This window comes from Stigmatopora argus, chromosome 14 (assembly GCF_051989625.1).
Source record: "Stigmatopora argus isolate UIUO_Sarg chromosome 14, RoL_Sarg_1.0, whole genome shotgun sequence".
Lineage (NCBI taxonomy): Eukaryota > Metazoa > Chordata > Actinopteri > Syngnathiformes > Syngnathidae > Stigmatopora > Stigmatopora argus.
This window is the reverse complement of record NC_135400.1, coordinates 8,829,973-9,116,055: the sequence shown is the minus strand read 5'-3', so window position 1 is coordinate 9,116,055 and position 286,083 is coordinate 8,829,973. Positions and strand designations below refer to the sequence as shown.

Genomic DNA, 286,083 nt, shown 5'->3' with positions numbered 1-286,083 from the left:
TAAAGCTGGATAATGAGGTTTCTGAGTGGCTCTACAAGAACTAAATCTGGTATACGGAAAGGAGAACATCTAAATTCCTCACCATGTCCCTCTGCTGGTCATGCAAGTCTTTAATGATGAAGATCATGTCAAATCGGGACAAGATGGTGGGCATGAAATCAATGTTGTCCTCCCCCTTGGTGTCATCCCAACGACCAAACACAGAATTGGCAGCAGCCAGCACGGAGCAGCGAGAGTTGAGAGTGGTGGTGATACCAGCCTGAGGAAAGATGAAGAAAATACCGATATACATATTTATTCTTGGTCATTTACACCTTACTTGTATTCCAAATGTTAAACTTGTGAGCTTCAAAACCCAAAATGCTAAGTTTTGAGTGTCCAGTCATTTACCTTAGCAATGGAGATGGTTTGTTGCTCCATGGCCTCATGGATGGCAACTCTATCATCTTCCCGCATCTGCAAAAACAGACATTTGAGTTTCAAATTGTAAATTAAGACATTGTTTTTATAGCTTACACGTGGAGTGCTATATTTTAAGCAAGTACTTTTTGCTATGCTTACATAAAAGCCTCACAATGTAGTTAAGAACAAAGTGTATACTGCCTGTCATATTTGTCAATAAGTTCAATACAGTTGAATTTTTTATGGTGCTTTCTCTGTATTTTGGTAGGAGGAAAAAAAAACAACAACTGAGATTTGAGTCCACACTACCTAGTCCTCAACTATCTTAATACCACAGGCTGACACTGAAATAAAAATCTTAATCTTACCTTGTCAAATTCGTCAATACAGACAACACCACCATCAGCCAGAACCATAGCGCCTCCCTCCATGATGAACCCACGAGTAGTCGGGTCTCTCAAAACAGACGCAGTCAGACCAGCCGCACTGCTACCCTTTCCTGAGGTATAAACCTGAGTGTGTGAAAGAGCAGTCCCTGTCTGTCATTTGCTTAATACGCCACTATTTACTTTTAAAAGCAAAGGGTTATATTTAAATTTTATGCTATTGACTTTAGATGTTGTTCTCATAAGAATGTGTGTGTGTGTGATAATTACCCCAACGGGTGAGCATCTCTCCACAAATTTGAGCAACTGAGATTTTGCTGTCCCAGGATCACCCAGCATGAGAAGGTTGATATCTCCCCTGCGAGTGAGACCATCAGGCAACCTAAAAAAAAGCGTGCGCAAGGATGAGGTCAGAATTAGGTTAGACTGGGTGATATTGTCCGAAATAAAAATCAATTACAATCAAATACAATTTAGACATGGCATCCACATACTGTATGTGAACTGGACATCACATTATAGGTGATGTAAACCGCACTTGTAGCCTACATGAGCTAAAATGTCTATGTATTTGGACGCCAAGGTTTAAAAAAAATATTTCAAATGATAAAAAAAAAAATCAACATACAACTAAAAGTGTAAAACTAAATTCAGATTTTAGTTTAAAATATTTTTGGAACTATCTGCAGTAAAATGAACCAAAAAAAATCTCATAAAATTGATTAATCACTCAGGCCAGGAATTAAGCAGTAATTTATATTCTGACACAATTGACTCACCTCTTTCTTGAACCTCCAAACAATAGACATGTAATAGCCTTTTTGAGATCCTCGCTGCCGTAAATTGAGGGAGCAACAGAGCGAGCAAGGGAGGTGTAAACATCCGCCGAAGCGGCCAGTGATCTAAGCTCCTCCTCTTCCTGTGGAGTCACCGATCCAGTTGCACCACGACCTGTCAAGGGACAGAAATCTTTATTATTAAGGAGAGACAGAAGCAAGTCACAAATGTTCCTTTACCTGCCCCTTCTGTATCAACTTGGATGCCAACCACTCTCAGGTAGGATGCACGGATCCCCACGCCAGAACTCTTCTCTCTGCCCTTGGACTTCGGAGCAGCCGTCTTCTTGATGGAGTAGATACCCATGATGGTTACTCTGTTTCCAGGTACCACACGGTCGCACAAGTACCTAAAAAAAAGGAGGTTTTAGTAAATCAGTGCCGTACCCTGCACGGGAAGCAGTGGGTAAATTGAGTTTGCAATATTAAGTTACTGCGCTAGTTTAAAACGACTTTTTTCTTCTGCTACATTGTGCTGCATTCTGCTCTGCTTGTATTTTGTTGCAGTGTCTTTTTTGGTTCTCACTTATCGGTTTCACTGCAGCAACATAACTTCTAGTAACATACAGACCATTTGGTCAATAAAACTAACAGTTTGATGTTCTTACCTGTCACAGAAAAGCTGAAGATGCCGAGGCATTTCTCCATGTGGTACGTCATCAGGAGCTTCCTGCAGTCGGAGCGTTTGAAAATCTACACAAACGCAGCGGTCTGGGATGATGAAAAAGGGGTCCACAGGGCACTTCACTCTAGCAGTGCTATCACTACGGAAAAAGTTTGACAGTTTGTTTCAAAAACCTACAAGATGTGCTATTATTTTTTCAAGATTTTTCCACCTCGAGTTATGCTTACTTGGGGCATTTGCGAGGAAGCGCGTATCCCTGCAGGCCAGGAGGCAGAGAGATGTTGCTGATGAGATGTTGACAGCTGCGACATTTCAGGCAGACTTTGGTGGCCTTTGCCTTCACCGGAGTCGCTGAGATGATGATGCCGTGTACTTTTACAAGTCGAGACACCTGCTCCGACTGCAGAAGACAAAATGGACAAATATTAATAATCAATAAAGGAATAAGACTATGAGAAGTGTTGTGTTTTACCTTCAAGCTGCGAATAGAAGCCTGATGTGCATCACTCTTTAGCATGACTTGAATGTCTTGAATAGTCTCTTCTCCGGCAGGCCGAGGACGAGTCACCTCATCGGCTACCTCCTTAGCAGCCTCCTCTAACTGTTACAGTTGTCAGATTTGAAGGTTTAATCTTACTTAATGTCTGGTTATATTTGGACGGATTAATATTTAAATTTCTATATATATTTTTTTTAAATATAATTTTGTTTTTACCAGAGGGAGATTGTCTGAGGGCAGCTTGTACAGACAATCAGACAGATCCTCGTCAAAGCTGGCCAGGTCCTCCATCTCCACCTCAATGCAGTACTCTCCAAGGGTGTAGTGTCTCTTCAAATCATCTCTACAATGGAGAATTAAAAACAAGGGAATGAACAGTGTGATTCTGAAAATAAGGATGCAGTATAAAGGAATTTAGTGTAGGACACACTATTTAAAAATGTTCTAATATATTGAAAGTTATAAAATTCAATCTATATGGTGTGGAATTAAGTATCTAGCAGTGTGGTTGTGGCATATACCAATCATTATCTATCAGAGGTAGTGTTAGGAAATAGAACTTTAAAATATTTTTTCCCCTCAATTTTTTTTATGAATGATCCCCCACATTCACTGCCATTAAGAACATGAAACGCGAATCAAATGCTAATACATTTGAACTGGGGTAGTTGACATTGAATTGGTTAACTGCCATTGAAGGTGATCGATGTCCAATCCATTTGAACGGGGAAGTTGACAGAAATCGGCCAATCCCAGGCCAAATGGATTGGACATCCAAACACGTCAATGGAAATTAATGAGTTCATTTATGACAAATATTAAGGCCGATAGATCAGCAGGATTTTTTTAACGTGTTTCATGAGTTTATTTTTTTTAAAGAAAGATTGCTTAATCTGTTGCATCAATAAATAGATTATGTATAATTGTGTCTTTTCTTTCTTTCTTTCATTTCCTTTTAACAATCTTGATTTGAAGTTTGCACACTAACCTGTACTTATATGTAAAGCCAGTGCGGTCGGTTCCCACTCGGAACTGCCGGAGAAATTCACGAAAGCGTTTCTTGATCTGAATCCGCTTCTGGCCCCCTTCATCGGGACCATGGCCTTCGCCTCCGAAGCTGTCGCTGTAGTAGATTCCAGGATCGTCAAAACCAGACATGTTGCTCCTACTTTGTGGCTTCTTAACGAAAGGAAATCTCGCACGTTAGTCAACTAGTGCAAACAAAGGCGCTGCTCGCTGTACGCGGCAAAACTAAACTTCTTCCTGTGTATTTTCCCGCGAATCTGTCACATGGGGGAGTTACTTTCGCCTTTGATTGGCTGAAAAGCAATCTAACTTGATTTTATTGGTCAGTTTGATGATACAGGAAGTTGCGTCATTTCCGAGGTGGTGCGAAAAGACTACATACATACTGTGTGCGTGTCTAATCTAATTTGACTGGACGTCTAACGATGTCAATATCAGCCAATGAGTTTTCATTCCGCACACAGCTAACATCCATAATGTTACTTATATTTGTGATTGCTCGGTCTGCTATACATTAACATTTAATTCTAATTGAAAGTACGTATAGTACTACCACTAGCACATTCTGTTCAATTTCTGCAGTGACAGCGTCTCACTGTGGTCAATGTTAAGATGACAGGGCCATGTGGTTCATATGAATATGAATGAGTGTTTTAATCAATTCATCCTTAAAAAAATCTGAGGAGACAAATACATATACATAAACACACATATATTTATGTGTATATGAATAAATACAAATACACCATGATTTTCACTTTTTCAATCCTATTATTAATGTCGTATTTTAGTGGAACCCATTTAGATAAGAAAAAAAAATAGGGGAGCAATTTTACCCATTCATCAAATGCAAACCACTGCATGATCTTATTTTATTTCAAATTATTTGTGTTTGGAAACTAGTACTACAATGGCTAGAATATGAATGTCTATCGATAAGATGTTATATTTATTATTATAATTTTAAACATAATACTGATGCCATCTGCTTCTGCAGCAACAAGTGAAAAGTAATCAACAATATATTTGTTTCCTGTTTCGTGAGGGGTGTGTGACAGTGTAATATTGAGAGGTGGTACACCCTAAAGTTCCCATGGCTAAATATACCAATATGTTGGTATTACATTCTGTTCAACTATCAAACCTGGTTATCTTTGAACTACCATGTAGTATTTCATATTGAAAAATATGATCAAGTTTCCATTCTCGCAGAAATGAATAATCTATAAGTAGTCAAATGACAAAAGGATAAAAAGTGATGAGGAAATTGCTGTGTGGGTGTCAGAGAAATAAAAGGTGTTGGCTGTGGGAAAGTGGCATCACACATTTTGACAGCAATCCCCTGAAACCACAGAGCCACCCACTGCTAGAAGTTTTGTGTGCGCGCGCATGTGTGTTTATACATATACAATTTTATGTTAATAATTAGTCTGCAGTTAACAAAAATCCTCAAATTCACCATCACCATAAATTAAACTAAATAAGTAACAATCAAAATGACATTGATTTTGCATTGGCCATTTGAAAGTGCAATGAATCAGTACTAATGTTTCTTGTTGCCTGTACAGTGCATTTTCGAACTGAAAGTTCAAAATCCATCAAAATGTCCATTTTACAATTAGAACCTGTATTTGTTAAAAAAAAAAGTTCACTTCCTGTACATTTGGATGTTATCCTGTTCATTTTTGGCACTCCTATTGCTTTTGAGGCACTTAAGGGTCACGTTGTTGATTTTTGGGTCACTTTTTGATTATTTTGGGAATTTATGGGTCACTGCCTGGGAATTTGGGTCAATCTGAGGATGTTTTGTTTTTGTCAAAAATAATGAGATTTCCTTGATTTTGCCCATTTTTTAATGTGTGAAATAAATTAATCAGGTAAAATTGTAGGAGAGCTAGCAATTTGAGACCAACGTGAATCGCCATATTTAAATTTATTGAAATCATTTTGTAAATTTTGTGAGATATATTCTCATATAGTATTTTTTTGCTGTCATGGGTCGTGTTTTTTTTCTCCCCATTTGTACTTATAGAGATTTTAATATTAGCTGTTCTCCCCACAAATATTGTAGATTTATAACCAAACCATAAGTGATTGATACATAAAAACTTTATAACAATATCAATTTTACCCACATTCTGTGTGAGAAAATGTGGGAATTATTTATAAATTCACAACTTTTGGGGGCCAATTGTTTTCAACAGAGATATATATCATCTTTTTTTTATAACCAAACCAGAAGTGATTGAGCCATAAAAACTTTATAACAATATCACTACTACCCACATTCTGTGTTAGAAAATGTGGGAATTCTTTATAAATTCACATCTTTTGGAGGCCAATTGTTTTCAACAAAAATATATGTCATCTTTTCATAAGCAAATTCAAACTTGTCTTCTGCAGATGTGTGTTGGGAGGAGAAAAGAGGACGTACAGTAACCGACAATGCAAGGATTGCACTCGACAGTTATCTTCGCAAAGGTAAGAAGTCCTTTTTGTAGTGCAGTAATATGTTTTGAAATATTCACAAATGTCCGATTATTGTACCATTGCCTAAGTAATTTTTATTAGTATTAGTATTTGATAACAAAGCTTGTGGGATGATTATGTTTACCCCAAACTAGATAATGTCTAAAGGAAAATGCTTCACACTAAGTCATGGCATCCAATACAAAAAGCTATGTTATTAAACATTTTATTAACAAGCAAATTTGGTCAAACTCACCAACCCTGTTAAAGACGTATTTAATTCATAATTTGTTTGTTATCGTTGCAATTTATAGGGGATTAAAACTATTATTGACTATTGTAGCTTTTTTTTATTTTAACGTTTAAAAAAATACCTAGTAGGGGAAAAAAGATTACCTAAAACAGCTACCGCAGTGGTATTAAACTAGTGGCATGGGGTCCAGATCTGGCTCGCCGTATCCTTCTTTTTTGGTCTGCAAAAGTAAAATGTTTTTGTTCATTAAACATTGTAAATCAGTAAACTATGGAAAATGAATGTATAAGTAAATCCATGAATACAGTGACAACAGAATATCTATTGCTGTGTTTTAAATATATGACGATTCATTTGCAAATTGATTATTTCCCAAAATTACGGCAGCCCTCACTTCACCTTCCATTGTCAGCATTAGATGGCAAATTGTTTTGGATTGGGAGGTTCGCTCTGAGTCAAAATGGATTAGATGTCTAGCACTGCAAAGTTCAATTTCTATTTTTTTGAATAAAAATGGAATTAAATAAATTCAGTTTTGGCCATTTTTAATGAAATGTGCTTTTGCTGTTTTGGTACATTTCCAAATAGGGTGTCTTCAGTTAACAGAAAACAGTAAAAATAATTCTCATAGTAGCTGAGCAGCAGTTGTACAGCTACATTGTGGTAAAAGTACATAGGATAACATTTGCAAGAACAGGTGTTCGGGTTCGGTCGGAAACCTCAAGTTTTGGCATTTCAAACGAACATACACTCACAGGTGTTTAACGGAGATTGCGAGAAATCTTGTCTGGCTTCTGCAGGTTATGTCATGCCGCGGTCATTTCTCGTGAGGAGTAAAAAGACTCACCACACTTTCCCATCCAAGGACCTTTATAAACAGCAAAATGAAGCTCATTCTAGTAAAGGTCAGCTCATGGACCAAGATGGAAGGGGCCTTGAAGATGTGCCATGTATTTTTCCCCAAAAAATTCTATCTGAACGCAATTCCCCATGGCAAAATCAGAATCTTTCAAGGAACCCCTCTTCATCTGATTCAGGTAAGCATGTTAATAACATTTTAATGCTGCAAACAACATAGAGCTACCAAGGGGGCGAAAAACTGATCCATAGCATTTTCAATCGTTCTCCTTCCTGGAAGAACCAAAGCAAACAATACTAATCCAGTTCTGGATTCTTCTTGGTCAGCAGAAAGAAGTCAAACATCTGACAGAGAGCGACAGCTGGAGAGGCTGGTCTTAATGTTACTCCACCGCACATCATATCCAGACCTCAGCTCTCCATTCATCCAATGTCCTCTCTGTGATAAGGTACTACAGAAATGGGTGTTCAAACTACTGTAGTAGTAGTAGATAATTTATGAAACTTAATTTTATTGTACTCATTAATATTAATAGTTATTATTATATTCCTGTATATTTTGGGGCATTTCCAGGTTCACCTCCTGGTTCAATTCCCAGTCTAAATGTACTTAGAAAAATAAACTGATAGTCATCACCCCTTTTTGGGATTTTCATTCACAACCATCTTTCTTAGTTATTTACACTCCGTTGTCTGTCCTACCGTGTTTTCTGCACTATAAGCCGCAACTAAAAGAGCCGTCAGACCGCATTATAGATGGAACGATATTGGGTAAGCATTGTATCAAATTCCCTTTAGCACATTTCATTGATGTTTAACACAATTCCTAATTACTACTACTACTACAGCTCCATCTAGTGGATGCAGATGGATTTAGATATAACACAATCCCCTAGTAGTACTACTGCCATCACTACCACCACTCCTACCATCACGAATGCAATTGTCTTGTATATGGAACATATTTTAAGATAGCCCATTCATTGGAGGTGCACCTTATAGTGCGGAATATACAGTAGTATTCCATGTACTTGATAATTTTAAAAGGAGAGTTTCTCAGAAAGGGTGATCCACATTTAGTTTTTCCCCTCAGTCTCTATCAGAAGTCAATCTGCAGACTCATGCCAGTACAAACACATTTCCTCTCTTCCCTCTGATGAGTTCTCCAAACACAGCAATGACTTTCACCGAAATGGAGAGTTATGGCAAAGCAAAGGTAATAATCTATAGAAAGCATGTTTTCTGCGCAGTCATGTTTTACATGGTCTCTCCGGATTACAGGCTCGCAACTTTGGCTGTAATGTGTGCGGAAAGATGTTCAAGCGCTCTTCTACACTGTCCACACATTTGCTCATCCACTCAGACACGAGGCCTTACCCTTGCCAATACTGCGGTAAAAGGTTCCACCAGAAGTCAGACATGAAGAAACATACCTTTATACACACAGGTGAGTAGCCATGATAGATTAGAGTGGGCTAGTGTCTGATATGCAGATGTGACTTGCCCACTTAATATGCACTCAGGTGAGAAACCACACATATGCAAGGTGTGCGGTCGAGGATTCAGTCAAAGCTCCAACCTCATCACCCACAGCCGGAAACACGAGGGCCACCAAATGTTCAGCTGTCCCCTCTGTCACCACAGTTTCCTACGTAGGGTCGACCTACAGCGCCACCAAGAGAATCCATGTGGCTAAGGAGGTGTTATATTCTTAGAACTGATGCCTTTTATAGAAGTTGAGAAGTAGACCGAGTAATTTAATAGGGTAAAACAAAATAGGCATTTATTCTTTCAGCTCAAGTTTTTTTTTTCCGTTATTAACAGCACACACATTGGCATAGTAGAAGTAACACATTGTTTCATCAGTGATTTAAAAGCTACGTACATAACAATGTAATTTCATTAGCAAAGCTATTGACTTCTTTTATTCCAGTGTGTCATTATGTAATTTCTTTGAAAACAATAAATACTTTTTTATTCACTTTGCCTATTTTTTTCAATTTATCAGAATAAATAGCATCAATTTGTAGGGCAGTAAGACACACAAATGGTGAAAGGAATTGTTTTGTTTTGTTACATTTTGATGAATGCACAAGTCAAACCTATCAACGTGATAACATAACTTTAGCTATCCGCATTTTAGTTAGAAAACCACACTAAGCCTTTATAAGGGATTCATTGGGTTGGCTATACATCCAGTTTGTTTTGCCCCTCCCAGTCAAAATGGATTGGACATCCAGCGCCGGGAATGGCACGGAAAGTTGAGTGTTTATAGCTAGCCCTTCTGGCTTCAATGAATTGGATGTCTATACTTGATGGCTTTCTTTAATTAAATATTTCTTTTTTCTTATTTACGAAAAAAATGCTCAATGTAAGGTTAATGCTTTTCACAACATATTTCACTGCACACATTTATATCGAGCTGATTGTTATTACCTGTAAACTGTAGATGGATCACAGCCAGGCCATAACACCTGCATTACACAGCTTGCAAAGGAGATTCCTTCCTTGTTTGTAGGACTGTGGTGGGCTTCCGTGCTTTATTTTTCATTGTGCTCGTCGATTGGGTGACAACCATAGGTCGGGAGAGGTTTCTAATCGCACACTACAATTCAGGTAGAAAGAAGAAAGTGTTTTTGATCATTTTAAAATATCATACATTTTTTTTCAAGGATTTTATCTGGCCATCAAAATGTGTCACATGATATAACAATTGAAAGTCGTTCTATTGATAGATGATATATTTGTTGTGTTCTGCCCAATATTTGAGTTGTGTTGTTTTCTAAATAATTACGTAAAGGTATTAATTTGTGTGACACCTTCTTCTGTACCTGCTGTCCCAGCGTCCTGGACCCAAGTGGAGGGATATGTTTACCATCTGGACAGTCTTTCGTTTCATTATTTTTTATGGGGTCCTTTGTTGACTCGTCAGAGACGCAAAGATGAAGGCTGCAGTGGAGAAACTGGATTGAGACGTTGTAGACTGGACGTAGTATAAAACTAAATCTTAATGGCCGTAACATTGTTTTCCTCCCGGAAGGTCCTTCTCTTCTGGGTTTTGAACGAAAGGACACACCTTCTTCATCTTCATCACTGCTCTTTTCACCTTTTTCATCTTCCTGTCTGTCTTCACTATCTTCTTCCTGCTCATTAGTATCTTCTGTTTCCTCCTCATCTTTTGCATGTACAAAGGTAATTGAGGGGTCTGCAGGACAGGCATTGCTTATGAGTGTCCAGAAAGCAGAGTTTTTGGGGTCTGACAGAGGAGAAACAACACATGACTTCACCTCTGCATTGTCTAAGAAGGATCCTATGGCTGAAATCTGCAGTAGAAAAAAACAAACAAATAATGATGAAGGCAGAGGCATGAATACTTTTTAAGGGAATTTCCAAGTCATTGTTATGTTTCGTTATTGTACTTTAAAAGGTGCAATACTCAATCAAATAAAACACATTAAATTCACTTGAACATTAACAACAAGTGCTGTGCAAAAAAAATCCATGCTTTCATTTTTAGAAGGTGGGATTATTGCAATTGCATATTTGCAGGTCTGAATAAAAAAATGCTCCAAAACAGTGCAGCAAATTTGGAGACTACTGCCAGAGTCCTTTAAAAAAAAACAAGGAAACTAGATCATATTACACCTGTCATGAAATCAATGGATAAACGATGAAATCTCTGTTTTCTAAAAGCCCGTAATGTGCACGGTCAAAAACAAGAGCCAAGCAGGGTTAGGTGGCATTTGTATTACTATTACTATTATTACTAGCATAATTATCAGTAATCATCCTTCTCACCTCTGAATACCTGAAGATTTGAAGTGTTCTAAAACATTTAGCTCCGTTAGATCAGCACTAAAAACATTACCGTTTACTACAGCCTATTCATAACTGCGCCTTTTCTTCAAACACCCAATTGTGTTATTATTCATAGATCCTGTTTTCATTGTTATTGTTTTCAATTGTGCTGAGTTTAATGTATTTTTATGTATCTTTTAAATTTCTATTTTTAAATTGTGTCTTGTTGAGTTACCTTGTGTTAAATTGTGCTACAAAAAAAATTGATGTGCCCAAAATGAGGTAAAAGGAAATATGAAATGGAAAAAGCCACCTCGACATAAACACGCTGGTCTGCTGCGATGACACAGGGTCCGACGCGTCGTTGTTTGAAGCTCTCAGTGACGAAAAGCTTCAAAAGTAGCAAAGGTCCAGATTTGTGTCTGGGGGTGGAGAAATGGATTGGTCCAGGATCAGGCAAGGGCGCCTGAGAACTACTGATATTATCATCGGGAGTTAGTTGAGGCAGGCTGGTGACGTCGTCTATGCAGCTGAACTGGGGGAATAAAATTAACTCATTTTCTGCCAATGACAGTGCTAGACATCCAATAAATGAAATGGGAGTGCTGGCAGCGTATGAATAAATACTGGAATATGCCTAATTGTGAAAAAAAAAACATTTAAATTCACAGTAAATTGATGGAAAGAAGATGAATACAATTCTGAGATAAAAGATATTTACGACAGAGGTTTTCTACTTTTTAAACGCTTCTTCTGTTCAACATTTACCAATTTAATAAGTAAAGTGAAAATTTCTGGTCGTTAAAAACAATGAGAACAACAAAACCTAACCAACAAGCCAATCAGACATAGCATTCATGTGCGTAAACATCATATTTTGGGTTCATCGAGTCCACAAAGTTAACATTTGAAATTTCTACTTGACCCAAAAAGTGATCCTAATTATGATAATGTAGTTTCTTTTAAAAGAATGATTGTTTAAAATACATTTTCTTATGAAGAAAATAATAATAATCATCTAAACTGGGAAGATTGGCATGAAACATGGCCCCTTCATGCATCCGCCCTATGAAGTCAAAATAAATTGGATGTCCCATGTGACCAGAAATTATAGGAAAAGATTAGAACAAGCAGTTTTCTCACAGGTATGCTGAGCGAACCTCTGGATGTCCAAGCAGTCTGGTTGTGTGGCAACATGCGATGAGGCAGTTTTTTCCATAACAGAACCTGACATGTGATAAGAAAAGAGAGCAATATGCTGTAAAATTCGATGAATGTCATCCAAACACATTATAGCTACCTAAAGAGTCAAGCCAAAAAAGTAAAGACAACACATATTTCTTTGTCCCTCCGAGTCAAAATGAATTAGACATTTAGCACTGTCAATGGCATCCCTATAAAGTGTTAATTGCTGTCCCTTTAGCATTGGATATAATTAGACCAAAAATAGCTATTCAGCTCACCCTGTTTTTGTATTGCACCCGTTTAGTTCGTCCCAGAAGCTGTCCTTCAGTCCCGCAGGAAATGACCGGGAACACCAACAGGAAATGACTCCCATTGAAATGAGCCTGGCATGCCGGGTCCCGCAAAGTTACAGCAGAAACATGCATGGACAAATTCTGCAAAAGAATTAGTGCAATACATTAAACAATAAAATGATTCACTTATTATTACTGGAAAGTCAGTAAATTGCATGTATGGTATTTTTTCAACATTTATAAGACTTTCCAGTGGATCAGAGTTGATATTATTTCAAAGCCCAAAATCGGTTTGTTTCATTGGTGCTTTGGTGGAAAAAATGACAAATGTGATAAAAGGGTACTTTGAGAAACCCTGGGTTAACGACCTGCAGGGCGTGTTGGTCCACTGCCACGCTGAGGCGTCCATTTTCACACTGCACTGTCAAACTGTCTCGACCTCCGTCTACACGATCTCCATTGAGCAGTCCTCTCAGACGGCGTTCCTGAGGCCATTTAGGCCTCATTGTTGCCACTCCATCTAAAATATAAATATTGTAAGACTGAGTGATCATGTATTGTATTTTGCCCTCGTCATTAAAATCATTCAAGGTTGAGGAAAGTTATCACATAAATGGGAAAGACACAAATATTTTCCTGACCGGTTTTTGTCCCAGCCAGCCGAATTACAAAGCGATTGGCCTGGTCGGCTTCTGTGTACGAGGTCACATTGTAGCCGTTCTCTTTAACCCACAAAAGAAGGTCCGGTACACTGGACAGATCAGGGATTAGCGTAGTAGTCAGAGTCAGTTCAGGCTCAGGAGGGTAGGGTGGGGAAACACTGTTAGAAGACTGCACAAAAGACACACAAGGACAAAAATTGAGAGGAGTTGCAAAGAACACAAATAGTAGTAACCCATTTAATTAATTCATTTTCCATTCTACTTATCCTTACAAGGGTGATGGCGGAGCTGGAGCCAATCCCAGCCAACTATGGGCACAATTAATAGCCAACCAATCACAGAGCACAAAGAGACAGCTAACAACTCATTTAATGTCATAGAAAAAAATAGATTTGGTTAGATTAAATCATGTGTTAAAATATTAATTTGAGTATTAATGTACTGCTTGATTCTAGCTCAAAATTATGTAAAATTATAAAAATGGGTATGCATATGTTCACCATTTTTTAGATTATTTTTGATATCTTTAATAAGCAAATGTGATTTTTTTTAATATTGACAGTCAGTGTCAATGTCAATTTTTCAAAATTGTACTTTAATTTTCTGCAGGATAAAATAATAATAATAATAATAATAATAGAGCTCACTCTTACATGAATAAAGATGTGACCCTGGACATCATGAGCGACAATGGCCCAGTTTACTGGCACCGAACTGCTGAGAATGAGCACCACATTTGGACTCCAAGAACCGTCCGGCGGACGGACGAGTGAAACAATCACCTCCACCTGAAGAGAGCTGCAGCAGACATCTTTAATGATCTTTGATTCAGTCAAGCCTACTGTTCTATGAATAACGCAATGGGTGTGTCCAAGCCTTACCCACATAGTGCTGATCCTGCTGAATGGAGTTTGATCACATGGACCTGCGGGTTGTTTTCTGTTGGTACCGAATGTGCGCAGCCTTGCACGTCCTGTGGTTGCAAGTCTGAGCTCATGTAGTTATTGGAGAGAAACAATGACTTAAGATGGCATACATGAGGCTGAGCCAGATCTGTAGTGGGGGAGATAAATGCAATTTCAGATACTGTTCAGCATTTTCAGGAGCATATTAGTATTTGAAACAAAGCTCACATTTAACAAAACAATTATAATAAGTTTGTAGAAGTTAACTACTGTATTTTCTAAAACTTTCAAGTGTTATGTTAACAGATGCCTATTTAGCCTTTTAATTTCCATTTCACTATTGTTATTTTTACTTAGGTTTGTTCTTGATTTCTTATAAAATAAAATTTTAAAAAGCCCTCCCAAAAATGTCACTGTTGGTTCTCCAGCGGCTCACCCTCTCCTAGTCGGACATAAACTCGGTTTCCGTGGGTAACATGAGTCAAAGAGGAAAAGTTGCCATGGTGTTTCAAAGCCCATCGGTAAAGAGCACGTGCACGGAAAGGGAGCCAACGTAGGGGCCGGACAAGCAGGCGTAGCATCTGGGACTGTACGCTGGAGTTTGAGGATACCTAAAAAAATTGAAACAAGAGAAGCACCATGACTGTAAAGCTAACGTCATGAAATTGGTTGTGTTGGCTTTCTTCCATATTGATGTATGAATTAAAAACATTCAAAATTGGAAATAAGGCTTCAATTTGTTTAAGTAGGGTATATACTGACCTTTACCACCACAGGAAAGTTGTGTGGGAGTTTCTCAGCTTCCAGCCTCCAGTTTATTGGGTGCTTGGAGCTGAGTAGTAAAGTAACTTTCCTTCGAGTTGAGTGGCCCAGAGACAAAGGCTTCAACAGTACTGTTACCTAAATGAAGAAATGATTCACAGTAAAAAACATTTTAAAAAAGCACCAATGTCAAATTGCCATTAATATTTTTGGGGTCCATCTGGTCAAATGACCCAGAACCATTGTACTAAGCATGACCAATTACAGTAATCCCTCGAATATCACGGATAATGTAGACCGGACATGGCCGCGATTATCGAAAAGGTAGGATCAGCCCTATTAATACTACTATACTAACCATGTTGTCGGGGTTGCTGGTTACTCTGCCCACTGCAATGACATGAGTTTCCCTTCCTCCACTTTCTCTGGCAGCACAGCCCGGGCCAGCTTCAAACTTTTCCAGCAAAGCCTCAACTGGGTGATGTTCCCCCACTGGAGCCACGGAACAATGTAGTATTTCTTTACTGGAAGCTGTGGGATAGCAGGTTATCCCTTTAAGGGGCTGTTTAAATGTTGTGTGCACTGTTTTGAGTAAAAATAAAAGTGAACTTGAAGAGTTGTCGTACCTGCCCGTCTCTTCCACAGCAGGAGTATGCAAAAAACAGTCCACTGCTTTCTGGACAATGAAGCCATCATAGAAGCTAACAGAGGCAGACTTAAAGTGACTCACCAGTCTGCAGCTTTCTATAAAATGGAAACATAAATGCCACATATCCTAAAATAGACATCCACCAGTGCCTAGTGCCCACAGTTGGCTGGGATAGGTTCCACCGCCCCGTGACCCTTGAGAGGATAAGCCGTGCGGGAATTAAATGAATGAATGTGACATAGTGAGGCATGATGTCATTGAAAAGCGATTGCAGTCATCACACACATGGCTAATGCCAACGAGCTTCCCACGGACACACCCACTTCACCACTGGCCAAACATAGAAAAGTGTTGACATTTTTAAATATTGAATATACTCAAAGTCAGCTAGTCAGCTACCCTAAAGATCTAGTCAGCTATATATATAATGATCAGAATTGAGATTTTGCAGAAAAAGACAAACTTAAAATGGCTTCAATGCACATTTGTGTGAAAGAAAACCTGTTAAAATACCATCCAAGGCTATAAAAAAAACCAAACAGTTTTGTGGGTTGTGTTGTGAACATTCCGTAAGTGTCCTCATTTAACTACAGTTACAGTTTAGTGCAAATGAATCATTACAAAGAGACAGTATGCAATGTACCTATCATCTTCAATATGAAAAGAATAGTGAAATTATCTTTCAAACGTCTAAAATGTTATTTACAGTTAATGTCCATTTAACTGATATATTCTGGCAAGACTCTAATCTTGGAGGGTCTCACTACACATTTGTTTAAAATTCCTGACATCCAAAAGTTGAACTCACCTGGGACAGAGCTGCTCCAAGTGCTGCTGCTTCAGTCTATTTTGCAAAGACTCTATCCAAACACAGCTTGATACATCCCCACCCACCCCTCTCACTTCCTAAACACACAACCACGCACTCACACAAACTCTCCAAATCCTGCACTAGTGAGAACACTCACCTGCAGGCGTCTTCAATGCATCTTTGCAGCTGAGGTGCGACTTGTGGGAAATATCTGTGAGGGGAATTTGATAGAGGGTGAGTTTGGTTATTGCTAGACTGCCAGACTATACAGATATTTTGAATTCCTAATTAAGTATGAAATGAAAAATGAGAAGCATTACTACTTCTGTTATATATAGTTCAATTCAAATGATTTCATTACATAAAAAAGTATCACAAATTAAAAGAATCCACCTTGAAAGGAACTTCATGTTAAATTCAAATTTTACTAAAACACACTTAACCGGAGGAAACCACCAAAATAATGTTCATTACTGCATTGTTCACAAAAGAGTGAACCAAAAAGGTAGTATTTATAATTGGTAGGCATTTTTTTCAACCCATTCTCCTAGACTCAATTTCCGCAAGAGTTATTTCACAGCAGAATAGCAGTGAAAGCATTTACAAGATTGTTTTCTTTTATTTAAAGAACATCATGTGTTGGCTCTCTGCTACAATCAATGGAAAAGCAAACAAAATTGAACTAACGATAAGCAGAATTTTTTTATGCCCCCCACTCCAGTGTTCCTTTTGAAGTTGTGAGTGACAAGATTGACGACCTACATCCATGACTGACCAGGACACACCTGAAACTAAATGACAATAAAGGAGACAAAAACTTTAAGTAACAATAAACCAGCTTCTTACGGATACTTTTGGGCTCGTTGAGCACATTTTGTTTGCGGTTGAGTCCAGACAGTACACACAACAGGACAAATCAAATCAGTTGCTACATAATCTGGATTATCTTCGGTTATCATCACAACTTTCTCTAAAAGCCCTTGCAGATTGTCTAAAAAGGTCATCAGGCCGGGGACATTGCAGATGTGCGAGACACGCGATCACATTTGGGCTATTTGTCTATCCTGTTCAGTTCCAGCAATCCGCCATCTGATCCCTCTCTCTGTCTAAGAGTATGAGGCTGGCAGTGGGCATGTACAACACTTATTCGACATTAGCACAGGTCAGACACATAGTCAAAATCTTTGAAATAGTCCTGTTCTTTGCGGGAGAGGGTGCGTCGCTCGCGGGGCGGCGTGAGGGTCGGTGCCTCAGCTGTGAACTCCACATCGAAGTTGCTGACGTCTTCTTTTCCTGTGATGCTCGGAACAAAAGGAGGTGACACTTTTCGATGGAGGAGAGCCTCCCAATCCAGATCCTAAAGCATAGATTATATGAAAAAGTACAAATGAGGTGAATAGGCAAAGATGCAAACCTTGTAATCCAAGGTGTCAAGGGGATTTAGCAGGAGGTTTTGGTCAGAAATACTTACTTTTGGTCAAAATATTGTGTACGTTTTTTTTTAAATCAAGCGGGGGAGGGCTTGTCTCAGGGGGTAAGGTAGAACATAGAATAGAATACATAGACTACATGCGGGCAATCGTATCTGGTGATGAACTATTATAAGAATAGCACGAGTTGGTTAAATCGTCGCACACAACAATTACACTGTTGTTTTGGCCTTTTGTTCCAACTCACTTTGAAGAAAGGTTGTTTTTTGACATCCTCAGCATCTTTTTCTCCAGAGCCCAGTCGCCTCTCAGGATTTCTTCTCAACAACTTATTACAAAGCAGACAATGCAGATAAGGTTAATCAAACCACATAATTTAACACAATCTCTAAACTTGCTTTTAAGTAGCATTTTTTAACATTAGAAAAATAATTGAATTGGATCAAAGTGATTAACAATTATTTTATGCAATACAATAATAATACACTGTTATAAGACAACTTCTGAGAATGGCAATCTAGAGTGACCATTATCTTCTTAATAAAAGAATTTGTGATGCAGCGGTTGTATAATTATGGCTCTACTCTATCTGGATAAGGCAAACCTGATACTGGATGAATAAAACGAATATGGCTAAAAAAACAATTTGTGGTCTCAGCCCCGAAATACAATGTAATAACTTCTCAAAGAAACAAATTCTTTATCATGGAACAAACTCGTTGCTAGATGTCTTTATGGAAAAAAAAATCTCAAATGAATGCATAGAATCAATGTATCGCTCAGGCATAGTTTGAATTCTCCAACAAAACACAAAATCTCACCCGTCTCATAATACCGATGGCCTCGGTTGAGAGGAATCGCGGGTAGCGAACTTCGTCATTCACTATGCTGTCAAAAACCTCTTCTTCATCATCACCAGGGAAAGGAGACTGAAAAAAATGAATGTGTGTATTATGTTATATACAAACTTGTTAAATAAGCAAATTCCCAGCACAGTGCAACAGACAAGATTAGAATAAATCCGGAAAGGGGCTGAATTGACAATTCTTCTAAATCTGTCACGGGTTTTGAGTGGTTAAATGAATATTCAACTTTTGAACCCCAAATATGTCAATGAGAAATAGATTTTAAAAGCTGCTTCTCACCTCTCCGACCAACATCTCATACACGAGCACCCCCAAACCCCACCAGTCGACTGCTCTTGTGTATGATGTGTCTGTCAGCACTTCTGGTGCCAAAAACTCAGGGGTCCCACAAAATGTACTGGTTCTGTCCCCATAGCCCATGCCTTAGTGTGAGAAAAAACAGGTCAGGGTTAAGAGAAAAATATTAGGCTTGGGCAATGAATGAATTTGAGTTTTTATTTATTGTACTTTGGAAGATTGAAAAAATAGCAACCAGTTATTAGATGCATAATTCCAAAAGAGTTTGTTTCTTTGTGAAGTTGTTACTTTGTATTTGGGGGCTAATATAGAGGGAGGAAAAAAGATTGCACTTATTTGTTGAACATCTAACATTTTTTTAACCCTTTAGAGGGCAAGTGACATTTTTAGCTACTTAAAAAATAAAAATCATTCAATCAAAATCACAGGTGCACATCATTTTTTGGGTCATAAAATATTCTTAGTGATCATTAGTTTAGTATATATTTTCTCTGAATAAAGCTATAACTTAATAAACAATCAAAAATCTAGTAATTTAAAATAAAAGTAGAAAAACAGTTATAATTGATCTTTTTTTTTCATACTATTTAACTCATTGCCTACTATTGACAAGGATAGACATCTAAATCATTTGAACTTTGAGGACTGGCTTTGTCATTCAATTTTTTGGTGAAATAAAAGCCGAGATTTTGTTTTTAGACTGTATTGCGCAGCCCTTATACTTAAGGTATGTAATGTAAGAGATGATGTAAGGATTTACCTTCTTTACAAAGACCAAAGTCTGCTATTTTTACAAAACCATTTAAATCAAGCAGCAGGTTATCCAACTTCAGATCTCTGGAAAAAGAAAAATATAGTTATTGCAGGAGAAATGAATAAAAGTCATCTTTTCTTTTCTTGAAGCTCAAGACTCACCGATAAACAATTTTATGGTCATGAAGGAATTGCAGACCCAAGACCACGCACGCCGAATAGAACCTGCCACATGGCGGGCAACAACACAATATCACATTTTAAAACATTTATTATCTCCACAGAGTGTTAAAATCCAAATCCTATGCATTGCTATCATTTTATATACTGCATTTGTTCTCTGTTATTTAGCTGCATTTTCTCGGGCCACAACTCACACAGCACGTGGCTCTGAAAAGACATCTGCATGGATGTGCATCATGAGGTCTCCCCCTGCTGAGTACTCCATGACAAAACACACATGTTCTGGTGTCTGGAAACATGCAAACAGGTTGACCAGGAACGGGTGATGAGAGCTGTTGACGGTCTCAAAGATTCGCTTCTCGCACATCAGACTGAAGTAGGACAGTGGGTACAGAGGTGAGATTGAACATGAGACAGTTATTACATTAAAGTGAAGAGATCATTATTAGTTGAAAGGTCCGTGTTTTGATTACCTTTCCACTTCATCCCTTGTGACTATGTCTCCTTTCTTCAGCGCTTTGATGGCGTACAGACTGCCCGTTCGCTTGTATTCCGACAACAACACCTGGAGAATCAAAGAGAAACTTTCATTACAGAATTTCTATGAAGTCCCTAAAGTCATGCATAAGATAGGAAGTGTCTGTGTTCTTTTCTATTTGATTGTAACCACATTTGCAAGATAACAATACAATTTCAGTGCCTCTTTAAATAATCCAAAACCAATACGCTCTAAAGTTATGATTTTGAGGTAAAAATGACTACTCACGTAGAATTTAAGTCTTTCATGGTTTAATATCATATGTGACCACAACGGGGCAGCACATACAGCAGGTGTGCATTACTGTAATAACATTTTATTTATATTCTTACGACAGATTTTCTAAAACGTAGGTAAATTCCATATTTCTGTGTACAGCAATTTTGAATCCACTATTTGAATGTGAAGCCTTTCACTATCATCAGAAATGGCAAAATTATGAAGAAAAAAGTTTTAGAAAAACAGATCAAAGGTATCAATTGTAAAATGATTAATGGAATGTTAATACCTTGCCAAAGTGCCCCCTGCCGAGAACGGCCATCATCTTGAAATCCTGCAGGCAAACGGGGCCTCTGCTTGGTCTGAGTAATATAAGTGACAGATTAAATGCAGTGCTTGCAAAATACAGGATTACACGTTTTCTGTCATAAAATCAAGAAATACATTAAGGACAACACTTTATAGGAAGGGCCTATATGGCCTCTGACTGGTATAGCCAAATTTAATTATTTTTTAAATATGTGCACTAGGCGCCCCGGTGGAGCGAGTGGTTAGCATGTCGGCCTCACAGCCCTGGGGTCCTGGGTTCAAATCTAAATCGGTCCACCTGTGAGGAGTTTGCATGTTCTCCCAAGGCCTGCGTGGGTTTCCTCCAGGTACTCCGGTTTCCTCCCACATTCCAAAAACATGCATGGTAGGCTGATTGGACACTCTCCATTGCCCCTAGGTATGAGTGTGAGTGTGCATGGTTGTCCGTCTCCTTCCCACCGATTCAGGGTGTCCCCTGCCTCTGGCCCGGAGTCAGCTGGGATAGGCTCCAGCATCCCCCGTGACCCTAATGAGGATTAAGCGATTCAGAAAATAAACTGAGATGAGAACATGTGCAATAAAATCTGTAAAATAATTACAAAATGAATTTAACACCCTGGCCAACAACATTATTATCTATTGTTGTGGAGAAGTCGATTTTTTTTCTCAAGCGTTTTAAAGGCACATTCAAGAAAACAATTACAACAGTTATAAAACTCATTAAATCAATGCTGCCTAACTTGGATTACTCACAGTATGATGACACGTCTTAAATTAACTTAAGGGCTGTGATTTTATCTCTGTCAGTCTTGATCAAAATGGAATAGACATCTATCGCCATCAATGGCAATGAAACATGATCGCTTATTGCTAGCCATCCCATTCCAAATTGATTTGATATCTACCCGTGGCAATGGCAATTAAAAAATAGCTGAACCCAGAAACATATTGCGGGCTCGAGGGAGATTCTGTTAACATCCTGTGTTGGCCAGATTGCTTACAGGATTCATGTGTAGTCATACAGTACGTGTGGTTTCGGCACCTGCACAACGAGTCCCTTGAATGTGATCTGGATGGGGGGTCAGGAACAGGAACATCCGGCATAGAAGGGGCCTCGATTACCACCGTCTGTTCCAGTGGAGTACCACAAACCCAAGTATGGGGGAGAAAAGAAGAGCCAATGTTAGGACAATAAAAGTAAATGAGTAAACAGACAGGACTACCATTCATAATAAGACCATCAATATCTTTGGAAAAAGAATGACCGGTAAACCCCCTCCCCACACCTATCTCAACTGCCATGATATATAGAGCACTAGAATTAAAAATTGTCATGGCATCTGTCATTTGCCTTAACGTTTGTACATGTACTGCAAAAATGAAAGGAAATTATTTAAAATGGCAACAAATGAATGTTAGCACTTCTGCTCACACTGTCTGCTCTCGTCCTTCCCAACACTAATAAGTTCTCAAAAAGTCACTGGAATTAATCTCTTAATGCTTCACCCTTGATGAAGGTGCCATCTGCTTCACACCATTTCCAACCCGACATTTGCTGTGCACATCTGAATCGGTGGCCCATTTTTTAATTCAATTACTTTACGTGGACCAAAATGTTATATCATTTCTGTTCCCAAGCCAAATGTTTTCAATCCAAGAAAAGATGAGGGAGACGGGTAACTTTCCCTTTGACCCGTGCTCACTCACTGCAGCGGTAAAGTCACTGACCTCAGCTTTTGATTCTGGGTCCAGAGTTAGTTTTTCGACTGAGATTTCTCTGCAAACACAACAGGAAGAGATGAAAATTTAAAAACATCAACAAAGAAATTCTACTCTGGGTAATATTTTTTTTGCGTAAACAGCGAATTCAGCAGCCATCGACAGTGCAAGATATCAATCCAATTTGACTGGGGATTGCTGCCAGTACCCCACTCAAATTGTATTTGACGTCTATCAACGTCAACAGCGGTGAAACATGATCACTCAATACCAGGTATCACAGTTCAAATGGATCTTATATCTATCGTCAAGGGCAGTAAATGTGTATCTAAAACACGTGTCAAAGTGGCGGCCCGGGGGCCAAATCTGGCCCGCCGCATCATTTTGTGTAGCCTGGGAAAGTAAATCATGAGTGCCGAATTTCTGTTTTAGGATCAAATTAAAATGAAGAGTATAGATGTATTTAATTTCCTGATTTTCCTCCTTTTAAATCAATAATTGTAATTTTTTAATCATTTTTTACTGTGTTTTAGTTAAAAACTAATTCTGTAAAATCTAAAAATATAATAATATTCGCTGTTAGCCGTCCCAGTCAAAACGGAATAGGCGTCTGACGCTGTCAATGGCAGCAAATGACTTAACAGCCGTAAAATATCATATGTCGGACAGCACGACACTTGTAATGGACTATTGCTTTCGAAGATCAGACTTCCCTATAATGTTGATCACCACTCAAATCAACATAGCAAAGAATGCAAAAACATTTTGAACACTTCTCATTGGTCTGGGAAGATGGACATACCCGGTGCCTGTGTTGCTTGAGAAACCAGGTGTGAAAGCCGGTGAATTGCTTCCACTTGGGATGGCATTCCGCAATAGTCGAACCCATGTACTGATATCCACATTCATCTGCCGGGCACGCAGAAATGCTTTACCTGGGACCAACAATGTACAATCAGAGATCTGAAGTCTACTTTTAACAGTGCATCAAAGATGTACACGATAATAAACCAAGATTTTAAGTAACCAAGCAACTGCAGCATCCTTGCCAGTAACTGGTCGCAACTTTAGGTGTGTTTGCTTTCGGATTGCATCACGCACAGTATTTATTTAGCAACGAGAAGAATAGTTCAAAAAGCGGTTACATATTCTCAAATGTCTTTGGGTTGGAGTTAAGGTTTGGTTTAGGACACTTGATCAATTGTCATAAGCATTCATTCATGTTCATGAGAAATCATTATATTCAAATAAAGATGATATTGATACATAATTGATATTTGATGCAATGCATTAAAAGGCTATTTCAAAGAACTACTACCCTCTTTTTCACACTATAAGGTGCGACGCAGTATAAGGCACACCTTCAAAGAATGGCATATCTTAAAAATTGTTTAATATATAAGGTGCTCTGGATAAAACACAGTAGTAGTGGTGGCACTGGTAGTAGTATTAGTAGTGTTAGAATAATGATTCAAACCTTTTAAATCATTATTAGTAATATTTAATTAAAAAAGGAAAAACATCTTTCAACAAACTCTGCCTACAACTTGCAAGGAAAATGCGCTGTGACGTCGTCTTAGTCCCCAGTGCATTCTGAATTGCAGTAACTGAATCATTGTATTTAATCGCGACACTCGAAAAACATGGTTATGTAATCAGTACAATAACACCCTCGCTGGTTAGAAAAACAACAGTGTGAGGAATGCTTTCAAGGTAAACAAAGCAAAGCCGTATTTTCAAACAATAATGCGATTATCGCCATCTTCTGCTGGAGTCCCGTCAAAACAGTCCCGTTGTGTTCTGCCGAAAAGCGTGTGTGAAAACAATGTGTCCTCGAGCTGTGGGGCCTTGAGAAGACGATGTGGAGGAAAAGTGTCCATGGTTCCATGAATTGGTTTATAGCCTTATTACTTATTGAAAAATGCTTACAACACATATAGAATATTCATAATAATTCTAACAGTAGTATTGGTAATTGTAGTCGTAGTTGTAGTAGGGGATTGTGTTAAACATCCACTAGATAGAGTTGTAGTAGGAGAAATAGTAGTAGTGGTAAGGAGTTGTGTCATACATTAACTAGATGGAGCTGTGCTAAAGGGAATGCGCCAGCTTTTGAGGGAAATGTAGTAAGTAGTATTAGTAATGCCTTTTAGTGTGGAAAATACAGTACTTTAATCAATATGTGTCCTAACCAAAATTGATCAGGCTCACCTATTCTCTCCGTTCAAAACAATCTGAGATACTCCGCTTGCATTTTATTTAATCAGTTAAATCAAATGTTGTGGTCAGTGGTTTTGCTGCACCATACTGTTTGGAATACACTGGTTAAAATGATTATTTTTACAGTATGGTTTAAATAAAAACATGTTAAGTTGCTGACAGGGAAACTCACACCAGCGCCTCTAATGAGGTAAAGCAGGATAAATAATGAATCCATGAGTTTATATCTTTCTTCTGAACATGTGAGTCGAGTAGTATGGAAGCATAGATGTACCTACTTTGAATAGATTGTGAAATCATTTTATGTAATGATATGTCTGTAGAACGTTACTGTACTACCATCAGATTTCCATGGTAAATTAACACCATATCATACAGGCAGCAAACGCAAGGGACACTGCATTTTTTTAACCTTACTAAGATACTGCCAAGCTATCAAGACCATCTGCTACACCCCATGTGGCTGCCATGTCACCCACTATGTGCCATGTTGGAATAAATCTAGTACATCTGTTCATATGACACAGGTCCAACATTTGCGTGTGAGTTGTGACGCATACCTTGCTGTTTAGAAAAGACCTTCTTTTGTCTCTGCAGCCTACGTCCTCTTTCTATTACAGGGTTGAAAAAGGTTACCTGAAACAGAAGATAAAAGACAAGTAGCCAATGCTTAGTACTAGAAAAACAAGCACAAAAGCGCATTGACAAAATAGTAAATTAATCAATTATGTTATTTGTGTGTTACCTCTGCCAGCAACAGGCCCTGTGGTTCCAGATCAAACTTGACTCTGTGTCTTTGGTTATCCAAAAACTCTTCCAGTTTCAAATACTTCAGCGCGCACAGGGAGCGATAATCTCGCCAGTACACAGAAATCTCCAACTCCCTCGACTAATGGAAAAGAAAACAACAAGATGTATCTATATAATACAGGCAGCATTTGATATACATAATGCTCATATGTTGTATCTTAGTTGTTCACAGACTAAGTCAATCCCTGTAGCTAAAAATGTCAATGGTACCTAAAGTTTTTTTTTTTGAGTAATCAGAGATAGCCACTCGTCCCATAAAGGGCTACTGTCTCAGTTTTAACAATTTTGGAGTGGCTGCAGTGCCACAACCCATACTGACCCTCTCCAGCTCCACAGTGAAGCTTTGATCCCACGTCTGATCTCCAAATGTTCTCCAGGCGGTCTGACCCACCACTGTGTTCTCCAACTTCAGCACTGCACTTACTTCCTCTGCAATATGTCCACAAAAAGAGGCATTGCTTTATTCATCTATACAAGGGCAGTTATTCATGAATGTTATAAATAACCAGACTGAAACAATTGACTGGGTGATTTTAGGACTGGGCAAAAAATATATTGTTTCTGCTTGGCTTAAAAAAAAAAAAAACATCTGATGTAAAAGTTTGAAGTTGGGGCAAATGTTCTGTAATCCTCAAATGTTATTAATTACTGTATATCTTTTCACATGAATAGACTTAAAATGTCTTATTTTTTTTAAACCCCTTATAGTTCATTTGGCAAGAAATAGGCAATTGCATTTAATCTTTTAAACATCTCTAATTAAATTAAATTTAAAAAAAAAAAACATACGAGACAGTTCATCATTTTTGCCAGGGATCTTAAGGCTCATGCTGCTGGTGTTGCGGCTATAGAGGCCACTCAGTTTAAAGGAGGAGCGTCCATCTCCCGTAGAATAAGCGGGAAGAACCACGGGTGTGCCTCGGGTCCTGCCTGGGACCACCTCTGGTAACCCTACACATCCCAGAAGATGAACTTGAAGAGTTCCTGGTCAGAGAGGAAACATGAGGTGAGTAGGCAAGTCTAACTCATGGATGCATTGAGGCATACACCTCCACTAGTTTGGCCCTGTTTTTAGAAAATTGTAACATCTATTTGTGAGAGCAATTCTTTTGCAAATCAGGTCCTTGGTGTCTACCTGTGAGAGGTGATGGTTTACAAAGGGTGCTGTACTGGTTGTGGACATAGGATGTGCTATGACGAGAGCTGAAAGCTGAGGAAGAAGCCAATACCAGCTCCTCCTTGATAAGACAGGCCTTAGGGTGGTCCTCTGGGAGTTCCAGCAACCGCTGTTCCAGCGAGCACTTGAGCAGGTCCAGACGTTGGGATGACTCACTCAGACCGCATTGTGCCTACAGGTCCACAAAGATATATTTTACAGTTTTGCTTCTTGTCTGTGTTGTTTTATAAACAAAAATTATCTATCTCACCTCCGCCATGGCCTTTTTGTCTTGGACTTTTCCCGCACCAAGTAGTCGCAGCATATTTTTCGCTCCCTCCGCCATGGCATGCTCAACACGGTAATGATGCCACAGCTCCTCAACACGCAGCTCCACCCCACACAAGTCAGGTTTGGCTACGACACAACAGATTTTTAACATATTACACAATGAAAGGCAGTGCAGTCAAAAACTCATAACAGAATATAACCCCTGTAAGCCTTTCCAATAAATGCTTCTCACTCGGTCAAAATGAGACATGATGCATTTGAGATGCAATGAGACTACTCTATTTTACGGTACTCGGTCGTTTGGTCGCCGGTCTTTTCGTCGCCCGGAAGGTTATTGATAATTACCATTTAAATCGTTGCTCAAATTCCCTAGTTAGTTATTCTCAAGTTACGTTGTGCTTTTAGAAGCAGAAGCAAAACAACAACAATAAAAAACATAGTTGACTGTTTTCGAGCCGCTCTCAGAACGATTACAGCTTTTAGCCTTCTAAACGCAATACCAAGGATGAGAGCACCAATTTTTCATAATTGATAAACAATGTTTACATCTTTTCTGACACAACCGGCTTTGTCTCTAACCTTGGCTAAATGAGACCTAGCTCTTAGTTGTTGGCCAACATCAAGGGGATGCAGGAACATCAATAAGACTCTAACCATGAGCTCAAGCGCTGTAATGGAAAATGTGTATAATGGTGTGTAAATGCACATTGTGTGTGTGCACGAGTGTGTTTGACCAGGCACTGCGAGGTTCTAAAGCAAGAATCGATCCATTGCTTTCGGCATAAAATATGCAGTGTGACAGGTGGGTGAATGCTAAAAGGGGACCAAAAAAAAGATAAGCGTGGGTGACAAACTAAAGCTTGATAAGTACTTTGGCTGTCTTCTGACTGCTCAGTGGCCTGCATGGCCTTTCGGATCTGCATGCGGATGATATCGATCTTGGTCTTGCTGTCCTGCAGCATCTGTTGAGCCGTTTGGAGAAGTTTTTTGTCCTGCGAGCAACCAAAAATAAAATTTGATGAGTGGCAGTGAAGAATTAGCATCATTCATGTACTAGAAAAGAGTAAGCTGTCGTTGCGCCAGGTCATTACCTTGGTACCTCCATTGGCATAAATGGGAATCATATTTTCGGCACCCTGTTTGACCTTTAACTCTATGTTTAGCTGTCGCTCCAACGCAGCAATACGGTGTTGGTAAGCAGACGGTCTACTGACCGAGCCTGGTGATGTTGCAGCATCTGTAGGTGCAAGGTCAAGGATTACTATCACTACCGTACATTTATTCAGGATCAAACTCTCAAATCCAGAACTCACCCACTGGGCTGCCATTTAATAGTAAATATTGTCTTATTTATTAAAAATAAAACGGGTACATGAAAAGGTAACAATAGTATCGCATAAAAATAGCATAAAAAGGAAATGTGACTTTTTATCATGATATTTTTTAATATTGCCATTTATTATGTATCAATTTCAAAGGGTTATTGGGGATCATGAGCAGACCCTTTTTAAATGTATTATATATTTTTTTAGATGCGAGTGGCCCGGTGGAGCGAGTGGTTAGCGCGTCGGCCTCACAGCTCTGGGGTCCTGGGTTCAAATCCAGGTCACGTCCACCTTGTAGAGTTTGAATGTTCTTCCAGGGCCTGTGTGGGTTTCCTCCGGGTACTCCAGTTTCATCCCACATTCCAAAAACATGCATGTTAGGCTGATTGATCACTCTAAATTGCCCCTAGGTATGGGTGTGAGTGTGCATGGTTGTCCATCTCCATGTGTCCTGCGATCGGCTGGCCACCGATTCAGGGTGTCACCCGCCTCTGGCCCAGAGTCAGCTGGGATAGGCTCCAGCACCCCCCGCGACCCTAATGAGGATAAAGCGGTTCAGAAAATGAGATGAGATGAAATTTTTTAGATGACAAAAAATAGTCATGTGCTCTATAGAGGCGCTTGGCCTCATGAGTGACTTTAGGAACTTGGCCACTTCTGAACATGGGGTCTTGAACAATAGATGTTTTTTTTCCTTAACATAACCATAGATAGCATGGTCTATGTAATTTTGCAATACCAACGAAAGAATTGGGAAGAATTCTTTTTTTTCGAGGCAGAAAATGTACCTTTATTCTCACCGTGTCCTTTGACCACAATGAGTGCATCCAACTCTTGCAGTTGATCATGGAGACACTCCAGCTTGCGTTTTGAACTTCGGAGCTGCGAGCCCACTTGTTGGGCATTTCTCTTGTCAGTTGTGGCCTTCCGCAAATTCTCAGCTCCCTCCTTGATCTTCAGCTCTTTGCGGATCTCTCTGCGGATCCTCTCGCGGTGCTCATCCAGTCGTTGCTGCACACTGGAGTCCGAGAGGTCAGAGTTCGGGTCCAAGCCGAGTTGCTGCAAGACAGACAGCCCGCCTGGATCACTCTGAGGGAGGAGAGAAAGTTACAGATAAGTAATGAAGTAAATATCCAGCAGATTACTCATCCTCTTATTCAAATCATTTAAGAGACTTCTTATGTTACTTGAGTCATGTACAATTTCTGTCATCGGCAAAGTAAAAAAAAAAATCTTAGTACTTTGCAAGAAAACAGTAATAACAAAAGTAGTTTAAAACGGGTGGCTAGAAAATCTAGATTAAAAAAACATTTAGAAAATGTATATTAGCAATGTTTGAATGCTTCTCATAACAATGTCATAAAACTGTCACATTCTTGACATTTCGTGTCCTAACAATGTCATTGACTGTTTTCGGACAGTGTAGTACGAAACAATCAAATAAAGTTAGTGTATTAATGTTTTTAATGAGAATCATAATCATCTGTATCATCTTAATATACAAATACCAAAGTTATTGTAATCTTACTTGAACAGAGGTTTTGGCAACTCTACTCACATCTGTTTATGAGAGATGGTTTATGAGGCAACATTTTTAAAAGCTCTTGGAAGGAAGAAGGATGCTATATAAATGGAGCCCATTTAGCTTATACTTTAAGTGCGTAAACAGCTGAGTGCCAACATCACTGCTGCTATGATCAACACTAACATGATTACAGCAGATTAGAACAGCAGGAATATACAGATTTTAATCGGGGTCTCATCTGCTACTGGGTGGCTCAAAGGCTCAAGCAATCACATTGCAACTCTAGCATGAAGCCCTGGTGTCTGCATCGTTCTGTACTATGACGACATACATGTAGACATATGTTTGAATCTCAGTTCCCCTTACGGAGTTGGCATGGTCTCCCAGTTTCTACTGTGTTGTATTTATCTTTTTCGTCCTGTTGTCTGACCCATCCCCAAAAAACAATGGATAGAAGGCTGTGGTCTTATCCAATGTTTATACTGCACTGACACTCACTGTTTGGAATAAATAGTATACAAAATAGTTTTTATTTGATCTGGTCAATATCATTTATGTTGGAAATTGTATGCAACTGGCACTTTGTTTTGGTATGAAACTCAACATGCCAGTAGAAGTCAGCTATTAATATTGGTGCATCACAAAAAAACTACAAAAACAACAATAAAAACACAGTTTTACTGACTAGAAAAGTCTTTACATTAACTTATTGGCTGCTATTGATGTTAACAGACGTCCAATCCATTTGGGACACTGAATGAGCGAATGACTTGAATGGACGTCTACTAGCGACAAACTAATGTAAATTCATAGTAAATGGAAGAAGAGACACTGATTTGACATCCATTATAGTCAGTGGCACTGAAAGACTTCATTACATAATTACTGGCCTTAATCTTGATCAAAAGCATCCAAGCACCTGTAAATTATACACATATTCCGGTTTACATCTCCTCCCCCTCTGTCAGGCATGGTAGGGGACTAAGGGCTACTCACAAAATGAAACAGCCATCCATCCAGCTTAGTAGAGCTGATTACAACGTATTATGCCTCTATGTGCATCCAGCTACAAGCCGACTGGGGCAGCAGCTCTAGATCGTTAAAACCCTAATCCAGCTGCAGCATAGTAGCACTTTTCGATGGTGAAACAGTTGACCATGTGCTGAAGACCGGGAGTTTTGAAAACCAATTCTGATAGATTGGTTGAATTCATATTCAAATATCACATCAGATTACAGTTTTCTTGCAAGCTGGCCTTGTTCAAGTGTTGTTTTAAAAAAAGTATCCAACAGTTTGTGTTGTATCTCCTCTTTGTTTTGATCCCGATAGTATGAAGGCCAACCAGGAGTTTGTTTGAGCTATTACTAATTGAAAAAGATTGAACTAATGGCCATAATCTTGGATCTTGACATATAAAATAAGATCGGTGTGTACCACATTGAGAAGGTACTAAATGTAATAAAATACAACAAGAGACCAAAACATTTTTCATTAACAAATGAGTAACATGTCATTTTAAAATAGATTCTAAACGTCATATAGAAATAAATGTAATAAAATACAACAAGAGACCAAAACATTTTTCATTAACAAAAAAAAAAAATTCTAAACGTCATATAGAAATCTGGATCAACCTTGGGTTTTTCACAATGCACATATTGAATGATGGATGATTGTTAACTTTTTCAGAAAGAAAATCCCATTATCAAATTTAATATGGACTTTATGTCAACATTAACAAATGAATTGACATAGAAGTATAATTATGATGCTTTCACAGATTTGCTGTTTTCGTAAATGACTGTCACTAGTCCTTGGGAGGACTGCCTTTTGCTGCCATGCTTTCTACTTCAAACGGACTGGACGTCAGTGGCAGCCAATGAATTGAGTTGTTTGAGGCGATAGCACGTCCAGCCCCATCAGGGACCTCAGCTGTGATACAACCATGAAAGACAGGAAGGGAAAATGTATGCTGTGACGCAACTCTGTTCAACACAATACAACTTCATCTTCGGTGTTTTACAACAAAGACGTCCAAGTCCAAGGTGTCGCTCAGACTAAGGCCAAAACATAGTGATAGCCAGAACAAAAGAAGAATGACAAATGATTCAAATTTCCAAAATGTGAATGAGGAAGCAGCCGGAAAGAGAAAACATGTCAACGGGGGCAACAAGATGGCCATGTTGTGAGCTGAAAGGTTGCCTACCCAATTGTCTGTGTCACTCTGCTCTGTGTGGACAGGGTCATCCGCAGGTTGATCCCTCATATAGCTCTCTATTGCATCCTCACTGGCCATGTTTGGCCTCTGGCTTTACGCCCTTTCCCCTTGGCAACTGCTTCCCTACCCAGCAGTCACAGTAGCAACAAACAACTAATACGTGCCTCCTCAAAATCCAGGATGGATTTAGACTCAAAAGCTTGGATAAATCTGAAACAAGTGAACAGGGTGGAGAGGAGGAGAGAGAAACATGTAGACCTCCCTGCTTCCTGTTCAGCTCACGGAGGCGGCATACAGTTTGTGCGTGCGCACACACATATGCAGGCGAACACACACTGGTGGTTGTGCAAGCTCACAGTGTACCCAGCTTCCTGTTGCGACTCAAAGCAGAGACTGCATTGTTTGATACATTCTGGTCATATCAAAACCACCAATTCCCAACCTTGTCTGCCATTCATTGCATCCGTTGAAAACTACGTATAACGTAATAAAAATGATTGTTACATTTGGTCCTTTTTTATTTATTTCATTTTTTGTTCTAACAGGTATAATCATATGTGAGATGCACAGAAAACACTTTTAAGTCATTTTATATGAGCAGAGCTGTGCTGCATGGAGAAAACACTTAAAGGGTAAGACCTTTGCTGACCTTCTCATAAAAAGGATTTGACATTTCAAAAGAGATCAGTAGTGGGGAAAAAATAGTTGTGCCATAAGCCAGTCAAGTTTCTCTATCGCAAAAATTATAAGAGATTTTTTTGTTTCTTTACAGAAGGATGCTGCTTTATTTTGCTAGTTTAAGTTTGAGTAAGTGTGTGAGTAAACTTGCAATGGCTTGATGGAAATCCACTTGAATGTACTGTTCTGTCCACAACATCTATTTTATAAATTATTAATCATTATTAATTTTTTTTTTTTAGAATTTATCCATTTAGGACCATTCAGGACCTTGAAGCTAGCTAGTTTTTTATACTAAATGATAAGGACACAGTACAATACAATAATAGATCCATTCTATACGTGAAGCTTTATACGTTCCGATAGTGAAAATCTTTTTTAAAAAACGTAGTCTCATTTTGAATAGTGTTAGCATTAAATATCCAAAATGTAACATGGAAACCTGCAGGAGTTTGCACTAGGCCTGTGCCATAATTTAATATAATAATTACTTCTTTTTTTTAAATTGCAGATGATTAAAAATATAATTCAAAATTTGTTGCCAAAAGGGAAATCTAGCAAACAGATTTGACCAAAAGAAAGAATTTTCTTTTTGGAAAGTTATTACTATGAACATATTTCTGAGTTGGCAGTATAAATAGGAGACACGGTTAGGAATACTGGGTGCATATGGGGTTAACTAATAAATCTATGAGATCCAAGTCAACCTCACTACTTTTGGGTTCAAGGAAACAATCAGTTAATGTAGAGGAATAACATTCAGCAGACTGGAATTGTGTGTCGTTTACTCTCACTTTATGAGTTTGAGGCTTACAGAATGTACCTTGGACTGTATGCGTCGCCTGGTAATCCCTAGAATTCCTCAAATTAAGGCGGTAAAAATATTTATTGCTCAATCTTTTCTTGCAGTGTTTACTTAACATTGCTGCTTGTACCCCAGCATCTAGTCCAGAAACAAACAACAACAAAAAAGAAATAATTTAAGCGACAAATGAATGAATGATGCACAGCTGCATGTGTGTGTGTGTGTGTGTGTGTGTGTGTGTTTGCATGCATAGACTCCACAGCTGGGGTGGATCGTAGGCTCCACAGCATCAAGAATGGCATCTTTGTGCACTAGTCGATCTTTTCAAAAGACTTCAGTAAACGCTAATGTTTGTGTTCCCGGTTTTGACCATTGTGAACCTGGCTGCAACAAACAGTCTCTGTTTGGACTAAATATGTTTGCAAAAAATCTTATCTAGAAACATTTCCAGAGTTTAACTGATTAACCTGTTTTTTCTCATGCATTTGTTGTGCAAAAATACTTCGGGCAAGACAGAAAAAGGGTGAATGTCGTGGAAGGGAGGAGAAAAAAATCTGATGAAAATTGTATTTCATAAAGACAATGAAAAATAAAACACCTGGTGTGGTAGCTATTTGAATAAGAATAATAAACCCAGGAATTTGAAGCAGAATCATTTAACTCATTGGGTGTCATTAATGGTGCTAGGCATCCAATCCATTTGAAGTAACGGGAGGCAGCAAATAATTATATGTTTATTTGTTAACTTGCTGCCATCCCTCCCGGTTGAAATCGATTGGACATCTAACTGTGACCATCTCATTAAAATTAATAGCGGGGGGGGGGGGCAACATGCTTAGACATTCATCATCCTCAATACCATCGAAACGAGCTAATAGAATGAGGTCAAGTTGCATGAAGCCCATGTGACCCACAAAGACTGCACTTACAGGAGGTGCAGACTAAAACAGACTATATTTAATTCAAGACATTTTCTGCAAAGGGCATGTTCTGCACACACAACAATCTGCAGGCTAAGTTGTTGACCTACAACAGTAAAACTGAATAAAGCTTTACTAAAACATGTAATGAGCAAGTCCCAGCTGGAATAATGTTCTTTATATTTTCATGATTGGGGAGTTTGAAAGAAGAAGCACACCATAAAACTAGATGGGCTGTAGCAGGGCATGGCGCATAAGCAGAAAGTGGATACAAATCATTCTGGGACACCAAGACTTACTAGTATTTCAATAAAGGTTTTGAGCAAAATTGTTAAATTGTGCAAAAATAGGTTAACTACTGTTCTTATAAGGACAGCGTATTCTATAGCACTCGTCTTTTTAAAGGTCATGTGTGCTGGGCTGGGACTGTTTGCCAGCCAATCGCAATTCTGTATTTACATCAAAACTGGAATGTTATATACATCCTAAATCAATGGGAAGATTTGCCATAACACCAAATCTGTTCACTTTATGTAATCACTCCGCAAAATACAGCTTATCAGACTTTAAGAGAGATCCTTGACTTCAATTGCAATGTGTTACAAATTCACCTTTGGGAAACCTAGTATACAAGCATTACAGTCCATGCTGGTAGGGCAGCCATGACGCTAATGGACCTGGGAAGCAGATTAAGAATGGTTATTGACGATGGGAGGGGGGGGAGATAAGAGGCCCATTTTGTTATATAGATGATTATCCCTCTTAACTGATTCTGTCGACTATGACTGCACGTTAGATGTGAAGAGGAAAAACATGCAAAAAAACCCTCACAAAAATTGGCAGATTTTAGTGACATTAATTACTCAGTAATATATATATATATAATATATACGTATTATATAATATATATATTATATATATAATATATATATATATATAAATAATGGGAAATTGTGAAAAATGAATATTACTGCTGCTTCATTATGCTGTACAGTCATGGAATTTGAGACATTTAATTATAAATGCGAAAGTCTCAAAAGGTATACATCCAGTAGACTGCTAAAAATAACTATTTAAATGATACGGTCCCTTGCAAGTAAACTCAGTCAGAATAAATCATAATACAACTGAATGTATACTATCAAGTGGGTCTTAAACACAAACCTGTAAAATTTCCCCCAGTCTGGACTTTCCCTTGGGCAGAAACTGTATCCTATTCATAGAAGGCCATTTTTCCTCCTTCTGTTACCACTCTCATAGTTTCCGATGCATTGTTTGTTTGGTTGTGGATTAAACAGAAAAATCACAATAGCACCAGACTGCTGCTGTCACTAAAAAAGTACATGGCAACAATGGTAGTAGTTTGGGTTACATTTGGAAACACAAGGGTGTGTACGTATTTATGCTACACTACTACTAACTGTGTTGGACTCTTGCCAACAGGGAATGATACAGTTTTTCCTCTCACTCTGGCATAGTGTTTTGGGTCCAGACAGGACAGACAGGCTACTGTTGCAAATGGAGACTTAGGTCGTGCTTCCCTTAAACCCGACACCGGTATTGTGGCAAAACAAACAGACTATCACATGACCTCAGGACTGTGATGAGAAAAGTAACCTCAAATGCATCAAGTGTAACCACAAACAGGCCACTGGCTACTGCTTACTACTGCATACGATGGTCACAGCAATCTTGCTGCACATACTGAAGAGGTCACGTAAACTCAATAGTTGATCTCACACCTACATATGTATATAGTATTTTTTTTATTTATTTAGACCTATCAGTGTCACTCTTAATCATCAAAACAAATTGGCAAAGAGTGAATTTCGTCTTCAAACAGTAATAGGAAGTGACTGGAAATCTAACAGAAGTGACCCAAGTCTCCAACTTGATCCACATTGCATTTTCTACTGATAATTTAGTGTTTGATTTGAAGAAAAAAAAAGTTTCTGGAGGGGACATTTTTTGAACACGGGTTACTTTCCTCCGCATAACCACTCAAATCACAGGTTGATGTCTGCAAACCGCAAACATAGACATGTCAAAATGACCGTTTACTGAGAAGGACCAACTCCATCTAAACACATTTTTTAAACTTGTTTCATGCAACACTTCTGTTTCTGAACTAGACTCTCAAATAATAAAACTTTTCCCAGTCTGCATATATTGTTCTGTGATCAAAGTTAGTTTGGTTTAGTTATATATACAAAATAGTAAATCTAAATTGTGAAATGTTACTAACAAGGAACCATAACCGAGAACCAAATAAACAATGTTCAATTCGTTTTTCTGTTTCATTAAAACCTGTGATTAGAAAAAATAATTCTGAATAAAAAAATGCAATTTGTGGTTAAATGTTCTCCCATGAGTTACTTTCAGTATATTTTCAGTCATGATCTGGTCCATCAAAAACTGGAGGACAGGTAGCATTAAAAGATTCCAAATGTTATGTTTTTGTCATTGGAATAAATGGGCCTTTTTGTATTCTTTTTTTTACACAACTATGAACATTATTGGACAACTAAAAGGAAGCATGAATCACATGAATTTTTGGGAAAGTTGTGAATCGGTCAAAGCATGTCGGTGAGCCAAAAAAGTGGACAGAAATGAAATATGGATTACAAATGTGGAGCCAGATCTGCTCTTAAAAAATTGTTTGAGTAATTGTATATAGTTATCGGTTATTTGTTCTTGTACATCTGCTTACCATTAGAATGTTAGTGGTGCAAGGCGGGTCTGAAGTTTCTGTTCTTAACAGTTGTACTCGTGCTTAATAAAGATAAAATACATGCTGACGCGCATTCTGCTAAAGATAAAATACATGCTGACACACATTCACCCTCACCCCCAGCCACATAATGAAGATGTTTTTATAATGTTTAGAGAGGCTGTAACTTGTTAGCTTATCAGAATTGATTGTAACTGTCCGCATCTCCCTCTGTTCTCCTCACGAGTAAAACAAAACCTAAGTTGTGTGGCTTCTCATTCCTGATTTTGTGCAAATTATTAAGTATTCTGTGTTATTGTCTTAAATCTGGGCATTTGGATTTCAAATGAGTGTTTTGGCATCTTTGTAGATTTGATGCAATCTTTGCCTAGGGGTTACAAAACACACTGGAGTGCTCAGCTTCTAATTAATTTTCTCTGGCAGTAGTGGAGATGTATCTGTGAGTGTGATTCAAGTCTTCGCTGTGGATTATAACACATGGGAGTCAATCAGCGAAGTTCACTGAGGATCCCTCTCGAAAGCCTTCTAAGGCCATTAGAGAAAATGGAAGAAGCCGCCTCCATTCTGCCGGGTGATCAATACAGAAGTAATTTGGCTGCCCCTCTCCACCCAGGAAACAGACGGCAACAGCGGCAGTAGCGCCTTTCCCATGCTTGTACGCTTTAAAACCCAAAAGGAATAAAGAATTCATGAGTGAGGCTTCAGACTGCGTAGCTTCCCCAAAGTGAATGTTACATTATCAGCTCAGCACAATGCTCATGTCCACACTACGAGGCTTGATTTAAAGCCCTCAAAAAAGAAGGCCAAAAACATAAACAAGCTGTAAGCAAAGAAATGGCAGGATATATTTGAGCTGCACTCCCTTTAGAGAATGATTTATATTCTCTTAAAAATCCTTTAAATTCTAACGAAATGTTTGTCTTGTAAATCTAACACACCATATAGAACAGGGGTGCCGAACATGCAGCTCTTGAGTCACATGCAGCTCCTGGCCAAAATGAATAAGGGCTCTTTGCGTCTTATCATAAATTCTATATACTGTGGCTCTTTACCTCATTTCGTGTTTCTCTTATTTTTAATAATAATAATAATAATCGGACATAGGCCATGTCGTCATTACCACAACACAAAAAAGCCTACTTGTCATCACACGCAGAAACTGCGTGTGACGAAATTGATGGTGCTTCTCCATAAGCTACGTTTAATCGGCAAAAGACCTAAATAAGTGTAAGTTACGGACTTGTAATTTGTCATTCCGCTGTTGTGGATACAGGTCGCTTACCTCTCGATTACATACAGGTCGCTTACCTCTCGATTCTCTTAACACACACTCTAATTCATCCGGGCCCATTACAAACAAATAATACATTATATTTATAAACTAATTTGGCACATTGGATTTTTTTTAATGGTGCTTCTGACGTAAGGGACCGCCAATACTCTCTGCAAGTCACTGTGTGGTGTGGCTCTTCGACTCACACAGTTTAAAATTTCTCACTTGTTTGCTATCGCTGATATAGAAGATTAATTAAAAAAACTTAAAATCCACCAAATAATGGTAGGTATATAATCTAGAGCACCTCAGAAATAGAGGCTCTATGGCAGGGGTCGGGAACCTTTTTGACGAAGAGAGCCACAAATAATTCATATTTTTAAATGTTATTCCTTGTGAGCCATACTACGAATTTAAAAGTCAAAATACATACATGTAAACGAGTGCCTTTTCATTTTTTGGGGGGAATTTCACTACTTTTAAAGTGGAAAAAAATGAATATTTTTCAAAAGATTCTTATGCTGTTGCTAATCAACGAGGGTGCATTCCAGAAGAGTCTACTGCAAAAAATGAAGATTGAAGCAGTTCTAAATGTAATATCTCAGTTCTGTCAACAGCGATTTCCATATTTTAGCTCACAGGTTAGCAAAGAGCCAGATGCACCCATCAAAAGAGCCACATGTGGCTCCCGAGCCATAGGTTCCCTACCCCTGCTCTATGGGCATGCTGTCAATCATGTATATTCCTCACCCTTCCAGGCTCCTTTTGTGCAAAATATTGTCAGTCATCCAGGTAATTTCATTCTAAAAGCATTGAATCGATCACAACTGGACTTTTCTATGTACCAAGACAGAAAAAAAAAAATCACAATCTCTAAATTGAAATGACAACATAAGAATTAAAAATATTAAAAAAGAAAAAAAAAGTATGTGAATTAAAAATTTTTCTTGTATCTTGTAAGCATAGATTGATGCCCACGTCATTATGAAAGAGGAAGCTACCACCACATGCCCTTGATGGCATTATATAGTGAGCGGCTGGGGTGGAAACCCAGTGATTTGCCGATGTCAGAAAATCCCTCATTAATTCATGCCTGGAGAAAAAATAAATAAAAATCACAGCAGTTGTGGACGTTAAAAAAACATGTATTTAGAATCAAATCATTAAAATGATTTGTAAACATTCCACATTAAAGTAAAACCAAAAATGGGAAAACAATAGTGTGAACGTGCTTATAGTCCACAAAACATAGTAAGACAGCATGACATTATATCAATAAATTGGAATGAATGATTTAAAAAAAAAAATCAAATTCTTTCTAACTTCAAGGTCCAAAATAAAATGACCTTTATACAAGTGCTCAGTAGAGAGTATCATAGAACGGCGGGCTATGTGATACGATGCTTTTAAATTGAACGAGGCTTCAAGCGAGACAGTTTAAGCAACCTCAATCAGTGTATCTCCATCTGCCATCGCTCAGTGATCATCGCCTGCTGCTCTGCAGTCACCATGACAGTAGCGCTGAATGCATTAGAGTGGGCAGAAAGAAAATCATCCTTTGCAGTGCAGCCAAGATAGACAATATTCAACCCATTATCTGATTTTTGTTGTGACGATTGCATTCATCATAATATATTAATCTTGTTCACGTGGAGTTTTTTTCTTCTTTTTTTTAAATAAAAGAATGCAATTGGGAAACTGTAAAAGAAAATGTTTAGGCATGTATCATGCCTTGAGTCCACAAATTATCATGGGGTTGAGTAGAGAGCTGGAATGCACTAATATAAGGTATGGCAAAGACAAACCCAGGTATCACCAATCATGTACTTGCATTTCAAGGTACTGTGTGGAAAAGGAGATCATTGTTTTTATCTGGACTGTTTTGTTATATTGAAATATATATTGATCAAAAAGTTTTTTCTACAATTGCTAAACCACAACATCCCATTCTCAAAAATAACTCATTCTCCCCTGAATTCTGCCAGGATAATTAGTAGCTATTCTATTTTTCTATTGTCTTGATTACTACCTTGACAATACAAAAAATTCAACTTGTTAAATGCATTTAAGAGCCAACATTTAAAAATGTTATCAAATATTTCAAGGTGATCAATGATAGAGAACAAGAACACTTTGGTTCTTGAAATTAAAGTAAAAAAAATAGTAATGTGATTATTGAAGAGTTGTGCAAAATGACATTCTGTCCATGACAACAAATCTCTGACGACCTGTGCAGATATTGTATCCAGATACAAAATGTAATCAATATTTCGATAATTTTGACTACGCTTGCATATATTTTGTGTCATAACTCTGCAGAGTTAAGCCAGATTTTATCCTTCTACTCTAAACTTAAAATTCATTTGTCAGTAGCAGATGTTTCTTTCAAAAGGATTGGACCTTTATCACTCACAGCGGACTATGATTTGAAAACAATGCCAAATGGTAACTCAACAAAACCTGTTGCAATGGATGAAAAATTGAGCTCAATTGAGCTCCCAGTGTGAAAAGCAAGCACTCCAATGAAAATAACAAACAATTTAAACCAACTTTTCCAAACATTCAACAGACAAATCAGTCTTATCCTAAAGATCGCGTAGGAAAAATGAAAACGTGCAGGATAAGTTGTTCTGGAAAAGGTCAAAGGGTCAGAGCAGGTTTAAATAAAATGTTGAACTTACTTGCAGCTCGTTATTATTGGCCATCATGTGCTTCCAGGTGACTCCTATTACCGCCTGCTTGGCTTTCACGATCAGTTCATGGTGTTCTTCCCACTTGCGACTGGAAAGCAAGCAAACGCTTGACGGCGCCGTCGTCAACAACAGTCCAGGAAAGTACTCGGACGAAGCGTCAAGGTGAAGTCGGACAGGAGATGTTGCGATCGGGGAGTAAATAGGAGACCGTCGCCTCCTGGCTGGACCCCGAGCCGCATCGCGCAGTGCAGCGTGTCCTGCAGTGGTGTGAGCGAGGGCTGCAGGGATGGCTGTCTATTCATCCTCTGCGGGGGTGCACGCTTGGGGTCACCCCACGGAGACACCGTAACGCTGCACTCCAACAGACGCGGTCATGTCGCCAGCTTCCGCGCACGCTTGCCCGGCAAACATTTAATGCCTGTCGGAAGCTGAGGGAGGGAGACGCGTGAAGTTACTTTGAGAGGGCGGTGGGGAATCTTGGCTTCCGGTTGTTGCTGTCAAAATATAGTCGCTATTGTGGGGCATGCTTAATGCGGGCAATGACAGGAGGGGGTTTAAATAATGATGTCAGAATTCACTATGCAATGTGTGTATTTGATACAGATTTCTTTTATTCATCAAGTCTTTCACTGCCAATGACAATGATAGACTCGAGTTCTGCACCTAGGAGGACTTAATCTACACTAATTTCTTATCTTGTGCTTGCACTAAAACTCCACAGGCTGCTTTTTGTACTTGACTAGTTATTTATGTTACTACTTACTTATGTTGACTACTTTATTTATCTATACTTTATGGTGAAGCTTTATTGTACTTGTATAATGACAATGAAGGCATTCATCTCATCTCACCTCATTTTCTGAACCGCTTCATCCTCATTGGGGTCGCAGGGTGTGCTGGAGCCTACACCAGCTGACTCCTGGCCAAAGGCGGAGGACACCCTGAATCAGTGGCCAGCCAATCGCAGGTTACAAGGAGACGGAAAACCATTCACGCTCACACTCATACCTAGGGGCAATATAGAGTGTCCAATCAGCCTGCCATGCTTGTTTTTGGAATGTGGGAGGAATCCGGAGTACCCGGAGGAAAGCCATGAAGTGTTTTAAAAGCCTGCATTAGTGGAGATAATGCTACTAGAGTCTGTTTTCATTCTGAGCAATCGTCTGTAGAACACCACTTGTAAGGATCAAGGGGTGCTGAATCCTATCCCAACAGACTTTGAGCGAAAGTCAAACTAGACCCTAGCTAGAATGGTCCCCAGTCAGTCGTAGAGCACACATGGAGACAGACCAACCATTTGCTCCTACAATTATTACACTACAGCTCCATCCAGTTTAAAGCCTGGTACAAGCTTTGGACTGGATGGAGCCACCATCAGTTTATGAAAAATGTACGAGGGCTTCCACCTTTTTGGCCACAATCATTAAATCGTAATCTCTCTGTGAAAATATATGACATCTGGGCCACTCAACTACCTTACAGCAAGTTATCCAGTAGGTTATCTGAGCTCAAGGCCTCATTAGATATTTTAGCAAAACAAGCTCTTATTTTGAAAATATGGCATGTTTCCCTGCACTGTAATCATAGCTATTTGTGACAGCTTGATGTAATACAGTACTTAAGTCCCACTCCCAGAGTATCTCTCTGCATCATCTAAACCTGTTGAATTGATAGGTATGGGAGAACTAAGCAAGCAGGTGCTTGCAGCTGTATTAGTTCCCTAAAATGCATGTACCCAGTAACTCAGTGGCCATATTAATTGCTACGCCCACACAATGAGATGTACATAAAAACATTGCTATGCTTGTAGTACAGCAATGGGGAGGAACAGTGTTGCATTATGCTAAAGGAGAATAAAATAGAATAGAATACAACCTTTTTTTCTCCTGATTGTTGACAAGCAATCCAGCACAGACACAGAGTTGAACCAACGGGGGTTGTGCTGTGACAAGAAGCAGCTGACTGCATCCATTGATTGCACTTGTAACATAACAGATTTGTGGAAAGGTTTCCTCTTTAGAGGTTGGAACCAAAGCAGAAAGAGGCAAAATCATAAATATCAAGAAGAGTCTTGACATTTTTATTTTAAAACAACAATTGCACAGAAAATATTTGACAAAATGAACATCAAAAGTAGTTGAGCAATAAAAAGATTCACATTTAAGATTATTTTTAATCTAAACGAATTTCACATAAATCTAAAAACAATAACGTGGATAGTTTTGTCTGAGACACGCTAGACTAAATTATTTTAGATGACAAATACAACTTTAAACATGCATTTAAGGTCAGTTGTGCTCAGTTGCTCATTGCTATATTTTGAATAAACACATTTGTTGACAAAAAAATATGAATAAAAAGCAATTACTATTTATATTTATATTAGAAATCCTATTTCATAAGCAATACTAGAAATAGGTTTAGAAAACTACAGAAAAGATAATATTCTACACATGCTGCTTTCAAATGGCAATGTCAGATATATAAAATTGTGAATATACAAAATTCCCTCCCATAGTTCTATATATGTTTTTAAAAAATAATGTAGACATCTGTAATTTCTATTCTGTACTCCATATGCTGCTGCACAATTTATATTTAGTAGAAGGGATTTTGTTAAACACCCTTAAACATTGGTGGCAAATGACAGTGATGTCCAATCCATTTGAACTGGAGGGATGGCAATGATCATTGACTATCAGAACGTCTATCGCCGTCAATAACAGTCAATGACTTAGTAGTAAACAGTTTGGGACATAAACAAGACGACTGAGTGTTTTTTTTCCAGCCTAAAGATGGCAGTGTTGCTGTTTGTATCTTTACACCACGTTGAGGAACATTTAAATAGTTATTATTAGTACATGCAGTGTCTATAAAAAGGTCTATATATACACGCATGAAAAATGGTAGGTTTGTGAAATATAACAATAAATGGTTTTTGAAAAAAAGCCCAAATTAATGTCTCCAATAATGTGACCAACTAAATACAACAAAGAGGAAGAAGTAAATCTTAAAAAACAAAAAATAAATAAAAATAAAAAACACTAATGTGGTTGCACACTGAGCATAAGAAAATGTATTAAACAGTCAGACACAAACTTAAGTTAAATGCTCCCATACTATAGTGCAGTTTGTCTTCCTCTCATATCTGGCCTTTGAGTAGCATTGTCAGCGATAGATGATTAATTTAAATTAAGCAGGCTGCCAGCCCTCATAGTTCAAATGAAGGGACATCTATTAAAGAAATACCAATTCCAATTCACATCAGAATTATGATTGGATCCCCATATATTTTTTAGACATTGCCACCTCCACTGAATGAGTTAATGATCAAATTGTGACCATTTATTTATTTTTTCATCATTAAATCTGGCTTTTAAAGATAGATGGTTAGTTATTATAATTTTACCAACAATAGAAAATTGTAAATATACATATTCAGTCTGCACAAATAGAATCCATAGAATAAAGTGACATGTGTACAGCATATAAACCCTCTTTCCATAAAGACTTTATAAGAATAAAGATTACCCCATCCTCCCATCTCCACCAGCTGCCTCTCAAAATGGCGCATTGTCTCATCCCGAATATCCCCTTCTTTCCTCACCATGACATCACCGGTAACCCTGGCAACTCCCTGAAAGCTGGCTGACCCAGGAAATGAGGCGACTGCTTTGGAATTTGAGAGGCATGACATGACAACAACTGCACCCCTGACACCCCCACCCTGTCTACCAGCACCCTGACCCAGCCATTCAGCACCCTCCTCCCATGACAGGACAAGGAGGGCCTTCTTCGGCTCTCCCACACCCCCTTCAGTCCTCCATGACTGATGCTTCTATTGGGTCCATGAAATCCTGGTTGTTCGATGAAGTCACAGTGACATTTTGTAACTAGATGCAGTTGAATGTGCCCAAAGCCTTTCAAGACTGAAAATAATCCCATTTGATAAACACAATGGTCTGTATCATTGCACTCATTTTTGTTTTTCATGCTTCACTGAGAGGATTTCGTAGTCCACTAACAAATTCATTAATAAACAGAACTGACACTTACCTGCACAGACACCATACTCGCATGATAATTAAATAAAAATGTGCTATTTGTTAGAGTTTAAGTACCACACACACAATTACAACATTAAAGGTCCACGGTCACAATTTAAGATCCATTCAGCAAAAGAGCTCTGGAAAATTATAGATTTTAAATATTGCTAGTAGAAAGAGTTTAGCAGGGAATCATGGTCTAATACTTTCCAACTAGGCATAAAATGTGTCTGGAAAAGAGCAATCAATGACACAGTAATTATGGGATGCTAAATAAAAATCTTTGTAGTCATACGACAGATGACATGACTCTATCCAAATCCAGAAAATTTTGATTACAATGAGTACAGCCAGGCATAAAAATAACAATTTGATTACTGAAATATGTACTCTGAACTGAGTTTGCCTCCAATAGTTTGTAGTGTGTGCTTAGCTAACTGGCTGTTACATATTGAACTGAGGTTTATTTTGAGTGTTTTTTAAGTTATTTAAAAACAAATACTATATAGATGCAACCTTAACCAGATAAGTCATGGTGATAACTTAATGATGCTGTATGCCAAAATGCTTTCATGTACATGCTAGTGTAGTATTCATGACCAAGGTTAGTCACATCATCAGTGTTCTCTTTGATAAAAGTGGAAAATACAGATAGCTCAGTGAGAATGTTTTTCCAATTTTAACATTAACTGCATATCAATACTTAAATTGAGTTTCCTTAATAATTTGAGGATGAACCAAGGTTAATTATGTTGTATAGTTTCAGTAACCTTTCTTCTTTCCTTGAGACCATTAGTAAATTTATTCTTTCTTTTAAATTCCTCCGGACATGTTGCAGCACTTTTCTCTGTTCTTTTGGGAGATTGGGCTCAGCCTGACTCACCTTCTGTAGCCATTGGAAATGAATGGAGTTATTGAAAATATATCTGGAAGTTTTGGTCAAATTTTGAAGTGTACTAAATTATCTTTTGAAAAAAAAGGCACATAACTGTATGCCTTTATTATGTGAATGTTTTCAAAGTGTGCTGTGATGTCATTTCCTGGAGCTTTATTAGGCTATCGTTACTTTAATTGATTAATATTAACTCATGGGTAGTCCTGGACTCCCAGTCCATTTGTACTATGGGAATTCGTTCATATTTGCTGTCAGGCCTCCAATTTAAAATGGGTTAGAAATATAGTACTAGTAACAAGCAGTGATAAGACAGTCAACCCTATTTAAATTACTGATAAATATATCCCAAATGACTTCAATTCTTTGCCTTTTTTAACTGACTGATTAATGTTGGGTCTCGACTTCCACTACAGTCCAATCTCCAGGTGGGGAAGCCCCCGGCCCATCTGGGGAATAGCTGCTGACAGAGGTGACTGTAGCAGCAGGACTGAACTGTCCCAGCAGGTTGGGCCACTTGCTGCTATCCATGGGATTCAAGGTTCCACCAGTCCCCACGGGGAGGAATAGGAGAGGGGGGCATTCTCCATTTCCAGACAACATCAGCGTCTGGTTGATAAGCTGTTGAACAATGTCCACTTTTTGGTTCCACTCCGTTTCATGACAAGGCAATGAACACATCTCCCGGTGGAGGTCTTGCATCATCTTCCTGCCTTGTGTATTTTTGTTGTGCTCGACTCCGGCGTCGTCATCCTCGTCGCTGGTTTCCATGGCTTCGTAGATGGTGCACAAGCCAGAAGATGGAGAGAGCATGAGGCCGGTCGGGCTCCTCCTAAGCTGCTGCTGTTGTTGAATGTGTTTCTGCTGAACGCGGTACTGCTGCTCAAGCTCCAGCTGCCACTGCAGAACCTGCCTCCGTTGTCGATGCTCTTGCTGCTGTTGATGCAACTGCAGCTGGAGAAGTTCCCTTCGCTGCTTCTCTAACTGCTTCTGCTGCTCGAGCCGGAGTCTCTCCTCTTCCAACCACTGCCTCTTCTGCCTCTCCTGTTCTTGGCGGTGCTGCATTCCCTGAAGTTTTTCTTGGTGCTCCACCAGCCTCCCCAATTGCTCCCCACGCGACGCACACAAATCATTTCTCTCGGTTAACGGTTGTTCAATTTGGCCAAATTGATCTGCAACACTTGGGTCGATGGGCCTCCGGTTGCCTGGAACCAGTGCCAGATAGTGAACATTGGCTATGGGAACTGTAGTAGAATGGTTCTGGTTCTGGTTGTCTTCCAGGGAGCAAGTTTGGAGCCAATCATCTGCTTCTTTCTTCTTGTCTCCTGTGAGACATTCAAGATCACTTTGTGCATCCGTTAGATGCATGCAGAAACTGAACAGGTGGCACAACGACAGGGGTAAGGAGGAAGTGCTTTCTGGGAGAAATCTGATAGGGTGATCGACCATGCAACTCAAAAAGTTCATAAAAATAATTCACTTTTTAAACAAGTCAGAAAAATATTCTACACATTTTCTTTCCGTTACAAGTACATGTGTGGCTTGAAATTGTATGAACTAAGAAAAAGTATTAGTTATCAATAGTTTTTTTTCTTCTACACACTAAATACGAACAAAAGTATGTAAAATTGTAGCAACCAAGACTGTGGACAGGAGAAATGTCACCATATCCTGGCAAAATAATTCAATTGTATTAACTTACTGGCTTCCATTGACAGTGGTAGATGTCTGATCCATTTGAACTAGGAGGGAGGCGAATGAATAAGCATTCATTAATTTGCTGCCAGCACTTCTAGTTCAAAAGGATTTGATGTCCACTAGTGACAAACTCATTTAAATTCACAACAGAAAGCCACATTTTGGACATCTATCATCATCAATGGCACTGAAAGAATTCCTATTTGCAAGGCATTTCGATGTTTGATGTGACTTCACCGGGAATGGCTGCATCAGCATGATAATGTGGCAGCCAATAGCAATGCTGTTATTGTACTTGTCTCAGTGTCATGCAGAAAAGCAGCCACTCCCTGCACAGACAAAACAATACAGTACATATAATAGGATAGAAAGACAAACTACAGAAATATGAAGTGCAGATACTGGAAAATTACATTAACAGTTGGTTTCTTATTTCTTTAAGCTTAAGGTGCTGTCACAACTTTTCTAAAAGGCACTAATCTAAAACATATTAGTTGCATTTTATTGACTTCCGTGTATTTGTAGTTGTAAACAATTAGATTTGTGAGGATTATTCGGAAGAAGTAAGGCAACGGTGTGGTATGCGCATGCTGTTTTTGAAAAAGGTGCCAGGATAGGAGTGGGCAAGGCACAGAAACAGACATGGGGACTTCAACATTCGGAGGCATCCACGTGGCTTGTGCGGGGGAAAACATTCCAGAGTTTTTCTGTTTGCGTATCTAACACAGCAAAAGAACATTCAGATCTGATTGTTTTGGCTATGGAAAACGCCCTGAGGGATTTTGGCTTTTACTTGGATGTTTATAGTTTACTAAATCTCTCTTCTTTTTTCAGTCTACAATCAGTTTTCAACGTCATTCCTTTTTTGGTTTTTATTATTTTTTGTCTATCGACTATGGCCACTCAATTGATTAGACCTTAGGATCTTCAAAAAGTGGAGGAGGGATGTTTATTTTTGCCAATTTATTAAATCTAGTATCATATTAATTAATTCATTCATCATTCATACACCTTATCCACACAAGGATTGTGAGGGTGCTGGGGCCTATCCCAATGATACGGAAATCCCCTCCATTGACAATCACACCACCACTGAGTGGGAATCAAAGCCAGACTGCCCGCACCGAAATTAGGTGGACAAACAACTGCACCATCGGGTGGCCTATGTCACGTTGGTGCAAAAATATAAAGTCAAATGAGCATGCTGGAAGTCACCGAGACAACCTCTGGGTTCTTCAGTTTGACAAAATTCCATTTTGCATCACTTCCTGTTTACTGATATTTCCCATGGGGACGAACAGGCAGTGCCATGGGAAAATGCATGTGTTGACAAACATTTACACAGTGACTGAAACACAGGGGTAGTAATTTGCTGGAAGACAACGAGGAAAAATAAGAAACAGGAACAATGCCTTGCAATGAAGTTTTAATGGAATTTTGAAAGACAGCCTAGCGTGAACCATTAATTTATGAATACGTATATCTAGAGCAGAAGTCCTTGAACGTTATCAGGTTGTACACAGCCTTTTTGCTAGTTAAACATGCAATATATTGTTGAAAGATTTAACCAAACGTCCACTATATGTGTAAAGCTGCGATAGAGAAGAGTTTTCATGGTCTAATCACAAAGAATAGACTCGTTAGTCTCTTCAGCAAAATAACATGTGGTAATTGCGCTTTGTAGTTTAACAATTTAAAACCAAAGCCAGAAAAACAGCTGCATGTTATACACCATAGCAATCTATGCAAAAAAACAGAACCTGACACGTTAAAAAACTTTACCTTGACCAACGACAATCTAAGACTCCCAAACCTACCTTGCTTGACACATTTGTAAGGGCAGATTAGAATTTTTACCAAGCCTTTAAACGGGTAGACAAAAATCTTGCAACAAAAACAAACTTTTTAAAAGAGCATGTAGTTATCACTACAGTGCTGCTGGACGTTCAGTGTACATACACAAAATAGGGAAGCTGGGATTGACAAAAACAAAAAAACATTAAAAAAAATAAAACCAAATACAAAATAACATTGACATTTGATTGGTAAAAACAGTAGGATAAATACAGTCCACTTTGTTCCATTTGTTTTTGTTGTTTTTCCTTATTTTAGAAGTTCAGTCACATTGGACCAATCAGTCAATACCCTTCACCGAATACGCAATGTGACTTCAAAAGAACATTCTACTAGAAAATGGTCTTTATTATTGTACATTGGATAAATTTAAGCCGTAGACTCAAAACCATGGCCATAACAGTACGAAGAAGGAGTCTTCATTTAAAAATCGCTACAGTAAACATTTTCATCTCCTTGGATCATTTATTTTTAATAATTTTCTACAATCTTGCTCTCCTTTTCGTTTCCTAAGCAAACTAACCCGACTGGAGAGAAGACTAACACTAGGAGAGGGCGGGGGTTGCAGGGAAAAGGTGCATTCCAGGGGTACTTATGAGGATCTTATACATTACCTTCCAGATAATCAGTCTTATCACATATGGTAGAGTAGTAGGACGGCTGGCTGTCTTCGGTATTTGCAGATTCCAGAGGCCCAAGGTGGTGACTAGCCTCCAATGGATCCACCTCCTCTTGATGCGGATCTGTAATCTCATCCCCAACCATGTAGTGGTGGTCATCTAAACTGTGCTGTTTATCTTCTGGGAAACTCAACGGCATCAGGTCCACAGGCTGACCCACTAAATCTGCAGCAGCAGCAGATGGCAGGGTGAGTTCCTTAATGAGTGATGGGTCCTTGGCCTCCTCAGACAGATGCTCTTCATTTTCCAAGGAGAATATTCCTGGGCTTTTCCCACAACTCTCAGCCATTGAGTGGGCATTAGAGTTGGATGTAGTGCAGTCAAAGCCGTATGATGCCACAGACTTGCCCGACTGAGGAGTGGTCCCACCTCCGTCCTCTTCACCCTCCCCAGCTGGCATTTCTCCTGCCTCCTCATTCTCCTCAAGAGCAGCCAAATTGCATGTCAGAGTAGGGCTATCAATTCCAGTACATTCATCCATCGCTGGTGCATCGGGGTCATTGATCTGCATCTCGCCCTCAGTGTCACTAGCCTCGTCTACAGAAGTGGTAGGAGAAGATGGGGCAGATGCTGGAGCTGTTGGAGGACCTGTTCCCAGGACCTCATCAGCTGGGAGCGTCTCAGCTTCTTCCTCCTCTCCATCGCCTTTCTCCAAGTGAATACCTAGGTCTTGCTCCATGTCAGTTTGGAGTAAAGCAGGGACCGGTGTATGCTGTTTGTCAGAGCGGGATTCCACACCTGAGCTACTGTCATAGTCGCGTAGTTCTTCTGGTGTGCTTGTTTCGCTGCCACTGCGGGCGGCCTGAGCTGCAGCACTCGAAGCGTTAGACTGGGACATGCCTACAGTTGCGGGTGTGAGCATCTTCTGACTATCTTCAGGGACAGAAGTGTCCATCTCATAGAATGACGGCTGCTGATTGGAGTCGTGCCCTGCCAGAGGAGCAAAGAAAGGGGGACTGCAATCCAAACCAGTCTGGGCAGGTGACTGCGTGGGACTCTCAGACTCTCCTGCACCGTGATCGGAGACAGGGCTGGGGGAGGAAACAGAAGGCATTGAGGCTGGCTGAGGTTGAGCCCATGTATCAGAAAAAGGGTTTGTCTGACCCCAGGACGTGGTGGGAGGGACACAAAGGGGCGGGTCTACGCGATTGAGGTTGTCCAAATGTACCTCCTCGTTAAAGTCATCATCTTCTGCATTCTCACAGCTTTCTGTTACTCCCTCACTGTGCATTTCTACATCTTCATCATCTTCATACTCATCTCGTTCTTGCTGCTCAAACAACTTATGGTGCTCCTCTGCTCTCTCTGAACTTAAATCCATTTCATCTACACGTTCATCTTCTTCATCATCTTCTTCATTGGCTAGGGTTTCCACATTAGGAGAGCCCATAAAATTGCCGTCACCTTCAGAGCCACGCAGGCTCGAGTCAATCAGGGCATCTGAACTTTGAGTACCTTCCAATATTGCAGTGTGTTGGGCGCTGCTCATGTCAGAAATACCCTGCTGTCTACTGCTGGTGCAGCTGCTAACATCCTCAGAGTCCATTCCTGAAAGCAGATCATCACAATGCCAGCCGGTTGAGCTACCAAAAGCTGAGGGCCTAATTTGGAACTCCTCAGATGGCTGAGATGTGCTCATGTCAGTCATCATGGAGGACAGCTGATGGCCTAATCTTCTCTGGTCCTCATCTTCATCCTCATCGTCATCTTCATCTTCATTTATTTCTTCATCAGCCTTTTCCACTGCCACTTCTTTCTCATGCGGCGAAAGCATATCCTGGGAAGCAAAATCCTCTGTTGTTGAGATGCCAAACAATTGAGGCTGTGCCATCATATTGAAGGTTTCTCTGGTAGGAGGAACCGAAGTCATCAGAATCTCTTTGTCATCTTCTTCAGAGTCCTCTTCACTTCCCCTTGTCTCACATTCCTCAGGCTCTTCATTATTCTCATCTGTTGGGAAATTTACCATGCTGTGAGGTGCCTGGGGATCAATGTCACATGGGCCAAATGTCTGATTGCTGTTCCAGGAATTCTGGGATTCTCTGACAGGAGAAATATGGCCTGGTGGGGAACAGGGAGGAGACATCACTGTGGTACCGAGTGACTGAACTGAGTCACTTGCAGAATGTTCATATTTGAAAAGGTCATTTTGGGCTGCCAATTCATAATTGTAGGCTGGTTCATGACTTAATCCAACTCCTAGGCGTGGCTCCTCTGTGGACTGAGCGAATGTTTCATCAGAGACCTCAGAAGATATTTTGTCCGCATGGCTCAGATTTCGTTCTTCTACCGGCTCTGGTGTCAAATCTCGCTGTGGCTGTGTTTCAAATACGGATTCATGATTTGGGTCTTGTATCGATTCCGATGTAAGATCTCGTAGTGCTTCTGGTGTTGGTTCTTGAAAAGTTTCCGGTGTCAGGTCTTGCAGCGCTTCTGGACTTGAATCTTCTAGAGGTTCAGGTGTGAGCTCTCTTAGGGGTTCAGGACTTGAATCCTGTATGGGTTCTGGTGAAAACTCTTGTAGGGGTTCTGGACTTGAATCTTTTGTGGGTTCTGGTGTGAGTTCTCGTAGCGGTTCTGGACTTGAATCTTTTGTGGGTTCGGGTGTAAGTTCTCGCAGTGGTTCTGGACTTGATTGTATGGGTTCTGGGGAAATAGCTCGTGGGGACTGTGATGTGATTTCACACTTACGTTCTGGTGTTGGTTCTCGGAGAAATTCTGGTATCTGTTCCTTTTGGGGTTCTGGTGTCTGCTCGATGATAAGCTCTGGTGTAGGTCCTCGAAATGATTCTGGTGTTGGTTGTGGTAAAGGCTCTGGTGTTTGTTCTCTTGTAGGCTCTGGTGTGGAGTCCCGTATAAACTCGGGTGTAATTTCTGTGATATATTCTGGTGTGGGTTGTCGTACAGGCTCTGGTGTTGGTTCTCTCATGGGCTCTGGTGTTGGTTCTCTCATGGGCTCTGGTGTTGGTTCTCTCATGGGCTCTGGTGTTGGTTCTCTCATGGGCTCTGGTGTTGGTTCTCTCATGGGCTCTGGTGTTGGTTCTCTCATGGGCTCTGGTGTTGGTTCTCTCAAGGGCTCTGGTGTTGGTTCTCTCAAGGGCTCTGGTGTTGGTTCTCTCAAGGGCTCGGGTGTTGGTTTTCTCATTGGCTCTGGTATAATTTCTCGTATAGGTTGAGATGAGAGTTCAACCCTTGGTTCTGGTTTGGTTTCTTGTTGAATTTCTGCTGCTAGTTCATTTACGGCTTCTGTTGACGATACAGTAGTGGATTTTGAAATTATTCCTTCATTTGGGAAGGCTGATGCAGTCATTTCTTCGGCTGTTTCTCCCCGAGATTCCAAAGTCACTTCTGTCGAAGGTTGAGGCTCATCTGATCCTACAATGGTTGCTGCTGCACTAGCAATTGCTGCAGCGGCAGCTACAGCAGCAGCAATTTCCTTTCCAGTTTCAGCAGCTGCTTCTGCTTTGGGTCCACGTTTCACAGGCGTTGGTGTGCTGCTGCCAACAGTTTTCTTAGTGCTAGCAGTCTTGGTTGCCACATTTTTAGAAGCAGACGTCTTAGAAGGAGTGGACTTATTTTCTTGTGTTTTGGAACGGTTTGGTGTCTTTGTGTCTGCAACTTTACCTACAGATAATTTTTTGGCGATACTGTCTGATTTTGAAGCTGGTTTAGGTGTATCGGATTTTGATGATTTTATTGTTGTAGATGGCCGGCTAAGGGGAGAATCTGCAGGCTTTTTGGATGCCGAGGTGGCAGATTTGGTAACATCTGGGTGAATCAAACAAAAGTAGCATTTTAAAAACATACAACACAATTGGTAGCAACACTGCAAAAAAAGTGTTGACTGACCAAACAAACAAGCTAATTTAACTTATTTCGTCACTAGTAAACATCCAATCCATGTGAACTGGGAGGGTAGCAGCAGATAAATATTTTGCTTAAATAGCTGCCAACCTCCCAGTTCAATGAATGCATACTGTATCTTTGGGTATGCAAAGTACCTTTTTTTGCAGGGGTTATGTTTCTTGAAGTCTGTGATGCTGGGGCTTTGACACCAGAGGGAGTAGATGACACTGATTTGGATGCAGCATTGTTGGCAGTGATAGAAGAGGTTTTCAGTGTTGTAGATTTAAGTGGAGCTGCTGGGCTCTTGGTTGAGATGGCTGAAGTTGGTCGCGTTGAACCTGTGGTGGGACGGGATGCTGCTGTGCCAGTTGTGGTTCTAAGAGAAAGGAGACAAAAGTTAAATGCTTATGTAAGCAGCAAAAAGGTTAAGAAATCATTTTAGACTGGACAAGCTCCCAAATGTCATCCAGGACTCATAAATGAATCTTTGAACCCGTGTCAGAAGGCGTTATAACAAGAAATATGAAAGAACTGAATTAAAGGAACAGTGTAAACATAAAATAAGCTGCACTACCAAAACAAGCAATACAAGTACTAATACCTTCTCCCTTGTAAGCGGAAAACAGACTATTCTTAATTGGGTTGATTAGATTAGTGTTGATTTAGTGGTGACCGGAAACCGACCTTACCGTACACATATGTGACATCAGCCTAAATCCTTTTATAAGTAGTTTACAGAAATTCATCTTAACTCCAAAACTACTCTCTCTGAAGTAAACAAGAAGTTAAACAAGCTCCCTTCTCCCCCTGCTTTCTGGACAGTGTCCTTATCCCTGACAAAACACATGAGGCAGTGTGCATCAATCAGCCCGTGTGTGTCATCTCTGAGTAAAATAAACCTACATTCAGTCGCCATGACAAACATTGCTGTGCTGTCTTCAGGGTACGTGCTATAGTAACAGCTAGTTTCTAAATAAAGAATTGAGTTGGCAGTGGCAGAAAGAGAACAGTGGGGAAAGCGGAAATGGCTGGGGCCATGTTTAATTTTTAATAATGAAAGGATGAAAATAAATTCTCTGGTTCCCCTCAACCCCAATCATGAGCATGAGCAAGTACTATACACAGGCCACAATCTGGAAAACGTGATGTAACATTATTTTCGTAACACGAAAATAAGTTTAAAAAAAAAAAAAGATCAAAAGGCAGTGACTAAACAAGTATGTGGTATAAGTAAAGAGTTGTGTTGCAAAACTGAAAGATGCAATGATCTATTACATTTAAAGCATCCACCTTCTGAACAGCTAATCCTGTGATGGAGCTATTTCATAGATATTTTTCAATTATCAATTAAGTTATGGGCTAGACAAATAAAATTTTGGTGAAAAACAAAACAAAAGAAGAGAGGATAATAACATTTCTGCACAGGTAGGTTACATGCAGGTATTAGAGATTCTTGAAGTCGGAACATTCAATGACAGTCTTTCACAATTGTCTAGCTCATTAAGGCTTCAATTGAAAGTGTTAGGTGTCCAATTGATCTTAAATGGGAGACTGGAAGCAGATAAGTGAATGTTCATTTGTCTCCACCCTCCCTCCCAGTTCAAATGAATTGGACGACAGTGACAAACTAGTTTAAAATTCACAACAGAAGGCTAAAAAGAGCCACATTAAAGTTTTTACATCTATTGTTCAGCTTATGAAAGGGGGCATTTAGCACAACTGAAACTGTTTCATAGCGTTATGCGACGAGGACACAATTTCTCAATTGTTAGGGTCTCCTGTTTTTATATTACAAGATGTTCCGGAATATTTGGCAACTGGAACAAGATAGGAAAACAGTGCTACACTGATTTAATTATTTCAAGCTTTCATTGATTATGTGATCTAGATTGCTTTCAATAGAATGACACAGAAGACATCATAGTTCTAAAAGGAGAATCAAGGAAAAGCAGCTTTTTTACAACTATACAGTAGACCTAAAGTAAATAACTAAAAGGAAGACATTGAAGATGCAGAAACAGATGACTGGACAGCAGTTCAATAAAAGTAGCCTTTTCTACAAAAAAAGGTGTTGTGCTTGTCCTGGCATACACAAAAATAACTAGGTAATTTGAACTTTTTAAATCAGCTACTTTTTAATTGTATTTTAAGTAGTTTTTACACCAGCACTTTGTCTTGAATAAAATTCTATTTTACTTGAGTAGATTTTTGGTAACATTTTTACCCCCGATACTCAAAATGAATGATCATTTTTGCAGCAGATTTATGAAGGCAGAATCTTAATTTGAAATTGAGATGCAGGGAAAGATGCAATCATGCGAATGAGGGCACGGTGGAGATTTTATTGTTAAATGATCCACCAAACGAGATCATGACTGTTGTTTTCCCTCAGCTTCCATTTCTCTGCAGGCATCCCAACAAGACAATGGAAGCTACTGGTTAAATTCGGTCACACTACTGCTACAATGGTAAATATAGCAAGAGTAGCGTCATAGTAATCGGTTTTGGAAGACAAAGTAAAAAACAAGAGTAGTGTTTGGGGGAAATGGAGGGCACAAATAAGCCCATATGGAACTGATCCCACAAAAGTAGCACAAACAGTTGGCGAAAACAGCTTACACACAAGGTTGAACAATATAACAGAATGATTCAACAAGATGGCATTTATTTTTGTTCATGCTGTGTGTTGTCCTCTTGTTGGCCCAACAACACTTAGTAAATCGCAAAGCTAAACTAATCCGTGTCAGAGCTATTAGGCCTGAGACCATCTCACTAAAATGTACAGTTCAAAGAGGTCTTCAAAGTGTGATGAAAAATTTGAATCTTAATTTTTTTTTTACATGCAGAACATGCCAACTCCACACAGGAGGGTCATACAATATTTCTTGTATGTTTGACAAAATTGTTCTGATTGCAAAAATCGAGCCTGTAAAAAACGTTTTACGGTGTAAAATACACAAATGTTTATATTTTTTAACCAAAACAAAGTCTACCAAAGTCCTCTCATATACTGTGTATGTCCAAAGAGCATCCACTGCACTATATCATATGACCTATATTTGACCTAGATACTAAGATAAAAAAATCTTATTGATCATGAGTGTGAATACTCATAAATATGTTTTACATTCCCAATACCAAAGACACCAGTGCTTCATTGACTTCAGTCCCTCTTGCCATTTACCCGACTGGTTACCACTATAGCCATTTGCTAATAAGGTCTGTGGTTACACCGCTATAAAATCACAGCAATGAAAGACTGCATAGCAAAGTCATTGGCCACACCCAGGCAAGGCCAAAAGATTTACGGTCGCTGCAACAGTGTCTGGGGCAAGAAACCTGATGACCGCACACATTTACTGTCAGACCATTACATCAGCAGCAATTTGTTAGATCACAAGGAGGGCTGAATTGAATCCGCTACAATAATTTACTTTCCCAGAGGGACCATCAATGTGGAAAAGACCATGACTAATGAGCGCATGGACAGCTGAGTGGACTGCAGGGAAAAAAAGCAGAATTAGGATCTTTCCTGATGGTCAAAATTTGGAATGTTAAATTTAGGCAAAATAAATACTTTTTTTGCATCGGCTATCGTATTAAAAAGTGTTTTCTGAGTCATACACAGCTTTTATCTCCATGATAAGCCATGCATGTACCTCCTCTTTTGTAATATTTTGTTTTGCATCACTGTGCAGCACCTGGGGGAATGGAGGCATGTGTGCAAAAAGATGAGCATAGGCTCAGTAAAGACATGCTGTTCCAACTATGATGAAATTAGCCTTACCAGATTTTTCCCATTTAGTTCTCCCCTTATTTTTCAAAGAAATGAACAACAAAGCATGAACACGATTAACGCTTTATAGGGCACTCAAACTCATTGGCCGCCATTGAAATATGAACAATGTCAATGGTAGGCAATAAGTTTAATACGAGGAAAGAAAAAAAACAAGAAAATTGGAGCTGTGTGTAGTCTACATGAACCAAATAGTGAGATCTTCAACAAAATTTTTCCAAGATGGCGCCGTCACACGGAAGCCAGTGGCAGTAGCTCTGTCCACTCTTATGTTTTTCGTGTTTTACAGCCCTTCTATCTTTTTTAAAATTACATTTTAATATTTCTTAATACATTCCTTTTGCTTTTACTTTGTACTTTATACTTTTTACTTTAATGTTTTTACAACTTTCTTTGTTCTGTTAGCCTGGCTAGTTTCTGCTACTTTTTTTGGAACCATTCAGCCATGCCTACGCTGTCACACACATGGGACTAGCTGTTACAATACGCAGCAGAAGGAGCAACACCTCGGTGCCGCCGGAGATTCGGAGCTGGACAAAAGTGCCGGGAGAAGAGGCAACGCTTCTGACCAACTATTCCATCGTGGGATAAGATGGAAGAGCTGTCGGCACTTACCAAGCCGGAAACGGAGTCGAGCGGTTCTACTCTGCTACTGTTGTCTTCAGCTCCAGACTACTGAGGAACTGTGCGGATATGCTTGGAAGAGTGACTCTGCATATTCTCTACCTCGGTCACAGTCTGCAGAAGTTCCCATCTTGTGGAAGACTTCCTGTGTGTGGTTCCAGTTTTTGTCTAACTTTACAACGTCTTTTTGAGTCTGTATCCGTTTTAGCTACCGCAACCAAGATGGCACCGTTCAAGTGAAAGTCGGCGGCGGTAGCTCCGTCCACTCTTGCTCGTTTTGTGTTTTTGCTGCTTTTCTTAATGATTTGATTTGGTGATTCTCAATGATCCCATTTACTTTGATTTGCTTTGTACTTTGTGCTTTGGCTTTGTTGTTCTGTCTAATCACCCTCTTGCTACTGCCACAATGAAATTTCCCGAATACGGGATGAATAAAGTTATCCAATCCAATCCAATCCAAAATTAGCATAAAGAAAGTGCAAAAACTCTATCTTAAGTCTTTTCTCTCCCCCTATTTGTGCTGTCATCCCCCAAACACATATATATTGGATCATTGGTGGCTAAATTTCCTTTTTGGCAAAAAAACAACAACATTAAAAAAATTAATTAGCAATAATTGATTTTGCAATCATCCTCATTAAAAAAATAATTCAATGAATTCATAAAATCGATGTATGGTCTAGGCCTTGGCTGAATGTGGATATAACACACAAAAAACCCACCTTTATATTTAAAAAATTCTCTGCAGCACCTATGCCCTGCCCTCCTTCCATCAAGAAAAACAATAACAAACAAACTGAAACAATACTCTGGCGCAAAAGTCAAGTAAAGTAAATTAAGAAACATTGTTAGGCTGATGTCACTTAGTGACTTGCATTTGTCCTTCAACAATAGTTTTCTTTGCAATTCAAGTGAGCATCAGTGTTACGCAAGGGAAAAGCGAAAGGACAAGTGTGTAAGTGAGTGTCTACAAAGGCAGGAGATGTCTTGCGAAGCAATTAATTCGGCTGTCAAGCGCTTGCAAGCTCTGGTAATAGCAGACTTGAATTAAGGAGTTGAGCAAGGTAGGAAAAGGGCAAAATTTAATTAGATGAGAAATGTATGTCCTTGTCAGAGTACATCACATGCAGAAATACTGACACACGCACATTTAGCGCCTGCCCCAAAGGGTGCATGGTTCTCAGATTAGTATAGTTTTTCTGCTGCATCCTTTAACTCTTTCAGCGCTAAGGACAATCATAGTCATCCGATCATTTGAAGTGAAGTGGGCAGCAAATTTGCTGCTCACTCGCACTATCACCCTCGATTACGTCCAAAAATATTGGTATGGTAACATCCAAAGGCAATCTGTGTGAGTACCTTCCTGGGAAATTACAATATGTTCTACTCTCTAATTCGTTTTTCTTTTTGCTTTGTTTTTCTTGCTATCCATTTCTTCATCATTTGAAAGTATAATTAGATACACGGTCAACCTCAGTTTATAATTTGCTATTTTGACTGAGCCATTACAAAACGATTAGAAAAATTCTAATCAATTTAATTCAATTCGAAAAGAAAACATGCAGTTTAATTTTAACCATATTAAAGTAGAATACAGCGACAAAATGTTTCATAGTTAAATAAAATAATAAAAATACAACAGTCAAAGCCATATGCTATCAAAGCAATGACCAACATGCCCATGTATAAGGTTTATAATTATCTGTTTAGGCATCGACCACTGAATGAAGCTCTAAATGTTAGTAATCTCCGCAATCCAAGGGCTATCCATGGAAGGGAAAAGGAGGAGGACCACAGAGAGTAGGTCAAACTATGCATTGTAATCTGTCTATCTCACAATCAACTTGTTTTGATTAAGAGAATTCCAGGTACTTCCAGGATTTTTTTATATTTCAAATTACAGTGTTTGGGGTATGTTTATCTGACTTAACAATGTTTCTACACACACGTGTAAAATGCTTATGTGAAACCCTTTAAGGGTTTTTGCCCTACTCAGCCACACCCTGCCTCTTCATGAGGTATGGTTTTCCCTTATTCTTAAAGGCTCTGTTCCTTTATCAGAAAAGAGACCTATGTGGGAACCACTATAGCTTGCTTGGGAATAAGAATCTTTTGGTTTTATGGAAATATTGACAAAATTGACTGATGCAATCAATATTGGCAACGATATGACATACAATTACATACTCTCAACTGGGTCGAGGGATGAAAAAATATTTTTCCATTTGGCCCTCCCAGTTAAAATGCATTGGAAGTTCAGCACTGTCAATGGCAGCCAATGAGTTAATAGTGCCCTAAGAAAGGGATTAATTTAATTTACCTGCTCTTCGAAATAGGGGGCTTATCAGTCTTCAGTGCAGTTGTGGGCCTTGTTGAAGTTGCAGTGGCAGGTTTAGGAGCTGTTGTAAAGGGGAGTGGAAAGGAGGAGAAGAAAGAATATGAAAACATGGTAAATTGAGGAATGTGAAGAACAATGTATGGTACAGTAAGCGATATAGGTCAGACAAATTTCTTTCATAATGTATGTCATTAAGAACTAGGGCAAATTCAGCAGTTACTCTTGCATGTCTAATTTGTGTACTGAATCCAACTAATGTGTGTGAATGTATGCTATTTTTCAACTAGATCCATCCAGTGCAAAATATGGTAAACAAATAATGCAGGTTGCTTCTCATCAGATGTACTATATTTCAGATCTGTTTTCGCAAATTGTTGACATGACTATATTTGTGACTCTTTTGCTAACCTGGTGGCTTTTTAGCAGCAGTTGTTGTGCTGGTTTTAACACCATTAACTGTAGTTGATGTCGCCTTTTTTGTTACCGTGGATCCCACTGTGGATTTTGCACCAATAGTTGCAGGTGATGCAGCTTTTCTTTCAATTAATTTCGGAGTGTTTTTAGAAGCAGTTGTTGGTTTTTTGGGGGCTGCTGGACTAGGAGTGCCCTTTTTATCCAGCGTAGACGTGGTCTTCTTAGTCAATCCATTGGTCTGGGGCTTAGATAAACCATTGGACAGGCGGCTTGAGGCTGTGTTGGGCCGTGGACCAATCGTGGTCTTTGACATGTTGGTAGCGATGGGTTTTGTTTTTAGCATGGCCTTGTTCATGGTCTTAGCTTTAGAGTCTCCTGAGGTTTTGCCACTGGTCTTTGCTGATGGAGATTTCTTGACCTTTTCTGGTTGGGATGCCAACATATCTTCAGGCTGCTGTGCCACATTCTCTTCCACTGCATTGGGTGCCTGGTTGGGACCCTGCTCAGTACCTGGTGATAACTCAGTCACTGGATTGGATTCTAAAGTTTCCATTGGCTCCAGTGTTGCTGTGATAACCCCATCTGGTTTCATCTCCCTTTGTAGAGAAGTCGTCTGTCCAGTTCACTCAGTTGTAATTGGATTGCCAAAGATCTGAGCACGGATCTTGGTCTGAAGAGACAAAGTGTTGATTAAAAAAAGAAGTTATTTGTTATTCATCCAGAACAAAATAAACAATAGGGTTAATGTCATCGGTAGATTCAGTACACAAAACTTGATTTTTTTTCTGAACCAAAAAATACAAACAACACAAATTAAAGCAATAAGTGACATAGCAGTAATAGACAAACTTAAAAACATTTAAATTAGTTCTTTTGGTTTATCATCAGTAGAAGACTTAAAGAATTTAATCACCAAACAAATATTAGTTTGCTATGAATGCTAATAAGTTGTATGTTTGCGTCTCAAGGATGCAAACAAGTAAAAATGGGACACTCAAATATTTTTCCCCAAGTACATAACAAATATAAAAACCAGACTTGGAACATATGACAAGAGTTTGGTAGTTTCAACCGGCCCGCTCAATGTGATACTTCAGAAGACAAAATCACTTACTTGGTTATTGTCGCTTTTGTACTGACGCTTAACAATGTCAGCCCCACTTATGCAAGTTTTTTTTGTACTGTTCTAGTTCACTTAAAATGAGGTCAATAAGCTTTAGCACACACAAATACTTCCTGCAATAAGAGTAGGTAATTTCAAGCCCCATTTACACTTTATCCTACCCAATAATACCTTTGCACACAGTAAGGTCATGTAGAAAATGTCTTTGATAGGTGTAAGTGGGTCAATAGCATTATGCTGACAACAGACTCACAAACAGATGTCTGAGAAGTTACATGAACAACTTGAGGACAAGAGACAGGATGTGAGGCATATGCGGCCAGTTAAAGGGCAACCGTCAGTGATAAGGGCTGTCATATGTTGTCAACATCAATATTACGTCTCTTTCTGTTAGCTACTCTCTATTATGGAATGGGGTGAAGAAAATGGAAGACATGATCTAGGAGAACTGGCAGGGAACGTTTACAAACAGAATGAGGAGCAGGCTTTTGGTCGTTAGGCAACCTTTAAGGCAAAGCACAGGCCAACTCAAAGGCGGATGTTTGGCCTGTGGAGCATGGGAACAAAAAGGAAGGCGGGTGGGAAAGAGGAGCAGAAAGGAAAAAACTAAACGTGAAGAAATGAGCTCACTACAGGGTGGTATTTGCTAGTCTGACTCTAAAATCCAGGCAGGTTTCGTCATCCTAGTTTCCACTGTCCTAAACCTTTGTGGCAAAAAGTCACTGTCCTATTTCTGGAAAACGACGTATCATCATCCTTGTGCTCCAAATGTGTGTTTTGTTTTTCCTCTGCTCCTTCTGTCCTTATTTAGTTCTCATTTACACATGTTCTCAACGGTGTCTCAATGTGATTCCTTAGCAAATATCTCATTTACAACTTCTCACAGCACCATAACCCACTTTATTCCTTTTACTGTTGCACATATGTCCATAGCAGCTGAGCGAGGCCAGAGGGAGTGAGGCTAGTCCCCAAAAAAAAGGAAAGGAAGGGGAAAAAAGAATTCCTTCATGCAAAGTCATTCCCACTGCAAGTCCAACAGGCAGTCACCAATAACGACCAGAAAAGTTTAGCAGATGACAATGGGTAGCTGTGAGAAACATTACTAGTGCCCAGCCCTTCAGTCACAGAAGGACTTTAAATGCCAGTGAAATGATAGATTTTAGCAGGAGGCTAATAAATGAATTGGTGGGAGGACATAGAAGAGAAATAAAAAAAATGACACACCCCGTCTTGCCAAGATCACTGAAACCTTAGTTGGGGAAAATAATCTCTGCACCAGATGCTGATTCACAACTGAAACAGGACAACCAAAAATACTAATAGCCATGACTTAGCCGAATGAGTACTGAAAGTTCATACTCTTGTGTATAATGATAGGTCACAAAGGTACTGGAAAAATATCCTTTTGACAGTTGAGGCTTTTTGTGTCACATAATTTATTTCTTAGAAATGGAAAAAGGAAGATAATGTAGGTGCAAAAATGAATTAATTTATCCAATTTGTACCAGTAATCAATTAACAAACAAATTGAAAACTAATTTGAGCGACATGAAATGGTGAAAATTCCTCAGAATGTCAGGCAATGTTAAGTGTTCCCTTATTTCTAGTCAAACAATAAGACAGCCTTTTTATGATTGGAAGTCAAAAAGTCATCTGGACATATAAATAAACGTCCCATCATGTGGGTTTTTTCATCCCTCATTACCATTACTGTCTTGAGTAGTGGAAAATTACAGATGTAATGGAAAAACTCATGAATAAATGAATAAAACAGCATTTCACCAATTCAAACATTATTTAGGGATAGTACTGTGAAACACTATCAAATGCTTTCGGGATAAGATAACAATAATCAAACCAAAACATAACCTACTTCTACTTTTTTTTAAATCCTTAAGTAAAAACTACATAACAATAAACAAAGTTACCAATGAGTTAACGTGAGCAAGAGATGCAAGGCTATGTATTGATACTTTTACACTCAATACTGTATCCGGATACATATACACATTTAAGAATCTACAATTTTATATTTTTGACAACCCTATTATCAGTGTCTGGTTACTTAAGCCTCTAACTCTCAAAGCCTCCCACATTAAATTTCTCAGAAGCCATTCAGTTATTGTCATCAAGCAAACCCACACAAATACTTGAAACCACAGAAAAATCTGGATCGAGCTAGCATACAACTTAATTTACTTATCTGGCTGCCGCTTAGACATCGAGGAATAATGGGGAGCGCAATATAAATGTATCTTCATTCGCTGCCAGCCGCCCAGTTCAAATAGTTTGCACGTCTACTGGTAATAAAGTCATTGCAATACACAGCAGAAACATGAAAATAGCCCCATAACTGGAAGTAAATGATTGAAAGATCTAAAGAGTGTCGTCACTGGCGGCCTTATGTTACTATGCCTCAACATAAGCTAACAATAGGAAAGACAGTTCTGCAAGGTGATATCATCCCTTCCTAATACCCGCACTGGGCCATAAACAAAGCGTGTGTGTACAGTGCTTGTGTAAACGCTGTCAATAACTGGAAGACATCCAGCTCTGCATGGGGATCTAAGCTTTTCTGGATGTCTAGACACAAACACACTCTTTTTGAATAATCAGGTCATCAGCATATTTAAACATAGAGAAATTTCCTTCACTCTATTTGCATAAACAAGTCTGACTTTTGCAACAACAAAAAATGTTCAATGAATGCATATTTTGGTGGGAAAGTGCAATTTTACTGAAGAGTAAACAAAGAGAAAAATAAAGGATGTATTCTGTTAGTGAGCTTTACATCAAAATTTCATCTTAAGCTACAGCGTGTATTTGCATCTGAATTGAACCGCTGAGTTGGAAAGAAGAAGCCATTTCATCGTGAAAAAAAAGGGCTAAATCAAAGTGCAACTTCTCGTTGGCTCAAGTTTAGCCAAGCGGCCATCCGTGGGCAAGTATCAATTGTGTGAGCAGAAATTCAACCATCCTTTCACAGTACACAACTGTGTACACACAAACACATTCTGTGGACCTTCTTCTATCCCCGGGGCCTACTCTAAATAGTAATCAAAGAGAAGGATTGTGGGGGAAGGAAGGGATTGTGGCGGTCGGTGGAGGAGGGAAGACGGCAGAAAACATGGAGAATAAAGTATGGTTTTGTCACATTTTTGGTTATGTAGGTCACACTTGGATAGCAAATGTTAATATTATGTTCTATGTATTTCGAAATGTGTTGTCCACATATCTGGAAACCAGGTCTTTATGGAGTTAGGCTATTTTTTTTAATTACCAAATCTTGTCACTTGTTTGACAGGGATAAATTGTCCTTTTAATATCCACTGTTTAAGCTTGATTGAATCATCTGAAATGATGACCCAATGAAAGGGGTAGATCAATGACAGCCAGCAAAAAGCAAGGATTGATGTAGTGGGTCTGTTTTTAAAAGACGTGGTTAATGAGCGCTTGGCGGCTTCTGACCCTGTAATTGATGTGCTTTTTATCTCAGCAAGCAGCAAACACACAATTCTTAGTTCTAGTGAAAATGTTTGATCTCTGACCCGTTCATAAAGCTTTCTGTCTCCCATGACACCAAAAAGATTGCCTTTGTAAAGCAATGCAGTAGCAAATGTTTGCCCAAGAACATTTCCATGTGTTTTGTAATCTATTTACAATTTTTTAAAGATTGCAATAAATTTACATTTTTATAACACTTCAAACTGAAGCAGAACATCACTGTGCTGTTTGAGTAATTTATTGTGCATTTGTTTAGAGCAAAAACGTAAATGGGCTAATAGCCTGATTCAAGTGGGGTCCAATGGTCATTGTTTGTGTGTATGGGAGGGGTCTAGGGGGGGGTGTACAACCCTCTTTGCAAAGAAAGTCATTCTTTTTGGGGGAGTAACAAAGTCGAATTGAGCCCCTTGTAGAGAGAGGGTGTGAATGTCAGAATCAAGACGCCACATCATGGCATGGGGCCGAGGATTGCCTATTCAATCACTAACAGTAGTCTCAGTCAACTATCCATTCCAGTTACACCAAATTAAACACGTTAGATTTTAAAGGCACCATCATTAGGATACGCAAAATGATCTCTCATTAAAAGAAGACAAAAAATAAGAATATAAATTTCAATGGGGCCTGGGCAATTAATATCTTTTATGAATAAATCTGAGGTTTTGAAAATAAGTAATTTGAGCTTTTGTTGTTGATTGTTTTTGCCAACAAGGAAATCAAGCAACCAGTTATTATATTTTTTGTTAGAAAATATTTGTTTCTTTAAAGTTATTATGTTGTAGTTGAAAAATATATAAGTAGCACTTGAGTATTGGTTGCAGGCCCGCAACTATGGAAAAAAGTGGAACATCCAATTCAGTTAAACAGCGAGGACTGTCTATAAATGCTTATAATTCAGTGCCAGAGACAGCAAAAGATCTGCAATTCATTTTGACTTGAAGGGCCGAATGATCCTTGGCTCATTCAACCCTCCCAGTCAAAATGGATTGGACGTCTAGTGCTGGCAATGGCAGCCAATTAGTTAAAAGAGTGTCCTAACGGGTTAAGGGTTGAACTTGTTTTGAGCTGTCTTTGTCTTTTGTTCTTATTGTCTCCTTCAAAAAGAGTACCTTGGAGAAGGAAATCTGAAGAAAAAAAACATAATAATTATGGCGAAAGAATTTATGTATTTTATTTCTAGGCCATAAAAGCCAGCCCTGGTTGCAAAATCATTGTACAAAAATGTAGAACATTAAATTACATTACAGAGCTGCCCCCATCAACAGAACACTTATCAGCGCAGGAACATTCTCCTGCAACCCACAATTTGAGGTCAGGAAACCGCCTCTGCCCATCACACAAATTCCAAATAAAGCTTGCGGCTTTGCATAGTCAGTAGGAAGACTGAGCTAGCAGAGAGCTCAGAGACTGAATATTTTGTTTTTCATTAGGCAGCAATAAATTTAAAAATGAAACACATTTGAAAAAGATGAAGATAAAAAGGGACATTGCAGTTTACACAAACCCACCTTGTACCGATCGCAGAGTCAGAAGAAACACGCTTACCAATCGTCTCTCCTAATTGTCACTATTCGATTGTGCACTAGAAGTGTTTGCATCAATCAGCCTCCAGGAGTCTAACAGTCTGAGATAGAGCTGAGACAATCAATGAGCTCAAAAGACTTGCTGTAAAGAAAGAAAAGTTGTTTTGTATCCCCTTGTTTACTCCACAAGTTTGAAAGAAAGCAGCAGGTTGCGTGACAGGCACCTTGTTCACAGATACAGTAGAAGTGATTAGATGGGCGGGTACTAATCCTCAGGACTCATTGGACTTTCATTCTAAGATTTTTAAACGTCCTTGAATCTTTTAAATCAGGTGAGATGTTAGGTGGTGACAATCCAAATAATTTCCTTTCATTTAAAAATGTCAAACAAAAGTATCAAAAAAACAACAACTCACAACAATTGGTCATGTACACTCCACATTAAAATCAGTTATTCCCTTGTTGCTATTGCACTGACATAGATGTGACCACCCCCCTCGGCAGATTAAATACGAGGAAGGGCATGTTAACACTGGACAAAGAGAGATGCTTAACTTGTACAGTTCCCCTCAAATGTCCTCAAACAACGCAATGCAGTGAGCTACATGCGCAAGAAGGGCAGAGTGATGACCACGACACGGCAGATGTAGGGATGGATACGACAGACAACTGTGAACTCGGTGTTGCCCGGAAATTATACAATACTCCGGGGGTGAAAAAGTTCTGGTTCAATCAGCTGCTAAACAAAGACGGTAGACACAGTTCCCCACTGACCAGCGACTAACAAGGCCACTGATAGTGCTTGGCTGGTCCCCACCTACAAAGACTTTTAGTGACAGTTAAGAGCTCCACTGTGTGTGTATTGATCCCAAAAGACAATATGGGGAGTCTGGCCAACAGCTTCATGGAGGAAGTGCATTAGTGGGCAGGTGTTCCTCAGATGCTTTTAACCTTAATGGCAGGGGGTCTTTTTAAGTCCACAAAATGCATAGAGGGGATACAGCAACGGGCAAACGAAGGCTAATTTGTAACTTGAAGAGCTTGTGGATCATCTCCATAATGGGCTGTCTGCCCACAAACAAGCTCCTCTTTGGGGGTAAATGAGATCAGCCGAAGCCACGACCAGCTGGTGGCTTGGATCGGTGACACAAGATAAGGCAAATGCACACACACACACAGTGCAAGACGTGAAACCAAAGCATCTGGACAGGGTGTCAGAAATGAACCCAAGACGCTTCCACACTGGACTTTGCACAGGACATTGACACAGACTGGGCAAGCATAAGTGGAACAACTGTGTCCATAAGAGGATTATGAATTGTTTGAAATGGAACAAGGCTCGTTCCAGATGGAATCTGATCCTTTGCACCAAGACAAACAATGTGAATAGTTGACCAGATAAACAAAGCAAATAACTACAACTATCAATGAACAAACCAACAATAAACCACACTAGGATATTTAGCATATGGATGGCTAACATTTCACATGCTGCTACAGAATAGATAAACAGGTCAAAAGCCTCTGACAAAGCCTAACCATAAAAATTACACAATAGCTGCTGGACCAGACCAGGAAAGGTGCAGTGACACCAGTGTAAAGGCTGACATCAATATGCACAAGATACAGGATGTAAAGACTATCACTTGACAAACTTCCTGCAACACTGGTGGAAATAGTTTTTTGAACAGTGTAATTATAGCACCCAAGTGCAACAGAAAAGGGATTGTTAATCATATCATCCACCCACTAAAGGCATTCAGAAAGTCCAAACACAGCAAATTTTTGCAGCTGTTAGCAGATAAAGCCTTTGTGCCAACTGCCATCCATCACAACCGTGACAACAGCAACAAAGACTAAAACTGCAAAGACAATCTCATGTTCATCTTGGAGCAGTTGTGTCAAACTCACATAGGTTCGCAGACCACATTCATGCCAAATAGATCTAATGTGGGTCGGACCCGTTTATTTTTGTCCCAAAAGGTTAACTTACTTGTGATTGCAGGGCGAAAGAACGAATATGACTTTTGAGAGGAAATTCAGAAAAGTGCAATAGTGCATGAGCTACATCACAGAAGTCATGAAATTCTAGTTTTACAGCACCCGTATCAAAATAAATACATTTATAAAAAGCATTTAATTCTGCATGTACAGTATGAATGAGCTAGAAAATCGGGCAGAACACACCTATGGGCCGGATCGGACCCCCTAGTTGGGTGCTTGTGGCCCACGGGCAGTATGTCTGACACCACTCCCGTAGAGTGCAGTTTTTGGACAATCAGAAATATGTGGAAACGATTCCCATATAGTACTCAGTAATCGTGGCTAAACTAGGCAAAAAAAAAACATTTGTTGTTGTTACCATTGGTTTAGACAGAGCTCAATAAAAAAAAGAATGTTGTTAAAAGGTGCAGGGATCACAAGTTCTGGATTAAAAAAGACTGATGACCAGAGACATAGGCTTGCCCTTGTCACAATTGGGATTTAGAGAACTGTGGGGGGATTTCTTTGTGAGTCACACATTCACCCAACACCAGTCCTTAGGCTAAGGGTGAGCTGACTCACAAGTCTATTAATGCAACAATCATCTCCCCACATGGCTTGAGAGGCCAGCTGGGACCAAAATAGGTCATTAAATTCTAAATAGCCCAAAGACACAAGCTTCCATATGAAAATAACAAAATGGCGGTTTGTTCTCGTTAACCATGTATTTCAATTAGTTTTGAGCCACATGTCATTGGTAAGAATTCATTTGAGGTTTTTTTAATAGTGGAAGATAAATTTGATTAAAACAATGATAATTGAATATTTTCGTTGTTATTGTTTTGTGTTATAAAGGGAATCTAGCAACGGTAAGTCAACACAGTATTCAATGCTAAAGAGTTTATATGAATATATATGAATGAAGTGTATCTTTAACCCATAACACTTAGCTTCAATTTCAATAAATGATTTTCACTGACAAACAAACAACAAATGGTGTTAAAATACAAGGAGTGACTGATTCCGGAGCGCCGTCAATGGCGAATCGACAGTCAGTCTGACTGTATTGTATGTATGTCATAACTGTCCAGCAGGGCTGTACCTGGAATGCATCTCATTGTACAAAGTACAATAAGAAAAATACGTATTTATGTACAATGACAATTAAGCTTTCAATGCAATAATAAATAATAATGAAATTATTTTATTCAAATAGCATCGTCAAAACAGTTTTTAAAAGAATCACATCAACAACAAATTAGTTATGCTACTTTCTCATGAATTTTGTTCTGGAATGCGTTCAATCTACTGTACCTGGTACTGGAAAAAACAAAAGGGGCAATTTAGAGTGTTCAACCTACCCTACATGTTTTTGCAACCGCAGTACCTGGTGAAAGAAAGCCCACGAAAGAACATGCAAATTCCGTACAATGAGGAGCGACCTGGGATCGAACCCTTGACCCCAAAACTGTGAAGGTTTAATAGGATTATCTCATCTCATTTTCTGAACCGCTTTATCCTCGCTAGGGTCGCAGGGGGTGCTGGAGCCTATCCCAGCTGACTTCGGGCCAGAGGCGGGGGGCACCCTGAATTGGTGGCCAGCCAATTGCAGGGCACAAGGAGACAAACAACCATTCACGCCCCAATCATACCTAGGGGCAATCTTGAGTGTCCAATCAGCCTGCCATGCATGTCTTTGGAATGTGGGAGGAAACCGGAGTGCCTGGAGAAAACCCACACAGGGTTGGTGAGAACATGCAAACTCCACACAGGTGGATCGACCTGGATTTGAACCCAGGTCCCCTACTGTGAGGCCAACGCGCTAACCACTCATCCGCCGGGCCATCTAATAGGATTATATAAGAACAAAATAACCTCATTACCTACAACAAGAGTTTCACTTTTTCATTCATTTGTTTGAGGTACTAAGTGAGATTATGCATCAACGATTTAACAGATTTGCATGAAACCTTGTGGAAAGCTATATAGCCCTGCAAAAGGAAAATCCCATTCTATTTTTAGTGCTGATGACTTCCAGATCAACATTAATAGGTACATTTGAACCATTTCTTTCATGCATCTGTATACATTGTACAATACAGGAATGTGCAGGAGATGGGTCATGTTTTGTTGCTACTCCAAATAAGGACTGTTTTACTGTACTTGATGACTGCGCCCATTTGAGTGCCATTGAGGGTTTGTTTTTTCTACCTACCATGGGCTGCAGCTATATTACAGTTCTTCCCAACTGCGTGCACATCTGCTAATGACAACAGAAATACTAGTGATACAGTACATGCTCGCCAACATGGGAGATGCAGTAGAATTATATTTGGGGGAAAAATATAGTTATCTTTTAAAATTTAATTATGACCTTTTACAGGCTACTCATTGAACTCAGTAGCTGCAATTGACGGCGATTTATGTACAATCCAGTTTGACTGGGAAGGGGAGAATAAACTATTCATTCATTCATTACTTTTCATCTATTCACATTCATTCGTAATATTCTTTCGTTCCTCCGAGTCAAAAAATAACTCAGTGAATTTATGTTTTTTTTCTTTTCTATTTTTTAAACATTTTAATTAACATTTTATTAATTTATAGTTTCATTCATCCGCGAACCTTGAGAGGAAATGCAGAGAGGAAAATGAAAGATAATATACGCAAGTGGACATCACAATTTGGGTCCTGTAAGCCACACTTTGAGAGAAAATGTTAATATTGTGACACAAAATGTGATGTCTTCTTACGTGGTCGGCAGGTATTTAAGAGGTTAAGATTTGTCTTTTAATCACCAAAAAATAGTAACTTCTCCTTTAAAGGGTAAACAGTAATTTATTTTATTTCGTTTACAACAGATGTGGAAAGCAAGGCCCCTCCATAATTTTAGAACCAACCTAAATAACCTAATATAAATAGTGTGTGTTTTAATGGCCGCTTAACTGAATTTCATGTGATTGCATTAGCTTGTGGCCTAGAAGCCTGTCCTCCATTTCCCAGCCACGCCACCAGCTTCGTGAGTCAGCCATTCTCTCATTTGTGCATCATGGGGGCGGACAAGCTGATGTCTTTGACCGCCTTACATTTCACAGTAATGGAGTATTTCCAAGCTCTTTGTGGGCGAACCTTGGAAGTGCTTTTATTAGTTGAGCTCAGATGCCTTTTACTTTGAATGACGCCAATACCTCAATGTCATCAACAACACCCATCCACGCCCACTATGGCCACAAAATTGCCTGTATAACCTTTGAGGGAAAAGGATGGCAACATGGGATGAGCAGTCATATTTTCTGGTGTTTGCGTGTTGTAAATACTCTTGGTAGCCCTAAGCGATGTGTCCATTTTAGGAATTAAAGTTGTTGGGGATTTTTTGTATGATTGTGGATGATTGGGAAAAATAATTAAATGTAGTTTTGTTGGGGTATTTTTTGCCCAAAATCTAAATGACATATCTTCACTATATAGCAATGACATTAATAGATACTGGGAATTATACTTTGTATAATTGCCTGTTCAATTCATTTAAACTAGGAGGACCGGCTGTGAATAATTATCCTTCAGTGACATTGGGGGTGCTAGATTTCCAATCCATGCTCACAGTGAGGACCAATGTTCATTTGCCCATCTCATTCAAAATGAATGAACATTGGTTCATTTGCAGAAAAAAAAGAATTGGACATTTAGCGGTATCAATGCCACCCAGCGAGTTCAACGAACTGCCCTATCAAGATTTTATGCTTCCTCTACATTTTTTTCATTGTGTCCCTTAAAAAGTAGAGGGCAAACCAAATCATAAATACATTTTTTTTGCTAAAAAGATTTGAATTTTATGCCATATTGCCCAGTCTGAGCTCTTGCTGGGGATATTGGCAGCCATGTCTTTTTCCCATTGTTCTAGTGGGGGTGCAATGTGTCTTGTTGCGCTCACTCAGAAGAGTGTGCAAAAGAGCTGCTCTCATCCCCTACAGCCATAACTCCTAGAGCACAATAGCTGATCACTTTCGGGGGGTGACATTAATCAGCCATGATAACATGCCAGTTTGAGGCTGAGGCACAGCCTTCTTGGCTATTTTCCAGCTTTAAACAAGTCTCCCATAGGTCAGAGTGAATTATTCATCGACTGTGCTTCAATGGTACTTGAATACAAAAAGTTGCTTTTTTTCATATAATCATGGCACACCAATATGACAATGCATTTTCTTCCTTAAAACGAGACAAGGACATTTCTGAGCACTCACCCGGCAGTCCAGAACAATGGGCATCCACGGCATACGATGGAGAAGGGGGAGGTGGGGTTGAATGGGGGAAAGCTGATAAACAATTGTGGAATGTAAGAGGACATTATCTTACAAAAGACAGATCATTTTATAAAACTGGAATGCATGTCTCATTCAGCTTAGTTCTTCCATTTATGCTCTCAGCTACCAGACTGTCTGCCACCGCCCCATCAACCAGTGTCCCCCCATTCTGAATGTAAAATCTCCCACTACGTGAATATATAGACGTGGATATATAGACACCAATTCACGATTCACACAAACTGTTGATAGCCTAAGTATGGTATGTAAAAATAATACTTGACAATTGAATTGAAAGGGCGTTAACCCTTTAAAAGGAAACATTAAATTTATCGGCTGCCATTGACAGTGTTACACGTTCTATCCATTGGGACTGGGAGGGGCAAATGAACATACATATGTTCATTCGCCCCTCCCCTCAATTTTCAGCACCATTGACGGCGATGGACGTTCAATCCATTTGGACTGGGAGGGCAAATGAACATTTGCCCCTCCCAGTCCAAATGGATTGAACGTGCATCGCCGTCAATGGTGCTGAAAAATGAGCACCCTACTAAAACAAAAACCCAGCAAATACAGGTTTCAGACCTACCAAAACCAGTACCCAAAAACACAAACAATCCATCAGTATCCTTCGCTTTTTTAAGACAGGTTTTGCTGGTATAAAAATCAGCATATGCTGGATTTCTTTGCAGCAGCCAGTCTGCACGCCAGGTCTTTAAGAGCCTCTGATTTTTGAAATACCCAAAATGGTCATTTTGCCTATAAAGGTTGAATCGAAACGGAAAGAATAATCCGATTGATGGAGTGTTAGCTGAAAAACGCGCTTACCAGTCAGTGTAGCGTTGAGCTAGCAAAATCCTCTCCAGCAACGCCCAATGCTAGCCGGCTCGCCCCGACTGGATTGTCACGCCGGGTAATAAAAAAGAACGAGAAAGTGAAGATGAGACGCTGACGGCTCAAACGGGGGAATCGTAAAGCCGGGACAAAGACTTCAAGTCGATCCGATGGAACTTCTCGGTCTCGAGCGCTGCTTTTACACAAGTGATGCTTGTTCGCTGGGTGGAAGAAAGACACAGAGTGACGCTTCATTAAGCGCGCACACACACACACACGCACACCCTCTCGCAACCGGCGAAACGATGGATGGACGTGCGAAGGGGTGGGTGCATTCATGTACCATTGAGCGTAGGAAAATTCAGCTTTCGCCAACGTTGATGGTGGACGTCCAATCCATTTTGGTGGGGAGGGATGGTTGTGATCATTCCTTGCAAGTTCTTTCAGTACAAAATGGATTGGATGTCTAGCGTCACGAATAGCACTGAAGCAGGATCATTCACTGCCAGCCTTCCAAGTTCGAATGGATTGGACCAGGATGGCCATTAACGTGAATGCCAGTGCATGTGTTACTATTTTTGGTCATCAATGTCTTATTCCCTTATCCTCACAAGGATCGTGGGGTGCTGGAGACTATCTCAGCCAACTTTGAGCAGAGGTAGTAGTAGTAGTAGTGGGGAGTCAGTCAATAATAGGGCACACTTTTTTAGATTATTATTATTATTATTGTTGTTATTATTATCATTATTATTATTTTACAATTCATTTTCCTTTCAGAAATGCAGTCAGCCTTTTAGCCCACAATAACTATTTAAAGTTAATTCATTTTCCATATCACTTACCATGGGGGGTGCTGGAGCCTATCCCATGTGACCATGGGATAAACCAGGTAAGTAACAAGATAAGGGTAAACCATTCAAGCCTGGTGGCAATTTAAAATGTTCAACCAGCCTACCGTGCATGTTTTCTTATATGTATCAAGTCTATGTATGACAAGCTAACGTGGTTTTAGTGTGAACCTTTCAGAAAGTATATACTAGATAAGAGTAACAATTTAAAGCACAGGTGTCAAACCGATTCCACAAAGGCCCAAATGGGTGCAGGTTTTCCTTCCAACAGAAACAGTTCAGACAGTTTGACCAATGAGGTTTCTGCTGAAACAAGCAGCACCTGCATGCAATCATCTAACTACAGTTGAAAGAGAACAGATTGGTGCCAAGGTGTTGTTTTCATTGTTGGTAGGAAAACCTGCACCTTTAACACCTGTGATTTAAAGGTAACCCACTGAGAAATAGAAGTTACTAATATTCCCTGAAGGCATCATTCAACAGACAGTGCGCCTTTCCCAAATTGAAAGGAGTGAATAGCGAATAGCGGGGGTACACTGCTTTTTCTAAAAACAGCCAATCACATCTCAGTGTAAGGGATTATTCAAATTGAAGATGATGTCACCTCTTGCAAGTCACCCTATCTCTTGCCAGAGTTTTTCTCCTACTTGTCTGTTCCCTCCCTTCTAGGCCCCCCAAGACCTCCTTTCTTTCCAAAACCTTTTCTTTCTTTCTTCATGGATGAATACACACACACACCCACACACGCACACATGCTCTCACTTAAACACTCACACCTCTCATGTTGCATTGCAAGATTCTAATCTGTCTATAAACCCATTTTGACATTTATTATCGTTTGAGTCTTCCCTGTTTTATTTCCATATAAGGAATAAGAACGATAAGACTTGTATCCGAACCTTGCCAATTGAGTGCGATGGGAGAAATTTGTGTGACTCCGAAACCTGAAGGTTAACAATTTTGCATCCATGTATGTAAACATGGAACACCTGTTGGCCCATTGAGCCAAAGTAAACAGAGGGTAAATTGTGGTGGCAAAAAAAGAAAAAAATCAAAAGAAGCAGGGCCAGTGTTTTGATTAACTTGCGCACAATTAGACACTGGCGGGTATTGTTTTACACCTTTTTTTCTGCATGGCGGCTCTAATCAGACTGGGGCTTTTTATCATAGTCTGGGTGGGCATGCCGCCTGTCTGACTGTCTACTGAGCTGTTGCTCAACTCCCACCAGTCTGCTTGAGCCTGGCTTTTGTGTCCATCTCTATTCTGGATGGGCAAATCTTCCTTTGTGTCTAGAATGTGGGGGCTTCTCTGCCTCGTGGGCAAGTTTTATTCTGGAGTTGCAGTTAGGCCTTGCAGCAATCAGAACCTTCAACTAATAAAATAACCCACATTGGGACTGAGAATATTTTCTGTTCCAGAGTCAAAACCGTTGTCATGTTTATGTAGCATTTAATATTTTGCTCAGCTGTATCAAAACAATAGCATGAGGGCACTAGGGGAGTATATTGCTTTTTCTGAAATGTAACTGATTGTGCAAAATCCATACACAATGTTGTATTAAATCGATCATCACTTTTATTTTTGGAAAAAGTTGTATATTGTGAAGAGAATCTACATTGCAGCCAATGAATTAAAGACCCTGACCCTTTGTTGGACTTTCTGCATCACTTACAGATTTCCAAGCATTGTTTTCCTCCTTTGCTGTCGACTGATCACTGACTAGTCGGTCCATCATCCTCAAGTTCAGTGCATCAAAGCAATTGGAAAGCTTTTCCTTTTTATAGCTCGGCATTTCATTCCCGTTTAACAATGCTCCCCTTGCTTTTAAACATTACTAACTGGACCATTAAAATTACATCACATGTTTTTGGTAAACAGCTGATGTTACTGTACACAGGAAGGTGTGTTTACATGGAAGTAAAAGGAAAATGTAAAGAGGGTGTGGATTCCAGGAGGCTTTAAAATGCACGTTGGCCTGATGATGATGGACACATTGGCATGGTCCACACAAGCTAAACAAAGACAGGAAGGTGTTCTTTTTTTCTCTCTTTCATAAGCAGTTGCTTGCGGCAAGAGAGGCAGGAAAAGGCTGGGCTGTGTACCCTGCTGCACAGTTCACAGTTATTTATCTCATTGTTATGATTTAAGTATTTGCTGTGCAGCTGCCGAACAAAAACAGCACAAATAAGATATCGTGCAAATTCACATAATCAATAATATTTAGGAGTATTATATTCAGAAATGAAGGCATCATATCTAACAAAGTAACTTTAAAAACACAGAGCTTTTAAGTAATCAGATGCGCTTATTAAATCTGACGCCATTTTCCAAAGAAGGGTTGTCAAATTTGGCTTGCTCCATCATTTTGTGTGCTGCCTGTGAAAGTAAATCACGTGCATTGACATAATGTTTTTGACTAAGATACATTTTTGGCAAATTTCTGAAGTCCAAAAGCTAGACAATACTAGACAATTCTTTTTCCCTTAAATTTTTTTTTTAAATATAATCACATTTGCTGTTTTTTCCCTTGGATTTTAATTAAATACAAAAATAAAAAGGAAAAAATGTTATTCATAGTCAGGCTAAAAAAAGGATTTAGACAATTTTCAAGAGTTTTTCTTGTCATACGAATTAGATGTGAATCCAATTATGAAATCATTATGTTATGTGGAGTGTCTGGTAAGAAAACAGGCAGATTGGCATAGGCAGCCACTGTTCTTGCTTACAGCATTAACTCCACAAAGAGTAAACTCTGCAAACACAGCACATTTTTCAATCTGCTGACTGGCAACATATAAAGATAAATGCATAACATATATACGTACATACACTCAACAACATTTGGCACATCTATAGAACCTGTAGGATTCTCATAAAATAATACCAAGCCATTCTGTAACAACAAAAATAATTAGGCCTAAATTCTGGATTTGTTGAGAATTCTTTTTCATGCGAAGGCAAAATAACTGAGGCAAAACTCAAACAGATTTTTTTTTAAATTTGTTGTTCATATAAACCCTCTTAGTTTTTTTAAATTAGCTTCTGCAAGACTAATGCTATTTCCTGTTTTACACATCTTATTTTCAATCTGTATTTTGGTTGCCATAGTAAATAACCCAATGGGAAATTGACAAAAGAAGCTCTGGCAGCTGAAGGTTTCTCCTAAGAGACATTGAGGCTGTCCAGAGCAGGTTGTCCAGTTCCTCCCTGTCTTATTCTAAGTGCTTCATGTTTTTCCCAGTAGCATCCTTGAGTAAATAATGCATGCGTGTACTGAGGATAGTGAACAGTCATATGAGTCGGCGGCACTAAAAGGAGTGTGTGTTCGCACATTGCCTGTAGCTCTAGTGCATGCTCTTTCATTCTCGTCCAGTGCTGATTCACATCTTCAGCAATCGGTAAATGTACATTTTTGTTGGCTGCTGCAGAACCTCAGGGTTGTTTGATATGGTAGTGGCACAAAAATGTCAAATGTATTAAGACCAGTCATGTTTGTAAACATCATGAATATGTATGCTTTTATTAAAATTATTATTATTATTGATTGATTTATTATTGTTTCCTCAGTCAGTGGTAAATGTAAAATCTTTTTTTTAACTGTGAAGAATGGTAGTTTCTCTAGTTGAAATCACTTTTTTGCTATTGGGGTCATTGGCATTCATTCATTTTCTTTACCGCTTATCCTCACAAGGATCATGGGGGGTGCTGGAGCCTATCCCAGCCAGCAACGGGCACCAGGGCAGGCAATGATGAAGATTTAGTATTTTTTTTCAGGTTTTAAAAGGGATTCATTAATTCATCCGGCCACTGGCAGGCCTTTAAAGGATTAATGTTTGATTTTTTTTCCATTTCTTGATTTTAATTTTAGATTAAATAATTTCTCATGCTTATTGGCTACAGAAAGACCCATCTTTCTCCACCAAGTGGTAGCTGACAGCATCACAGCCCATCCAAAAATACCTGTCACCTATTAAGCCTCTTAGGCAGACCTGCACATGTACAAATCCTCCTTAGCTCTTGGTTAGGATTCCAAGATCAGTGTATGAAGAAATATTTTATAAAAAAAAATCATAATTGATGACTAAATTTCAGCACACGTAAAATGCAGCTTTGTCTCCAAATAGACACCACATCCTTTGTTTTCATTTCCCAAGGTCTAACTGGCAGCATCCCACAAATAATTGCCCGATTCTCCATAAACAAACACAAGCGCTCCCCCTCCCGAGTACAATTGCACCATGAGGTAGCTGTAATTACAGAACCCAAACTATGAAATGTGATACACCCATGTGTTAAAGTAAACACACCGCCATGGTGCACACCACCAATGACTGAATAAACACTCTGCAGCCAATATGAAGTAGAGCTGGAGGACATAGGTGAAAAATAAATCATACTTTTTTCAGAAAAAAATCTTTTGAAGATTGTTTTCCAACTACTTTTAGTGGAGGCATTAACAAGAAAAGAAAAATAAAGCTCTGATTTTGGCTGGCTGGCTCCAGCACCCCCACACTCATTGTGAGGATAAGTGGCTTGGATAATGAAGGAATATTTGTGCTGTCAGCCTATAATACTAAAAGTAATACCTTCACAAAGAAACTAAAATTTTGAATATGTGGTTCCTTTTTTTGACAAAAACAAAACAAATCTTTAATTAATGTTTCAATCATTTTTATTATAATTTGCAACTGGTGAAGCATTTCATACAGACCTAGTGAACAGTTGTTTGCAAGAGAATTGTTATTTACGGAATATTCACAAAATGAATCATATAAACGCATGTAGTGCAAGATTTTATTTTCAATTGTTCGCAGAAGTTTGCTGTAGGTAACAACTAACGTACAAACAAAAACCTAATACCAGGAGACTTGTCTGGATGTTTTTTACAACACCTTTTCAGTGCAGTCAATGTAATTTCCCACAGTGCATGAGCCAGCATCTTTACAAAGAATATTCATCATTATAACATTATATCAAGTAAATTGTTTAACACAGATAGTCTTAAACTAAGGCCAAACACACAACTTAAACCACTTTTGTTAACCCGCAAATTCAAGTATCATTATCTTGCCAGAGCCCGAGGATTTCAAACTGCAAACAATGCCATACATCCCAGTACGCTCTTTAGTTCTAATGCGAGGTATTATGAAGCTGGAAATCATACTAAAGTGCAAATGGTTGTGCATAAATATGAACAACTCAGAAGTGGTACATGGAATCAAGTGAGAAGAAAACTAATTAAATTCCCTTTTGCTTTTCAAGTCGAGACCACTTTTATCCATTGAACAGTGACCTTCACACAGGGCCCACCAAACTAGAATGACATTAGCATTTCATTAAGTCATCTTAGCAATTGTTCCATTTTAAGTGGTTTTAAAAAGTACTGATTTGTACATATGCCCTTGCACCAGATACAATAAATGAGCAATTGCCCCTTATCAAATGAATTCAACATGACATTGCCGGACTCTGAGATTTCAAATAAAAAAAATGTCTGGCCTAAAGTGTTAGACTTTGGCAAAGTAATCCAACTAAAAACGTAATCTAAATTACACTGCTCATTTCTTGCACCCTGTTGATCCTTTTTAAGACCAAAGCCACTATACTTTCAGTGTTTTTAAAAGACTTTGCTTATATATTATCTGTTAACAATGTATATTATATTATTATTGTTTAACAATTGTATTGTTATTTATTAAACCAGTTCATAAAATGTTATTCAAAACAAGATTTTAAAAAAAGTATTCCATTCAACGCCTACTACTGACAGCGATAGACGTTCAATTCAATTAAACTGAAGGGAAGTCTTTCAGTTTTTCATATATGCTTCCCCATCAAAATGCATCCGAAATCTAGCAATTCCAATGACAGCAAAGGGGTTAAATGAGTGCCATATAACGGGTTTAAAGCAAATAGTAAAAAATGCTTCATTGCCCTGTGCATTGGTGCGCATTGTTTTTTTTTTTTACAGTTCATACATATTGATGAAAAATTGGTTGGCAGTAGGGCCAGTCCTTTCACAAGCAACCATCAAATATTTCCAGCCAAGGGAGGACAAGAACAAAGAGTGTGTGGGGTAGCAAGAGTGTGAAGGAACAGCCTTGACTGCAAATGCAGACAAAAGTAGTGCATGCTTACTTTACATAGGGTACACTATATACACAAATCAGTAGGGCTGTTAGGACCAGTCTACTGTTAGGAAAATGTAGAAGAGAAATCAACAGAAGGCACCACACTTTAAAACGACAGTAAATAATAACAGTAAGTAGTTGTTACTTTACTGTCTAAGCAGACCTGGGCTATGAATTTTTTTGTTGTTGTTTTTTTTTACTCAAAGGTGGATTATTAAAAAAATAATAATTAATTTGAGTATTTTTATTCATTTAAATGGGAATCTAGTAACCCGCCATTAGATTGATTATTGTTTGTAAATGTATTAACTTTGTATTTGGAGGTGACAACACAAATAGGAGATGAAAAAAGGGTATTTAAGACTAGATCCACACAGATGTAGACTACATTTCTACATTACGTTGTTGAACATTTTTTGCGCTCTGTAAGTTACTATTTCTGCGAGTAAAAAAAAAAAAGTAGACTCATGTACTATTGACAGCGCTAGACATCTAGACTGGGACGCCATTATGTGTTCAATAGGTTGCCTATAAAGAGTTAAACATGTTTTGAGCTGTCACTCTCTTTTGTTTCTACTGTCTCTTAAAAAAAGTACTATCGCCCTGCCCTACATCTAAGAAATAGCTGTGTTTACTGGCACAAGGAATGTTATATAAAAACAATAAATTATTCACACAGAACAAAGGCCCAAGCAGGTATCTCGGCTTGAGTCTTTGCGGAAAGTGCTACTGTAACAACGTGATTACGAATGCAAATATTCAAACATAGAGAGACAGAGGACAGAGTGGTTCAAGGTCGGTCAGCTCTCTGCAAAGACATCATCATCCTCCCTGCTGGGACTCTGCAAAATGCAAAAAAGGAGTGCAGCTGCAATCAGGAGAGAGCGTGGTTTAAAAAAAAATGGTACGTTTTGCATTTTTTCCCAAAGAGAACATCATTGTAAATGCTCAAATTGAAAGGAAAGTGATTGCAAAAAATGTCAAGTCATATTAAAATCAGGTATTTAGACATGCACCGACCGATATCTTAGATCAGGGGTGTCAAACTCAGTTTGGTTCGCGTGTTCGACACCCCTGTGTTAGCTCTCCAGTCTACGCCACCTTCTGTTTACCAGTCACAACAGCAGAAAAACGAGCATGTGGACCCCTCAGGACCACGGAACTTCCCAGAGCTAGGTGTGTCCGTGCACTCAGCGATAAATGCGTGAAGATCTGTGACGCGCACCTGCTCCTGTGTTTGAGCCTGGTGAATATTAGAAAGAAAAAAAAACACTGGGTCTCGTCTTTAAACTATAATGTCACGTCACATTCTGCTCTTCATGCTTAGGCAATTGACTGACTGTACCATAATGGTGTCGTAGGCTCCCGTGATGAGTGCGATGAAGAGAGACAGCACCATATAGATGAAGAGGGAAATGAAGGTATAAAGGTAGACCTGACTGAAGATCCACACCAGTGTGCTCGTCTGCTCCATCTCAGCAAACGTGACAAACATGTCATCCCCATTGATCAGAGAAAAAAGGCACTCTGACACCATGGGCAGGGAGTGAAACTGATTATGTGTAGGGAAGTTCATGCAAAGGAAGAAACACACACTCGCATTAATTCAACCACTTCTGCTTATTACAGACAGTATAAAATCAAGAAATTAGGAAATGAATTGGTCAGACAGATATGGTTAGCTGATATCAGCTAAAAGACATCATATGTGGCTTCATACTGACTTAAGGCAGAAAAATATTTTTTGGGGCTCACTTATGCCTAGCAAGATACGACTTGTCTCATTTGGAGAAGATTTCTTGCTTTCCCACTTGTTAATGCAATACATTAAAAAACAAAAGCACATGATAAAGGTGTTGCCTTTCCCTCTGACACCTGCAAACTGAAGCTTAAACGTTGGTAACCAAATATCCACCTACGTACCAATTGTCTATTGGGCTTATTGGTAACAGGAGAGTATCTCGGCTGGCTTTAAATGACAGGATGGAAAAACACCTTGGATTGGTCACCAGACAATCGCAGCAAAGAAATAGACAATCATTAGCCAATTTTTCAAATTCACATCAATAGAAAATCTTGACTCATCGTCTTTTATGAATGTGGGTGAAAAATAGAGTATCCAAAGATAAACCAACGCAGGCACTGGGAGAACAAGAAAACTACCCCTCTGTGCCAAAAGATAACTTGATGACCAGATTCAATATTTCATAAATATGTCATGTGGTCCGAAAAAGCAAATCATTTGCATAAACTCATATGATTCTTGCTGTTTTTTTAAAAGAAAATTCAAACTCTCCTGTCTAGTAGATAAAAAGGTTGTGATATTGCAAGCATTGTTTGGTTAACAAACTCCTTTAGACTATAACTTGTCATCATCCTTGATGTCAAATTTCCAAAATAGTTATCCATCATTTTGTTAATGATATTTAATATTAGAATAGGTATAAGCATCAGCATATGGTTTCAAAGGCTTAACACCGCTCTAATGGAAAATGGAAGCAACAATGTGGTCTTGTGAAATTAAATCATTGATGTTTTGCTTTTTAATATTTAAGTGTAAGGAAAGTAACCAAGCCCAGCAAAAAATATTTGTTGTTTTAATGGAACCTAGACCTAAACTTGCAAAATAGAATAGGCTATATATATATATATATATATATATATATATATATATATATATATATATATATATATATATATATATATATATATATATATATATTCTATTTATCTATTCTATTTTGCAAGTTTAGGTCTTTTGGGAAGAGAAAGGCAGACAAAAACAAGCAGACTTTCCCATGACTATTAATTAAGATAACTAATCATGTCTTTTTTTTAATAACGCTTGTTTTATTCACATTATCAGAGGCAACCGCAAATATGAAGTCAGTGGGGAACTTTTTTAAATTTACACTAATTTTCATAGTAATGGTAATGAGCTAATGAGCTTTAGTTGTGTAGTATTCAAATTGATATTGTATATGTTATTAAGTATTGATAGAGTTAATATATATATATATATATATATATATATATATATATATATATATATAAATATATATATATATAAATATATATATATATAAATATATATATATATATAAATATATATATAAATATATATATATATATATAAATATATATATATATATATAATATATATATATATATATATATATATATATATATATATATATATATATATATATATATTTTTTTTTATTGTGACAAACATTAAAGACAAAAAAATGGTCACGGGTAGGCTACCTTTGAATGGTATGGCCCCAGGACAATCCATCCACAGAAGCAGTATCCCAAATATATGGCAGCCGCGCAGCAACTGAAGCGAATAACATTAGGAAAGGCAGCTCTGAGGGTCACAATCAAGATCTGAGTAACAAATACAAAAAAATGTCATTTATTTTAGAGTGTCAAAAGCAAAAGTGAATAGAAAATTCCTTATTTTAAGTGTGAACGTGTTTTACATTGTATTTCTGAAAGAAGCTGAAATAGCGAATGACTCCCACCCACACCAGCAGAGTGGACGTTCCCAGCAGGATTGCACACGCGTCATATGATGAAAAATTCTGCAGCAAAATGAATGCATAATTCACTTATGACTATTAATCAAGTTAACCAAAAGCAGATGGTCTTCTTCTTACATTACCTTGGATTCAATTCCAATCTTGATAATGCTGCCAATGATGGTAAACATGTCGCTGACGATGAGCAGAATATACCAACCGTTGATGAACTCCATTCTGTCACCCCAGTTCACAGCACGACCAAGTCTGGTCTGGAAAAACTGTGCGTATTCCTAAAAAAGATGTTTTGTGTGTTTGTTTAAAATAAAAATAGACTGTATATAAGTTATGGACTACATTTTAGTTATGGTTAATATATTGTAATTTGTATTTCCTTCAGTGGGTCTTTATACTGGTGACCCTATATAAACACATTTGCCTGCCAGTGACGATGCTAGACAAATCTATTTTGACTCAGGATAAATATTGGACGTCGTGGTGCTGTCAATGGCTGTTACCCCTAATAACTAATTGATTAGCAGCTATATTGTCATCTATTTTGATAGTTAAACCATTAAGAGACATTGTGGACCTTGAAATTGTCCTAATCTATTTTTGAAAGTCTTGACAATAATTTCTTTCGTCATTTTTATCTTGCTTTAAAAAAAAGGGAAAAACTCTCTCACATTGAACAAACAGCAAACACCTAGAAACCAAATGCATTTGTCTTGAAAATGATTTGGCGGCTAGAATATACGCACAGAATACACAGTGCAGTACGTAAATTGAGAAGTCTGGAATGAATGATTTAATCTTCATTTAGTTCCATGAAGATATCGACTCTTGACTGAATACTTGGACAATGATGCCTTTGACCTCAAGAGTGTCCTTGAGCTGTTTGAATGTTGTAAGAAGGTGTTTCTTCACACAGGAAACAAACACCACTGGTGTTGTCTTACACAGCTTCTGCCCATTGGGCTATCATTCATACATTTCTTCGTTTTGAGAATATTGCAATTGCTGCATTCTCTAAGGACGGGTTAATTTTCTCATGACTTTCATTACAACCTCTTTGGTCCAATTCTAAAGACTTAATGTTAAGACAAAATTCTTATCTTTTGGCCAATGTTTTACACCTGGTACGGTATGCAACAACGCCATCGATTGGTCACAAACAAAACAGCACTTTTACACTTGCGTGCTAAATTTAATTATTTTGGTGAACAACCAAACAACCTACTATCCTTGTACTTTCAATTTTTTACCAAACAGGAAAAAATTGCAGGGCACATCATCATTTATTGATTACGATGTTAAAAATAATAATTGCAATTGTATTTATTTTTCTGATATAAAATTGTACTCTGTTCATTTATCACCAATACGTTATTACCATGTTGTTTTTCCATGCCTTTTTACTATAACAATGTCCTCTAAATATGTTGAGGAAAAAATACAGAGAGTTGGTAAAATCTGTGTTTTAGTTGCTTACGTGTTGCAGAAGGACACCTTTGAGGATGGAACGTCCACACAGCAACAGAGACAGCAAACAAACGAGTGCAACCAACACGTCAAAGAACTCTCGGGCATAGTTGTCCGCTGTTGGGTTTAGAGAAATAAAAGTGTTAACAGCAGATTTGAGTTTAAGCAAGACAAATTAAGTTATAATTAATTTCCTGCACTATACCTGCAAGTACTTACCATGGCCGGACACATTTGGGTCCTTACATTCCTTTATAAAAGCCTGATTTTGTAAACTGATCTTTATTTTGCCACTGTGAGCTCTGTTGTCCATTAGGATCTAGTAGTAATAACACACAAAAAAAAGCTTCCATCACATAATAGCACTTTCTTTACTTCACTTTAAAGATCAAAAGATCACCGTGATAGCAAAGGTGTAGCAGTTTGGTATCTCATTGTTTATGATGGTCTGAATGTTGATAGCTTTAAGTTGGAAGTCAACTGTTACATTGATCAGTCTGGAGATAAAAAAAATACACCATTGATAAGTATATGTGTCACTTAGAAACAATGTTTATCTGTGATGAATAAAATCAGTCATTTAAGTCAAGATCTCACTTGTAAAAATTGAGAGTGAAGTTATTGTAGTCAGGGTTTTTAGGAAGAGAGCCGGGGGTCGGCGGATCAAGTCCAATGCAATCTGCACAAACAAAGCAGAAAGGAACCCTAAAGCAGGGGTGTCAAACTCATCTAGGTCAGGGGCCACATTGTACATGCCTTGCAGTTTCCTGTGGAGGGCCATTACAGTAGGTTGGCAAACCCATATTAATATTTAATTTATTTGGGTGCCAATGACGGCACTACACGTCCAATCGATTTTGATCGAGCTGAGCAAAACTTCATTTTCATTGCCCACGACTAATTGGATAGGCTCCAGCACCCCCGCAACCCTTGTATGTGTGTGTATGTATATATAAATAATATAGACGGTGATCCTACCAGTGACAACATGAGGATCGATGTCAAAAGTGTCATTGACCGGGATGATGGTGCCCCTCCTGTAGTACCTCTGGCAGAGTGAGAGTGCACTTCCATTGACTCCAACACCTTGCACGTAGGCATATTGTCCAAGTGAGATTTGAGGAAGAGCTAGGTACTGACAAATAAATGAAAATGGCATGATTACCATATATATATAGTATGTATATATATATATATATATATATATATATATATATATATATATATATATATATATATATATATATATATATATATATATATATATATATATATATGTATATATATATATATATATATATATATATATATATATATATATATATTGCTGTACAAAACATTGTAGTGACTCTATGCTACCCGCTCAATAGCAAAGTTGATTTGACTGCGAAGTTCTTTCTGTGTGTGAACAGCCTGAGGAGTGTCATCTTGGTAGTCCTTTAGGAATAGATGTTTGAAAGCCACCGTATTTTCTTCTTTAAATGTCACAACCATTTGATTGCTCAGCCCAAACAGCACCAACTGAGAGGCAAGAAAGACATGGAATGTAATATACTGAACTAAGTAAATACAAAGAAAATAAACAAGTACAGTGATGTATAGGTTTAGACACTGCACAATTATAATGTATGGTTGGGAGTATTGTTACACAGTAGCTATTGTAAGAACTGAATTTATTGATCAATATAATATAATAGATTTGCTTTTAAACTAAAATTGCTCTTCCAATATTCCCACTTCTTCAATTATGTCAATAGGAAGACATGGCTTTACTGTTACTTGCAGTTTAAAACCATATACAAGAAATCATTAGGTGGTCACTTCAAGGTTTTGAAGGGAGGATTTTGAGCAATAATAAAAGATGATGAAAAAAAGAAGAGGCAAAAGGCTCGCTTTACCTGCACTGTAACAATGATGATTTTGAGTAACTGCAGGCCTAATTTGAATGGCTTGCGTCCCTTTGCATTATACTTGTCACATGGGCTCATGAAGAAATATTTAAGCTTCCTTCTCAGGGCCTCTTCTTCCTCTTCATCATGTTGCTGGAGAATTTCAGAACTTGTAGATCCAACTCCAAGATGGTCTTGAGACCCATAACTGAGACCCATGGAAGAAAGCAGTTTGTCCTTCTCTGAGGCAGAAAACAACACCCATTTTATTCAGCTTTTTTAAAATTGTCATTGGGCAAGAAGAAATTGAATTTATAAAATAGAATTATCACCAGCAGAAAACCTTAACAATTTAAACAAATGGTATTAGATCCTCATGATTAGAGTATTAATACGTTTAGCTGCATTTTTATTTAGTAGCATGCCATAAGATTTCTCTAGTGTAAAATGCCCTTGGCTCAAAAGGTCAAATCGACCAGATTGGATGAATAATTTAAATTGTCCTCAATGAAAATACACAGCAATACTTTGTGATTGCTTAACAGATGTCACAGGCAATGAGACCAGACCATTCACTGACATGTTTTTTTAAAATATGCTTACATGACACAATTTAATAAATACAATATATTGACAAACGGCAAAGTTCTAAATAGACAAATTATGAAGGATGCTGTTTTGGTCTAATGTGCGGATTCCTTTGTTATGTTGTTATTATGTCTCTGTCAGCCAGTTAAGCTTCTTTGAATGTTGTATGCTCCTGCTTATTGGTAAGTTTATAATACATACATGCAGTCAGTCCAAGCCCAGTGCGTTTGATTTTTGCTGTATTTAACAAATTATATATCATCTCAAAATACATCTCGCTTTATATTAGAGAATAAATTGCAAGACATAAATAGGTGAATTCTGATCTAAGATCAGAAATCACAGATGTCAACAAAACAGTCATTATATTTTCAACAAACCTGTGGAAACCTCCTGAATGCATCCCGGTGATGCCATAGGGATGTTCGGACGGTCACACGAGACAAAAGGCTGAATATTACCTCTGCATCTTCGCCGGGGCAGCAAACATGTTCATTACTGTCGATTTAAATTATAAATAAATAAAAATCAGCAGCTTTGCGTCGCAGTGTCAGGACAAGTCGAGCAGGAAAAACAACCTACCTTCCTGGATGTCACGTGACTTCATCATGTGACTGCTGTCAAACGCAGTGACGTGATGTAAACATTCATTTCTTCATGAACAAAGGAAAATAATTTCACCCTTTAGCATTTTTACTTTTATGAAAATGTCCAAACAATAAACAGAGGCAGTTGCTTATGAATTAGTTGATACTTTGCAAATATAACACTTCAACATGGTTCAATACCATTGTTAAACCTTATTGGCTTGGATGAATCAGTGTTGCTTTAAAACTGAACATTAACATAACTTTGCAGTTAATTATTATTCTGTTGATCTGTTGACCCATAACATATTTTTTTTCGTGATACATTTCACATGACCCCCAATCAAAATGCTATTTATGTACAATTTGTATTTTCATAGAGCGGAGATGCTGAGAGTTGGTTTAGGTAGTGGTTAAGTTTATATGTTGCTTAATATTCCACCATTGTGTGATTTAGAATTATAATCACCAATCATGAGTGAGATGATCATCTAAAAATAGTGAGAGACATCAAATTAATAAAAAATAAGCACCTTAATTGCAAAACCTGATTTATGATACAAAGACAAGAATACAATATCAAAACAAGCAACTAAGATGCCTATAGTGCAGTACATCTTAATCTCCCAAAAGTGTTAATTCATGAGGTAAAACAGGACATTGTGAACACGCACTTTTAGAACTGAACAAACTGGAAGTGGATGTTATGGTCCTCAGAAGCTGTATTCACATGGTTGTCAATATAAATTGCTGCATCCGGTCTCAAACTCATCGTTGTCATGGACCACATTGTAGTTAGGGTTTTATTTTAATGAAAAACATTGGAGTTGATACATGTAACTTACACAGGGTCGCAGGTTTGACACCATTGCTTTAGATTTAAGATCTAAAGGTATGAACAAATCCATGCCCGCATACTTCGGTACTTTGCTCACAGGAAAACAAGCCCAATCACAAGTATCACAAGTAAATAAGAACTTAATCTTGAGGCTTCTCCAAAATGCAATAGCAACTCCAAGATTGGACAAAATTAAACATATATATTTTTTATGTACTTGTCCTGCAGTGATGAAAACCAACAACATTCCTCAATTTCTTCAAGTGTCTTTATCTGCCATCTAAAGCCTTGTCCCGGGCAATGACTGACTCATTAAACTTGATCATGAGTGTGGTGCCTTTGTGCCAGTGGGCTGTAACCTTGGCGGGGAAGCCACTGTGTGTTAGGATAGCCTCCACAATGCCTGCAGTAAAGGCAGCGCAATTTAAGCTACTATTCTCTTTGGGCACAGAGATATAAGCATTAATGAGGGGCTCCTTTTCGATGATGTAGTAAGTCTTGTCATCATCATTGGCCTGCTCCAGTTTGTCTGCCTCCTTCCCAAATAGAGACTTCCATACATTTACCTACAGTGGAAAGAGTAAGTAGAATATTTTCAACATATAAAAATGGACATCTGGGAAAAAAGCCACCAATGAAGTGAAGCATGCAAAGGTGCTTGTGCTTTGTCTACTTCAGAAGTACACATGACTGGGTGATAAGACTACTGTAGGCGAATGCACTGTTTTTAGTCCTGTACCTATGCAAAAGTAAATCCGTTACAAGTGAAATATACTAAAAACTAAACATTTTTTTAGCTTTTTTTGTAGATCCTTGACAGTACAAACCTTAATAAAGAGCAACATGTTGAGCACTTTTGTCTCCCTCTTGCCATTTTTCTCCCTCAACACAAGCACATCCAGCAGGCCAGCTCCTACACTCTGCCCCATGTCAGCCAGGCGGGTCTGCAGCTCCGAAACAGAGTACACCCGGCTCTGACAGTACTGGACCATCTCTGAGAACAGCAATGCAAACGCACTCAAGCTGACTTCAGTCTTAGGTCTCGTCAAGGGGCGCTCCAATATGGTGGATTTCCCTCGAGTGAACCTGGTGTCCATTTTCAGGATTAGAGCCAAGCAATGTTAGTACCTGGGAAAGAGAGGAGACAATCGATGAGGACATCAACAACAAAATATTAAGTGAACCACATTTTCATGCTTTACTGTATGACATAAATCAGCACATCACATAATCAGGAGATCCTTTGACAGTGCAAACTATTCGTGACACTTCAGCAATATTTAGATTTTACAGAATAGTAAATGTACTATATTTTCTATACTGTTTTGTTGCATTTTCCGCAGAACGCTACAAGCTGGATAGCAATATCAAGCTAGCTTTCGTTTTCTACAGAAGAATACACAATCTTATTTTACCGCCAGGAGTGAAAGCACAAATGCCCATTATTTTCTTCAGTCATTACAAATTAATACGGTAATGATAACATGGATTATTTTAAAACCCAAACTGACCGTATTATCGGTGGCCGTTTTTAGCTCTTCTTTGTCTCTCACGTCTTGTGACATTTCCGCACTCAGACGGTGATAAAAACTATACCGCCGCCTACAGATCAAGATTTAAACTGAGGGTGGTAGTAATAATCCAGTAGTAATAATAATGATAACAACTATAATACTATAATAACAATAATGATGATAATGATAATAATAATGAAGATGATGACAAGATTTAAACTGAGGGTGGTAGTAATAATCCAGTAGTAATAATAATGATAACAACTATAATACTATAATAACAATAATGATGATAATGATAATAATAATGAAGATGATGATAATGATGATAATAATAATAGGAATAATGTTAATAATTAATACATTATTCATCAATTATTAAATTATTATTTACGAATAATATATCAATGTTATCTATATAACGTGTCAGCAAAAATATTACTTATTGGTTCACAAAATTAAAGAATATATATATATATATATATATATATATATATATATATATATATATATATATATATATATATATATATATATATATATATATATATATAAGAAAACATTTTGAATTTTACGTACCTTGACCTATTCATTATAATCAAAGACATTCATTTATTCTAATTAAATCATTTAAAGACGATAAAAGCTCTGATATTCGTTATTTGCCGCTAGGGTCCGCTAAAGGCTTGTTTAAAGCCTCCTGATGGAGCAGTCCAGTACATCACAGTCATAAACAGATTTTATGAGGAAATCAAAATGGCAAAAGTAGATACACCTGCCATTAGAATAAAATTGGATAAAATGATAGAAGTATACTACTGTGAATTTTTTAAAATAAATCTGTAAATCTCTACTGCATAATTAATACATATGGCTGAGTGAAGCATCATGACATCTAATAATAAGACTACCAGAATAGAGATTCTAACCATCAATATAAATCAACATAAAGTAATCCATGTCAGTATATGAATTACAATAGGATAAACAGTTTTTTCACTATTTGGGATGTTGCACAAAACAGGCAAACAATACTGATTTTTTTAATACTGGGAACAACAGATAAGAATAATAATCATAATAATATTGGATGAAAAATCAAACTTAATAAACTTGCTGCTAGAAGGCGACTCCAACTTCTGGTTACCTCCCAGTTGACGTTACGTCCTCCACCGCTGCCGTGGCTTGCCTGCAAATCTATTAACATGGAGTCCTGCGCCTGCCGCTTGCAAGGGTTCCATGCAAAACATCTCCCTAACAGCTCTGAGCTATTCTAAAATAACAGATCGGTGCAAGAAGGCAACCGGGGGCTTGTAGCGAGCATCGTCTCCGGGGCGTCAAGCTTTCTTGCTCGGTCTCCAACTATGCCGAGCACCGCTTAGGCTGCGACTTCTTGCCCTGGATCCGCAAACCAGGCCGATATCAGTGAGTATTTCTGCGGATGTGTGTGTTCGTGCTTGTTAAAAAGGCATATTGCATCGTGGTTCTAAGACTTGACATGATCGGGCGATCAACAACACTGGCCACGTACTTGCTAACAAGCCCAAGCCGCTGCACCTTTTCACGTCTCGTGCTATTTTCTTCCTGTCTACAAGAGGGACAAAAAGGACGTGGGCCTGGAACTAAACGGCACATCTTTATGTAACCATTTGGGATCCCTGTCTCGTTTAAAAGAGCAGACGTATTGTGAAAAAAATGGGTCAGACAGGCCTGCAGCTGGCGATAGGGATATGACGAGGACAGCTAAAACATGAACATTCTGCAACTCTGCAATCTTTGGCATTGTCAGACATACCTGCTTTTTTACCACACCAACTGCAGTTTTGTCATGCAATTGAATGCAATCGAGATGGTTAAGAAATGGTTGAAGGCTGCAGGAACAAAAACAAAAAAAGACTTACCAACCTTTTTTCCTTCCTTGTGTGCAGAAGACGAGGAGTGCACAAAATGTAGGCAGGCTGATCACCTGTGGGAGTCCATACTGCTTTCTGGGGGATAAAATGGAGCCAGAAGGGCGACCCTTGACCCCAGGGATCAGCTATGCTTCCCCCTCTTTGAACTCTGCACAAAACCATGTCCTTAACTGCACTGTTCAGCAGGTATAAGCATGTCAGATCTATTTTATTCCACTATTCCACTCATTGACTGCTATTGGCACTGATACTAGTGACAAAAAAGCCACATGGCTGGACAAATATACACATTTTATACTGTATACAGCATGACCAACATGTTTTAATTGTTTTTCCTCATAATTAGTAAGCGTTATTTACAGTTGCGATCACCGTGACCAGTATTTCCGAAATACATAGTGCATATGCATTGATTTTTGCGATACTGTGACCAGCAAGTTTTGCATTGCCTAACCTTTGTTGTTTTAGTCATACATTCTCAGTGAAAGATGACTAAAACAACAAAGGTTAGGCTTTAAGACCTTTGCATAGTACAGTAGATCAACACAGGGAGCTATTTTTTCTTTGTTTTCTTTCTTGTTCAGCATGTTTGCTGGTTGCTAGGTAGAACATATGAAGCAAAATCTTTTGTGCCTCCATAGCAACCACTAAATGACACATGTCCGTCACACCCACTAGGCACTTTGTTGAGAATGCACGTGGCTGGTGGCTTTTTTTGCCCCTCCCAAGTCATTGGCAGCCCATGAGTTTGATGAGTGCTCTGTACAAGGGTTAAAATTTGTGCATTTTCAAAAAAACATTTTTTACATATATAAAACGGAAGAAAAACAATCCAATTATCAGCTTGTAATACAGTAACCATAATCCACATGTTGCATGTATTGTCATTCTTGTCTAGTCCTCGTGTTCTTCCGATTTGAGCGATGTCCAGACGTCTGCTAAAGACTCGCAAGGTCACGATAACCATGAGGGTCCAAATCAGACCGAGGTTTGTGAGCACAGTGCGGACCCAGCGAGGAGTGCACAGAGGAGATTTAGGTCCTCAGCCTTTCCTTCCTCCCTAAACTGGGACTCTGACTCAGAGAAAGAAACACTAGATGGTAACTCATGACTTCACATATCATGTTAACCTTTTACAACTATGAAAGTAAAGTAGTCAAGCTGAGCATGTAGTCATTTTTATTGTTGTTTTATCATTTTAAATGTTATTCAGTGTGCTTGTAGTCAAGTCTTTTAGTTCCCTCTCTGTGTTAGCCGCACAAATGCAGGGGTGGAAAAGTACTAAAAAAAAAAATCAATTAAGTGAAATTGCTGACATTTTAACCAAGTCAAAGTAAAATTACTGGTATAAAATATATATTCCATGAAGTAAAATTAGCTGATTTCAAGTATACTCAAAATAAAATTTACCCTTATATTTTGTGTATGTTGAGGGGTTACAACAACACAATTTTAATAGAAAGTGTTACCTTTCAAATAGCAATACAAAATGGCAAAGACAAAAGAAAGCAACCAATATGGTAGTACGTACGTTAGGTACCAATTTATTTATTTATTTTTGCAAAAAAATAGCTTGCTGCTCTAATTGACTAACTCTAATAACTATGTTATTAGATTCTACTTTTCAAAGTTGTGTCACTATAGCCATGACATTAGTTTCACCAAATGGTAAGCACACAAACTCACAGTCATTTGCAAATGCTAAATGAAGACAGTATTATTATTAGTATTAATATATTAACACACCTTGCCTTAAGTGTACAATGTCTGTGAGGGCAAGCCACCTCTAAAACACTAGTCTTTTTTGACATAGTTGGTTTGATACGCCGTATTGGCCCATATAAGCAACATGATTTTGTTTTTCCTCTTACCTGTAAAAAAACAATAAATAAATTCCTACAAAATATATGCAAGTAAATGAGAGTCAATGTTACTTTTCACCCCTGCATGTAGGACAATGTAGTTTGATTGTGGATTTTAACATTTTGGCTGTGAAGTGATTGTTTCTATGATTTGTGTGCACTGTCATGTCAGAAGAGGAGCTGCAGCATTTTTCTAACCCTCATGGTCTGGCTGCTCACAGCCCAGGATCTCCTTCCTCTGGACTCAGGTGAGGAAGGTGGTACTGTGGTGCACTGAAATCTTAATTTTTTTCCCCCACAAAGGTACTAAAAATGGCCCTGTCAGAGCCATAACTAAAACTTTTTGTTTTTCACCCAGAGAGAGACCTGAATAGTTTGATTGTTAATGTGACTACTCAGTAACTCGGGATTGAGAAATTATTCAGATGTGTAAATATCTCAGCACTAGTGTTTGACATGGCACACTGGTAACATAAGCAAAGAAAGAGAATGGATTGAATCTAGTACTTCTTGGAATTTTGCTCAGGCGCACAGTTAACAACTGCTTTCTCTGTGGAATTTATCCCTGCGCTTGTGTGTCCTTACTCAGATTTTTTTCCCCCAAAAACCTGAAATTTCAGTGAAATTTTTAACTTGCATTTGCCAACATTTGATGGAAAACTTGCAGATAGTCCTCTGAATGAGAATGAAATGCATAGTTAAGTGAGCTACAGTCTGGCTAATGAATTTAATGCCAGTGCTCTCTGGAAGGTGCTCTCAGTAAAGCATGTAAGCACAATGTAATATATGTCAAGTGGGTGTAATTTATCATTTTAAGTTCTGCTTAATTTAAAGAATACATTTTCCCCACAACTTGACAATTCAAGTTATCACAAAATAAAATTTCAATAACATTACTGGTGAAAAGTTGACATTTTGAGTTGTACTTAAAGTCTGAAATTAGCACACCCTTTTTATTTTAGTTTTTTACAAGATAGGTGTGAATGGGAGTGTGAGTGTTGCTTGTCAGGTTGGAATGAGATGAAGGTGTACCCAGAATCAGCTGGGATAGATTCCATCATACAGCATGGTTCAATCAAATAATAAAACATCCATTGAGGACTGAAAAACTGCTGATACGTATCCTGGTGGATGCACAAAAGTCATGTTCAAACTTAGTCTCCAGTGCATGTGCATGGAAAATATTATTGTGGCATTTTATCTATAATGTATGTATAACCCTATACAGATGGGCGGCCCGGTGGCATGGGTGGTTAGCACATGGGCCTCAAATATCAAGAGATGAGAACCCTATACAGTGTTAAATATATGGGTATAGGTATGTACATGATATATTTACAATATTTGTTTTTTGTTTTGCTACATTTTCTTTTGGTTGCTGTCCAGAGTGGATTGTGAGGATGACAAAAAACCTGAATCAAAGCTACACTTGGAGCATGAAGCTGATCAGTCTTTTTCTGGGGAGATGTGCAATAAGAGTAAAGACAGCACAAAAAGTGAAGAACCAAATACATCACACCTTGACTCCATAGAATGTAAGAACCTACAGGGCAGATCAGTATATGCTTTTCCCCATTTTTTTTCCAATGCTTATTTTTATTCATGTTTGCTTCGCAGTAGGAACAAATCATGACTTCAAGATGAAACCAAAAGATGCCTGCCAGATGGAAGAAGACACAGCCAAAAGAGAGGGAGAGAAAAGCCTAGAGGCAAATGACAGGAATGATGATAATGACAAGGAGCGTGATGTGTACGCCTTCCCAGGAGACTCTGAGCACGAGACTCCTCTTCTTGTCCCGCGGACTAACTGTGCCCTCTTCCAGCGATGCAGGACGAAGAGAGTCCTACTTGGGCCTTTTTCTGGAGCCTTAATACACACATCTCCTGAGGCCAGTACGCAAGATAGTAGTGGTCCTCAAAGATCAATATCTGCTGAATTGTCATCTCCAAATCAAAGTAGAGGAACATACCATTTTGATGACTTTGGGAAGGAATTGCCAGATGTTCCAAACATAATCAAAGATGGAGAAGAAACAGTACATGAGCACGAAGACGGCAGTTTGGAGCATGGTACAGATATTTTCACGTGTGTGGAATGTAGCATATACTTCAAAAAACAGGTCCACTTAAAGGAGCACATGATTGAGCACTGTCAAACTGGTGAAAAAGGTTCCGAACAATTTCAGTGCAATGAATGCGGGTGGGACTTGCCTGATTCCGTTGCACTGGCCAACCATCAAAAAAGGCACCAGGAATCTCGTATTAAGATCTTGGCGGAAATTGAGAAGCTGAATGAAAACGAGAGGGTAAAAGATACACCGGACACTAAAGCGGCAAAGCAGGACAGCCTGCTAAACATGTGTCGGGTTCCTCCACCTGGGAAGATGTCAGACACTTTTCCACCTTCATACCAGGCTCCAATGACAGTCTCGGATGGAGAGTTGGTTTCTGTTCAATCAAACACATCTCAAAGTACTCCCAGATCTTATGGAACCAAATTCCAGCCCCGAGCTGTTTTGTACCGCCGCCGTTTTATCTGCACCCAATGTAACTTCAGCACAAAAACCTCCCAGGCCCTTGCCAATCACACCAAGACTCACATGAGAAAAAAAGAAACTTCAGCCTTTAAGTCCAGCTCCTCCTCTCCTGATCCCACAAAATGTTCATCTCCTCTTGGCTCATGTCAAATTATAAAAACAAAACAGAGGAAACAACCTCACTCTGCACTGGACTCCATCTGCAGGGCACAGGTTGAATCTGAGGGCAGCCTTTCATCTTCTGATCCTGCTTCAAAGTCCATCCTTGATGCCGACTGTTTATCGCAGCCCAACTCTTTTCAAGTAATTGATACCTTTGAGAACGATCTGGCAACCCAGGTAATATTTGGGTGTGACAATAACAGGAGATTCAGCAGAAGACTGAAGATTGGGTCCAGATCGAATGAAGAGGAGCTTCCAGGGAGGCAAGGGAATCTGAAAGAAAGCACAAAGATTGACCCTGAAAATCGTGGTGTTAAAAAGTGCCCAAGACCTGAATCTGATCCGGGTGAGACAAAAAAAATCCACTGCAGACACCACAATGGAATATTGAAAATCTAATCTGGTTGTTTTTTTCTTCTTCTTTTACACAGTTGAGCATTCAGAGCAGCCAACAAATACATCTCCGCAGATAAGGAACAGTGTAGAGGACGAAGATGGGCAGGAAGAAAACATGATTAAAAACGCCATTGTTTTAAGAAGCAACTACATTACTGCAACCCTTTCAGAAATTGGGAGTGATGATGATGATGATAATGAAAACATCGTTGATGAGCACGTACAACATTTTCTGTCCGAGGACATTTTGGATGGAGTCGAAGATGAGTTTGATGAGGCGTCAGATGGTCTGAAGAACGTGGAGAGGAAATGTCCCTACTGCCCTGATCGATTCCATAACGGCATTGGTCTCGCCAATCATGTGAGGGGCCACCTGAACCGGGTGGGCGTCAGCTACAATGTGCGCCATTTCATATCTCCAGAGGAGGTTAACGCCATTGAAAAACGTTTTTCATATCAGAAGAAGAAGAAAAAAGGTCAGCGTCCTTTTTTTTAACTGCATAAGTAAATATCAGCCTAAAAATAAAATCAAATGTTTTTTTTCACCAAAGATTGAATTTACATTTTTTTTCCATTTTTTTCTCTCGCCGTTTCTCATTTTCAAACACAAAATATGTTTAAAGAAAACTCATTGGTTTCCACAGATGGTGCCCAGCGTCTAATCTATTTATTTCTGACAATATAGGTATAGAAAATAGAATAAAAATTTAAATAAATATAATATGTTATATTTTACCAATCAATTGCAGTATTATAATGTTTTATTTAAGCTGTTTTTAAAGATTAAATAAAAAGTATATGTTTTTTTTCTTTTACTTCTGTATTTAAAATTTAAAAAAGAATATTTACTATCATCTCATGCCAAATGAAAAAAAATATGATTACAAAAAAATGAATAAAAAATGTTAGTGTTTATTGCACAAAATTATAAAGTCAATTTTTTTTTCTACACATGATCTTTCAGTTAATGCTGCAGGTAACAAAAGCGGCTCTATGCCCTCGTTTACATCTTCAATCTATAACTTTTTTTTTCTCTTCACAGTTGCCAACTTTGATCCAACAACATTTAGTGTGATGCACTGCGAGTTTTGTAGCGCTGGCTTTGACACACGTGCCGGCCTCTCGAGCCACGCCCGAGCGCACCTCCGTGACTTCGGGATCACAAACTGGGATGTTACCATCTCGCCAATCCACATCTTGAGAAAATTGTTCTCAAGCAGACCAGACCTTGTAATCCCCACAGCTCCCCCACGGAGCCCTTACTCTGGTCAGGAGGATGAGGATGAAGAGGAAGAAGAAGCAGATGAGGATGAAGTCATTGAAATCAAGCTGGAGAGAGAGACAAGTGAGAAGAGGATAGATGACATATCTACTGTATCTCTAAATTCAGCTTCTTCTGGACTTCTGTATGAGAAGCCTGATGGAAGAGAAGGTAAATTTTATGGTTTAAATTATTTATGTCAAAGTGTAGAAGTAACCTCACTTCAAGATAGTGTGACAAAGCATGTTCTAACATTGCAGCAAACAACTTTGCATACATTTTCACTTGGATTGACTTAGGAGAAGATGGGAAATTGTTGGCATATTTGCTAATTGGCATCTTGGCTATTAGTCTTTTCATCAATTTTAGAGAGTTGTCCAGTTTTTTTGGTTATGATGCTGATGCTGTTGTGCTATATCTTTTCACATGCTTATAACAGCTGCTCTTACTGTGTTTTGCTGTATATTCTAATACACTTTGTATTCTTCTCATGAGTGACATTAAACAACGAGGTCCTTCAGTGGAAGCTATCAGAAAACAAGTTGAAGGTCACATTTTGCGTCATGTTGGCCACACTTGTCAAGCAAATTGTATATTTTGACCACACTTAAACCAATTGTAATGCGACCTACATCAGCCAAATATGATTTCAGCCAGGTTTCAACGATAACATAATAAAATATAAATGATGGATAATAATAATTAACCATTATTTTCTATCTTCGATCCCTGCGGAGGAGTGGTTAGCGCTTCTGGTCACAGTTCTGGGATCCTGGGTTCAAATCCAGGTCAGTCCACCTGTATGGGGTTTGCATGTTCTCCCTTGGCCTGCGTGGGTTTTCTCTGGGTACTTTGGTTTCCTCCCACATTCCAAAGACATCCATGGTAGGCTGGTTGGGCACTCTAAGTTGGCCCTAGGTATGAGTGTGAGTGAGCGTGAATGGTTGTTTGTCTCCTCGTGCCCTGCGATTGGCTTGCCACCAATTCAGGGTGTCCCCCGTCGCGTGCCTGAAGTCAGCTGGGATAGGCTCCTGCACCCCCTGTGACCATAGTGAGGATAAAGTGATTCAGAAAATGAATGAATGAAAATGAATAGTTTCATTTGGCACTTTGAATCCGGAATTAAACAGGGGTGTCTGACTTGGCAGTCAAATAAAGAAAAGGGGAGAGTGTGGTGAGGGGAGCGGTGGGGGGAGTCTCCCGATGCCCGTGGATGTGGCACTCTACTCGGTAAGTTCATCCCAACCTCCGCCTCCTCTCGATTGGTCACGCCTTAGCTCAGCGGTGCATATGGGGGCAAAATGGCTGCTTCCACCTCCCCGCAGACCCAAACAATAGCAGAAAAACGCTCGAGCTCCGTCGCCCCGGAGTCGGATGCGTCGCAGTCGCCGAGCGGTGAGTAGCGGCTGGCCGGTGTCGAGTGCGCGTGCCCTCGCTTCCCACGTCGGCGATGCGCCGCATCTTCCAGTCCCATTGTGGGCAGACAAGAGACATTAAAAGTGTCATGAAAATTGGCGTCTCCTTCGCAGGTAACGCGCACGTGAAAGCGCGTTAAAGCAGGTTATTATTAATAATTTTAGATCGCGGTATTATCGCGATTATATGGAACGTTGTTTACAGTTGGACTGTAAAGTCTTTTTCGCTCATCCTTAAAATTGCCTCCGGTTGCCTATTCTTCGCCATTTTTCCTCGCTTCTTTATTTGATTTTCGAGGATGTGCCGTGATTGAATTGCGTGGAAATATCTGCGTGGTAGTGGTTGGGATGCGAAACGTGATGACAAATAGGTACGCGGTTCATTCATTTTGGATCCAACTCGGATCACCAGCCCGATGGAAGTTTGGCTTTAGTTGGGTGCATTTTAGAGTGAAGGAAGAGATTTAGTGGATGGTAGGCAGTTCTTTTGGCGTGGTTCGTCTGCACCCTGAGGTGTCAAATCGGCGCTCCATTACAGTCAAGAGATGAGGGGCCCGCCCACCAGACAAAAAGCTTTGTCTCTTTTGATTCACCCATTTGTCGCAGAAAATGGCACGTTTGCCCTGGTAATGCGTGACTGCAGCAGATTGCATTTAATTGGTGTGAATTATAAACTATACATTTTTGAAGATCACTCGTTTTAATACATGAAACTATACTGTCTTTTTATTTATTGAAAAAAACATTCATATTATTCTGCTGTCAAGGTTGTGCTTTGTTTTTTTTTTACTGTGGTATATTTAGTGAACTTTGCAGTCACTGAGAGCTTCAATATGTTGTCTTTGCCTTCAAACTCTGACATTTTGTCTACAGTTGCATGACACATTTGGTCCTAATTAGGTCTTGACATTAAAGCTTTATTAGAATGACACATCACACCCTCTCTGACATTATTTATTCAACAACAATATCAACACGCAGTGGGAATCTGTTGTTGGGCGGGTGTGGAGAACTAAGGGGCAGACAGGGTCGATTTGTTAGGAATATTTTTCAGAGCAAATCATAGATCAGTATTAACTGCATTATTAACTGTTCCATTAGTGTTTTTGTCAATGACACCACAGATGTAGTATAACCCATTTCAATATACACATGAAATTAAATTAAATGAATAGGACGTCTAGCGCAGTCAATGCCAGCCAATGAGTTAATATCAGTAATTATCACTATCATGTTTTTTGGCTGCTCTAAGTCATCTCTCTTTCTCATCTCTCATTTTACGAACACTCATACGTAGGGCCAATTTAGAGTGTCCAATCAGCCTACCATGCATGTTTTTTGGAATGCGGGAGGAAACCGGAGTACCCGGAGGAAACCCATGCAGGCCCAGGGAGAACATGCAAACTCCACACAGTTAGACGTGACCTGGATATGAACCCAGGACCCCAGAGCTGTGAGGCTGGCGCGCTAACCACTCACATCATCGGACTGCGCTGCTCTAAATCAAACCACTTGAAAAACATGTGCACTGAGTGGGGCTGCATTTGTTAAAAAACGAATGACATCATCGTAGATGATCGTAAACTAAAGCATTTCTTAACTTTAATACAAACGAAGTGATTTATCATTTACTGGGTGCATTGTATTTTGCATTATTTTTGGCGTTCTAAAAATATAAGCACTGGTTCGGCATCAGACCGGCAAAATATATTTGGAAAAAAATCAGACTGGCTCGGAAGTCAAAAAGTCAGTGTCGGGACATCCCTATCACAGGCTGCATTGTATTAGCTTCATGCTAGTATTCTGGCACACATTTTTTTCCATTTCAGAGAATATATTCTGATAATTCATTTCACATTGTCCTGATGCATGAAAGTTAAAGGATGAAACCGTGGTAATTTAATTTCCTCTTATTAACTCATTCACTGTCAATGATTATATACCGCCAATGGGCACCCAATCCATTTGGACTGGAAACCCTAAAATGTATCAAATAATTGCATAAAACGATTAATTGTTCAATTACTCAAGAGATTAAACCATCAAATTCATCTACTAATCATAAAATTATTCAACAGATTAATCTATCTTTGCCTCATTCACTGCCTTTGGTTATATTTCAGTGTTCAGTGTTTAGTGTAGCTCCCAGTCCAATTGGATTGGACGTATATTACCGTCAAAGGCAACCAATGAGTTGATCACTGTTTATTTTCTTGCACAACATTGTATTTCAATAGTACAACAGTGTGCTGTATTGTAGGTGATCGAGAGGATGAAGAAGAGGTTGAGCCAGTGCACCTGGATGCTGTTGGCCTTAGCTCAAGTCCAAAAAAATCACTGCTGCAGAGTGTAGACCATCATTGCCTTTCTCCAAGGGAAGATGAAGACACCAAAGGTGACAGTTTCTCTTCTTTTTTGAAAAAAAATGTTGCACTTGCTAGTGGCAGGCTTTATGACGATTTGGCAGGCAGCCTGGCCTGTCTCCCCCATTGTAGAATGTGACGTTATAACTGTCTAGGTCAGGCTGTGTCTGGAAATGTGTTTAATTCTTCAAAATGACAAGAAAGAAACATTGTACATTGTATGGTATTTATTTCATCATATTCTACCATTTTCCACACGGTATTCAGTTGCTCTCCTTATGGAACAATCTGTACTAAATTGTCATGTCTCAGTAAATCTCCAGACTCCGTTTGTTCTTTCTTCGGGTTCAAACCGGGATAGTTTTTTTTTCCCGAGCATGAAACGTGAAGTGTCACAAATACAAAGGAGAAGTTTTTAACTCTCTTATGCTCAAAGACCTCCAAACGTTGCCCTTTTCATGCTTTTGCTGTGAATTTAAAAGAGTTTGTCAGTAGTAGACATCCGATCCATTTGAATTGGGTGGTCTTGGTTTTGCAAAGCATCACCACCATGAATGGAATTTGGAATTCAATGAACATTCCTTGATTCTTTTACAGGGGCAGGGATGTCTCGCCACGCCCGCTCTCACTTGGGCCAAGAAGAATTCAGCATTTTCGACAGCAGCGATCCGTCCAACGACCACCTCGGCAGAACTTCCGAGGAACAGAACCTAGACAGCCAAATAAACTCACCTCACCTGGAGCCCCATATTGTTAAGGGTTCCTCTCTGTTTGACTCTGAGAACCACAAAGACAAAGGACATGAGGAAGGAGGAGACATGAAGGAGAAAACGATCCCCCTGTCCGTTTTGACCAAAGTAGTTAGAGCAATCCCATCTCCTTCCTGTTCTACACCGACTCCTTCTCCGGGTGATTCTCCGATTCTGGCTCATGCGAGCTCTCCATCTTCAGTAGTAAGGAAAGCCCCTATTTCCTCTTTACTGCCGGTGTCTTCCCCTTTACGCTCCACAGAGCACAAGTCCGGGGTGGTCAAAAGCTTGACATCTAACCTCTTAAACTCGGCCAACATCTCACCATCTAAACCAATCTGGGCCCCACAGGAAAATGATGCTCCTCTCAACCTGAGTAAGTATCTGATTGTTCTTTTTAGTTTTGGTCATTAGAAATGATCCTTTTTAAATTGACTGAAATTTTGAAATGTATTTTTTTAAATGTGCAGCCCTTGAAGTGGAGCCCAACAAGGACATAGTTTGTCAGCTGTGTGGTGCCTGGTTTGAGACTCGGAAAGGCTTATCCAGCCACGCACGGGCTCACCTGCGGCACTTTGGGGTGGAGTATTCTGAATCGAAAGGTTCTCCCATCACCCTCCTGAATCAGCTTATGGACTCAGATGACTTTAAGCGCAAAGCCAATGAAATCCAGCATGACACTGAATCCCGTATTCCTACCGTGCTGTCCTCTCCAAAGAAGGCAATTCTCCCTTCCTCCTCTCCATCCCTATTGTATAAGGTGACGGCAATGGGAGGCGGGTCGACCTCCAAAGCTACCTCTCCCTCATCCTATGGCCCGCCTGCCAAGCGTCTCAAATCATCTTCCATGCAGGTCTTCCGCCTCAACAGTGGTGAGCTCATGGCCCTCCCACACAGTGAGTATTGCCAAAAGATCCATGGAACATGTGCCTCAAAAGCCCAAATAATTCAATATTCTGTTCACATTTCTAATTGCTCAGGTGAACCCACAAAGGAAATAGGCTGTGAATTTTGCGGGGAATATTTCGAGAACCGCAAGGGATTGTCCAGCCATGCTCGCTCCCACCTGCGTCAACTGGGTATTACCGAGTGGTCGGTTAACGGATCCCCAATCGACACCTTAAGAGAAATCATCTCAAGACGGGGCTTGCCTTGCGCCCGTCCACTAAAACCTCACAAAACTCCTCCGTCCTCTCCTGGGCCCCCTCGTTCCCCTCTTTCCTCCTGCTCCTCCCCATCAACCCTGGTAAGCCGCATACCTTTCTCCTGCTCCTCCAGTCCTCCTCAGGCCCCAAGAACTAAGTCAAATTCGACTCCACCAATGTCCTCTGGCGGCCTGATTGTTAAACTGAAGCCTGAGCCATTGCAGCTGGAGGTCACGACCCCTGAAGCGGTGGGCAGCTCTCGCGGTTTCCCAACTGATCCTATCAGCTCCAGCTGGCGAGTTTCTGACAACGCTTTCCCTCTCAACTTGGGTAAGCTTCTAATAATGCTTCATGATAGAGATAAATCGATTTGTTGACTTGATTTGAGACATGTGAGTTTTTTATTGCAGATGATTACAGAAATAAATCCTAAATCTGTTGGGGGGGTCTGCTTTTATATTCATAAAAAAGGAAATATGTTTGTGTGAAATTATCACTTTGTATTTAGGGGCTGAGAACAGAATTATGGGGAGAAAAAATATATTGATTTTGTTCAACAGTTAAAATTTTACATTATTTTTTCTGCTCACTTGAAATATAAGAACTTAACTTATTATAGACAGAATCATCGAATTTTGGGCAGAAAGAAATCTGAGTTTATTTTTAGGCCATGTCACCCAGCTCTATTCCAATTGTTCCAAATATAACAATACATTTTTAACTATCTCCCTCTGCTATTACCACAGCCATGTCTCGAGAGGTAGAGCCTACAAGAGATATTCGCTGTGAATTCTGTGGGGAGTATTTTGAGAACCGCAAAGGCCTCTCCAGCCACGCGCGATCCCACCTGCGCCAAATGGGCATCACGGAGTGGAGTGTCAATGGGTCACCTATTGATACCTTAAGGGTGATTATCCACAAGAAAGGCTTAAGTGTGTCTTCTAAGAATGAAGAGGTGAAGAAGGAGGCTGCCAAAAGTCGCTCATGGGCGAATGCAACCAAAAGTTCAGGGGGGTCGTGTACCTTGGGCTACCCATCGTCCAAGCTCTATAAAAGCCCTCTTACACTGTCATCAGAGTCCAAGCACTCTAAGCAGGGCCTAAACACCATAGGCCCTTTAAGTAGTCCAACCTCGCCGAAGATTGTGAGAATTTCCCCACTAGGAAAACACCCAGAAGGAGCCGAGTCAATGGATACTTCCAACACAGTATTGCATCAACGCAAGACTTTTGCACCACTGCCAAATGACTTCCCTTTGAGAAAAAAACCCTCCCCTGTCAAGCACTTCCGTAAGGGTAAGTGATCCAATTTTCCTACTTTTTTAAACCGCCATGATCCTTTTTCTCAAAGAACTTTCCGTCCCCGGTCCTGTATTTTCAGATCCAAGTTGTGAGTTGTGTGGTTTCTGCTTTGAGAACCGCAAAGCTCTCGCAAGCCACGCACGGGCCCACCTCAGGCAGTTTGGGGTGACGGAGTGGTGTGTAAATGGGTCCCCTATCGAGACATTAAGTGCATGGATTCATAGCAGGCCACAGAAGGTGTTAGAAATGCACCGTAGCTACATGCAGAGTAACCGCCCCACCTCCAAAAGAGTAAGTCGAAGCAACCTGTTCCATTTTTGTTTGCCAAGTAGTCAGCTATTTGACTAAATCCATCCACATATGTTAAGTAAACACAATCCAACTGTTTAAGTAAGGAGAACTTATGGTAAGAATTCAAAACTTAACATTTTACGTGAATGAATTTTATCTAATTTTATGCAATCTCAATTTAAGTACCATATTTTTCCGAGTATAAGTTGCACCTGAGTATCAGTCGCACCAGAAAAAGAATACACAATAAAAATGGAGGAAAAATATATATAAGTCGGACTGTAGTATCAGTCACATTTTTGGGAGGCTTAGTTGCACTTGAGTATTAGTCACAGGCTTAGCCAAACTGTGAAAAAAGTGTGACTTCCAGTCTAGAAAATACGATACATACAGTATATATTAAGGAAACCCAAGGGGGCTTCAAACCGCAGTCCCTGGAATGAAACCAGAAAACAAGATTGCTCCACACTATGACAGCGCACACTTGTATTCAATATAACTGAAGATTTCAGATAAGCACAACTTCACATTTTATGTCTATGCACAACTTAAAATTTCAAGTAATCACAATTTCACATTTCACTTTAGCGCAACTTAACAGTTCAAGTTCTGCCAACTGAGAAGTGAAGAATTTTCCCCAAAACTTGATAATTTAGCACAACTCATTCAGTCACGTTAACACTATTAACCAAATGAGTTTCAAATACTCAAAATAAGTTACTGACAAGAACTCAATAATTGGAGTTGCCTTTATCTAAAATTTTAAGTTCTCACAACCTTTTGGAAGTTTTCTTTTACAATGTAGGCTAGATTACATTTATCTTTTACCTTTGACATTTGAGTCAATTTCAGGCTCTTAGAGATCAAGAAATAAATGAAGAAAATAGACAAACCACAAAAAAACGAGCTAATTATAACCCACTGTGTTCATCTGATGGTTCTCTCTATCTGTAAATGAGTGTCGCATTCTTGAAAATCTAGCATGCCTTAGCTGGTGGTTTAACAGGAATTGTTTTTGTCTAACATCTTAGTGTGTTAATTTGGTCTCTTTGTCTTTATATCCCGAAAACATCAATGTGGAGACAAAGCCAGCTCAATTGAGCTATTGAATAGATAGTTACTATGGTAACGAAGGTGCGTTGGAGCTGATGTTTCATCTTCACATAAATTACTGTGGGCTGCTGATTGGAGAAATATTTTTCTTCCCTCCTGAATTAGTTTCTGGTGCATTTGCGTCATTGTCACACCTTTTAACCAGAGCTGCGATGTGACACACATACAGAATAGATTGCTGTAGAGATGTCACTGTATTTCAAATAGAACGAGCCAGAATGTCACACTGCTTTGATATAACTGTTACGACTAAATAAATTGACAGCGAGGAATTTGACTTTATGTTGAGTGTTTGTATATAAAACCAATCAGAACTGAAATTCCTGTATACAATATACATTTTTCACCCAAATTTGATTTACACCTAATACACACAACTTCTTTGGAGACAATAAGAAAAAAAACTAACGCTTGGGCTACCATTGACAGTATCAATGAATGTCATCAGTGGCACAGAAACATTGGTCCATTCGCTACCAACCCTCCCCTTTCCAATGGATTAGATCTCTATTGCTGTCAATAACAGCCAATGACTTAATATACAGTACAGCTGATTGGGTGACTTTGTCCCTCTTATGTAGCAGAAAAGCAGCTCACCTCTTCCTGCATCGATGGACTCAAATCACCGCTTCCCATTCTCACAGAAAGCCTCCTCTTCATCTTCTTCGTCCTCCTCCCAATGGTCTTCTCCTTTGGTGGTCAACCTGGTGCGCCCACTGAGCCGTGACACAAATCAGGGCTCCCTCAAGACCGTAGAGGGTGAAGCAGGTTCCAACAATCGGGCCTCTCACATCAGGCCCGCCAGCACTAGTACGAGCCCCGCTGGGCTTGTCAGTAGCCTCCCACTTCAAGCACAAGTGGCTCGCAGTGAACTCAATGTTCGTCTGCCTAGAGGTACAGTGAGAGTTTAATTACATTTTCGATTACAGATCCCACAAAATAGTCACCTTTGTTTTCCGTAAAAAACCTCGAAGGTGGTATATTGTTGCACTCCTGCAGCAGCTTTCTGCACTCATGAAGTAATTAGATGTGTATTTGCTAGTGGATAAAATACTTGTCAAAAAGCTACATTGCTTAAAGACAAAACAGTTTGCCTACGGACCTTTCAAAAGTAAGTTGGATTTATTCTTAAGACAGAATTATTCTCACTAATGACCTAATACTGTATTCATTATTAAATTCTGTAGGCTACAATCACTGTAAAGTACATTACACTTCTGTTTGTTCTAATTACTGATATTTATTATTGCCTATATTTCAGTGGTGCAAATATTTTTGAAATTATGCTTGATTCATTCATCTATTCATTTTTCATACCGCTCATTCTCACAGCATGTATAGTATAGTAATGTAGTATAAATTCTAGATGTCATTATTTTATAGCTTGTTGGACCTGTTATCCATATTTGAATGACAGGACATGCCAATGGCCATATTTTTGTTGGCTCAACATAAGCATGCGGTAAATCTGATTCAGCCGGTTTGCTGGTATTTTGTGCCGTTTGTGTGGCTGCTGGCAAGGGACGGCAATCATACGTTAAGGACATTTGAGAAAATGTTGTTTGCATAGTTGCTTAAGTGCTCATTAAAAGGCAGTGGTCTTGTTTTAAAAATAACGTATGTAAAATAATATTTATAAATAATAATCTAGGGGGCCTGGTACTCGAGTGGTTAGAGCGTCGCCAAAACATGCGGGGTAGGCTGGTTGAACACTTTAAATTGCCTCTAGGTATGAGTGTGAGTGTGAATAGTCCGTCTCTTCGTGCCCTGAAATTGGATGGGCACCAATTCAGAGTGTAATTTAATAATAATGTTACTCACTCAACTAAGTCATGCTCATCTTACACCATCTTGAGCCTATTGTCCTACTCTGTTGGGCTGTTTTCTGTAGAAGTAAAACTAAATAGATGTTAATAATAAGCTCCCTCTCCTTTTAAAGGTTTTGAGCGTCGGCCACTGAAGCACCCATCTAGCGTCGAGGGAACTGAGAGGGACAGCGGCCCCCCAAAGCCTCCACGTACAAGCACAGTTCCTGCTTTAGTGCCAAAGCCCCCTGCCTACCCCTTGGTCAAGTTGGTGGGCAAGTTCTACACCCTCAAGTGCCGGTGAGTGACGCGTTAAAGTTGGAGAATTATCACCAAGGAAAGTAAAAAGCATGAAACTGTTTCTTTTATTATTCTAATTACAGGCATTTCAATAAGAACTAGTACAAAGGATTGGACAGCATAATACATAAAATTGGCATACTTTACATGGTAATTATGAAGTATAGGCATTGTCATGTTCCATTGTAATGTAATCGAAGATCTCCATCCAGGCCAGCATTAAAATACAGTATTGATGTATGCCTTTTTTAAAAAAAAAACCAATTCAGCTACTGTTTGAGTATTAACACTGCGCTTCGATATTTCTGGAAGAAAGGTAATTGTCTCGTGCTCTGTCAGATTCTGCGAGGTGGAATTCCACGGTCCGCTCTCGGTGCAGGAGGACTGGATCAGGCACCTCCAGCAACACATTCTCAAGATGAACTACAACAAGCCTGTTGAATCCAAAGCAGACGGTGCTGAAGTCGCGCCCGACAAGCACGCCCCTACTGGGCTGGCCTCCACGGGCAGCAGCTCCTCAATGTCCTCAATGTCCTCCCTCACCCCCGCCATGACCTCTTCCATCGCTGCCAATGGCCACTCGCCTGACCCTGCAGCAGATCTTACTCCGAATGTCGCAGAGATAGTCAAGATTTCAGAGGAATTGACCACTGCAGCTCCCATTGCCCCCCCTCCCCAGGTGGTGTAAGATCACTTCTCTCTACCTTACTATTGTCACCCTATTTTTTCTCGTTCCTTCAGTGCTTTTGTCTGTTTCCTTTGGAGGGGGAACACTCCCCATAGGCCTAGATTTTTTTTCCATGTTGCTTTGCTGCCAAAAGGATACTATCTAGCAAACACTCAGAAGAGTTTGTTTCATTGTGAAGTTTTATTCCTTTGAAACAATAAGAGGAGACAAAAAGATATTTAAGACTGAGGTTTTGCACTTTGTTTTTTGTTACACGTTAAACATTTTTTCATTATTCACAAGGCAAGTAAATATTTTTTCTTGATAATAAATAAATACTTAAATGACTGGGTAATATCCAGATTTGTGGGCATCACATTTTGGGTCATGTAGGCCATAATATTAACATTTGGTGTGTGGCTCACGTAATACAAAAACTGATGTCTGCATATCTGGACACAGGATTTCAAATATGATTCATTATTTTTTTGTAATGATCATTATTTTTTAATATATTTCATAGCCCACCCAATAACACTATAAAGTTGATTTCCTATTATTTTTACTTTCACTCCAATCCATTTCTGTCTTCTGATCTTATTGTCTCTAAAAAAACGGAGGTTGAAAACAATCAAGAGGAACTGTAAATGAAATTCTTGGTAGAAAAAAATCTGAGATTTTCTATTTAGGCCTTATTGCCCAGCCCTACTTCCCGTCAACATTGATTTGGTGAAGGCCAAAGAGCCCTCTGAGGCCCAAGCACCTTTTGAAGCAGCTTTTTCGACTGTTACAGTCTTGTTACCATGGGAACGAAACTCTCCAAGCTTAAGGGTGATTCCATCCAAGGTTAGACGGAGAGATGAACTATTGTTATGCCTTGTTTTTATTGAATGTCCAGGTGTTGACGTGGACCATTGCTGTAGCCCAGCACCCATTTATCAGGTGGTGTAAGGGTTTAATGCCCCTCTTATCTCATAAACTTTGTGCCACCTGGGTGGTCTAAACCATTTCTACCAGCACTCTCTCTGTGTAATAGCGTGCTGGTAGCACTGGTTTCCCCCCCCCCCCCCCAAAGTTCCTGACTGAAACTAAAAGAGATTTTTTTTAATCCAGCCAGTCTTATGGCGGAGACTTTAAATCCACCTTAACACGCACTTTTGACATTGACACTGAGCACTTGTGAAAAGAATTTGATCGGAAGAATTTGTGACTTAAAATACCCTTGTTTAAAGGAGCAAGAAGTGAAAGCACACCCAAAAAGGGAAAATAACTTAATACTGGTCCCCCAAAATAGATTTTGCTTGAATGTAGCATTAAGCACTTGTTCATACTTGTTTTATATGCACACACTTATTGATCAAAATAATGCCCCATGTGATACCACTCACTGATATTCCCACTGCTGCTGTGCAGATTTTTTTTACTATCCCTTAAGATTTGAGGGTCTTAAAAGGACATTCATGGTTATACGTTTTAAAAGTTAACCCTCGGTTCACAGTGTTACCTTTTTCCTGCCTTTTTAAAAATATAATCCAAATGATTATTTATTTATTTTGCGCCTGAATGTTGTAAGCTCTATTATTATAAAAGCTACAGTAAAATTTTAGATTGTTTGGTAAAATGTGCACTTTTACACTAGTCCGTTGTGTGTGTATGTGTGTACATACACTGACCAGCCACAACATTAGGTATAGTACACCTGCATAATCTACTGAGATCCAAGACAAAGCTTCTGGCTTGCAATTATAATAATAAAAATACTCATTTTTGTATTATCGTGCTCTTAGTTTGAAGCATTGTAACACTTTATTGGTTTAGTATTTTTGTAGTTAAACCAGGTAGCGCAATTATTAGGAACAGCTCTCACTACGATGCAGTATTTAAAAAAATGCAAACTACAACTGCAATAATTAAATTGTTGGTCACCAACTTTGTTTTCAATTAAAATTGATGGATTTTTTTCCAACTTTATATCAATCTCTCCAACTGTGTTTGAAGTTAACACAAAACACACTTCTACTATACAGTGCTGTGGTATTGCGTTTTTCATTTGACTCATAATTTGATCAGATTAAGATATGTAAAAACATCAGTTGTAGTTGTTTAGATTAAAGTTTGTAAATCCTTATTGAATCTAATTCTAAGTGAGCTATATATAATTCACTGCAACAATGGGGCTTTAAATAAGTTTGATCACAACTGTGTCGTCACATCAAAAATCTGAAAAAAATTGTCAATATCATAAAAATGACTTCGTAAATTTGAATCTAATCGAATCACACCAGACTTTTAGTATCAGCAAATATACATAGATTGTAAATGTGTGTGACACACACCTCACACTCTGAAAGAGCTCTTGAATTGGCTCTCTGTAGATCACGCCGGTTATAATGCTGTGGCCAGTTGATGTACGTTGGGCAATATGCTGTTGTTTTTACATCAAAAAGAAAAACTACTCCATTGGACATCTTTGTGACTTAAACATTGGTAAAGTAGGCTGACCCTCTTAAAATTTGTTCCCATGTTGCCCATGTTAAACATGACTGTTTGCTTTAAAGGATCCCCTTTTTTGTGTATGGATTATAGATACACACTATATAAAGTAAATCTATGTACTGGAGATGCTGTTAACACTATTTGAGCTGTTATGGCAGTTCTACACTGAACAAAATATAAATGCAATACGTTGGTTTTTGCTTCCATTTTCTTTAGCTGAACTCAAACGAAAGATTAGTTCAGTACACAGAATGCCTAAATTGTCAAATATTCCAGTATTGTTCTCAACTCTGTCTAAATCTTTGTTAATGACCACTTACTTCTCTGCAGAGATAATTATCCACCTCAGATGTGTGCCATATCATTATAGTGCATTCATTGGCTGCCATTGATGGCGATTGACATCCAATCCGTTTTGACTGGGAGGCGCGTATCTGTCAGCGTCAATGGCAGCCAATCAGTTCAATGTGTTCCCTAGAAAGGGTTCAACTTGTTTTGTTCGCTACCATCGTGCTAACCACTCACCCGCCGGCCCCCCTGGTAGAAGTATATCAGAATAAATTTTGTTAACCCAGATCTAACATTACAAAGACTTTGTCACAACAGGAGACAACTACAAACATAGCAGGCAACATACTAAACTATGCACAGCAAGCAGCTACTCGTTGATCTGCATAATGAGTGAACCTATGGATTAATTGAGCGCAACCTTAAATGCACCGCAAATATCTAACCAATATTTTCGTATGACACATCTATGAGATGGATGAATTATCTATGCAAATCAAGTGCTCGCAAGTAAAATTTTGACATGGTTCCGAGCGATGTTTGAAAGACTTTTGTGTACATTGAACAAGTTTTGGATTTTTGAGTTACGCTAATGAACGAAAAGATAAAGCAGTTTTTTTTCTACAGTATATTAGCCAAGTAGTAAAAAAAAAAGAAGTGATCTAAATTCCTTTTTGTGATCTAATTTCAACCTCTGCTACTATATGTACAGCATTTTGTTTCTTTGTGCATTTTCTGTACTTGCAGTTCTGCAAAGTGGATCTAATTTTTTTTTATCTGTTAGGACACGGAAACTTTAGGTGCTGGTCAGAATGTTGCATTGTTGCGTCGTGTTTGAAGGGGAGCGAAATACTTTTACCCATGGATCATAGCAGCCACAGAGGCTTTTAAATGGGACTACTTTGCACTCTTGCCTCACTGTATGAGCCTTAGTGTTCCCCTTTAAAATAATGACATGTGTGCGAGCTGATGCAAGCGTGGACAGAGTAAACGAATGAAAAAATGTTTCAGAGAGAAAACAACTGAAATGTACAGTTTTAGGTGAAATGAAAACCAGAACAAAATAAATGTGATTTCTGCTTCAGATAATGATTTCTTCACCTTGATTGGATTGGATAACTTTATTCATCCAGTATTCGGGAAATTTCATTCTGACAGTAGCAGAGGGTGATTAGACAGAACAACAAAGCAACCCGCTTTGGGAAGCTACTGGCCGGCTGCCATCTTGGTTGCGGTAGCTAAAACGGATAGACTCAAAAAGACGTTGTCAAGTTGGACAAAAACTGGAACCATACAGAGGAAGTCTTCCACAAGATGGGGAACTTATGCAGACTGTGACCGAGGTAGAGAATATGCAGTCACCCTTCCAAGCTTATCCGCACAGTTCCTCAGTAGTCTGGAGCTGAAAACAACAGTAGCAGAGTAGAGCCCCTGGACTCCGTAGCTGGTAAGCGCCAACAGCTCTTCCATCCTATCCCACGAGGGAATGGTTGGTCAGAAGCGTTGCTTCTTCTCCCGGCGCTTTTGTCCAGCTCCGAATTTCCAGCGGGATTGTGGTGTTGCTCCTTCTGCTGCGTATTGTAACAGCTCGTCCCATGTGTATGACAGCGTAGGCATGGCTGGTGGTTCCAAAAAGAAGTGGCAGGAAGAAGCCAGGCTAACAGAACAAAGAAAGTTGTAAAAACATTAAAGTATAAAGTACAAAGTAAAGTAAAAAGGAATGTATTAAAAATTATTAAAATGTAATTTAAAAAAAGATAGAAGGGCTGTAAAACACGAAAAACAAATAAGAGTGGACAGAGCTACTGCCACTGGCTTCCGCGTGACGGCGCCATCTTGGGAAAAAAAACACTCCATTCTACTTCAGTCTAACACTGAATTCTGTTGGACACTAGGTAGAGTCAGAATATTGTCTTAAATTAAGAAAACAAAAGTGTTAAATCCCTTGACGCCTGAATTTACATATAACAAATATTCACGATGCATTGGAGAAATACAGGAGTTATTAAAATCATTTTAATAAAATAAAAACTGTATTGAACATACAGCTAAAAATAGAAAATTCCTAAAATACAAACAAATGAGTAATACAACTAGTTAAGGATTTTTTTTTAAAGAAAGTTCTTTAATTTCTTAGTTTGAAATTTGTATATATATATTTTTTTTACTGTCAAGTAACAAGCAAACATATAAAAAATACATATAAAAAATTTACATAATATGGATGGGACAGTTGAGTCCTATGTACTCTTTTTACAACAAAAGCAGACAAAGCTACTGCTAGAAAATATTATATATGCCACAAAATTTGCCTAGTAGCAGGTGACGTGGAATGATATTTTTTTTAATTGGACCCATTTGAAATAGAAAGGATAACATTGAATGATAATGTTTCAGCAAATTATATCTACCAATCCTTCCAAGTTCAAATGGATAGGACAGTTTCACATAAATTGCAGCAAAGGAGTAAACAATAACAGATGAGAACAAACAAGAGAAGAGGACAAAAATTGTATCTGTGTAAAAAAAGTGACAATGACGACAGAATTCCAATCATCCCTCCAAGTTCAAACAGATTGGACGTCTATCACCGTCAAAGACAGGCAATTATTTACAACTACCTACCACATTAGGATTCATCTTCATCATCTTTTTTTTCACCTCTTTGCGGATCCTTAAGACGAAGGATTCTGATAAGATCTGTTACTGGAAAAGAACTGGCAGGAAAAAAAGTTTGGGAGATATTTTTAGAAATTCACAGGGAAAAGTCAGAATGAGAATATGAGAATAGTAAACTGATGCCTCGAGATACAAGTTAATCATCAACTAAAAGCAACCGTGGATTACCAGGTGAGCGGCGTAAGTAAGATTAACTGCATATGGCGCTGGGCCTCGGCCGCTTTTATTATCATTTCCATGGAGACCTTCCTGTTCACCATGTCCTGAAAGAACACAGCTTACGTGAGAAAACGATTCACTTGGCGACAAAGGGTAATTCTGCTCACCATATAGACGTCAAATTCATCTAAGCAGTGGAAGGGCACGTCAGTGATGTACCAGAGTGACAGAATGAAGCAGACGGTGGAAAAGGACCGCTCGCCCCCTGATAGCGAGCGTATGTTGCCGCTGTCGCCTTCGCACGCTCCTCCCGTTTGCACCTGGCCAAACGAAAATTTAAGGCCTACGCACCGAAAATGCAGTTTGGTGGTGTTCTCACCGAGATGGTGAGGGTCTCTTTCTCATGGTTAAAGGTGAGGCTGCCCGTGATGCCTCTCTCCAACAGCAAGTGGTTGAAGAAATACAAACAACGTGCTGAAAGGTCACTGGGGAACGAGAAGCATTCAAATGAGGCAGGGTTCGAAGTGACGTTAAAACGGAACAACTGATCACGCTTACCTACGATGTTTGTTGTAAAAATTGACTCGTCGTGTAATGGCCATTTCCAGCTTTTTAATGAAAAGGTTGAGGCTTCTAATCTGCTGCTCCGTCTCCTTATACTTGGCCATAGCATCTCGGCACTCCCTGCGAAAAGGGTCGCAAGTTGTGAAGTCCCGATCCGATACTCAGTATCGGTATTGGCGCCTGATACGGCCATTTTTTAGAGTTGTGGACAGTATCAGATTTTGTCACAAGATCAGATCCGCTCCAGTCGTAATGAGTTTTCAGTGCCATGAAGTTTTTTTGACTGCAGTAAATCAAACGGTACACGGTCGATTGGCCGCCGGTCTTTTGGTCGCCGGTCTTTTGGTCGCCCGTTGTTGCGGTCGGGGCGACCAAAAGACCGGCGACCAATCGACCGCACACGAAATCAAACCACAAGGCAACCAAGTGGGACAATTTCTCTTTAGAAACTAATGATGGTAACAGAGCATTTCTTGAGGAGGTACTACCATGGCACACTTTCATACTAAAAATATGAATTGCATTGAGTTTTCATATTATTATTTTTTAATGATAAATTCTGTCATCAGATCAATATCGGCAAAGCATATCGGAAAAAAATCGGATCTGATTGGAAGTAAAAATCAGGAGATCCCTAGTCAGAAGCAGTTGAATTGTGAGTTAAAGCCATTGTGCGACAGTGTCATTAATCTTAAAGCACCTGAGTATCTGCACCGGGTCACCTTCTATCTGCTTCTTCGTGGCGATTTTCACCTTGACAGAGTTGATCTCGCCGTCTAGGCTCCGGGCCGGCCGCGCCACCCGGAGGCGGTCAGGACAGATCGCTTTGGCTTTGGAGATGTTCACCTGCCCATAAACAGAATGAAGTAAAAGTTGAACGTACAACGACAGTTCATCAGGGTAGCGGCCGACCTGACCTGAACTTCATGCTCCTTGTTACGCAGGGTTTCTTCCAGCTCACAGATATTTTGGAGGTGGCCGGTGCGCTTGTCGTCATAGTGCTTCTTGTGATGCGTGCACTTGTTCATCTCCCGCTCCACCTTGAGCAGTTCTTCCTACACCGGCACAAGGCGTCATAAGCAAGGGGGCGTAGACATTGATCGTCAATTATGTCGTGACTCGAACTTACATTGATGGCTTCCGCCTCCTCACTGATGCTGTCGATGTGCTGCTTGTGCTGCTTGTACTCCTGCTCTGCCTTCTCGTAGTTCTCCTTGAGCGCTGACATGCTGGCTCGTGCTTCATCACATTCGCCAATTTTGTCCGAAATCTTTTCGGTCATCTCTTGAAGCTCATCCTCCTGCCAAGTTCACAGTCCAAGTTGAAAAAGGAAGGCAGGGTTTCCAAGAGGGAAGAGTACTCTTTGAAACCAACCAGTTGCTTAAGGTCCTCCAGCTGAGGCTCCTCCACATTCTGGAGGTCGGAGAGCTCTAGTATATACCTTTTGACTTTGTCCTGTAGTAAATGCAAACATTTAAGGCATTTCTAACATGATATACCTGATAGAAGATTTGCGAGTATAATATGGAGAAAAAATACATTGCCAATCCTCATCTCAGCGTGGGTGCTCTTCTCCAGCTTCTCATTTTGGTTGATGTCCTCCTCCATCTTCTTCATTTGTTGTTGCAAGTCTGACACCTTAGCTCTTTGGTTCTCTATCTCCCTTTGAATATGTCTTGAAAACAGGATGACCATGCAATAAGGTCAGTAGCTGCGCAATGCTGCGCCAGTTGCGTGGAGTCTCACGTTATCTCGTTCTCCACGTCTGCCGCGAGGAACCTGGGTCGCGTCTGGTCAGAGGCATAGGAGCGGTTGGTGAAGATCATGTCGCCTTCGACGGAGAAGGCCAGGTTGCATTTGGGGGGCGGGCGTCCAGACATCAGCACGCGACAAGCCTCGGCCCGATTCTACACAGGAACACATGAGAAGAACTTTCACCACAGGGATCAGTTCCTATTTCTTACCAAATAAGTCTTGTCAATGACGTGCAGAGAAAGGTTCAATTTCAAGTTTGTTGCAGATGATGATACTGTCATTTTGCAAATGATCAAGTCTATAAAATTATGATTACTTAAAATTAGCGGGAGCAACCATTTCAGGCCTTTAGGGCTCTCGAGTAAAACATCCACAAGAACGCAATAAATCTGTGTTCCACACAAAAAATATTACTTACCTTGATGAGCAAAATGTTCTCAATGTTTCTCTGATCAATCAGGCAATTGGCCACAATTGGGTCCTCAATTTCCAGACTTTGAAAAACAGTTGGATAACTGGGGTGATTCACCGCCCTGGAAGTGACAAAACCAAATCAAGCTCAACCCGTGATCTGAAGGAGATTACTTCTGGCTGGGCACAACCCCACCTGCTTCTCACGTCATGGAGTTTTGGGAGGAACTTGGAGGTGATAATGGGTGGCCTGCGGCCGGACTGGATGACTCTATCCATGATCCCTTTCAGCACTTTTTCATCGTCGTAGTTGTCGCATGTGAAGGTCTGCAGCAGACTTTTGAAACACACCTCAACGGCGAGAGCCTGCTCTGGGTCTTTCAGCTTGATCAGGTAACCTGCAGCAAAAAAAGAGTTTTTACTAATTGCATAATTAGAGGTTCATGAGATTGATTGTGTCCCGATCTTACCCAGGGGTCCTCGTGGCTTTTGCTTGAACTGACCACGTTTGTGGGCCTCCTGGATGTCGTAGAGCAGCCTCGGCATGTACTCTCCAAAGCGTTGCAGACGATTAGATCGACTGGCTTCCATCATCCGTACATTTTTTTCGCTGGTATCCAGCGACCTCTGTTGTATGGCATGCTCTTGCCTGCAGGCAGGTCAAAAACGTTTTTTTTTCCAAAGACCTCACACAAAACTTGCTTCGTACCGTATCTTGCCATGCTCCTCCTTGATGCGCCTACAGGCATTCTGATATTGGCCGATCTGCTGAGTCAAAGTGGATATGTGATGGTTAAGATCTTGCAGTTGGAGCTCGATACGTTGAATGCTCTCGGTCCTGGCCTGCCTCGCTGACCCATCCGGATGGTTGATACTGGAAAGTTGGTGATGTGAGGGACGTGGTGAAAAACGGGCTTTGTCTTACCTCCTTACCTCAACTTGAGATCATTTATCCTGGAAGACAACTGCACCTTGTCTTTTTCCAAACCCTGCAGGCTAACCAGGCATCGATGGGCCGCGATCTATGACAAACCGATCATGACATAAGCAAAAGGGCAATGACCTCGATGCCAACGAGGACGATGGCGAACCTCGCTAGACTTGTAGAGAGCGTTGTGTTTCTGCGCCTCAGCCTTGAGCTTGCCACAACTGGGCAGCAGTTCCTGGATCTGCTGTGTGAGACAATCCTGTTCTTCCTGGAGCTGCTTGTACTTCTTCTCAACCTCTTCTACCTTGCCCTGAAAAGGAAAACATTCTATTCATGTGGACCCAACCACAAAGGCGTTAGCTTCATTACCTGCCATTCGTTCACTTTTTCGTCATATTTTTTCGTGGTTTCTTTGTCAGTTTGCAGCTTCGCTTTCATCGGCTCCAGCTCCTTCTCCATCTCATCAATCTGTGGAAAAGTCAGAATCATTGTCCAAAATAGTGTCTCTTTACCCACTTGTGGAGGAGTCAAAAATGACCTGACCAAAGCCCAGGCCATCTGCTTCTGTAACTCCTCCAGCTTGGTTTGCAGTTCGTGAATAGATGACAGGTTCTTGTAGCGGACTTCTTTCTCCCGGTAATCACGCTTTAGCTCTTTCAGGTACTGTGGTGCACATTAAAAAAAAGCAAAATCTTCAATTTGAGTTGTCTGGCAGTTATGACCATGTTTCAATGTTTCAGTAACACTGACGACAATAGACAATAGAGCTGGCATTGATCCTTTGCAGTGGGTGAATAAAGAATTGTTTGTTTATAAAATTTGATTTGGAAACACGTTTGACTCTGCTATCGGCCTTTACTTCGTTGTTCTAAGTTATACATATTTTTCATGTAATATAATTTTGGGGTATTTTTATTTTATTTCTTACTGTATTATGTTTAGCTTCCTCATATTGTTTCAACGTTATTTAGTCTATTTGTCGTTTTCTCGATAGATTTACAACATTGTCTTGTTTTTGTTATAGAATAATGACTGTTGGATGGGATTTTTTTAATAAAAAAAATTTAAATTGTAAAATATTTATTGAGTTTGTTGTTTTCTCAATAATATAAAAACCTTGTTATTTGTTGTACTGTATTTTTCAGACTCTAAAGAGGGCCTAATTGCTTTATTTTCTCTTCAAATTTACAGTGTACTGTACCCCATGTAATAATTCTGGTTATTGGAGGGCTGCCACAGCAAGCGACAGCAATAAAATAGTATCATTCACCGCTCGAGAGTACAATTACTTGGCTGTGTTGCGCCAGTTTCCCTTCACTGTTATGTTTGACGGTTTTGATGTGTATGAAGTCATCTTTTAACAGGTCCAGTTGTGTGGCCTTCATGAAGAACTGAGCAAAAAGAGAGACAGGCATGACAAAAATCCCCATTTCAAGCACAAAACGCAAGCTGCCAGCAAACAAACCCTGTATTTTTCCACCTCTCCTTTGGAGTGCAGGAGGTTTTTGCTCATTTCTTGGTTGAGAACTGACAGAGGGTTGTTGACCTTAGAAAGAAAAATAAGAAGCATTCTAATAAGTACAAAAAAAAGTGAAATTGAAATTTTGAAATACTATATTTCTGTAGATCTCTGACCTGAATATAAAAACTGTTAAGAATACTTTCCAGCTCCTCCTTTTTCGTTGAGATTATTTGGCCTACAGAGGAGAAACGAAATCTATCAGCGCTATTGACTATGATTAGTGATTCCTAGTAGACGTCCAATCCTTCCCAGAACAAATGGAGTGGATGTCTATCGACGTCAATGGTAACTTGGGATTGAAGTGAATTTAGTGTTGTATGACTGTGAAGTTTACCGCCTTCGCTCTTCAGCTTGTAAGTTCTCACGCCCTCGTGGGTGAGCCTCATGTCTATGGTGATGACGGAACCGTATAGCTCAGGCTTGTAGGAGTCTGTCCCCTTGTTGTTAAGGGTGATGGAGACATCGGCCGAGCTACGACAGCATTGATAAAAATGTTGTTGTTTATTCACTAAATACTTTTTTTAAAAATCAACTAATCGACCCAGATAATAAGTATGTTACTTCCCATTACATTACTCTGGGAAGTTTGATCATTTTTTTCATGAAAGTGAACAATATAAGCAAAACCAAATTTAAAAAAAAAAATTCAGTTACTTTTCCTTTCTATTGTATGTGAATGAAATAAATATGAAATGAAAATATATTAAATGTGAACTATTGTTTTATAAAATATATTTTAAAAAAGAAAAAAAAACAATTTTAATTTTTAAGAATATGTTGTAGTGTTTTTATTAAAAAATGAAGCAGTTTTGGATAATTCTTTGGCCAACATCTCAAAAGGAACTATCAAAATTAATAATTAACATCGATAAGTCGATGAATAACGGCTGCAATATTTTGTAGGTTTTGCAGCTCTGTTCAATCTTTACCTTTCCCCTCTTTTGACAAAGCTCTTCAAGGATGTTCCTCTGCTCGTAGTTTGCGCGTTCCCACCTAATGAGACGATGAGCGCCGTCAAGATGGCACTCTTTCCACCTGTGAAAGAAAAAAAACAACTCTTCATTGGCAATGAATTAAATGTCGAAAAAAACATTCAACAAATCAACGACTGTACGGTGTACGGTTTTACCGTCCTGTAGGCGACACTCACTTCCATTACGGCCAATGACAATGTTGACATTGGGTCCAAAGTGGATGGGCCCGAGCAAGGAGTGGAACATGAAGTTCTTCAACGTGATGCTCTCCACGATGCCAGTTTTGCTCGGCACCTCATCCGCTCTTGGCAACTGAACGAGTTTGACAAACGTTCAACGGGATTCGTTTCATCACCCCCCCCCCCCCCCCCAAAAAAAATTAACACATTGGACGACAATAGACGTCAATAATGGCATGTATCAAAAGTCCTGCACAGACTACCCCAAAACTCACCATGGAAATGAGAGCATTGTTAAGAATTATTTTTTATAAATTATTTCTTGTGTGATTCTATAATTATTTCATGCAATATGAATTAGGGGCGGCCTGGAGGAAGAGTGGTTACCGCGTCGGCTTTACAGTTCTGGGCTCCTGGGTTCAAATCCAGGTCGGTCCACCTGTGTGGAGTTTGCATGTTCTCCCCGGGCCTGCGTGGGTTTTCTCCGGGTAGTCCAGTTTCCTCCCACATTCCGAAAAATTGAACACTAATTGCCCCTCGGTATGAGTGTGAGTGTGAATGGTTGTCTCCGTCTCCTCGTACTCTGCGATTGGCTGGCCACCAATTCAGGGTTTCTCTTGCCTGGGATAGGCTCCAGCACCCCCCAGGGCCCTTGTGAGGATAAGCGGTTCAGAAAATGAACGAATGAATCCTATGCTACTTTACTCTTCTTAACCATGTGCTCGAGATGGCCCCAATTCAGCTTTGTGCATCTATCACCTCAAGCACATATGACTACTTATACTATGACGTATTAATATGATGCTCTGGGGAAAAAATAAACTAGTCACCCTCATCCATAGGCAAGCCAATCAAAGCTACGATTACTTTTTAACCCCAAGTTAAAAATATATATACTTTAAGGGCTACTAAACGCTTTTCATTCGTGTACATTTACAGATGTTTTTGTGTTACTTTATCCTAATTTACCTGCACAAGAAGCTCCGTTCCTCCCTCCTCATCATCTTCACTGTCGCTGTGTTGAACAAGTTTTCGTCTTTTGGAAGCGGAACTCACGGTACTACTTTTCCTTTTGGACATTGTCAAATTGTTCACGATAAAAAATGTGAGATTAAAGAAAAAGCGTCCAATTTCTGTTCAAAACATTCAACGTATCAGTGACAACATCTGCTGAATGTGTAGCATTAACTCGTCTCGTAGTCGCTTGTTACATTAATATCACATATATAGATAACTAGATATGTAATGGGCCTTATGAGCCAATAAGGACACCCGTTAACACTTGTCGGCCATTTTGTGTCAGTGCCCTTCGATAAATTTCATTACACTAAATGGAGCGTGTACTTGGAAATAGCCATAAAATGTTTGATTTTCAAACTTCTTGGTTTTTCCACATACTCAACATTCAGTCTGAATTATGGCCACATGAACATGATTTGCCGCAAAGGCTCCCCAGAGAAATGGTGGTGGTGTCAGGATGTCATAAGAATGATGAGAAAAAAAACTATAATCTATAATTCCTTTGATCCTTTTCAGACAAAAAGAGCCTTAAAAAGAGCCTTAAACTTTTGTAGATTCAGTCATTCAATGTTTTGTTTACCTCATTCAGTGTTTGAATTTTGAGAGGGACCACAGGGTTGGTTGTCACCCTACATCCACCCATCCACCACCAGAGGGCAGTGTTACGTAATATCCGTGTTTCAATCATAATAGCGGCAAGAACAAATCTAAATACAGCTTTCATCAGTGTTTGTTTTCTCTTTTTTGCTGTAAGAAATGGATCAATGATGCCATGAAATGAAAGCATAGATGAAGATTTCAGACTGCAGGTGGCAACTTACATAAACCTGAAGTGATTTAAGCCTGAGATTTTTAATTCTATTATAGGAGCAAAATTTTGTCTGTTTGTTGTACAGACAGCTCTTTGGTTCCGAGTATGTTAAATCTATCAAAGACTGTATTGGTCAACAAGACCTATTAGTAGAAAAAAACCCTGCAAATTATATTAATAGTATTGAGATTTTTCAGTAAGTACTGCAGCTGATCCATAAGAGGGATTTATGCAACACAGGCCGTAATGGCAAGCACTATTATTACAAAACATATTGATTGTCTTTCCGCTGAGAGCATCAATTAAGTTGTTTACTCCACTCATTGGGTGCGTGAAGAGACAAACCTGCAAGCAAGACAGACACACCTTACCTCATACTCAATGACGGTGTGGAAAATAACCAATTAGTACTCTTGTTACTGTAAATGAGTAGTTTTTTTTAAATTGTAATTTCATTAAGTAGTTTTTTAAACTTGGATATTTTACTTTTACTTTGGTCAAGTTTGTTAAAATGAATTTACTAGATCACATTTTAAAACATTTGCGTTAAAAAGCAATACAGGAAAGAAACAAAATGCTAAGAGTAAAACAAAAAGTGTTGTTGTAAAATTGTTGTAAAATTCACTATGTGACTTTGAGTCCATTTTTAATAAGCTTTTTCTTTGACTAGCTTTTTACACCAAAACTTGAGAAAAATTTGATTAATGTATTTACTTTTACTTAAGCAGATTTTTTTGGTACTTTTTTCCACCACTGGACATTTAGATCAGATGCAATCATCGGAAGGCACACTGTGCTACTGTGAGATCAATTCTTATTGAGTGCGTCTTCAGAAAAGCAATTATGTTCTCATCAATGATTGAAGAGCCATGTACAAACGTATGTTTGACTACCCAAACATGGACATGATAATTTATGATATTCTCCTGGGCTTTACTCAGTTATTGCATCCATATAATGATTTGCTTCTGTAAAAATACCTTTCAAGGGGGATCGCTGCAGTTTCACTTTAACAATTCCTGGAAAAGAAAATAGCTGTGGGCGCAAATTGCTTGCTCACATTGTTTTTGCTTTGAGCTTCTCGCTGACCCACGCAGGCTTGGAGCTGGGGCCCACCACAGCAAGTTGAATGCAATCAGGTTTGATTAAGTAATGAAGTAATATCATTAGTTTTGTTGAGGTTTTTTTAGGTACATCAGTCTATTGATTATTAACCTTTTCAGTGGCATTAACAATGACAAAAATCTATTCATGTGGCTCTTTTCATCCTTTTACTGCTGAGTTTGTCAAGTACCGATGTGCTGATACTGATATTTTGGCTTTCAATCAGATTTTTCTCAAGATATGTTTGGCCGATCCCAATGCAAGGCCGATCCAATGCCCGTATTTTTAGAACAGTAAAAATAATGCGAAACATAATGTAACAACATCACTTTGTTTGTATTAGAGTCAACAAATTCTTTGTTTAAGATATTAAACAGGGATCTTTCAGATACTCCAAAAATAATTGCATCGGGTCTCGCTACTGGGCATCGGGACAAGTAGACGTCAAATCCTTTTGAACTGGGACAGCGGCACCCAATGAAAGCAGTTGGATCTTGGTTGCAATCAATTCCAGCCAATGATTTAAACTGGCTTTTGCAAACAAAGCAGACAAAAAAATAAAAACAAATATAAATGTTGTCATTAGTTTTTGTTGTTATGGTCATCCTGGTTGGACAACTAGAAGCAAGCATATATTTTGATAAGAAGAAGTCCTTTTCAGTTAGATGTTTAGTTTGGACTTCAAAAGAGAAGAAAAGTGGAACCATGCTGCTCTAGCTGCAGCTGTTTCCGTCTCTTCTCGCCATTATGCAAACATTTGGGAACACTAATGGCAAAAAGGCATGCCTTGAGGTCAAAATGAAATATCCTCCAGTGTAAGAAAGCCAAACCTTCTTCAATCATGAAGGAATTCTGATGATTTGTACTCTTAGGTAAATATCTCTGTAAAACCACTAAATGTGAACTTTCACAGAGGAGAATGTGAGGACTCATTTAAGTCTTCTGGAATTGGCAGAGCCTGAATAAACAGTCATGAAAACCTAATGCATAAACAACTCAAGCCTTTGGCATATAATGCCTCAGCAAGGTCAGGGCATAAGATTGACACAGTAGATTTACTGTGTCATAAACCATTGCTTATTATAGCTGCACTTTAATGTTTTTACAACTTTCCTTGTTCTGTTAGCCTGGCTTCTTTCGGCTACTTCTTTTTTGGAACCATTCAGCCATGCCTACGCTGTCACACACATGGGACTAGCTGTTACAATAGGCAGCAGAAGGAGCAACACCTCGATGCCGCCGGAGATTCTGAGCTGGACAAAAGTGCCGGGAGAAGAGGCAACGCTTCTGACCAACCATTCCATCATGGGATAAAATGAAAGAGCTGTCGGCGCTTGCCAGCAACTGAGTTGAGGGGCTCTACTCTCCTACTGTTGTCTTCAGCTCCAGTCTACTGAGGAACTGTGCGGATAAGCTTGGAAGAGTGACTCTGCATATTCTCTACCTTGGTCCCAGTCTGCAGAAGTTCCCCATCTTGTGGAAGACTTCCTGTGTGTGGTTCCAGTTTTTGTCCAACTTTACGTCTTTTGAGTCTGTATCCGTTTTTGCTACCGCAACCAAAATGGCGCTTTTCAAGTGGCAGCCGGTGGCGGTAGCTCCGTCCACTCTTGCTCGTTTTGTGTTTTTGCTGCTTTTCTGTCTTAATGATCCCATTTACTTTGATTTGCTTTGTACTTTGTGCTTTTGCTTTGTTGTTCTGCGGCCTTTGCGACTGTACTGTCTAACTTATAACTATGGCTTTTCTTGCTATTGTCACAATGAAATTTCCTGAATACGGGATGAATAAAGTTATACAATCCAATCCAATCCAGTATCTTATCTTATCTTATTGTTTGTTTGTTTGTTTGTTTTATTCACGCCTCTTTGAGAGTACTGCATTGGATTTCATAAGATAGTTCAGCAGTCCTGCAATTTTGTCTCCAGTTGCTGACTGCTATCATCCACATCAACATTGAGAAGTGAAAGATCCTTTAGAATGTTTACTAAGATTAAGCAGGCCGAAGATGGTTTCAGTTTCTCTTGGATAAAGAAGGATCTCATATGGTTCATTTGTCCCTCTCAGTAAAAAATGGATTAGACATACAGCAAAGTCAATGGCAGCCAATGAGTTAAAAGGGAAGTGACTCTAAAATGCCCCCAAATTGTGGAGGAAGCGATTGAAAAGCTACCGGAAGCCGTCCATGAGAGAGCAAAGCATTCCAATGCAATTTGTTTTCTAGATTATATCAGAGTTTACATACGATAGAGTTCTTCTTTCTTGATTTCCCATTTAAAATGTGATCCTCAAAGCACTGAAGGGGGTGAATAAGAAGAGTACGTTTTTCTTGAAGATTACATCACTGGATTGCTGCTGTGTCACGTGGATGGTCCAAATGAACATTTATTCATTCATTTTCTGAACCGCTTTATCCTCATTAGGGTCGTGGGGGGTGCTGGAGCCTATCCTATCTGACTCTGGGCCAGAGGCGGGGGATACCCTGAATCGGTGGCCAGTCGCAGGGCACAAGGAGACAGACAACTCTGCACACTCAAATCCATACCTAGGGGCAATTTAGAGTGTCCAATCAGCCTTCCATGCATGTTTTTGGAATGTGGGAGGAAACCGCAGAACCCAGAGGAAACCCACGCAGGCCTGGGGAGAGCATGCAAACTCTACACAGGTGGACCGACCTAGATTTTAACCCAGGACCCCAGCGCTGTGAGGCCAACGCGCTAACCATTCATCCGCCGGGCCGCCGTCCGTCAAAATCCATTAAAGAAAAAACATTTGACAAACCATTACAAAGTCATTAATATAAAAAAGCAATTCTGGTTTGGCTAGCTCCGTCAATGGCAGCCAATAAGTTGAAGTGGCAATCTGCATCTTTCTGACAAGAATAGTTTACAATAAAAGAGAATTATTGTCCTGCAAGTGAATCTTGCATGAAGAAAATCGCGACTGTTTTAATTTTTTGTGGTTTGATGATTAGGGGCCATGACGCTATCTATTTTTTCTGTTCCCTAGGTTCATTATTCTTCATGTCTATTTTAGGGACCTCAAAATGACATTCTTGCTCTCTGTGGCCATTTTATGTTTTGAAAGGGTGTTATGATAATTTTTATTATTTGTGTTTAGGGGCCCTGATCTGATTTGTCGATCAACTGTAACACATTATGTGTGTTTGACAAATAACTAAGGTAAATTTAACAGAGTTCTTTTACCGGAGTGGGTTCAGTTCTCAGGGAACTTATTTTTAGTCATTCCTATGGCCTGCAGCCTTAACTCTACTCTGTTCATGTCTTCTTTTTCTAAAACAGAAGATGTTGAGACATAGAACAGAAATGGACAACGATTTCCTCTGTTAACTTATCATGCAGGAAAACATTTATCATCACTTTCAAAAGTATTTGTGTGGGCTTAGATGTACGTCATAGACTGCTTTTAACTGTATATTTCATCTTTTCACAATATTAAATTTATGTAACCCTTTGTGACTGTTTTTGGTCATTTGAAGAACTTATTAAGACCTTGCATTGACATTGAATCCTGTTTCGGATCATGTAGGCCACTATTAACATTTACTACTAGAAAGCAGCAGGAAGTGATACAATATCGACAAAATGTACCCAAAAAATAACCTAAATCACTAAGAAGTGACCCAGAAATGCTCCAAAATAAACAGAATGTGACTTGCGGGTGTTTACCTCTGGTTGTGAATGCTCGTGTACACCTCAGTAAGTGCCTTCTAAAGGTCTGGATTACTTTGTTTGTGTGAACATTAATTACTTATTGGACTTGTATGTTAGTTCTTTTGCGACCAATGGCTGCAAGTGGGATATACAAAATATTATTGGTGTGGCCACCGTTTTACTGAGGTAATGAGTGACCACTATAACGATCCTGGCCTCCATTCCTGTTGCCGGAAACACATTAATGCCTGCTAACTTTTTAATGGCTGTAATTGCGGTTAATGTCACTCATTCCACAAGGAAGCAAAGACTGAATGGCTTTCTTGTAACTCTGAGTCACTGTGAATAATATTTGCTGTCATCTGAATAAAGTGTGCAGACCTCCAAAGCGATCATGTAAGCCCAAGTCAGGCTTTATCTTGCGTAGTCATCATAGTAATACTTTATTTATTGAACAAGTAATCTAGCCAAAAGGCAGAATTTAAATCTATTCCTCGATTATGTTTCAAACAAACGGATACATTATGTTGTTTTCTTTCTTAATTTTTGGGATTATTTTGGGGGGATATACTCCTTGATTAGCAACCGCATAACAATGTTATTAAGAGAATTTCAGTGCTTATTGTACTTTACTGTTGAAATGACAAAAATACTCACATTTATGTTTACTTTGAAATTCTGGGTATGGCTCTCAAGAAATTACATTTGAAAAGATGAATTGTTAATGGCTGTCTCGGTTCAAAAGGTTTCCGACCCCTGCTCTACAATATATGTTCCCTGTAGGTGCCTGTCCAGGGTTTATTGTGTCATTTGTCTGAAATCACCAGGAAGAGGAACCAGCATCCCATGATTCTACATAGAAAATGGATGGATGCAATAAACCGCCCCCTAAAATCAATTGAAGGTCCTTTGAGCAAGGATATTAAATCCCTTGACAAAGTGCGACCATCTTCATGATGAGTCCCAGGGAGAAAAAAACATCAATACCAACAATGTTTATATGGGGACTCTGACATCATCAGTTAGAAATAAACAGTTTTAGTCACAAATTCACTATACGTACAGTAAATTTCATGGTGTTAATTCCATTCAGACAATTAGGTCATCATGAACTTTTTTACTCCCCTATCAACTCTGTGAAAATGAGCTCTATTGCCTCTTTAGGACATCATAGTTTAACAATGCACACCTACCAGAAATAGTATACAATCAAATTTGATTTGGTAAATGATGAATTTGCTTATATAACCTGAACACATTCTGTGTCATATTTGTTTCTGGGAGAAGTGGTTGAATCACTTTTTTGTCAACTGCTAGGAAGACTGAATTAAGTGCTTTAAATGACCTGTTGTCCCTTCACAACCTGCTGTTTCCTTTTCAAGCGGAAGGGCTGTTCGGGAATAACACATGACTTCACTTAATGGTTCAGTAAGGGACACTTTTGATTAATGTTTTGGTTTAGATAACGCTGTCGCCAGTTGAGCAGAAACATTTTCAACACAGTAGCAACACAGTTACATTTAAAAATATTTCAAGCATAGGCCATTTCCCAATACCGAGTTTGGCGAGTGTAAACGTGTTCTTTGGCGTCTGGCCTGAGAAAATTCAGTTGCACTAGGGTAAGTTTGAAATTCTATCCATCCATTTTGACTCGGAGGGGTGAATGAACAAATTAATTTGACCTTTCTGATACTATTGTTGATATGTGAAAGCACCAGATTTAAACAGAATGTGAAGAGTTGATTTAATTTGCAGTGACAGCTGCCATTGGCACTTACACCATGACCCGATCTAATACTCCTTATTCCTTGTTGTGCGATGTGTTATGCTGTATTTGAGCCTGGAATGAAAATAAAAAAAACACTAGGTCTCATGAATGGGCCACCAATAGATGTACACTTTGTTGTATTACTAGTAATAGTTTTTAAATGGTCTCATCAACTCAGAATATGAATAGAAACCATAGTATGAAATAACAAACACTGACCTAATTGTTAAGTCTTATACTTACAGTAAAAGCAAATGTTTTCAGCAATGGCATTCAAACTTTTAAGGCAGCCAAAAAGTAAAATAAACACAATCTTATCAGAGTTAGGAATGCATTCCTCAATGTTTTTTGCTTCTGTAACCAAAGCATTTTTACAAATTATCATACTGGGGTCCCAAAAATAGTTTTGACTGACAGAATATGTTTTGCCATTAATTTACACCACAATAAAAGAGACCAAAACCATTCTTGTAACTGCTGATAAACATTTGACTCTGTATAAAGTTGAAAAGAACTGTACTTTCATCCAAGCCTAAACAACTACTAAAGAAAAATAATGGCATCGTACATTTCAGGGAAAAATTTAGATTCACTTGGGCCCCAAATGACACTTTTGAAAAATATACCCCCCCCCCCCCCCCTTCCCACTGCAAGAGTTGTCTTCTTTAAAAAGGGATTGGACGTATATTAGTGCTAAATTAGTTTAAATTCACAGCAGACGGATAAAGACAGATATAATTGGATATCTATCCTCGTGAATCCAATGATAAAAAATGAAGAAAAAAATATCAATATATACTATCCTCCTCGCAACACGTGAGGATAAGCGGTGCGAAAAATTAATGAATTTTCTATCCTATCAACATATCCTCATATATAGTAGTAAGAATTTGTGGCTTTTCAGGACAAATATGCACTAAAATATTTTGAGGCTGACAAGCAATTACAGTCTTGATATAATGACGATGCAGTACCTTTTTTTACTACTCCTATCATAGTTTTTTTTTTTTTTAATCTGATTTACTGTACAGCAAGTGAGAACAGGTCTCCTCTCTTAGATCGTGAGCCATAAATTCAGTAATGAACAGGAATGATAATGTGAGCAGCTCTTTGTGAAGCAGTGGAGATTACATAGGAATAGTCAAGCATGAGTGATTTAAAGCAAAAAGCAGGTCACATGAGTTTGTGTTTTTCTCACCATGTAATATGCTAAACTCAGTTAGGCCTGAAAAATTCATGGAGTCGTTTTTGTAGAAAAAAATGATTTTGCACGTGTTCATGAAGTATGTGGTGTGTGCTGTAAACTCTCATGTATGGAAAGGAAGCTGTGGTTAACTTGTCCTTTAAAGGTCATTGTGAAGAACTCAAGTGCTGAAATCAAATCCCTGTGTGCCTTGTTTAGACCTTTCATCTTCATTATTCTCAGTACATGTCACAGTATGCAGCCTATAATACGTGCAAAAATAAAACAAAACAGTGGTTCTAACCAAAATCAACATTGTTTACACTCAAATTCTGAATCTTGAAAAAATTGGAAGTAGACCATAACTGCAATGTTGGCTGCATGTAAACATGGTCATTGATGTTAAAAGATGTTAATAATCTCATTTCAGTCATTGGGTAAATGGACAGAAATTATTGAATAGTGATATAGCAGCATGGATGGGATCAAATATCTAGTAGTATTATTATAATTCTGTGAAATGTCCAATTATTTCGATACTTGGCCCCATTTGATAAAGATTGCTTTTGTTTGATTTGCATGCAATGTTTATTGTTTATACAATAACCATCCTAGCATAATCTTGTCAGCATCAAATTCAAAGACCCACATGTGTCAAACCGATTCCGCCGAGGGCCGCAGTGGGTCCTGGTCTTTGTTCCAACTGATCCAGTGCCGACATTTTAACCAATCAGGTGTCTTCTAAAATATGTAGCACCTGACTTTAATTAACTGATTACACTTGCAAAAGGTATCCTCTTGTTGAGTTGGAATCAAAACCTGCACCCATTGCGGCCCTTTGAGGACCAGGTTGGACACCCCTGTTAAATAAGGACCTAAACTCACTGTCATCATCAGCCCAATTTACTTCTGTGTTCTTTCTGAATGTCTTCTATCCACTGTTTTGACAAATTTGTCCAAAATAATAATTGCAGGACCTATTTCATATTGGTGTTCCAAAAAATTCCTGCTTCTCTTTTTAATTCCTTTGCCTCTGTCTTATCCTATCATTTCGTTCTGGACTACGTGTACTCAATAAGTGAACAAAACAGAATTTACAACTTTGTCTTGGAAAAAAATAATATTTCACATGAAGTGTTTCTCCTCACAAATGTCTCCTTTGCAAGCATATTGGGTCCTAAGGTAAGTAAAAGTTACAAAATACAAATTCACAAAGTACTTCGCATAGTCAAATACGAAAAGGGCACATAAAAATTCAAAGGTTTATGAAAACAAAATTATAATTCATAGCTAGCCAAAAGTAATCAAAAAGTAATCAAACAAAAGCCTGAACAAATAGATGTGTCTTGATTGACTTTTAAAAGAATCAAGAGAGACTGTTTTGGCCTGAGAGGGCACACTAAAATTGATAAAATAAAGCTGAAGAATTATTTTATGAACACTTTTATGAGCAAACTGTTCAGTGACTTGAGCTTTTGTTGTGGTATGAACATCATACGACTATACTGTATATGTGTACAGTATACTAATGTACTATATACTACATATTTTTCTTGTGCAGTTCTGACTCTCCTACAACGACGTCAGTTGTTTATCTTCCATGTGGGACACCCAGAGGTGATGTCCGCATGCTGCAGCTCCCACACATAAAAGCAGTCAGCCGGTCAAGAGAGGACTAAATCAGAGGGAGGCTGCTTATTCCAACAGGCATCAGCATGGAGTTAGAATGTCAGGAAATTCCAAAGAAGGTTTTTGGAAGGGAATGAAACCTGGATATTTATATTTTGGATTAAAACACAAATGCCTTTGAGAGAAACATTGGATTGTATGTTTTTTGTTATTTTAATTTAAAGGTAAGAAAACATCATTCTTTTCAGTATTTTGTATGTCATATATCACCCCATACACTAACAGCGACAAGCAATTACCGAGAGCCCAAAATTGGAAGCAATGTTTTAACAGCATCACAAAAAGCACTCGGTTGGTAAATTGCCTTTAACTCATTGGTTGCCATTGACAGAGCTAGATGTCCAATTCATTTAACTGGGAGGGGTGCAATGGAACATTAGCATTCATAGACAATCCTCCCAGCTATTGCACTTTATATTCTATTACAGCTTACTCACTGGAAAAATATGTCATCGTATACCTGACTTATTTTGATCTAACATGAGTGACTTAATTGACAAACTGGTCTATTGTATTGAAGAGAGTCAAGAAATGCTAAACTTCCTTTTTTTAATCTTATTTTAAAAATGAAAAGTATTCATCTCCCAAAGCACAGGATTGAGGTTTGTGTTGACTATGTTGAACCAAGTAAAATAAAAAAATGGGAAACACATCAAAAGCAAAATGCTTTAGTACCCTTAAAATTCACATTTGATTTATTGAAATGAATGCCTGAAACACCTCCCAAGGAGACGCCCAGAGGCATCCTCAGCAGAGCTCGAACCATCTCCGCTGGCTCTTCTTGATATGAAGGAGTCGTGGCTCTATTCCGAGTCCCTCCCGGTTGATCGAACTCCTCACCCTATCTCTACACTCCAATCTTGTTCTTTCACTCAAAGTTAATGGGGAGGATAGGAAAAGTAGATCGAACAATAAATCGAGTTTTGCCATATGACTTAAGTCCCTATTCACCTCAACAGACCACTTAAGTGCCTGCAACACTGCCACCACAATCAGTCTTTCGAGCTCATGCACCAATCAGCCTGCACATGTGAACAAGATACTTGAATTCTTTCAGTGAAATAATTCAAGTATTCGTGGTGTAGGCGCTCCCCTAAACCAGGTAAAAATAGCTGCTCTGGTAGAGTACAACCCTCATCGCGAACTGGTCTAACTTAGTGCCAAGTACTCAGAACAGACTAATGCTCTTTTGGTGCAGAGAATGGATGGCCACATAAAAAGTTATTAGTGGGATTAAAGAGCTTCTCAAAGTATTCTCTTCCACAGCCCAACAATGTACCCAGTTGAAGTTAGCAGCTGCTCGCTCCAAATATGAATAGTATAAATTAGTTGCAGCCTGTAAGATGTTATTGGCTGAATTTAAACTCTTTCTGCGCCATTGATGAAGATAGACATTCAGTCCTGTGGTTCTTTTCAGCAAATAAATGAATGTTAGTCAGACGTCTATCACCGTCAATGGCAGCCAATTAAGTTAACAACATTGAAAACTTTTCTCAGCACGAGCTAGCAATTCAACCTTAGTAAAAGGCCTGGGGAAAGTGTTATTCTATGAAACCTAAATTAATTTTCTTTCTCCTCTCAGGACCCCTTAAGCCAATGACAACCACAGATCAGAGATGTTTGCAATTCAGCGTCACAACTCTTCGGACGACTTATCTGCCCATCTTCAAAATAACGGCAGCACAATGTTGCACAAGGCAAAAGTGGGACGGACATACGGTAATTCCACCAATTCACCCACTAGTCCAACTGCTGCTGGTATCACCATGACTCTTGGAATTGTGTTTAATGTTGTAGCGCTTATCATTCTTGCCAAAGCCTACAACCGCTTTAGGCGGAGGTCAAAGGCCACATTTCTTCTTTTTGCCAGCTCGCTGGTGGCGACTGATTTGGCCGGGCATGTCATTAATGGAGCCTTGGTGCTGAGAAGATACACTGCAGGGATTATGAACTTGACTGATCCTCCCTCTGATTTTCCAGGCAATCTCAAAACTGATCCAGATGTCCCCTGTTTGTTTTTGGGTTGCTGCATGGTGTTCTTTGGCCTGTCCCCCCTCTTCCTTGGCTGTGCTATGGCCGCTGAGCGATGCTTAGGTGTCTCCAGACCTTTGTTACATGCTCGTTTGGTCACAACAGCACGAACAAAGATGGCACTAGCTCTCATCTGGCTGCTAGCATTGTGTGTCGCCGTGCTGCCGTTTTTCAGTTTAGGAGCCTACGCTTATCAATACCCGGGCTCATGGTGTTTTATCAGGGTGATGGACGGAACTCAAAGCACAGATTTGGCCTTTGTGACTCTGTTCACTGGACTAGGATTGAGTTCTCTGGCTGTTGCTTTTGTGTGTAACACCATCAGTGGGATAACCCTCATGAGAGCAAGACTAAAGAAGAAATCTAGCTCCCAACGCAGTTCGGCTAGGTCCCATGACACTGAGATGGTGGTCCAGCTGGTTGGCATAATGGTTGCCTCGAGCATCTGCTGGAGCCCTCTGTTGGTGAGTTGCAGCTACAATCTGAGCATATTTTTTGTTTTTATTCATTTTTTAAATTATAAATATATTTTAAATTGTATTATTTTTCAGTCATATATATCTATTTATAACAATACAAATATATTAGACCTAATGAAAATACTATATTTTGTATTGAGTGGTGTTACATATGTGGACATAACCTTTTGGGTCAAGTAGGCCACACTGGTATAATACCAAAAGTTAATTAAAAATAACAAAACAAAGCTTTAATTATTCATCATCATTATCATATGCAAAAATTAATTCATAAAAACAATGTATCACATAAGCCTAATGCACTGTAGTCTTTACAAATGATCTCAATTCAACTTTCTTTTAACTATACACTGTACAGGTATACCTGATGTTATTTTACCTAATGCATCTAAATAACATCACAAGACAATAACAAAATCCCTCTTTATAATTTGGTTGTAACTGGGAACACTATCCCCATTATTTTTCCCTTTAAGGTTATGTACATCCAAATCAATGTTTTACCTCTTAAATGGGATGTCAACAACTGTAATTGAAGTTTCTTTGGTTTTAAAAATAAACGTCATGTCTGCAAAGCATCAGTAATTGTTTGACGGATTGTTGTTATTTTTGTGGCCAAAAGTTCCATCTAAAAAAATACTAATTTTCCAACTCCAAGTGTTTTTAAAATTATTAATGCAAGCTACTAGGCTAATCACATTAACTGCATTGCCAATTATTGTCTATAGGTCTTTGGACTGATATCAGCCACCCGGTCTTACAGCGGCTCTCTCAGCCCAGACAGGAACACCTACGAGGATTTAATGGTAACTGGAGTCCGAATGGCGACCTGTAACCAGATCTTGGACCCATGGGTGTACATTTTGCTGCGGCGTGCCATCCTCAAGAAGATTTATGGGATTACCAAAAGGCAAGCCAGTCTGAGGGGAAGTATGCTTCGCTCTTTTCGCTGGGACGTCAGCTCCTTTCAGAATTCAGAGAAAAAAAAAGTTGAATTTTAATCACACTGTCTGCCATTCAATACCAAACTGCGACCTGTTCAACTCGGTCAGAATGCTACTCCGAATGGCTGGAAGAAAAAAAAATACTTGAAATATAAATGAAAAGCTGAAGATGTGACTTGTGTTTCTTACAGTTGTAAAATGTGACAATCTGTAGTGTCCAAATGCTAAATATACACATTTGAATTTTGCCTATTCAAATTGTTACTTGTCCTCTATGAGAACACAACCTAGTTTTAATGTGTTTTTTTGAAATATATATAAAACATCCTGTTTGGTCCATATGAAGATCTTATTCCAGAATTTCCAAAAGCAAAATAATAATAATAATGTGAATTGTAAATATGTCCAATTCATTGGACAGAGATCAAAGCGAAAAACTTTGATTTTACCTCATTTTAACGATGTGAAAGTGTGTGCAAACATTGGTCAGTTTGTTGTTTCAATACAGAACAATTAATGTGATTGTGCTTCTATTGTAGAAATCTTAAAATAAACAGTCTGAGATCAAAATAATGCTGTATTTATTAGCCACTAACACAAACAACTTATTTTTCCAGGTATGTGAAACATTACGTGGCCTTGAAATATCACTTTTAAAACACAGTACATGTTTTTAGTGCTGTGTTATATGTCCAGAGTTATTAATAATGTGTGGGTTTTGTATAGTTATTTTTTTAAAGTGATTTATCTGTTAGGCACAGATAGTGCCTAACATTTCATGCGCTGGATTGCCTCTGTATGTATGTAGCTATTATACTAGTCTGTATGATGAGATGAATCTTGCCTCAATTATTTCAGCATTTTGAAATTGTTTGATCGGTTACTCTAAATCCTGCTACAGTCGACTTCCATAAGAAAAAAACTGTCTGAGAAATATGCACAGATTAATACATTAATGCAATCAGCATATGCTCAATACCATGTATACACTATTTACTTAATAGTCTTGGTGATGTTTGCTGTGACCTACTAGTTGCAATTTTATTAGTACTATTGATCTTTGGGTTGTTATAAAGATATGAAAAAGGTCTACAAGTCAGGTAAATTTAAAGTCCACATTCAAGGCCCATGTGTCTAATCTAATGCATACTAGTCACTGCTCTTTACAACATATTTGTTGTAATAGTTACCTGAATAATTACATGTCAAATTGTTTTATTAATCAACCCTTTGGTTTACCCTATATAGTAGGAAAATCTGAATTTGGGGAGGATTGATAATTACCAATATATATACAATAACAAACATAGCACAATCTATTAGGTCTCAGATCTTCATCATTCAAGCACAATGACGTAACTTCATTATTAACAAACAAATGGACACATCGTCACAGTACATTTGACCTTTTATCTTGCCTTATATTGAAAATATATATTATTAAAATATGACGATGTTGTCGTCACGCGCAGCTTTCTTTCCGTATTGGCTGGTGAGAGAAAAAACAAGGGACCACCCTCCAATCACTAAAATGATAGGCGGAACCCACTTCATGACGATTTTCCTGCTCAAACAGAAGTGGATCCGTAGGAAACAACTGATGTGAGTGAATATAATCGTTAACAGCATTTGCACGAAACACGATGCAATTAAATTAAGGACGCCACCGAAATATCATCGACTGTCTCCTCTTCTTCGTTCGTGAATGGTTTTCGTTGCGGAATTACGATTCTACGTCGAGGAGGCTATAGCTAACAAGTCCATTGAATAATCGTGCGTGTGTGTGGGTGCCATTTTCCTTTGCATCCCGGTGTTTGATAAATTTAGGTGAATACTTGAAAAAATCCACTCATCCGGGTAGAATAATTTCTATCGGGCAACATCAGTTACTATTGCACCTCGATGAGCAAATCGGCGGAAAATGAGTTACCTATGTTCTTCTGAGGTTGTGCTCATATTAGCAGCCATTGCAACCACTGGTGATACATTAAAATGGCGTCGCCTTCCAAACTGGAGCAGATGCTGTTGTGGGGGGATTTTATGCTCCTTTTAAATGCTTATTTCGATATTGTATCTGTACGGAATTTATGATTTGCACCCTAACTATTTGTTTTATTTTCCCCAATTTTCCTCAGATAACGCATCTGCTGGCAACTACTTAAAATAGTCTAAAATTGTCTTTGGAACAGAGATGGTAATCATTTACTTTTAACTTTATGAATTTTGTATGGTAATTTGTTATCTAACAATCATGCCTCTGCTCCCTGTCACCCATAGGGCCCCCCATTGCGCTACCGTTCCTTGCGTGTGTTTTTGCACGACGACCGCCATGTCATGGCCAAGCATTCTGCGATCTACCCTTCTCAGGAAGAACTGGAGAATGTGCAAAACATGGTCTCCCACACAGAACGAGCCCTGAAGGCAGTCTCAGACTGGCTAGATAAGCAAGAGAAGTCTGATGGTGATGGTGCTGGAGCTGGTGCTGCTGCTGGAGTTGGTGCTGCTGCTGCTGGTGCTGCTGCTGGTGCTGCTGCTGGTGCTGCTGCTGGTGCTGGTGCTGCTGGTACTGCTGCTGGTGCTGGTACTGGTGCTGGTGCTGATACTGAAAAAGAGAGGTGCATGATTTGATGAAGTATTCAATCAAAGATGTATGAAGGTTTTAGCTCCTTACACTTATATTACTCCATTTGTCAGTGAGCCCAAAGAATCAGCCACACGTACCCTTCGTGGTGTGATGAGGGTGGGCCTTGTTGCCAAGGGCCTTTTGTTGAAAGGTGATCAGGACCTTGAACTGGTTCTTCTTTGTAAGGACAAGCCTACCGTCAGTCTGCTAAAGAAGGTTGCAGAGAACCTGTCTACACAGCTTAAGGTGAGCGCTTAGTTTATTTTTGTCTTTAGATTATTTTTCTCATAAAACAATCTATGTTCACAGTGTCATACAAATATGAAATTCCTGTATATTGTTGTTGAAGCAGTAGTGGACATCGGTTTAACATGACTTGGTTGTTGCTTCTTGTTTCTCTTGTTTGCATTTTTGGGGGGATTTTACCCCAAAATAGTTTAACCAGGTATAAAACGAATCCCGAATGAAAGCACCTCCTTATGGTTGTCAGCAGGGATGAATTAGAAACTGGTGGTCATAGTCTGCCCCAGTTCCATTCCCCATGAAATGCAAGCCCATGCCACAACCACATTGTAACTTGTCAAGTCTGGTGACCCCTAAACTAAAAGTGCAGAATAACAGTTAAGGCTTTATTGGTAGCAATTAATGATCAACACATAAAACATAAACAGAACTGGACAAAGTTTTTATCCCTTAGCTTTTAACTCATTGGCTGCCATTGACAATGCTAGACATCCAATCCATTTTGACTGAGAGGCTAATGAACGAATGCCGTAATGAATTACAAAGCGTGCTTGGCTACATGTATTAATGGCAGATGAAATTATTTCCATCTCCTGCAGGCAATCACAGAAGAAGAGTATCTTGTGAGTCAACACATCCAAGATGCCTTGATTATCATCGAAAACACCAAGGATCCCCCTCTCACCCTTACCATTCGCCTGACATCTCCATTAGTTCGAGAGGAGATGGAGAAGACTGTTGCTGGCGGTATGTGCCATAAGACTTCAGTGTCGATTCTTTTTATAGCATTCCTCCCCTTCTTGCTGGGAGGTCATGCAGACAAGATAGATATTGTTTATTGGGCCTTCAATGGAGCTAAGGGACAAGAAAACACTGTCACATAATAACACTGTGCTATACTTATAGCTCTGTAGACAATCTCATAGTTCCATGTAATGTAATTGTACATTTATGATGGCCCAATATACAGTATAGGGCAGGTAGCTTTGCTGAAGACATGGATTTGTCTTCCCTCTTTATGGTCAAAGTCACAAAATGAATGAAGGCTTACTGAGAATTTAAACAAAAAGAGACCACTTTCTTTGCATGTGCTTTATCATTCATGAACGGTTTGCATTTCAGCAAAATTGAGTTGCATAAATTATTGTGAAAGTGTCCTTGGTTCTTTAACCCAGAAGTGGGTTGAGTGCAGTGTTTCGCCAAACAGCTTAGGGTTGCAGATAAGGACAAGAAATTCCTGTTATGTATTTCACACAGAAGACCTGCCTAGTTTTTTGTAGTGGCAAAAATCCCCTTATTCAGGCTATAAACGTCATGTTTTTTTTTCACATTCTCTTTTAGCATGATTTGTTTGGATTAAATGAATCCTGACCAAGTGTGCAAGGGATTTTAAGAGGAATGGGCCCAGTTAAATACTAGTTTCAACACAGGGTGTAAAAATAAATGCAGTACTTGGCAGTTTACTGACTCTCAAGCTTCTTTTCATTGTTTTGTCTCTAAATCACACTATTTTATCCTTTCATTAAATTAATTACCAGTAACAGAAAAATATACATTGTTGCTTTTAGCAGAAATCATTTTTATGGTTAGATTAAAAAATGATATTAGCTCATTACCATGTAGACTGAATCATCACTGTTTGGTGGAAATGGGTTTTAAGCAGTCAGAAGGAACTGTACAATGTCCTCATTTGCAACCCTGTGCTAACGTTTATTCCCAGTTTGGGTCTTTGTAAGCCATCAGTTTTGCTGAAGTGCGGACTTGTTTTGATACCCACCTTTTGTGTACCTGATAACATGTACCTGTGGTTCCAATTCTGATTGTCTCTGTCAAGCCTTCTAGTTTGTCAATTTTAGGGACGCTGGACCTTTGACCAACTGGCCGCTCTCTGTCTCGGAAGGGGCAAAGTGCAGTGTACCCAGTATTGGGGCAAAGGGGAGGGGCTCTTCCTCCTGTCTATATCAGAAAAAGTACACAGATATACAACCATGGGTATGCAACCTCCCCATAGACCATTTGTAAATGCCAACTTATCTTCGCATTACTTTTGCTAGTTGGTTTTGTGTAGATTTTTGTCCTGCTGTAAACATGCAAAACCACATCAACACGGAGGTTAAGAGCATTCGCTGGTTCTCCAGTGGAGGAGTCCCCCTCCCCTTACCTCTTCTGCCTGTGGTTTGGGAAAGCTGCCTGTGTTCCCCCTGGCCGGATGACAGAACTCCCCTTGGTCAAACTGTACCTTGTCTTCTTATTCCACCTGCCAATAGAAACGCTATCAGTCAACGATCCCCCGGATGCTCTGGACAGGCAGAAATGCATTACTGCCTTGGCGTCTCTTCGCCACGCTAAGTGGTTCCAGGTTTGATTCTTGTCTTTATTTGTCTTTAAAACAGAAGTAGTAGTTTCAATTTTGATTTACGTGCTCTTTTTGTCTTTCTGTCTTTTATTTCATGTTCGTACTTATCTTTAATGGCTCTAATGGAGTGTATCTTTTATTAACGATTACTCAAAATCTTTGCCATTACAGTGTCCTCAACTTTGTTACGTTTTCATATACTCCTAAAGGGATATTTGAGACGTATATAAATCACAGCTGTATAATTGACAGCTTTGTTTTGTCCTGGGTCTAGTTCATCCATTTAGGCAAAAATACATCGGCGTTTGGGACTAACCAGGTATCCAGGTGCAATATTTCTATTAGTCCTAGTACAACTAGTTGTCATGTAAGGAAGGGGTTGCATGGCTAGTTAATATTTTAAGAGAAGTCCCGAGTTGTTTTTGCCCATGCAGTGGCAAATTTTAGGTTTCCCTCTTTTTCAAGATGTTATCAGATGCAGATTTGAACATGGCAAATTAGTATCGACATTGTCCCCTAACTATTAGTCTTAAGCGATGATGAGCCACAATATCGCGAAACTTAGATGTCAAGTAGAGGGAAGCAAAATACTGTCCTATTCATACTAGTTAGCCAGCCATCTAATTTGATTAACTCCTCGAATTGGAGGGCTCTCAGCAATTGTTCGTTCGCCGCCAGCTATCACAGTTGAAATGGATTTGGTGTCTATCATAATCAATGGCACTGAATAAATTAACAACGTAGATGCCTCCTGGTGTTTTTTGAGAAGCCACACGTGCCATCCTCTTGTACATTTAGGGCAACTCAGTATTGCAGGCGCAACAATAATCACAGCTGTAATTGGCTGCTGTCTTCTTGTTTCTCATTTAAGTGAAAAATCGAGTCACCACCTATTTTGGCGATGCTCGTGTTTATTTCATAATCTTGCATGATCGCAGGTTCTATGTTATCTCTGCTTGCTGCAAGCAGATAACTTCAAGCTTAGAGGTATTAATGTAGACATTTTGAAGAGAAAATACTTCTTTTGTGTGGTAAGGTCATGCAGTCAATTCTGTAGCTACAATATATAATATCGCATAAAGTGCAACATTTGGATTGGTTGTTCTTTTAGCACATTGTTTTGTCTGGCTTATTTCGATTGTCTTTAAAAAAACAACAACCAGTGCCTCATTACTCCAGCCATTTTATTATCAATTTTTCCTATTTTGCAGTATGTCACAAATTCATCAGGAATATTGCACCTTGAGTACTGTTCTAGTGTTTTTATGTTTTTGTTTTTATTTTACTTTGACTGACTATAACATTGCCCCACTGACAACCCACACACTTGTCCCACTACTTTAAAATGGTTTACTCCACCCTCCTATCCAAAGCTTGAATTATGTTAGATTCATCTTTGGCTACACCTAATTGTTATTTGAATGTTTTTTGCTTGGTTCACAATGCTATACATTTCATCATCCGTTGATTCACTATCAGTCCTGGGTCAATAAAGATGTGTTTATAATTACATTAATACAATTTATAGGGTAATGTCCTACTTTTTGTGATGTAATTTAAAGTTTAATTACATATTGTCTGGATTTTAAGTAGCTATACCCTGTCATCCCTCCTGTTTGACTCAATTTGCTTGTCGTCCCATGTCTCCACCCTCTATCCCCATTCACTGTGTCCTCAGGCCAGAGCCAATGGGCTACGCTCCTGTGTAATTGTCATTCGGGTTCTAAGGGATCTGTGTGCCTGCATCCCCACATGGTCCCCACTTGTTGGCTGGGTGAGTCAAAGCTCTTAAATAACCATAAAATAATAGGATTTCTGGGAGTACAAGTTTCCAAGATCTTTGTCTCTTATTCATTCAAATCATAAGGTTATCCTCAGCAGTTATTCCTCGAAACATTGAGACAATCAAGGAAGTGATTATAAAACACTTCAGAGTTACTGTGGATGAGTCAGTCTGTCAGATGAGTTGTCAGTAATGAGATTTAGCCAAACCTTTGTCCAAGAAGAACAAGCATCCTGAGTAGCCCAGAAAAGAAGACAGTGTAGTATTTGGGTAGCGCAATTTAATGTACAATTACACATGTATTAAGTGTTGTCCTGTTCTACTCAATAGCTGTAAGCTAATTTAAAAAGTGTCTTAGTTGTGGATTCGTGCTACATTGACAGAGAATAAGGAAGGGGGCTTCTTGTGTAGTAAATATGGTCAATTTTCACAAAATGGACCTAAATGTAGTATAATCCTGGTTCCAAAATGGGTATCCATTTCTCCCCAAACAAATGGAAGTAATCTATAAACTCCTAAGATTTCCCAAGTTGTGTGGATGTGTAAGAAGCACAAAGTTAGCAGGTACTTTCATAACAAGTCAAAATCTGATCATATGCAGACCTTGTGATAAAGGAATATAGTGTTTGTAAGGGTTATTTGAGATTTATTGCAGTTTTTTCAAACCATTATTGTATGACTATGTTGGCCTAATTCAATTCCTTAAAAATGTTGATCTGTGCTATGTAGCCACTGGAGTTGATCTGCGAGAAAGCTATTGGCACAGGAAACCGTCCAATGATGGCAGGAGAAGCACTGCGCAGAGTCTTAGAATGCCTTGCTTCTGGAATCCTGCTGCCAGGTAAATTTATGTGAATGTAGCAGAATAGCACTGTATTACTCTTTTATTTTTAAAATTTTATTTTTTGAAGCAAAGATGCTCCAATTCAGTTTTAATCTTCCCATGCAGATGCTGCTGGAATCGCTGACCCTTGTGAAAAAGAGCCCACAGATGCAGTAGCTCACTTGGATTGTCAACAGAGAGAAGACATCACATTGAGTGCACAAGTAAGAAAGATATTTTTTGTGGGTAACATTCTCACTAAATTGAGTGCTTACCTTTACTTGTATCCATAGTATGCCTTAAGGCTGTCAGCCTTTGGACAGATTCACAAAGTGCTTGGAATGGACCCGCTTCCCTCCAAGGTACCCAAGAAAACTCCTGGACCTCGGATTGATTATATAGGTAAACAACCCTTTTGGTGAAGAGTCAGAAGATTGTTTGATTTTATGTTGTAGTTTAAGTGAATACCTTCAAGTATAATGAAAGTTTTCCCCATAATTGTTTATCAGTGCAAATCCCACCCAGTACTGCATATGCTCCACCAATGAAGCGTCCCATTGAGGAAGAGGAGGGAATTGAAGACAAAAGTCCGAATAAGAAGAAGAAAAAACTACAGAAGAAATGTAAGTTAACTTTCACAATTTAGGATTATATGTTGTTTTTTTTTTTTTTACCTTGTTCAAGCTTTTTAGGATAAAATTGCCAACATGGTGGCAATTGCAAAAATTCTGCATGAGCTCAATCATGAGTTATGTAATACTTGCGTCACAGGACTGTTGTACTTTTTGCATACTTTTTTTGCTTGCATAACTGGCTCTTTTAATAAGCGTATCAGTCTCACTTATCTAACAGACAGTCCCGCCTAACATAAACGCGGCGTGTCAGTTACTTGTTAAGTGATATGTCGATCTTGGATACTTCAAACGCGTTGCTTATATCAGGGCCCTTTGGTGGCGATGCGAAGCGAGTTGTCCCATTTCAATAATGAGCGACTCGCTCGACCTCTCCACATACTCCTGCACATATTTGCTGATATGTTTGTTTTTATGAAGCCTAACAGCACACCCCACACACACTACAGCCATGGAGATGTAAATGACATATGGCCTCATAAGTCTCGGTATATTTCCATGTGTTTGAAAGCCACGAGCCGGGTAAAATCCGGTTTAAATAAGACTGTAACATTACAGTATATTATGTCTGAAAGTGGCCGTTGCCTTTCGTCCACCAGCTGCAGAGGATAAGTCTGATCCTCCCCAAGCTATGAATGCATTGATGCGACTCAACCAGCTCAGGCCCGGTCTACAGTACAAGCTGATATCCCAGACAGGCCCGGTCCATGTTCCTGTCTTCACTATGGCTGTACAAGTTGATGGCAAAAATTTTGAAGCCTCCGGTCCATCCAAACGGACAGCTAAGCTACATGTAGCTGTCAAGGTGGGTCAGCTCATGTTGGTTGAAGGGCAGTTCAAATAAACTGCTGAGAAATGTCATTGTTTACCTTTTAACACCGTTAACCACTGTTTTTGTTTGTGTATACTCCAGTGCAGTCTGTTTTTTGTGTATTAAATTACAATCCCTCTTTTTTTTATATAACTCCAGGCACTGCAAGAAATGGGTTTACCCACAGGAATGGAAGTAAAAACTCCTGAGCCAATAATAGTTGAAGAACCCCCTGTATCAGTCGCTGCAGAGAATGTGAAGACAGAAGTCACTGAAGTTCCTATACCTGTGCCTGCAGGAACAGCTGGTACAGATTCCACTGATGCTGCAGAGGTAAAGAACCCCTAACATTGATTAGACACAAATAATGCGCAAGCAATAACACCCAATCCATGCGTGTCCGAAATGTAGCACCTTTTGGCACAATTCCAACAGTTTTGAAGAAAGACATTCATTCCTATCATGTATTCCTGAGCAATATTTAATGTCAAATATTCAATAAGAAATAATGGCATTAGGTAATAGGACTAAAATCTAATCTAATCTTGATTTTTTTTTCCCATCCATTTGATTTTAGACCACCCGCCAACAAGGACCGATCTTGACTAAACACGGCAAGAACCCTGTGATGGAGCTGAACGAAAAGCGTCGTTGCCTGAAATATGAGCTCATCTCAGAGACTGGAGGCAGCCATGACAAGCGCTTTATAATGGAAGTTGATATTGATGGGGAAAAGTTCCAGGGGTCCGGATCCAACAAAAAAGTGGCCAAAGCTCATGCAGCACTTGCGGCTTTGGAGCAGCTCTTTCCTGAGGGTTCTGTGACTGAAGTGCCTAAAAAGAAAAAGGGACAAACAATGGTAGGCTCTCAGTAAAAAAGGACATTGATGTATTTTTCTCCCGTATTCTTTATCCTACAGTGTCAACTGAAATCTTGTTGATGAATCTGTATTTAGAAAGAAGACTCCTATGGCACGATGGGACCTCCTGGAGATACCCCTACGCCCAGGGGTAGGGGACGAGGACGAGGTCGTGGATGGGGCCGTGGGTTCAATAACGGAGGGGGCTGTGGAGTCGGAGGTATTTTTAATTTTTTTTTTTGCTAATCGGAAAGACTGCTTCCACAAGTCAGAGATTTATTTTAGATTTATTTTTTAATTCTTAAAAAAAAACTTGAAAAAAATTCACCTTAAAAAGCATAACATCTAATATCTTTATACAAATTATTAGTCAATTCATCTAATTGACTACATTGATGGGGATAGTTCTCCAATTCATCTGAACTTGGAATAATGGCAACAGGTGCTAAATCAGATCAAATTAAATAAGACAAAGACCACAATTAATGTTTTCTTTGTTTTTTTAATAACATGTAAACAAATTTATATTTTCTAAGAATGTTTTAAAGAAAATAATTGGCTTACAAACATCCTAATAATAATAAAACATAAGAGCATTTTCTAAAATGTAAAAAAAAAAGGCGCACTGGAAAATTGAATTTGAATGAAATTAAATGGAAAAAAAATCCAACACTGTATGCATGCTTATTATTTTCAAATGTATTTTTAAATTGCTATGATTCCCATTGAACTGCTAGTTAATGATGAAATAGAATTTAAAGCACCAAACAGTATTCCCATTGTTCTAAATTCATGGTCTGTTACCCAACAGGCTTTGGGGCGTATGGCTATGGCGGAAGCTCAATGTATGGATACAGTAAGTATTTCAATCTTTTTTTTTTTTTTAATGTTTTTGTCTTTTATTGTCACCACCATTACAAAGCAAGAACTCAAACTAGTCAGTCCGAACATGCTGCTGTGAAAAGTCACATGTGTTCACCATTCAGCAAAACTCTCAACATGAGGTCTAAATATTGACCGTGGTTTTATAAAGTCCTCTGCTTTAATTAAGCCTCGAGGAATATTTGGGGCATTTGAGCTGAGGATTGACCCTCCTGAGTGTGACAGGAGAAGGCAAAACTTCTAAAGTCATTCCAACAAGTCCCTGTGAATGCAATTTGGGCCCCATAAATCCAATTCAATCCTGCTTTTAAAGCAGAACAAATTCTGAATAAGGAAAACTAATTGTGATATTTCCCCCCTTCTCTGCCTTGTCTCACTCTTTAGGTGACTTTGTCTCAGACTCCTTTGGCCACCAAGCATTTGAGAACTAAATCTTCCCCTTGTCTTAGAATATAAAAACAACAATATAGTAAATGAGACAAACATTCAGTTTTGTCCAGCTGCACCCAGAACTCCCTTCAACTCCACAACTCTGGAAAAATACAACGATAATCCTATTTTGTCATTCCGCTTGCAACCTGGATGAGATGATCTGCTTACGTGCAAGTCACCATCTGCTGTGGATGTATCAAACATCTGGATATCTACAGGGTGGATTGGTTTTAGAAGACCCCCTTTTTATATGCGTGGAAAAAGATGTTCTGTGAGAGACAAACAACAAATTGTCCTTTAGACTTTTTTTTTAATCTTTCAATTCTGTTGATTCACCAACAGGATTTTTTTTTAATATTATACATTCATTTTTGGCATCTGCACTTAGACATTCATGACAATTTAAATGTGCCTTTAACTCTTTTACTGCCATCCAGGTAGATGTTTAGTAATAACATCCTCCGGGACTGGTGATTCCATACTTTTTGTCAGGGGGAGTAGTATTCGGAGTATTTGTTATGGTTGGTAGCAAATGAAGAAAATGTAAATTAAAACACTGGCAGCCAAAGAGTTAATGGACTATCAAGTCAAGTCTGCACTAAATGCATGATTCTTCTTTTGTCAGTATGGATTTATCGTAAATAGTTCCAGAAACAAGCTTACTTAAATTCCATGTGTTAGTCTTTTTTTTAATTTTTCAATAAATGTGATTGAGGTCAATAAATGCAATACTACTTAAAACGTGTTTCGTAATTACTGATTAACAAGCTGCGAGTTAAAAGATGTTCCCCGTGCTGTTATTTCTCAGATTACTACAACAATGGTGGTGCAAATGCAGGAGGCGGGTTCTCAGGTGGAACCAATACCTCACAGGGATCGGGCCAAAGCTCATATGGCTCATACTATGATGGTGATGGAGCCTACAAATCCATGGCTGCTGCTAAAAATGCCAAAAAGAAACCAGCAAGGGGTGGGAAATCATCTTTTCAGGTTCCCTCAAGTGGGAATACTGCATCAACAGGGAGCTACCAAGCCAGCAATTCTTCTGGACAGGCCAACTACAACCAATATGGCCAAGGCTATGGTCAGGCAAAGAAGAATTATAACCAGGGAAGTGCAACTGGCTACTCTTACAGCACAGCATACCCGAGCCAGGTGACTGGTGGAGTTGGAGGAAACCAGGACTACAATTATGATGGTAAGTGAGGTTGGATAATCCTAATGTTACAAAAAAAATTAATCCAGTAATCACATAAGTGCGAATAACCAAATGTTGGATTTAAATTGATGTGTTATGCTTCTCCCTGGAAAGGTTTCACCAGCCAGTCCAATTACAACATGCAAGGTTCTGGAGAAAACCAGGGTTACAACAGCAGCCAGACACAGTACAATGCCGTAAACTACAACAAGGTGGACACTAGCGGGAATTACCAATATAGATAAACTGAGTTTCGCCAATTTGCTGAACCAGCTTGCCCTCTATCCTTGCATCTTTGCCTCAAATATTCTGTCAAGAATGTGATTGATGGCTTACCTGTGCTCTGATTTCCTCCATTTTGCCATTGATGTGCATATATTGTTACTCAAGTTCAGACGGATTTGTCGCAATGATTAGTACTAGTCCTGTTTTGAAAGGTTTCATAATTTGAACCCTGTACTATTATATATTTTTTTGTATTTATAAAAACAGTGTGAGATATGCATACAAGCCCTACTTCCATGGTTTTAAGTTGCAGAAACACGAGCTACTCTACGCTTCTAGATAAGTGCTTCTTTCCCCTTTTTAATAATTTTACTTCTATTTTAGTAGAAGATAGATGAAAATGCACAGTAATGTTTCACTAGCTTAATTTTGTTGATACTTTTCCTGTCAATGTTTGTAACCATGTCTTTCTATTGATAAATGTTTTACTTTGGTCCTTTTGAGTCAGAGTTTTGACTTAACTGCTTGTCATTGGAATGATTGATTTTAGGTTTGTCGAACCTAAAAGGCAGATATAATAGCTGCGAACATGGTAAACCAAAATACTGTACTATACTATAGTACTGTACATTATTACATACTATTGTGAAACTACTTTTCATGTGTAAATATATACATATATGCACAGACTAAATGGCTCAAGAATCACATTTTAAACTACTGGATGTGTTTTTTTGAACTGTCAAAAAACATCACTAATTTAAGCCATATGTTACACATCTGAGATGTCACTTTCTCATTAAATACAAGTATTATGCTCAGTATTTACCAATTATACAGTAAAGTCTAAATATTAACATAGGTGCTCTAGTACCAATATGTTCAGAAATAAAGGCTGTCGTTTTTGTTTTTTTTTGTTTTTTTATATGCCACAATTTGAATATATATCCCTACGCTTAGATTATGGGGTCTATACAATTTAAACGGCCTTGATATACATATTACATAACTATAAAGAATGGAAGTAGAACTTTTAATTTTGTCAATATTTCGCCTACCGCTAGAGGATGCTCGCGGACTACTGGCACTTCAGTTTTGTAGATGAGAGCTCTGCACGGGGGTAACGTAATTTGTAATTTTAGAATCAGGACACAATATATAATTTGAATAGTGTTCGTGTCAATTCGTGTAGGCAATAACACTGAACCTAAAAGTTCCAGTGATTGAAGTAAATAAAAGTAATACCCCAATCTGGAAAAAAAAATACAATAAAATAGAAGCTGTGGCATCACTTCCGCTCTCTTTGAGCTCAGCAGCGGCCGGCTATGGCAGACACGCGGGTGCTTGAGACGCTTCTCCAGCGTCTTGAAAAGGCTAACGATGGCGTGGAAAGCCTCAATGTGGCGTGCAGCCTCGGAGTGGACCATCAAGTCATCGTGGGGGCTGTTAAGAGTCTGCAGTCTCTTGGCGATGTGAGTTACTGCGGTGCGAGTTGCAGCGGAAGTCAGGCTGGTGCCTCAATATTTGTGACTGACGCAATGAGTAGTAGTCAGACTGGTCTTCTGTGCTCTGCATGAATCAACGTATTACATATTATAAATGCAACAAATAAATGATCATTCATCTCAAAACTATCAATCACGGGTCGGGACAATAAAAGAGATTTAAAGACAAGGAAGAGGGCGATAATGATTATCTGTGGCAACTTTTGACTAGGTGTAACGCGCATGAGGAGCATTATCAAATGTTAACATAATATTTTCCTTATTTAAATAGGCTGATGTAGTACTTAGATGGATTTGAAAATATGTTTCTAGTAAGGAATCAAAATGAGGCATCAAAAATCTTTTTTTTCCCCAAAAAGCTGCTTAAACAAGAGCTATTAGGTGAGGAGAATAAATATTGTTAAAAGTACTGTTTGTTTTCTGGCCCTCAGATAATTTCAGCCGAGCTTCGCTCCTCCAAACATTGGGAATTGACGGAGGAGGGCAAGGAGATTGCTGATCAAGGGAGCCAGGAAGCCAGGGTCTTCAATGCTGTCCCACAGGACGGTCTTTCCCAAAGTGACCTTATGGTAAGGCTGGAAAAAGGGTTAGTCCTATCTCATTGAAATAATGGTCTGTGAATCTTTCCAAGAGAAACTTTTCTATCCGTATCTCAACATATGGAGAGCGATATAATTGGGACAGTTCACATTAGTAAGATTCTGATTCAGTTCAATTCATTGGTGTTATAATTCAGCATGATAATAATTTGTTTGAATACTGTAAAGCTAATTTCGATAAACAGATTTATAAGTCTATGATTGAGCTGTTTGTCGGTTCAAGTTATTTTTGGACCAATTTCATACGCATGTGAACCGATGCATTCTCATCTTTGACATCAAAACTAGTTATTTCTCAGTTCACTTTTTTTTAAGTTAGGGCAGTGCATTTCTATGTCTGAACAGTGTTTATGCATGTGTGTAGAAATTGTCCTATGGAAAGATTGGCTTCAGTAAGGCCATGTCCAATAAGTGGATCCGTATGGACAAAGGACACGAAGGCGGACCGAGGATATTCAGATCTGTATGTATTCCACTAAAAGGAAATTTAATTGTGCACAGTACCTTTTTATGTTTGATTTTCCTGAGTTTGAGTGGATGTATTATGTTTTTGTGGCGTGGTTTGGGTCCACAGGTGGAAAACATTGAGGATCAGGTCCGAGAGAAACTACTTCTAGTTCAGAAAGGTGACTCTTCAAACCTGGACGAGAAAGAAAAAAATGAGCTGAAGAAGCGAAAACTTCTTGCTGAGGTGTAAGTTCTGGATGGTTTCTTTCTATGTATAGTCGTGGGATGAATAGAATTGATAATGAGTGGTTTGATGTTAAGTAGACTTATTTTTCTAAAATAAATAAATAAATGAAATTCTGAAAAGTCATGTAGTGATGTTCGATTTAATGATTTTGATTCACATGTTTAGGACGGTTAAATCTTACTGGATCACAAAAGGCAGCACTTTCAGCACCACTGTCACCAAACAGGAGACTGAGCTCACCCCTGAGATGATTGCCACGTGGGTCCAGTTTTTCTTTAAACACTTTTTGTGCAAAATCTTTGAGTTCGTCTGGTCTGCTCTCTTCTGTCATTCAGTGACAGTATGCAGGGTTTCAGACAGTGGACGCAGAGAATTGAATGCCCATTAAAAGGGGACAGGTCCAAAGATGGGGATTTTGTTCTAAAGGCAGGGCAGTACAAAAACTGTAAATAGTGAAAGTAGCTTAGTATTTATAAATTTTGTTTCTTCGTTCATGTGGTGTACAATTTAATAAGTAAGCACAATACTAAGGTGTGAATTTGCAAAGGTGAAGTTAAAATAAAAATGACTGAATATCGTTGTTGATTAATGCAAATGGGAACAATTCTATTTTAGTGAGGTTTCTATACTAAAGCATGTATTGCATTGCAGTGGCAATTGGAAAGAGAAGAATTTCAAACCGTACAACTTTGATGCAATGGGTGTGGTACTTGACTCTGGCCACTTACACCCGCTGATGAAGGTGCGAACGCAGTTCAGACAGATTTTCCTGGAGATGGGGTGAGTTGCTTTTAGTAAATAATCTCAGAAACATACCTGTGATTCCTCGAGCATAACGTCCAATTCTTTATCTGAAAATGAATTGTGTGCATGCATGAATGAGCTAAGCTCTGACATCTATTTTGTGCTTCCAGTTTCACTGAGATGCCAACCAACAACTTCATCGAAAGCTCTTTCTGGAACTTTGACTCCCTTTTTCAGCCACAGCAGCATCCAGCCCGAGACCAACATGACACCTTCTTCCTGTCTGGTGAGACAGAATGTGGCAGATATTGTTCCACCAATAAAGGTTGATGATTATTTTTGCACCGCAAGTCATTGTATTTTTGTTTGTTTGTCAGACCCTGCTCTCGCCCGCGAGTTTCCACAAGACTACTTGGAGAGAGTGAAGAGGGTCCACTCTGAGGGTGGCTATGGTTCGCAAGGGTAAGACATTCACTTGTTGTCATGTGTCAAGTGAATGCAACATTTTAGCATTCAACAGCACAGAGCTCCAGATCGCCCGTAAAATCCAATTTCTAAGTGCCATTGGTGATGCTGGCTGTCCAATGGCTCTTTTAATCTTTGGTGTGAATTTAGATGACTTTATTACGAGTAGACGTGCAATCCATTTGAGCTGGGAAGGCTAGCAGTGAATAAATATTTGCTGCCAGCCCTCCCAGTTCAGATAGATTACATTCTGTCACCTCAATGACTGTCAATGAGTTAACCAACGATCATAGCTATCCATAAAGACTCTTGCACTCTGTGAAGAGCATTCCAAGAAGAATTGAAGATTCAAATGTGAGTCAAGGAAAATGAGCCAATACGAAATGGGGAATTACTTTATTAACCCAGAATGCAAATCCGCTTAACATTTACTAGAAATAAAAGCTATATAATTTGATCCTTACTGCATTTGTAAATAACAGGGCTAAATTCTGACAGGAAAGCAGAAGCGTTAAGTACATTTTAATGTGCTGCCCTCATGAATGCTTCTTAGGTACAAATGCGAATGGAAACTTGAGGAGGCCCAGAAGAATATCCTCCGCACACACACTACGGCAGTCAGCGCACGCATGCTGTATAAACTTGCACAACAGGTACCTTTTTAATGTTCAAATTGTTTGCATTTGACACTAAAGAGGCTAACAAATACTTTTTAAAAGACTTCACATTGCGCCTACAAACATTTGACTGGAAGAATATATAGGCTGCTTTTGCTCTTGTACACTCCCAGACGCAACTTGCAAACATCACATGCCAGTTGTCTGACCTTGCCCAAAGCTCATGGCATCGAAAGCAGAGTAAATCCTTTCTGTTAAGTTCCAACATTTCTTGGAAAGCTTTCTGTGATGAGCAAAGATTTAAGCTCAGCATGTTTGTCTGTAACATGTTTGACGTAGTGATGTTGTGGTGAGGTCTAATTGTGTTTCTTCCCACCAGGAGAAGTTCACCCCTGTCAAATACTTCTCCATCGATCGGGTGTTCAGGAATGAGACATTAGACGCCACCCATCTGGCCGAGTTCCACCAGATTGAGGGTGTGGTGGCTGACTATGGCCTCACCTTGGGGGACCTCATGGGTGTTCTGCATCAGTTCTTCACCAAATTAGGTTACAATTTACATATTAAATCTCAAACCAAATTTTGCAAATGATTAAATAATTTGAACTTGAATGCCTTTCAGTGAGCTCATATTTGTTTGTGCTTGTTTTTTCAGGAACGAAAATTGAGTAAATTAGGACTATACTTGGCATTTTATTATTTATATTATTAAATTATTTTAAATCTAAACTATCCTGCTATCCAATGCTTTAAAATATTTGAAATTTATTGCTAAAAAAATTAAGCAATTGGAATTTTTGCGGAAACAATTGCTTAAAAGTACAAAAAAAATGAACTTCTACTGGTAGTGTGGCACACTGTCACCTAAGGTTATGTAGAAATTGAGTCAGAAATGCCCAAATATGTCACACACTTGTTTGTTTTCTAGGGATCACCAAGCTGCGCTTCAAACCTGCTTATAACCCTTACACAGAACCTAGTATGGAAGTTTTCAGCTATCATGAAGGTATTCAGCTTTTCATTTACCAGCTTTGACTACAGCACCAGTATTAACTCTTCAGCTACCCTTGAGGGCAATTGACGTCCAATCCATTTGAATTGGGAGGGCTCAGAGTTAGTTGGCTATCAACACTCGCCCAATTCTTTTGTACTGGGTCTACTCATAATAAACTCATTTAAATTCACCTTAGGATTAAAAGTGCCACTGATTGGACATCTATCATTGTCAATGGCGCTGAAAGAGTTAAATCCAAAATTAAATAAATATAGTTACTATGTTTATGGTCAGTATTTTGATCTCATACATTGTTTTGGCAGCAGTGGAATACAAGTGTTATTTGTGTTAACATATGTTTCTGTAAATATACAGGGTTAAAAAAATGGGTGGAAGTTGGGAATTCTGGCGTCTTCAGACCAGAAATGCTGTTGCCTATGGGTCTCCCTGAGGACGTGTCTGTTATTGCGTGGGGCCTGTCTTTAGAAAGGTAAATAAATAAAACACACAGGAATCCATAGTAGTGTTATCTCTTCATTTTATTATGTGGGAAAGTTTTCAAATTAGCTAATTCAAATGAAATCATCAGTGAATTATTTTTTAATTAGTGATGTTTTATGATCATGTATTTTGTTTTGGTTAAGGTTAAGGCATCACGTCTGTCTTTTGTTCATTTGTATGGTGAAAATACTCTTGTAAAGCATATTTAGACATACTCTCTTTTTCAATGACGTTTTTGCTCATCCAGTCTTTTGTGTCCAACAGACCCACCATGATTAAATATGGCATCAACAACATCAGAGAGCTTGTCGGACACAAGGTCAACCTACAAATGGTCTATGACGGTCCCATTTGTCGCCTGGACTCCTGAGTTTGGTATAGAAGACTTTTTAAAAAAAGTATAGCGCTATTGTATTACTTTTTAAAATCATGTGAAAGGTATTTGTGCGCATATGAAAAAAATGGAAAATATCAGTTTATGCCGATATATGTAAAAAAAAAAAAAAAAAGAAATTGTACAGCTAAATCTGAGATTCAATTTAAAAGATGAAATAAACATTTTTCAACCTTTGGAACCCCTAAATTTCTTCCTGAATGATTAATTCCAAAGTTGCCTTTTATGCTAAATTAAGGAAAAAAATATTGACTGGGGCAAACCTCTCTAAATGCACAGATAAATTGTGTTATGCGACACAGGCATTTTGTTAAGTTAATTCTTTCACATTTATAAGTTGCTTGACACAAAGGCCCTCCAATGGAAATATATCTACACATCTAGACTGTATAACAAAGATTTGAGTTTGAGATCTTTGCTATATCCGCTCAAGTTACTGTGACCTTAGCACTTATTTTTTTAGCAACTGAGCATGTTAATTACACTCCCAGTTTAACTGGATGGGATGGCTATCGCTGTTAATGGCAACCAATGAGTTGATACTCATCCCTATGTGGATCAATGTGGGGGGGAAAAAACTCCAACGTTCACCAACATCTTTCAGTAAAATGATCTAGAAGATGTGTGAACCTTTGGGCCGTGAACTCCACCTGGGGAAATACCTACTGCACAAAATACACACCAGGATTAAGACTTGTTGTGTTCAAGTGGATTCCCTGGAACTCCTTAAGTCTTCGTTTTAAGGTTAATCCCCCTTCGACTTCAAATAGCCTTTTAGTGAAGTGTGTAACAGCCATCTGGCTCCGTTAAAGGTTTGAATGGCTGCCTGTCTTACTCACACATTTTATTCAGGGAGTCGACTGGTCAATTAAAAGGGTACTTACTATACATACTAGACCCTCTTAAACTAGAACATTTTGGAAATTACAAAGTTGTAAAATTACACTACTCACAAACTCATTTTTGTCATGGGCGACATTGTAGTTACAATGTTTTTCAGAGGGTGGGTATGTGTGCCAACTTCGGCTGTCAACAAAAAATAGAGAAATCAATGAATTGATCAAATAAATCCACAACTCTTGATTGTCAACTCGTTTCGAGACCTGAGAATGGACTTTCAATAGCAAATCCAGTGATTTATCTCTATTTTTTAATTTAAAAAAAACATAACTTTTTTAAAATTTGCATACCCTTCCTTTCAAATTAAATATCACAAAAAGGGTGATAGCAAAATAAGAATAAAGTAAATACATATCACTGAAATTAAGGAAAAAAATCCTACTGAAATATTCCTACTGTCACATCATTATTTCATAAATTAATATTGCCTGCCATTGACAGCGATAGACATCCATCACTGTTAATGGCTGTAAATTGTTTTATGTTTTAATGCCTGCATCGACGTATTATTAACTATATGTACCAAGAATGTATTTTAAAATCTGTACACGGAAGCTCAGGCACACAGAAATAATCCAATGATCTTCTATGGTAATCCTTCTTCACTGTACTGTCTGGTGTCATGGTTTTCTGAAGTCTAGAACAAAGCTAAGTCTTGAGTGTTGCATTATTAACAAGAACATGCAGCCTAAATAGGCAAGCGCACGGTGGCTTAATCTCCTGGTAAGTCTGCACGAGGCATCCTTTTTGATGGGTTCACGCAGTGTAATTGACTATTATTTCTTCTTTGGGATTGTGGTCATCATCTTCAATGCAGACTCTGATCTGATGGCTCGGGGAGGGCAGGAGAGTTCTGACTTGTCGGGCTGTGGAGATGTGGGAAGAAAGAGGGGATGTAGGGAATGGTGGCCAGCAACAGCGGGCTTGTCTCAGGGCTGACTTCCAGATGGAGAGGAACAATCACATCCTCCTGGTCCCACACGTGGAAAGCGTTGTGAGCAAATGGGTGTGGTTGGGGGTGGCTGCTTAGGCGCTCTGGGTTGTTGTCCTGTTCTTTGTCTTCATTGGCAAGTGGACCCAACATGCAATCTGAAGATGAGGGACAACAAATTTGTATTAGTAGGCACTGGAGGATAGGTTGTAAAAATTGATTGACATAAAAATGCAGGGGGGTAATGGGTAGGGCAAATAAGTATTTGGTCAAGCACCAATTGTTATGGATCGAATACTTATTTTCCAAGATAATTTCATTCAAAGTATTTTTATGTCTGAACAGTATTTCATACAAAGTGATTTGCTGAATGTTTAAAAAGTAATGAATAATTGCTACGGTTTCTTTTTGGTGGAAAAACAACATAAAAACCCCTCAAATTGTCTTTTGGGGGGAATAAAAAGAAAAAGGCCCTCAAATTTATTCACTAAATCAATTCATGTGTTTGAGAATTTGCCGAAAAAAAACTAATTTGAGCAATTTCTTAAGACTGTTAATGTTTCAGTGCCACTGATGATGGCTGATCACTTTCATCCTTCTGCTGCAAATTGAACCTTTGATCACAGAACTTTGAGACCAATGTGCCAACCACTCGACCACTGTGATGCCGAGTTAAACATTGAATTGTAATTATAAATTTATAGAAGATCATTCTTTCATTCTCTGTACTTGTATTTGTCCCTTGTATGATTTGACAAAAGTGGGGTGACCCTTTTTGTGATCTTTTTTTATCATTCATAGATAAATTCCAATCATGTACATCTGTACAACAGCTAAGAAATTCCCACATGTAGTAGCATAGAATTAAATGTGGCTTCAGGTTCTTCCTTTTCGCAAGATTGGCAAGGAAACATACCTGCGATATCAATGACCAGATCCTTAATGAGATGTCCAATGATTGCATATGCCACTCCAACCACTACCAGCGCTGCCATGAGCAGGTAGATCACTGCTTTGGGAAGAGGGATTAGTTGCTTTGCCACAGGCTTGTACTGCTTGTATAGAGGGTCTTCTAAGGAGTTGGAATATAAATAGGCATGGGCATCGCCCGTTGAGTTCCACGCTGAAGAATTATATCTGTTCATGATTGTGGAAAAAGCTTTTCGTCCTTATCCCGCTCACTTCAATGTGGATACAAGTGATGCTTCTTTCCAAATGAAGCACCCCCGCAAAGAAAAAAAAACTGCTCACGGGATGGGTCTGAAAGGAAAAAAAGAGATGTTACAGCCATGTTACTTGACCTTTTAGTATAGTTTTTGGTCATTTTAAAAACGTTACCTAATAAAGTAAAAAAAAAAAATATATATATATATATATATATATATATATATATATATATATATATATATATATATATATATATATATATATAAATTATATATATTTCATTTTTTATTAATAAATTATTAAAAATGAATAGAAAGGAAATTCTACTTATGGCCCCAAATAAATAAAACATTAATAACACTTCTAAATACCTACATAAATAGAACAATTGCTGTTTTATCTTTTGAGGTCCTTATGCTCATGCATAATGCAAAATGCACTGTTTATATTCTTTTTAAAAATGGATCAAAATTACATTTTCCAAAAATGAATGAGAGAAAATTTATTATTAACACAATGCCTGCAATTGACAACAATAGACATCCAAATCATTTAAACTGGGGGGATGGCTGTGAATGCTCTTTTGAGAGCCATTGACGGGTTAGTTAGTCAAAACGAATAGAAAGTCAAGACCTAGAACAGGGGCTTAAGAGTTGCCCAAGAGAGAATTAAATAATTTTGTCTTCAAGTCTCACCTTTTAGTTGGAGCCGCAGGTCCATTCATGTCCAGTAAAAAGCTGAAGGTTGATGCTGCTCAGCCAGCCAGCAGAGGCACTGAATGATCAGCTCTCAGCTCATGCAATCAACATGCCTGGCTTATGTTGCCCTTAATTCCCTCAAGTTAGCCAGAAGCTGTTGGCTCATGTAAGCAAAGAGCTTCTGAACATAATTCAGCTGTATTCATTTAGGTTTATCCAAACTACAGATATGGGCTATTTACTCTGGACAGGATAAATCAAGTTATTTTTATTGTAGAATATTGCCAACTTCAATATTTCAGGTTACACAGGATTTAAGAAAACTATAAAACATTGTGATATTTAGTGGCTATAAAAAGTTTACTCTATGAAATCACAGGAGTGACAAAATTAAAAGATAAAAGAATAAAAATAAAGAAATAAATTAATACATATATTTATTTACCATTTATATTTATTCATTGATTTTTAAACATTTTGTCACTCCCTTAGTGTCATATAGGGGATGCCATTGACAGCCAAAAATCCACCCAAAATCCCCCAAATTAATAGGAATTAAACCCAAGACTCCAAAATCAACAGGAAGTTTCTACGGTGTTTACCGATCATCACAGCAAAGCTATCGTCGCAATTTCTCGAGAAATGGCATTTCCTAGTTAGAGGATGTCTTTCAATGTCAAATATATGAATAAGACCAGAGATAGGCAATTATGAGTGCCTTTGAACTCATGATTGTGATTGCCCCCCATTTCAAATGGCTTCTAATCCATGATGATTAAATCTGTCATTTTAAATATTAATGTATGGCTGCTGCATCAGTGAGGTTGAGGGAAAATTAGTGAGATGGCAGAGGATCACAGCTTTTATTTCCCCCCAGTTTACAAGGCAAGCGTCACATCTTTGCCAACAGCCTAAGAAAAAAATAATTTCCTTATATAAGAGCTATGAAGTAAGGGATTTGTGGATCTTGAATTCCCTCTACTTCCAAGTGTCAGACGTTCAATATTGTATCTTTATTTGCCAGCGACCCTCACACCCTCATGTATTACCAGAGATGAGCTGCCAATCATTGGAAATGTCTGCCCACACATTAAACTTATTTCATTGGATGCCCACAACTGCAATAGATGTTTAATTTATTTTTACCGGTAGGACCGGGAGTGAGTGAATGCAGATTGCCAGAGATAATTTAAGGTTTTGATTATTCCATAGGATCCCAACAGAGCACACATCCCCAAAACATGTGGCAAGTTTGAACTATTAGATAGTTTTATTTAAAGCACTGCAATACAAAATTGACCTCTAGCAAACAACGCAAAGGCGGTAAAGTGCTGAAGCATCATGATGAGTCATGACTACAAGAACCATTACAAAATAGTTGCACTTGAAAATTTGTCATTTTTAAAGAACTGAATTACATTTAGTCCATAACCAACACCAAATCTAACCTTGACAGTTGATTTATTGGTAATTGATCAATTTTGTTGAAACAAAATATCAAATGAAAATGTGTCATTCATATCACCAATGATCAGATAGAATAAAGTCATTTTCGAAAACAGACGTGTCCATCATTTGTCCCAGCTGACTCCATTTGGTTGAAAGCAGCCAAATAATTGTGAGTTTATTAGTTCACAGTGAAGGATTGCAGTCCAGTGATTGCTCTGCCCAAGATCAATGCATGGATATCATGTGTACCTGAGGGTAGGGAGGAAGAGAAGAACAGGCCATTAACAGTGGGCAAAAAAAATATTTCTAAGCCACCGATATCAATTTTAATTTATTGGCCGTTGCCGTCGATGACATATGTTCAATTCAAATTAAAATGCTTGGTAAAAAAAAAAATACAAACATGCATGCATTTGTAGAGCAATTTTGTGGCTCTTTGTACCTTCATAAGTGTTGACGGCCTCCAAGTTCATAACGTGGCGAATGATGTGGTACTCGTCTGCGATGCCGTTTCCCCCCAGCATGTCTCTGGCCTGTCTCGCAATGTCCAGAGCTTTACCGCAACTGTTCCTCTTTAACATGGAGATCATTTCTGGAGCCGCCCTGCTTACACACAGGCTTGGTTAAGACATGCTAGAAAATATTACAATTATTATTATTGTTATTATAACTGCCATTGAGAGGAGTGGACGTCCAAATCAAAACCCTTAGGTCACTTCTTACTTTTTCTCATCGATGAGTCTTCCCAGCTGCAGACAGGACTGCAGACCAAGGGTGATCTCCGTCAGCATGTCAGCCATTTTTTTCTGCATTAGCTGGTTCCGTGCAAGCGGTACTCCAAACTGGATCCTAGTTTAGAGAAAGAACCAGAACACGGTATACTGTCTTTATCTTTAATTCCAAAATGGGTCACAGCAAATGAAACAGGAATAAAGATCATGTCGACATTGCTTATCTGACCTGTCGAGCGTGTACTGACGCGCTGCGTGGAAGCAGAACTCTGCAGCCCCCAGAGCTCCCCATGCGATGCCATAACGAGCATTGTTCAAGCAGCCAAATGGACCCTGGAAGAATCAAAGCCAATTTCAAAAGACAGACATTTTTAAGTATTTTGCACATCAGTAGTAGAAAAGTATCACTCCCCTTACCTTAAGTCCAGACACATTGGGAAGCAGGTTCTCCTCAGGAACCTCCACCTCATCCATGACGATCATGCCAGTGGCAGATGCTCTCAGGGAAAATTTGCCCTCGATCTTTGGCGTGGAGAAACCTTTCATGCCTCGTTCTAGGATAAAGCCACGAATCTTTCCATCATCACATTTTGCCCACACCACTGCGATGTCCGCTACTGGAGAGTTTGTGATCCTGTCATTTGGAGCAACAAAACCACCAGAGTAATGCCCTCTGACATTCATTCAATTTTTGAAGGATGCCAGTCTTGTAAGGCATATTTTTGAAAACTAGTAGGAGGGCAAAGTCATATTTCAGAACCGTTTATGTACCTTTAATATACAATATTTCGGTCAGACTTGGAATTAACCTAACTATATGAAATCTTAGCAGTCAGATTTAGATACACTAATTCGAGTGCAAAGACTGCCACTGTGTGGCACTTTAGTATATTACATCAAACCAACGAAGTTGATTTTTAAAAAATCAGCTGCATTACAAAAAAAAAAAGAATTACATAGCAAAAATTCACCATGTCTTGGAGCCAGTAAGGGAGTATGTGTGACTGGACGGGTTGTACTTTGCCCTGGTCTCCATACCGCTCGGGTCACTGCCGTGATTTGGCTCGGTCAGGCCGAAACAACCTAGGATCTCTCCACGAGCTAAATACGAAAACAACATGTTTTTGTGATGTTTCTTACCTGTGCAGCAGATTCTGACTGGTAATAAATAAGTAACAATTCTTCTCAGAGCAGCAGATTGCTTTGCTTGTTCTTACCCAGCTTGGGCAGGTACTTCTGCTTCTGCTCCTCAGTTCCATAGGCATTTATGGGATGCATGACCAGCGATGATTGCACGCTCATGACTGAACGGTAACCACTGTCTACACCCTCTACTTCTCTGGCGATCAAACCGTAGGCCACGTAGCTTGTCCCCGCACAACCATATCCTTTGTATCAAATCAAAAAGGATGTAAATTTTGATTTAGAAGATTGAAATTTAGCCACATGAGATAATTCAGGTTATGTGGCATTTAAACGATTAATACTGCCATACCATGAAAAAAAATGATGTGTCAGATTATTCATTAAGTAAGTTTGTAGGTGTGCAATGTTCACATCCACAGGAGCAAATTCTAAAGTAGACCGAACACTGACCTTTAATGGTTGGACCCAGGACACCCATCTCTCCCATCTCAGATACTATTTCTCTGTGGAACACTAAAAGAAAATGACAGTTGTAAGTCTTTCAAATATGACAATGGTATAGTCGTATGATTAAAAAAAAAATACCATCAGACTAAAAAAAATAAAATGTATTCATGGACAGTGTTTCTTTTCCCCAAGCAAGTCCATATGTGGAGGAAAATGCTTCCAAATATCAAATAAGCAATTTACAAAACCGTCAAATGTGAAATGCTCAAACAATGTAGTGCAGGTCTCTTACCTTCATTTCTGTTTGCTAAGATGATGCGAGGCATCAATTTATCTTGGCAGTAGGTTCTAAAGGAGTCCCTGATAAGCACCTCTTCCTCTGTCAGGAGTCCCTCCAGGTCCAGAGCATCACGCCAGTTGAACTGGACTTTAGCTGTTGGCATTTGAATTAGGAGCACATCATATTTAACCTTCAATTATAAAAGACTTTCATCCTTACTCCCAAAAACATTTCTCAACTTACACGCTTTAGGCTTTTCAGCTTTCTCTGCATCTGAAAAAAATCCAAAACAAAAAAAGGTGAAGAATAATGTGGTTGCAAATGAAAGCTTTGAATCTTAGATAGTGCACAAGAGGTTGATGGCATTTTTCTTCATGGAGAGTTCTCCGTGCGAGATGAAAGTGACCCAGTAAATGGCTGGATGAATGTTAAAGTCTCTACTCAGCTTTAGCTCAGGGCACAAACATAGATTAAACAGCAATATTATGTAAGGGGCCTGTTTAAACCTACTTGATGTGGAACTAGCCTTGCTTGAGGTATTGCATTTCTTATTGGACTGTACTGTATGACATGTTCATGTATTGATGTGTGAGTGACCATGAAGAAGAAATAAATTCAATGAAAGGTTCACCAAATGGATGACTTACCCAATTTAACATATGCTGCTGTCCTCTGAGCTCGGGTGAGGGACAGAATAGCAAATTTCTGGGGTTGAACCAAGAGGCGACACACGGTCCTCAGTGCCATTATAACTCTACAATGTATTTTCAGTATACCTACAATTGGGGAGAAGAAAGGAAAATGATAGTAAAGTGCAGTAACATTTAATGTGTTTACACCCAGCGGCTGTTCAAGGCAAACTATTTGCACTAAATAAATTTTGAAATTAACTCAGAGTACCATTGACTGAATGAGGCGGATGAAGGAATTTACAAGAATACAATGACACAAGATATCAATGTGGTAGACCAGTCAAAATGAATTGGACGTCTAACACCATTAATGGAAGTGAAAGATGAGCATCTCCTCAGTTTAGATGAACTGGACGTCGATCCTTGTCAAAGGCAATGAGTGAACAGCCTGGTGTAGCCAAATACCATTGAAATAACATTCAAATCACATCATTGATGACAAACATGACAACAACAGTAAAGCTAACTGAGTAGTGCAAGCTAACAACAACGAGCGGGCTAACTGAGTAGTGCAAGCTAACAACAACGAGCGGGCTAACCAAGTCGTGCAAGCTGACAACAACGAGCGGGCTAACCGAGTAGTGCAAGCTAACAACAACGAGCGGGCTAACCGAGCAGTGCGAGCTAACAACAACGAGCGGGCTAACCGAGTAGTGCGAGCTAACAACAACGAGCGGACTAACTCAGTAGTGCGAGCTAACACAACAACTTGAGAACCCTAGCCCTAACCCCCAACCCTCTAGCCCTAACCCTAAATATACCTATAACGCCAACCCTAGATATAACCATAAGGCCAACCCTAGATATAGCCATAACGCCAACCCTAGATATAGCCATAACGCCAACCCTAGATATAGCCATAACGCCAACCCTAGATATAGCCATAACGCCAACCCTAGATATAGCCATAACGCCAACCCTAGATATAGCCATAACGCCAACCCTAGATATAGCCATAACGCCAACCCTAGATATAGCCATAACGCCAACCCTAGATATAGCCATAACGCTAACCCTAGATATAGCCATAACGCTAACCCTAGATATAGCCATAACGCTAACCCTAGATATAGCCATAACGCTAACCCTAGATATAGCCATAACGCTAACCCTAGATATAGCCATAACGCTAACCCTAGATATAGCCATAACGCTAACCCTAGATATAGCCATAACGCTAACCCTAGATATAGCCATAACGCTAACCCTAGATATAGCCATAACGCTAACCCTAGATATAGCCATAACGCTAACCCTAGATATAGCCATAACGCTAACCCTAGATATAGCCATAACGCTAACCCTAGATATAGCCATAACGCTAACCCTAGATATAGCCATAACGCTAACCCTAGATATAGCCATAACGCTAACCCTAGATATAGCCATAACGCTAACCCTAGATATAGCCATAACGCTAACCCTAGATATAGCCATAACGCTAACCCTAGATATAGCCATAACGCTAACCCTAGATATAGCCATAACGCTAACCCTAGATATAGCCATAACGCTAACCCTAGATATAGCCATAACGCTAACCCTAGATATAGCCATAACGCTAACCCTAGATATAGCCATAACGCTAACCCTAGATATACCCATAACGCTAACCCTAGATATAGCCATAACGCTAACCCTAGATATAGCCATAACGCTAACCCTAGATATAGCCATAACGCTAACCCTAGATATAGCCATAACGCTAACCCTAGATATAGCCATAACGCTAACCCTAGATATAGCCATAACGCTAACCCTAGATATAGCCATAACGCTAACCCTAGATATAGCCATAACGCTAACCCTAGATATAGCCATAACGCTAACCCTAGATATAGCCATAACGCTAACCCTAGATATAGCCATAACGCTAACCCTAGATATAGCCATAACGCTAACCCTAGATATAGCCATAACGCTAACCCTAGATATAGCCATAACGCTAACCCTAGATATAGCCATAACGCTAACCCTAGATATAGCCATAACGCTAACCCTAGATATAGCCATAACGCTAACCCTAGATATAGCCATAACGCTAACCCTAGATATAGCCATAACGCTAACCCTAGATATAGCCATAACGCTAACCCTAGATATAGCCATAACGCTAACCCTAGATATAGCCATAACGCTAACCCTAGATATAGCCATAACGCTAACCCTAGATATAGCCATAACGCTAACCCTAGATATAGCCATAACGCTAACCCTAGATATAGCCATAACGCTAACCCTAGATATAGCCATAACGCTAACCCTAGATATAGCCATAACGCTAACCCTAGATATAGCCATAACGCTAACCCTAGATATAGCCATAACGCTAACCCTAGATATAGCCATAACGCTAACCCTAGATATAGCCATAACGCTAACCCTAGATATAGCCATAACGCTAACCCTAGATATAGCCATAACGCTAACCCTAGATATACCCATAACGCTAACCCTAGATATAGCCATAACGCTAACCCTAGATATAGCCATAACGCTAACCCTAGATATAGCCATAACGCTAACCCTAGATATAGCCATAACGCTAACCCTAGATATAGCCATAACGCTAACCCTAGATATAGCCATAACGCTAACCCTAGATATAGCCATAACGCTAACCCTAGATATAGCCATAACGCTAACCCTAGATATAGCCATAACGCTAACCCTAGATATAGCCATAACGCTAACCCTAGATATAGCCATAACGCTAACCCTAGATATAGCCATAACGCTAACCCTAGATATAGCCATAACGCTAACCCTAGATATAGCCATAACGCTAACCCTAGATATAGCCATAACGCTAACCCTAGATATAGCCATAACGCTAACCCTAGATATAGCCATAACGCTAACCCTAGATATAGCCATAACGCTAACCCTAGATATAGCCATAACGCTAACCCTAGATATAGCCATAACGCTAACCCTAGATATAGCCATAACGCTAACCCTAGATATAGCCATAACGCTAACCCTAGATATAGCCATAACGCTAACCCTAGATATAGCCATAACGCTAACCCTAGATATAGCCATAACGCTAACCCTAGATATAGCCATAACGCTAACCCTAGATATAGCCATAACGCTAACCCTAGATATAGCCATAACGCTAACCCTAGATATAGCCATAACGCTAACCCTAGATATAGCCATAACGCTAACCCTAGATATAGCCATAACGCTAACCCTAGATATAGCCATAACGCTAACCCTAGATATAGCCATAACGCTAACCCTAGATATAGCCATAACGCTAACCCTAGATATAGCCATAACGCTAACCCTAGATATAGCCATAACGCTAACCCTAGATATAGCCATAACGCTAACCCTAGATATAGCCATAACGCTAACCCTAGATATAGCCATAACGCTAACCCTAGATATAGCCATAACGCTAACCCTAGATATAGCCATAACGCTAACCCTAGATATAGCCATAACGCTAACCCTAGATATAGCCATAACGCTAACCCTAGATATAGCCATAACGCTAACCCTAGATATAGCCATAACGATAACCCTAGATATAGCCATAACGCTAACCCTAGATATAGCCATAACGCCAACCCTAGATATAGCCATAACGCTAACCCTAGATATAGCCATAACGCTAACCCTAGATATAGCCATAACGATAACCCTAGATATAGCCATAACGCTAACCCTAGATATAGCCATAACGCTAACCCTAGATATAGCCATAACGATAACCCTAGATATAGCCATAACGCTAACCCTAGATATAGCCATAACGCTAACCCTAGATATAGCCATAACGCTAACCCTAGATATAGCCATAACGCTAAACCTAGATATAGCCATAACGCTAACCCTAGATATAGCCATAACGCTAACCCTAGATATAACCATAACGCTAACCCTAGATATAACCATAACGCTAACCCCAAATATAGCCATAACGCTAACCCTAAATATAGCCATAACGCTAACCCTAAATATAGCCATAACGCTAACTCTAAATATAGCCATAACGCTAACCCTAAATATAACCATAACGCTAACCCTAAATATAACCATAACGCTAACCCTAAATATAACCCTAAATATAACCATAACGCTAACCCTAAATATAACCCTAACGCTGACATCAACCCTAACCCTAAATATAACCCTAAATATAACCCTAAATATAACCCTAAATATAACCCTAAATATAACCCTAAATATAACCATAACGCTAACCCTAAATATAACCCTAATGCTGACACCAACCCTAACCCTAAATATAACCCTAATGCTGACACCAACCCTAACCCTAAATATAACCCTAACGCTGACAGCAACCCTAACCCTAACGCTGACAGCAACCCTAACCCTAATGCTGACAGCAACCCTAACCCTAACGCTGACAGCAACCCTAACGCTGACACCAACCCTAACCCTAACGCTGACACCAACCCTAACCCTAATGCTGACAGCAACCCTAACCCTAAATATAACCCTAATGCTGACACCAACCCTAACCCTAAATATAACCCTAACGCTGACACCAACCCTAACGCTGACACCAACCCTAACGCTGACACCAACCCTAACGCTGACACCAACCCTAACGCTGACAGCAACCCTAACCCTAAATATAACCCTAATGCTGACACCAACCCTAACCCTAAATATAACCCTAACGCTGACACCAACCCTAAGGCTGACAGCAACCCTAACCCTAAAGCTGACAGCAGCCCTAACCCTAACGCTGACAGCAACCCTAACCCTAACGCTGACAGCAACCCTAACCCTAACGCTGACAGCAACCCTAACCCTAACGCTGACAGCAACCCTAACCCTAACGCTGACAGCAACCCTAACGCTGACACCAACCCTAACCCTAACGCTGACACCAACCCTAACCCTAATGCTGACAGCAACCCTAACCCTAAATATAACCCTAATGCTGACACCAACCCTAACCCTAAATATAACCCTAACGCTGACACCAACCCTAACGCTGACACCAACCCTAACGCTGACACCAACCCTAACGCTGACACCAACCCTAACGCTGACAGCAACCCTAACCCTAAATATAACCCTAATGCTGACACCAACCCTAACCCTAAATATAACCCTAACGCTGACACCAACCCTAAGGCTGACAGCAACCCTAACCCTAAAGCTGACAGCAGCCCTAACCCTAACGCTGACAGCAACCCTAACCCTAACGCTGACAGCAACCCTAACCCTAACGCTGACAGCAACCCTAACCCTAACGCTGACAGCAACCCTAACCCTAACGCTGACAGCAACCCTAACGCTGACACCAACCCTAACCCTAACGCTGACAGCAACCCTAACCCTAACGCTGACAACAACCCTAACCCTAAATATAACCCTAATGCTGACACCAACCCTAACCCTAAATATAACCCTAACGCTGACACCAACCCTAACGCTGACAGCAACCCTAACCCTAACGCTGACAGCAACCCTAACCCTAATGCTGACAGCAACCCTAACCCTAACGCTGACACCAACCCTAACCCTAACGCTGACACCAACCCTAACCCTAACGCTGACAGCAACCCTAACCCTAAATATAACCCTAATGCTGACACCAACCCTAACCCTAAATATAACCCTAATGCTGACACCAACCCTAACCCTAAATATAACCCCAATGCTGACACCAACCCTAACCCTAAATATAACCCTAACGCTGACACCAACCCTAACCCTAAATATAACCCTAACGCTGACAGCAACCCTAACCCTAACGCTGACCTGTAACCCTAAATATAACCATAACGCTAACCCTAAATATAACCCTAACCCTAAATAGAACCCCAACACTAACCCTAAATATAACCATAACGCTAACCCTAAATATAACCATAACGCTAACCCTAAATTTAACCCTAACGCTGACACCAACCCTAACCCTAAATATAACCCTAACGCTGACAGCAACCCTAACGCTGACACCAACCCTAACGCTGACACCAACCCTAACCCTAACGCTGACACCAACCCTAACCCTAACGCTGACACCAACCCTAACCCTAACGCTGACACCAACCCTAACCCTAACGCTGACACCAACCCTAACCCTAACGCTGACACCAACCCTAACCCTAACGCTGACACCAACCCTAACCCTAACGCTGACACCAACCCTAACCCTAACGCTGACACCAACCCTAACCCTAACGCTGACACCAACCCTAACCCTAACGCTGACACCAACCCTAACCCTAACGCTGACACCAACCCTAACCCTAAATAACCCTAACGCTGACAGCAACCCTAACGCTGACACCAACCCTAACCCTAAATAATACCATAACGCTAACCCCAAATTTAACCCTAACGCTGACACCAACCCTAACCCTAAATATAACCCTAACCCTAACCCTAAATATAACCCTAACCCTAAATATAACCCTAACACCAACCCTACCCCTAAATATAACCGTAACCCTAACAAACCCGAACCCAAAATTAAATCTATGCTTAGCACCACATGAAAAAATAACAATAATTGTCGACGATTTCAGTGTACTGGGTACCGATACAAAAAAAAATAAAAAATTATGTACGTGCGATGAGATAGTTTTATTGTTTGGTGACGTCGATCCTTGTCAGGGGCAATGAGAGAACAGCCTGGTGCAGCCAAATTCCATCGAAATACCATTGAAATCACATCGTTGATGACAAACCTTGACAACAGTCAAGCTAACTCACTACTACAGCAAGCTAACAACAACAAGCAGGCTAACTCTGTATTGTAAGCTAACACAACAACTCTAGAAATCGGCTTCTCAGAAAACTGTTTGTAATTGAGGGCTAGACTTGTCAATAGTTAAGAAAAATATGCGATAACTCTGATCACACTTAATTTACCTGTTTTTCGAAGAAAAACGTTTGTCCTGGAGTCACTTTGACAGCGTATATGATGACGTCATCACGCACAGGAAGTCACATGTAGTCGTGGCTCTATTTATGTAGTAGTTTTTCACCTTCAAAGTGAACTCTTTTTTTGTTTTTGTTTTTAAAATAATACTCTATAATATATGAATAGCATTTTAAAATATATGTTAAATTAGTTATGTGACCGTCAGCTACATTAATGACCGAAATTAATTCTGGTTGGCCGATGAGCAGGGGCGTGTGAGGAAGGAAGGTCACTCGCTAGGAATGAAATAATAATAATAATAAAATAAAGAAGACAAACAAACAAAAAACTATCGCATCGCACACAAATTGTTTTTTTTTGTATTGGTATCCAGTACAATGAAATCGTCAACAATTATTTTGTTATTTTTTCCATGTGGTGGTAAACACAGAATTAATTTTGAGTTAGGGTTAGGGTTGGGGTTAGTATTATTGTTAGGGTTAGGGTTAAGGCTAGGGTTGGGGTTAGGGTTATTGTTAGGGTTAGGGTTGCTCATCTTCCACTGCCATTGACGGTGTTAAACGTCCAAATATTTTTTGACTCATCTACCACTGTGATTTCTACTAGTGCCATTGTAATCAAGGGTTGGGGTTAGGGTTAGGGCTAGGGCTAGAGGGTTAAGGTTAGGTAATATAAAAAAGTGAGTGTTCCACAACAAGTCATATACAACGGTACCTTGAGATACGAGCTTAATGCGTTCTGGGAATGAGCACGTATGTCGATTTACTCATATCTAAAATCAACGTTTCCCATAGAAATTAACTAAAAACAAATTAATTGTTTAGCTCAGTGTATGCTGTTGACCAAAACAGATGTAAAATTAGGGGTTCTGGTTAGTGCTAGAGTTAGGGCTATGGCTAGAGGGTTAGGGTTCATTTTATGTCTATTTTTGTCAACAGCATACATTGACTTTAACATAGTTTTCTCAATGTGGCTCCAATAGAACAGCCACATAGCTGCAATGACTGAGAGTGCTGCATTTATCCAGGCAATTGTAGGCCTTTGTCTACAATACAAATGAAAATATTTAATTATTAATTCATGTTGTTTGGAAATTAATGGACCAATATAATGAACGCCAACTATGAGGGTCGGGCCATTTTCGGTGTTAGATTACTATTAATTTGCAGAGGATCGGGAAAAAAAGACATCAATTTAAAGGTCTGCTCTATATATTTTTTAAAACTATGCGCTATGTAATGTTAAAACAAAAAAGGGGTACCACAGAAGCTCTAACCATGTATGCTTCCGCCACTTAACGGTATTGTTATGAAGAAGCAAAACACCATCGCGTTCCGCTGTTTCCTTGCTTATTCGTCAAATTTCATGTCACTCATTTGTGTACTGTGCTGTGATTGGTCAGTTTCTCCTGGGAAGAATACCCCTTAGGACAGCGTTTTCGATAGTACAGCAGTCAAGATTTTGGAGTGGACTTTACCCGGTAGACAGATGGACAGAAATCCTTGACGATTATCACTCCGGAGCCTGAAAATACACTAAAGTCATCGCCTATGAGACGTTTTGTGTGACAAGAACACCGATAATATGGAGCTGGAAGAGAAACCTAAATACGGTAACTTGATTATTTTTTGTGGGCTGCTGATGTTCCCCATTTGATTGTGAACAAGAATCGACTTCACATGTCAGCTGTTCCAAACATTGCCACATTAAATTGGGTTATTCTTCGCATTAACACACATCAACCCACATTTTTGATGGGATTTAAAGCCATGGGTTTGATCTTTACTTGCGCGATCTTGCTGGCAACCGCAGACCACTTTCACTCGATCCCACCCTGCTTTGTCTGTATGGCAATTAAACTACAGTATATATATAGGTTTTAAAAATAGCTAAGGATTTTTACCACTAGGTACATAAAGTTCACAATATGATGCCGGAATGTACAGTTTTGAAATACGTTGGGGCGTGTCTTCCGTTGTTGTTGGGCACGGGGTACTAATACATTAAATATCCTTTGCTTGTCCAGTTGGTTCCACATTCCTCGCGTTGGCAGGCAACCAGCCCAATTTTATATATGTATTTTTTTCAGCTTGCTTCTCTGTCCTTCTTGTCGGTTAAAATTGAATAGTTGTCTGACGTTGACTTGTGTTGTTTTTGTGTTATAAACCTATATAATCTACTTTGATTATATGTTATTCACAGAAATACATCAATGTATACTACTGTGTTGTTGCAGATGCAAAATTTCAATCTCTTTTTTTAAAAATTGTGTAATAAATATATACATTTTACTTCCATACCTTCAATTGCATACTGCATGCAGACAATGGGCCAATGACTCTGGGGGTTCTTGTGTGTGTGTGTGTGTGTGTGTGTGTGTGTGTGTGTGTGTGTGTGTGTGTGTGTGTGTGTGTGTGTGTGCGCGTGCGTGTGTATGTGTGCAAATATGATATGTATTTACCTAAATATTTATGTTCTGAATTTTGATACATCAGCTCTATGACAAAATGATTAGTGTGGATTTGTCTACAAATTCCTTGGAGGAAATGACTATGTTTTGAGTAATGCTTGAAAATCATGTGAGTGACAGGAATCATAATTTATTCATATTACATCCCAAAACAAAAATTGACACTCATGAAACCAAACAAATTTGGGTTAAAAACACAAAAAGAGGCAACAAAATCACTTTAATCCTATAATATTATATTTTTTCTCTCGTATTGGGATGTACTGGATTAAACAGTATTTTATGAATACAATGCGGTGATGGTAAGCCAACCAAAGTTTTCCCAAACTTTCATCATCTGGTTAAAAATCATCAATTTTTATTTTTGTAATATATTGCAAACAGCCAAAAAAATTGCACTGTTATTTTTTTTCTATGTCCTTCAACCCTTGTTCAGTTCTTTAAAGTTCATTAGTAGAGCTTTGAGTATAATCACTTTTATTATCTTGGCCTCAGTGTTCAAATGCAGGAGTATGTACAAAACATACACTGTAGAAATGTAGAACAAAGCTGAAAGTAGCAACTGAAGAAAGCTTTTTATTGGTTCTGATCTGAGTACTTCCACATGATGAAGTAATTTTACCCCAAGAAAACTCCAGAATAACAGGATCTGAAACTGCCTTGCCCTGCTGCGGATGAGCTGTAATTAGAGGCCGTATTTAGAAGTGTTTTGAAGCATGATTTAAATTTTATGTAACGTTACTTCTTGTGCCGTTTGTTAACGATTGCATCAGTATCAGATTTGGGCTTTGTATTCCTTTGGTGTTTGATGAGCTTTAGTACAACTTTTTTCTCTGTGATTTAAAAGAAATTCACATATAACTGGAGTTGGTATTTAATATAAAATCATCTACTGAAACATAATATAATCAAAATAATCCCACGGTCCTTGTGAAGATGAGCGGTACATCAAATGAATGAATGAAAATTATGAAATCTAATGCAAACAGTCTGAACACCTTTTTCCGTTGATTCCATCTTCAATTTATTGATTATTGAATTGACAAGATGATTTTGCATTCATCATTTAGAGACAGCTACCCGATGATGCAGTGGTTCTTTTGACTGACTTTGGTGCAGCCTGCATGGGTTCAAATCCCATGGTTGTCTGTCTTTATGTGTGCCCTACAACTAACTGGCGACAAGTTTAGGGTGTAGTCCGCCGTTCACTCGAAGTCAACTGGGATAGGGTCAACCCTGACAAGAGTAAGTGGTGTTGAGAAATAATAATTTAGAGACAGTTTTCAATTGTTTTCTTTGAGCCCTCTAACAGTTATTATTTATTCTTTGATTTTCATAGTCCTTTATGAAGGTAGACTGATTTGGAAAACTGATACAGTTACATACTTCAATATTATTCATAGTCCAACTTTTCTCAGTGCATAGCTTTGGGTTCTAATGCACAGTTACAGCTGAAGTGTTAAGCAAAAATAATGTGTAAGGCAATAACAATATACATTTGAGTCCGTTAGTCAGCTAATTGTAGAAAATCATCATGACTGTTGGAGTCAGCACTAGCTTTGAGCGTTTTTTTCCGGTGCTCAGTGAGCCTTTCAAGCATGATTCCTTCACTCACAACTGCCGCCATGATAAACAAACAAATGCTGATCGTGATCGAATTTTTTTTTTTTAGACCTATGACACAGGATAAAAAGGAATTGTTAAAAACAAATCCATGGCATTGAAATAACTTCTAATTCATGTTTTAACTTTTCAGCAAATTTGACTCCGTATACTTAAACTCTGAGCTTGTCTAGCTGACCTTATATGAATAGGTGATGCTTTTCTTTTTCACTTTAATCTAATTGCTGTCTTTTGAGATTCCTTTCCATCTAGTGGAGAAAATTGTCAATCTCACCCAGGTCAGCTTCACTTAAGGAACTGTGGAGGGAGCGGTCCCATATAACTAGGCCTTCTTATCGCTTATTTCTAAAGGTATTCTTATCCACTATATAAACAATAAAAGCAAAAATAACTGCATGAATGAGTTTATGCACATAGATTCCTGCAGACATCTTTCAATACTTTATTCGAACATGAAAAGACTAAAACTTAACATTAAAAAATCATTTTTACCCTTGACCCCTCTGTCTGACTTATATACCATTAAAGAAAGTGTAAATCAAATTATTTTATTTGGATATTTCTTTGTTTGTTTAATTGGCATATAAAGAATACTTTCTATAATTCATTGTTTCTATTGACCACACTGCCTGCGGTTTGTGTATTTAGATGTTCGATTTTTATCTCCATCCAGATTTCAGCCTGTCAATCTAATTTTGCCCAGGGGCTTCAGAAGTGCAGCTCAGTCCAACCGTGTACTGAAGCGTTTCAGTGTGCAGCGTTCTGACATCAGTGAATGACAGTAAACCACTACTACTTGTTTTGCTGTTATTCTAAATTTGAATTGCCGGTGACCAGCGTCACGTCATTGCAGATATCACGGCCACGGTTTGATCACATGATCAACACGTTAGATTTATTATAGATCAGGGATCTGCCAGTCCGAATAAGAACCTTCGAAGACCTGCTCCCTGCTTTAGATCAAAATGTCATTTGGAAACGTGGTCTAGTATTTGGATTTCTGTCTCACCTCATCTGAGGACTCACAGTGAATCCCTGATGCTGTGCCTCATTTTCATTCTCTGCCCCTGTACATGCCCTGTACTATTCTCAAAATACTCCTTTGTCCCTCAAGACTTGCTTTAGGCCATATTTTGCCACTATCACAGTGTGTATGATATCATTCAGGTCCCCAGAATGCGTTGGCATCATTTGTGTGTGATTCAGTTCTCCACTCCCATTTAAATTAATTTCACTTCGAAGTAGGGGCGGCCCGACGGGAGAGTGGTTATCGTGTCGCCCTCACTGTTCTAGAGTCCTGGGTTCGATTCCAGGTCGGTCCTCCTGTGTGGAGTTTGCATATTCTCCCCAGGCCTGCGTGGGTTTCCTCTGGGTTCTGCGGTTTTCTCCCACATTCCAAATACATGCATGGAAGGCTGATTGGACACTCTAAATTGCCCCTAGGTATGACTGTGAGCATGAATAGTTGTCTGTCTCCTTGTGCCGCCCTGCGATTGGCTGGCCACCGATTCAGGGTGTCCCCCGTCTGGTGCCCATAGTTAGCTGGAATAGGCACCCCCGTGATCCTTGTGAGGATAAGCTGTCCATCTGCCTCGTCACGAAAAGGAACTCTTTTAGTGTTAGGTGCCCGATAATGTGGCTGTTTTTGTCCTTCCGCCGTGAATTGAATCAGTTTTTCACTATTAGATGTCCAATCCATTTGAACTTGGAGGGTTGACATTGAATACAAATTAGTTCATTGGATGACAACCCTCCCAGTTCAAATGGATGAATGTCTATTGCTGCAATGGCAGCCAGCAAATTAAATTAGATACATGTGGAAATGGAAAAACGTGGAATTGGATTAGCTTTCTGTAAAGAATTTTTGACCGACTAAAACTGATCTCACAATCACATCAACCCTGCATCTTCAAAACCATCCCATTAAATTTACTATTAACAATTAAACCATTTCCTTGTATGAATGGATGGCTGCTGCACCTTCTATCATGCAAATCCATGCACATTAGAATTGCTAAATTATTAAAACAACATCAATGAAATGCTTTACTTATATTTGTCATTTAATGAAAATATCTAGGCATTTATTCACACTAGGCTCTGCCAAAATCATGAATTTATTCAGTATCTTTCCGACGTCACTAGTGATGACAGATTATCGACGCAATATCACCGAGGCAAGTTTACATACGTATTTGGATTTTCACAGGTCAATGCAAGCTGAAAGATATGATTATGATGACACTGAGACAGCTACACTACAAAGGAAATGAGTTGCATTTCATCCCACTATCAGAAGTTCCATAGAGATACAGCTAGTAATCATTGTTCCACAAATGTTACACAACTCTTAGTCCACATTTCCCAGTATTTTAAGCACATGTTTTTAATAACATAAACAAACAACTATCTTTTCTTTTCCCCATAAGTTCCTGCCCATTTTTTCACATAGGACACGCCTCTTCTGTGTCCCTCCCAGACTTCCTGCTTCTCAATTTGCACATATTCTTCTCTGTGGAGTAGATTAACAAGAAGCCAGAGAGAGGGGGGACTTCATTTAGAGGTGGGAGGAGTGACACAGGTGGGACCCAGATTGAGAAGAGCCACCCTTGTTTCAGGAAAAACAATCTGGTCACAGAAGGGGGAAAGAATAAGGTGGAGCGTTGTTATCTGGCCAGGCTTACCAGGACAAGTAAAACTGGTTTCCACCCACACGATCCGTACTTGTCCCTGACATTTGAAAAACTTTACGAGTGGAAACAAAGAGCCAGAAGTGTTTTTGGAAGGAAAACAACTGGGGTTCTCTTCACATTTCAACATCTGGCACAGAAAGTTTTTCCAAGATGCCCGAGGAAGGCCAATTTTATGGAAAAAATGGTAATTCTCCTTCCTTCTTTCTCATGCGTCGGAATATATTTTCAGTCTGTGTTGTGTGTTTTGAAATGAAAAGTTTAGCAGTGATTCAATGTTAGTTACACCTAACCTTTGGTTATCAGCTCATCAGCTTTGGGAGAAACGTCTAGGTACCTGTTCCTGATTATGCAGGTGTGCACGGAAGTTGTGAGCCGTACCAACTTTTGGTTTCTTTTTCCTTTTCTTGAACAATTCATCTACCACCACGGATGTGGTAACTGGTTACAGTTTAGAATTGATCTCATTTTACAAAAGTGAACAGAAACCACTGTATTTGATGAAAGCTAGGCCTCGCTGGTCCAACCTCTAAGTACTAAGTGGTTTCAGTTTATAACGTACCAAATTCTACAACAACGTGGAGAAAGCACTGAATTTGCTCAAAGCTCTACCTTCTTAGGTCCTTTGCCTCTCTTTTTTCAACTAAGCAATTGAAAATGACACTGACTGCAGTGTCGTTTTCAATAAACAACAAGCATACCATGTTGCAGGAAGTGGTTTGTCTTAGAGCCACTGTAATAAGTGCTTGCTGCAGCATTAATCTCCTTAAAAGCATCCATAATTTGTATGCAAAGACGCACCTTTGAATACTCTTGGATCCAGACTGTGATCCATTTTACATCACGTGTAAATATCCAATAATCGGTTATACATTTTCTCATTTTATTATTTTACAATAAATAGTATTATCTTTTGATATTCTGATATTTATTAATCTTGTTGTGTCTCATTCAATATAAAACTCATCTTTCCTATTTGAAGTTGTGATACTGGCATTTTCTAATATTGAGTGTTGCATATTACTCCTTCACACTGAGGAGTTGTAATTGAATAAAAATGTCATTTGAACGCAGATCAAAGTAATCAGACCTCCTTGGTATAGAAAAAAACATTTTATTTAAAAATCTTGTTTTGTTTTTGACAAATTTATTTGCAGCCCCATTGCTCTTTTAAATGTAGCACAGCAAAATAACAAGTGACATATTGTGGTTGCCTTTCTTCCCATTTTCTTTCTCTGGTTTTGCTTAGTCACTAGGGAGGAATTTGCTGGGTTGCCAGGCGTGTCCGCCTGTGTGGAAAATGGGAGGAGGCTGGGAGCACGCTGCTACTGTATTCTAAATTTGGTTCCTTTCTAAGAAGTTTGATATTGTATATAGCACTTTTCACCACAGACACAGCTATACCAAAAAGCAGAAAACATGACATGACATTGGACAAAACCAATAATATGATCAATCACTACTCCTATGTAAAATTTATAACTTTGATAGTTAAAACAGTTACAGTTTAAAGTGACTTGAACTCTCATTTTATTAGTTACAAAAGAGTGGCCCTTTTTTAAAGTCTTTCACTGCCATTGACAATAATAGAAGTCTTGTAGCTCTTTTCATCCTTCTGCTGTAAATTCAAATATGTGTCACTAGTTGACGTCCATTTCGTTCATTTGCTGGTAGTTCTCCCGGTTAAAATAGATTGGATGTATATGGCCGCTGATCCTTGTTGTTTTCTGTGGGAATATTGGATAATCCTAGCTCTCATTCTGACAGGTGAGCCTAGGAAGTATGATCCAACATTCAAAGGCCCACTTCAGAACAGGTGAGACAGAGTTGATTAAATTATTATTATCATTTTGCTGATAATGGATGAATCCAAATCCCACATCCTCCCAAAATCCACAAAAAAATTGCTTTTGTCTCCAGGAGCTGCACAGACATTGTATGCTGCATCCTCTTCATTCTTGCCATATTATGTTACATTGGAGTTGGAATTCTTGGTAAGGAGAGAGTCCATATATTTTGTACTCAATTCACATATGTTCTATAATTTGAATTGACCTACAATTCATTTTTTTTAAAGCTTGGTCGCAGGGTGATCCCAGGAAGGTGATCTATCCCACGGACAGCCGAGGCCAGTTCTGCGGGCAGGCTGGCACGCCACTTGAGTGAGTACACAAATACAAGTGTGCACACACAAACAAACACTATAAAAGCATTGTCACAGGCATGATTTTGTACTAATAATTAGTGCCCCCCTCCCGAGAATGTTGAAACCTGCAGTAAATTCTGGAATTGTGGATTCCTGGGGGGAACTAGTCAATATCAATGACACATGCTATTATCAGTCTTTAGGGGGGAAAAAGTCAAATGTTAAAATCAATTTTCTATACCAGTTATCTCCAATAGCCTACCCCACTTGATTTAAATTGAGATGAGCACATTCCAGGCTAGTCAACAGCAGGGGTATCTAAAGACAAATAAACATTCATGTTCATATAGATAATTATTAAAAAAAATCAATAAAACTACCATGAATGTTTTGGGACAAGGGTTGAATGTTGGAGTACCTAGAGAACCCTACATAGCCATAGGCATAAAATGCACAGTTGCGAGACAAGCATTCTAACTATATGTCAACTTTGCTGGCTCGTCAAAATACCTGATTTTCTTATATTCTTGGCTTGGACTTGAAATCTTGTATTATTTTTGCCTTAATCAGGAACAAGCCACTGTTATTCTACTTCAACATCATGAAGTGTGCCAGCCCCATGGTGCTACTGGAGTTCCAGTGTCCAACCACCCAGGTTTACTATTGATCATTCCCGCTTCCACCAAGCAGATCTTATTGCGCATCCTCAACATGTTAATTATAGTGTATATTCATGGGCGTATCACCTGAGGTTAACTAATAACCATGCTCTGCACCTTTCTTTCCCTATTAGATGTGCGTGGAAAAGTGTCCTCAGAAGTTCATGACATTGATAAAAGCTTATAGCAACGGAAAAGACTTTGATTACTACAAGTCCTTCTGCAAGGAGGGCGTGAGTAAATCAATGGTGGGTTTTGAGTTGTGCTCATAGTAACCTTTAAATCTATCATGTAGGTATTTTTAAAAGAAATAAATGTTCGCTCATGCACTGTCTTACCAGTTTGAATGATGTTTCAGGCTGTAACTGAAATCTTAAGCAAGGGCCTGTGTCCTGCCATGCTGACTCCTAGCAAGCCTTGTGAGTTCAGTCTACATGTTTTTGTCAAATCATCCTTTTTACCAATTGATCTTCCTCATTTGGCGTCCATGCATTTTCTGTGAAAACAATCTGCAATTTTAATATTTTTGCAAGGAACATGGAGTTGATGCATAAGATAAGCTTTAAAAAAAAAACGTTTTGGCTTCTTTCTTGTAGTCACCCGTAGATGCTTCCCAGCTTTGGGCCAAAAGGGAGGAGTGATAACTGTTGGAAACAACTCTCACTTTGATGATGGAACTGGCAAGATGAGAGATGCCAAGGATCTTGTTGCTGGAGTGAAGTGAGTGCTTGAGTTGTTATTGCAAAATAAAACAGAGGTTTTCCTCTGCTTAAATGGATTGACCAAGTTCAAAAGCATTAGACCTCGACTAATGACAGACTAATTGTCAATATACAGAAGTTGGATGAAAAGAGATTGCAATCTATCATCTCCAACGGCGCTGAAAATGTTAAATTATATATTAATCTTTCCCTCAGATGATCTCGGTCCTTTTTCCCCAACAGGAATGCAACAGTGGTGATTGAAGCGCGCCAAGTGGTCATGAAAATCTTTGAGGATTATACCCAGTCTTGGTACTGGATACTGATGTAAGATTCCTTCCAACATGTTAAGTTTATGTAAAAAGAATGATTTTCTTGCCTAACTTCTAGAATGGGGCACTACACTCTACTCACAATACAATTCGCCTCGATATGCCAGGGTCACAAAATAACACGTTACGTGATGATATTAAAAAAAATCTTTTGTTTAATTTAGTCCTACCCAGTTTGGTTGGAAATGGTGCTGCCATGATACCTACACCCACACTGAACAAAAATGGCAACTTCCTGTATATGTTTGTGTGTTTTTTTCCTGGGATCAGAATAATCTTCACTCTATTCGCCCTCCACTCCACCATTATTTGTATCCACAGCAAGGTCTGGCTCGAATGTGGTCACTGTGAACATGCAAAGAGTGTTGCAGAGTGAATAATTAATGTAAAAGCTGGAGTTCTAACTCTTAGACTGTCTGTGTAGTGTAAAGCAGAGTAATGTTATTCCAAGTATTGATTAGAGCGTGAACTCCAAAAAAGCGTGACATACATCAATACACTAATATATTTGTGGGCTAAATTGCTCAAATTGTGTGGCGGTGTATTCTACTGTTTACTTTACAATCCTTGTTTTTCTTCCCCAAACTGTGTATCATACTGTTTTCTATTGAGATATTTCACCAAAGGATATTTTATCCCAAATGTACTACCTTTCTTACCTGGTCATTCTTCTCATGCTCTCCAGAGGTTTGGTGATTGCAACGGTCCTTAGCCTGGTTTTCATTGTCCTCCTCCGATTTTTGGCTGGGATCATGATCTGGGTCATGGTAGCCTTGGTTATAATAGTGATAGGATATGGTAAGACTTACTAAAATCACACCCATCCATTGATATTTGGCTTAAAAATTGACTAGAATAACGTTTAACCCTCTAAAGTTGCCCTACTAATTCCAATCAAACCCTAAACATTTGCTACCAAATATTTTACTCAGGTATTTTCCACTGCTACATGGAATACGCTGCCCTTGAGGGAACGCCTGGTGCTGATGTTACCTTGCAGGACCTTGGCTTTCAGACAGACTTTGCCGTTTACCTTCAGATCAGACAGACCTGGCTGGCCTTCAGTAAGTTAAACATGCACTAAGCATATGTAAGCAGATATAGGAAACGTATTGAATACATCATTGTTGCAGTAAGATCTGTTTTCACAGATATTGAGTTTCATATGGCATAGCCCTTAAAGCTGGGGTTTCCAAACTATTCTGCAAAGGGACGCAGTGGGTACAGGACTTAATTCCAACCAAACAACACGAGAGCTTTTCACCAATCTCGTGTATTACATGTGTTCTCAGGTGATTGCAGTCAAGTTTTGGTTGATTTTGATGACTTTGACTTTGATAACTGTCTCTGCTGGATCAATTAGAACAAAAGCCAGGACCCACTGTGGCCCTTGAGGACCGGTTTGGAGACCCCTGCATTACATTTTAAATTGTTACTTTAACAAAAAGCTACCAAATATTTTTTGGTTGTTGTTCAGTTACGTGTTTCTGTAGTTAAGTGCTCTTTATAGTGAGTGTAATTCAGTGACAATTAGTCATAATTGCGTGAACAGATGAAGCCTCTAAAAGAGGCAGAATATCTTCTAAAATGACCAGTCTAGTTGCAATAAAGATCAGGTTTCTATCACATCTATTTAAAGTGTTATGAAATGTAGTTTCAAATGCCCTCTAAAAATGACTTACTTTCTTCTTTTTAGTGATCATTCTTGCCATAGTAGAAGTTATCATTATCCTGCTTCTCATCTTTCTCCGAAAAAGGATCCTAATTGCCATTGCACTCATCAAAGAAGCCAGCAAGTAAGCAAACTCTTCTAGTTGTAGCTGGCAAATGGAGTACTGAACAGATGTGTCGCCAGGAACTTGGTAATTTAATATAAACTAAATGTATTGAAGCGATGACGATGTGTTGTTCACAGGGCTGTTGGACATGTGATGTGTTCCCTCCTTTACCCATTGTTTACTTTTTTACTTCTGACCATAGTCATCGCCTACTGGGCTACCACTGCCGTGTATCCTTTTTCTTAGCTTTATTTATATTTCAAATGAAGTACATGGTTTATTTGAAAGGAGGGGTTGCATTGAAAATGAGGGAAAAAAAGACTTTCTTCTGAAGCCTGAAGAACTAAGCCTAATCTGCTGCATTTATCTTCTTAATTGTTGTCCTGAACATAACCTTTCAGTTTCCTGTCTACTTCTAATGAACCAGTGTATAAAGTTTTCAACGAGACTTCGTGTGAGCACTCAAGAAAAACATGTGATCCAGCTGTAAGTTTTATTCTTTTACATATTTGTCATTGAATATTTTGTGAATTAATTTGCACGTCTATGTACAGAACTACACAACCACTGCCATGAAAGCTCAGTGCCCTGACTCGGAGTGCCTTTTTGCCTTCTATGGGGGGGAGACTGTCTACCACAAATACTTGATTGGCTTGCAGTTCTACAACGTCTTCCTCTTCTTTTGGTGTGCCAACTTTGTCACAGCACTGGGACAGATGACATTGGCGGGGGCCTTTGCCTCCTACTACTGGGCTTTTGTCAAGCCAGACGACATGCCTTCCTTTCCCATCTTTTCTTCTCTCGGAAGATCTCTCAGGTTTGTGTTTTTAAAGTGCACCTTCTTTCAGTTGCTCATTGCTACCTGTGTCTTTAACTCATTGATTGGCTGACAATAGTCTACTACTGATAAAAGCATTTAGATTTAAAGCAGAAGGATGCAAAGCATCACAAGATTGGGTATCATTGTCAATGGGGATTGTATTATTTCAGGTATCACACCGGAACCCTGGCATTTGGTTCTCTGATCCTTTCAATTATCCAGGTCATTAGAGTTTTGCTGGAATATTTGGATCATAAACTTAAAGGTAAGTCACTTCTGTAGACATTTTAGCATTAAGCTGTACTCTTGTGAGCAAGTCTTATGGTTTGTTCAAAACATGTTAAATGAGCAAATTGCACAAAATGGTTACATAAATCATTTGCAAATGTGACTTTTTGTTTGATGTATCATGAGTCTGAACAATGGGAAATGACTTGCTTTGATTTCCACCATATCTGATTAATATATAGGCACTATTATTGTCCCATAAACCACATTTTTCCAGAATGACTTTTGCGCAATTCTAAAACATCCTTCTATCGTTTGCATGTCAGCATCTGATATTTATTCCTCGCTCAAAAATCATTTTGAGATATTGACTCACTTGTTAATGTTTTGTTTTTCCACCCCTCATTCCAGGAGCCCATAATAAGTGTACTAGGTTTCTCATGTGTTGTATGAAGTGCTGTTTTTGGTGCCTAGAGAAATGCATCAAGTTCATAAATAGAAATGCCTACATTATGGTAAGTTGGATGCATTTGATTGACCCAACTCTACGTATTGCTTTCTAATAATATGTATTTCAATATTTGGTCTCTAGGTGGCAATATATGGAAAAAACTTCTGCACATCTGCCAGAGATGCCTTTTTCCTACTCATGAGGAACATGATTAGGTTTTTATGATATTTCTAAACCTAATCTATTTTCACCAAGTTGAACACAAGTCACAATTCTTTTTTTCCCCATGTAGGGTGGCTGTGTTGGACAAAGTAACAGATTTCCTCTTGTTTCTGGGGAAATTGCTCGTTGTTGGACTCGTGGGTGAGTATTGTCTGCATTCTTAATGCTGGTTTAGAAAGGCTTACCAAGCACTTCACTCTTTATAGTTGTGCAAACTAATATTGATTGTATATAACTTATTGTTGGGCTAACAACTCTTTAGTGTTGATGAAATGTTCCGATGCAGTAGAAGACAATGACACCGTTGGGTTAAACTTGTTTTTTGACCTTTCCAGGTGTCTTTGCCTTTTTCTTCTTCTCTGGGAGAGTGAAAGCATTTGAGGACACTGCCCCCCATCTCCATTATTACTGGGTACCGATTCTGGTGAGTCACTTGAGTGTCATTGTAGTCAACAATTTCTGATATGAATGCTTCCTCAACTAATCGATTTTGTTTTGTTTAGACTGTGGTCGTTGGCTCCTATCTCATTGCCCATGGATTCTTCAGTGTGTATGCTATGTGTGTGGACACACTTTTCCTCTGCTTCTGTGAGTAGTAGGACCTCCTTATTCATGCCTCACGACGTTCACGCACTGTACGACACACACACGCGCGCAGATTTAAATTGACAATAATGTTGAACACAGAAAAACAACTGGGGGTGTTGTGCGTTTGGTGTTGGCTGTCTGCATGTTAATGGTTTCCATTAATGAAACTACTATTTTATAAAAAATAATAATAACATGCTCTGGCTTAAATCTAAAATATGTAATTTGTTAAACAAGAATTGATTGTGGGAACTTTTTGCTTGCTTGCCTGCTATTTGACTGTCTCTTTTTGTCTCTTCCCTCCTTGCTTTCCTTCACGCCCCTCAATGGATTTCCTCTTTTGCCTCTCTGCCAATTTTAATACTTTCTCACCTTACTTTCATTACTAAATGTCTCATGCATTCATTAACCTTCACACATTTATACACAAACACACAAATTCAGGTGAAGACCTGGAACGTAATGACGGTTCAGCAGCGAGGCCTTATTATATGTCCACTACTCTTCGAGAGATTCTCTGGAAGAACATGCCGGATGGTCCACCATCTTCTGCTCAGCTACAGGATGAAGAAAACAATGGGCAGCAACAACAGACTATTGAAGAGGACACATCTTTAGTAGTCAGGAGTTATTTTGACCAGAACACTTAGATTATTCTTTAAAACTAAGGAGATGGGTCTCATTTGGGCATGCTCAGAAGTGGCAAGTATCATAAACGGGGGAGGTTTATGGAACATTGGACTTATTTTAAGGGTGCTGAATACTTGACTCAAGACATGTCTCTAAATTACATGTGTGGAATGTCTCCACTTGCCTGGAGTATTCAACGGAATGGTCGTAGGTAACGTATTTATGCTCCTGGCCAGTAGCCATTTGAAACCACATATGTGCCTAACTTCGTAATTTAAAGATCGCCTGAATGCATATTTGAATGTCAAGGTTTAGAATTGATCAGCTTAAAAAAATAGAAGTGTACTAATAAATGATGACCCAGGAGCTTTAATTGCCTTGTACCGTGTTTCAGTTTTTACTGTGAATTTATATACAGTAGTTTGATGGTAAAAGCCCATAACTAAACATGTTTGGGAATGTACTTGATATAATAAAGTAAAATCAATGGCTAAAAGAATGAAGATTATTAGATCAAATGTGCTCTTCGAAGTAGTTGGAGCGTCTCCCATTTATTTAGTACAGTAAAAAAATGGTTCCAATATTGTCAAAGTGAACAAACATCTGTTTTTTGTCTTTCTTTAGTGGAGGATCTTGAGCGGAATGACGGCAGTCCTGAGAGGCCATACCTCATGCCAGAGAGCCTCCGCAAAGTCCTGAACAAGAAGAACAAGAACACCCCAGCTCAGTAGTGTGACTGGTAACTACAATCAGAACAGCACCAACAAATCTGAATGCCTTATAGAACCCTCAGGTTATAACCAACATGTACTTTGTTTCATATGAGAAGTCTGAAAGAGGGTTTACATTCAAAGAAGATGTGCCGTGCATCCCAAATATTTATTTATACTAAACAGCCCCCTGAACTTAACATTGTCTAAGCTTATTGTATATTTGCAGTGCAGTAAACATCTACACACCAGTTAATGCACCAGCATGTATATTTTTTTTCATAAAAAGTGTGTATTAGTTTAGCTTTTGTTTTTACGTATATAAATATTCCTTTTTGGGGGTCGGGTTTGCTTTTGTTTGCATGTAACAACAAAGCTACAATGCAATTAAGTTCAGGGTGTCACATTTTGTATTGCTCTTTATCGACACGTTTTATTGATTCTGTATATGGCGTGAAATGCAAATGTTTTTGAAATTAAAGATAGTTTTGTACTTTCATTTAATCTCTAGCATTAATCATCAATAATTATTAATCTGAGGTTTACTGGCAATAATGCCTGTATACTGTGTACTACAGTACAAATAGTTCAACTTTTTATCAAAGATTCCATACATTTTGGAATATTTAACCCTTTCATCGCCATCAACTATGACAGATGCCCAATCAGGTGGCTCTTCTTATCCTGCTGCTGAGAATGTCATTAGTCCAAGTCCAATACATTTGAACCTGAATGTTCATTTGCTGCCCTCCCAATCCAGATAAATTACGATAATTATAACTTTAGGATCTGCAGTTTTTAAATTCACCATCTACATTTAAATTGAGGACTATGATCCAAGTGTATTTAAAAGTATGCCATTATAATGGTACTTGGAGAGTCAAGTATTTTAGGAGCTGGTACTTGGGTGGTAAATTGTAAAACCACTGCTCTGTATTAATTTGTTTCTAGGTATTGATATATGCTTCAGAATCCATTTATATAAGTATTTTATGAGCCTCCTGTGTGCTGCAGGATATATGACTTCATTTAGTTTTGTTTGGCCTCTACTCATAATTCAGGAGATGCATCACAAAAGGTTGTTTTCTCAGCAGATGTGCGTCATCGTTCCTGAGTGACTAACAAAGCCTGCTGGCTAGCCTCACTCCAGTCTCCATGGAGAACACCTGAGCAGCCTGAGTAGAGCCCTTACAAGTGGCTGGTATTCACTTGATACTAGTCATTGTGTCTCTGGCAACCCAAAGGACGATAAGCAGCACGTGGGTAATACAAACTCTGTGAATATGTATCTATGTCATATATTTCAATATCAAAGGTCAATGGGATTTTCATTCAAAGTGCTGGCAAACACCTGACATGAGAACCTTTTACAATGTTTGAGTTTGAATAAAATCATCATAAATTGTATGGTAAGTATTGCAAATGGGATGATGAACAAAGGTAGAGAGGAGGAACCTATTTCACTGACGTATAATCAAGAATGCTGTTTTTCTTGTTTATACTCTGGCCACCATATTTTTGCAGTTGCTGCTAAAAAGAGTACCTTGGTATTTTTATGTCTATCCATGTCATATGAGCATAGCGTCATATATTTTCAAAGGTTTTTAAATGCCAATTTGAAAATATTGATAGAATGTAATTTTTATTAAAAAATTGGATGAGTCAAATTCAAGGAAAAAATCACTACTGCATCACAACTTAAAAGTTTTGTTAATTTGAAAAATTTGCTTGAAATCTTAAAGTGATGCTTTTGTTCTGTGCTTCACAGTTAGGATTCTGCAAAGTCATATGAAAGCAAATACCGAAGAACAAGTGTGTGCCTCTTGAGCATGTGTTGATAAAGAATTGTTTGTCTACATTCCGCAACACCACACGGATTATCCCTCTTTCTCTGAGGTTTTTAAATTCCAGAAATTAAAAGATAAAATATTGCATGTACAGAATTCCAAGTAATATTCAAGTCTTCAGCCTTTAAGTCAAACCAAAGTGGCTTGACGATGATAGTGGTCTAATTACATGGCTCTTTTCATTCTACTGCGGATTTAAATGAGTTTGTCGCCAAATCCATTTGACCCGGAACTCTTGCAGTGAATTAGCATTTGTTTATTTGCAGTTCACCAACTTCAAAAGGATTGGTCATCTGTCACGCTCAATGGCGGCCAATAAGTTAATTATTCATCAAATATGTGAGGGCCATTGAAAAGTTCCATAACACTCACTTCAACTTCTTGTAAGAGCTATATACTATAAATAAATGTGACTTGACTTATAGGTTCCAGCAGCACTGTACAGGGTAAGTGTTGTTGAAATAAATATACCTTGGGAGCAATGTTCCCTCTAATTTTTCGTTGGTCTGAGCAGAAAGTCAACCTCCCTGAGCGCACTGAGTACCAGTGTGAGCGACATCATCGGTACTCGGATGATTCGCCTAAAGACGTTTCGCCGACGGACGTTTGACAGACGGGCAGGTCGCCGAATGAACGTTCGGCGGAACGTCCATTCGGCGACCTGTCCATTTTTCATGTAAAACATGCTGTAAAACACGAAAAACATAAGTGGACAGAGCTACTGCCACTTGCTGCCGCTTAAACGGCGCCATCATGGGGAAAGGGGTAAAAAAAAAAAAAAAAAAAAAAAAAAAAAAAAAAAAAAAAAAAAAAAAAAAAAAAAAAAAAAAAATCCGATTTTTTTTTTTTTTTTTTTTTACTGCGCGCCATATGATTGCTGCTGCGCAGCGAGGACGAGAGTAGTGCGCAATTGCGCACGCGCGCAGCTTAGAGGGAACACTGCTTGGGAGTATTGTAACCATTCAATTGGCCTTGAATGGCCTTGAATGCATGTTTTCAGATATTATAGGAAAAATGAACACCCAGAGAAAATCCTACATTGCACCACAAGAGCATGCTGAATCTACAGAAATCAAAATGTAACTCCTGAACCCAAAACTGCGGCATCGTGCTGATCAGCCTTTAGTCATACAGTTGGGCACATTGTATGTGCATGGCTCTTGAGAGATAGGATTCAGTGTGATATCGTAATATAAAGCCATTTGTTTGCTTTGTTTCTTGAAAACAAAGAAGACAGAATGAAAAGAAAATTCCCTGGGATTATTCATGATTTTCTTGGTAAAGTCCCACACAATACCCAGGAGAAAGGAAAATTGTGCATGCCAATCTTGAATGTAATTTTGGTACATAGTTCAAGTTGAAAATTGAAATATATGTGATAATGCATCCAAATATGCTATTAATAAGCCATCAAGACTCAGACGGGAGTGTCATTTCTAACAATCCATTTTAAATAGTGACCTATATGCAGGTTTGTTGATTGTTTCACGTGTGAGAAGAACATTGATAGAACTCAAAGAGGCCAGCCAAGTCCCAGTTTTAATCTCTAACCAACCTATGTTGAAATCCTGAGGTGTAGCATACTTACATTTTGACTGCGTGAGACTAAAGTAAACTACATTCTCTAGTTCTTTCGCTAATACACTTTGCAAAAAGCACGAGTGTAAATGATATTGTAATGTTACAAAATGATATGCCATAATTACATCTGGAAAAGTACAGTAATTTTGAAAGTACTTTGTTTGCGATTGTGTTCATTTTTAAATACCAAGAGAGTGATGCGCTTTGTTTTTTTAAATGGAAGAATATGGATTTTTCATATTGCAATCTGGTACTCCAGTTTCATTCAACATTCCAATAGCATCCAAGTTCAGTTGTATGACTTTAAAAGGTTGTAGTAATTGACAAAGCAATGCCTCCTCAATCTTAAAGTAATTTGGGATAGAAAGTCCTCTAGCCAACTACACCATGACTCATGAGGACAAACTTCATATACATAGATTTTATGAAGTAAAATTGTGCATATTTTGTTAGTGGTTGAAAATAATAATGTACAGCTCTTTTGTTCCTCTAGTTAGTTAAATTTTCCAGATTTGTATTAAAATCAATATTTCTTTAAACTTGATTTTTTTCCTTGTTGGGTAATTAAACAAAGCTCAGACCATTTTTCAGACAGGAAAGTGAATGAATTCTAAAATAAAAGCGAATGCAAAAATTAAATATGCATACACTCCACTTGACTATTTTTATGACAACCTTTTACTTTTGCTTCTTAATTTTTTCCCCTAACTTGACAAACCTTTCCTGTTACTTTTCCTATCCTTACAGATAACTTCATGTAAATGAAAAATAGCTTTGAATAAGTGAATAATTCTTGACACAGCCAACATCCACAATGTTTTTTTCTGGTAGTGACAGACTATAGTTACATCTCTTCACTGTATAGCATTTTAAATAGTAATTACGCTGTATGGAATTAGTACTAAATTATGCATCCAATACACCACCTAACTCAGGGGTAGGGAACCTATGGCCTGAGGGCCATATGTGGCTCTTTTAATGAGTGCATATGGCTCTATGCTAACCAATAAGGTAAAATATGGAAATAGGTCAAAAAGACTTCTGACCCCTGACCTAACAGAACATCATAAAAAATTCAGCTGGTTTTGTATTGTATAATGGGAAATGAAAATGAGCCTGTGATTGGCTAGCGCTCTGAATGTGCCCTACCTCTCTCCAAATATAGCCACGCCCTCTAGTATATATAGTGAGCAGCGAGACGCTCCTGCGACTGGCACGTCAAGTCCTCTCCCTATATTCATCTGCTCAGTATCGGCAACTCCCTACAAAACCACACCAAGCCTTTAGCAAGTTTAATAAAATGTGGTGATGTGAGCAGGAAAATAAGTAGTTAAAATTTTATAGTAATCAAACATGCAGCCTTAAAGGGATTCTTGCTCACGCCAGTTGGAATTTCAAGTCAGGAGAAGATGGAAAGTCCTCCTTAAGAAAAAGAAGCAAAATGGGAAAATGGGAGTTGACAATGGTAAGACACTTTATTTCCTCTCATTGAAAATTAAAAATAAATACACAAAAATAGATGACTTTGTTTCTATGGTTTTGTAGCTTTTGAACACAAATGCTTTTTGTTTTACAAACCCCTCTGCCATACTAAGGGAAATTGAAAGCTCAAAAATGTAAAATAAGCTATGTCAGAATCTTAGAAATAGCTATTTTATTTTATTTCTACTTTTTACAAACGAAATGTAATTTATTTGCCGCTCGGATTACACTGCATCAAAAATATACAGTGTCCACACTAAACTACCAGTGTTATGAGTTTGTGGACTGTAACTAAGAGATACTGTAAGGTACTTCAGGCTATTTACAAGACAGACACTAAAAAGACTTTAGGATAGTGAACTTCACATGTGACAGAAAGGCCAATATCCCATTAATCTAAAAATACACTATATTATTGGATTACAATAAGCAAATACTTGGCTGAATGAAGATGATATATGTGCTGACTACTTCAATTTGTCATTCTTCTATACTAGACAATGGCTTTTAGGTCAGGAACTGTCAGATGCTCCGGGCATTGTCATGGGTTTGTTCTCAGCCATGTTCTCTGCTCATAATGCACATTTGGCAGACCCAGACCCTCAGGCAAGAATTTGCAGTGGATGCTGCATAATATGAACACATTATATTGACTTTGGTATTTTACTGGCTTTCTAAAGCATCCCCACGATGATTAAAAAAACTATGATAAGAAAGCATATGAAATGGCGGTTTATTAAAGCCCAATGTTTAAGCCTTGTTTCAATTGGACTGGTAACTGTGCTTAGCGCTGCCAGCGCATCAATGACAATGGGTGCAAATAGCACAATGTTTCCTCTCTGCTCAGCAAACAAACAACTAGTTTCTACGAGAAACAATGTGTGTGTGTGCGTGTCCAGTATGTGATACCACTTGTTTGTGACAGGGCTGTCTTTTCAACTTTGTGTCAGTTTGGAGGATTTAGTGATACGTTTTAAAAAGATTAGTTTGCTGTAAAAACTAATTAAGATGTTTGTTTTATTCAATATAGAATGAACCATAAAGACATTGCATGCCAGCTCATCTGTTGCGTGCTGCTGCTGCATAGATTTTCAAGACAGCACAAGTACACAACATGGATTTGTTGAAAGTCAGGCACAAATTGTTATTGGCGCCAGGGTTATGTAACATATGTCAGAAGCTTAGTTGAATTTGTTGTAACGATAAAGACATAGAGCTGCAATTTCTGAATGCTCATGTAGTGGAAAACATTTAGTTTTGTGAGGACAAAATTCAAAACTGCTATGGACAAACATTTAGGCCAGCTACTATGTGCTTATATAACCTGTGGAATACAGGTCAGTAGTTTATAGAAATCACCTGCAAGTTGATGAGTTCCTCAGGTGAAATGAGTGACGATATCAAAGGTGATTCTAAATCGCTTTTTAATGTGCGGTTAAAGAGGTAACTGCGCTATTCTGAGGATCATATATAAACATAAACTAAACAGTATTCTCCTATCTTTTTTATACACATTACAAGTCTCGGACCCCGAGCAATGACCTTTCTGCAATGATTCTGTTGTTATATACAAGATGAATGTTTTCGGTGGACATACTGCCCAGAGAGTAGATTTTTCCAAGAACTGAAGAAGATAATGATGCATAAACGGTAGAGTGAGATACATACTGAATATGTTCTGGCTCCCCACTAGCTAACTAGTTCTTTTAGTGACTAAAATCTAAGCAGTCATTATTGTATGGTAAAAACTATCAGTATAAATGCAAGAATTACACTGATCAAGGCTCTATATCTACTTAGGTTTAAGGCCAGGTTGAAAAAAAATGCTTGTTACTTTATCTTACAGAAACCATTTATTTTCCTGTGCTGCATTTTATATCACCCTCAAAATCCATTACCTAATGGTTGCTCAATAATTGTGAACAATATTATATCTCACTGACATTTAGCCATTTTTTGGAGTCCAGTTTGTGTTACCTAGATTACTAATCCTCTATTTGTCCATAAACAACTCTAAATGATTCACGGTAACTTCAGGTTAGTGTAAACTCTGAAATCAACATTATGGCACATGCAATATTTCTGATGTACAACTTGACACAAAGGGCAGATGTTCACAAAGTCAATCGGAAACACCCTGATCAAATATAATGGTGGACATTTTTTTTGGGATGGTTTTGGTATCCATGTTAACAGTTCTTTTAGACAAAGCACAGAGATTGAGAGCCTGAAGATTGGGAAATTGGGGATAAGTCTAGATAGTGAGACATTTTGCCTCACATTCATGGAGATTAGGATAGGGGACTCCCAGTTAGATGTCTTTATAGAAAACCCCAACACTAGTGTGTAAATTAACAGCAATCAACAACCTACACTTCTTGCATCATAGACAAAGCAAAATTTGATTGCCCCTCCTTACAGAACCCAGTGCAGGAGTGGGGTGAGGAATTCGAGGAAGGTGCAGTCTATGGTGTCACACTTCACCGGGTACCCGTTCCCTCTTCGCCTGACCCGAGTTTGAATCCATCATGCGCTTTCGTCCAATACCGGACCAACAAAGTTAGACGACTGAAAGCTGCCAGTCTGCAAATACTCGTGAATCACCTACTCGACCCTTACTGTCTGGAACCGGACTACGGCAGGATCTTCCTCTCCACATACAGAACCTTCACCAGTACCGAAAAGCTAATAGACCTCATCTTCCAAAGGTATTTTTTGTAGACCTACAAGACTATAGGCTGAATGGCCTCAATTCAGAAATTAAGGCTACCGCAGTCTATAAAAAAGTATTATTTATATTAAATTAACTTGGCTTCCACTGGCTGCGCTAGATGGTTAATCCATTTTGAAATGAATTTGACATCTAGTGTGGTCAATGGTACATGACCATTCACAGCCAGTTTTCACAGTCTAAATTTGTATTGTTGTCAACGGCAGACAATATATTTTTAAAAAAGCCATCATGAAGAAATTGCAATTGCATAAATTTAGTTTTCCCTCTTGCCTTTCAGCAGGGACAGTTCAGCACCAGAATTGGATGACAGTGAACACAACCAAGTGTAAGTGAATGTTATTGGTTTGAAGTCCATTTTGTTATTCAAAAAATGCTGTAGATAATTTCTAAATAACAGTGTCCAATAAACTGTCACATGTACAGTACATTGTCTTCAAAAATCCTGTAAACAGTCAGTTGCGTTAATATATTTAGCACAATGTTAATGGAAATGGTTTTCACGTATTGATTTTCCTTCCCACTGCATTCCTAGACCGCTGTTGCGCTTTATCCAAACATGGTTGGATGAATACAGTGAAGACCTCAGGGATCCTCCACTGCACGCTGGGCTACACCTTCTTTTGGATCACCTCAGGATCAGTTCTGCCGTACATGACCAACTGCACCGTCAGCCAAACTTCTGTTCATTGGCGGGGCAAAGTGAAAATCTGCTTAGGGTGTTTGAAAGAGAAGGTGCCACTCTATCATACAAAATAAATATATTTCATTGCATATCATTGTATTTTCATTATGCATAAATCTCATTTTATGCTGCTGATAATTCATCAGGCCAGAGTCCGGCTAAAACAGATGTCCAAAGACATGAGTGTATTTCTGGTGATGAGGATTCGGGGCATGAACATGGAGAAGATCAATGTGACATTATGGATTTCTCAACTAGTGTCATCGCAGAGCAGCTCACCCGCATGGATTCTGTAAGTGTGTGGTGATGATATTGAAATTTACAAAGTAGGATGGATCTCTATTTGAGTTTGGGGTGCTAGAAATTATATCTTGAATTTGAAATGCAATGTTCATACGACACATATTTTGTTGGAATCAACATATTGGAAAAAATGTCTCTGTTTCAACTGCATATGTACACTGAAGTCCAAAAAATGCCAATCAAAAACACAACAAGGCTTTTTTTAATTGAATATTTTTGAAGGCTAATGTCTCATTTTTATTGGTCCCCAGGCTTTATTTGTCAAAGTGGCTCCTTACCAGTGTTTGGGCTGCATTTGGTCACAAAGAGACAAGAAGGACAACATGTCCCCCACTATCAGGGCCACCATCACACAGTTTAATGCCATTACCAACATGGTTATCGTATCAATGCTCTCCCACTCTACGTGTGCCACCTCAAGTCCTACACCATTGCAGCGAGCTCGGATCGTGGAGAAGTGGATCAGAGTAGCACAGGTAACTGCTATGTTGTTATCATTCTAGATACTGTAGGCCTGTTAAATGAACATTGGTGTAAAATCAAACCAAGTAACAAACAATATTATGATATGATGATATGAATTTGATTTTTTTGGAGATTAAACGATGACATTATTCTCTTTTTTACCATGTCAGAACTTCAGTTTTGTTGTATTTTCCCTATTTGTGTGAAATTTTAATTTGCATTTCAATATTTGGCATTGTATTTCGCCACTGCGGAACGGTGGACGAATGGTTAGTGCGTCCGTCTCACAGTTCTGAGATCAAGTTTAATCCTGGGCTCCGGTTTTCCCGTGATGAGTTTGAATGTTTTTCCCGGGTATTTTTCCTGGGTACGTATCCTCCCACATCCAAAAAACATGTGTGGTAAGCTGTTTGAACAACCCAAATTCTCCCGAGGTATGAGGATGTGAGCGAAAGATCAGTTGTCTCATTATGCCCTGCGATTGGCTGACAACCAATTCAGAGTATAACCCATCGACTTCTCGTAGTGTAACTGGGATAGGCTACTGCACATCCGTGACCCTCGTGTGAATAAGCAACATAGAAAATGAAATGAATGTACGTATTTCAACAATTTCTCTACAGGAATGTCACCGTTTGAAGAACTTTTCCTCTCTCAGGGCAGTCCTGTCTGCCCTTCAGTCCAATGCCATCTATAGACTGAGAAAGACTTGGGCTGCAGTCAACAGGTGAAATCACATGTTCATTCTTTGCTCATACAGCAATTTGCAGGGTCCCTCCAACAGTACTCTTATATCATGTTGTTGATTATGATTGTCTTTTAATTCAATGGCTGCCCCTGACGGCGATATGGCAAATGGATGGGACGTCTACTAGTGACAAACTGATTTGAATTCACAGCTGTAAAACTGGACGTGTATCATCGTCAATGACATGAACCAGTTAATGAGATTGTTGAACTTTCAGCATAAGCAACATTAACTTTTTACTTGCTTTTTGATGACCCACATTGCATACGATGTTGTGAACATTGCACCGAGCCAGTAAAATGTCATGGACAATAAAACTTGATAGGCTTTTCTCTGTGACATAACCTGATGCTGACTAAAATCTTCTGAACTATTGTGTTTATAAGAGTAGTTTATCATTACATAAACACGAGGCTTGTAGCCAAACACTGACATGCAACATTTTTTTGTATTTTTATTTTTTACAGGGATGCCATGGTTACATTTGATAACCTCTGTGAAAACTTCCCTGATGAAAACTGCCTTCTCACCGACAAAGAACTCTTAGTGGCGGTGAGATCAAAATGGCAAAACAAATGAAAAAAACCAACAAAAGTTAAAGTGTTTGATAAAAGTTGTTATTACTTTTATGAATACAGCAACATTATGTTTCCCCATGACAACAAATTTCTATTGACCTGTGGTAATGCGAAAACAAATAAATGAATAGAACAAATATAACCATTTAGACCAATATTTTGGGGTAATACTGTGATATCATCCCAACAATTCCTTTTGGCTGAGTATCAATACTTTTGCAAATCAAATGTTCTTTCCATACATAAGATTTCAGTATCAATGCTGCCATAGTTTTCAGCATTTGTAAACCACACAATAAATGCATTTAAAATAAAAACTTAGTTAATTTATAAAATTAGTTGGAATAAAGGATATTTAGAAAGCTAATTCAGCATAAAGCTTTACTTTGGTGTGAATACAGTAGTATGTTGGGTAGTAATCTAGATTAAAATTTCTGACCAGTAAAGACAGTTTATGATATGTTGCTATTCTTCAAAATGAATAACCTGCTTGACCAGCCTCCACTTTTAAAAAGTTAATATTTAGCTAATGACTTATTCATTTAAGTAGTGTTCAAAAGCGTTAGATTACACGTGTGCATACGTACAATGTAACCATGTAAATATGGTATGTAGAGTTTAAATGAATGACTGGATTAACTCAGTTCCTGCCATTAATGGTGATAGATAGCCAATCAATTTTAATGGGGATGGGTGGCAGTGATCTTTTGGCCAGGTTTTAGGTGAACATAGATTTTCTTTTTTAAAAGAATCAAGTTATCAGTTAAGTTGAGAGAAATATTGACTGGAAATTATGGCTTTCAAGCAAAGTGCAATCACTTCTCTGTATATTGCCATATCTCTGAAGAGAAGGATTTCTAAGAAATTGCAAGTTACACCGAGGTCACTGTTGCGCATTCTAGTTCTACTCTAGAGATTGCATTCACAAAAAAAGATTGAACATTGCCTTCCTCTCTCCTCAAGTACAATAATTTAACAGGATATCCAAGTTAATGTGTACCAGAACCCATTCTCTCAAGTTTAGAGGTCAGAGTTTGAACTATAAACTGGAATTATCACATATTTTTCAGTGTTTAAATTACAATGTTTTTACATGTATTATTTTCCAAAATGTTCATTAAATTGGGATCTTATATTCTGTTGCACCCCACAGAGCAAAATTTACAGTAGTCGACCTGTTTGTGTGCATGGATGTGACCATTCACTCATTTAAATCAGAGTCTTACTTTGCTACAGTAATGATCTATTTTGTTAAGCTTGACTTCAAGCTTGCGTAGAACTAACTATGACCTCCTTCGATGGGATACAGGTCAAAGGACTGTAGATAATATTTCTCTCAAAATATCCGAGCAGTTTGTTTGCGTGTACAGTTAATCCCCAGGGAAGAAGGGAGATTTTTTCGAGTTTTATAAGTTTACATTAAGTTTATGGGAGCTTTTTATTGCTTATCTTTGATGGCAGAAATAACCTTTAAGACAAGTCCTTTGGAAAAGTCATTCTTGACATATATAATTCCTCAGGGGAGATAATTTCACGTCACTGCAGTGCTTTTAGCAAGGCACAGGCCCAAAACTATCTTTGGCCCTGCTCAGTGCCAAACAAGTTTCAAGTAACTGCACATCCACCAGTATTATAGGCTAGTAATAATAGACTACAGCAGAGTGCTTTATGAGTCATCTGCACATTCTCCTAGGCTGAAACATGAGCCAGGAGTTCTACTAACACAGACTGATGTACTGTACCTTGCGTAAAAGTAGGACATGCATGCCATTAAGAAATGGTGTGAGGACTGAAAAGTACTTGTTGTCTCTTTGTCCATAAAGAATATTTCCAGTGGAGTGGTACCTTACCTGGGCACCTATCTGACTGTCCTGACCATGCTAGATACAGCCCTGCCAGACACAGTGGAGGTATACAGTCCATCCGTTTAATGTGATCATTACTGTATTCCTCATTGGTTGCCATTGAGGGCAAAATACGTCCAATCATTTGAAATTTGAGGGGAGGCAGCCAAAGAGCAGATTTCGCTGCCCAACCTAGAGTTCTAATGGATTGGACGTCTACTAGTAAAAAAACTCATTTAAATTCACAGCTGAAGGCTAAAAAGAGACACGATTGTAATTATATAACCTTCACTGGGACTGAAATTTTACATTACAAATGAACTTTATTCAGTGCTCTGTACTCAATATTATAGCAAGGTATAAATCACTTTCTAATTATTGTTTGTTTGATTTTATATTCTTTACCCTGCATCAATGTTTGTGTTATTTATTCTATTTGTATTTTATTAAGGCATGAAATTCACACCCTTTTTTGAAATAAATATGTTGACAGGCTGGACTCATAAACTTCGAGAAGAGGAGAAGGGTGCGTCGCCACTTTCACCTCTAATTCAACTTTTCTTCATTTGCCATTGTTGCAATAATGTAAATACTGTAATTCTAGTGATCTTACAAATTGACAATTTTCATTTCTCTTCTTGTAGGAGTTTGAGGTTCTAGCACAAATCCGTGTACTACAAATGTCCTGTGCTCAGTTCAATCTGCCTCATGACCCCAGCATTGTTAATTGGATGGAAAGACATAAACTGCTCACTGACCAAGAAAGGTACAGTGTAGTAACATTTTGTTAAAAAGTCTCATTAACATGCAAGTGCAGTCACTAACAAGAGTAAAATCTGGCCAACTATTACTAAACAATACAACTGAAAAAACAAAACAAAACTGAACAGTGATGATGTTTTGAAACTGAGATACACTCCGTTAGGTACAGCATCCCCATTGATTAACATCCAACAGTTAGATATGTGTACATGTGTATGAATCAATTGCCAGTTTTATTTTATGCAACACAGTGCATCAGTTACAGTACTTTTTTGTAAACTATTGCAAACAATTGACAGACTTCCAATCACGTGTTTTTTTTATTTTTTTCTGCTGCGACCTTAAATTAGTTTGTAAGTATTGGATGCCAAGTTCCGACCATTTCAATATGTGCACGGAATAAAAAATACACTAAATTATGCTCTAAGTTTTATCAGCTAATCTAAAAAAACTGGACTTCTTTGACATGCACCAAATGTCAATTTCTCTTAAATATTCAGAAATGTTGTAGCAACTCTGCGGGTGAATCAGATGATCTTTGATGTGAACGTTACACGTGGCAGTTGTAAGGCCAGTTGCATTGTGTAATATTCATTCGTTAATCATAGTATTGTTTATTTTATTTTATTTTTTACAGCTATGACCTTTCAAGGCGCCTCGAGCCACCAATAGATGTGTGCTCTCCAACCGCCTGGAACCACAGAACACTCACTAAGAAACTTTCCTTGTGAGTATCATGAGGCAGTTTGAGGCCTGACACAAACACATGCTCACTAACACAATCTGCTGCAATTTTTTCCTCCACTAAGCCTCAGGACAATGAGCGATGGATCCAAAAAGCTCCCAGCAGATCAAATCAGTGTTTCATCTTCGGGATCTAGCAGTTCGGAGCTGGAGGATCTTTCTTCCCCGAACTCTGCCTGTTCCATCAGACTGCAGGTAAACAAACTGTGTGTGTGTCAAAAAACCTTGACAAGATTACAGATTCAATGAAAGTTGTGATTCTGTTCTATTCCTTGCAGTCCTTCCACAGCTCTTGCAACAATGTGTTAGAGGCCTTCTCTTCATCTTCCTGCTCTTCTTCTTCATCATCATCTACCTGTTCCTCAACAGCTTCTTCTCCAGACACTCAAAGTCCGTCTAGCTCGTCTTCGGACTCTCTGTGTTCTCCAGCCAGTAACCGTGCAATATCTACGCCATTTACGGACTCGCACCACCATCGTTCTGTGTCTATGATCTCCCTGCCGGTCTATAACCGCCAGAGTGCCGACTCCTGCATCGTGAGAGTCAGCGTAGACCTGGGCCACAACAATGGAAACATGTACAAGAGTGTCTTGGTAAGGATGAACATCTCCCCCTCAGCATGAGTCCTTGCCCCATGATGGCGCCATAGCATTATTTTTATAGGCTATTGCTGAATGCAAAAGAGAAAATATGTTTTTTTTCTTCAGAGAATAGTACATGTGCCATCCCCTTTAAATAAAAAAAAGGATAAATAGCCAACACATAATCGTGCACATACAGGGATTGAACTGTATTTGCTTTCCAACATCAAACATGCTCTACATTTGGAGTTCACAAAATCTTCATTCATTCATTCAATCATTTTCAACATCGGTTATCCTTGTCAGGTTTGCGGGGTCCTGGGGCCTATCTCAGCTATCTTTGAGTAAAAGGCGGACCAAAATGTTCAAATCTTCTGTAATTGTGATTTTGTTCTATATGGTTCTATTCATTTTCCTAGCTGACCAGCCAGGACAAAACTGCACATGTGATTCAGCGAGCTTTAGAAAAGCATCACTTGGACCACATGAACTGGCAAGACTTCACTCTTACGCAGATCATCTCGCAGGAGAGAGGTCAGGAGACACGTAAGGCGGAAAAACATTAAGTTTAACTGTGCATTCTGATTAGCTTCACTACACTTTAACAAGATGAGCAGAATTAGTTTTAAAAAAAACACACATTTTGAGATGTGTGAGCTACAATATTAACATTTCATTCTTGTACAAGTATTGGTCTTAATAGTTATTTTATCAAAATTGTATTTAATGTTTTTTAAATAAGATTATAAATGAAAACAATGTAATAAAAGCAAAATTAAAAAGAATGAAAAAAGAAATATACTGTGGTCATAAGGCCCTAGACATTTTTTGTTTTCATAGTACTTAACTAATCGCCTGCCATTGACGGCTCTAGATTTTATAATCCACTTTGACTGGAAGGGGCTAATAACATTGTTTATTTGCTACTCCCAAAATGTTAAGGAATGTTTGATATAGTATAAAGTTTACCATAGCTTGCACATACTTAACCAAGCTGCATCAATAAAATTTACGGTCATCATACCAAATACACATGTAGCGCCCACTTACTATAGTTCTAGTATTTCTTATGTTCATTGTTTATTTCAATTTTTATTAATATTTTCTTAATGTTAATGTGTATACAACTTAGACAAAGCTTACGCTTTTGTTTCATTAGTTATTTGAATGTGCAGTTTTCCTTAATACTTGTCTGTTTGTTATAACCACCACATTTTGTTATTTTGATTAATAACTTTAACCACATATTCTTTCTCTGTTTCCAGAGTTCCTCATACCAGACAAAGCAAACGTTTTCTACGCAATGTCCACCACTGCAAACTTTGATTTTGTCCTGCGCCGGGGCCACAGAGGCCAGAAGAAACCACTGAGAGCCACTTCAAGTCTTGGGCGGTAGACAAAATAGTTGTGTTTTGAACTCTCAGTGCCATTGGCGATGATAGACGTCCAATCATTTGGCTATTTCTCCTGCCGTGCACTTAAATTTGTTTTCACTATTACACCCAATCTATTTTTGAATGGTTGCTGCAGTGAATGAACGAACATCGCCGTCAATGGCAACAAATGAGATAACAGTTGTAAAAGAGAGATCTTTGTTGATCCTTGTTGGGAAGGAAAAAATGTGAAGCTCTTGTAGTAGCAAAAACAGTGATGCATATGTAAAAGCACTTTATGAAGGGACTGAACTTTTAAATTATGTAGGTTGACTACAGTCAAGGGATAAATTGTACGAATACCCATATTTACTCACCATTCAGCCAATTTCAAATCCTTTTTCTCCCGATAGGGTTGTTCTAACCCCAGTACCTGCCACTATTATTTAATGCCAGTAACATTACTCTCCACCCCCAGCGAGAGCATCATATATCAGCATACTTCTTTGTGTGGACTACAAACATCTGCTTGCCTCTCAACACATCAGTTAAAAAACAAAAACAAAACAGGGACTGGGCATCAGATGAGTGGTGATGAGTGCAAAAAGAACTGATATGTTCTGAGCCCATGATGGTAGGCTATGCTCATTTGTAGTGGGATCAGTTGACAAGTGGTTGGCGGCAGTCTCACCAGGGAGCACCAGGGGGCAATTTTAGCTGAATGCCCTGACCAGGAGGCTGGCATTCCACACTCAGGTAACCATGGCAGCAAAGCAGACTTTCATGGACAGGATGGGATGCACATACTTGGAGCATGAGACTTTTGACAGAGACGTTTTCACTTTGGCACAATAGACTTGTTGTGTACATGCCATTGTGCAGTGTTATAATCCTACTCTTCCTGATTAGATTTCAAGCCTAAAAAACAAATCCTTTGACTAATTTGAAATGTGACAATTTTCTGATGATAATGATTGTTTAAATGCTGAAAACATGTTAAACAAAGATATTTATTGTCAGTGGTTCAGTCATTCCTCTGTGGAGTTTGTATGTGACCCTGAGTGGGTTTTCTCCGGGTACTCTGGTTTCCTCCCTTATCCCAAAAATATGGAAAAACAATTTAGTTGAACACTCTAAATTGCTCTTATTTATAAGTATGAATGTTTGTGCCCTGTTATTGGCTGTCAACCAATTCAGGGTCTCCCCCGCCTGGTGCCCATTGTTGGCTGGGATTGGCTCCAGCACCCCCGTGACCCTCGTCCTCGAGGATGAGCGGTACATAAAATAAATGAATGAATTTATGTTCCGCTTACAGTGGCCACAAGAGAGCGCTGCATACTTGCTTGTTCCTTGCAAATTGGTGTCAACGACAGTATATTTATAATATGTTGCCACCTGACAGCAGTAAGCGTCTAGGGTTGCAATCCATAACTGCTGCCATGAATTTGGAATTGGCTCAAATATAAATGGAAGCTTTAGTGTCTCATCTTTACATCCTATGGAGTGGTATGTCGTCAATTAAACACAAACGCTATACAGTAACTTTTATATGTAATAATATCTGAGTATTTATTCATTATCCTCCCTAAGTGTACTACTTATTAGTAGGAACAAGTTTGGGTGGCAAATCGATGCTATGAATGAATTAAAAATGGTTGTTGTTTCATTATTATTGCAGATGATTAAATAATAATCAAGGTTTTGTTTTTATTGTTATTTTTGATTTATTTAAAAAAATGTATTTATTGCCTAAAAAATGAAATCTAGCAACTAGTCCTTCAATAGAATATTTTATGAGAAGAGTTTGTTTTCTATGTGCAGTTATTTATTTGAAATTGGTGATTTACAGAACAAAAAGAGGGACAGAAAAAGCCATTTATGGCAGAAGTGACTCTGTCTGGTCTTTTTTAGATGAGAAAATGTAACCCTATTATAAGACCTGTTGTTAACATATGTGGACAGCAATTTTTGGCTCATTTAGGCCACTATATTAAAGCCTACATGACGCAAAAAGTGATGTCTACATATGAAATGCTGAAACTCAATTATAAAATAGGCATACATATTTTTATTAAGATAATCATTGGACACCCCCCGGCCGCCTACAAAAATCACATCGCAAAGCCGTAGTAGAATGTGGAGTAGCAAAAAAATAAAAACATAGAACAAATCAGTCCCACTGAATTGAATCAACCTACTTTTCAAATTAGGCTTGAGCTTTATTTCTTCTCTGGAGCCGGCAAGGGACTTTCTTGTTTGGCTGCTGTTATTGGAGGGGATGCACAGGTCAGCAATTCTAGAGGAGAAACAGAACACTGCACGAATCTCCCGTTTTCTCATGTATTATGTATGTTGTGTGAGGTTCAGCTGTGTGTGCAAATTGTAACCGTGATGCCCTTCTTGCCTTTAGTGTAATGGGCCCTGCAAACATGGCCGGACTTTCAAGGTCTTATCTGGATTTGTCAAAGAAATAGCTCAAGCTTTTCTTAAATGGGGATTGATGAGATGTAGAGTTAAGCTGTCAGTAAAATCAATCATGCTTACTTCTCTTCACCTAAACATTTAATAGGAAGTCACAGACCTGTTGATCTGGGTTACTTGCATTCACAAAACTATTCCACCTTCACCTATTTGGGGGGATGATTCACTATCTTGTGTTTGGAAGTTTCAAGAAACACACCAGAAAGTAAGACACTGTGATATTACAGTATAACTGGTCATGGCCCCAACTTCTCTTCAATCTTCACTTTAATGTTATTGGCTGCTATTGAAGGCGATAAGCACCCAATCCATTTGAAGTGTGAGGGCGGCGAAACAAATGAGTTCAAATGGATTGGATGTCTACTATTGAGAAAATTTCACTGCAGAAAGATGTTAAATCCACAGGTTTGGATGTCTAGCATCATAATTGGCACTGAAAGAGTTAAAACTGCATCTGCCCTCCACCTTTCATCCCAATAAAATAATTAGCTGCTTTTACGGCAAAGAACTACTGAGTGTATGTATATTTGTGTATTTGTGTATATAGTAGTCTGTATGGTGTACTGCTATTTTAATGCTTTCTTTTTAGTCTTTCATGTTTCACTTCTGTCCACTGGTTGTAACATTTCCCTTGAAATCAGATCAGTGCTGTTTGCATGTGCACACAATTGACAAAACCTTCCTTATTCGTTGACAAGGAAACAAAGTCACATTGATGTTCAAATATGCGCACATACTGTGTAAGTATTCTATATACATATACATTCTACATTCTATCAGTGACTTGAAAAAAGTATAGCGGCAGGGGGCATTTATTGGTGAAATCAACAAGCTCCATCATAGACTACAAATATAACAAGCAAAGGCAGCCCATTAAATTTGCATTGAATAAAATGATCTGCAGTGTTGAATGTGGTCGGGAAAAGAGGGGCAAAGGAAAATGCTAACAAGGACTGAAATAAATTAACGGCACATGGTTTGTGCAGCAGTAAGCAGAACTGAGATGATGGGTGAGTTCTCAGTAAATACAACTGGGTGAAAGAAGGGAAGGGGGAACCTCAGCACGTGAAGGCTTGGAGTGTGTTGTCTGAGAGCCATGTGCTGAGGCCAAGCGTGTGAGTGACACAGGCCGTTCACGTCATGCTATGAATCACAATGGTGGAGGCCCACTCCTTCATTAGCCACACAGACACAAAGTAGAGTTACAGCCAAAAAGATATTGTACACAAGCCTGCCCACTTGCTCACTTGGCTAAAATTAGACAAGGGAACTTGAAACTTACAAAGAGTTAAACACATACTTTACAAATACGGCCAATTGTAGGTAGCAATGTTGCTTATTCAATTAACACTTTACAGGGCAAGTGATCTTTACACATATTTAGACATCACATTATGTCCATGTAGGCCAAACACAATGCTTGATCTTGACAGTGATGTGGGGTGCTAAAGCCTATCCCGGCTGACTACCCATTGAGTGGGAATCAATTCCACCCTGTCCGCACTGAAGTCAGGCGAATGAACCACTACATCAGATGGCATATATAATACTATACAATAACTATATATTTTTCTCAAATGAATGAATATTTTAATTTTCAAAATGAAGAATTACATTCTGAATTAACGTAATGTTGAGAAAAACAAAAGTAATCAAATTGAAAAAGTAAACTGGAGTATTTGTTTATTCTTTTTTTAAAATCATAGTTTATTGGCCAATGCAGATGTGATGTATACTGCACAACTGATTTGTATAAAAGTGATTTGTGACTTTTTTGTCGCTTTATTGAAAACACCCTTTTATATGAATTATAATGTTGCAATAGCTCTATTCAGATTGGGGGGAAAACATTTGGATATACTTTTCCCCCTCCTTAATACATTTCCTCGATATTGGATTGGTACTCGGAACTGGCATACGTATTCTCAAAATCAAGCGACTCGGCCGAGAAGTCACATGCAAAAATATGTCATATGCCATCCCTTGTTAACAACACAGGAGCTTTTACTTACATGCCGTTAACACTGCAAGCACAAACAACAGATTGTATTGTAAATGCTCCACTTGCACCATTCTGTGCCCTTGGTGCCGTATGCGTGCATAAATGCACGTCTGCAGTGCTGTGCTTTATGTAACTGGTAGTTTGGGGCCTAGAGAAGGTGTTACAGTAACACGTTGTGCACTGACTGCATGTGAGCAACAACTCACATGGGGCCTGCAGCTACCCCTCCTTCCTCCCCCTTCAGGTGTTTGGATTAGAGGAGGAAGGAATGAGCGGCGAGCAGGAGGAGGGGCCGTGGAGGGCATTACTGTGAAATCCTTCTGCTGCTGGCTCCAGCTTCATATTTTGATGAGTGTCACTTTTCAGGCTGCTTTAGGTGTCTACACTCATATGGTTTAATTAGCGTGTTTCCTCTGTTTTGAGTCCCTGAGTGCTCCATAATAAGAAACTGTGCCAAGCACATATGCGTGATCATTCTTCTGATTTAAATGGTTCATGTTTTATTAGGTAAAGCTGATAGACAGCAACAGCCCACTGTTTATGAGGTTATGGCTCCAGTAAGCCAACCTCTTTGTCTTTTATTATTATCATCCAATGACCTGGCAAAGAAACAGGAAGTCCACATCCACGTGCCTATTGTCTGTTTGTACCACAATATCAGCACTGCGATGTGGACTTTCTGGCCTTTGTTTATTCCAGTCAGAACAATTAAATATTCTTCAGCCTGATGGCAGAAAATACAAGAAACGTGTGTATCCACTTGTTGCCTTTCATGAAACAAAATGAGCCATGAATGCCTGTGAGAATATCAGTCTTATCTTCACATTCATCTCACACTGTGTAACACACTGTGAAAATTGAGAAACAATGGCTCATAGTGCTTTGTGAATGTAAATTTGCAGGGGGATAAACGGACCAGAACACAAGCCCACATGCTGCTCTACTTATTGTCACCCGAACCAGGCCGACACTAGACAGATGGATGGGCCTGTTGACATTAATCCACAGTATGAGGTAATGGAGTTAGCTTGTGTTTATTCACTGCTTCCCTGCCATTCCTGACTTACTGACTGACCTACTTAACCAGTAACTCACGTGGCACAAAAGCAAGCACACACACATTCCGTCTTTCCCAGAAGCTTATATAATAACATATTGTGTGTGCGTGCCTGTTGATCGAATGGCAGTTTTAGTTAAGTTTGTGTACTTGTTGCTCAATGGGAATGCGTTGTTTTACTGATTAAGCCATCTTCTCCCAGAAATATGCAAATGAGTTTGAATAGGCTTGTGTTAATTTAAAATTTATGAATTTATCCTGCACCCTTGTGGCCCTTGTGAGGATAAGGGGTTCAGAAAAGGAATGAATGAATGTATGCTTACGCAAGTGTTGGTTTGTGAAACCAACTCTTCTATGGGTAAACTAAGTATATGTGTAAAAATGTGTGGTCAAGATACAGTGTGTTTGATGGGGTAAAGAAAGAGGATGTGCAAACCACCTTGTACAGTCAGAAAAGTGCATTACCACTGCCCATGCACACTCCTTTAATTTACATTTCAGTTGCCACTTTTTGTCTTTTGTTGGCTCCTAAAATTGTATAACAGGTTTATTTTACGAACAAAATAAAAATGTCTCTTCCCATCATTGGGCCTTAACTATTCATGAGAATTCCCCTTTGACTTTCAGTGCAGTCTTTTGTTTCGTTTGTATTTTTGTTTTCTTCCAGCGATTCCAATCAACGGTAGATGTGAGAAAGACTTTCTGAGATGTGCTGTTTAGGCCAAAAATAACTTTAGCTTTGCCAGATGCACATGCAAACACATGCACACATGCAAAAATATCTTCTCACTCTAACAAAAGACTCAACCACAAATTACTAAGACATGAGCAAAAAAACTCTCATGTACTTCCCTTAAAACTCTCATATGCACAACCCTAATTCTCACGAAAAACACATTTAACCTATCTTACAACAATCCCCCAAAAATCATTTATCTTGCGTACCACGCCTCAATACCAAAACATCTTTCACAAAATAATCTTTCAGTTGTGCAAAAACAGTCAGCCACCCCACCAAAAGACCTCACACAAACAAATCCTAACACATACTAGTGACTTTCACACTTTCTAAAAAACGCTTACTCACCTCTACAGAATAATATTTCGGAGTAATAATGCCAAAAGTCATGTGGTTGGATAAGGAATTTCCCAATAACTCAAGAATGAATAATGGGATTATCTAACATGTGGGATATGTTTGTAATATGAAAGGAAAATGGTGATTAAGTTTGATGTTTTGAGGCCAAAGGTCACAGAAGTCTGAAAAGGTACTACAAAATAGCTGATGAACAAATAACGGGATAATAAGACTTGCAGAATAAGTACGTAATATGAAGCGGAAAAGGTGATTATATTTTAGGGTCAATCGGTCAAAGGTTCATAGGTGTCAGATGAAAGAATTTAGCGATTACTTTTTTCAAACTTAAAATGAGTGACCAGACTACCGAATATGGCCATACTTTGAATTTGTCTGTAGGTTGGGGTCTGTCTGCTTTCTCAAAGTACTCCTCTTGTTTTCTGTGTAATTTTTTTGTGACAGTGATAGTAAAAAAAGACGCATTGCTTTATTGCTTGTTATTTTTTTGCATTTACAATCACTATGCTTTCAATTAAATCAAAATATTTGGTACGCAGGACGCATTGTGCAATATTATGCCTGGTTGTTTTTCCACTATCCTTCAGCTGCTTATGTGGAAATGTAACCAATAACCCTCTTAGGGAAATGACCTAATGTTTTGCTTCTGAAAGATGTAGACTTACAGTCTTAAAGAAGTTGGACTAATGTCCAGAACCTCTTTGGTTTCATTCACCTCTTGCTTTCATGCCTGCTTTGACAACAGCTGGATAGAACTGGATGGCAAAGTAGGTCTGTGGGGCTTTGTGAGCACATATCGTTATGCTGTGACACACTCTGGGCTCGTGGGTGTGTTTGAGTTTGAACAACATGAGGCACAATAACAGACCAAAACGTGAGCTGAACATATACAGTGTCAATAAAGCTGTCATGCGCATGGACCACTTAATGCACAGCAGGCCAAAATATAACATTCTCTTGTTTCTCAACTGATTTTTCGATTCAAAAGCTCATGTGGAGTTTCGGTTGCCAAACTAGTTCTAAAGGTTATTTTTGTACAAATGTTGCTCGACTTTTTTTTCTCTTTTTTTTTAAATCACAGTATCTTTTTTAGATGAAATGTGCTAATTTAACCAGTTCTCTCTATTTCTGTAGCCATCAGTCAAGCTTGTGTGTCAATTTAATCAGGGATCATACAAATTTGCTTTGGTTATCAAAGGTTCTGTTATTGGAACCTAACCGTCAATTAAATTGCACTGTTTTTTAAAAAAAATAGTTAAATATTATGTAACTACGTAATCCTACTTGAATGTGTTTAAGTCCTATCCCCGCCCCTTACTCTCATTTTGCAGATTGTTAACTCTACCTCTGAAGAAATAAATTCCAAAGTTAACAAAGAACTACTTAGTCTTCTGGGAAAGAAATAATCTAGTATACTTTGAAGCAATTGTTTCTCACTTTCCAACCTAAAATTGTTTAAAATGAGGGATCACCTGAATTAATGCACAGAATGTGTACTATCGCCCTATACATGTGACACACTGACTTAACTGCCCTGCTTTCATAACGGAACGTTGTAGTCATCCACCCGCCATGGTGCACACTGAGCTGCTGCCAGCACCCCCCCCCCCCCCCAAGAGTGGCCTTTACATTCCATTTGAGGGAGAAAATAAAACTCACACCATCAATTGTTTCCTCCCTGCTTTCTGCTCATTCCATCTCTTTTATGTGTCATTTGTAGTGCTTCCTTAAAAGGCACCTTTGTTTAACTAACTGTGGAGGAAACACAAAATGTTGATTGATAACGGCTGTTCTAAAAAGGGGTCATCACAACGACATAACATTCCTGCTGCCGGCTGTTGGAATCAAAGGCAAGCGGGACACGTGACTGCGGTGTAGTCCGCTGTGTTGTGATCCAGCTGGCATTGTATATGGTCAGAATTCTTGGAGCTCAGACTAGATTTCCTATAAAGCACATCAAGGTGGGAAAAAAAGGGAAGGGGAGGAGAGTCTAGCAGACGTAGCCATCTTAGGAGGAGCCTATTTGACTCTTTCAGTGCCATTGACAAAGATAGACGTCCATTCATGTGGCTCTGTTCATCCTTGTGCTGTGAATTTAAATGGATTTATCCATTTGAAATGGATAAATGTTCATTCACCCTGGTTGGATGTCTGTTTCCGTCAATGGCAGTCTATGAGTTAAACATTTGGGATCGGTTGCTGCAGCCTCGTTTTGCTTCAAGAAATGACGCCCACTGCACCTATTTTTCCCATCACCCTACAATAGCACTGCCACAGTCCAACAGCTGTTTTATCAAGGGTAGGTTCACCCAAGCCTTTGGGGCGAAAAAAGTTACTTTGTGGACAGGGGAAAAAAAACAAGTGGGCCCTGACTGAAGTCATCGGGAGGGGTTGACCTACTTCTGATGCTTCTAGTATGCAGGTTTTGAGCAAGCTGAAAACTTAAAGTGTGGACTACTACTTGTAGTAGCAGTACAAGTATTACTATTAATAAATGTACAGTTTTCTGGGAGGAAAAATATATGGTTGCTGTATGGATGATGGCTGTTTTCGTATCACCGACCAATCCACATTATGCCACAGTGTGACTAGTTGGTCGAGAGAAGAGCAAAAATATTGTTTGCCATCAAAAAGTGTGTATAGTGGTATTCTTTGATTCTTTCTTAATGATAAAATTGTGTATTTCTGAGAAAACATTGTAAGTTGACCTACCAACAAGATCCACTTTGCACCCTGCCATTGTATTCAACCAGATAGGCAATCAGTGCTATATAAAGGGTTCAAGAGTTTTATTGAGTTTGTCATAACATTCACAAATGTTTTTTTGGAAGTGAAACTTTAAACTGAGGAATATTTGAAACACAAAGTAACCGCTGCTAATCTAATGAAGAACAACTTGAGATAATTGGCTTGCTTCGATCTAAGAAATAGTTGACACGAATTTGAAGGAAAGACAAAGATCAAACATTAAGCCATGGATTTCTTTCAAATGTAATTTAAAGCTTTCTTCTCCTTTTCTCTTCTTACTTTCTGATTTGCTGTTTAACAAGCAAAACACATTTATATATAAAAAAATAACAGTTACCTATTATGAAATTGGAATTTGCACAATCTCATTGGAACTAGTGAAGGTCTGCAAAGTGTCACTCCAATTTCAGATTTTCAATTTAAAGGACAAGCTGTTTTCTTGTTAATGTTGACTTGTTCTTGACCTCAATAATTAAAATCCCACTGTGATGGACAATTAAACATGAGTCATTGTTATAAATACACTTGCAAGACATATCATTTGCTTTGTTGGAGCACATTTTCATAATAATCCTGTGCGTGTTCCGCGTCCATATCAGTACTTTATCATTATGACACAAGTCTTGCTCTTTGATATATCTCGCCTGCCACTCCTTATGGATTCTTGACACCATATTGACAAACCACCACCCACACAGTGCATGCTCCATTACTGTGACTTTCCACAAGGTCACTGAGGTTGGAGCATTTCCAAAGTCAACAACAAGTATAGCACATGACCAACTGCCATTTCCGTGGAGCTCAGAGAAATATAAAAAACATTTTGCATTCGATCACGGGTATTTGCCTTGCAAAAGCCGACTGACTTGAATGATACATTTTTTTCCATAGAGCTATGAGCTGAAGATTGAATGTTTTTTTTTCCCTAGAAAAAGTCTGTTTTTGTCTGTATCTTGTGTGGCTGTAATACACAACACGTGACCACTGACCTAATTTTCAGCCACGGATGAGGAATTGAAAACAAAAACATTGGCAAGTGAGGCTAATTTGCCATGAGTGAACCTTCTTCTAATATATATATATATATATATATATTTGAGCGCATGTATGCATGAATGTATACATAGGCACACACAGCACCTTCCAGGGCCCCTACTGGAATCAAAACAAACATTCCACACGCACCCAGCCCTGATCTCTGGGTAACAGAGGCAGCAATGTTACTCAACTTTAACTACAGGTTGCATAGCAGCAAGGGTATTGTGTAATATTTTCAACATGCTTTCCAACCTACACAGCAGGTGTTTTTCTTCCTCATTGAAAGTTTTCAAACACACACATAACACAGTACTAAGAGAGAATTTTAGTCCCACACAATAAAAAATATTAGAAGAAAATAATTAAATTAACAGATTATGAGATTAATGTCGTAATATTACAAGAATAAAGTTACATAATTTTACATACTCTACATAATTTGTAAGGATAAAACACAGTTTTATGACTTGATGTAACTTTACATAATAATATGAGACATAGCAGTGCGATATGAATCTGATCTTAATTTCTATATATATTTGTGTGAGCATCACATGTGAATATTACAGATGAAAACTCACATATATGAGCACAAAAGCCATTTTCATGACATCATAATTTGACCAAACTCAGAACTACTCACTTAACGGCATGTTTTCATAATCAGTCACCTCATAAATCGATTAATTTATTTTTAGGTAGGTATGCATTTTATATCTCTCTAAGCAAGTTATAATATGCCCCCGACACCTTTTCTGGGAAATAATTGAAATCAATTTTTCATAATGCATGCTTGGTACATCAGTCGTAAAGGGAGTTAGGGGCTGCAGGTCAACAATGACTTCTCTCCTCTCACGTGTTTATGTGAGTGTTCGTGCAAACCTGACCGAAAGAGATTGATGTAATATGGGTGTGAAAAGTTGGTGGCAATTTGGCTAGTGTTATGATGTTCATTGTGGGTGAGGGGATGGCGGTCATATGCAGGGTAGATCACTCCCTGGTCCGGAGCTATTCAGGCTGCCGGCTGACTCAATGTGACAGGAGCAAATGCAATGTGTCATTATTCTCCTTTTGCAATGAGGCAAACAAAAGTGTAACAAAAGTTAAAGTCTCATCTCTATCAATGATCATGCTTTAAAGATGTTTGCTTTATATTTTGTCAAAGTGGACCTGTTTTTCCAACTCATTGGCTACCATTGATGGCAATCCATTCATCCGTCGCTTCTCATCCTTCTGCAGTGATTTGAAAGTAGTTTATCACTTGAAGACATCTATAAACATTTTTATAAGCCATCAGCTCCAATCGACAGTGAAATGCAAACAGTGCAAATGGATTGGACGTCTATCGCTGTTAATGGTAGCTGACGACTTAAATAGAATGCTCAAATTCCAACAGATCATAATGGGACATGATCAGATTTCCCTTGTTGTAATTGCGTGAAGTTATATTATTTCAGCGTTAGATAACCTTAAAATGTCTATGAGCGAAGAATAGACCAAATAGGCCATAACTTCAGTTCTCTCTGTACTTATGTCCCAAATGTACTTTTGTTATAGTGGCTTGTTTGTTAGGTGCTATTATATTTGAGCGCCTGTATAGACAAATTATATACGTGTTTCTACTTTGTACTTGGCCAGTATAAATTTTGATTCTGTCTGCTCTATGCAGTATTGATGTACCTTTAAAAAAATCATTCATGTGTATTATGTAATATGTCATACGGTATATACAGTACAGCATGGCATACATACTGCCCATGCGTGATATTCCTGCTTAATGTAAATCTATTTCTGTGCGGGTCACTTTGCAAGCTACACGTGACCTGCAATAAGTTACCCACTATACAGGAAAGGGAAATCCCTAATCTTGTGACTTGAACGGGACATGGATGTGCAGAATTATAGAAGATTTCAAACATCCTAATACTGAATACATTTCAGAGTCTCTCTGGTTTTGTGATTCTAAGCAGTTAAGAATTTCCCTTAAGCTGTAGAGAGGGACCAGGTAACGTGAGATCCTTATTTTCCGCTCTGTTTACCATGAGCATCTTTGCCGTAGGAGATCAACAAGAATGGCACGGAAGGAACCAACCTCCATCAATCTAACCACTAGCGTCCCCCCTCCATGGTAATTCTTCTGTACCTCTCTTCTCCCTTCCTGCACACGTTGACCTACTTTCCTTTTGACCTGCTTATGCAAACTACTGTGTAGTTCACATTTAGTCTGGAAACTAGAGGATGCAATAAAATCCTGCTGCTTGCAGAAGATATTTATGTGCTATCAGACAGTTTATGGAGTTTTCCTTTTATATGTGTGTTTGTTGAATATGATTTGAAGCATTGGGAAGGGCATTGATGCGTCAACCTCAAAGAGGTGCTTTGTTTGCAGGCTTAGATGGAGGTCGTGGTTACTCCCTCTCGCTCTTGTTTCCTGCTCTTGCTCCCTCCCTTCTTCCAACAGTCAGCCCCCCCTTTGCCCTTTTTGTTGCTACTAACATGACCTTGTTTTGGTGCATGGCATGGTTTAGGAAAAAGCAGGAGGAACAAAATTTAATAAATTCCCACTACATGAACCTGCTTGGAAATCTGTTTGTGCTTCACTTATTGGCTGTCATTGACAGAAATAGACGTCCAATCCATTTGATCTGGTACTGAATATAAGTCTACTAGTGATAAACTCCTTTAAATTGACAAGAGGATGAAAAGAGCGATTGATTGGATGTCTATCGTTGTCAATGAAACTGAGAGATAATATTATTCAAACCCGTTTACAATGGTCAGCTCTTGAATATTTCTTGAATGTTTCTATATTCTATTCATCCACATGCAATGTGGTAATATTAGCCATAATAAAAATATGTGGGCTTTTCCTTTGTTAAGACAAAGACTATCACTGGGCATGGACGTTGGCAGCAGCAACCAAAGGCTCATTGTAGCTTCCCACTGCTTTGAGCACATCTCAGTGATGACTCACCTTCTTTGGTTGCATGTTTTGCTTACAACCGGCTAAGTTTATGTTATGTCTGTTGAAAACGTTTCATGTGCAAGCCTTCACCAAGTAAAGAAACATTTATGTAGCTTCAGATTGAAATGATTTAGTGCAACTACTAGACATAATCAATCACATCAATAAAGGCTCTTTTATGTTAAGTTTAACCATGCAATGGATTGATTGCATCACTTTTAATGGGAAATATATTTTTTCAAGGACACCTCTGCTATTTTTTAGGCATAAAATAAATGTATTACTGTATTATTAAAAACAACTGGGCAACTGCTACCCTTTTGAGGAAAGATGAATTCCAATTCCATGACTTTGCTGTGATTGTGCAACGAATGTGGGTGGTATAGAGCAACCTAATTTTGAGACAAAACTAAAAACCTCAAATATGACAACGTTTCTGAGTTGTAAAACCCTTAAATAACATGCTCAAATTCGATTTGTTCAACATTCTTATTTATTTCTTTTTAGATCTTGAAATGCTCCCATCTTCGTTAGTGTTTTTCCATACATTTTCACATCAAAAGGAACAATGATGTAGATGAACCAGAATAACTGCCACCTATCTTGAAATACCACTTGTCGGTTTCCTTTTGTCTCCCAGGTGTCTTTTTCATAAAACCATCACCAAAATCACAAACATTACTGATTACACACTTGAAAAGAGGGAGGGTAGGGCATGGGAAGTATGAACATGTCATCACTGTTAATAGAAAAACGACAGTACTGGGAACAGAACAACACCTCGATGGTGAAAGGGTATAAAACCAATGAAAAAGAAAAACATTACAGTGTGGCTTGAGTGTAAGGGAACTTTACATTTATACACAAGTGCCAAAAAGCCTAACATGGTACATATACATCTGTTTAACTTGGATCCAAGGCGGGCCACATGCATGATCTTCGCAGTAGCGCTAAATCGTGTGGATCTTTTTATTCTTCAACTGTCAATTATAAGAAATAGACGTCCAATCCACTTGCACTGGGTGGGTTGGCAGTGAATGAATGAAATTTCATTCGCTGTCACCCTCCCAGTTCAAACGGAGTGGATGCCTATCGTTTTGCCAATGCCAGCTAATGTATTAATTTTAAGTAAGCAAACCATTCTTTGGTTAAATTTGAATTCCAATGCTTATCATCAATGAGAGCATGTTTTAACCTGATTGCAATAAATGCCAACATCACAGTTCAAAATGAAAATTGCTGTGGATCTCTTTTGAAGTTCTATACACGTACTGTCTATGTTCCTGTGGGCTTTTTATACAGTAATGGGCAAGTGGAAAAGAGGGAAATAAATACATTGGGCCAGTGAATTGTGACAACAGATATGGTTCATAAAGCTCAAATAAACTAAAGGCTTACAGCCTGCAGCATATTTAAAGGCTGGTTATAGGTTAAGAAATCCAAACATTATAATGAGGCACTCGCCCCAGAAACCAAAATGTTCTCCATTCAGTGCTGTTGGCTTTCCAAACGGGACAGCCAGTTCTGTGTAAACAGGTCATCAACAAATGATTAATGCTAAAGCTTAACAATCAAGAAAGAGGCATTTCGATTTGAGTGGATCCTGTAGCAAGAGCAGACAGTGTGGCCGTACAGTAATTTTATTCCGATTTCTGAAAGGATGGTAATTTCAAAATCCTTTACCGTTCCAGATTTGTATTCAATTTCTTGTAAAATATATATTTAAGAATAGATACATATATTCCTATATCGCAGTAATATACAAAACAAGTGCTTAAAAAATAAACATGATGCTGATCTTTTGTGAAATAAGAGGGGAGAATATGGATCATAGAGGTAGGGTGTGCGAAGAGGTATGGAACTCAAATTTTTTTGTGATGGTGTGAAACTTCTTTGGTCAAGGGAACATTTGTAAAAGTTTGCATTTCATTCGAATTAAGGCATATGCAGCCAAACATGCTTGTGTGCATTCAGATATGTGGCATGTTTTTTCCATACTGATAAAGCTTGAGACTGATTGTTTTACATTCTACTTTTGATTCAATTGTGTTTTGTGTCCGTTTCATGCTGTGAAGTAATTGTCAAGAAAAAGAAAGAAAACCCTGCAGTTCCATTCCTCTTCTCATCGAATAAAAAAGTGCTTCTGTTGGTATGGAGAGAATGTAAGAAATGACAAATCTGTACAATATATACAATTATGATACAATCCTGCAAGTCGAAAAGTCCAGCCTTTTTGGTGACATTTAAAATAGTCCAACGTCATGTACCAAGGGCATTAGAGGATAACAGGAGTCAAAGGCATGTGCGGCTGGATAATGTGACAAAGGAGAAACTGTCTTGGAGAAAGTTCAGCTGTGACCAAATTTGAAATGGCCTATTCTTGCCTCTTATTCCGCCATACACCCGTCTCCTTTTTGCCATCAGGTTTGCTTGTGCCCTCCTCGTCCGATGCTGTCAGGTACATGGTACCAGCTGGGGTTTCTCTCTGAATGTTCTGTTGTGGTGACAGTGATAAATAAGGATGCTGAGGAAGAGGTGGTGATATGGCAGAGGGAGGTGTAGTTGGGGACTCTTGTCCAGAGCAATGGCCTCCTCTGCTCCCAGAGCTTATGGCCCGATGTTTAAGCCTGAGTTTGTGGGGTAACGCCGTGCCCTTCACCTCCCCCTGGGTATCTCGGCTTTGGGTCTGAGAGTAGCTCTGCTGAGGGGAGGCAGGCTCCTGCATTCTGATGAGAAGCTGCTTGTGGTATTTGCCTGAGCAAGATGAGGAAGGTGACTCGTCATCATCAGTGGATGCCTCTTTGTCAGAACTCCTTGGATCCCCGTCACTAGAAGATGTTTCTTTCATAGAGGAGATTGACTGGACTTGGTAGTAAGCATCGTTTGGGAAGTCGCACTCAGTCTGAGCAGTGGGTGGCTCCTCATCTTGGGAAATAAGATAGGAAGGAGGCTGATGGTGGTAGAGATGGGATTGGTTGACGTCCACGTGTTGGTGGATATACTTTGTCGGCAAATGGGACACCTGCTGCTCCTGCAGGGTCTGTTGGAGAGATTGGAAATTACTGTAGACTTGCCTCTCTTCAGCTTCACTCTGACTGAGCTCGGATGAAGTGGAGTCTGGTGTTTTGTTCTCAAGTGGTCTCATCACCTCGACAAGGGGATCGGCAGAGCTCTCTGCAAAGGACTGGTACTGACTGTTACTTTTGTTCTGCTTCTGTATACCGATATCTTGGGACCGTGTCAAGCTCTCCACAGGATAAGAGGCACTACTGGGACCAAAGAGAATTACGCTTGTCTGGGCAGCCGGTGGTTGAGGGGCAAGCTGGTTATTGATATTGGAAATAGGGTCTGGATGGGGTTGTTGTTGGTGGTGAAGCTCCTGCTGCTGGCCATGATAAACGGCCTCCATCTCCTGAGAATGCTGCTGGAGTTTGTGATGAGTGGGTACATTGCCCAGACCACGATGAATGTTAAAGATGATCTGGGTGCTAGTGCCATTGGCAATATCCATCTCTAGCCTATCACCTTCTTGCTTGATCTCAAAGGGAATTGGCTCCGGGCTGTCTCTGGAGGAGCCATCAGACATGTCGGACAGGGAATCGCGGGGCGAGTATAACACTTGCTGCCTGTGTCCCGCGTTGATCCCAGACTGCTCAGTTTCGGAAGAGTCCGAATTTATCATCACCTGAGAACTGCTTGAATACCCGCTCGAGTAGTACTGAGAAGATGAAGACGAGGAACCATCATTTCCGGTGCTGTTTTTTTCTTCAATCTGCTGAGTCTTTTCAATGTAAGAGGCAGTGCTTATAAGGCCAAAGCGCAACTTCAGTTGGAGAAGCTCACTCTTGAGCCTAACGTTCTCACCGTTAAGTGCGATGACACGGTTCTCTAAAACCATATCATTAAGGCGCCTTTTTTCACGGGAGCGCTTAGCTGCCTCGTTGTTCTTGCGTCGTTTCTCCCAATAAGAGGCATCTTTCTTCTCATCTGAAATGAATTCACGTTTGCGTCTGCAAGCCATATTGGGTTTGGATTTCATGATACGCCCCAAGCGAGACGGTGTCTCTTGAAGAGGAGGCATGGACTCTTCATAAGTAGAGAAGGTCTCAAGGCAGTTTATGTTACTTCCTGAGTTATTGAGAACTGAATTCAGATTTTCCATTCTGGTATAGTGGTTGCCAGTTTAAAATGGACACTGGTCAATACAACAGGTCAGTGACAAAGGTGAGTGAACACCTTTCAAAGCTCCTTGTTCAGCTTGATCGGGCTATTTATTCTCAATTCAGGTATGACGGAGGGAACCCGAGTCCCCAACTTTGCCAAGAAGGTTGCGAAGAGTTGGAGCTCAGCATTAGACAACCTCATCTATCCACTTGTAACTTTGTGTGAAGTGTTGTTATAGGAATCCTGGCTCCTTATTAAGACAGTGAATCTGGAAATGAACAACAAAAGCAAATTGTATAAGAACAAGTGGATGATATATTCTTTAATCATGGCACACTGACCTAAATATAAAATATTGACAAAGATATGAATCCAAACAGAAGCAAGTAGGTCTATCAGTCTACTGTACCTTAGTGCACCAGTCTCTTGGGGAATCTTGCCCACTTTTACTCTCTCCTTCCTCTGCTCTTCCAGTCTATGATCTCAAAGTTGGAATCTGCAGAGAAAAATAAAACAGAACAAATAATGTAATTATTTTAGTTAACTCATTGGTTGACGCCGCTAGATATCTAATCTATTTAAAATGGGAGTAATGGCAGTGAGTGAATGTCTACTAGTGACAAATTCATTTCAATTCCCACCAATAGAATGAAAAGAACCACATGATTGGATATTTATCATCATCATCATCATTAACTTTCTAGTAGATATGCAGGAAATAATCAAAATTGTGCCCTTTAAAAAAAAATCCTGTTGTTTTCTGTTCCATTTGATGAATATTCTAAGTCACTTTTGCCTTAGCATGTCTGGCAGTGTCCCATTGTAACCAATGAGAAATAGTTTGACCACACTGTCTGACCTCTGTGCTCCCTTATTGATCTGCTCTGTCTGACCCTTGATGCTTAGCCCGACATTTTGACTTTTGTGATGTAATGTGGTCAATTGGGTTTATTGAAAGACTGATTGCCCAATTTTTTTATCTCGTAAAACCATGTGAGCTTTGCATTATGCATCATTAGTACACAGACATATACGTATATGAAAGAAATAATGTACACCAAGCGTTACAATCTGAGAGCTCAAATTGGAATTGGGTGAAAGGGTGAATCAATGAGAGGCTTTTTGAATTCTGCAGGAACAGCATAGCTGCCAATTCCCAGGAAAATCTTTATGAGTAAACTCTACAGAGAATTGAGCACACGCACACAGGAATGTGGCAGCATTCTTCACCAAAACAACTCAATGCCAAATCAATGATGCAGGGAGAGCAGATAAGACAGACAAAGGCAAGCAACCGGTGCAAGGCAAGGACAAATAAGAGACCGGGGCATGAGATTGTGAGGTATAAATGCATGCGTGTGTAAATATAGGGCAAGGGCCCCTGGAAAGAAAGAGTTAGGGACAGAGACAGGACTAACACAGCTTGGTAACATTTACTAAAATTAAACATGAGGATGGGTACGGTAACTCATTGGACGTCATTGATTGCGAAATATGTCTAATCGTGTCACAAACTCATTCAGAGAGTTTTCATTTACTTTTTACCAAATGCATTGCTGAATGTCTATTATTGCCAATTTCACTCAAAGAATGTCAATTTAAATATACAAACCACCTTATAAGTTTGTTTTGGGTCATGTAGGCCTACATGTATGGTAGTTGTATACCAAATGTGAAGTCTGGAATATAAAAAGTTGAATGAATTAAAAAAAAAACATAATGAAAATGTCCCCAGGCATCGTTTATATGTTATAATATGTTTCCACATCACAGCTGCAAAGCCTAAAAAAGGCATAAAAGGCATTACTGTGACATCAGAGGTATTTTGCTGTCTGTGGAAAATGTTAGTTCACATCTGCTTTCCCTGGTTACTCTGATGGTATTACATGATTTCAAATTAATCTCATCATCTAATCTCAATAGCTATCTAAAGTATTTTTTTGTGAATGACCTTACATCATTATGTAATATTAGAAACAATCATATATATATACATATTTTTTTCTTTTAAATTGATTTTTCCCCCCTAAAACCAGACTAGGTCAAATTTAGATGGAGCCGGTAAACTTGTTCCTATGTCTTTCTGGTTTGGACTGGAATCTTTTGCGTGGACCAATGGTTTGGGGTTATCCTCGTGAGCCTTTGACATGTGGCAGGGGTGAGACACAATGGAAAGAAACACGTTCCACAGCGTGTCCCACTGACCCAGAAAGTCCATGTGCCTTCACTGTACCGAATCTAGGTCATCAGAACTGCGTGACAAATACTGTAGCTGTGAGACGGAAGTGGAAATTGGACAAAGGGCAAACAAAGTGGAGGGAGGCTTAAACAAAATTAAAAAAAAAGAGTGTGCCAATGCTGATATCATAGAGGAGGGAGCAAGTGAACGCAAACATAGAAATGAAACAAAGAAGGAAAATTGAACAAAGGATGAGATGGTAGCTCGATAGAGGGAAAGAAATGGAGACTGCAAGCATGTTGGTATTGCATCAAGAGATGGAATGTGTCACCCCAGGAAAAGGGTGGTGGTGGGGTGGTTTATCAGAAATAAAATCTCCAAAATCAAATTTGTGTGACATGACCAAAAGCAGACTATTAGTTAGTGTTTTCTGAAATCAAAAGACATCAGTGTCTATGACATCACCGAGCCCTCTTGAGCTACATTAGTGAAAATCTATTATTGTCTCAGATTCAGCTCAAGCACCTCCTTTGTTTTTCTCTTGCTCATTCTCTGTTTTGACTCTTGTTAGGCAGAAATTGAAAGCAACTATTTAATTTGCATGAGTTACTGACAGTCATGGCTCAAATATACAAACGATTAGGCTAAAGCAGGCAAACCTGATTTGTTTCTCCAAATAAATGTCCATGACCTAGATCTCGCTTTCCAATTCATACACATCACGTGTCTCTGTGGCACTTGTGGAATGATAGCACAGTAAAAGAATCCAAGTTGCACTCATTCATGCAAACCACTGAACCCAAACCACCAGAGTCTAAATGTGGTAAAGCGTACTGGAAACAGTGGATTGAGTTCAACCCCTGCACGTGTTCCCATGGAGCATTTCAGGAAATAGGAGCAGGCTTAAAATAAAAGGCGCATGCTTCAAAAGAAGAGGAATGATGAAATAGTCCCCTCTTCCTAAAGAGGAGGGGGTTCATTACATGGCACGTGGTGTGAAGTTGGGGGTCGATGGTATGGGTGGGGTCTGTCTGAATTCCAAATCTGGGTGCAGACTTTTTAGCCACTCATGGAAAAAAAAACATGAAGGGATGGGGCGGTGGATAAAAAAATCTGAACGCCTGCCAGCTAGGTGGAGTCCTATCGAAACTGGATCCTTGTTCCAAGAACACGCAGCCATATCACCCCTCTCTCACTGGAAGAAGGAAAAAAAACCCGAGTGACTCCATCCATGTGTTTCACCAGTCACATGCGCTCCTTTGGTCTACTAAATGCTGTATTTCGCCTGTGCTTGCAGCAACAACCACAGAGCAATAACAAAGCACAGCACTCATCTTTTATCATCTCACATGTGCTCAGAAACCCATACAATAAATGTGCCCCACAATTCTCCAAATGACTTTTTACCATTAAACTTTTACTGGATTTAATGTCTATATATTTTATTGTTACTGATAATTTTTACTTTTTACAACTAGTCATGAGAAGCTTCATTTTTTTATCTAAAGCTCAATTTCTGATGACTGGTGAGGGTTCTATTGTTGTAAGGTGGTGCTGATACTGCTGCACTACCATGACTTTATTTTGCACCTCACCTAAGCGGCACCCCCTCCCACAGGAGTGATGTGACCTACATTTATAACTGGCATGGAGACCCACTCTACGCCACCTAGTTGGCAGTGACCACACCAGGAAATAGAGAGAGACAGAATAGACAATTCGCTAGTTGCATAACAAGCTCCCAAAACAGAAGATTCTAATTTATTAATTTCTCTTAATATTCATCAGTGTTAAAAATGCAGATTTCACTTTGATTAGGTACATTGCTTAATGTGCGTCATGTCTCAGCCCATGCTTTGAATGGCAAATGAAGACTTATTTTTAATGGTAAAGTATGATGATTAAAACTGGAGCATGACTTCAAAAAATAAATAAAGCAGCAAGGATATATGGGATATCCTAAGAATACACGTTTTGTAATTTCCTCCATAAACTAGGACTATCTGAATTCTAGTTTAATCCATTTTAGAATTATAATGTTTACGTTTTCATTTCTCTATCTATTATTAGTGTTAACACGCTGTGGTGGCATCTCTCACCGCAGTGACTTCTTTGTTATACTGTCAGATAAACGCATTCATGCGTATTTAGTAGAATCCTCATTTCACCAGCTACAATGCATTCCAAAACAACGACTCTACTCGTGAATCCATTTCAACCATGTTAATAGTGATCTTATCAGAATTGACCCACGTCTAACTGTGACCTACATTCGATCCAGATGTTCCACACCTCACCTTGCCGCTGGTTAACTTCACCCTTTCTTCCTCTATTTGTCTTTTTTTCGGCAGAACTCCCATTTTAAAGCAGAAAAAAAAGAAGATCCGAACGCGAATAGGAGGCAGGCGCTCCGGGCTCGATCGGGTCTGACTTTGCGCGTCCCACTTTGTATTGTTCTGGGGCGGCGACAGAAGGGTTAAACCGGAGGACCGCACACGCACAGCCGCGTTAACCTTTGCAAAGAGCATCTACACGTGACACGGAGAAGCGTGTCCACGGATCGCTCGACTTGTCTGCACGGACTAGCCTAAATTCCCGAGTCCAAATATAGGTCGCTTATCAGACTCAATCTAAAAAAAAATCACTATACCATCAAATAATTCAAAAATCAATTTCGCAGCAACCTATCTTATAATTATTAGAATTCACTATGTTATCTTCATTACTCGATGATCATTTGTAGCGGTAGTAGTAAAACAAGGAGTATGTATATTTATTGTTATCATTAGATTCTCCATTGTAGTGGTTGTATACAGTGCGCGCACTGTGTTTTGGGTGCGAGTGTAAAAGCAAACCTGAAGGATTTAATTATAAATGTATTTATCATTCTAAAATCATACCAAAACAGCACTTTCCTCAAAATATGTAGTCATCTACTGTTCTTCTCTCTTACAAACGACCCGCATATAATAGACAATGACATCTGGAATATTGCCACCCAAGGTCCAAAATAAGAAATCTCTGTTTTAAAAAAACACATAATTTGACACCAAAACACAGTCAGAGGCGATGAAATTTTCCAGATTGAACTCACCTAGTTGTCAGAATTATAGAATCCAGAATAAGCACCAATCCTGTGGTGCGTGCTGTTGTCTCATGCTCTCCTAAACACACCGTCCGGCACTTTGCACAACTCCAGCTCTCCTCAACGCAGGTATAAAGGAGGAGTTTGAACACAGTGAATCTTGTTTTCTAGAGCCTTGCTCAGGTCATGTTTGCTCCAATTCCTGCCTCTCTCTATTTCCCCTTCTCTCTGTCTAAATTTATGTTAGTAGGTCAGTTGTTGCATAACAGGACGCTTTGGGTGCCTAGTCACGTTTTTGTTTCTCTTCTAGTTCAGCCTCCTCTCTCTCTGTGCCTTCGAATCCTGTTGCAGAATGCAGCCAAGGGGGCCGGGCCAATGGGATGGAATGGGAGTGGGCTACAGCCTTTAAAACGCTGGTACAGTATGGTAGCCTTAATAAGGTTAGGGACTAGACGTGGAAACACGTGATGTATAAAAATAGATAGCTAAACAAACAAATAACAACATAAATAAATACATAAATGAAGGTCTCGATGCCTGTTAAAGTGTAATGCAGGTCATTCATCTTAATATCATGCTGCTGAAGCAGGTCTATTCTAGCCATAATAGTCTTTATTTCAACTTTAAAATTATAATAATTTAAATTCGACTTTTAGGTTACAACTGTCTGTGCATCAGAATACTTAGGATAAATAACTCAGTAGGATGTTTGGACAGTGTCTGATTTGAGAGAGATTATGCTTCATTCTTCGTTCCTCCACTGACCTGTAGTTAAACTGACCAATAACGAATTGAGCTTTGACCTGGTTCTGTGTGACACTACTTCAGCAGTGATGGGGTGTCAGTAACAGCAAGGCCTTTTCTCGCTGGCCAAAACCCTCTCAGTGACACTGACCTACATTTATGACCCAAATGGTAACAGTTCCATGAGTTTGTATCATTTCAGTCAGTTATCTCAATTCTGTTGCGTGTTTCTGGATTGCGGTGCTTCAGGAGCGGGTATATTTTTATCCAATTACATTTTTAAGTTAAAATATCATCTGGGCACCACTTTAGGAATCAGTAGACCTAGCAGATGGAATACATATTGGCGCTCAATAATGTCAGGATTTTTCAGTCCTCCGATTTGTTGCGGAAGATAAAACGTAGTTTTTCTGTTCTACTTTGCCTATAATATACTGTAAATGATAATCAGTAGCACCAGTGGGTGAGTGTTTTCTTTCCATTTGATATTTCTGTCATACCAATCATTATATGAATACTGATTTTATGTTACTTGGGACAGTTGCATGCTGCTGTATTGTACTTTTGGAATAGTGTTTCTGTTTTCTATAAATTTGACATGAATCAAGTCAAGTGAGTCCCCATTCAAGGACAAGTTGCCAATGACACCAATGCAGGCCCATTGCACAGAGAGGGGCCCGTGAAGTGACTGAATTAATGATTCCTTTGTGATACTAACGCAGACTGTTCCGAAGTTAATCTGATTGAGCCTGACACATTCAATGTTTCCCTTGTGTTTCTCCACATACTGTTGAATAACCCGGCTGGTATTGAAGCACATGGTGTGATTCAGCTCGATTACAAGCGAGAATGTCTAACATGCGGGCAGGCTTGAAGTGCGGAAATTGGGTTGCTATGGTGCAACAACTCGACCGAAGAGTTGGACTTAAATGCATCCCGAATAATTGACAGGCCATCAAACATGGTTGCATTGCAGGAATGGGTGGTCCACACAGTGCATTGGGATGAGCCATATGTTGTTAACTCTGACCGTCACTTTCCCGATAATTACATTGGACAAGAAACACGACGTACACCTTGGATTAGTTATCAGTCACTTACAGGCAATTGATAGACAAACACACAAATATATATTTTGACATCTTTTCTTAAAGATAATTTTATCCATATACCTACAAATTTCATTATGTTCACAGAATGTTAAATTATTAAGAGGGATTGCTATTTTTGTTGTTGCTATATTGTTATGTTTCCTTGGCAAGTGACAAGTCTAAGATTTGCCCTTCCTTTCACCTGACACCTCAATTTATTCATTGGGATTGATACATCAAATGTATTTGAAAAGGGACGGTTGGCATTGTATGATTATGATTCATTGCTAATTACGGTAACAAACGGCCAATCCATTTTGACTAGGAGGATGCATCGATCAGATTGTTGGCAGCTGGCATATGCAGGTGGGCAACTGCGCTGAATTCATTTTTGTCCGGGTATTGTTCGTAAAGGCGTAAGACCGGCGCTAGGAGAGAAAAAAACACCCAGCCATGTGCTCATCATGATACTGTTCTTTTTTTCCCCAGCAGAAACTTTGACCTGGAAAAAAATGAATGATACAAATTGTCTCACTTTTATACAGCATCACTAAATAGAGCAGAGAAATAGCAAAGCTAAAAAAACAAATATATACAAAAACACTACCAAATGTTAAGCTCTATTTAAAAAAAAAATCATTTAAAAAGTCTTGCAGCATAAAAATCTGGAACACACTGCACCCTTTGTTGTATTTGATTATCGTCAAAATCAACTCCAGGAACTGTGTCCTCATAAGGATGTGACTTTCAGTAATTAGAGACAGGTTGGCCTTTGTGAGCATGTGCAAAAGTTAAATTCACACAATATCCTCACTATGCTTTCTTAAATTGTGGATATTTACATTTGGCAGTTGAAAAGGACCTCGTAAGTCATACTTTTTGTTTCCCTGGATGAAGGAGACATAGCACTGAAGAAGCTGGAGCAGTGAACATGGATGCCCTTCCCCCATAAAAACATACATCCCCTTTCTGTCTCTGCATCGTTCGTTTCTTTTTGCACCCCATCCTTAACCCCACCCGAGCAGCCCCCCAGCTCTGTCTGCAAGCGTTCCTATGGCAACTGTCGCACTGCCTGCCTAGCAACAGGCTTTATCCTTTCACTGAAGGATGGCGGTGGTTGGGGGTGGGGTAGGTGGTGGGGGGAATCGACAACCGATTTGGGGGAAAGAGGGTGTCGTGAGAGTTACATAGATGTGAGTATAGTAACATATTGCAGTGGCTTCATTAAATCACATTTTTACTCTACCCTGTTTCACAGCTGCAGCATAATGGTTTGGTAGCATTTTATTCACCACAATATTGCATACTTTACAAAAAATGTGTTTTTCATCTGTAAAAGAGTTTAGGATTATTTGGTGAAAGGTTCAGACTGTAAATTGTAAAGTCATGCCTAACTGGAATGGACGTCAGCTGTAGCTCAGTCAGAAAAAAAATCAACATTCCAGTGAAAATATTTCTGAGTGCATCATTCCTGTAGTACATAACGGTATTATCTTGTTTAAAAATGAAACTATCAACGCAATGCTGCTAAAATTAAATAATCAACAAGCCAACTACCTTTTCAGCTTAATACAAAAAAGATTGTTGTCCTTCTCCTTGTGCCTTGCGATTGGCTGGCCACCAATTCAGGGTGTCTCCTCACCTGGTACCCGCAGTCAGCTGGGATAGGCTCCAGCACCCCCGAGACCCTTGTGAGGATAAGCAGTAAAGAAAATGAATGAATTATCTAGTGATGAAAAAGACAGACGGTGATTCTCGATGATAGATCTTTGCTACCTCCTGCTGGACAACTGAGTGTCTGGAGTAAACGTTCAAACGTGATGTCTTGTCTCTCTTCACTCTTCTTCTAAAATATGAGTTTATTACAAGTCCGATCGATTATGAACTGTGAGGTTGGCAGTGTATAAATGGAAGCCAATGATTTAATTGATTGTGAGAAACTTAGATGAGTTAACAGAGGTTTATTTAGTTGAAATAAAAACGCACAAACAGCATTTAAACTCAACATGAACAGAGTAGACTACAACAACCAGCAATTTCACCCCTTTAGAGGCCTTGCTAAAAATACACAGTAGATCTACAGTATGTGTGGATAAATAACTAACACATTGAAGGAAATGATAGTTTTTGAGTTTAATAAACCTCGATTTTGTGACTGCTACTTTCCAACCTGAAATGCATCAACAGTAGAAAGCCTTAGCAATCATATGAAGTTAAAACTACAAATATTTTGCTGAAAACTTTGGAGGTTGTGACATCATTTGCCGGCTTTGGTTGTCACAGTGCATATGAATATAAAAATTAATCTACAGTGAGCCTTCGCACAGCACAGTCAACATTTGCAAAATTCTGTTACTTGTGGATTTTCTGTCTGTGTTCACATTTTTTTTAATGATCAGATCAACAAAAAAGTTATTTTTTTACAGTTCTCTTCTGCCATAAATAGACAATTACTAATTTTTTGGTCAATTCCTTGCTATCTGTGGCAAAGATGACACTGGGAAGCTCGATGACGAGACGTGCAACCTAAACAGCAGACGACCAGAGAACTATACTGTACATACATTTATTGCTAAAAATAAAGACTGGGAAAAAAACTAAACATTGTTGTTGGTTTCAGTGCGAATGGTGTAATGAACTCTTTCACAAGATCTGAAGAGAGATTCTTAGTTAACATTGGCCATGAGCTGCTCTGTGAAAAGTTTCTTCAACTGAGCTACCTCTTTGCTCAAAGAACTAAGCTGAGACTTTAAGTAGTTGTTTTCGTGCTGATATTTGAATTCTGAGTGTCCTTGAGCAGGAGGCTGCAGGTTGAAGTTTGAAGGTGAGGTGACATTCTGGGGGGACTGCCTACCCCTTCTTCCTCCGTCGCCTTGCAAAGAAACCCACGGGCCTAAGTGGCCCTCTCCTGTTTCGGCCCCAAAAGGTTCAAGTGCTTTCGAGGTCTCTCGCGGACCCTCAGAAGTTGGCGGCGCGGGGCTGCGCCGGGTGCTACTGGGATCCCCTGCCGCGTCGCTCGTCTCTGCGTTTCCAGGGCTCTTGAAACGTAGCTTATGGGGGAGGTTCTTCATAGTCTCGGCTTGGTCTACCTTGGTGTGGTGGGCATCGGCCGGTGAGTTGTAGAGGTCTAAGTTCATCTCTTCTGTTCTGTGCGGTGAGGATTTCTCATGGTCACTCAGCCGGTCTTCAAAGTAGACTGGGCTGCCAACACTGGACCCGCCTGGAGTGGAGAACCCCGAGTCTTCTGACAGGTTGCACCCGTCCCGGGAGCTTCGCGCACAGGCTTGACCTGTCGGGTTGTTGGTGTGTGAAGATGAGTTGATAAGGAAATAGTGCGAGCTCACGTTTGGATTGTGTGGAGGAACTGCGGTGAGTGGAAGGATGGGCGCATTAGAGGGGTCTTTCACCAAACCGAAGCGGAACTTGAGAGCCAACAGCTCGGCCCTGAGGCGAGCGTTCTCTTCCAGCAAGGCTAGAACGCGACTCTCCAACACCATGTCGTTCACACGTCGCTTTTCACGTGAACGCTTTGCTGCCTCGTTGTTCTTCTTCCTTTTATCCCAGTAGCCTTCATCCTTTTTTTCAAGCGGGATGAACTCGCGTTTGCGTCGGATGCTGGACGAGGGACTTTCCTTACGCTTGACCGCAGCCGTGCGGCCCAGCAGAGAGCGGGCCAACAGGTTATTGGAGGTCAAGACGGACATGGTGTCATCTGGAAAGGATAATGGTGCTCCTTCTCCTTCTCCTTCTTCTGTGGACTCCAGTGAATGGAGCATAGCTACATCCTGCTGCACCCTCATCGCCTTGGAAACTTCCTCATACATTAGGACTGGAGAATCAAATCAAGTCTCAAGTTCCCTGCAGCAACAGTGCCACCTATTGGACAAGGCGACACAAAGAAGAGATTTAATGGTTACGCAAGAGCCATTACAACACAATATTATGTAACCCTATTACACTACTCCCATTTAACTGGGGCAACTTGTATCATATAATATATGATCAATATGAAGCAACGTCTAATAGGGCGTAAAACCTTGATACTATAGAGATTGTAAAATTATGTTCGACTTTGACCTACATTTTTTCATTTTTTCACTTAACTCAAAAGAAATACTAAAACAACGCTCTTAACTGCATTTCACAGTGTCATTTAGTGACAGACATCAAATAATTTTCATCTTTCATTGTGGGATCATATTTCACTTATATTTGACTGGGATCGTTTGATCACTGCCAACCTTCCCAGTCAAATAGTATTGCGCGTCTAACTCTGTCAATGACAGACAGTGAGTTAAATAAATTGAAATTGCGGTTTGATGCAAACATAGACAAGAAAAACTATAATATTTTATCTCATTCAAGAGGTATCTCCGTCGTATTAACATTTATAGAGAACAAAACACGCTAAGGTATTTTATTCTCAATCTAATCATTCTGCAGTCTCTGCTATTTTATTCCATATAAAATAGGATATAAGTAGGTCATTATTCATGTCCACAAAACCTGACCTAAAAAGAGAAAAAATAATAAAATAAAAAATAAAAATAAAGGACGTCGCAATAATTCCACCAATGATAAAAGTACTGCGATAAGTAGATATAATACCTGTAGTGGAAGAAGCACTCTCGGTCAGTAAACAGTCGCTCCAGCCAGATGCTATCAGCTCTATGATATTACTCAATATTATCAGCCGTGCTGGTCTTCACTCTGTTCCAATTGGAAGAGCGCACCCCCGTATTTGTAACGCGGAGTTCTGCTTGGGACGGTCTCTATCCTTGCATGAACCAGCCGTGGCCCCGTTGTGTGCAAATTGACGCTCTGGGTGGGACCGCCTTCTAAAGTGACCCCTCTCCTAAGACCGCCTCCATCGGGCCCGTGCACAGGAAAGCTCTGGATGGTTGCTGCAAATAGCAGATGTCGTCGACATCTGATCTCATCGACTCCTCCCCCTTCTGGGCTAAACGCGTCATGAAGCAATGTTACGTCACTAGGAATACAGCACAAAGCAATCATTTTCAGACATGGCCTGTCCGACTTTGAGAAGAAATAGAAACATATAGAGGAGATGTGGGCACCAGTGTTATATTTGTTTTGGGGATAATGATCACAGGGGGTGCTGGAGCCCATCTCAGCTAACTACGGGTTCAAGTCGGGGACATCCTGAATCAGTCGCCAGCCAATCGCAGGGCACATGGAGACGGACAAGCATTCACGGTCACGCCCATACGTAGGGGCACTTTAGAGCAGTAGTTCTTAACTTTGTCGGACCTACTGAACCCCACCAGTTTCATATATGCAATCACAAATTCAAGATACTATATAAATTCTTCGCAGCACTGATTGGCCAACACGTGATCATCTGCAGCCAGTGATGGTCAAGAGGGGCATGTTATCGTGTATATACGTATATGATGACCGAACCCCTGAGACTGACTCACCGAGCCCCTAGGGTTCGATTGAACCCAGGTTAAGAACCACTGCTTTAGAGTGTTCAACTAGCCTTTGCTGTGGGAGGAATCCGGAGTACCTGGAGAAAACCCACGGAAGCCCAGGGAGAACATGCATACTCCACACAGTAAGTACCAAACTCGGATCGAACTCTTGACCCCAGAACTGTGAGACCGAGGCGCTAATCACTCGGCTACTCGGCCACCCTGACTATAAGCTCACGTTCATTCAATCATTCATCCCAGCTGACTTTGGGCACCAGACGGGGGACCTCCTGAAATAGTGGCCAGCCAATCGGAGGCTATGAGAAGACTGACAACCATTCAAGCTCATACTCATACATAGGGGCAATTTAGAGTTTTCAACCAGCCTACCATGCATGTTTTTGGAATGTGGGATGAAACCGGAGTACCTAGAGAAAACCCACGCAACCCTGGGGCGAACATGCAAACTCCACAAAGGAGGACCGACCTGGGATCAAGAACTGTGAGGCTGACGCGCTAACTACTCAACTGGCGAGCCGCTATAAGCTCACGTTTTTGGAAAAAAATAAGTCTCTCTCTTTTTAATTCCAAGGTTATAAGAGGTGTAGACAGTTATTGATTATTATTATTTAATTTACTTTATCAAACCTTTATTTATTTATATTTTTATTATTGTTTAAATTATTTTTGATACTTATAGTGTGTGTGTTTGAACTTTCATCCCGGTGGTTGTTCCTTTATCGGTGTATTGTTGTAAATAGTTAATTGGAAAAAGTACGAAAAAATACAGCACCAAGCAATTTAAAAATGAACTATTTATTGGCCAAGTGACTATTTGTGAAAGACACACCCTAATCCTGTCTTGGGTCATGTAGGCAACAATATTAAAATGTGTGACCTACATGACTTTAAATTTCATGTTCCAATAATATTGATGCCATTATTCAATGTTACCAACAACGATATGCGTCCAATTCATTGAAATTGGGAAGACCAATTCATGGTAGCCATGAGTTTATTGAACGTACTAAAATTCATTGGAATACTCTGTTAACTTGTTTCCTTTTTAGTGAATGCTTGAGAGGAAAAAAAATCTTCAGGTTAATAAGTACTGTTTAGTTTATACAACAGGAAGTTAGTTACATAACAGATCTGGATGCCTTATGAAATGTGTTACACTTCTACTTTCATAAGTGTCATTGCATCAGGCTTCTTTAGAAATGGGTGTGGAAAAAATACCTCATATCTTTTGCAAGGCATCTTTTTTAAACTGTCATTGTTAATCACCATTTGGTGACTGGGGATCCGTAAAAGCTAAATATGTGGCTATTGTCGTAGTGACAGTAGTTTTGACATGATATTATTAGATTATTATATCATCCTCTTGATGTTTCAATGAAAGCTGTTTGTAATGTTTAGAAAATATCTAAGAATAACTGATCTAATAGATAATGAAAGAATTAACTGGGAGTGAACTCAACCAAATTTGTAAATTTAAGCAAGAATTCTCTAAATGTTAGGCGAACACTTCATGAAAAGTCTGACCTTGTAATCATCTACGTCTAGATGGAAAGGAAATGCCTGCATAACAAACCACGCAAACATGCCACACAAGAATTTAGAAGAAGGCTGTCGGATGGTTTCAGTGCCGGGGCGATGATAGATGTCCAACCATGTGGCTTTTTTGTCATCCCTTTATTGTGAATTTAATTAGTTTGTCCAATTTGAATTGCGAGGGTGACATCTGCCAGTTTGCTCGCAGTTAAAACAGATTGGACTTCTGTTGCTTTCAATCTCACTTAATGTGTAACATACATTTAAAAGTCATCTAAACACCATATCTGAAGTATTTATACAAAGTACATAAAAGACTTCTGAGTATTGGCTGCCACGAATCTCTAGACATGAAAGAAAATAATGACTTTAAGACTGTCGATGATGAAAATGACAGAAAATAGATAAGTAGGAAAACAGTGTGAGTTACAAAAGGACATTTGTCTATGAACTTGGGTACAGGTTGCTCAAGTTTGCATCTGTCATTGGCACTTACAGTGCTTGACATAACAGACATTTTGGCTGCAGCTCAAAAATGTCACTGAGTGTTACCACATTAGGTAACTCTATGCGGCCAGTAGAAAGGAGGCCAACTTCTATTTTGCTGCTGTGGAGTTGCAGCACAAATTTCCTGCAGCACATTTGATGAGCTCCATGATTATAGAGTAAACATGCTATGAAAGCGAAACAAGTAGAGATATTAAAACAAAACACTGTAGTGTTGCAGTAAGTCAAGAACAGTTTGTACCAGTGCTAGTAAACTAAAAGTGATTAATGGTACTGATGTTTTGCCTGTGATTATCTAACTGTGTCAGACACCCTTTTGTCCTTTACCAAAGATTTCCCCTCCTGGTCTATTTTGGGGTATAAAAAGGATCATGCAGAGCACATGATGGTCATGCCATAATCTGTCAATTTTAGCAAACATTTCCAAATTCTAAATCAGTTTAACCTATGTGGATGTCTTGTTTAATGTTTTTTCAGACTCACAGTCTAATTCGATTGAACGGCTATTGCCGAATACGATCACTCAGAGCCAGCCTACCCAATTGAAATGGAATTGATTTCTATCATTGCCAACGGTTAAAGGTTTATATGAATAGAAATAACTGGAGTTTGAAATATTGATATGATTGTCGTTTTATGAAGATAGATAGATTAAAAACAAAACAACATTTATTTCACATCATAGACAGTGTGAACCCCCATCATGCAGAGGCCAGACCAGATGCATTGGTGTAGCTATAAATAGCCCATGACTCATTTTGCTAGACTTGAGTTTCAATTTCATAACAAATAGTATGTGAGCTACGTGCATAGCTTACTGGTTCTGCATTTCAGGTGGTTTAAGATTGACTAAAATGATCCACACTCCAAACAGCTGTCTACAGCATCACAGTTTTAGTCACAGCGTTATGAGACTGTTGTCGAAAAACATTTGAAAAACATTCTGTTTTTTGACAGAAGCCAAGAGCCTCCATCAGACCTGCATATCTCTCCGTGATTCTATTTTCAGCCTTTGAAACACGTCACACTGTTGCCAACGCAACGCTTTTCTATCATTTGAAGAGGGGAAATGGGTTACTGTAGAAGATGCTATTTTTTGTGTGCTGCAATAAATAGCCAGGCAGGCATCTTCTAATTGCAAATTCTTTAATTCTCTCAAGTATAAGAAGAGACAAACTTGATTTCAAGACAATAAAATGATACAAGCAAAATGATGTAAAGTAAAACAAGAAAAAGTACTAATTAAAACCAATTAAAACGGTCTGGGCTGATCTCCAGGAGTTAAAAAAGTTACTTTTGGGAAGAAAAAAAGCCCCCAAAGCCGACCCATTCCCAGTGTGTTAGCACGTGTCCCGTATAGCAAGACTTATACTAAAAAAGGAGATGAGTTGAGAACAAAAGGTGCGATCTTCCCTTGCCTATCTCAACAGTCAGAAACAAAGCAAACATTCCTTATGCCGCCCTGCCCCCTCCGCCTAGGTCATCAAATTAGTTTTGGAAGAACTTTATTTTACCTACACAGAAAACAGGGAATCATAAATTCCACAGACCTCCTGGCTAAACACTAATATGTAAAAAAAAAAACCTGCCCACACATTATTTTAAAGCGATGAAAGAATACATCTGACTATAAGAAATATTTCTCTTCAGTTAGGTTATGAAATGCATGACGTAAACTGAAAATTGTTGGCCCAAATTAAGTCTCTAATTTGGGAACAAAAGGTTTGTTCAGACAAGCACTTAAGCATCACCAGTTATGTAAAGGATATTTTGCAGTTGCATAATCTGTTCCGGCCAACCTGTGCAGTGCTTCTTTTGCCTGACTGTGCGAGCAGCGTGGGATCAATTCCCACTTGCTGGAAGTATAATTGCAAGTGGGAATAGTTGTCTGTCTTTATGTGTGCCCTGCAACCAGTCTAGGGTGCAGTACTCCTTACACTTGAAGTCACCTGGGATAGGCTGCAGTAAATTAGTACTGTGCTTATAGTGTTACAGTTGCCCTCACCTCTTTTAATTTGTTTGCCTTCCCATTTATAAAGAAGTAACTTTCTACAAAAGCTTGCCATCTCCCACTACACACACAAAAAGCAAAAATTAACTTTTCCTTTGAATAAATGGTAAACGAGAGGAGTTGAGACATGTTTACTGTGAGTAAATTAGCACACCAGTACTTTTATTAGAGTAAGCAAATTTGAATGAGTGTAACAGTACTTTTACATGAGTAGATGCTTTAATACTTTTTACATCTCTGCATTAAAAAGGACAGAACAGCATTGACTGCCAATATTCATCAAGTTTTGTTTTCCTTATGATGCCTGAATAAGCTATTTGTCCAATCTCTATTCAGCCATTCTTATGAGTTTTGAATTTAAACTGCACAAGATATTTGTGACCTTGCTTGGGTTAGCTTTGATTTTCTTGTAATGAAGGAAATGAATGAAATGCCTCGCCAACCCTTGAGAAAAGTCATGTGTATCCCCATATCTTTATAAGATGCCCTAAATAACGTTCACATGAATTCACTTGAACTAAAAAAACAATTACTATTCACGACAGCCAGCCCTGTGACGTTTTATAGAGAAAGTCATTATGTAATGGCCATATATGCAAAATTCCATTAATGCGGTGATTCAAGAAGACTTTATTTTTACCAACACAATAATTTGGGATATTTTCACTGCAGAAACATACAGTAATTGTTTAAAATTGACTGGACACCTATCACCGTCAATGCCATTGAAACATGAGCTTTCACATTCAATCCTCCGGCTTTAATTGAATTGGAAGTCTTTTGTTGCCACAGGCAGCCAATGATTATTTATTTATTTAAATAATTATGTAATTTAAGGTCAACTACTGTACCCCCTTAAAGCTGTTGCTTTACAGTAGACTCTTTGTCTGCAAAGCCTTAAAATTTAAATGTTAAGAATTTTCGTTAGTGGCTCAAATCCCACAACCTTTGTGGCTCATCATGTGCTTATAATTTTAGTAGGTCTTCACTTTTTTGCACTGCTAAATGAACTTTGTAAGGACACATTTTTTGTGAGTTCTAAATTAGTTGTAAGAGTCTTACTAAGAATATATACTTTTATAAATCATTGTAAAGATTATAGGTCACATCAATGGTAATGGAATAGTTTTTATTTATCTTGGACTATTTTTTTAGGTTTCTCAAAACCTGGTGTTTGAACAAAAGTCTGCAGACTTTTTAAATTAGGTCTACATTCTTGGGGATATAATTTTTTTTAATACAGGAAATAGACAACAATGTACAATAACCTAAGGCAATAAGTATCACCCATTCCTTTATGTTGTTGTGCCTACTCTCTTTATAGTATTGTTGCTGGACTGGCAATATGATCTCACGGTATGAGGCAACCACAGGAACAGACTGGGAGAAAAGAGAATAGGAGGATTTGTTGAGGACAATGAACAATCAAACGGGTCATTTGAGGTTTGTTGCCTCTGTCTTGTGTTTCAACTTCTCACTGTGACTTATTCACTACTTTTCAGAGGCTCAAGTTAATTTTGATTAGTATGTCCTTCAGTAAAGTAACATCGTATGACATTCCTCACAGGGCTGTTTTTTTTTTCTATGAAAGAAACGACCAACCACATTTCCTTCACATAATTGAATTTATATGTTCACAGTATTTTGTAGTTGCTGTGTTTGTACATGATCAATCCAGGCTATAAGAGGAAAGGTGGGTGGCAAGGATGAGTCATCCTCCATCTCAGTTTTGAGTTGCTGGTGCTAATGCAGAGGTGAGTCAGGCTCAATATCTCACCGTGATGTCAGAGCTGTTGCTGCTCTGCTTTCTCACTCACACACAAACTGTTTTAGTCTTTCTGCATCCGCAGCATTGGGTTGTTTAGTGACAACAGTACGAAGAATGCATTATAATCACTCTTGGAAATAGTGGCCTTTAATTTCAGGATACAATGCCTTGGCACTAAAATAGGAATCACAGATGATATATCTACAATACAATGGAACAATACCAATAAACATACAGGTAAATATCAACTTAGCTGAAGAAAAGAAAAACAATCTGCAAGGTTAAATGAAACCACAATCAGAATAATACCACAGTAGATTCGGTAACACCATTTTACACCCAGTCCTCATTGTATTGTATAATATTGATGGAATAATGATTAAAACCTTTTAAATCATTATTAGTAATATTTAATCAAAACTGGAAGACATCTTTCAACATAACTGGTTACACTTGCAAGGAGGCACCTTGTGACGTCGTTTTAGTCCCCAAGTTGTTCTGAATTGCAGTAACTGAATCATTGTATTTAATCGCGACACTCGAAAAACATGTAATGTAATCAGTACAATAACACCCTAGATGCTTAGAAAAACAACTGTGTAAGAATTGCAGAAGTAAGCATAAAAGTTGAACAAGGCATAATATTTTCATTATAAGGTAAACAAAGCATTCTGAATTGCAGAAGTAAGCATAAAAGTTTGAACTGGCACCCAAACAACGGTGTGAGGAATTGCGTGATATTTTCATTATAAGGTAAATAAAGCATTCTAAAGTAAACCAACCAGTATTATAATGTAAACAAAGCAGACGTATTTTCAAACAATAATGCGATTATCGCCATCTGCTTCTGGAGTCCCGTCAAAACAGTCCCGTTGTGTTTTGCCGAAAAGCGTCCGAAAACAATGTGTCCTCGAGCTGTGGGGCCTTGAGGAGACGATGGGGAGGAAAAAATGTCCATGGTCCCATGAATTAATTTATAGCCTTATTACTTATTAAAAATGCTTACAACACATATAGAACATTCCATAATAAATCCAACAAATATGATCCCTATATTGTCAATGGATGATTTTGCAAGCGCTTATTATACTAGAACATTAGGCAATATAATATCCATAGCTAACCTTTGTGCATTCATAGCCTACCTTGAGAAAAAAAAATGTTCATAGAGATCATCCTGTTCAGCATCACAGCGGGGAATGGATACATTTTAGGATGACTGTACATTCTGTTTCAGGAAAAACTGATTTGAACACTTTTAAACTGCTTGTTTTATTTTTATCAAATGCAATATCAATTAAAAATCCCAATAGATGTCTCACCAATTTTCATGCATAGCAAAAATACACCCCTTGGTCATGACCTTTATATAGAGTCTCTGATACATTTCCCAACAGTGGGTTTCTTCAAATTTAAAAGGATTAAAATAACACAAAATGGAGCCAGCCAGAGCTGCCATAAAATAAAAATTTGTAAAATTAGAGTACACTTCTGTCAATTTGTTGCAAAGTCATTTACCATAATCATGCATATCAAAATGGTTTATTGTCTTTTTTATTTGATTTCTTTTAGATATTGGCTGCCATTAACAGTGCAACTATCTGGTATATAAACAGCACAGTCCGAAACAAGTCAAAACCACAAGCTGAAGTAAATATTCATGTTTTTCTTTTCATGTGCATTCCTATCCTGCCCTCATGTTTTTGAATACCCTTGCATAGTGACTCAGTTTGACAAATTTTGAGGAAAGTACCACCCACAACATTGCACAAAATGTTACAGATGTTCTCTTAAGAAGTGTACATGATGCCCTGTTCTTTTTTTTCATGGAATGACTCATCATTAGATAATTTACCGAGGTTGCATAAGTGTACAGTGCTGCTTCCGCTGTCTGACTGCACATTGCATAAGTTATCTCCATCATACGTTTGCAATAACAACCTTCAGTAAATTTCTTAGATTTGCCAATGCCAAAAAGTTTATTTTGTTTGCCATATACAATTTAATTCAGACCCCCACACACAGAAAAAAGATGTGGAACGGGGTTTATTCATTATATAGTAAGTTCACAAAATAGCAGTCTTCAAGGTCATAAATATTGGCTGCTGCTAAAAGTTAAAGTCGCACTGCCCCCCCTTGGTGAGAAACTAAAATGCCCCAAATTTAGTAGTTAATATTTCTGGTACACTAACCTAATTGTGGAAAACATTAACTCTACTAACAGCTCACCTAAGTACAGAAATCCGGTTAAAATAAGCGTATTTTATCTAAAAAGGATACAAAAAATATTTTTCTGATTTCTCTACCAGTAAAATGAATGATGTACATGTTGCTGTTTTTTTGGTCTTCTTTTGTTCATTTAAATTTTGGACTGTTTTAAATACTACTTTAACCTCAGACCTTTTAGGGTTTTGTTTAATAGCCAAGTGTTTTTTTTTACTTTTGAATTTAAACAATTAATAGCATTTTCTAGAACAGAGGTCAGGAACCTTTTTGACAGAGAGAGCCATAAGCAATTTGTTTTCAAATGTTATTCCTTGAAAGCCATACCCAGAATTTAAAAGTTAATCAATCAATATAATGAGTAGGGGTGAGTGAATAATTTTAAAAGCATTCCAGGTATTTTCTTCTTGAGTGTTTTTTGTTGTTGTTGTTGTGGTTGTTGTTTTTATAAGGCCTTGGGCTTGTTTTCTTTTTATTTATTTATTTTTAGATACGTTTGTGTGAAAGTGTCCAATGCTAGAAAAACAACATGTCGGCCCTGTTTTTAGCTGCTCTAAGAGAGCAAGAAAATAGATCTAATGGCGAGAATTAAATGTCATGGCTTCAGTAAAGTAAAATAGAATGTAGTTTTAGGAGCACAATTTTTTTAAAAGTGGAACTAACAACTGATATTGCACCCTTAGGTATTAGCAATTTGATATTTGACCATCTTATAGTGTAGGACAGGGGTGGGCAAACTATTCCACAAAGGGCCGCAGTGGGTGCAGGTTTTCATTTCAACCCATTGAGAGGGCACCTTTTCACCAATCCGGTGTCCTACAAGTGCAATCAGTGGATTGCAGTCAGGTGCTTCTTGTTTTCTGCAGGAATCTCATTGGTTAAACTGTCTGTGCTATATCGGTTGGAACAAAAACCTGCACCCACACCGGCCCTCGAGGACCGGTTTGCCCATGCCTGGTGTAGGACATGGCAGGCGTCAGTCCTCTTTTTCTGAATGCTGTCCATTGATCTGACCAAACTCCCAGCGTTGCCACAGATGAGACCTCTGACTTCCTCCTCTGTGCACACTTGGCCCCTGTGGAGATGATTCAAATTGGAGAGATTCAATAAAATTAAATTCAGGTAAGCATTGGAAAAATAAATTATATTAGAAAGACCTTAAATCTTTCAGTGCCGTGAACAATGGTAGGTGTCTAATCAAGTGGGTCATTTGTCCTTCTGTTGATAATTTAAATGAATGTATATCTAGTAGGGTTGAAGTAGGAGGGTTGGCAGCAAATTAACAAATGTTCAGTTGCTGCCACCTGTTGTTCTATGCTGTCAATAGCAGCTAATGAGCTATGAGTTAAGTCTGTTGTGAGTGCTGACCAGGCAGGACAACAAACTAATCCAGAGAGTCACAGAGTAAATGCATTTATCACTGACCTATTTATAAGGTCAGCTCAAACAATAAACAGTTCAGACTTTTCCAAAATCTTCCATTTATTTGTTTAAATAATGACAAAGGCTAATCTGTGTTTTATTGTATTTAATAAAAAAATAACATTTAGAAAGGTGTCACTATAGCACATTATATAATTACCTGAGTCTGTTCTGATTTAAGATGCTCTTTGTTGCACGGAGGTGGCCAGACTCGTTCCAGTTTGCTTCGCAACTGTTGCTTTCCATCTAAAGACAAAGACAAATTAAATGATCTGGTTACATTCGCAAATTTACTTTTATAATTTATTTTTTAGGAGCTTAGCTCTGCCTAGTTGCCACCCAGTTTGTTAGTGTTCTTGTAGCATTAACATTGAATCCCATTTCTCTGCCATTTGTGTACCAAAACTTGGCTGCAATGTAGCATGGGTATTCAGTAATTATTGCTCCTCAGAGTCACAATGTTTTATTTTTTATCTATCAAGGCTTATTAATTGAGAGTGAAAATATTATTAGGATTTGGCTAATATGTATATTGTAGCGATCTGTAGGCACGCACATCAAAATAATTGATTGTACTTTTTCTTTTTTTTAATTGAACGCTCTTTAATTTTAAAATTGCATTCCCTGAAAAAGCCGTTCACTTGTCATATTTTTCAAACTTGTCAGGACATGATAATTTAATAAAATAGTAATTTGCATATTGCCATTGTGGTCTAATTGTATTCCAGTCCTAGACATGACATTTTGGTCACGTGTTGTTTGCTTGGTCATTTTAACCTTGAACCAAGCCACACGTAAACAGTATCCGAAGCTAAAAATACGAACAACACACACACACACACGCACACACGCACACACACGCACACATACACACACATTCTGGCTGTATAGTACGCTTGTGTCTTATAGACCTCCTGCTGCCGTCATGTAACAGCAACTCACACAAACTATGCAGATTAAATCTAAACAACCCTCATGGGGTTAATATCTAAGAAATATCTTTGAAGGGTTGAAACATTAAAAAGTAATAAACTCCATAATTCAAATTAGTAGTTGTTTTCTTGTTTTTTTGCCTTTTACCTTTCTTAACTCATTGTGATAGGTTTGACACTAGTGGATGATCCTGTCCCATGAATAACCCACGGCGATGCCAAAAGAAAAGGTCATTCATTCAGGTGCCAGACAGGGAACAAAGGTCAAGATGTGTAAAGAAATAAACTTCAAAGTGACACTTAACGTGTTTATACATTTTTCACAACCATGAAAAACGGCCCCATTACAAAAAATATGAAATCCATGCTAATGCAATGAACAACTAAATATATGTATATATTTTTAATTCGTTTGTAGATGTCAATACACGTCCAATCTATTTAAAGTGGTAGGGCTGGCAGCCGATAAAGATTTATTCGCCGCCATCTTCCCAGTTCAAATGAATTGGACAACTATTGCTGTCTATAGCAGCCAATGAGTTTATGTGCTGCTCTTTTGGTAGTTTCACTTTGCTCATACATGCCATCCCAGGTGGAGGGGTTCCTGTGCCTCAATCATTATTATCAAGTTTTAGGTTATTTTTCCCCCCTAACTCTAGTGATTAAAGATCCTGACAATTAGACAAAGTCAGCCAAATGAGTTAAACATTTATATCAGTTGCCTAACATATATATCTTACCTGGAATGTGAGTTGAAGTACTATTGGGGTGCTTGTCACCCTCCTTTGTACTCTGCCGCTTATCTCCGTATATGGTGTGCCTTTGTCTCCGAAGCTCATCTTCTCTTGCTTCAGCTTCCCGAATTTCCTTCTCAACTTCTGGCTTGAGACCCAATGCTGGACGCAGCTTGAAGAAAGGGTTTTGTTTAAGTAGGGGATCTTCCAGTTTTACCTTGTCCATCCCGACTGAGCTGTTACTTTCCGTTACTTGTGTGGAGCCTACGGAGTCTGAACTTCTGTAAAGGCGTACATTTTTCTCCTGCTTTGCGTATGGAGATAATCCTCTTTTATCTCGTGAACCACCACTTGGCATCTTTGAGTGCAGGTTTTCACAACTTTTCTGCCTCTCTAAGATTGAAAATATATCAAGGCTACGTGTGCGTTCTAGCACTGTGGGACAAACTTGATTCGTGGTTGATGTAAGAAGGGATTTCCTGAGTCTGGTTGGACCTTGTGAGTTATCCTGTTGGAAAGCTTCAAACAATAATTTTCTCTCCTTTAACTGATGGCTGTCTGCTTCCTTGAAACCCTTTTGGATGTCTCTGTTTTCTGTTGATCCTAGACTTTTCTGACTTTCCAGATTGGCCTCTTCTGACATTTTTTGTTTCAAGACCAAACAATCATAGTCTTGGCCGGCACATGTTTTTGTAGCATGTAGTTCGAACTCGATGTTTGTATTAAAAGGGATCTCCAGTACGTCTGGATCATCCGCCAAGTTTAAAACGCCTGCAGCTCTCTGAAGGTTCGGTTTGCCTTGAGCATCCTCATGGATCCGCTTTTCCATGGAGGTCTCCGTGACAGAGTGCCGGTGACAGGAGGATGGAAAGGAATTTGCATTGCAAATGGTTTCAACGAAATTGATCGGAATCCAATCTGTGCACTCTCTGACACCTGGAGTCTCACAAAAAATGTCAGCTTTTTTTTTGGTCATATCATGCTCAGGCTGTGCAGTCATCGCTTTTCCACTTTTTTTCTCGTCAGTGATTTCTCTCTCCAATGGATTTATCTTTCTTTCATCAGAATTAATGGCACCAGGTCTAACCTCTTCTTTCTCATCTTCACTTGACTGGCCCCCTTTTCTTGTTTCCAAATCTTCAGTCAGAAACCTGAAACATTCCTTCTCATGGTCAACTTCCTGGCAGGGGGGCATATCTGCTTCTTGGTGTTGTTGCACCAGTTGCAGCCGGTGAAGTAGGTGCTCACCTTGAAGAATATCAGAGGCTATTTTCCAAAATTCATCGTCGTTTCTTTCTTTTCCCTTCTTATTCCGTTTCATACCAGATGAGGTAGATTCCACTTTACTTAAAGCCTTTTCACAAATTTGTATCTCACAACTGCTTTTGTTGCTCTCCACCAAACAACGCGCTGAGTCAATGTCAACATTTGTTACATTATTTTTTATTTCTGTTTGTCTCTTGGCTTTTGGTTCACCAGGTGCGCGATCAGTCATGTTTTCATTGTCCTTGAAGATGTCTGTTGAATAAAAGTTTTGCATGATATTAATTTTATGGCATTTTCCACCAAAAGGCTTCTCTAAATATCCCTTTTTAATTTCTCTCCTACCTTGTCCAAATGTGCCTCATTGTCAAACTTGTCCACAGAACTAAATGAAGCTATTTGATCAGAAGAATGTTGTCATCAGATTTCCCCCAGGTTTCCACTTGCACATTGGAGTGCTCTTCTTCTTTTGTTCCTCCTAATGGAACGTTGTTTTTTTGATAAATAAGTCTTCTCAGAAATCTGTGTTGTACCTACTGACACTTCCACAATCTCTCTGTGTACTGCCATTGACTGCCTTTCTCTACGATGCCAGTCTAAGCTGATGGGATTAGTTTTAGCCTCGGTGTCGTCACGCGTATCAAACACAAGGGTCACAGTGGAGTCACATGTAACTGTGTATTTTTTTGTTTTTGTTGCTCTCTCCTTGCACTACTGGACCCATTTCAGAGAGAAAAGATCATTGTTGGATAGATATAAGACCTGCACTTTATTGTCTATCACAACATTATGAAATAAAGTAGGGTTGTTGCTTCCAAGTGTTCTTAAAACCTGAAACGTCAGTCTAAGTATGACACAAGTGAACACCCACTGCACTGCTAGAGTATAGTACTATAGAATTGTGGTATAATTGTATTGCAAAGTAATCTCTTTTACTGAAGCACAGGTTTAAATCTATGAGTCTATATTTACACCTGTATTGAAGAGCTTTATGAACACGCTGTAGTTGAGGATTATCTACGTAAGTATTAACATCTTTAGTGGCAGGACATTCAATGAGCTTAACCTGTTTATGACATCCCCCTGATTTGGATGCTGAATGTTATTTTTATTATTCTATAAATCTTCCCAAGACTTCATTTTTATAGGATAAAATCTGCTACTCAGATTTCTAATGTATGATTGTCAGTTACCCTAAAAAATATTGTATTGCTAGTACTGTATTTTTATTATATTACAACACAATGTCCATAACTGGCATTCAACATTCATAAAAGGTTAGGAGTATATTAAGATTATTTTAAGGTAACCCAGTCATCATGAATTCAACGCATAGCTCTGTCAGTGTGTATTTTTTTAGCCTTTCAGACACAAATAAGGTTAAATAATTTTATTAAATATATAGCATGGGTATATATTGCCACGCCCATTAGACATCCAATTGGAGCATTAGTGTAATGCATGTAATTTGCGATGAGCAGTGTAAAAAATATATAAATAACTTTAAAGAAAATGAATAAATTACTTGAAGGGTCTAAAAATAAAATAAACAATTGTAAATACTGATACAAAAAAGAATAAAAATAAAGAATCAAGACAATTTCAAATACCGTAATTACTCGAATATAACACGCAGGTTTTTGCAAAATAATTAATTCCAATAGTTGGGGGTGCGTGTTATAATCAAAAACTATTTTTTTTTTTATTTTTTATTTTTTATTTTTTTTTTTATTTTTTTTTTTTTATTTTTTTTTTGTGTCTTGTTACATGGCCCTTAGCCTGGTGCTTTTTCTTGCCAAATAAATTGAATTGAAATTGAATTGAATAAAATAAATTACAAATTTTCGATCGAAAAAAGCATTGTCAAACTCACTTTGACGCACGGATTTTACGTCATCTCGTAAAGCCAATCGGATGATGTGTTGTGGGAGGAAGAGGAAGTGGATGAAGGAAGCGTGGACGTTGATAGGATTCTCAACGAAGAGATGTATGAGAGGACAGACAAAGAGAGAGAGGAACTTTTCATTTGAAGGATTCTAATGAATAAATTTGTTTGAACAAAACAATCGTGAAACGAAGAAAAAAAGGTAAGATTTCTGATTTTCGTCAGCGGGAAATTTTAGGTGCGCACTATATTCGAGTACTGCGTTTTTCCAGATTTTTTTGGCCCAAAGTTATACCTGCGTGTTATTTTCGAGTGCGCGTTATATTCGAGTAATTACGGTAAGTATGGAGACTGTATATTTTGCTGTAGGAATTTTAGTGATTTAATTATCTATCCTTTTACCTCACAGAGCTTATCACTCTAAATTGCAACTAGGTATGAGTGTGAGCGTGAATGGTTGTACTTTGTCTCTTTGTGCCCGGTAATTGGCTGGCAACCAATTCAGTGTGTCCCCTGCCTGCCGGCTGCCCATAGTTGGCTGGGATAGGCCTCAGCATCCCCTGTGACTGTTGTGAGAATAAGCGATACAGAAAATTAATGTTTCAATATCAATTGCTCTCATTTACTAACTACCACAGCACATATTCTGTGACCTTGGCTGGCATTGTATGTGTTAGGCCAATGATAAATTTTCAATAGATATCCACTTTAGTGATCACTTTCCTTGAAAAGGTTAGTACGTATACATGTAAGTCTTCTTTTACTAACTGCCATCTTCTTTTACTAACTGCCATCTTCTTTTACTAACTGCCAAAAGACATGCCTTAATTTATATACAGTGACAAAATTAACAATGTGGCCTTTTACCATTACTTACATGACATTAGTGTTAGATCCCTTCTTAATTTTCTTCCCTTCCAACACAATGTAATACATTTTTTTGCTTACAAATAATACAAAAGGTTCGTATCTAAACCAAAATGTATCAGTTGTTGACTGATGAGTGTGGACATGCCAGTTGGATTGCTTGCATTTCACCTTCAGGGGGAGAAAGTGCTTCTTTTTTTTTTTAAATAGAACTCAGTGAAGCTGCCTTTATTTGCAGTTACTGTAGACTAACAGCATTATGGTGCCAAAATGATGTGTATGTGTGTGTATTTAAAAATAGTCAAATGGAAGGAACAGATGGTCAGAAAAAAAGTGTGTCAATTGAGTTAACTGGGCCTCAATGATGCAGTTTCACATCAGAAATCACAAGATTTATCAAATGAGGTCACTTTTTACATGACAGAGCAGCACTGACAGGTCTTGCGTTTGGAAGGGCTTTTACCATCCTCAACGGCAGGCGAGGAGGACTTCTTATCAGCATTTTCTGGAGGTGTTTGAACATTTTTCTTCAGTGAAATATTACATTGCATATCGCTTGGACTTTCTTTTCCCACTTCTTGATCTGCCACACTGTGTTCTTCTCCATCCTGTGAGATGATCACTCTCTCAGCAGTGAGCATGTTTGGGTCTTCTTGAGTAGTCGTTGAATCAGTGTAGCCTAGGAACATAAGCGTAACTGGGCTTTCCTTCAAATCTTGATCCATCATGGTCACCTCTTTTCCTGATATGTCACTAACCACCATTACATTTGTATCCTTCTCAAACCTCATATTGGCACTGCTGACCTCTTTCGTCGGGTTAGCCTCAGAATTAGGAGCTCTGGGGCTTTGTAACGGCAGATGGCTCTCTTTAGACATAGAGGGATTGACAGAGGCCTGTATTTTTTTGACTGGAACACTGTCGGCTTCTGCATGATCAAGCTGAAGGCCTGTTTCATTTGGAGTGACCGTGACCTCATCTAGCATGACTTGCATCCCAACGTCATCAACAATGTTCAAAATCTGCCCAAGCTCTTCAGTTGAAGGACGAAGGCCTAACTCTGAGACAGCATGGATGCTTCTCCTACCGTCATCAAAGACAGTGGTGGCCAGGGGCTCACTGACCGGTTTGGACATGGGGGCAACAGACTTCACCACTGCAGCTCCCGTCTTGGGGTCCCTTTCAACCTGAACTGTTAGCATTCCTAAAACTGCAATACAAAAGATTGACATTGACATTGTGTCTCCGGGCTCTACCAGTTTATCACATTTGTGGTGTTGGGCACATTTGCTGCAAGTAGTAGGCAATAATCCTGTCTCACCTGAGCGGCCATCTTTCTCACTTTCTTGAAACATCCTTTGTGCCATTCAAACAGGCTGTATGCGTTCAGACTCTTTTCTGAAAAACAAAATAATATATTTTTTTATCATCATATAGTCACATTCAAAGTGTCAAACAATAATAGAGATTATTGAGCAGCACTTTAATGTGGTTCATCATTCATGCATCAGCGATATCACATTTAGGAGAAGTAGTGGTCTATTTTTTGTAAAGAAAATTAAGTATGTTTAAATTTAAGTGTGCTTAAACTGTGTGACAGGGTCAAACCTAAAAAAAACATTAATGGTCAAAATGGTTGATTTTTTTAGTCCATTGCAAGTAGCTCTTTGATATTATCCTCCATGATAAATAGGAATCACTCCATATGGTAAATCAATGAGAATATTACTATTTGTTCTAAGTCTGCCTTGAATGGTTTAATTAAAGTGCACTGTAATTTCACAATAAATGTGTACAATTATTTAATTAAAACGTTGATTTCCATTACTTTTACACTAGCTGGTCATTTTAGGTTCACAATATTTTTTAAGTGTTGTGGAATTTATTCCTTTCTGGATTTTTGTAACCTTAAGCTAATGTACTTGTGGTATTCGTAAATGGTCTGCTGCCATGCATAGGTAGAATGCATAAGTGATATGTAACTGCTTCTTAGCTGTGACTCCATTCTGTCACATTGGTTTAAATTTCCATTCTTCAGGGAAAGACTTAGTTATGGTAAATTATTATCAGCCTAGAAATAATGGAGGCAGGCCTATTTATAAATAGAAGAAGGGATGGAAGTTGATTCGATTAATGATAACTCTTGTTCTTTGGAGGCTTAAAATACAAAATAAAAATAATAAATCAAGTCAAGTTGTAATAAAACATCGTTCATTTTTAATAATTTTCTTTCATTCATTCATCTTTCATACCACGCGTCCTCGTAAGTGTTGCGCCAGTTGAGAGCCTATTCCAGCCATAGGGCATACCGAGAGACAAACTCACAATCACACTGCCACCAGTGGGAATCAACCCTGCAGGATAGGTTCCAGCATCTCTGAGATCCTTGTGAAGATTAGCAATACAGAAGATGAATAAATAAATGAATTATTTTGTTCAATGGCAAATGCTTTTAGATGATCCCAAACGATATACATAACCGGAATAAAATCGAAGACCCATTTGAAAATCTATTATTTCTGTCAATTTATATACACAACTTATTACAATTCAGTCAGATGAAAAGAGTCTCGCGATTGCATATCTATCATTGCCATTGGTAGTGAAAGAGTTAAGGACCGTCTTGAATGTAAGGTGGCATTAGTCCAACATGCCATGGAACTAAAAATACTCTGCCAATGGGAGTGAACAGAGGTTGGAATGAGTTTCAAAAGGCCCCACCCTGGACATTTGAGTGCGGTGTTGACTAACATGCAGTCCAGTCTTCAAATATAACATGGCATGCCGAAGCAACACTGTTCAAATTAAACTGTGACCATGTGAAGATGAGGACAAACTAACTGGAAATCCAACACCACACTAAGTGTCTACATTGCTTATCCTTTTCAGAGTTGTGGGGAAGCTGAAGTTATGCCTGCTGACTTCAGAATAGACGGCTGCATGGACTTATAACTCAATTCAGTTAAATTTATTAATTCCATTTATGATGCAATACAGTATCATTTTTTTCATTTAATTTTAGTAAATTGATCCCAATATTTTAGGGCTAATTTTTTGCATTCATGTTATAACACTTTTTTCCATTTATGCCATACTTGGAAGTTCAGATTCAATTTAAATATCTTCAAATCAACATAACTCTTACTCCACCGCAGTAATATGGATGTTTTGGAAAAAGTAGAAATTTAATTTAACATTGGATGGACAGGCATTCATTTGCATGGCAAGAAAAACAAGTTTTGTTCCACCCTTTCCGCAATTTTCAATTACTGTACCTTGAGAATAATACAGCGACAAGAAATTAAACTGTGAGACTTGATAATTGGAAATAATTAGGTGGCCTCTCCCTAGCAAATGCCTATTCTAGGTACATTTTAAATGCTAATTTTTCCAGTTTGAGCAAAAAAAAACCATCACCATTAAATTAAATAATACAATATCCATCAAGAGTCAACTGAAATGAGTCAACCGCGAGATTTGATTGTCAGTCGGATGACTGTCATTACTGAACAACTACCATACAGACAAATAATCTTTTGACATATGAACAAATTTCCAACAATGTACTTTCAAGTAGAGCTATAATGACTTACCCCTCTGTGTATAATTCCTGTAAATGGCTGCCTGAATAAAAACTACATTAAAGTTTTACGTATCATCAAACATTCTGCAAAAATTGGTATTCATTCGAGATGGTTGTAGTCATGATGGTGGGCCAAACCCAGTGTTTAGCCTTACTATGGGAACACCCCTTTAAAAGCCAAGACTTATTTTGCATAAGTTACGAAATGAAGCAGACGGGGGTTGGGGGATATATTTACAGGGCAAACTGATAGATTATAGTGGGCAGATATATCTGGCAGAGTGCACAGATGCCGATGGAAATAGTTCAATGACACGGGAAATAGTATGCGTGCTGCCACTGTTGCTATCTGCACTGATAATGTGAGCTGTAAATATGCTTTCTGTGAATGAGTTAATCACTAGTAGACGTCCAATATATTAGAACTAGGAGGTCAGGCAGTGAATGAACACCATTCCAGTTCTTTTTGTTGCTTCTGTCATGAATCTGTACATGGATATTGAGCACATTCCTTCCATGCAAAACTTGCACCCTGAATGCTCTTCATGCCATTCAGGCAATAAAATGTCTGATCCACTCAGCTGCACCTGTTTTTACAGTAGTGACCCAGAGATTGTTATATGTTTTAATACTGAACATTGTACACAACGTATTTAGTTGCCTGACATGAATTCTTACTGACAGAAAATTTAACCATGTTTATAAGGATCGTCAGATATTCATTCATTTTCTGAACTGATGTCTGGTGATTTTATTCTGTAAATAAATAATCCCCCTTTAAAAAATAAAAACATTCAATCAAATATTTGAAACAAGAGAAAGAATACATTTAGATATTTAATACAGTGTATTTGCCTGAACTATTAAATGCATGTATTATGTTAGATTTCCTCTCATCTCATTTTCTGAACCGCTTTATCCTCATTAGGGTCGCTGGAGCCTATCTCAGCTGACTCCGGTATGCAGCGAATGACTGCTCAATTGCTGCCTTCTTCTCACTTTAAATGGATTAGACATCTACTAGCAGCATCAATAAGTTAAGTGTCAGTCTAATGTACAGGAGAACAATCAGTCTGACCTTGCACATCATGCTTACACAGGTACTGCTTGTTTTTTTTTCTCCTGAATATTGAACTTCCTTTTCATCTCGAGCCTCTTTGAAATGTTAGTCTGATTATTTGCAGTGGAAAGGCAACAGACAGATTGAGATGCAAAGTAAGCGTGAGCATTCAGGCCTGAATGAAGCAGGATGTGAGTGTAACTTCATCATTGAGTCAAATCAGCATCAAAACGTCAGGATACGAGGTTGCTGCAGATGGCTTCTATGAGCCTCTTCGTCTTGTTTGTCACAGAAGCTTTGTCAAACACTTGTTAATTAGAAGGAAGCAATGACTAGCTGGCAGTCTTTAACTCTTCCCATGTCTTCATAGCCATCTCCTCAAGGAATAAATCTGTGCAACATGAAATTGTGTACTGTTGCATGCAATATGTGGAATGCAGTTGTGCTCATTTTTCCTCTCAAATGATCTCGAAGCATCCCCCATAATACACAGATGTCCTCTCAATTTTGATTGAATGATGAACGATGTATCAACTGCAATAAATTAATTTGACCTTTTAACTCTATCAATATCAGCCAATTAGTTGATGAAAATTTACTCCTTAGTAATTTGGGTATTTGAATCGAGATCAAATTAGTCCCAGTGTCTCTCTCCTATTCTTTTCATCATCTCCCCACTCCCTGGTTGTTCCAACTAATGAGCCGTCCCGCTTCAGCATGTGGGTGTACTATAGAAAATTTCAGCTGCCCAAGGCACCACTTTCAATGCTCGGATCATTGTCACAGTCTGTCTCAGTGTGCTGTGAAGATTTAGAGTATAGATAGAGCTTTTCCTTTTAGAAACCTTAACTACTACCATTGAATATGTTCTGCTTGATTCGCGGCTACCATCTACTTTTGGAAAATAACCGATAATTGCATATTTTTGTCCACAACATTGTAGTTGTGATTCAACAGGCAGATTTAATTTAAAAAGATATCATAATAAAGTTAAAGAGGGTCATAGACTCCGTTATGTGCAAACTTAACAGAAATGTTTTAAATAACTCTAGCCAGCAGTCTGTCAGATTCTCACACTCCAGGGTGGTTCTTATGAAACCAGCATGTCATGGTGCAAGCACATACATTAAAAAAATATATCTATTTGACTGGTATGTCTAAGTAAATGTTGGATCATAGCAATTTTTAGAAGTTACTATGCTGACAAAGTTTCAATATATAGCTCTAAAAGCTTAGGACTGAGTGTAATGTTACCTGATGACATCTAACCATATGTATACAGATTTAGAGTATGAAATTCAAAGAGCATTGTTGAAATTTCCATTAAGAATTATTCCAGACTTATTGCAGTTATAAATGGATATTGCTTTCTAAAGTCAGTGACATAGAAGGGTTAACATGTGGACTGTTTAAAACAGCATGTGAGAGGTTATTGGACTTTGCAATCCTTTCTGAAAGCAGCCATATGGTTGGACATCTACTACCAACCAACAAATAGGTTCTCTGCTTTTACCCATAAGAAATGATATGATACGAATACATTGTAGAATTGAAAGGGCATGCCTGCCTATTTTAAAAATCTAACCTGCTTTTTAAAGCAGGTTTGTTACCTGTCACTATCATCCATTAAAATGTGTTTCAATCCCATGCTGTACCATGAGCTTGAATTTATTAACATCTCATTATGACGACATTGCTCTTCCCTGCTTCAGGACCCCATCTGGTGTGTTCACAATAACATGCATCATTTCCTTCAGCCTGAAGGTTTTATTTCAGACCAACAAGATTGAGTATCAGTGGAACCCCTGAAAATGGGAATATTAGCAAATTGTGACTCAGGCAAAGAAATCACATGAGAAGGAATTCATTTTTTCAATCACCATAAAAGAGAGAAACACCTGCTATCACATTCCACTATTTCATTTTGACAATTGGAGTCCCTCGCCCACATATGTCAGAGAACATTTACTCACACCAAGTGAAAAAATGTTCATAACACAATGGGAGTCAGAAGAGTATTGGTTACGCGTTAGTTTTCATCTCAAATCTCATGTGGATAGATATCAAATATGATTTAAGTGTAGTATTTTTGTTCCAAAGCACACGTGCTTTGAAATTTCTTTTTAAATTAACTATTTTTTTCTAACATTCAAATTATTCATGATTGTATTTATTAATGGGAAAATATATTGGAGTAACAAATAATTCATAGTACAATAGTACATAGTATATATATTGAACAATGTTCATTCACCACCTCTGTTGAGAGGTAAAATAGATTGATTGTCTATTGCCATGAAACACATCCAATGAGTTAATACATTGATGTAACAGCTTGGAACAGCATAACGATACAAGACAGGAAAATTGGACTTGGGGGGGTTGCATTGTTAAGCGCTATGCTTTCAGTTGAGAGGGTTTCCACGTCTGTGTGTGTGCATTGCGTTTATGGTGATGGCCTTCATATTGCAGTCATGCAGTGATGTGGCCTCTTGAGATTGGTTATGTATAATATGTTGCCATGACGGCACAGTTCTTTCACCTAAAGTAATGATGTGTTATTAAAAAGTTACATACTGGGTTTGTTGATAGTGTCTAATATCAAATCTTGCATGAGTGCCCATCTGATTTTGTACTGACACTAAATCAATGATGTGAATAATTAAAACGAGATATTTCCAGTGGCAGTAAGTGACAATCGTAAAGGAAGGCATCCATCTATATCGGGTTTGCTGTGAATGTATTTATTTGTGCATGCTTTGACTTTGGCGAATGTTGCTGGATTCACATTTGCACAAGGATGTTTACTTTCCTTCCACTATATGTTTAACTCCAATTGGTTGATTTCTTTCCCCATGTATAGATTACCACTATTCGCTCCATCTCTAGCGTGTACATCTCATTTAACCCACCATTAAGAATTTAGCAGAGTAAATAAATGGTCTGAAGGAGAGGACACCCATTGGAAAGCCAAATAAATGTACACAACGCTGCAGTCATATCTCATTTACCTTCATGTCAATACCGCCGACGTAGATGTTAGCTAACCAACATTACTAAAATGTAACATGAACTAAAAATTTAACCACAATTGCCAAAAGCATTAAATAAATTGAGAGGGATAGAGGTCAATTTGATTTGAACCGGGTTAGCTGGCATTGAATGATATTTTTTTAGTGACCTTGACGCCAACCGATGTCCAACTCAATTGGACTATGAGGATTAATTCCGACTGTCAGGTCAATTAAGCTTGAGCAGCAAAGAAATAAATTAGTAAAATTACCCTCCTAGCCGAAATGAATTGGACGTCCATTCATTCATTCATAACCCTAACCCATTCATTTTCTGAACCGCTTATCTTCACAAGCGTCATGGGGGGAGCTGGAGCCTATCCCTTGCCGAATTATTACAAAAAGACACACACAAATCTGACTTCAGTTGTATACGGTGCACTATCCTAATGCACTGTGCACTATTTCATAAAACATTATCTTAGTTGCTTTGCGGCTACTACTGTCTCTGAGGTAATTTAATTTTTATGATAGAAGGCGCTACTGACACAGAATAAAGCAGATAAGCTTGAGGTCGACCTCCTGATTCGTCTGTACACCCAAGCGTGTGACTCAATAAGTGTTCATCTGTACTGCAGCAGATGCTTAGAATTTTCATTTTCATTCATCTTCCGTACTGCTCATCCTCACGAGGGTCGCTGACTATGGGCAGTAGGTGGGGTACACCCTGGACTGGTTACCAACCGATCGCGGGGGCATATAGGTAAACAACCATCTACACTTATAATAAGAGCTGTATGGAGTTTAGAGTGTTCATTCAGTCTACCATGCATGTTTTTGGATGTGGGAGGAAACTAGAAAACACTTTTTTTAAGGTTCGGCGGGTAGATTTGTATTCATTGAGATTAGAATTATTTGACATGAGTTCTTCAGTCTTGCTAAAATTTGTTTTGAAGTCTGTAGTTCCACTATATTGAGTATTCATTCAATTCATTCTTTCGATCTATTTATCCTCTCATGCAAACACAAAAGCAAAAACTACCATGGCAACTATGGCAATTCTTTTAGACTGAGGATTTTACATGTTGCCTAAAGATCAATAGTCGTCTATAATCTCAGATAGAACAATCGGCAGCACAGCCCTAGGTGAAAGAAAATAATATTATATAGGCTCTTGCTTCTTCCCTGGTCTGCAGCCCCCTCCTACTTTGCTCTAACGTTTGGGGCAGGGTCGTGTCCTCTTGGTTTCTCATGACATTCACTAGGAGGCAAGGGAAAGAACGTAAGAGGAGCACGTAAAAGGCCGAGTGTGCAAGAATGGAGGGAGGGGAGATGGACAGTGGGAGACAAGGGGAGTAGAGAGGGAACACAAGCTCTGAATACAAATGAGCTGACACATATAGTGCATCCCCTCCCTCTCTTCCCTTCTCTCGCTGTTTCACGGTTAGTCTCATTCACAGGCATGCTTTCCCACTCTCTGCTTCCCTATGTGCAAGTAGCCGCACCAGAGCAAATATTGCATAGGAGGTTATTTCACCCAGTTAAGTCATTACTCATGGCAAGTGTTTGGACTGTGCGTGTTTTAGCGTGAACGTGCACGCTTTCAGAGGCTGCCGAACGCCTCCTTCTCTTCGTCTGATTGGACTAGGAGGGGGCAAGAAACAGAGGACAGGGAGAGAGATTTGTCACAGCAGTTTTACATCATCGACACCTGATAAGACATGGTCACTGCATAGGAATTTGGCGCAACGGCAACCGTCAGCCCAGCAACGAGGTACCCGAGGTAAGTAGAGAGAAGGTGGGAGGAAGGGGGATGACTGCATGGATGGGTGGCAGGATTCCCTATTTGATGAAGAGGGAGATCTTAACTGCCATTATGCTCTGGTGCTTGAGACATGGAATCTGTGTGTGCGTTGGTAGGGACTGTTTTACATATTTGGATTTATCACTTAAAATGACTTACTATAAGATTTGTTTGTTACAGGGTTCATCCTATAATTCCTAAATCCGCCTGTGGATGCATGCATTGGGAGGAGTATCTCTTTACTATCCAGAAATTTGCAATACTACTCCCTAAACAATGTCAAATTGTACAAGTGTTTTGATCCTATTAATTATTGCAGTTTCACTGAGGATGATACACGTCCAAAATGAGTTCATCATGAGTGGACGTCCAATCCTTTTGAACGTTGGTTCACTGGGTGCCAACCCTCCCATTTGGAAATGTGGGGATGTCTCTTAGTGGCAATGACAATTAACCAGTTAAGGTATCACACTTTTGTTTTGGTAGTAAATCAGAGGATTTACTTCAATCACTTCAATAATAAAAGACTGACACCACATAAAAGCGGTATCGTTTTTACACATAAGATAACCTTGCAAATCTAAACATATTCATGTACAGTAAACAATACCCTCAATAAAGAAAATAAGTGAATATACTGTTAAATTAACAGTGCTATATTAAGATGACTGCTATAGAGCCAAGATAATAATTTTGTGTTAAATCCTAAAGTGATAAAAAAACACACTATGATGTCAAGAGACGTTCAGCAGATGAGGGGTCACATGCTCCTGAGGACTTTCTTGAATGTTTATTCAGGTTGTGGCATTGCTTGCAATGAAGTGCACTGAAACAGAAGAATGACTGACTGACAGTTGGCACTTTAATGCTGCATCACTGCATCTTATCTCTTGTTACTGTTGCATGATTGAGATTCATGCTCAAAATGAGATGTGCACTGTATTGCGTGGATGGAAATGAGGGCAATGTTTTCTAAAATTACTTTTACTTTACTCACATGTACTGTATGTTTCCTGGGGCATGGTGATGGGCTGCGAAGGCAGATAGAGGGTACATGCCTACCCTCATCTCTATGCTTTGACTGGAGTCCTTGGAGCAGCTCAGGAAATGTGTGCATGTATTTGCATCAACTACATTCTCTGTGTTTTGCCTTTTCTCATTAAGAATGCTTATTCTCTTCATCCTTCTCCTCTGAATTGAAATTACTTTTTCACTACTAAATGGAGCCCCAAAAATAGCAACCAAACAGTAGAAATGAAATTGGAGAACTGTTAATGTGTTGGTGTTTTTTCTATTTTATTTTTCAAATTTTAGTTATGGTTTCTTTCAGAGGACCATATGTTGGTAAACTGACTTAAATATTAAACTCAGCTACTTCCCGTTGACGCTAGACGTCCATTTCATTTTGGCTTCGAATTGTTATTTAATTACTTTGTCAATTGCTGCTGAATTATGGTTGCCACAGTTAAATGACAATAGATTAAAAAAGAAATCCATTTATTCATCATCCTTACTGCACATCCTTGCAAGGTTTGTTGGAGCCTAACTTATCTGACTTTGGGCAAAAGGCAGACTACACCCTAGACTGGTTGCCAGTCAGCCGTAGGGCATACAGAGACAAACAACCATTCACATGCACAAACATACTGCGAACGGGAACCAATCCCACGCTTGCCCAATTGTCAGCGTCCCACAACACCATATAACCTTTAGATGATCAAAGCTTCTCCTACTCATCTCTGGCACCTGAAGGAGTTTTTCCCAAAACACAACTGCTGCCACCAACACATCCCTGTACCCTCTCAGCCATTGGCCCACATTGAAAGAGAGATGTTCTTTACCTCCTACAGCATTCACCAGTCCAATTAAAAATAAAACACTGATCTCTTGTCTCTTGGAGATACATATACCGAAGTTTTTGATTGTTGTAGAAATAAAATGGATATAAGGGATTCTTGCCACATTTTTTTTCTATTGTGCTTCTGGTTACTCACTGGATATCTTGTTCATTTACACATGCATGCATGCTTTGCACATACACATTGATTCTTAATGTACTCCCCAAAAGCAGCCTTGTTTTGCACAAAGCATTGTTCTAAGGGCAACTAAAAGCTTGGCGTCATGCCTTATTCATCCTGCAGGCCTTTTCTGTCTCACAGTGCAGGGATAACATTCGAAAAAAGAAAACAACCAGAAAGCACATAACCACTCACCTCTGCTTGATACTCCCTCATTGTTAACAGTGAGGCAAGACATTTTGATGCCCATAATGATGGAAAAGATGTGGACTGGATGATATGCATAGTTTTTTTTGTCCATAAACCTAACTGTACAAGTTAAACTGAAAATGCAGGTACGACTCACTTACAAAATAAGGATATCACTTTTGGGTCGTTAATGAATTACAAATATTAAGTGAAAAAGTATACATAGAATCACCTGCCTACATAAAATAGAACAAACTCATCAAACCCACATTTTTTCTACATAGTCTCACTCTCTCGTCCCCAATTTAGCTGCTGGACTAATTTATTGTTAATGTTTCTGACTTCCAGACGAGGTGTTTGTGAGACAAGAAAAGTGGAACCAAAACAAAAAAGATATGGCAACAGAGGAAAAGCCGAGTGTGAAGAGCAGCAGCTCCATTGTCCCCTGCTTCCTGTTTGTTGAGGTAAAATACTGTTCATTTATTCAAAACATGGAATTGCCAATGTCACTGACTGTATGTGTTTGTCTTGGCGGGCATATCTATCCCTCTTTGCAATTACTAGCTCTGTCACTAGGTAGAACCACCTTTTGCTATTAGAAAATATTTCTCATCCGCAATCCCAGTGAGATAACTATTTCAGGATGGACTGTGGAGTTTGGGATAGCTCAGTAAACAATTTCATTCTTACCTCACATTTCGCTTGATGATACACTGGGAGTATCTGAGGTGTTTTAAGTAGCCGCTGTACTTCTGTGGAGTATAAAGTGTTTCTCAGCTTATTTGTAGACTGCTTGATTCATGGAGTTTTGTTGTTACGCTAGACACTTTCGGTAGCTCTGTTGGGTTTGAAATCACTTTACCCACATCTTACAGTGTTGCACCCATCAACAATGGTCACCCAGTAATATTTTATTCTTGGTGTCGTGACACTTTAACATTCAGATTAAAGCAGTATCTGTCACGTCTTTTTGGTGGATGGTTGTGTTTTTCCTTGTGAATGCTGTCTACGTTATTATGAATGTGTTCCACCTGCTGTGTCTTTCCCATTTTGCTTATTTGTAGGTATGAATCATATTTAAAAGCATCTAAATTAATGTATTTCTTCTTATATTTGTTTTAGATTTCTGAAAGAAGCCCATTAGGTTCATGTGTGTGTGTATGTGTTGGGGTCAAGCTTTTTTGTGCAGTGTGGCAAAAAAATATGAGAAAAATAGAAAGAGGCATACAAAGTACTTAAGTAAAAAAAACACCCCACCTATAGAGCCAAACAAAAAGCATGAACAAAAAAAATATCTTCGATTTATTTCCTGTAGTATCTGGCATAAGAAACAACAATATATGGTTTTGCTAACATGTTATGACCAAATATATTCATTTATTCATTTCCCACAATGCTGAACAATGGTGGATCAGTTGGTACTTAACCTTGACAGGGTCATGGCTTGCTGGAGCCAATCCCAGCTGACTTCAGGCGACTACATGCTAAACTGGTTGCCTGTCAGTCATAGGGCACAGAGACACACAACCACTTGCTCTCACAAACGCACGGAAGTCAGTCAAGTGAATTACCACATCATCAGGTGGCCTCTAACGAAATGTAACAGCCTGAAATCTTTAATAGGGTATCCTTTGAACATCTTGCCTTTGCATGCGATCCTGGGTGGATGACCAGTACATTTATATACTACTTGCTTTTGCTGAAACATCTGTTCTTGAAGGAGAGGGAGATACAATGTCACCACCAATTTGGCAGCACTTGTGAGCAAAGGAAACACAGGTCCCTTTGGCTATAATACGTAATATGATAATACTCTGTAGACTCTATTAGACTACTCTGCCATTTGCCTCCCACTCAGCCCTCAAGACTGAGTCAATTCCCATGCCCATGTGCAAGTGTGTCTGTGTGTGTCTATGTCTGGGGAGAGTATTTCGAGTCTATTATTACGCAGATACATGACTCATACATATTGGGATAAACAGAATTTGGAGTTGGAAAATGTCCAAAAAGCTCACATCTTTATTTGATGTAAAAAGAGTAAACATCCTTGGTTGACTAAAACCAAACAAACAAACCCCCAAAAATAACATACAATTAACCCCTCACAGCATGGGTATGTTGGTCAAATGCAGGTCTGAAGTGATAATTTTAAAAATTATTAAACTAAACATACAACGATTATGTTTTTCTGTGTCGTTGTATTATTTTGGGTTTTGGAAAGACTGGCCTGTTTCGTTTGCCCCAGACCTCATCAACAGTTACCATGGAAACAATTGCATTAGACTCATTCCGCATCCCTTTTCCTTTTAGTTGAGACCTTTCATCTGCTGCGCCCTATTTATAAGTCACAACCTTTGCTATCAGCGTTATATATTTGGCACGAGGAGACGGACAACTATGGACACTTACACCCATACCTAGGTGCAATTTAGAGTGTCCAATCAGTCCACCATGCATGTTTTTTGGAATGTGGGATGATATGTGAGAGAAATTATTTTTATCTGCAGTTTGTTTTTTATTGACCTGGAAATTCAGATCAGACTAGAAGTGGCAGAAAAAGATATAGCTTCTGAATGTGGAAAAAGGTAAATCTCAGTTAAGTAACCACGTTTGGACATATTTTAAGAAAACACTTTTTTTTTGTCTGTAATAATCTTTAAATAATGGCTTTCTTTTGAGAAATGTTTATTTTGTGTTTGATCAATCATTATGAAATTGATGTTTCTGTTTTACAATGAAAGAAAATGCTACTTATGGAAAAATATGAGAATAATTGCGCCACTAGATGACACTGCTGGTACACGATAGAAGCCCACTCTCGCACAACAGAATGAAACACCTTACAAAAAATATTGTTGGTGCAATATGAAACTGAACGTAGGCATTTATTACTGGAATGCTCTGTATTCAGTCTTTTTCCCCATCATTGAAAATTCATCAAATATTTTAGTCTGTCTGAAAATGTTCTTCATTAAATGTTGCCTTACAATGGTCTATTTTAATCATTTTAAGAAAGCAAATCATGGCATGTTTGGACACCTATATCTGGCAGCCAATGGGCCCCTGATGATCATTTGTGTTTCTTTTTCCGTGTTATTGGCTTTTCAACAAGCACACAAACCAACAAAAACAGTAGCATCTTATCATATACAATACGGATCTGAATGTACGTGTAAGAAAAGAAATGCCAATGGAAAAAAAGTTTTCCTGGCCTATACCCAAGCTGGTCAATGTCTGTCTCCAGGAAGCCTTTCATATTATTTGAAGTGACAAATCAGTCTCCAGTGCAGGCCAATGATCATATCCATCTCCTGCTGGGAACCTCTAATTCGATCTGACTGCCTGTCAGTATCTTCTTCATGCAATGCAACCTACATCTCTATGATAGGTATCTTTCTATTAAAAGATGTTTTGTGACAAAACAGTGTATTTAATAAACTGTAAGAAAAGATACAAAGGAACCACAGTTATTTGGGAGTATAAAAGTAGGAGTATAATATGCGTAGGCAGGTTTTGTGTATGTACTGGCAATGGAGAGGAGTGAGTGGGTGTTTTTTTTTGTCAGTGCGTACAACACAAAGATAGTAACCCTGTTAAAAGAATACAGAGTACCAGATCAACACAGTCTCTATAATAGAATGTCGGAGGAAGCGGCAACAACATCACCACACACTTGCTATTTGTACATTGAAGGGACCTTACTATGAATCTACTATGCAGAAAATTTGAAAGCGGTGTCTAACAAAATATAAAATAAAACACAAGTGACCGCAAGGATCCAACTGAAGCCACCCTGCATTCACAAATGGGTACAATGCATGCAATAACAAGTCAACTATGAGAGATGGAGTAAGTTATGAGCAATATTGCAACATCATTACAAGATCTGGTAAAATACCATATTTTGTTTTACTATAAGCTACTACTGTTATTTTCCAATGAATCATAGGGGTCTGAAGATGGAGTACCCCCCACACCTCTCATCCACCACCCGCGCCCCCTTCCCCATCTGTCCCTCCTCTCCACTCTCCTATTTTCCTCTCTAATCCAACTAGAGTGATAATGTTTTATTTCCAGCTTGTGATCATGGCTGGGACGGTTCTGCTGGCTTACTACTTCGAGTTCACAGACACCTTTCCCGTGCATATCCAAGGGTTCTTCTGCTATGACAAAACCTTCTCCAAGCCATACCCAGGACCAGAAAACTCCAGCAAGATTCCACCTATTCTCATCTACTCGCTTGTTACAGCAATTCCAACCCTCGCGGTAAGAGTTTTACTTATTTATGTGTGTGAGACAAGCAAAACCAGTAAGTGCGTGCTCATCAAATAGGAAAATGTTAGAGTAGCGAAATAAAACTTTGAGGGACATCAAGGCTGTTAGCCAAAAAGAGATTGCAATTAAAAAAATACCTCAGAACTGTGAGGCAGATGTGATAACCAATCCCCACAATGACACCTATTAATTCATTATTACATTTCGTAGCATTTAAATAATTCCTGCCATTGACAATGATAGATGTCCATTTCATTCTTTCACTCAACCTTCCGAGCCAAAATTGATTGGACGTCTAGCACAGTGAATCGCACCCAATGAGTTAAATGTGTACCCAATTAAGGGGTAAAGATACTGCCAAGTATACTCAGTTTGTTTCTTCTGTAAGATTTCTGCCCCACTGTGTTGATGAATTATTTTTGGTATGTGCTGTTATAGCTATAGAGAGCAGATTGGTGAACTGCATGGGGCTAACACCCACCTGCTCAAGCATGACAAGCAGATGCCTGTGTGTCTGTGAACAATGATTAAAAAAAGTGTACAGATAAATAAGCAAAATCACAGCATCCATGCTTGCATATGAATCTAGCAGTGGACTCTTTTATAAGCCCTTTTAGGGTCCTTTAAAGCTTCCCCTGCTGTTGGGGCTTTCTGTCCCCTTGATCTAGGTCATTGCACATTACTTACATCTACAGTACTCTTTCCATGAGCTGACAGACCGTTTTGTGGTCCATAGCAGCAAGCTAAATCACTGCATTCTAACTCTCGGTTATAGAAACAGTCTGTGGTACGAATGAACTTTACTATCCATCATTGCAGTCAATCCTTATTGTATATTAAGAACTCCACAGTGCTTGGTGGAAATACTAGCTTTGTTACTTTTAATGCATGCTGATTAATCAGAAGGATAACAAGCATTAATTTATAGATGATTTATATACACAGAATAAAAAAAGTAATCATCCTATGTCGTAATTTCTTGGTACACCAAGTCAGTTCCTGCATGAACTCAGCGAATTAGGCAGTGATCTGAGTGATTGGACAGAGAAGAATATGCGTGCTCATACCAATCATTTGTTAATCTACTGCTGTTTCAAATGGGAACTATATTATAATAAGGTGCACCATCTTTTTTTGGCTTGCTAACCTTTCAAATTGATGAAGACAAAAGAATCTTGATTTCTTCTCATGTTCATTTTTGTCAATTACAGCAGTTAGGAAAAAGGTGAGTAGAGGTCAATGTTATTCATTTTCATAACCACCGTTTTCAGTTTTTATACGTGTATAAGATATATAGATCTGTTATACAAAATAATAACATCACATCACATCAAAGTCCAGTGCAGCTGCCATCCGTTCCAACAGAATCGATCAATGTTAAGGATCCAACACCAGTGGAGATGCTGGACCAAACGTCAGGAAAGCCGCATTAGTTCTGCTACACGGTTCCCATCAGACTGCCACTGACTGCTAGATAGTTATGCCTGAGGCAAAGTGCTCAACAGTGCTTGTCCAAAAGGACTGCATGGTACCTTGATTTGCATACATATTTCTACACACTGCTCCATGGTATGTCCATCCCAGTGGACTCTGTACTGTCTTTAAATACCACTTGGGTTGCCTTAGGGACAGACAAACGACCATACATACTCACAATCATACTGCCACCGGCGCGAATCAAGCCCGCGCCTGCCTGCACCGAAGTCAGGTGAGTGAACCTCAACACCAAGAGGCGACTCTAGTCCCATCGCAGTGGAACCTATTTGTGTTGTTAAAGTCACCCTGTATTGTAGTATTTTAATGGATAGTTTTATTTTATGATTTTATGTTGCACAATACAATAATAAGAATAAAAATCATTATGCTTTAGCTTTCTCATGTATTTTAAATGCAATTTCTCCATCCTTTGTTGGACTATTACGAACACTATTAGATATAGACCACTAATCAGGCAATAGAGAATTGCCTCAATAATATTTATTTAGCACTGGGAAGAAATCTGTACAATGATTAAAACATTTTCATGTTGACGATTTTTTTTACGCTTTTTCTGCATGTTTTTACAGATTCTTGTTGGAGAGTTATGTGCTTTCTTCACAAAGGCAGAGGGAACGCAGGAGAAGACCATAGTCACTGCAGACTGCTGCTACTTCAACCCCTTACTGAGACGCATGATACGCTTCTTAGGTGAGACAAATTTGTTAAATATAGACTAAAATTAACTGTCATTTGGCTGGTGATGTTTCAGATTTTGCCACCTATCCTATGTTTGCTTAACATGTGGAAGTCATTTCAACATCACACTGCATTGGGAAATTAGCATTCAATGCCGATTTATCTGTAGTGAATATTTCTGTTACAATTTCACACCTAAACTGATAATAATGTGTTAATGCTATTTTGAGAGGCAAAGCTTGTTATCACCTGTTTTAACTCAGTATGAGTCATTTCACTCTCTCCTCAGTTCAATTTGTCTCCACATATTTTAGATCGAATCAGTCTTAAATTATTTTGTTCACAGAGTATCTGTTTTATACACATGATACACAGAAAGTCCAAAATAAATATGAATTGCTATCTTTGCTATGATGTAATATTCTAGTCTAAATTATATGTATAAAAAATTATCTTATTCATTTAAAAAATATTTTTTACCTATAACATATCAGCCTATAAATATTTGTATACCATTTTTTAATATAGAATATTCCCTTGCTTCAGAATTATAATTTAGAAAGAAAACGACAACAAATCCTGTGATAGTAGCACCCATTTTGACATGAACAAAAAAGGCAAACTGGTAAAAATTGCTTGAAATTTCAACAAATTATGACATTATTAGAAGCCTTGCCTTCAATGAGGCCAGTCACAGTATGACCGCCAGTTTGAGTTTTGTCCAGCAAAGTGCAAAATGCATCATCATTTTAAATGATGAGTGCTGAGATGTCCAAAAATTAATGAAAGGTGACTCATGTATTGAATTCTTTCAAAGCCATTGAAGATGATACATCACTAATTATGTGGCTCTCTTTATCCTTCTGCTGTTAATTTGAATTAATTTGTCACTACTAGACTTGGAAGCCCTTCCGGTTCAAATGGATTGGACGGCTATCAACGTCAATGCCAGCCAATAAAAGTCCAGCACTATGAAATAACTGGTTGCTTGATACATTTCCTCTGTTTCTCTGAATCCAGGTGTCTATGCATTTGGTCTATTTACTACAAGCATCTTCGCCAATGCTGGGCAGGTGGTGACAGGAAACCAGACTCCTCACTTCCTCTCAGCATGCCGACCAAACTATACAAAGCTGGGTTGCCAATCCAACACGCTGTACATCACAGAGGGCCGGGCATGTACTGGGAATCCTCTCATTGTCATGTCTGCTCGTAAATCTTTCCCATCCAAGGACGCGGCGCTCAGTGTCTACTCTGCAGTGTACACAGTGGTAGGTTCATGCATTCTTTTGAAAAGAACCGTAAGACTTGTGCCATCTCGTGTTCTCATTTAAAGGTACATTTTCTAGTTGACCCTTTCAATAAGATCAAACTCAGTCATATACATATTTGGTAGAAAGCAAATGTGTATTTAGTTTTAACTCAGATGACTCAAACTACGATCTACAGGCCAACTGTGGCCCGATGCTTAGTTTTAATTGGCAAATTATATGAAAAATATCATTGAGTATAGCCCGCAAAAGATGTGTGAATGCAGCCTGCATTGTGTTGCATTTGTCAGCTTTAACACTAGACTGGGGTAGTCACTTTATATTTTACAATATCCTCATGCCTAAGGATTATTTTTTTGCTGGTAGCCCTTAACTCATTCACTGCCATTAACAGTTATAAGATATCAAATCCATTTCAAATGAGAAGGCTGGAATGCCATCCATTTTGACTAGGAGGGTTCAATTGCTGGATTTCAAGTTTACCTTTGCATACTTAGATTTTTCTGAAGTGGCCCGCGGAGGAAAAAATGTTTGGCTTTTCTGTTACCCACTGTGTGTGCTCTCTCACTTTCTTTTCTACAGATGTATGTGACGCTGGTGTTCAAGACCAAAGGTACACGGCTGACAAAGCCTACCGTCAGCTTCACCTTGCTGTGTCTGGCAATGATCGTCGGCGTGGTCAGGGTGGCTGAATATCGCAACCACTGGGCTGATGTGCTGGCGGGATTCTTCGCTGGGGGAGCTATTGCTGTTTTTCTGGTAAGAAGGGAAAGTTGATTATCAGAACTACAGGAACCTTTTCATTGTTTAAAGTATTATCACACAGGTTCTACATTCATAGACATTCTCTGTTGTCAAACTATTTCAAAAATAACTTTGAAGGCATTCCCAGAAATACCCATGAGAATTCTGTGAAAGATTTGTAGATTTTTTTTGGTCATTTTCAAAAGAAAAAAACATAAAGCAAAACATTTGAGCATCACTATATTTCTTATTCAATGAAAGAGCCAAAATCAAAACCGGTTCTTTAAATTGAATCGTTCGGACTAATTGCCATTTGAAGTTCTACACGATGACCAATTGGTGACCCAATGGTGAGTTGAAAAGCCATCAAGGTATTGTACAACCAGAACGTGCATGAAGAAAGGCATCTCTCAATTAATATTTCATTTTTTTAACTCAGCCCCCGATGGTGGTTGATGTCCAATCCATCTGATCGGTCACTCCAAATGGATTGGACGTCTACTAGTGACAAACTAATCTAAACTTGACGAAAAGAGCCACATGATTGGATGTCTATCTATCATTGTCAATCTCAATGAGAGAAATAATAACATCTCTCCATATCTTCCTCCAGGTGACTTGTGTGATTAACAACTTCCAGCAAATGCAATCTAGGCCTTCTGTACAACTACCCCAGTGCCATGAGTCAACAATGGGTATGCCCATGGTGACACTGCCCTGTGTAGAGAGTCCAGTAGAAAAGTTAAGTGGCCCTCAGGTAAGGCCCGGGGTATGTTTGCATGCATGCACATACACACACACACGGGCATGCACGTACGCCTCAGACCATGTGATAAACACTCCTTTTCTTATGCCCAAATCCTCTTTTCTCCTTTCTCCTCCAAAACAACTGAGCACACATGCGTGAATGAAGTCCCAACTGTGCCACTAACAATAATAACAGATGAATCCTTCAAATCTGTACACTGGCAGTTGATAAGAGAACAGCAGGGATTTGTTCTAGTGGTGTGAAATGTGCTCTGGTTACATTTGAACAAAACAATGGAACAAAATTTGATGGTTTGTTTGGACAGGGCTATTTCTGCAAGAGGTGGGAAAAGTACTAGAAAAAATTCTACTTAAATAAAATTACTATTGCATTGATGACATAAAAGTACATGTCCTATTTGTTCTTGCAATGCAAGTACAGTGGCTGTTGTAATCATGCCTTCAGAAATACTTACCTATGTACTAATGATGTAAATATAGCCACTGTGTTTGGAAAATGTCTTGCGCCCTGTGTAGTCTGTCACCTGTTCTGACCCTCACCTGATTGCCTATTTTCCTGTGTCTCCCACCTTGCCCCTTCCCTCTAAATCTGCTCCCTTTGTCCCTCACTCATGCAGAATCCAGCACTTTACTCACCCCCTCCCCTTTACAACACCTTTGTTCAACCATTCTAACCACCTTTAAGTCTTTTTGGCTCTCATATCCCTTCCTTTACTCTCTTATTCCTCACCAGCCTCTTAATTTGTTTTCCTATTTCTGTTTTGTACATGTAAATGAGCACAACCAACAAAGCCACCCTCTCTCACCCCTGCATCCATGTGCATCTCTTGATTATCCTTCTCTTCGCCTCCCCCCACCCTCTCCTCTTTCTCACTCCTCTCTTTCCCCTGCAGACTTCACCGAGGTCTCCGTTCACTGAGATCACATGACCATCAGCCCTATCGGTTCCCCACCAAACCCAACGTCCTCATACTGTCTCGCTCCATTTCCAGCGAAGTCTAGACCAGCCCGAACAGCACTCTCCTCAATGTGCTGCACATCCAGCCAGGGGCTACGCGACACTGCACCGCTCTTATTCCACACAAGTCTAGACTCCTGGTACCGAATTTTTATCCACACACAAACAAATCCCTTTCCCCACCAAAGCCCCAATATTCCAGGGAACCGATAGGCAAGACTTTTTCATAAGACTTTCTCTTTGCAGTAACCGTAGCGAAAGTCCTGAACATCCATTTTCTTTTTCAAGACCCTTTTTGGTGTATTTCTACGTTTTTTTATATAAAATTCTTAAAATTCTGTGAAGCTCATGTGTTTTAACTGGTGTGCTTTGTTCGGAAGGACACATCAGTCTGTGACCACAAAGAATGTCCGTCCGTGTTTTTACAGTGAACCCCTGTTTCTTGCACGGGATATGTTCGGTAACAATCCATATTGGTTTTATGTTTTGTCGATACCACTTCAGTGTCCAAAGCGCTTTACACATTCACACAACAATAGGTATGCTGCTGCCATACAAGGTGATAAACTACTGTGACACTTGGAGGAATTTTCTCTTCAGTGTCTTGCCCAAAGACACTTTAAAAATGGGTTGTCAGAGCAGGATCAGACTTCTGGTTCAGTGGACGGCATGCATTACCAACTATCCAATGGCCTCCCGTAATTATGCAACTTTATGGAAACACACTCGAATACATTTAAAATAGTCTTTTTCATCTGTTCTGATCTTCTCTCGCACTGCTCAAATCAAAGTTGAAGTTTACTGTAAAGCTGACATACAAAATATTAAAAAAAACCTGTCCATTAGTCGATTATGGCAAGCTTAATGATCACTGGTGTTACTATGAATCTTAAAATAACTGTGACACTTGACACATAAGTGTTAAATGCAAATATGCAGGCATGCATCTCTGAATGCGTACTTTGTATTTAAAAAGTCAAGACAAAGGTGATTTAAACGCCTGCAATATAGGGTACACTGTATGAAAAGAGCACCAAATTTTAAAGTTAAATGTGAATTAAGGTTTGATTGACTTGGTCTGCCATCATGAAGTTTCTACCTTGGACTAAATTAATAGAAGTGTTTGATCCTGGTTTATTTAGATGGAAAAAATGTATATTTTACCATTGCAGAGAATGAGCACATATATAATTTTTGCTTCTCTGTTCACACTCACCATTTCTGTATTATTATTTTCCTCTCAACAGTTTCTGAAATCCATGCATAACATGCAAAAACTCATGTTCACATACACAAAACATAATGCCCTCACTCACACAAGGTAGTAGGAGTCGCACTGCTTGAGGTTTACATAGACAAAATGATCAATTTCTTGGCAGACTTGTACAGAATACGATGAATGTCATTTTCAATGGTGGAAAATGAATTAAGGAAAAAGCACAGATGCCAGGTTTCTTTTCCAAAACACTGTAAAATAACTACAGCTGTGACAAGAAATGCCATATTCTCTACAATTTTGACAAAGACTATTTAGCAAAATCAGGCTAAATACAACATGTTTTGGCAATGCCAATATATCTTTCTATTTTTAGAATGACACTGCTCAGCTGGATAATTGATTTCTGACCACAGTTGCAGTGCACATAAAGTTGATTTAAGGCTTAAGCGAAGGACACACCAACAATCAAGCCAAATGTAAGGTTTTACGATAAAAGCCGCATGTCAAGTTTTATATTTCCTAACTCTCTGAAAGATTATATTATGCCATGTTTCTATCCATTGAGGGCATAAGTCTGATTTGTCTTTTCTCATGTGCTTATATAACATTAAGTGTTCATCCTGGTCTATTCTCATTTCAAATGTTTTCTGCTGTAGATCTTTAATGGCCACTTATACTTTTGTTCCTCACATTTTTATAACTACAAATGAATACATAACAAATTTCACTCTCATCCCACATCTCCATAGACACAATTCCTACAAAAAAGCTGACATTTCTTTAGTAATGTTTCTCTCTGCTGGAGAATACAGAAACAATAATGTGCACACTTATATTTGTTTTTACTTATGCAGTTTTTGTTGCCCAACATTTACAGTAAATATACTTTTTATACGCCAGCTGTAAAATATTGTAAATATTTTACTTGTAATGAACGTCTTATTTTTAGGCAAACACCACTGACTCTCCTGCCTGGACAAATTTCATTTTATTTATTGGCTTACTAGAGATGGGATCACACTAAAACTGCCATGGAAATTAGGCCCAACCTGTAGTTGATAGTTATTTAAAAAAAATACAATAGCAACAATAACAACAACTAAAATGTTTGGGGTATTTTGTAGTGTAGACAGTTTTATACTTTTTTAAGAGACATGTATTGTTGGATTATATACTATGTGCTGGCATTTCAGCTATCCATCGGTGTAAATATTTTAGGTTCAAGTGAACATTTTCCAATTATTTTACAACTCAAAAAATACATTCTGGAGACTCAGAGTATCAGTCAGTAAACAAACATTTTGTTAGGCACATCACCATGTTATTTTCCATCATGCAAGCAGAAATGCCTTAAAATTGTTGTATACAGTAATGTATTGATACAACAGCACAGTTAACAGGTGATCATTCTGAGTAAAATGTATGGTGATATATTCACTGCACAATAAATATTGATGCTTTGTATCTCACTGGTCACTGTCTAAGATTGGCTTTTTAAATGTGTCAAATCGAACAAATTATTTGTACTATATATCTTCAACCATAAGCATGGTAGTTTACTTTCCTGTAAACCAATATTTATTTCAGCGAAAATCAAAGATGTTGCATAGCGAAAAGTGAATTAAAAAGTACCAGCACCCTTCCGATCTGCAATGCTGAGGGTAACACATCCTTCAAGTCTTGTTGCAGCAAAATGTCTGTTTTGTAAGCATTGTGTGATGAAAAAAATAAATTGATATTGCAATAAAACAAATTTTGTGAACTTTTTCTTCTATCTGAAGGGATTCTTTTTGTTATCAATGCATTGTGAATTTATAGCTATAAATAGATCATTGTCCTGTCATACAGCATATGTAATTATATGTAAAAATATGTAATATGTGTTAATGACATGCCATAGATATAATTATAGTTTGTTGCTTCTATTTTTTATTCCAAAATTTATATGCATTTAATATAACATCAAATAATGGAAATAGGCAGAATGTCTGCATACCTGATCACTTCAAATTGACATTAAATGACGTACAATTTCAATAATCACATAAATTCAACAGCACTGTATGTAAACAAAAAAATGTATGCCATATGTATATTCTGTCTGCTGCTCCCAAACGTATGCCTTTGCCCGTTTCATCCAAAAGATGGCACTATATATCATCAATATTGCTGGTGGAGGGGCGTATTTTTTTGCATAAAGATATACAGAAAGATTCTCTTTACACTTTTTGAGAGTATTAGCACCCATGCTTTAAAAAGACTATTTTTATTATTATTATTATGTTTTATTATTATTTATTGTTTTATTTATTTATTATTAAGTCTCAGAAACAATGAAGGATCATCACGTACCCATCACGTATTTTCAAGAATCCACAGCGAAGAGGCTTCTCTATTGATTTAAGGAATAAAGTGTTAATTAACTTTTTCAGTGAATTTAAAATGAGTGTGTCACTGATAGATGTCCTATTCATTTGAACTGGGAGGGCTGACAGCAAGTGAATATCTTCTGTTGCTGCCAGCCCTCACAGTTCAAATTGATTGACATCTTAAATGAGAGAAGAAGCCTCACAAGAGGTACTGTTTGCTGTAATTGCTGACTTCTCATTTCTTACAGACTCTGCAGATATGCACCTGCAATTCCTGAAAACCTCTGGTTCGCTGAGTTTAGAAGACTATCAAGCACCCCATCCAGAGAGATTCAAAGGATGATGCTGTTTCCTTGGTAATATGCCACCTGCAGCGCCGGTTGGTTATATTTATTTATTTTTACTTATTTATCTTTTGCCTCATTAGTGTGGGCAGCACAACACCCACTGTTACTTTGCTAGGAATGTTAATTGTGTGAAGGTCTTTGCTGACTTCCAATTACGAGCCTTTGCTTGTGAACTGAGATCATTTCATTTTCAGGCAACATTCCCTGCTTATGTTTCCAGGTAAATTCAATCAATGAGACAATGCCAGCACAATGCAACATATTTGCAAGGGCTTAGTTGTAAAAATAAGTTTTAAAAATTATTTGGTACTTTAATCTTCATGTAATTTAGATTTTTTTTTTAAACCAGAGAGTGAATCTCTCTGTTACAAATTCCGCCTCACAGATAGGAGTTTGAATTCACGCACATTCGTGGTATTATTCCGAAGATTATAAATAGTCCTTGAGTTTAGCTTAGTTTATTTAAAAAGACAATGCAATTTCATAAAACACATGATTACACGCAATAAGAGAAAACATGGTCACACATACAAAACGCTATATAAGGAATGTAAACATATTATATGTATAGAGTGTTAAAGGAGTGCAGAGTACACAACATCTAAAGAATATAACGCAAGACACAAACATTATTAATGCTGCTTAGCAAATTATTTTTTTATTCACGACTCACTGCATGATTCCGTACTTTACACACGATTAATCCCTTTTTGTGAGGTCAGTTGGCAAAAAGAGACAAACATCCATCCACGCTCAAACTCATACCTAGGGACAATTTAGAATGTCCAAGCAGCCTACCACTCAATCGGTGGCCAGCCAATCGCAGAGCAAGTGAGTTAAATATTAAATATGGCTCACTTGAAAACAACTGGTATCTGTCTTACTCAATTGGATGCAGGCATTAATTCAGAATACCATTACTGGTGCAGCATATATATTTATATATATTTTCAATATATTCATAGCAGATTGGCTCAAGTTGGGTGCGGACATACAAGACATCTGAAGGGAGTGAAGGACTCCCAGTCATAATGTTAAATTCCTTAGCTCATATTGTCTACTTTCTGATAGATGCAGGGCCGGCGTTTTAAAAGCAGGTGCTGTTGGTTCGGCCCATCAGTTTCCCCCTGACAGTTTGGAGGCGAGGAGCAGTCGGCTGAGGCGTTCCATTGAGGAAGTAGCACATGTCATCATTGTGGTTAAGTGGCGGAGAGAAGGAGAGACATGCTGGATGAGTCATGATGGGACAGACAGAGATGTCGAAGGCAGGGAGGCGCCTGTGTGTGCATGTGTGTGTACGTGCATGGGTTTGTGTGTACAGGCCATTATTACTTTCTCAACACAGCTTTACAGTCTATTGTGCATCTTTTCTACTAACATAAAAAGAAATGCAGGGTTGCTCTTCCTTCATCCCATTTAAAAACACACATACAGGCATCTCACATGAACACAGCTCAATAATAATTTAGTTAGATTATAATTGTCCAGGCTAAACTTGACAGGAAGAAATGACACATAACCGTGAGTTATCGATTTTGTGTTCTGCGCAGTGTGAAATAAATTGAAAGTATTACGGCGGCATAGAGCGAAGTGTGCTGTGTTGACAAGAACATAATGTATATTGTGTAAATGTTCCCTCTAACATGGCTAGCAATTACAGTTCCCCATTGAAAAAGAGGGAGATCCAATCAAGTAAAGTTGAGGCTCATATCAGTGGTCGAGTGGGGGTTAATCAGTATATTTGGCTCTTACTGAGCGCAAAGCGAGTTGAAGGGTTGAAGGATAATGTTTGTTTCGTTACACAGCCACTGTATCTAGTGATAATATTGTCATTAACTATGGATTAAACAGGCAGGCAGAAAATCATCATCCGACACTCACGCTGTCTCCTCCAGCATATGTGTTGCATCCACGCCACCTTTCTCCTGCTCCCTTCTGCTTTATTCAAACATCCAGGAAAAATCTGTCACCCTCCCTCTCCGTACCATCGCAACACCTCCCCTCCCCACCCCCATCAAGAATCTTCACGCCTGTATTCTACTCTTTCGGCCCCTGCTCCTTCCTTTTTCAGCATCCCTATTTACATGTCCCTCATCTTTGTCTCCATCATCTCCCTCTTTCTTTCTCTCACTTGAATACAAGCACAGGGTACAGAGCACCCATCCACCCCCATTTCCAAGATCACCACCACAAACCTCCCCGACATACACAGCCCTTCACTCCTTGCATTATCTTTCCCGGAAATTGCATTTCCAGCACAGCCTGGGCCCCATTATGAAGAAAGAGCGACATGCTGTAACCTTTTTAAAAAGCCATTAGTGATGCACCTGCCCCTCCCCCTAGTCCCCCCCAACACCCATCCACGAGACCAAACCTCACCCTTAATAGTACGTATATCCCCGAGCACCCTTCTCCCTTGTTTCACCCTTCCTGACCCCTCCCCGGCCTCATGGCGACTGTAATGTTATTAGGCCGATTCTACAGCAATTATTCAGCTAACTCTGCGCTTCCTTGGTTCAACATGGAGCAGACACAGAGGGAGCAGCACAGGGCAATGGTTACAGTGATAAGTTTACAAAGGGCCAGGTATCATTTACCAGGATAGATGGCTGGATGGGAGTGAGGGATTTGATGGATAGATTGGGATGGATTGAGTCATTAATTCTTTGACTACCATTGACTAGAATAGATATTCAATCCATTTGAACTAGGAGAGCTGGCAGCGAATGAACAAATGTTACCAAGCCTCTCAGTTCAAATGAATTTGACATCTATTGCCGGTTATGTTCAAAATAAAATCATTTTTTTTAAATTACCATATTTTTCAGACTAAAAGTTGCACCCAATACACAATGAAGAAGAAAAAAAACAATAAATAATTCGCAATGGAGTTCAAGTCGCATTTTTGGGTGGGTAAATTTTCATTTGCTCAGAAACCAAGAACAAATGAATGGTAAAGTGACAATAGTAAAATGGAGTACAACAGCTTCAATAGGCATCTGTTAACATAACAGTTTTCCGATAACTACAGCCTAAAAAACCAACATAACAAGCTGTCATTGAAAAAAAAACATAACTGGTACTTGAACATTAGTTGCAGGCCCAAAGAAACTATGAAAAAAGTGTGACTTATAGTCCGGAAAATAGGTTAATGATAATAAGTAACGGTTCCTACCCTACGACTGACAAAAAGTCTGGGTAGTGTAGTCTGCCTTTTGCCCGTAGAGCTGGAATAGGCTCCAGCACCCCACGTCCCTGACAAGGATATGCGGTGTTGAAAATGAAATGAAATGTTCGTACCCACCCAGGTGTACATGCAGCATATAGAATATGCATTCAATAATGTAGATGAATGCAGGTGGTTGGGGAGTTCTCAAAACGAATACAAATGCAACTATGAGTGAAGTTGTGGGCGTGCAATTGATAAATTAAACAATGGAGTGTACAGCCCCATCCCCCATACATGCTTCCTATTCCGGCCTTACTCTAGGAACACAAACAGTGCCTGTAACATCAGAGACAAACACGTCGATACTCAGCACACCCAGCATCAGAAACTCAATACGCAGTCAGCCTGTCAAAGGAGCACAGTGGTTGTTGCACTGTCATGTTGTGTTGTCATTTTGGACCACACGGCTTGCATTATCGGACTATTAGAATGGAGCGGCAAGCCAAAGAGGACAGTAAAGAGAGAGAGTAGAGTGCCAAGGAGTGCGAGGATAAAGAAAGTGAGTGGGTTGAGACAAACCACTAACTAGGCACAAACACGGACATTAAATCCGATTGCATGGTCAGGTTCCAGGAAGCCAGTAGTGAGCTATATAAAAGAAGAGGAAGAGACAGCAGAGGAAAAATCTTTTTCTTCTATTTTACTTCCTCTTTAAATCACACGGCAAAGCCTGTGAGTCTGAATTCAGCCGCTGCAGCTTAACTGTACTGTACAAGAATTCCCTCCAACAATAGAGCTCATATATAGCTTAGCCCAATGACTGACTGTCAATGTGTCAGAGTTCCTGCAATTTCCAGTGGCATTGCACATAACCACGGAGGACACAATTGCATAAACACAACTAGCTGCATAATGATTCTGATTAGATCAAATAAACATGTCCTTCTTACCTACCTACCCTTGTATCCATACGTCCCTCACTCCACCATCATCCACCCGAATCAAAGTATCCTCTCTATCTTCAGTCTGCTTGCTCTGTCTCCAGACACTGAAACCTAATGCCTCAATGGACGCCTTGCAAATCGATGCGATGGAATCATCAGAAATGGGCATGAGTTTTCACCTAAGAAAAATCAAACACATGCAAATACACTTCAGTGTGTTCACAGGTATCCATAGACAAAAGAAACCTGAGGAACTACCAAGAATTTGCAATCTAATACTATTTCCAAGTTCGGGGTTGGAATAGCCACTGTACCCTATCTTGACCATGCAAGAATGGCCAGAGAAGTAGATGTGAGGATTCTTTCTCACACAAAGGGCCACCTATAAAACTGCCACCTACCTGCTGTTGCTACTACAGTAAATCTTAGTGATGCCAGGCTCAAGACCTCTCCTACTCAAGCGTGACCATATGGATACACTGAGCTAATAGACAATCGGAGCATTCCCCTTGAGTAAGCCCCCCAGGATGATAGATTTGAGCACAGTCAGTTGCATCTGTCACATTTTAACCTACCTATCAGGATGAATGAAAAACAAGTCTATGCCATTCATAATTGTGTGTGATCAATCATTTAAAAAGAACAATATAAAAGCATGAATGTGAATCTCCGTTGATGAATGTGACAACCTCTGCTAATCCCCCTCAGTTGAGTGACGGATCAGGTCGTTACCTGACAGACCTGGTGTGTGTGTGTGTGTGTGTGTGTGTGTGTGTGTGTGTGTGTGTGTGTGTGTGTGTGTGTGAATGAACGCTCACAACAATGTACAGAACATGTGGTTTCACACTGGTGAAGAATTTACCTTCTACAAAGCAGCAGTTGGACAATTCTATACTTTTCAGACACGCGCCAGAGATGTTATCAATCTCATGACCACCTGGCCTTTAAATATTATTTATTTGTTGCCATAATGTTGTGAAGGGTTATGGGTTGACGGGGTGATGGTACTGAGCACAATGTCCAGGGTAAGTTCACTATTATTGTACAAAGGTGCGATAAATACATTAAACCAATTTAACATTTATTTGTAACACTGTATGAAATGACTGTGTTTTGTTGGTATTGGTTCCTTCTCATTCAAATAACATTTACAACTTGATGCAATGGGCTTGTGACAAAATAAGGTAAACTTGCAAAACCCTCATTGGCTGCTATTGATGATGATATTTGAAGTAGGAGTGTTGGCATGAAATAATTTGCTCATTCGCTGCCAGCCCTCTCAGTTTAAAAAGATCAAATGTCTATTAGTGACTAAATCATTTCATTTCACAGCAGAAGGGTAAAACCAAGGTAAAACTTGATATTCCAATATATAGAATATTTTTCTTCACAGTACAATTTGATTACACAAGGATCAAATACACCAACCTTATGTATTGAACCAAAACTTTCGGTCACAGTCAAAACTTTAAATAATAAAAAGTCAGCTTTAAAGAAGCCTCTCCATCTTTTGTTGTTGCAAGAATTGTATAAGAAAGAAAAATCATGTGCTGGAACACAAAACAGATTTTAATGGCACTGTTCAATCTGTTCCAACGTCTTGTGCATATCCATTTGTCAACGCATGTTGCCTTCAGTGGCTGTTATGGTGAAGAGGTTCCCTGGAAAGGATTGCAATGAGCTCCTGGCATCAATCACACTCCTTTGGGTGCACAGAGCCATCCAACTCTACGCGCATGGGCCCTTCTCCATTCAAAGTGAGCCGCCTTATCATCTGAAGGAAGGCAGCAGCTGGGGTAGGGACTTCTGCAATTTTCTCAAGTGTTTGCTGAGGATCAATTGTGTCGAAGGCGCCCATAAGGAAAGCCTCTCTGTTGTGCCCACACTGAAGTGGTTTCCGCTGGTGGTCCATTATTTAAATCTCGTCCTTACGCACTGGACAAGAAGAACTCACCATAGCAGCACCTGTGCTTTGACAATTAACACTGGACAAGTGGCACAGTTCCCCTAATTTCAAGAAAATTACCTATTTTGTTATTTTTTATTTTTTTGCTGAGAGGGTTTATTAAAGAAATGCTGACCATGTCATAAAATGGAAATGACGGCACTAATGAAATTTTACATGCAGAAAACTAATTCAAATTGCACCTATTTTGCCATTTCATAGTTATTCCATCCAAAACAATGTGACTTTATGTTTAGCAAGTCTGGCTGTGACTCTTGTTTTTTATTATTTGTGTCACCAAAATGGTCTGCTATCTTAAAGTCATCTGCTGTAGTATATGTATTGCCCTTGCCCAAAAAAATTCTATAAAATGCTAATGAAATGAATCTCAATAGGAGTCACAGTGGATGACTGGGTACTGAATCTGAAATTAAACGTTACATGTACCAGGCTCCAACTTGTCTGTGTGGGATTTTCATGTTTTTTTCTGTTACTGTATTCTACATTTTCTTCGGGTACTCCTGTACCCTCCCAAAATTATGCCTGGTAGGTCAGTCAAGCATTCTAAATTGCCCATAAGTGTGACAGTGAGTGTTAATGGGTGCATTTTTTGCCCATAATCATAGATAGAATATCTTTACTGTTAAACATTAGATATTTAAAGTGATATTATGTTATCCAAAGCCATTTCCCTTTACAAATGAATAGCTGTGGCTTTCAAAAATGAAGCCTTGTCAACACATTTGTGGGAATAATTGGTCAATCTTATTGTAACAATGAACAGCTCTGTAGTCTGACTTTTAGGCACCGAAATAAAAGACATGTCAATCTACAGACCACTTTAACATCACACCAATAGGAAAACGTGTCCAAGGTGTCACTCAGCCAGCATGTTATGAAATTAAATTGTTAAAGTGATATGTACTCATTTGATTCATTTAAAGACATTTAAATGCTTGAAAAATATAAATAATGATTTTTATTCAAATGTGGTTCTCTCTTCGAGTAAATGTATTAATTGCTTAGGCCTCCTATTCAAACCACATTTTGATTTTTGGAGATTAACATGTCACTATATTGAAACATTTCCTGTTCAACGGCATTCATAAAAATATATTTAAAAAAAAAATTATACTCGTCCTCTCAATCCAGATATTACGTATTCAAACCGAAGTTAAATACAGAAGTATTAAGCTTAACACAACTCGAAGCAAAAATTTAGTCTAGCTTTGATCCAATTTTAAAACTTGCAATCAACATTAAAATTGCAAAAGCAGTGTGCATTAATGTGAATAAAATGGTAGACAACAATGCTACTGCTAAAATGCAATGGGAGTTATCCTGGTGATTTGTCATGAAAAATATAAATGAGATCAAAAATACTTTTTTCTCCGTTAAAAAACTAAACAAAATTCCAAGATTTAGTTGGCAACCATTAAGTTGATATTGTGGTGGCTCAAAATGAATCAATTATAAATTAAATCAGAATTAATTATAGGCAAAAACTAAATGAATTAGAAATGTATGATTTCAAATTACCCGTGACCCTAGTGAGGATAAAGTGGTTCAGAAAATGAATGAATGAATGAGAAATGTATGATTTCAAATTAAGTATTTTGAAGCTGGGTGTAAACTGAAAGAAAATTAGACTTTTCCACATCTCTCTAATAAACTATAATTATAGATGAGTGATTCAGAGTTATATGTGCATGGAATCAGCATTTGCTCTTGTGTTATTTACCAGCTTGCGGAAGCATGCAGGCCAAGCGCAATATTTAAAATGCAATTAAGAATACATTTGCCTCTGTTCTGTTCCACTGGCTTCCTTTGGACAGTGATGTGTTAGCATTCATATGCTGTAAGCATATTGTTTCATTTCCACTTGCCCTTGTCTCTGTGTTCCTGATATCACACAAAACAACGTCAAGCAGAACAAGCCAGAAAACCTGGTAAGGAGCTCATTAATCTTATCCCAGCATCCCATTTCAAATGACCTCAAATGGAATTGTTAGTGTTTCTTTTAACAACAAGCATCAGCCAAATTACTTTCTCTTTGAAGCATATCTACTGTATATTTATAATGGCTTCATCACAACTAGATAACTTCATAATTCATTTAGGACACTGTTGACAGTCACAAGGTGAAACCAGCTTGAAACTAGTGGAAAATTGACAGCAAAATTCTACATCTGACTTTAAGCAGCTATTTAGCATACAAATACTTGACATATTCATGTTGATTTCCAATGTGTAAAACATGTCAACTGTTACTTATAGTCAGACCTTGCACAGACCAAAATAGTATATTAAAGGCTTGATCTTTGCCTTTCACATCTAAATTTGAGATTTGCAGTCATACATCACAGTGGTAAACGGAACACACACATAGCACAGGCAAAACAAGATGGCTCATCCATATTCCATTGTTGATAACTTTTAGAGAAGAGATGCGCCCCGGAAAGAATACATATGTATCGGTTGTGTGCGTGTGTTTGTATTTATATCTTCATTCATTCATTTTCTGAAGCACTTATTCTCACAAGGGCTGTGGGGGTGCCAGAGCCTACCCTGCATGTTTTTGGGATGTACACAATGGCATCCAATGATTTAAAAGTACTTTTTGAACTCTAGCATCAAAAATAAAAGTAAGAATGTATAGTTATTAAGGTTGCTGAGCTATGCAAACATCATTTAAAATGTGCTGGAGTATGTAAAATATGTCATAATCTGAGCCGCCAGTTCATCATACTTTCTTGATTGGAACTGCTGCCACACAGTTTGCTACAAGACCAGATGACTGAGACCAAGCAGTAGAAGTGATGTTTGATTTGAAGTTTCAGTGACCACACCTCTCCAGCCCCCAATCCTCTACTCACCCACCCTCCTTCTCTATAGCAGGTGGTGCCACTGGCAGTGGGGCAGAGAGGGGGCTTTGATTCTTAAGCCAGTGGGCTCAGTGAATATTCAAACGGGGCCTTTTGTTTGTGTTGTTCCAAGGCCAGAGTCAGAGTTTCATGCAAAGAATACAAATCAGACCTTTGATAGGAGCAGTTAACCTGACGCTAAATATAGCTGACCTGGGCATGAAAAAGATGGAAAAGGCAAAGGAATTGATGGAGGGAGAACATAAGAGATGCAATACCGGGCGGGAACAAAAGATGAACAGAAAATGAAACATACACGGAAATAAAATTAGTATTCATTAATTGCATCTCTATTATGCACCATTTCTTTACCCACAAGTCAGTAGGACGTGCATATACTGTAGCTAAAAGGCAAATACAGCTGTGTATGCTAAGCTAGTGTGATGTACGGTATGTGAGGAAGGGAGGTGCAAACAGTGTCAGAAAGAAAAAATGAACAAAAGGGAGTGTCTGTTTAATAAAGCAGTACTCTTTGGGGAGTAAGGGAGAGGAGGAGAGAAATTCGTTCATACTATTGAGATCTGAGCAGACTGAAAAAGATTAGGATTTCCTTTCTTTTTATTTAATCTAGATTCTGCATGCAATACTTAAAACATATGTTACCATGAGCTGGATAAAAAAAGATTCTTGACGTTATACAGGCGATAAATTGTAAAATCTACATGAAATAACTGTTCCACACCATCATTCAATCCCTATAGCTGTATTTTAGACCACTTTATATTAAGCAGTAAGATGTGACTATTTAGTCATTAATCTCATAAACCTGCACTTCATACACTAATTTCACAATTCTGTGACCATGGCACTGTATTAGATATCAGAGGAAAAGATGATAAAGAAAAATAAATGAAAAAAATTAACCCCAAAAATGTTTTTCAAATAAACAACAATTTAAACAGTGGTCAAATGGACACTGCAATAAAGTGTTAGTGTGTGTGTGTGTGTGTGTGTGTGTGTGTGTGTGTGTGTGTGTGTGTGTGTGTGTGTGTGTGTGTGTTGTGTATTTGGGACATTTGCCTTAGTGCAGTCCAAATCTGCCTCCCACTGTTTTACTAATGTCTTAATTCAATCATGGCGAAATAAGCATAACAAACAATAGTCTAACCAAGGTTTGGAAATTATTCAAATGTAACCTTCACCAAATTGTTCAAACGCTAAAACTGCACACCAGGAGACACTCATTAGACAGTGGCAGGCTGCCTGGAGAGCTCTACTTTGGAGCCATTTGCCCTGAACATGACCGCATTGCACATTGGGCTAATTAACTTTTCAAAATTACAGATGGTCGTGTATTTAAATTCTGGCTGTAATGACAGATCGACATTTCCTGTTATTAATTCTGGCCTCCAACTCCCTGCAAGAGCGATTGTGCACAGGGTTTTTGCTTGGAAATGAAACACTGTTT

At 38.9% G+C, this 286,083-nt stretch overlaps 21 protein-coding genes across 43 annotated transcripts in view; 8 read left to right on the top strand and 13 right to left on the bottom strand.

The window, feature by feature from the left end:
* The window catches only part of mcm5 (minichromosome maintenance complex component 5), a 7,818-nt gene extending 3,775 nt beyond the window's left edge, over positions 1-4,043 (bottom strand). Inside the window, exons 1-11 of the mRNA XM_077618615.1 lie at positions 3,737-4,043; positions 2,965-3,091; positions 2,722-2,850; positions 2,477-2,649; positions 2,233-2,388; positions 1,805-1,974; positions 1,568-1,739; positions 1,059-1,170; positions 771-914; positions 391-456; positions 83-259 (exon numbers count right to left, since the gene is read on the bottom strand). Of these exons, the coding sequence (XP_077474741.1) occupies positions 83-259; positions 391-456; positions 771-914; positions 1,059-1,170; positions 1,568-1,739; positions 1,805-1,974; positions 2,233-2,388; positions 2,477-2,649; positions 2,722-2,850; positions 2,965-3,091; positions 3,737-3,906 (1,596 nt within the window). The 5' untranslated portion in view covers positions 3,907-4,043. The remainder of the gene's footprint in view (positions 1-82; positions 260-390; positions 457-770; positions 915-1,058; positions 1,171-1,567; positions 1,740-1,804; positions 1,975-2,232; positions 2,389-2,476; positions 2,650-2,721; positions 2,851-2,964; positions 3,092-3,736) is intronic.
* Positions 4,044-8,141: 4,098 nt separating this feature from the next.
* Positions 8,142-16,097, bottom strand: engl (endoglin, like). Its single transcript, XM_077618616.1, has 13 exons — positions 15,586-16,097; positions 15,318-15,490; positions 14,960-15,097; positions 14,634-14,808; positions 14,174-14,345; positions 13,946-14,090; positions 13,257-13,461; positions 12,999-13,144; positions 12,616-12,771; positions 12,296-12,379; positions 11,466-11,687; positions 10,186-10,677; positions 8,142-9,959 (listed from the first exon to the last, which is right to left on the bottom strand). The coding sequence occupies exons 1-13, from the start codon at positions 15,653-15,655 to the stop codon at positions 9,834-9,836; spliced, it is 2,304 nt and encodes a 767-aa protein (XP_077474742.1). The 5' UTR covers positions 15,656-16,097; the 3' UTR covers positions 8,142-9,833.
* LOC144088259 (uncharacterized) lies at positions 8,525-9,050 on the top strand. The gene is made up of 3 exons (XM_077618581.1): positions 8,525-8,570; positions 8,636-8,801; positions 8,878-9,050. Exons 1-3 carry the CDS (start codon positions 8,532-8,534, stop codon positions 9,048-9,050), a joined length of 378 nt encoding a protein of 125 aa, XP_077474707.1. The 5' UTR covers positions 8,525-8,531.
* Positions 16,098-16,824: 727 nt separating the features above from the next.
* Positions 16,825-41,823, bottom strand: LOC144088286 (serine/threonine-protein kinase N1-like). Of its 3 annotated transcripts, none has more exons than XM_077618613.1 (22): positions 41,367-41,823; positions 29,336-29,624; positions 28,302-28,447; positions 28,082-28,202; positions 27,191-27,336; positions 26,899-27,112; positions 26,553-26,747; positions 26,083-26,192; positions 25,699-25,842; positions 25,514-25,589; positions 23,536-23,668; positions 22,743-22,791; positions 22,057-22,142; positions 20,995-21,067; positions 20,422-20,513; positions 20,143-20,319; positions 19,928-19,990; positions 19,773-19,849; positions 18,995-19,137; positions 18,671-18,778; positions 18,097-18,177; positions 16,825-17,776 (listed from the first exon to the last, which is right to left on the bottom strand). In XM_077618613.1, exons 1-22 carry the CDS (start codon positions 41,391-41,393, stop codon positions 17,573-17,575), a joined length of 2,754 nt encoding a protein of 917 aa, XP_077474739.1. In that variant the 5' UTR covers positions 41,394-41,823; the 3' UTR covers positions 16,825-17,572. The 3 variants fall into 3 exon arrangements, with proteins under 3 accessions (XP_077474739.1, XP_077474738.1, XP_077474740.1); XM_077618612.1 differs by having other exon boundaries at positions 29,324-29,624; positions 41,367-41,822; XM_077618614.1 differs by lacking the exon at positions 41,367-41,823 and adding an exon at positions 32,267-32,493 and having other exon boundaries at positions 29,324-29,624.
* Positions 41,824-43,499: 1,676 nt separating this feature from the next.
* On the bottom strand, positions 43,500-75,130 carry prr36b (proline rich 36b). Of its 5 annotated transcripts, XM_077618666.1 has the most exons (7): positions 74,832-75,130; positions 73,941-74,012; positions 61,561-62,236; positions 61,135-61,213; positions 54,550-54,770; positions 50,483-54,316; positions 43,500-47,641 (listed from the first exon to the last, which is right to left on the bottom strand). In XM_077618666.1, the coding sequence occupies exons 3-7, from the start codon at positions 62,156-62,158 to the stop codon at positions 46,704-46,706; spliced, it is 5,670 nt and encodes a 1,889-aa protein (XP_077474792.1). In that variant the 5' UTR covers positions 62,159-62,236; positions 73,941-74,012; positions 74,832-75,130; the 3' UTR covers positions 43,500-46,703. The 5 variants fall into 5 exon arrangements, with proteins under 5 accessions (XP_077474792.1, XP_077474791.1, XP_077474793.1 ...); XM_077618665.1 differs by lacking the exon at positions 73,941-74,012; XM_077618667.1 differs by lacking the exons at positions 73,941-74,012; positions 74,832-75,130 and adding an exon at positions 67,702-68,004.
* Positions 75,131-80,466: 5,336 nt separating this feature from the next.
* LOC144088712 (mucolipin-1-like) lies at positions 80,467-89,874 on the bottom strand. 2 transcript variants are annotated; one of them, XM_077619319.1, is made up of 13 exons: positions 89,681-89,874; positions 88,722-88,954; positions 88,183-88,344; positions 87,802-87,958; positions 87,421-87,502; positions 87,224-87,320; positions 87,043-87,142; positions 86,834-86,940; positions 85,485-85,634; positions 85,303-85,404; positions 85,085-85,207; positions 83,163-83,369; positions 80,467-83,060 (listed from the first exon to the last, which is right to left on the bottom strand). In XM_077619319.1, the coding sequence occupies exons 1-13, from the start codon at positions 89,715-89,717 to the stop codon at positions 82,926-82,928; spliced, it is 1,692 nt and encodes a 563-aa protein (XP_077475445.1). In that variant the 5' UTR covers positions 89,718-89,874; the 3' UTR covers positions 80,467-82,925. The 2 variants fall into 2 exon arrangements, with proteins under 2 accessions (XP_077475445.1, XP_077475446.1); XM_077619320.1 differs by lacking the exon at positions 83,163-83,369 and having other exon boundaries at positions 80,467-82,659.
* An 802-nt stretch (positions 89,875-90,676) lies between these two features.
* trappc5 (trafficking protein particle complex subunit 5) lies at positions 90,677-92,324 on the bottom strand. Of its 2 annotated transcripts, none has more exons than XM_077618350.1 (3): positions 92,237-92,324; positions 91,553-91,853; positions 90,677-91,291 (listed from the first exon to the last, which is right to left on the bottom strand). In XM_077618350.1, the coding sequence occupies exons 2-3, from the start codon at positions 91,820-91,822 to the stop codon at positions 90,995-90,997; spliced, it is 567 nt and encodes a 188-aa protein (XP_077474476.1). In that variant the 5' UTR covers positions 91,823-91,853; positions 92,237-92,324; the 3' UTR covers positions 90,677-90,994. The 2 variants fall into 2 exon arrangements, with proteins under 2 accessions (XP_077474476.1, XP_077474477.1); XM_077618351.1 differs by having other exon boundaries at positions 92,141-92,239.
* Positions 92,325-93,409: 1,085 nt separating this feature from the next.
* On the top strand, positions 93,410-111,635 carry wizb (WIZ zinc finger b). 2 transcript variants are annotated; one of them, XM_077618348.1, is made up of 17 exons: positions 93,410-93,664; positions 94,168-94,338; positions 95,051-95,252; positions 96,187-96,262; positions 97,401-97,549; positions 97,632-99,059; positions 99,145-99,585; positions 100,152-100,541; positions 104,046-104,180; positions 104,746-105,273; positions 105,368-105,793; positions 105,878-106,372; positions 106,789-107,337; positions 107,423-107,634; positions 109,332-109,641; positions 110,687-110,852; positions 111,192-111,635. In XM_077618348.1, the coding sequence occupies exons 2-17, from the start codon at positions 94,240-94,242 to the stop codon at positions 111,538-111,540; spliced, it is 5,955 nt and encodes a 1,984-aa protein (XP_077474474.1). In that variant the 5' UTR covers positions 93,410-93,664; positions 94,168-94,239; the 3' UTR covers positions 111,541-111,635. The 2 variants fall into 2 exon arrangements, with proteins under 2 accessions (XP_077474474.1, XP_077474473.1); XM_077618347.1 differs by having other exon boundaries at positions 109,329-109,641.
* Positions 111,636-115,527: 3,892 nt separating this feature from the next.
* Positions 115,528-124,705, bottom strand: LOC144088106 (structural maintenance of chromosomes protein 6). Its single transcript, XM_077618349.1, has 27 exons — positions 124,444-124,705; positions 123,472-123,607; positions 123,251-123,356; positions 122,656-122,792; positions 122,435-122,496; positions 122,265-122,345; positions 122,089-122,190; positions 121,343-121,462; positions 121,169-121,267; positions 120,963-121,109; positions 120,805-120,893; positions 120,581-120,745; positions 120,342-120,520; positions 120,068-120,269; positions 119,879-119,993; positions 119,452-119,612; positions 119,245-119,380; positions 119,080-119,160; positions 118,835-119,005; positions 118,623-118,760; positions 118,406-118,551; positions 117,700-117,825; positions 117,521-117,626; positions 117,309-117,461; positions 117,151-117,245; positions 116,929-117,020; positions 115,528-115,960 (listed from the first exon to the last, which is right to left on the bottom strand). Exons 1-26 carry the CDS (start codon positions 124,552-124,554, stop codon positions 116,933-116,935), a joined length of 3,252 nt encoding a protein of 1,083 aa, XP_077474475.1. The 5' UTR covers positions 124,555-124,705; the 3' UTR covers positions 115,528-115,960; positions 116,929-116,932.
* Positions 124,706-134,712: 10,007 nt separating this feature from the next.
* On the top strand, positions 134,713-138,739 carry LOC144087995 (prostaglandin E2 receptor EP1 subtype-like). 2 transcript variants are annotated; one of them, XM_077618171.1, is made up of 4 exons: positions 134,713-134,882; positions 136,301-136,437; positions 136,699-137,213; positions 137,957-138,739. In XM_077618171.1, the coding sequence occupies exons 2-4, from the start codon at positions 136,335-136,337 to the stop codon at positions 138,227-138,229; spliced, it is 891 nt and encodes a 296-aa protein (XP_077474297.1). In that variant the 5' UTR covers positions 134,713-134,882; positions 136,301-136,334; the 3' UTR covers positions 138,230-138,739. The 2 variants fall into 2 exon arrangements, with proteins under 2 accessions (XP_077474297.1, XP_077474296.1); XM_077618170.1 differs by having other exon boundaries at positions 136,301-137,213.
* A 944-nt stretch (positions 138,740-139,683) lies between these two features.
* Positions 139,684-151,535, top strand: ilf3b (interleukin enhancer binding factor 3b). 3 transcript variants are annotated; one of them, XM_077618166.1, is made up of 18 exons: positions 139,684-139,774; positions 140,308-140,366; positions 140,450-140,787; positions 140,867-141,041; positions 141,638-141,785; positions 143,306-143,397; positions 145,073-145,168; positions 145,907-146,018; positions 146,127-146,224; positions 146,294-146,402; positions 146,510-146,623; positions 147,232-147,437; positions 147,603-147,776; positions 148,021-148,302; positions 148,399-148,522; positions 149,114-149,158; positions 150,425-150,814; positions 150,929-151,535. In XM_077618166.1, the coding sequence occupies exons 2-18, from the start codon at positions 140,364-140,366 to the stop codon at positions 151,057-151,059; spliced, it is 2,637 nt and encodes an 878-aa protein (XP_077474292.1). In that variant the 5' UTR covers positions 139,684-139,774; positions 140,308-140,363; the 3' UTR covers positions 151,060-151,535. The 3 variants fall into 3 exon arrangements, with proteins under 3 accessions (XP_077474292.1, XP_077474294.1, XP_077474293.1); XM_077618167.1 differs by lacking the exon at positions 139,684-139,774 and adding an exon at positions 139,795-139,999; XM_077618168.1 differs by lacking the exons at positions 150,425-150,814; positions 150,929-151,535 and adding an exon at positions 149,569-150,357.
* A 661-nt stretch (positions 151,536-152,196) lies between these two features.
* On the top strand, positions 152,197-157,733 carry farsa (phenylalanyl-tRNA synthetase subunit alpha). The gene is made up of 13 exons (XM_077618169.1): positions 152,197-152,511; positions 152,976-153,113; positions 153,508-153,606; positions 153,718-153,836; positions 154,003-154,095; positions 154,489-154,617; positions 154,752-154,867; positions 154,959-155,043; positions 155,600-155,699; positions 156,043-156,211; positions 156,592-156,669; positions 157,033-157,147; positions 157,423-157,733. The coding sequence occupies exons 1-13, from the start codon at positions 152,365-152,367 to the stop codon at positions 157,526-157,528; spliced, it is 1,494 nt and encodes a 497-aa protein (XP_077474295.1). The 5' UTR covers positions 152,197-152,364; the 3' UTR covers positions 157,529-157,733.
* LOC144087996 (uncharacterized) lies at positions 157,179-161,354 on the bottom strand. The gene is made up of 3 exons (XM_077618172.1): positions 161,246-161,354; positions 160,300-160,643; positions 157,179-159,541 (listed from the first exon to the last, which is right to left on the bottom strand). The coding sequence occupies exons 2-3, from the start codon at positions 160,526-160,528 to the stop codon at positions 159,261-159,263; spliced, it is 510 nt and encodes a 169-aa protein (XP_077474298.1). The 5' UTR covers positions 160,529-160,643; positions 161,246-161,354; the 3' UTR covers positions 157,179-159,260.
* A 1,140-nt stretch (positions 161,355-162,494) lies between these two features.
* On the bottom strand, positions 162,495-172,984 carry LOC144089074 (glutaryl-CoA dehydrogenase, mitochondrial-like). Its single transcript, XM_077619924.1, has 12 exons — positions 172,867-172,984; positions 165,949-166,077; positions 165,545-165,574; positions 165,314-165,454; positions 165,025-165,087; positions 164,646-164,816; positions 164,400-164,529; positions 163,846-164,062; positions 163,658-163,761; positions 163,421-163,546; positions 163,140-163,300; positions 162,495-162,946 (listed from the first exon to the last, which is right to left on the bottom strand). The coding sequence occupies exons 2-12, from the start codon at positions 166,046-166,048 to the stop codon at positions 162,876-162,878; spliced, it is 1,314 nt and encodes a 437-aa protein (XP_077476050.1). The 5' UTR covers positions 166,049-166,077; positions 172,867-172,984; the 3' UTR covers positions 162,495-162,875.
* A 1,325-nt stretch (positions 172,985-174,309) lies between these two features.
* Positions 174,310-189,431, top strand: LOC144088740 (choline transporter-like protein 2). Of its 4 annotated transcripts, none has more exons than XM_077619372.1 (22): positions 174,310-174,491; positions 181,430-181,478; positions 181,583-181,656; positions 181,740-181,824; positions 182,379-182,463; positions 182,602-182,715; positions 182,826-182,886; positions 183,064-183,187; positions 183,412-183,495; positions 184,186-184,298; positions 184,433-184,564; positions 185,197-185,296; positions 185,416-185,508; positions 185,680-185,764; positions 185,833-186,095; positions 186,269-186,363; positions 186,738-186,841; positions 186,919-186,992; positions 187,070-187,140; positions 187,335-187,423; positions 187,503-187,587; positions 188,032-188,590. In XM_077619372.1, exons 1-22 carry the CDS (start codon positions 174,464-174,466, stop codon positions 188,235-188,237), a joined length of 2,214 nt encoding a protein of 737 aa, XP_077475498.1. In that variant the 5' UTR covers positions 174,310-174,463; the 3' UTR covers positions 188,238-188,590. The 4 variants fall into 4 exon arrangements, with proteins under 4 accessions (XP_077475498.1, XP_077475497.1, XP_077475495.1 ...); XM_077619371.1 differs by lacking the exon at positions 188,032-188,590 and adding an exon at positions 188,842-189,431 and having other exon boundaries at positions 174,312-174,491; XM_077619369.1 differs by lacking the exon at positions 174,310-174,491 and adding an exon at positions 179,491-179,849.
* A 4,146-nt stretch (positions 189,432-193,577) lies between these two features.
* rgl3b (ral guanine nucleotide dissociation stimulator-like 3b) lies at positions 193,578-206,353 on the top strand. 2 transcript variants are annotated; one of them, XM_077619922.1, is made up of 16 exons: positions 193,578-193,820; positions 196,259-196,545; positions 196,849-196,896; positions 197,104-197,303; positions 197,400-197,545; positions 197,808-198,032; positions 198,645-198,748; positions 199,237-199,321; positions 201,171-201,257; positions 201,685-201,717; positions 201,836-201,957; positions 202,591-202,680; positions 202,763-202,892; positions 202,976-203,290; positions 203,698-203,812; positions 204,544-206,353. In XM_077619922.1, the coding sequence occupies exons 1-16, from the start codon at positions 193,797-193,799 to the stop codon at positions 204,672-204,674; spliced, it is 2,142 nt and encodes a 713-aa protein (XP_077476048.1). In that variant the 5' UTR covers positions 193,578-193,796; the 3' UTR covers positions 204,675-206,353. The 2 variants fall into 2 exon arrangements, with proteins under 2 accessions (XP_077476048.1, XP_077476047.1); XM_077619921.1 differs by having other exon boundaries at positions 203,698-203,824.
* Positions 206,354-218,508: 12,155 nt separating this feature from the next.
* Positions 218,509-227,797, bottom strand: LOC144089057 (uncharacterized). Its single transcript, XM_077619873.1, has 3 exons — positions 227,476-227,797; positions 222,612-222,698; positions 218,509-222,470 (listed from the first exon to the last, which is right to left on the bottom strand). Exon 3 carries the CDS (start codon positions 222,198-222,200, stop codon positions 220,413-220,415), a length of 1,788 nt encoding a protein of 595 aa, XP_077475999.1. The 5' UTR covers positions 222,201-222,470; positions 222,612-222,698; positions 227,476-227,797; the 3' UTR covers positions 218,509-220,412.
* Positions 227,798-231,247: 3,450 nt separating this feature from the next.
* On the bottom strand, positions 231,248-234,180 carry nfil3-6 (nuclear factor, interleukin 3 regulated, member 6). The gene is made up of 2 exons (XM_077619984.1): positions 233,910-234,180; positions 231,248-233,177 (listed from the first exon to the last, which is right to left on the bottom strand). The coding sequence occupies exon 2, from the start codon at positions 233,123-233,125 to the stop codon at positions 231,968-231,970; it is 1,158 nt and encodes a 385-aa protein (XP_077476110.1). The 5' UTR covers positions 233,126-233,177; positions 233,910-234,180; the 3' UTR covers positions 231,248-231,967.
* An 8,424-nt stretch (positions 234,181-242,604) lies between these two features.
* On the bottom strand, positions 242,605-247,648 carry LOC144088484 (uncharacterized). The gene is made up of 4 exons (XM_077618932.1): positions 247,496-247,648; positions 245,894-247,405; positions 244,382-244,467; positions 242,605-243,874 (listed from the first exon to the last, which is right to left on the bottom strand). The coding sequence occupies exons 2-4, from the start codon at positions 247,380-247,382 to the stop codon at positions 243,776-243,778; spliced, it is 1,674 nt and encodes a 557-aa protein (XP_077475058.1). The 5' UTR covers positions 247,383-247,405; positions 247,496-247,648; the 3' UTR covers positions 242,605-243,775.
* plppr2a (phospholipid phosphatase related 2a) lies at positions 243,719-276,268 on the top strand. Of its 6 annotated transcripts, none has more exons than XM_077618938.1 (8): positions 243,719-243,921; positions 261,916-262,031; positions 265,645-265,833; positions 267,909-268,029; positions 269,038-269,288; positions 269,871-270,047; positions 270,646-270,789; positions 271,418-271,738. In XM_077618938.1, exons 2-8 carry the CDS (start codon positions 261,963-261,965, stop codon positions 271,472-271,474), a joined length of 1,008 nt encoding a protein of 335 aa, XP_077475064.1. In that variant the 5' UTR covers positions 243,719-243,921; positions 261,916-261,962; the 3' UTR covers positions 271,475-271,738. The 6 variants fall into 6 exon arrangements, with proteins under 6 accessions (XP_077475064.1, XP_077475061.1, XP_077475060.1 ...); XM_077618935.1 differs by lacking the exons at positions 243,719-243,921; positions 271,418-271,738 and adding exons at positions 254,424-254,521; positions 275,595-276,268; XM_077618934.1 differs by lacking the exon at positions 243,719-243,921 and adding an exon at positions 254,424-254,521 and having other exon boundaries at positions 271,694-274,446.
* Positions 249,865-252,190, bottom strand: LOC144088846 (uncharacterized). 2 transcript variants are annotated; one of them, XM_077619534.1, is made up of 3 exons: positions 252,155-252,190; positions 251,224-251,300; positions 249,865-251,112 (listed from the first exon to the last, which is right to left on the bottom strand). In XM_077619534.1, the coding sequence occupies exons 2-3, from the start codon at positions 251,267-251,269 to the stop codon at positions 250,316-250,318; spliced, it is 843 nt and encodes a 280-aa protein (XP_077475660.1). In that variant the 5' UTR covers positions 251,270-251,300; positions 252,155-252,190; the 3' UTR covers positions 249,865-250,315. The 2 variants fall into 2 exon arrangements, with proteins under 2 accessions (XP_077475660.1, XP_077475661.1); XM_077619535.1 differs by lacking the exon at positions 252,155-252,190 and having other exon boundaries at positions 251,224-251,312.
* Positions 276,269-286,083: the final 9,815 nt, after the last annotated feature.

Coding starts and splice junctions, on each gene's coding strand:
- plppr2a (XM_077618933.1), top strand. CDS start 254,446: ATGCAGCGAATGACTGCTCAATTGCTGCCTTCTTCTCACTTTAAATGG. Junction 262,032..265,644: donor CCTGCTTCCTGTTTGTTGAG/GTAAAATACTGT, acceptor TTTTATTTCCAG/CTTGTGATCATGGCTGGGAC. Junction 268,030..269,037: donor ACGCATGATACGCTTCTTAG/GTGAGACAAATT, acceptor CTCTGAATCCAG/GTGTCTATGCATTTGGTCTA.
- farsa (XM_077618169.1), top strand. CDS start 152,365: ATGGCAGACACGCGGGTGCTTGAGACGCTTCTCCAGCGTCTTGAAAAG. Junction 154,618..154,751: donor CAGATTTTCCTGGAGATGGG/GTGAGTTGCTTT, acceptor TTGTGCTTCCAG/TTTCACTGAGATGCCAACCA. Junction 156,212..156,591: donor TCAGTTCTTCACCAAATTAG/GTTACAATTTAC, acceptor TTTGTTTTCTAG/GGATCACCAAGCTGCGCTTC.
- prr36b (XM_077618666.1), bottom strand. CDS start 62,158: ATGAAACCAGATGGGGTTATCACAGCAACACTGGAGCCAATGGAAACT. Junction 54,771..61,134: donor CCCCCTATTTCGAAGAGCAG/GTAAATTAAATT, acceptor CCTTTCTCTTAG/AACCACAACTGGCACAGCAG. Junction 47,642..50,482: donor TAAGACTGATTATCTGGAAG/GTAATGTATAAG, acceptor AATGTCTCACAG/GAGACAAGAAGAAAGAAGCA.
- trappc5 (XM_077618350.1), bottom strand. CDS start 91,822: ATGGACACCAGGTTCACTCGAGGGAAATCCACCATATTGGAGCGCCCC. Junction 91,292..91,552: donor ACATGTTGCTCTTTATTAAG/GTTTGTACTGTC, acceptor TTTCCACTGTAG/GTAAATGTATGGAAGTCTCT.
- LOC144089074 (XM_077619924.1), bottom strand. CDS start 166,048: ATGGCACTGAGGACCGTGTGTCGCCTCTTGGTTCAACCCCAGAAATTT. Junction 164,530..164,645: donor GAAGTACCTGCCCAAGCTGG/GTAAGAACAAGC, acceptor TTTCGTATTTAG/CTCGTGGAGAGATCCTAGGT. Junction 163,762..163,845: donor CCAATGTGTCTGGACTTAAG/GTAAGGGGAGTG, acceptor TGATTCTTCCAG/GGTCCATTTGGCTGCTTGAA.
- nfil3-6 (XM_077619984.1), bottom strand. CDS start 233,125: ATGTATGAGGAAGTTTCCAAGGCGATGAGGGTGCAGCAGGATGTAGCT.
- LOC144088484 (XM_077618932.1), bottom strand. CDS start 247,382: ATGACTGATCGCGCACCTGGTGAACCAAAAGCCAAGAGACAAACAGAA. Junction 244,468..245,893: donor TACTTCAACTCACATTCCAG/GTAAGATATATA, acceptor CTTTGTCTTTAG/ATGGAAAGCAACAGTTGCGA. Junction 243,875..244,381: donor TTAAATCAGAACAGACTCAG/GTAATTATATAA, acceptor TCATCTCCACAG/GGGCCAAGTGTGCACAGAGG.
- LOC144088740 (XM_077619369.1), top strand. CDS start 179,816: ATGCCCGAGGAAGGCCAATTTTATGGAAAAAATG. Junction 181,825..182,378: donor CAGGCTGGCACGCCACTTGA/GTGAGTACACAA, acceptor TGCCTTAATCAG/GAACAAGCCACTGTTATTCT. Junction 182,716..182,825: donor AGGGCGTGAGTAAATCAATG/GTGGGTTTTGAG, acceptor ATGATGTTTCAG/GCTGTAACTGAAATCTTAAG.
- LOC144087996 (XM_077618172.1), bottom strand. CDS start 160,528: ATGAACAGATATAATTCTTCAGCGTGGAACTCAACGGGCGATGCCCAT. Junction 159,542..160,299: donor TCTGGTCATTGATATCGCAG/GTATGTTTCCTT, acceptor CCTCATCTTCAG/ATTGCATGTTGGGTCCACTT.
- LOC144088286 (XM_077618614.1), bottom strand. CDS start 32,356: ATGGCCAGTGAGGATGCAATAGAGAGCTATATGAGGGATCAACCTGCG. Junction 27,337..28,081: donor GCAGTCAGAAGACAGCCAAA/GTACTTATCAAG, acceptor GTTGTGTCGTAG/CCAAACCTGACTTGTGTGGG. Junction 25,590..25,698: donor AGGGCCTGTTGCTGGCAGAG/GTAACACACAAA, acceptor CTTCTGTTTCAG/GTAACCTTTTTCAACCCTGT.
- rgl3b (XM_077619921.1), top strand. CDS start 193,797: ATGGGAAAATGGGAGTTGACAATG. Junction 196,546..196,848: donor ATAGACCTCATCTTCCAAAG/GTATTTTTTGTA, acceptor CTTGCCTTTCAG/CAGGGACAGTTCAGCACCAG. Junction 198,749..199,236: donor ACTTGGGCTGCAGTCAACAG/GTGAAATCACAT, acceptor TATTTTTTACAG/GGATGCCATGGTTACATTTG.
- LOC144088259 (XM_077618581.1), top strand. CDS start 8,532: ATGACTTTCACCGAAATGGAGAGTTATGGCAAAGCAAAG. Junction 8,571..8,635: donor AGAGTTATGGCAAAGCAAAG/GTAATAATCTAT, acceptor TCCGGATTACAG/GCTCGCAACTTTGGCTGTAA. Junction 8,802..8,877: donor ACATACCTTTATACACACAG/GTGAGTAGCCAT, acceptor ATATGCACTCAG/GTGAGAAACCACACATATGC.
- wizb (XM_077618347.1), top strand. CDS start 94,240: ATGGAGCCAGAAGGGCGACCCTTGACCCCAGGGATCAGCTATGCTTCC. Junction 105,794..105,877: donor GCTCATGGCCCTCCCACACA/GTGAGTATTGCC, acceptor CTAATTGCTCAG/GTGAACCCACAAAGGAAATA. Junction 107,635..109,328: donor ACCGCCCCACCTCCAAAAGA/GTAAGTCGAAGC, acceptor CCTCTTATGTAG/CAGAAAAGCAGCTCACCTCT.
- engl (XM_077618616.1), bottom strand. CDS start 15,655: ATGATGGCTTCATTGTCCAGAAAGCAGTGGACTGTTTTTTGCATACTC. Junction 14,809..14,959: donor ACTTTCCTGTGGTGGTAAAG/GTCAGTATATAC, acceptor CAATTTTTTTAG/GTATCCTCAAACTCCAGCGT. Junction 10,678..11,465: donor ACCAGCGTGTTTATGTCGAG/GTGGCTTTTTCC, acceptor TTTCTACTGCAG/ATTTCAGCCATAGGATCCTT.
- LOC144089057 (XM_077619873.1), bottom strand. CDS start 222,200: ATGGAAAATCTGAATTCAGTTCTCAATAACTCAGGAAGTAACATAAAC.
- LOC144088106 (XM_077618349.1), bottom strand. CDS start 124,554: ATGTCCAAAAGGAAAAGTAGTACCGTGAGTTCCGCTTCCAAAAGACGA. Junction 122,793..123,250: donor TTTGTCAAAAGAGGGGAAAG/GTAAAGATTGAA, acceptor ATGCTGTCGTAG/CTCGGCCGATGTCTCCATCA. Junction 120,270..120,341: donor AAAGCCACGAGGACCCCTGG/GTAAGATCGGGA, acceptor TTTTTGCTGCAG/GTTACCTGATCAAGCTGAAA.
- ilf3b (XM_077618166.1), top strand. Junction 140,788..140,866: donor GCTGATACTGAAAAAGAGAG/GTGCATGATTTG, acceptor TCCATTTGTCAG/TGAGCCCAAAGAATCAGCCA. Junction 146,624..147,231: donor GAAAAAACTACAGAAGAAAT/GTAAGTTAACTT, acceptor TTCGTCCACCAG/CTGCAGAGGATAAGTCTGAT.
- LOC144088712 (XM_077619319.1), bottom strand. CDS start 89,717: ATGGCATCACCGGGATGCATTCAGGAGGTTTCCACAG. Junction 87,143..87,223: donor GCTACACCTTTGCTATCACG/GTGATCTTTTGA, acceptor TATTACTACTAG/ATCCTAATGGACAACAGAGC. Junction 86,941..87,042: donor CCCAAATGTGTCCGGCCATG/GTAAGTACTTGC, acceptor TAAACCCAACAG/CGGACAACTATGCCCGAGAG.
- LOC144087995 (XM_077618170.1), top strand. CDS start 136,335: ATGTTTGCAATTCAGCGTCACAACTCTTCGGACGACTTATCTGCCCAT. Junction 137,214..137,956: donor TCTGCTGGAGCCCTCTGTTG/GTGAGTTGCAGC, acceptor TATTGTCTATAG/GTCTTTGGACTGATATCAGC.
- LOC144088846 (XM_077619534.1), bottom strand. CDS start 251,269: ATGGCACAAAGGATGTTTCAAGAAAGTGAGAAAGATGGCCGCTCAG. Junction 251,113..251,223: donor TGAGAAAGATGGCCGCTCAG/GTGAGACAGGAT, acceptor TTTGTATTGCAG/TTTTAGGAATGCTAACAGTT.